At 38.0% G+C, this 288,358-nt stretch overlaps 9 protein-coding genes and 1 long non-coding RNA gene across 22 annotated transcripts; 4 read left to right on the top strand and 6 right to left on the bottom strand.

Moving 5' to 3' along the window:
- Nucleotides 1-5,190: 5,190 nt before the first annotated feature.
- On the bottom strand, nt 5,191-6,750 carry ascl1b (achaete-scute family bHLH transcription factor 1b). Its single transcript, XM_043245561.1, has 2 exons — nt 5,987-6,750; nt 5,191-5,788 (listed from the first exon to the last, which is right to left on the bottom strand). Exons 1-2 carry the CDS (start codon nt 6,549-6,551, stop codon nt 5,757-5,759), a joined length of 597 nt encoding a protein of 198 aa, XP_043101496.1. The 5' UTR covers nt 6,552-6,750; the 3' UTR covers nt 5,191-5,756.
- Nucleotides 6,751-7,895: 1,145 nt separating this feature from the next.
- Nucleotides 7,896-12,444, bottom strand: si:ch211-210p4.6 (malignant fibrous histiocytoma-amplified sequence 1). Its single transcript, XM_043245533.1, has 10 exons — nt 12,307-12,444; nt 11,172-12,039; nt 10,660-10,954; nt 10,392-10,578; nt 10,113-10,297; nt 9,508-10,004; nt 9,158-9,303; nt 8,665-8,863; nt 8,476-8,543; nt 7,896-8,394 (listed from the first exon to the last, which is right to left on the bottom strand). Exons 1-10 carry the CDS (start codon nt 12,320-12,322, stop codon nt 8,372-8,374), a joined length of 2,484 nt encoding a protein of 827 aa, XP_043101468.1. The 5' UTR covers nt 12,323-12,444; the 3' UTR covers nt 7,896-8,371.
- A 2,394-nt stretch (nt 12,445-14,838) lies between these two features.
- On the bottom strand, nt 14,839-28,786 carry rassf7b (Ras association domain family member 7b). Of its 3 annotated transcripts, none has more exons than XM_043245551.1 (6): nt 28,766-28,786; nt 20,251-20,397; nt 19,278-20,161; nt 16,730-16,886; nt 15,892-15,999; nt 14,839-15,119 (listed from the first exon to the last, which is right to left on the bottom strand). In XM_043245551.1, the coding sequence occupies exons 2-6, from the start codon at nt 20,351-20,353 to the stop codon at nt 15,088-15,090; spliced, it is 1,284 nt and encodes a 427-aa protein (XP_043101486.1). In that variant the 5' UTR covers nt 20,354-20,397; nt 28,766-28,786; the 3' UTR covers nt 14,839-15,087. The 3 variants fall into 3 exon arrangements, with proteins under 3 accessions (XP_043101486.1, XP_043101485.1, XP_043101484.1); XM_043245550.1 differs by lacking the exon at nt 28,766-28,786 and adding an exon at nt 25,955-26,147 and having other exon boundaries at nt 20,251-20,400; XM_043245549.1 differs by lacking the exon at nt 28,766-28,786 and adding an exon at nt 25,955-26,146.
- LOC122349501 lies at nt 26,126-29,677 on the top strand. Its single transcript, XR_006251460.1, has 4 exons — nt 26,126-26,229; nt 27,564-27,699; nt 28,279-28,490; nt 28,840-29,677. It is a non-coding gene; the product is annotated as an uncharacterized LOC122349501 (long non-coding RNA).
- Nucleotides 29,678-30,019: 342 nt separating this feature from the next.
- Nucleotides 30,020-35,308, top strand: hrasb (HRas proto-oncogene, GTPase b). Its single transcript, XM_043245562.1, has 6 exons — nt 30,020-30,317; nt 31,754-31,887; nt 32,046-32,224; nt 32,320-32,479; nt 33,085-33,209; nt 33,345-35,308. Exons 2-5 carry the CDS (start codon nt 31,777-31,779, stop codon nt 33,202-33,204), a joined length of 570 nt encoding a protein of 189 aa, XP_043101497.1. The 5' UTR covers nt 30,020-30,317; nt 31,754-31,776; the 3' UTR covers nt 33,205-33,209; nt 33,345-35,308.
- Nucleotides 35,309-35,455: 147 nt separating this feature from the next.
- On the top strand, nt 35,456-41,947 carry tsg101b (tumor susceptibility 101b). The gene is made up of 10 exons (XM_043245553.1): nt 35,456-35,639; nt 35,717-35,804; nt 36,783-36,848; nt 36,960-37,123; nt 37,206-37,332; nt 37,455-37,515; nt 38,801-38,898; nt 39,716-39,918; nt 40,000-40,239; nt 40,329-41,947. The coding sequence occupies exons 1-10, from the start codon at nt 35,595-35,597 to the stop codon at nt 40,416-40,418; spliced, it is 1,182 nt and encodes a 393-aa protein (XP_043101488.1). The 5' UTR covers nt 35,456-35,594; the 3' UTR covers nt 40,419-41,947.
- Nucleotides 41,948-50,812: 8,865 nt separating this feature from the next.
- brsk2b (BR serine/threonine kinase 2b) lies at nt 50,813-161,540 on the top strand. Of its 7 annotated transcripts, none has more exons than XM_043245526.1 (20): nt 50,813-51,122; nt 108,359-108,453; nt 127,082-127,167; nt 128,271-128,411; nt 132,912-133,028; nt 136,220-136,253; nt 136,332-136,400; nt 139,079-139,225; nt 141,046-141,077; nt 142,119-142,283; nt 142,998-143,095; nt 144,348-144,498; nt 145,125-145,178; nt 146,842-146,902; nt 149,099-149,756; nt 150,940-150,988; nt 152,370-152,493; nt 153,399-153,579; nt 154,249-154,338; nt 159,221-161,540. In XM_043245526.1, exons 1-20 carry the CDS (start codon nt 51,032-51,034, stop codon nt 159,418-159,420), a joined length of 2,643 nt encoding a protein of 880 aa, XP_043101461.1. In that variant the 5' UTR covers nt 50,813-51,031; the 3' UTR covers nt 159,421-161,540. The 7 variants fall into 7 exon arrangements, with proteins under 7 accessions (XP_043101461.1, XP_043101460.1, XP_043101462.1 ...); XM_043245525.1 differs by having other exon boundaries at nt 145,110-145,178; XM_043245531.1 differs by having other exon boundaries at nt 50,815-51,122; nt 149,549-149,756.
- A 282-nt stretch (nt 161,541-161,822) lies between these two features.
- On the bottom strand, nt 161,823-181,888 carry abtb2a (ankyrin repeat and BTB (POZ) domain containing 2a). Its single transcript, XM_043245524.1, has 17 exons — nt 180,873-181,888; nt 171,413-171,562; nt 168,868-169,075; nt 167,524-167,676; nt 167,111-167,276; nt 166,585-166,674; nt 166,216-166,317; nt 165,932-166,028; nt 164,895-165,018; nt 164,574-164,815; nt 164,079-164,257; nt 163,872-163,977; nt 163,241-163,343; nt 163,063-163,153; nt 162,918-162,986; nt 162,695-162,808; nt 161,823-162,606 (listed from the first exon to the last, which is right to left on the bottom strand). Exons 1-17 carry the CDS (start codon nt 181,720-181,722, stop codon nt 162,430-162,432), a joined length of 3,021 nt encoding a protein of 1,006 aa, XP_043101459.1. The 5' UTR covers nt 181,723-181,888; the 3' UTR covers nt 161,823-162,429.
- An 808-nt stretch (nt 181,889-182,696) lies between these two features.
- b4galnt4b (beta-1,4-N-acetyl-galactosaminyl transferase 4b) lies at nt 182,697-243,958 on the bottom strand. 5 transcript variants are annotated; one of them, XM_043245520.1, is made up of 22 exons: nt 243,331-243,958; nt 243,088-243,194; nt 242,644-242,854; nt 227,822-227,934; nt 214,979-215,077; nt 209,470-209,565; nt 209,038-209,128; nt 207,543-207,643; nt 206,276-206,343; nt 200,809-200,887; nt 195,398-195,464; nt 190,706-190,849; nt 190,034-190,143; nt 189,170-189,270; nt 188,996-189,069; nt 186,975-188,241; nt 185,774-186,123; nt 185,531-185,684; nt 185,276-185,348; nt 184,955-185,108; nt 183,862-183,988; nt 182,697-183,371 (listed from the first exon to the last, which is right to left on the bottom strand). In XM_043245520.1, the coding sequence occupies exons 3-22, from the start codon at nt 242,786-242,788 to the stop codon at nt 183,257-183,259; spliced, it is 3,528 nt and encodes a 1,175-aa protein (XP_043101455.1). In that variant the 5' UTR covers nt 242,789-242,854; nt 243,088-243,194; nt 243,331-243,958; the 3' UTR covers nt 182,697-183,256. The 5 variants fall into 5 exon arrangements, with proteins under 5 accessions (XP_043101455.1, XP_043101454.1, XP_043101456.1 ...); XM_043245519.1 differs by having other exon boundaries at nt 243,088-243,958; XM_043245521.1 differs by lacking the exons at nt 200,809-200,887; nt 207,543-207,643 and having other exon boundaries at nt 243,088-243,958.
- Nucleotides 243,959-245,889: 1,931 nt separating this feature from the next.
- si:ch211-288d18.1 (USP6 N-terminal-like protein) lies at nt 245,890-269,520 on the bottom strand. Its single transcript, XM_043245544.1, has 14 exons — nt 269,339-269,520; nt 259,608-259,681; nt 256,774-256,859; nt 256,192-256,231; nt 255,306-255,386; nt 255,017-255,124; nt 253,885-253,994; nt 253,168-253,216; nt 252,972-253,092; nt 251,921-252,015; nt 251,692-251,757; nt 250,239-250,338; nt 249,941-250,093; nt 245,890-248,853 (listed from the first exon to the last, which is right to left on the bottom strand). The coding sequence occupies exons 2-14, from the start codon at nt 259,671-259,673 to the stop codon at nt 248,102-248,104; spliced, it is 1,827 nt and encodes a 608-aa protein (XP_043101479.1). The 5' UTR covers nt 259,674-259,681; nt 269,339-269,520; the 3' UTR covers nt 245,890-248,101.
- Between the last annotated feature and the right edge of the window lie 18,838 nt (nt 269,521-288,358).

The raw sequence follows: 288,358 nt of genomic DNA, 5'->3' as shown, positions 1-288,358 counted from the left end.
AAAAATACACTAAACTGTCTACACACAGACGCGGCGATGCAAATACGCATCTATGGCGAGAAGTAAATATTGCTTTTGGTGTACACGTGAGCTCTTTTTGTCAACAGGAAAAGGCGTTTGCGTGATTATCGGAGGGGCAGATTTGTATGTTGTGTGCATTCACAAGTGCACAGTACATACTTGATGTAATTGCATTAGGAGATTCGACAATGAGTGTGTGTGTGTGTTTAGGGGGCCGTCATCAAATCCACCCCATCGTATTCCCATTACGGAGATTGTGTAAATAATTTTCTTTGGAATTTACACTAGACGGCGTGATGCGCTGCTGCTTTCGAAATAACTGGACCAGTGTAAACAATCTTTGTATTTGTTTGGAGCAGCTATAGTGCACCGATGAGTGCTGAATGGTAATCAGCTACGCAAATGTTTGATCAAGCACGAACACTTTCTTGAGAATGGCACCATGGAGTTATCATTAAAGTCATCTGGGTGTATGCCTGGAAGTTCAGATACAGAATGTAGAAGAACTATGAGGCCCACAAGTCTTTGGGCTTTCTTTAATTGGTCATTGAGGGGCTGCTGCTCTGATTTGAGTTGCTTTAATGCATCTGTGTGACTTTGCTCGAAAAAGGAGAAAAAAGCTACACAACTTAAAAGAGTCATTGCATGCATGAAGACCTTTTAATTGAACTTTAAGTGTAGCATGATGCATTTTTAAAAAATTGTAATAAAAAATGTACACTACTGCTAGAAGTTTGGGGTTGGTAGGAAAAAATGCTCTTATACTCACCAAGGCTGCATCTAATAGTAATACTGTAATTTACAATATTTCCTATTTTATTATATTTTTAATATTTAATTTATTCCTGTACTGGCAAAGATTTTTTGAGCACCATTATTATAATGGTGCTCAAAAAAAAAAAAAAAAACCTGCTGACCTTATAATCATAGTAGTGAATGAATTAATATTTGTGCAGTCTTGTATTTTTTCTCAAAAAATAATACAGTGTTTCTTCTTATACTCTTTCAATGACCCGAAACAATAAATATATTCCTTGTAACTGATATTATAATTACATTTAAAATGCTCATATTTTGTGGGTGAAACACAGACTCAGCATTTTTAGTTTAATACTGGTTTGATTGAGAGATCTGTCGGGACAACAACAGCAGGAATGCACATGTTCTGCTAGTGCCGTAAAACACATATTCACAGTACTTAGCACGTTTTTATTTTATGTCTAAATAAAATGTAGTTGTAATTTTAGTTTTATAAAAACAAAGCAAACTCAGTCTTCTCAAGTACCCTGTACCCCTGTTCGGGAGTCACTGGTCTTTCATTGGCTTTTAGCACCTGCTTAGTTATTGACATAAATAGTGTTTGGAGCATGTACCTTATCATCAGGCCTTTGATAAATGAGCTTAGGTCTCACATCTATGCCTTTTTGTAACTATAGTGTCACACTAAGCATACAGATTGTTAATCACATGGTGATAAGGAAAGGCGAGAGCACCAGGCAAATTATTAAACTTGAAAATTAAAAGCACCGAACGCTGGAGACCCAACTGAAGCCACAAGATGTTTTATCTCGCTTGCTGTCAAGCGAAGACGTGTATGCAGATGTGGAGTAATATCATTAAAACTAAAGATGCTTTAACCTTCTTTTAGGGTACCACAGCCATCATTCTTTGAAGCATGTGAAGCTTATCAGGAGGAGAGTCTTATCGCTATTTGTCTGGTGAAGCATGGTGGCCCGGGGGGACAGCTGAAGAATGGCATACAGTGGGCAGGCCTAAAATGGCAGGGATGGAATCCGGAGTGACACCCTAGCTTTTGTGTGACCTCTTTCAGAGGGTCATCACTGTGTGCTGTCACTCTGTGTTGTCCTCAAACTAACTGTACCTGTGGTTTCGAGCACTGGGGGAAACTGGAGTAGATTTAAGGTGCATTTACAAAATGACTCCAGCAATCGTTTTGGGAAGATCACGAAATGCGTAAAAAAATGTTACGAATTTGATTATTTTATTCAGCAGGGACACGTTAAATTGACAAATTGTTCATTGTTCATTTTAGCAGCCCAGAGTAAAACAATGTGCATGTTTCTTAAAGCATCTTCGAGACATTGCCGCAGTTATTCTGTGTTTATTCCATGCTAAGTATGAATCAAATCTATTAGCGTTATTTAGAGACATATCACTCAAGACTTACTGATAAGAACATTATAATTAAACTTTATTTGGAGTACTGTTTGTGCACATTTCTTGATTTTAAGCCTAAAATGTGTTTTAATGTCGCTACTGATAAGGACTGTATGGCTTTTCACTAGGGGCTCTTTTAAGCTTTCTGTTCATTGAAGAATCCTGAAAGAAAAGAAATAAAAGTTTCACAGTTTCCATAAAAATATTAAGCAGCACAGCTGTATTCAGCATCGATAATAAAGCAGGTCTGGATTCATTTTGGAAAAATCAGTTTTGCATGAAATCAGTTTTCATGTATTTTTGATCAAATGAATGCAGCCTTTGGAAAGCATAAGTAACATTTATTTATTTAAAACGTTAAATAAACAAATATGTTGAAACACAGATGATTCTCAGAATGGTTCTCATCAATAATTTACAACAAAATACAATATATAAATAAAATGTAAACTAAAAGAATATTAAAGTGAATCATCATTAATAATGTACAATATGAAATGTGCATAAGGGTAAACTCTAATATAAATACATTTTATTCCCTCTTGCATGAAAGCCGTGGTTAATATCGCGTGTGCACAGGATAAACGCTAATGATCATTACTGCCATTTTATAAAGTTTTTAATGAAAACGACACCCTAACTAAATAGAAGAGGTGAGCAGTGGACGATCTGAAAAGAAGCCAAAACGGTGAGGTCATAACTGTCCGTTCTGATAACAAAGCTCATAAGATTATGAGACAACACAGCCGATCAGCAGGAAATAAACATGGAAACACAAACATCTAATCAGCCACCAGCCTCCATCCCAGTTGAGAAAGCAAGTTGATTATTTAGATTACATTGGGGGCCTGAATAAATTCAGAAAGCCACCCACAAAGAGGGCCTCTATCAGACCAGCTCCTCAAACAAGCAGAAGCCATGGAGATATGAGACGCCTCGCAACAATGGAAGTGTGGCTGAGAGATACAGGAACTTCACAAGCGTATTTGCTTACAAGGCCCCTGGCCAGCACCAAGCGCGCAGAAAATACTCACTGACCACACACAGGTTCACCGAACCACTGTTTGTTTAATCGTCGTACGTTACAGGACTAATCTTTGTCTTATCTCCTCTTTTTAAACGCCGCTAATGAATTTTCTCAAAAAAGGAGTCGGAGCGCGAGTGTGGAATAAAACTCTCTCTCTCTCTCTCTCTCTTCTGTGGGCTGCGGGGACTGAGGAGTGTACAGCGCTCAGAGCTGGGTTTGTTTTGGGTTTGTGTGATGAAGTTTGAGGGGGGTTTGGCCCTCGGCCGAGACGGATGACTATTGTGTGTGCGAGAAGTGTGTGCGGAGGGTGCTGGGCAATTTAAGACAGCGTTTAGCATGCAGAGCCAGACAGGCTAAATCAACCTGACTGCACACAATCATGAGCCGAGAGAGAGAAACAACCAAAAAGAGAGAGAAAAGGGCATTTTTTTGTAAAGAATAAAGGGAATCTTGTCAAAGTGAGGCATGAAATCCAAGACTTAAAAACTGCATGTCAGAATGTCGTTGCATAATTTATACTTGGATAATAGGTTTCATTGCTCAGAATGTTCTTTATAGTGGTTATTAAAATTGTTTTTCTGACTAAAATGAACTGTTTACTGGGGATGCTTGTTCTGTGGAGTCACCGTGAAACCCCCCTCTTTGTGTTTAAGAGTGTATGATCTTCAAAATGAGAACCGAAAAAAGAGACAGAGAGAAAAACAGAGGGACTGAAAGATTAAAATTAGTCTGAATGAGGCCCGCACCCGGCCCCTTTCATTTGTCACTGGACCCAAATCAGCCTTTTGTGTGAAAGTCTGTAAAGTAGTGTCAATCATTCTGCTGGTGTTTTATTAGAGAGGAGCATTTTTTATGAATTTGCTCTTCACAAATTAAAAGGACCTCCTGCTCTAAGTGCGGAAAAAAGCAATACAGACTGAAGTTAGATATCACAATGCCACTCGTACACTGGAGCGACATCAAAGTGCCCAAGACATCCAATCAGATTTATGTTGAAGGCACTATGTGATGAATATGGTGTAGCCCTCACACAAAAGTGCTTTTGTGTCACTTAAATCAGAGGCCATTCAAAATCAGCACGGGTCTGTCTGATTGGATGATGGCGAAAGGCCTTACAGCGCATCCAAACTTCACACGCACAATAGAAAATGCTAATTTTCATGCACTCAGAACCTTAGTGCTTGGGTTGACTCGCATTTGGAGCACTTTGAAGGATGTCATTTAAAGCAAGAACGGGGTTGCTTTTTGCCGGGTTTAAATGGGGAAAGTTAGAACTGCACAACTCTAAACCCATCTCCTTATCTGTGCTGATAAGACCCCTCTATATACGTTATAAAAGCAAAAGAAAAAAGCGAACGGAAAAAAACGATTGGTAGGAAATTTTGGATGCCCTCCAGGACATTTAGTTCATCACCATTAGTCTTCTGCTGACGTCTATTCACAGCCTCCATAGGTTGGGACGGACACATTGGTTACACCACAAAGGTATTCAGGGGTTATAAATTGCTTTACTCTTGAACTTTTTGTTGTTGCTTAAAAATTAACTGTTCACATACTGTATCCCAAGGTTGTGTCCCGTCTACAGCTGCCTGTCACTTTTCCTTTGTGGTTATACAGTAAATGACTCCATTAATTAAACCATGCTGACACTTCTCAAAGACCACTTTTTTTATGAAAGATAAAGCAGTTGCAAATAAAAGAAAGACCAGCGGAATATGTTTTTAAAAATCTTGTTCGCTGTGATACTTTTTCGCAATTAATTGTAAAACTCACTAGCAGTTGCTAGGTAAAAAATGTTCTGAGTGTGTTTGTAGCGTTTAATTTCAAAGTAAATCAGTACTTATTTATACAGTGCTTAAGTATCTACATTTGTGCCATTTGGATTATTAACTGTCAAACTTAATAAAAGTATTTTTTAGTTATTGCAAGTTATCAGTCAGTTGATTTTAACCACACAAGACAATTAAATGAATAAATAAAGTCTTTATTTTACATAAAATAGGGTTTCTCTTCATAAAAAATTGCATATACACAAGTTTGTATAAAAACACACAAGTGCACACTTTGATACAAAAGTTATTCACCCAGTACAAAAAATGTTTCCGCATATCTAGCACAAAATATTATAATATACAGGTTGCCTGTGGGCTTCCTAGTGTAACGTTAGTGTATCCCCTAACAGACGCCGTATATGGGACCTGATACTATTTCTCCTCATTCGTTTAACTACGACTGGTCACCTCGTTATTTGTACAATATGGAAGGAACAAACTGGCTCATTCAGTTGCATTTACACGTTATTGCCTCAACAGGGCAAAATGTTGAAAGCAGGGTGGCGAGACACAAGTCAGCGGTACAGATTCCTCACACGCCTCAAGTCCTGTGCGGTTCTAACATTTGGAAACTCGCAAAGTGTTGCATCTGTGTGCATTGCTGGAAAATGCCCTCTGTGTGTCCAGTGCTCAGTCAATGACCTCAAGTCCTTTATGGGCACCAGCAGGCAGCGTATCACAGGTTCTGCACCTTCCCTTCAGCACCAGTCTTTAGTAGAGAGTGAAGCACCTGTAACAGAATGATAACCTCCATGAGTCACACGCATCTCCAAAATGACCGCAATTCAGAAAAAAAGGACTCCAGAACACTCTGATGATTATGCTATGTTATAATAAAGTGTTGGAGGCACGAATTGCTTTTTAAACTCGGCGGCCACTGTAGTTGAGGGTCTGTAAAAGTGTAAAACGCTTAAAAACTCGCCCCTACCTGATTCGTATCTGTCGAACCATGTGGTGAAGTCCAGCAGCTCCTGCTCCTCAGAGCTTAGATGCTCGTAGCTGCCCTCGTCGGAGGAATACGCCGAATGAGGAGACTCCGAGCCCGCCGAGTACGCGTTGGAGACCGACGGAGACGGGACGCCGCACTGCAACACGGCAGACACGGCGTCGTGCTCGTCCAGCAGCTGCTGAAGCGCTCGGATGTACTCCACCGCCGAGCGCAGCGTCTCCACTTTGCTCATCTTCTTGTTGGCCGCTCCGTTGGGCACATGCTGGCGCAGCGTCTGGAAGCCCATGTTCACCTGCTTCACGCGGTTTCTTTCGCGCTCGTTGCGTCTGGCCACCGCCATGGGCTGCTGCTGAGGGATGGTGTAGCTGAGTCCGTTGAAGGTCAGTCTCCTCTTGCACCTGAGCAGCTCCGGGCTGCTCGAGCGCTGTCTCTTCAGCACTTTACACTCCCTGTCCTGCTTCGCTTGAGGTGCGAGGGTCTCCGAAAAAGTCTGGTAAAACGCATCTTGAGCCATTTGCGTCGCAGCGATGACAGTCGCCTCCATGTCGCGGGAAATAAATAGATAAATAGATGGGGAGTTTGCGAGTGATGCGCCGCTCTCGTGCCTTTCGCGTGGCTCGCAAGAAGCGATTCACCTGTTCCGCGAACGATTTGAGGGTAAAGCAACTTGCTCTCCCTTTTCTACACGTGCGCCACACCTCCACCCCCCTTTCTGGCCGCACGCTCCCAAAGGAAGACCCGCCCCCTGCATGAATCCCCTGCTCAGGCTTCGCGCGCCGGGCGCGTGGCTTTGACAAACTCAAAGGAACTATTCTGTGCGCTCACTGCGCCACGCGTATGAGGCGCTGCCTATCTCTGGGAAATAAGGCTCACCCGGCGCACGCGTATGTTCCGCGTTATGGAACTTAAAAAGTGTGTTGACCGTTGATATCAAAGAAAACCATGGAGTTAGGTTCACTTTATAGACATTCGGGTTACTATAATCCGCCCGTTGTTTATCTTGTCAGTCTGCGGGGTTGCTTTGGATAACCTGCTAAATAGACATAGGTTCAAAACTTTTTCCTGAATATAAGAATTTCAGTATAGGCCTACTGTGTATATTGCCATCTGATACCACGACTATGTCTCTTCTACAGTTTTGTTAGGGGCAGGCGAAGATGTAAATGAAAGTTTTGAATGCATATAACTTCCTCTACATTCATATATGGATTGGAAAATTTGGTAATTTAGATTGTTAATCAGGGTTTTCATATATAAGCAGGGCTAAAAACGTAACAATGCAGAGTTTGTCTGAGGGTTTTGTTTTAGGGTAAGTCTCTATGTGTTCGGGTGTGCTCCTGCAAGTGAGCTGTCATTAGTATATAGCAAAGCACTATCAACAAGATCGACTGAAAATGCCAGCTTGCTATACTTTACAGTGCAGTAAAAATCTGAACGTGAATGAACAGATGGAATATTGGTAAAAGTGCTAAGGCTTTTAAATACATTTTAAAGTTTGTATTGCAAAAAATACAATACTTTAAAAATAGCTGGTAACACTATTTTAATGGTCCTTTCAGACATTTGGAAGTCATTAGAGTAGACTGTGCTTAATATGTGCTATTTTGATATTTAATGTTACTTTTATGGCCCCTCAACAGACATTCTGACTAAACTGGGTCACTTTGCATATTAACTTATTAACCGTAACAGTCCACTAATACTAGTTAGATGATGTGTAGTTACAAAGTTATAGTCAACAGAATGTCTAAATGGAACCATTAAAATAAACCATAATCAAATAATTTACTTTAAACCTCAGCTTTGTTAGAATATGTATATGTCGAGAGAAACATGTAGACCTGCTTTTGACTTTGTAGCTAATTCAAAGCACATGGCAGAGAGAAAGAAGCTTTGATAAATCCAATGATACTTTTGCATCTGGATAACTTTATTGAACAATCCAATGCATGTTCAAGCATGGACAGCAGCAATACCTTAACCCCAAAAAACAGTCCTCAAACAAATTGTGAAAGGTAAATGTATAAAGATCCCCCCCTAGCGGAGACGATATGTTTCTACAAGACAACATGTCCAAGGAACAATTACTTCAAAACGTTTGCATGCTCCCCAAAATAATGTTCGATTCCATTATTTTGGAGAACATACAATCATTCATTCCATGCTAGGTCAAGAAATATATTCATTATAGTAAGTATTATAAAGGCTACGTTTATTGCTATTACAATTTATGTAATAACATGTTGAAAACATTACAATTGCAATGTCTGTGCAAGTCGGTATTAATTACAGTACGTTAACATATGTTCAGCTTGTGCTTCACATAAGTAATGACACGTTTGTGGGCTTCAACAGCCTTTCCCATCATGTCAAGCGAGCATCGGGAGCTGAAAACAGAAATATTTAAGAATTATAAAAAGCAGGAGACTAAATGCATGTTGCGTTTCTCTGTAAATAAATGCACTTACTCCTAGGGAACAGCCACTCAGTCCTTCGTTGGTGTCCATTAAGGCACGTTTGTTTTTCCTCAAGTCCTCTGTAAGACAAAACGCACTGTTCACCTGATTTCATTTGACGAGTCAAACCTTCTTTGATAACAAATACGTAACGGTTTAATGAGAATGCACAAAAAGAGATCAAATCTCATGGCAACTTACATATTAAATTTGCTCGCCCCTGACTCCTCTAACCATTCTTGCCAGTCGTTCCATTCAAAGTATTCGTCACAGTCGCTGGACTTACAGGGACTGTGGACAGTCAGGTACAGCCCTTGCCACTGCTCTGTCAGTTTGTTCAGCCGTATCATAATGTGCCTTATCACTTCCCATGCTTTCTGGAAGTCTTCTGAAGTCTCAACTACAGGAAGCAAAATGATTAAATATATTTAAGTATAAATTATATAAATATACGAACCAACATAAAAAAACTCCAAAATCATGCTATAAATTTGACCGCAACATATAACCATTGCAGATTAATAGTGAGTTTTATGATCTGATGGAGATCACCTTGACATAGTCACCACTGAGCACCGACTCTGTAATAAGCCCAATTTTTTGAAGAGTAGTGTATGTGTATTCAAAGTATCTGCTTGAGAGAATACAAATGAAAATAATTGCTATACAAAATGCAATAAAACAGGTGACATACGCTCAGTCTCTTTGCAGCGGATCTCAATGAACTGGTCCCCGTCATGGCGTTCTCTGAGCAGAAAGCGTCTGTCACCACAGCACAGCACACACTGGTCTTTTCCCATCCAGTAAGGAGAGTATAAGGAGCACACTCTGATGACAAGCCTGTAAAGCAATCATCAGTTACATGTCATTACTAGTTATACATGTGGAACACTAGTTTCATTCAAATCAGTCTGAATTCATTTTTTAACATCAGGGTGTCTGGGTTGGTGACTCAGGACAGCTAATAGAGTGAATAAACCAGAAATCTTCTTTAATGACCTGTATTTATTTTCTATGAAAGAGAAAGGCATAATAAGCTTTCACCTGTGAAAGAAACCATGTGGTATCTCGGGTAGGAAGTAAACATGGATATTTAGGTCCTCTGTATTGTCTGATTGCCACTTTTGCTCTACTTGTTTGTTGTCTGGCAGGTAACTTGGGAACAGACAAGCATCTGGCTCGTACACAATCGGATTTGAGGGCACCCAGCTTTTCTTCGGACAGAATTCGTTGGCTTTTGGATTGAGAGGACTGTTATGTTTGGTCGACAAGCACACGTCAAAGTGTTTTAGTAGTGAAAGGAGACTTCCTTCCTTCTTACTAGACCCAACCACTTCGTTAATTAGCTCTTGTTCTGTAGTGCCATAATTCTTCTGGAGCTCAGTCCGCACCAGGATCCTGATAGCCACATTGTTTAAGGATGCTCTGTGTTTATAGTCGCTGATCCATCTTTTCTGCTGTACTAAAAGTGCATTTTCTGACTTCAGCTGCTCCGGGGAAATCTTGCTCAGTTCCTGGACTAGGTCGTGTCTCACAATGGTCTGTAACAGAATTAAAAGAAAATGAACGATGAAGAACTTCATACACTGGTTATTTTATTCTATTCAGATACATTTCACGGTTGTGGTTTAAATGTTTGTTGCATGAACCTTGAACAATGAGATGAGGAATGATGGTTTTACAAACAAAAAAACAGCCAATTCTGGAATATCCTTGTACCACATAATGACTCCAATTCGGTGAAGATACTGGAGAATTAACTTAAGCTTGTCATCATCTAGTGTAACGTGTCTGTTCTTCAGTTCATACAAGAGGGTGTCTTGAGTCACAATTCCTGAAAATAGGTGCAAATTTCAGAATGAAAACCTAAGAACACACCATACACCATGTGATCTAAAAAAAATTAAATAAATTAAATGACAACTCACCATGCTCAGCAATGTCGCCGTTTTTCACAAGCTCTTTGATATCTTTCTCCACCTCATAGTAGCATCTAGGTAATGTCTGTTCTATGCTGGGGAATGTAGCTTTGTTCAAAACCTCGTTTTTGATGTGAGTACGTAGCTTGACAATGTCCTCCTCTTTAGTGCAGTCTATAGGTACAAAATCAAGTACCTGAAAATAAAAGGAGATTGTGGCAGCACATTTTTTTCAATTCTATTAGATTATAAAACAGCAGCTACAAAGCCAAATTACCTTTAGTTTGTTCTCAGTGAGCCTTTCAATCTGATTTATCTGGTCATAGTACAAAGGCGAGTCCTCCTTATCCTGGAGGTTCTTCTTACGCTGGTCTAAATTCATTTTATGTGTTTCAAGCATTTCCTTCACCTGGTCTTCGATGTGTTTTTTCTTTTCATTCACATCATTCTCATCTGTGCATTGGTCAACATGAGTGCCCACAAGCAGAACTACTGAGTCTGGTATCTTAAGCTGAAGATTTTTGATCCAGAATGCCACATTCTCCTTGAAACTCTGAGCATCCATGTTGTAACTAAAAAAAGAGAGAGAAAAGTTTAATGCATTGCCTTTTGGTGGAAAAAGTCCCCCAAATCTGTATAATATTTGGTTTTGCCCATTTCATAGTCCACAATGGAAAAATTACAATCTGTAGTAGTAGTGATGTTTGCTAGTAAAAGACTAAATTGTCAAAAAGTTGTATATGTTAGTGGTTAAAGTAGATTACACATCTAGCAGAAAAAGGGCTTTACCTGGAGAGGTTGATGGCAAGTATGACAAATGCTTGAGATGTTATAAACACATGATGGGTGATGTAGTATTCCTCTTGTCCAGCAAAATCCCAAAAGATAAAACGGATACCCTCATTATCAACTTCACTGATTTCGATCCCTACAGTACGATCCTCCTCTGCCACTGCTACAGGGCAACCCTGCTTCAGACTGCGGCACAGAGTGGATTTCCCCGCCATGGAGGTCCCCAAAAACATAGTCTTCACAGTTTTCTCATTTGGGGCGTTCGCCTCAAGCATTGAAAAGTAACTCTGGATATCTCTCAATCCCCCTGCGCAGACCCCCTGTGGGGGCTTTCTAAGAGGGTTACCATTAGCTTTGAACAGAGCTAAGCTACTGTTTTGAAAGAGCAGGTCTGGAAGGTCTGTCAACTGGTTCCTCTCGACATAAAGTTCTGTTAGTTGAGAAAGGCCCACAAGAGGATCCAGATTCTTCAGGCAGTTGTTAGACAGGTTCAGGTAGTTGAGATGCTGGCACCTGTTCATGTCCTGGGGTAGCTTTTCGAGCCGATTGGTACTCAATTTTAGAAATCGAAGTTTCTCCAAGGAGGAAAATACATTTTCTGGAATGGTTTTGATATTGTTCTGATTGATATAAAGTTTCTCCAACTGGCGCAACCCTCTAATGTCCGCGGGGAAATCAGTGAACTCATTCCTGCACAGGTTGAGCTCCGTCAGGTTTTTCAGCTGAGTGATACCACAGATTTGTTTGAGTCTGTTCCGCTGTAGATCTACCTTTACTGCATCTCCACCCCTCTGGAGAAGCTCATTGGGAAGCGTTTTGAGCTTCTTTCCAGCAAAGTCTTCTTCTGTTTTGGCGTTTTGGTTTCCTATGGTAATATTATCGTTAATGTAATAAAAATAATTATAATAAAATCATTCTTATTTCAACTTTAGAAGCAACATACTCCTAACGTCTTTTTCTTAAACCTTTCACAAATGGTTAAAAAATGATTAAAACTATGTCACTTCGTTAGGACTAGCTGATATATCCATCACAATGATACAGCAAAACCTCGAGAGAATCCTAACTGATGTGATCACGTTACTTAAGCGCATCTAAAGCATTTCTTACAGATGAAGAAAAAGGAGCATACCATTTACAAGGGGCATGTTGATGAGACGCTAAAGAAACCCTCTCGCTCGTCTGTGTGTCAGATAGCTGATCTACTTCCTTATGTCTCATAGAGCAAAGCAGGGACGGACTTTTAACTGAGCAGGACAGCAGATTTTTACTTTCATTTTCTGTAAAAAGTAGCAGCGTCTAGTTCAGTTTCTGTCACGTGATTTACGCAGTCATCTAAAAACGAGTCGGCACTGCCCTCATCCGACTAAAATGTGAAACAATGTGCATATTAAAGTAGCGATGGGATATTACTCGTATAGCTCGACAACAAAATACATTTCTATCATCATCCATTCATGGTTTTTGAAATGTCTCAGCACCATTTATTTATTTATTTTGATTATTATTTAGTTATTTTTGATGAATAGACTCGTTACACGCATGGGACTGAATTAGCACCACAGAGTTCCCCAAGAAAACTTTTAATTGTATGGAACTGAGAAGCAAATCCAAAGGAAACAGTAGCAGTGGGGAACAAAAGACAAACAAACCAACCGACCAACCAACCAAAATAATGTCAAGGTGAAGCGTCGTGGTCAGAACTGTATTGGCATTCTTAAAAAAAATAAGAACAAGGTTTTTTATTTCTCAGATTTCTGTTAGTCTGGTTTAAAGGCCCATTTAGTCTTGGCCTGAATCTCTGTCTGGGAAACTGCCCCAGAGTATCACATTTGTAATTAAAAGGTGGTGTCTCAGTGATTTGTTGAGGGGAGTGAATGTACAGCACCATGATTGAGGTGAAATCCTTCAGCAAGGGACCAAACCCACAACTGATCCCCAGGTTCTACGGCAGAAACGGTTGCCCACTGCTCCGGTGTGTGTCTGTGCACTACTCGCTGCTGTGTGTGTGTGTGTGTGTGTGTGTGTGTGTGTGTGTGTGTGTGTGTGTGTGTGCGCGCTTGGATAGGCACGGCCCACCACACCTGGCATACGTCACATCCTTTGCTTCATTCCTTTCCACCAATTTAATCAGGCATTTGTCAAATGATTTTTTTTCATGTTTTCATGCATTCTTTGCATTTCAGTTAGAGTGCAAAGTTTCAGCTGTGTTTAAAAAGTCTCGCCTTGTATCACAATGACAGCACATTTTATCTGACACAGGACTGTATATGGGGAAAAAATATATATTTTGCTGTATGCATGTCAGGCTGTGGAAAACATTTTTCTTTAATGCAAGTTTCAACAGACTCCTTCGATTTATTCGCCCAGTTGATTCATTTGAATGGATTTTTTTTTACTTTAATACTATTTTATGGCTTAAAACATTTCAAATGAACATCATTTTTTTATTCAGTTAAAAAGCTCTGTTAATCATTGTTTTCAATATGTCAGAGTGATCACATTTAAAGTGTATAGAAATGATGGGTTTGTAAAGTATGAATCCAAAGAGCTGCAGAATGAAAAGCGGTAGATGAAACTTTTAAATAAACACAGATGAAAACACTACACACCATAAACATTAACGCAAGACATGTAACAAGAGAGCGTATACACACAGGGAAGGCTAATCAATAGAACGACTAAATTAGGAACTACAAACTATTTGCAGTAAAAATGAGAACAAAAGAAACAGGTATAGAAACAAGAAACACCAGAAGTGCTAAACCAAAAAATAATGTATCTGTATGTTAGCAAAGAGAACAATATTTTTTGGAAATGTCGCTGCAAAATGCTCTCATTATGAATTCTTAGAGGGAGGTGGCCACCCCTATGGAAATATCCTGGCTACTCCCCGCTGTTTAGCAGATTTTTTTGACACAGAAAAAATTAAGGTAGTCACATTGGCTATATACAGACATAACCCTATTATCATACCAAACAAGGCGTGACGCAACAATACCGCATTTACTTAATGCTTTTGATTAGCTGCACCTATTATCCTTAAGACATGCCATAAGCCTTAACAGTGAACAACAACAACAATAGTAGATTGCATTTACAGACTTTCTCAAATTCCCAAATATTAATGACTCATTCTTCACTAGACTTTTGTCAGCTCAAATGTCATTTCCTGGCCCACAAATCCACTTTCCTTCACAATCAGCTAAAAAAAAACAACAACAAAAAAACCACCTGAACAGGCTAGCCATGGTTAGTGAGTTTGAGGCAGGGGATCTTGACCACCTTGACCAGATCTTGACCAGAGCTAAACTCTGCAGGAAAGTGGACCTTTAGGGACAGAGATGACAAACTTGCCTTAAAACCATATAATTCCTAAGTAGACTACATAGACTATGAGAGTCTATGTAGACCAAGCAGGACTGCAACAGTGGATATATACTGTAGAAGTAGCTAAGGAACATTGCATTTTTAAATGATTTTACTTTTTAAATGGTCTGACTTTTAATGTATCACTAAATTCACGTAATGTTTATGTTCAGGAAAACCCCTGCGTGATTCACCATGACATAACATGATTGATTTTGGTGTTAAAGGATTTTCATGCAAACTATTTCTTTGTATTTGACTCTCCAAATTGTGGAAATAATAATAAGCTTAAAAATCTTGTAATCGTTTCTTTTTATTTTGGTATGGTTTTAGTTTATGAAATATATGCAAAATACATTCAAAAATCTTAATGTTTCATAATTACAAAGACAGCACTGTATTTACATAGACTTACTATTGCGCTCACAAATGCATTTCACAGAATATCATACAAAAGATAATATAATTAACATATTCAGACAAAATGAAGTAGACTTAATATAAAGTGAACAGTGAATAATTCCTCGAGGTTGTAGTCCAGACTTTATCGCCACGATGTCTCTCTTGAGGACAGGACTGCAAGACACACACAAAATGGAGTGAGGTTCTGGACTTCATGGAGGATGCTATATGTTGTTCAGCACACTGGTGGGGGGGGGGAGTTTCACATAGCAGACAGGAAGACTGACGGATAGAAGAAATGTAAACAGAGACAAAGAAAAAAAGCTCTAGCCTAAAAAACAGCAGCATAAAAGATCAGAATCAAACATCTAAATGCTCCATTTACAGTCAGACAGTCTGACCTTGAGTCTGTTGTGGCATTTCTGTACAGCCACGTGATTACTTCAACAGCATCCACTGGAGACAGTTCCACAGAACGATGGGAAAATTAATAACTCATTTCTTTCTACTTAAAACACTTGTTCCAGGAAGCAACCGGCTCAAGATTCCCATGAAAGAACCCGAAGGCAGCGCAGGTTTCAGCAAAACGGGAAGCTGATCATTATATATTTACTTTTTTTGCAGTTTGACAGTCACTATTAACACACAGCAAGATGCAGCTATCTCGTCGTAGAAAAAACACAGTGAGAACAGTGTTTTTTTAGTTTTTTTCTGGCAAAAAAAATAAGAAACTAATAAATATAAATGTCTGCAATCTGTCTCGTTGGCAGTACAGTTGAATTGTCTGATCGGAAACAGCGCATTTGACAAGGGGAAGAGCCACCAGTGAGGACAGGAGGTGAAATATTGTGCATTCTGGGAAGCGGGAAGAGGTAGAGGCGGACAAGCAGAAGGTTTGAGGCCAGCAGAGGGCAGCGTGTGCAAGCTGTGTGTCACACATACACACCCTCTGGATGAAGGCTGGAGACCAGTGGGTTCTGGAGGCTGCGGGGGTTCCCCAAAATTTGCTTGGCGGTGGTACGAGGGTTAAACTCCAAGATGGAGGAATTAGAATCTATCATAGACACAAAAAACATTACTGTTAAGCGTTGCCAGCATTGGTGCCTTATGAAACAATAATATAAGGGAATAAATGGCAAAATATAATGTATATTACACAATACATTTCCATATTTTGAAAACTAGTGCTTATATTTTTTCAACATACAGAAATATATTCATTGACAATAAATGCCTATATGCTGAAACATAGACATATATTTAGACATTTTAAATGTTATATTCATAATGTTTTATCCTTCAATGAGTATATTTTGCTCATAGATGTTCCCATATAAATGAGAATATATGTACACACACACACATTTACTGAATGTGCACATACTGCATGAGTGTATATATGTTCAATATATATTTGTACACATGCTGTACTATATCTATATATTATAAAGCGTGTTACTGAATATAAAATGACATATATTGTGATTATAAATAAATATACATACTTTTTAAATATATGAAAGCAGCGATTGCTCCTGTATTATTTAATGTATTGTAATATATTTACATAATATATTATTCTGTACAATTTCTAATATACTGTTATGTTATATAATATAGTAATCATTCATATATTAGGAAATACATTTTCCTCACATAAGGGGTTATTTAGTTGAGTACAGATAATGTCCCTCTGAAACCACCAGAAACGTGTTATCCCAACGTATAGAAGAAAAGACCTTGTTAACTAGTGGCTTGTGAAAACTGAATGTAATTTTAAACACCTTCATCACTCTGTCCATCAGGCTTGAGGAGAGCAAAATCGATCTCTTCGGTTTGCTGATTGGATTGTGCTGGAGTGACTCCTGTTTGCTGGATGAATTGTTGCAGGTTACACTGGCGTAGCTCTTTATTCAGATCATCCAGCTCCATGCTTTTAGCCTACAGGGGAACATAAGAGAGATTTAATGTTGGGTTGGAGGAAAAACTGAAGCAATGACTTTCAAACGGCAACGTTCCTTTATCACTCAGTTCTCTTTTCTTGTAATGAAACACCCACACGGACCTAACCTCTACAGTGAGATCAAATGTCCTTGTGATGTGTCTTAAATGTCATTTCAGGCATTGCGCTGCTACCATGAACAGTAATAATTGCTACCTGCTATGTTTCCTGCTTAATCATCACATATTAGTTCTTAAAGATGCTGCCTTTGCAGTACTAGCGTCAGTCTAGTTTTATTTTCCATAAACGTGCTCAGTTTTATTTCAACCTTTAAAGGTGTGACTAGTGTTGTTGGCAATGACAACAACCTGTAGGATGAATGAATATTGTGCTGCCCTTGCTGATGGGAGTGAGACAACAAATGAAGCAATAGTGAGGTAGTGTGTATGGTGCCCTGAGGTTCGGTTAGTCACGGTGAGCACACAACATGCTTTTGTGTGACCGCAATTAATGTATTGGTGTGATTCAACAACTAGCACAAAGACGTTTTATTTAAGTGTATTCTGTACTGTCAGCAAGTCATTACCGCAAATTAAAACCCTGACAGGGTCATCCAAAATAGGTGGACGTGAAATTGTGAATTTAAATCGTGAAATCCCATCAGTTTATCATCAAACCTTCTGCAAATAAAAAATGTACATTGCAACATAGCAATAAGACGAACACGGTAACATTATTAATGTAATAGTAGCACAAAAGGCCCTTTTGACCGTTTTGGCACAAACTGGCACTGTATAAGCGTGTTGTCTGAGCACGAGACATGAAAGTAGAACCGGTGTGAGTGAATTATTGATCGGGCTGATATACAAAGTTTCCATGACGGTGGCAAATTTGACAAATTATCAGACCGCTGAATATCAAAATTGACCAGTCAAGCCTTTTAGTAGTAGCAGGATAGAAACTGTTCGCACTGCATGTAAAACCGCATACTCAGTAGGTACTAGATCTGATTGAGAACTTGCTTAGGGACCATTAAAAACAGGTGTTTACTACACTTTGCATTACAGTTCTTCTCTATATATATAGTGGTTAATGAATCTGAAGTTTTGCACATTTCTCAAAAAATGTCTCATGCTTTACTTCCATGTTGCAAAATAAGGTGGATATTATAGCGTTAATGTGTTTAGAGTGAATGAAATCTAGGTGTACTACATCTGCCGTGGCCATGCCATGTATTGTGTCGGCTGCACCATTTCTCAGCTGTCATTCCTCTCAGTGGCCTCACGGTATGGTAAAGCATCAATCAGGTAATTTTCATAACGTTTTTCAGATGTTGTTAATATAGACACACTACTCTTTTGGCATATACTATCTTTTTTAATCACTAGGTATACATGTTAGACAGCAGTTCGCCTGCCCATCCAGTCCTGATGCTTAACGGTAAACAAACTTGGCTTGCTGTTCCGAATAGAGGCTCGAACCTGAGGCTGAGCTTGACCTCTGAGATCAACCCCGTCCCGTTGAGGTACTACCTAGAGGGAGAATAACTAAAAAAGCGGAGGAGAAGGGAAGACGGAAGGATGCCGGAGGAATTGGTGCTGGGGCAGTCCAATGAGTGCTGCTTATATAGGTTCTTAATGATGATTGACAGACCCGAATGATTAGGCTTCTCCCAAACCTACGTTGTGGAACTTCATTTATTTGACCTTTTTGGGAAACTGTAGTACTTGCCCACTCAGCGAGACCATGTTTTAAAGAGCATTGCCTCCAACAAAACACGACCTTATAGGTTGTTTGTGCAAGCACCTTATTACGGACCTATATTTATGTTTTAAAGTTAAGTGCCCTCTAGCAGGCGTAAATATAATGACAGTGTTGTGTTGCGCCTGTCATCATGAAATGACGTATGACTCTAATTACCCATTAAAATGTTTATTTTTTACACTGATCTCATGGTAATTCATACATATTTACTAGGTGTAATTCATATGAATGATCACGCCTAACCCCACCCCTTACAGGAATCGTGCATATATATTTTATGAGCATGTGCGTTTTCTGGGATCAAACACATGATCGCATGATCACATGATTAGATGCCATTGTATAACTACGAACTGTGCTAAATGAAACCCGAAATTGCGCTGCAGATAAAGGAGTACAAGACATTAGTATGAAAATGCCCTGTCGCCAATAAAGGCGCAATTGTAGTACGCTCTGATGAGTAATAATTCAGGGATTTGGACAAACAACCTATACAGGTGTATTGGTTGGTGGACAGGTTGGTTTTAAATGTTTTATACATGACAATAAATAAATTGTTCTTGTGAAACAGTAACAATATGACAAGTACACAACATTGAGAGTAAAATAAAAACAGACATGCAGACCTGCAGTTGTTGTTCTGCCAGCATTAACTCCTTTTCTATATCTTCAACTGATGCCTGAAGATCTGCCCCTTGACGCTGATGATTGTCCAGTTGTTCTTTTGCTATAACTACAGATTCTTCAACACTGGGTCTGACTTTAAGCGCGCCATTTCTCTTGGTTTCAAAAAGCAGCTTGATATCTCGCTCTAGCTGCTCTGATTGGCTGTCTGTGTCATGCAACCTTCGATTGTGCTTGTCTAGAGCTAAACGGATATCATTTTTTTCCCGCAGAATGTCCTTTTCTCTTTGAACCTCAGACTGAAATTCATTTTCCCAGTGCAACGCGTGGGCTAATTCTGCCTCGTTCCGCCTTAAAAGCTGCTGTAGGTGGTCCATTTCCCCAAGGAGGTCAGGGGAAAGGGTTGGAGGAGGAGCCCGCTCCCAAACGCTCAGCTCCCTCTCTAGAGAATCCACCTGTCCCTGCAGAGACTGTAGCTGCCCTTGTTGTCGTAGTATCTGCTGATAAAGTGTGTCTTTGGATGGACCAGCCTGGGCAAGAGACGAGGGCGGAGATGGAGACACCCCTCGGGCTTGGGAGTCTCTGGGTGCTTTTTCAACCTGCTTTACATGAGTTCGGGGTGATGTGGAGGGTCCCAGATTGAAAGTGAGAGCTTTTTTTGGCTCTTTGAGTTTGGAGGGCTCTGGATCTGGAGGCCTGGGTAATTGTGGGGCTCTACCTTGGTCTGAGGTTTCACTGCTTGTGGGACCGGTGCGCCGTAGGATGAATTGCACTTCATTGCCTAATTGGCCCAATTTAGCCAGGGACTCCAATGGGCATTCATTGGCCACAAGCTGCCGTTCCTTATCCCGCAGTTTCTGGATAAGAACATAACGACCAGTTTGCCCTGAAGAGCATATTAAGAGTGAACGTTAAAATACAAACGCACTAGCTGTTCAAAGAGCAAATCAAAGAGAAAGAGGCTCAATAACTTACCTATTGCCTGGGCAAGGGCAATGACTACATCCTGACAAGATGTCTGTTCTGATAGGCCACAGACGACACGTGGAATACCATCCACCCACACCTTCAGCTCCATGACTGTGAGAAAGTCAGTAAGGAGCTTCTCTACATGACAAGGCTCTGTTGAACAGATAAAATAATTAAAATAATGAACAATTATTTACGGTATAGAGAATAACTGCAGTACAATCTTGCTTGCAAACGTCATTGGTTCATGGTTACTTTAATGTATATATGAACATTTTGGTTGTATGAGGGAAAGGAATCTGTCAAGTTTCACTACAAAATATCTTAACTTGAGTTTTGATGATGAGCTACACTCTTAAAGGTTTTTTGGAGAGATGTACTTTTTAAGATGTATTTTCTTTTAATGAAGTGGTAAAGCAGCTCAGGTCACACTTTAAACTGACAACATTCCAGATTCTGCTACTTCAGATGTGAACATTTTTACTTTTACTGTTTAATAGATCAAACAAACTAAACTAACCGAAACTATAACGAGAGACATAGCACACTCCAAGTATTTTGGCATTTGGTTTTGAGGAATGCTGCTTTACAAGTAAGATAAAGTCAAAGTGTGTCTTTGGATTAAACCAATGAATAGCATAATGAGTTAAAAAACATTGTTACTGTTAGATAATGTTTATAGAGATGTGTTGTGATGAACATTCATGTCATGTAACTGTAAGAACTTTCAAAAGAGCATGATCACTTTTAATCTGACACCACATTTCCCTAGAAGTATGCATGCATGGTAAAATGATTGAAAAACACCTCAGCAATGCAAGCCAATAAACTCCTTCAGCCAACACATTCATGAAAAGTCACTGATCAAAAAACATCCTCAAAGTGTTTTTTATTTTATCTGCCCTTTGAGCATGTCCTGACAACAGCAATCAGCCCTATTTTCAAAGTTATCGTGAATTATGTGTCCATTTTAAGGAAGCGCTGCTTTTGGCAAATGAACAGAAGCAGCACTCTTAAACTGGCTGTTTGTGTTTAAATAATGCTCTGTGAAGTGAGTTAAAGCGCGACTCATGTCGTCAACCTGCACATTGACTCCTGAGGCAATCATTAACCAACCTTCACATTCCTACAAACCTTGAAACTGTTCTCACATGCTCAAAGAATGTGTATACTGTACTCACAGTCACAACACTTCTGCATGTCAAACCAGATCATTTAATCTGACAAAAAGGCAATAGCCATAAGAGCTAAGGGGGAAAGGCAAGACAAATATGTTGTCTGTCTGTGGTGTCAGCACAGAACATGGCTCAGGTTCCATGGCTTGTATTTCACAATGCTTTACTACGGCAAAAATAACATGTCTTTGGCTTGATTAAGCCACACCTAGGCTAAATGTAATCACTGACTTATTTCACCACAATGACCGTGACAGTTTAAGCTCAATTATTATTTTTAACATAGCTTTTACACATCAGCAGTAAAATATTAGTAAACTGTGATGTTAGATATGATAGAATATGAAGAAGCACACTACAGTTTTTACGTGCTTTTGCTTTCAAACGTGACACCCTGCAAAGCATTAGCTATGCAACCAACACACTCTCATGGCAATTCACAGCAACTGTACATTTTGGCAGATTGGTGACTAATCTCATTCATATGCTTTTTTTAAACTTTGCTTACATTCCTGTGATGTTAAGTTTAAGGCCGAGTTTTAGGTGGGCTTTCAGACTTACTTTTCTTCAAAAATCAAACAAATTCTCACGAAACTGCACACCTAGTAAAATAGATACATTTTGTCATTAGATAAAATTGTGCATTCTTTAAAAAGCAAGACACACCACAACGGTCATCTTTACATAGAAAATAAATTAAAGAGGGAGTGGAGCAAAAAATGTAAGCAGTGCAAATTAACTGCGTTATCTTTGTCATAATTATATGACTCCTCTTATTGTACATGTCATTAACAGCAGTGAAAAACAGTACGTTATTGGCTAAGGAGGTGTTATGTTTTTACGGGGTTATTATATTTTAAAGTACGGTCTTATCATTAGCGTACAATACTTGCTACAGTAAACACAATGCTCTAATGTAATGGTAGCTTTTAGTTCCACTTCTTACTGCTGAACACAGCCATTAGATTTATCAAGCATGTAAACCTGCTTCCTTGTGGAAACAGCAGTCTTTACTGCAGCTTCAGAATTCAAATTGTGTTAAAACCGTGTATAATTTATGTTTTAAAGTAGTCTCTCTATGCAATGGATCTCGTTTTACTCCTCTATTCTGAAAACTACACAGGTAAAGCGAAAAGTTCTGTTAACATGTCAATAGTGAGTTTTTCACACAATGCCATTTAAATAGCTTTCCTCTTCACTACATAGAATAAAATTAATATTAACAACATCTTACCTCATTTTTACAGTTGAAAACTATTACAAAAATGTTTGCTCAGCAAGCTTTGTGAACTTCTGTTTCTAGCAGATCTGATGATGTGACTGTAATCATACACCATCCACCTCCATTAGCAGACCTGCAGTAGATACCAGTCTCCGTTCTTTTAAGCACAAATCTGCCATGAAGTGTGGAGACCCATGAAATCAGCCTAGTTTGAAACATTCCATTCCAGAAATTTAAAACCATTAACCCTAAACCAGTTCCATGAGCAGGAACATCAAAGATTCAGTGGTTCTAACTGACTAAACTCACTAGAGTAACGCATTACGTGATGAAACAGAAAACTGAACCGGCATCAGCGGTTACACTTTAAATCATATTCTAAACATCAAGTTCAATTCATGATTCAAGTTGGAATTCCGTTGTTTGAATTGAACCTTTTTGAAGGTGTGCAAATATACTTGGGAAAAACATCCATTTTCTCATGTTTCCCTGTCAACATGGGCTTACAGGAGTAGCCAGGAGATGCACATGCTACTAGAAACATATGGCAAACTAGAAATACAGGTTTCACGCTCTTTCTTCCGCCTGATGATGACAGATGTTCCATTGTGGTCATAAGACCTCTATATGTTTGACAGCTGAAGGACCTATAGGAGACTCTCTTATTTGACGTGAACTGTCATCTGAGAGTTCAGCTACACAAATAAGAATCCGTACGTTGATGGCTTTCTCACTCAGTGAACTTTGAGAACCAAGAAGTATGTTTAAGCCGTCTGAATTCCACTTGTTATGTGAACCGGCCAGAACCAGGCTCAGGGATGTGTCTCACAAGCATTAGGTTTCTTGTGTTAAAGGGGTGAAACTGGCCTGCTTACGTAGAACAGCATATCTAAACCATCCCCATTGTGTGCAAAAGGAGGAGTGTACTCTCTCCCTCTCGACTGAGTTCATTGACGACTACAGGTAAATAGTATCGCCAAACAAAGTCAGATACCTTTGGTATGCAGCATTACAGGTACATCAACCTTGCTTTTCCTGCTAAAGAATTCCAGTTGAGTTTTACGAAAAAGGATGAGGAAAGTAATAAAAAAAAGTAAAAAGCAAGTAAAATAAGTTGTAAAAAGTAATACTTAAATAAGAAGTCCTATGTTGTACACCTTTTTAGAGTTTTATTTTAGATTTTGATATCCTCAGGTTATGTATTTGCAGTATAAATAACAAAACCCATCTCAGTGGGTTTTTCGCAGGAGCTCTGTCTAAAACAGGATGATTTCGGCCTGTCTAGTTACCATTCGTGAACCTCTCTACTGATTGGCTTGCTCTTTGCTGATCAATTGTAACGGCGTCACAATATGTCACCGCACTGGCTAAATGAAAAAACGAGGCGGCTCGTTCAAAGCAATGCAGATTCAGCTACATAATCAACAGCCTCAAATTAGAACTATATCTAGTCATCTTCATCGTGACTAGATAATCACGGTTAATTTTTTCTTTGCTATAACTTTAGACGCGATTCACCTCATAGTAACAAACAAGCAAGCTACAATTTGGCCAATCTGGTTTCTTCTAGTTAACCTTTTCGACGTGTTTTTGTGTTGTTGCTCAGTGAATGTCGGACGAATAGATCCGGCCACATTTTTACGCACTGGGTGATGACTGAACAGTTTACTGTGAAACTTATATGGTACTTACGTAGGCCCTAGACCTCGCTTATCATGAAAAAAGCCAGTAAATTTTAGGTTTCACAATATGGCGCCTTTAAAAATGTTGACTAAAAGTATAATAGTATCTAACTGATAAAAAAGGTTGCTACCGTGCATTACAGATCTGTCACTTCTTAAATTGGATGCGATATCGTGAATATGTTTAACAAAGTAAAAAATGTTTGTAAATCCCCATTGGATTATGTGCATCCCTGGTTGGGAATCTCTGATTTACTGGAATTTCCATAAAGAGTAACCACAAAATGTATGTTGGGAGTGGTCCTCTCTTTCAACCCATCCTTGGAGCGAGACAACCTCTCCACTAAATTAACGACATGATTCGTAGCCTTGAGCTGCAGGAACATAAATCAGATATACTGTTCTTTCTCTTTTTTTACGCACATCGATTTCATCACTAATGCTTTTCAAACGCGTTTCGAGATCCATCATTTAAACTGCACAGATTAAAATTCACCATTCTCACCTGCGGGTGCTCAATTATATGAAATCTAGCATTTACCCTTACTGACGTAGTTTGTGACCAGCAGTGCAGATCGTTTTGCATATCCAAATACAGCAATGACATCATTTCATTAGGTGAATGAAACGCAGAAGAATTTTAATATACATTTCCATAATTAGATATTTCCTTGAATGATTTAAGTAAAAGACTACGGAGTAGAATCTGCTCATTTAGATCGATCGCTGCGTTAGTAAGAAACTACAAAACAACAAGGTAAACTATTTATGGCCATGTTTATGTGGGGCATATTACATGAGCTTTTGCCAAAGGTGCATGACAGCAGAACCAAAGTATCAAAAAGGCAAATTATTCTTTTGAATAATTCTTATTCTATGCTATTTATTTATTTATTTATAGAATTGAACTATTTAAACTATTAAGCTAGTTCATAAAAAAAAAAAAGCCTTGTTTTATAATAGTCCAGTCTCTCACACTTCGATCTGCATTTTCACGGAATTCATCAGAATGGTCAGAAAAACGTGTTGTTGAAAATATCAAGAAATACAGCACGATTCGTAAATGGATCCTCGTTATCATGGCTCACAAACACAAAAACTAAAAGTAATAATTTGCTACATGTACACAAGTGACAGTATAAGTTGAAGGACCTGACCACTGCTTGTATCGGACACTTCTCACAATCCAAGCGTCAAGAAGAACAATACATGATCTACAGTACTTTATCTGTGGATAACACACAGTGTACTTATGACTAAACCATTATGACTAATTCGCTTCAGGCATTTTTCTTTTCATGAATAAAAGCAGGTTTTACAAAACCTGGTAACCTCAATTGTTATATTTATATATATATTTTTTATAATTATTATTATTTTAACAGACTTCTTTCATATAGAAACAAAGCTGACCTATATGTACCATTTTCTACTAATTCTTGCTATTTTATAAGCTGATTAAATTCATTGATTAAAATCAAGGGCATAATCCAAACATGATTTCAACTACTTTCAAGCTGCTTTCCTTTCCAGACAGGATGGAAGTACCTGCGTAAAATTTGGCACATTTTATTGTAAAGTCTGCAGCTTAACTAGACAAACCTGCTGGTCAGACGGAAAGCTATATTTACCTTAGAGTTGAAATCTCGCTTCTGTGTGTCCTCCTTCCTGGTTACCATGCTGAATATATTTCAAAAAGTACCGTCCCCAAACATGTCTAATGTAAAATCATAGAGTTAACCTGTAACACAGGAGTCAGAGTCCAACAGGTGTTGTTTTTCCTGTATCTACGGTAGCAGGATTAATGGCGCACTACTCGCTTCGTCTCTTGAAAGTGACTCTCTCTTTCCGCTCTCTACAATGCTGACACATACCACAGCCTTCCCATGCTCCTCCCCCTCCGCAGGTAACACAAGCAATAGTGCTCTCATTATCTCTCTCTCTGCCCTGCTCTCCTTCTCTGTCATTACTCTGTCAAAGATCTTAAAGCGGTTTGTAAAACTAGCCTAGCTCGGACATAGTGCTTCATTCTTATTTCTTTTTTGGTTCAATGGCCTGACATTGTATTTACATGTGTGTATCAGAATTGTGCTTGTTGTATGTTGATCAAATGCTTCGACTTCCTCTATAAACTCAGTAACTTCCTCCTGATAACTTTCTGGATATATAATACATGCCCGTGAATGGTGAGACTACAGGGCGTGTGGGCAATCATATAAGAGTGGTTGTAAACTTTGCAGTGTGTTAAATCCCACTTGTTTATTGTCAAACTGGAAGTTATTCATCTGCTAACTGCAACAGTTCGGATGTCAGAATGAAACGACAAAAATATGTTAACATTTGGAAACTATGTTGACATTCTGAAAACAAAACATTGGCGGTACATTCCCATGAAGAGATTGCTGCTGTGATAAAGGTGTTGTATGCGGTGTCTTTTAGAATTGTGCTACGCAGTCGCTAAGGTCTTCTGATTGTTTTGCAACAGGTTGTAAGGTGGCTGGTTGCTAGGCAATTGCTTACTGACCCAAGTCAAATTATAATAAATGTGAAATGCCTGAAATGTCTCTGGGATTGTTTGCTTTTATTTTGGACTAGGCAAAAAACTTACACTAGCATTCAAATGTTTAGGGTCTGTAGGGTTTATTTATGTTTTTTAATTTGCTCCATTTATTTGCTCAAAAATACAGCAAAAACAGTATTCGGAAGTGTTTTTTTATTATTATTATTATTATTATTATTATTATTATTACATATTATTACATTTCTTATTACTATCAATGTTGAAAATAGAAAATGGCTGTGCTGCTTTATATATATATATATATATATATATATATATATATATATATATGTATATATATATATATATATATATATATATATATATATACTGTATATATATATATATATATATATATATATATATATATATATATATATATATATATATATATCTTAAAACAAATCATTCATTCATTCATTCATTCAGAAATCTTTTGCAACTTCATAAATGTCTTTACTGTCATTTCTGATCAATTAAACGCATCCTTGCTGAATAAAAGTATTCATTACAAAAAAGTTTGATCATTCAGAAAAGTAATAGCTTTCCTCAGCAACTGAAACAATTCCATTTTTGTCTGCAACACAATTTATGCTGATACAAAAGTTAAAACCCCAAATCTCCAATTCATAGGAATAATATGAATCTTTCTGAGTTTTTTTCTTCCCGTCCTGTCGCAGATGGAGTTTTGGTTCCTTGCCGCCGTCACCTTTGGCTTGCTTGGCTGAGGACACTTAAATTCCAGAGATTATCGTCGATTTAATAGCACAGATACTACTTAAACTGAACTGAGCTGCAATGACGTCTTTGAATTCGGTAACGAAATGCCTTTAACTGAAAAGTTCAAGTAAAGTAACTGAGCGTTTAATCGTGTGATTTTACATGACTGACACTCTATTCTCTTACTTGACACTGTTAAGTGCTTTGACACAATCTGTATTGTTAACAGCGCTATACAAATAAAGCTGACTTGACCAATAGTAATATTACATTTATGCTAGGAATGTTTCAAACAGTTGTTGCGCTACATGAGCCACTAAACTATTACAATAACTCATAAAAAGGCCAGCTCTCCTCAATGTAAACCGAAACTCCCTAAACAAAGCAGGTTAAAGCACTGAATAACTGAACAGCAGTTACTTAAGCTCGGACCAGTTATGTCCAAGATGGGCTCCTGGGACATATTTATACATACAGCAAAACATCATTTACATACCAAGTTTTTTCTTCACATGCTACACAAGCATTTCATTTCATAATTTAAAGATATCATACCACCTTGTTGCACGGGTGATGGAGAAGACCCGCAGAAAAAAACATTTGCCTATATTTTATGATTCACTATCAACACGGCCACCTTGATGACTTGATGTTTGCTCTTAATTTACATGACAGAGGGGGGACCATTCACACCTCTCCCGGGGCTACAGCCACCGTTATCTACAATGGAACATCTTGCACTTGTTAGACAAGGCACAAATAAAGTCTGAAAGTGATGAAAGCCGGGATGAAACAAACGAGCAGACGAATAGCTCAAAGCTCAATGCCTTTAACGAACCCAACCTCTCAAGAGATAAAGAACTGGCAACTCAGCCACCATTATTCAGGTAAACTCTTACAGTTATATTCTTCGCTGGCATGTTTTGTTTAGCCTATCAACCACAGGCAAAATAAAAAAAGTAACTTTCCAAATGCAACATGTAAAAAAAATATAAAATGTTTCAATTCAGGACTCTTCAACATATTGTCTGCAGCATACTGAATATATAAATAGTTATATATATATATATATATATATATATATATATATATATATATATATATATATATATATATATATATATATAGTTTAAACAGCACACTATCTGCTCTGTTGACTTACCTCTTAATGCACGGGAGAGGAGAGAGTGAAACAATAAGCAGAAGGTAAAAAAGGATCTGTGTGACTTTGTCAAGGCCTCCAGACAAGTGAAGTGGGACTGCGGCTCTTGGTCGTCTTGACGACGGATGCTTTTTCAAGCAAATCAGCCAATGAAACGCGCACTGGTCGTCATACAAAAGGCCATGTGACTCTGGCTGCCTTTCAGCAGGAGAAGACGAGAAGCGCGAGGATTATTGACGTGGGAATGACGGCGGTAATGATTTTTCTTTGCACTCTTTTGACTCTGTTTTTATGGTGACTGCAGTCCCATCACTGAAGTAGATGTCTGGAATATATTTGGGTTAAATAGAGGCTGGAGGTGTGAGCCTCGGGGCTACGGAGATGAAAGATTGCCACCGTGTGGAGCATTCGAGAATTATTCCAGTGGACCTCTATTTTGAAAATTATGGGAGCGTTTTGAAATAATAAACCACTCAGTGACTCAATTATGACAAATGTTTATTTTAATTAAGTATAAAAAGAGAAGAAATCACCATTTATACCTGATATACAATAACAACACATTTATATCACCTGCTTATCAAATATTCTGTAGTATTCCGCTTATCAAATATTTTTCTGTTGTAGTAGTAGTAGTAATGATGATAATATTATTAATATTTAATAATAATATTATTATTAACGTTTTGAAAAAATAGTTTTATAATCCGAAGCGCTGTAATTGTCAATAGCTTTGAATTTTTAAGAAATAAAGAAATTAATCTGGGTTTAATTCAAAGTTTTATTGTTTTTATCATCTGAAAATTCCCTTTAATTTCTGCGTTTTAATGTTGTTTTTTAATACGAGCACGAGGACATTAATATGAGTAATAATGGGGGGAAAGAAACAAAAATAAAAGAAGGAATTACGGTTTTTATTTATTTACTTTTTCAATGTTGACTGAATGTGTCTCATCGTCTGAAATGTCCTTTTAATTGCCAGTGTTTTTAATTACTTGTTTGTTCGTTTAAGAAAAAAAGTAAACTGACTGAAAAACAAATTGGGATTGTTCTGTAACAATAAAGAAAGAAAGAAAAAGAAAGAAACAGATGTTGTTTTTCTGTTTTGCAACGTAAGACAGCCCACCTGTATTGTAAGTAAGGCTGTATGTGTATGTGTGTGTATGTGTGTGTGTGTGTGTGTGTGTGTGTGTGTGTGTGTGTGTGTGTGTGTGTGTGTGTGTGGTGTATTGAGACACACAGGGTTTGGGCGTGTGCTGTGGCTCTAAGCGCCCTCTTCTTCTTCTTCCCCTACACACACACACACACACACACACACACACACTGCTCGCCTCTCAGTCGACGCACACCGGCAGCCCGTTGTTCAATGTTTGTGTTGATCACATCTGCTTCAGTGAATCTGTTCGGCGGGAGGAGAAGAAGAAGGCGCGCTGTCTAATGACGAAAACGGCGAAGAGCGGCAGAGCTTTGAGGGGAGCAGCGGGAAGGATGTCGACATATTATTGACTTGTGTCGAGCGTCGTCGAGACGAGCGAACAGCGCCGTGCGTTTCGTAAGTAGTCCAGCCGCTGTCTTTCTACAGAAATAACAGCGGCGACGAAATGCTCCTCGCGGACGCCGGACGGAGCGTTTTGTTGGCGCCGGGGCATAAATCATTTCATCAGCATCTCGAAACCGGAGGGCTGCTCCCGGTGAACACGAAAAACGAAACAAATGCGTCAAATCAGTGAATTCCATTCATCTCTAGTTCGTTACATCGTAGCGAGCCGTGCAACTGAGCGCTCGTGCACACGCAGGGGGATAATGGGCGATAGTTGATTTAAACCAACAGAGCCAGGGACGATCGGCTAAAGACTAGTTTTTGTACTCTGGTGGGGTTTGCTTAGGGACGTTATTGAAACTTATCACCACATGGATTGGTTACCATTGTGTGCACTGTAGGGCTAGCAGAGATCAGCTCACGCAAATGAGCACGTTGTTTACATTGCCCATCGTCTGAGAAATCAATAAAGGTGATGTCATTGTGTTTCAGCAATAACGGGAAAAAAGAAATAGATTTGGTCTATACATTACACTCTCACACACATAGCCACAGGCGTGTATATATCTGTCATATGCATGTGTGTGTGTAAGTGTGGGTGAGTGTATTGTTGTGTGTGTGTTTTGAAAGTCTTTAAAGGGTGACACCCAGGTACAGTATGATAACTGATATTATGGGTAAAAAAATTGGAAACCAAAGCCTGATCAGAATCTTTACCGTGATCCGGAGCCTAAAAGTAAAATATAAGTTCTACAAACTTCCGGCAAGGCAAAAAATAAAATGTTTTTCACAGGTAAGGCTACATGACAGGTGGAAGAGCTAAAAATAGATTTTCAAAAGGAATACTTGATGCTGTATCCACTGAGCACAGCTGAACCTAATGTCTTGACTGATATTTATATATATATTTTAAATAGCACACAACAATTCAGATGACCCATAATTCATTCTGATCTAAAATAACAGTTGTTTAATTACATTTAGCTAACCAAACGTTGTGTGATTTGCTCCATGTGTGAGGAGATATAAAATGAAATTCATGCAGACCATAGATGGTCAACTTTTGTATGTGATAGGATCCATATTTTGTTAAGCAGTTTGGAAGAAATGAAATCACACCGGTTGTTGGTTTTTATGGCACTGCGCCAAACGTTTTAACTAATAACACAAATAGATCACTGTCAGGAAAAGTCCTGTATAACTTTCCCCCCCCCGACAACCTAAAATAGCTTTTCTTATTGTCTGGTGTTACGTCACACGACACAATCATAATATCATCTGTATTAGATACCGTCGGAAAAGATGATCTCCGGAGCTCTCCGTGTGTATTTTGACTGGCTGTGTTGTATTTCCTCGTCGGTTCATAAGCGGACTTCAAAGTAATGATTCGTGCAGAATTCCCCACATTTTTGTTTTCTCAAGTTTCCTTGTTCCTTCTTTCCCCTCAGCCTCTGACACAGCAGCAGTGAGAATGACGGAATATAAGTTAGTGGTGGTTGGTGCAGGTGGTGTGGGCAAGAGCGCCCTGACCATCCAGCTCATTCAGAACCACTTTGTTGACGAATACGACCCAACCATCGAGGTAAAGCCAAGCTGGCATTTTCAGTCGTTTTCCTTTGTCTCTTATTTATTTATTGTGTGAACATTAAACATCAAAATGTCACATTTCGCCGTATGCTGCAGTGATAATCGAGCAGTAGGAGAAACATTGTGAATGCGTTGCACTGCTCTTCCTCGCAGGACTCGTATAGAAAACAGGTGGTGATTGATGGAGAGACATGTCTGTTGGATATCTTGGATACTGCAGGTCAGGAAGAGTACAGTGCAATGAGAGACCAGTACATGAGGACCGGAGAGGGCTTTCTCTGTGTCTTCGCCATCAACAATACCAAGTCTTTCGAGGACATTCATCAGTACAGGTCAAGCGAAAGAAAACCCGAAGTACAATACGTTTCTTTGTTTCTTATTTGAAACAAATATGCTGAATGTTTATTTGTTCTCGTTGCTTTAAAAGGGAACAGATTAAGAGAGTTAAAGACTCAGATGATGTGCCCATGGTGCTTGTGGGTAATAAATGTGACTTGCCGGCACGCACTGTGGACACAAGACAAGCCCAGGAACTCGCCCGCAGCTACGGTATTCCCTACATCGAAACCTCAGCCAAGACGAGACAGGTTAGAAACATTCGGACCGAACGAATTCTCTTATGTAACATTTGATCGTAAAATACGGCCAAATATCAAGCTGCCGCAATTTCATTTTGTACCACGCACTCTTAAAAATAAAGGTTCTTTATTGGCATCTGTGGTTCCGCGAAGAACCTTTTTATCATCCACGGAAACTTTCCATTGCGCTAAAGGTTATTTATAGTGAAAAAGTTTCTTTCGAGTATTAAAATGTTCTTCATGCTAAGACAAAATGAGGCTGGGTACCTATTCACTATTACCACACCTTTCCCCTTAATTTTATGCTTATTAATAGTTAGTAAGGTGTTGTTAAGTTTAAGTATCGGGTGTGAATAGGGATGTAGAATAAGGCATTGATATATGCTTAACTGTTACTGATAAATGGCTAATATTTTAGTAATATGCGTGATAACGAGCACCTAGTTAAGAGACCCTAAAATAAAGTGTTACAAAGAAATGTTTGTTGAAAGGTTCTTGAAATGGTTCTTATATATCATCACTTTTTGACGATGGCAGCACGTATAGCTCAGGATCACTAACTGGCAGAATGTAAGAAGAAGAGCCCTAATTAGTGTGTGTGTGTTTCTTTTTAGGGAGTGGAAGATGCCTTTTACACTCTCGTCCGTGAAATCAGGCAGCACAAGCTGAGGAAGCTGAACCCGCCTGATGACAACGGCCAGGGCTGTATGAACTGCCGCTGTGTGGTGTCATGATCCCGGTAAACATTTTATTCTGTGAGCTCCTAAACCATGCAAGAGAGTATATATATATATATATATTCATACGATTCGCAATAAGCGAAACGCACAGGTACTCCCGGAGCCTGCTCACGTAGTTCTTCTTCTCTTTGCAGCGAATGTGCATGACGTGGCTTTTAGAGCGGCGCAGCCTTCCAGACCACAAACACTGCAACACCTACACAGATGCTGGACGTTTAAAGCAGACTGTGTAAAAAGGGAAATCTTTCATCTGCCGGCCCCGCAGGTCTTCTTAGGGATGTTCCCGTCTCGCTCCTTCGCAGGAGATGAAATAAGTTGTACCTCATTTTAACGGTCTCGACACTGGAGTTGCTACGACTGGATGAAGCTGTCACGCTTAAATATATTTACATTAAACAGACTCTATCTACTCTTAACTGGAAGTAATAGCTCAGAAAATAACCTCTCATGTTGCTTTGTCAGATGTGGATGTTAGAAAAACGCTTTACGAGATGGAGAGGAGAAATACTACATCGGTTATATTAGCATATGTCTGGATGTGAGAAAGATTTGTATTGTCATCTGCTTAGAGCAAGTCTAACCTAATAAAATGTACATAATTCACGGCGTTCTCCCGCAAAGAGGACTTTTAGTCATATGCAGCGTGTTTATCACAGGTTATGGTGCAATAGATTGCCATTAGAGGGAACACCTCCGATAACACTTTGATTTGCACAAGGTTTAGATCAACGTTTTAAAGTGGAGGGTTTTGCTTCTGGTTTCGAATGGGTCCACGAACTGTGGCTTGGTTAGATATCCAGATGTGATGCTTTTTATTTATGACGTTAGAAAAATGCATTGCAGACGATCGCACTGGCCGAAGACGACCGTTTAATGAACATCTCTTCAAATGATAATCGTACTTGTTGAAACATGAATGCAACTATAAACTTAAAAAGCTTGGACTGAAAAGCCTCGTTGATATTTTTGCCAAGCACTGTGCTATACCCATGTTCAGGGCGTAAGCTCGAAACTTTTACGTGTATATCATACGGTCTAATCTTCAACTACATTCCCCCTTTATGCCTTTCTGAAGTAAACTTTCCATGGTCGTGTCTTTAGGGAGTGAATATTAAGGTTTAAATGTGAAACTCAAATGAAAAAAAACAAACAAAAACAACAGATTGTTAGTATACTCTTACTGTAAATTATCATATGAGGGAAACTTAATTTACGTGCGCTATATTTATTCATATACGCAACATATGGCCATGTAATTGCAGGGAAGAGCTACAGTCTGGACTTTCTTTTTCTTGATTGCTTAAAAGTAGCTAGTGTCTCTTTGCAGAGTGCAGATTTGAAACCTCAGCAAAGAACTTTATAGCTTATTTTAGTGTCTTCTCATTCTGGTTGAAATTTGATGATTTTTCTTTTTTTCTTCTCCATACGGATTGCTGTGTGTTTTATTCCCTGACAGTCTATTGATTGTTCTCAAGGACATGCATGGGCGGATATGATTCTCCCTTTAAATCACATGTCAGTAGCTATGGATATGACCTTCAAGGGTTTCTGTCAGAATGCTGTGGGCATTCAGATGTTTTTGACGGATTTATGGCGCCACAGGATAATGTGATCCATCAGGTGGCCTGATTGCTGCCACTTACTGAATACTATTTTCATTGAATAGCCTAATGCTGGTTAAATGCCATTTTCTGTAACGCTCTGATTAACATTATGTAAAATAATCCACAAACACGTGACATATCCTCTGTATTCTGTTTGAACTAGTCGTAAACCAACTGCTGCTGATAAATAATAATGTTTTGTTTTTTTTATATTTATGAAAAAAATGGTAGAACACAGCGTTATGGTAGCGTTCCCACAAAAAAAAGAAAAATTCCAAAAGGCTGTGTCGGTTCTGGCATTAAATAATCATACTGGTTTTTGCAGCAATTAATATAAAAACAAATACGAGTATTTTTAAGGACTTGCTCTTATTTTGCGTCTATAGTGTGTGAAGACAACACTGACTTTCTTTTTAAATAATATGTTATTATAGATTTGTGCCTACCGTTATTATTGTGTTGAGAAATAATATCAAATAAAGTGGCTTGTTTTACTTCCTGGCCATCCTTTTTTTTTACATTTACACATTAAGAAGTCGCATATTACCAGTTTACATATTTCCAAACCGTGAATTTATAAAATTCTAGCAACAGCTACGGTTAAGAAAAGCGGGCACGTCACTTGTACGTCATCGGTCACCTGACCGGAAGTGACTTAATGCATTTCAGCCGTGATTTCCTTGATTTGATGTTTAGTTTATGTCCACAACAACAACTATCGTTAAAATAGTAAACGCTGGACGTTCGTTTTAAGTAGTACTTCAGTTAGTCGTTTTAAGCATGACGGCAATTAACGAAAGCTCCATGCGGAAAATGCTGTCGAAGGTACGTAAAACACTCGAATGCCGGAGAAGTTATTTACAAAGTGTGTTTGTCGTAATACGTTTTTTCTTTGTCCACAGATTTATAAATACAGGGATTTGACAGCACGCGACATAACAAACGTGACCTCGCACTATAAAGATCTTAAACCTGTGATGGACAACTACGGTGAGAATTACTTAGCCTCCAAACTTCAACAACACTTCCCAATGTTTAAATTTAGTTTATTTTAAAGAAAGTGGCGAATTATTTCCATAAGGATAAAACAAATAAATTGTTCTAGCAACTATATATTTGTTAAAGCATTTGGACACTTTGTCTCTAACATACCTCTTGGTTTGATGTTTTGTAATTGTTATTGTGTAGCTTTGGTGCCACAGTTGAACTACTTTGTTGAGCCCTTTAGAAAGAAGGAACTGTTACACAAGTCACATTGAACCTTGATGTTTAAAGAATCTGAAAGAGCACTGTCAAAGAATCAAAGCAAAGCAAACGATTAGTGATTTTGATTATGTATTAAAGATGTTTGCAAAACTTCAGAGAGGGAATACTATTTAATATTTCCTTACAAGACTGTATATAAATATATATTGTATTACGTATTTGAAGTATAAATATTACACTTTGTGGCAGGTTTATCGATATGCTGAAGAAGCTGGGTGTGCTGCGCTAGAATAACCAAGATTTGTCACAGCACTTACATATTGTTACTCTTTTTTTTTTTTTTTTTTTTGCACCCATTTGTGAATCGCTAAATGCTATTTTATTTGATTTATTTATTTTAAAAGTACATGCTTCACTTAACTGCATAGTTTACACAAAGATTGAAAAATGCTTAAAATGTATTCACTTTCAGGTCGTTCTAGATGTAGATGAGTAGGTTTGCATTAAATAATTTGCTCCGTAGAGGATCCTTTATCAGAATTAGAGTCCAAACGGCTGATAAAAGCACCACAGTAATCCACACGATTGCTTTAAACATATACTTTAAGTATTTTTTTGTGTTCTGAATAAATTCTTCTGCAAGCTCTGTAAATGTTGCCTAATCTTTCGATTTTTCCGAATGCCACCAGTTCCGTTTGTATAATAAATATACAGGTATGTATTATGTGATGCCCTGCGCTCATTTTCTTTTCTCTATTTCAGTGTTCAATGATGGCTCCACCAAAGAGTTGTTGAGTCTCACAGGAACAGTGCCAGTGAACTACCGAGGTATCAGAGCTTCTCTGTTCGTCAGGCCTGTTTAGCGATCCCGCTCTATCCAGATGAGTCATTTCTTTGTGTTGGACCCTTTTCTCTATTTAATGTATTCCTCTTCTATAGGTAATGTGTACAACATTCCCATCTGCCTGTGGCTTCTAGACACATATCCCTACAACCCTCCCATCTGTTTTGTCAAACCCACAAGTGCCATGATGATAAAAACAGGGAAACATGTTGATGCCAACGGAAAAATATACCTCCCTTACCTGCATGAATGGAAACCTGTGAGTACCTTTTTCTTCCTTTTTATCTTTTATGTTTAATTTAGGAAGACGTGAGCCTACTATTTTTTTTTTTTTTTTTTAGCCCCAGTCTGAATTGTCAGGATTGATCCAGGTGATGATTGTAGTGTTTGGAGAGGAACCACCCGTTTTCTCCCGGCCCACCGCTCAGGCAACTTACCCATCATTCCCAGCAGCAGGCCCACCTAACAGTAAGTGTAGACTTAGGTTTGAATGGTGTGTGACCTAAAAGATGAGTTTTAAGATTTATGTAACGTGTGTAAGTTTGAATTTAGGAATTGGCAGTAATCATATAATTCTCTGTTTTTTGCAGCTTCTTACATGCCGAGCACACCAGGGTTGCCTTATGGTCAAGGTCACTCTGCCAATCCAGGGTAAGTGCTTTCAGTGTGCCAGTCAACTGATTTCTATATATATATATATATATATATATATATATATATATATATATATATATATATATATATATATATATATATATATATATATATATAGGTGTTACTATTATTGGTTCATAATTTGGTTTTGGGAGTCCCCAAAAAAGGTTGACATGCATGCAAAAAATACTTTCATTGTCTTATAATATGCTTTTATTTTTACCTTACTTGCTCGACAACTCCTAAAGCATTCGCACAACTATTGTTTTTTTACAAACCTACTTTTCGTGGTGCTAATCTGCAGCGATTGGTCCGATTGGCTTCATTTTCATTTCATCATGCCTGTAGTAACTACTGCTTTGTTTACAGCGTCATCGAGGAAACGGCTATTTTACCTCTCCAAAAGTTGCACCTAGTGGCAAAGAATGACTTTTTTTTTTTATTCAGACAAACCAAAGACCAACAAGTGGTCGGGCAATATGCTAATGTCTCATGTTGACGTCAACATGAAACCTTTTCAGATTTGTTTTAAAAACGACTCGTTTCAATGATTCAGAGTTGACTGTCTATTCATTAAAGAATCCTTAAAACATATTGAAAAATTACAGCAAGTACAGCATCGGTTAGCCACCTTTGAAAGGTAGTGTGTTTCACAGACATCTGTCACGGATTAAACTTGTCACATGCATTAAGACTGCAAAATACATAGGTTTTATGTGGTTTTAAATCCAGTGCATATCTGATATCTAGTCACCTGACCTGTGTCTAAACACTTGTATCCAATTCTCCTTATTGCAAAATAGCTCATCATAGTTGTTCTTTTGTCCGAGCGTTTAATACTGTAGCACTTTGATAACAACAAGCAGTTGAGAAATGTCAAGCATGCATTTTTCTGCAAAGCACATTTATTTTTTTATGCCAAGCTGCATACTGTAAATCAAAATACACACAGGCAAAAGCACCATAAGTTACTAACAGACTCGTGAAAATTGCAATACACTCGTAGCAAGTTTTGTGCACACATGAAACAATGTGAAGGATGTGTGAAGGAATTTATTATTTAGCTGAATTAGCAAACTCCTGCATAATACATGGTTTGAGTTATTCTCCAGAAGAGAATAGCAGGAAAAGAACAAACATGTCTTTCATTCTCAATATATTTTCTTTTTAATAGATGTACACTGATGCATCTGGCTAAACCAGAATATAATCAGGCTAGATCTAGTTTGAAATTACATGTTTGTGTGCGTGTTAATTTTTTTTCTTTCTGTCTGTCTGCCAGTGGATTTCAGGGCTACCCTTATCCTGCAGTAGGCTCTGGATACCCCACTACCTCAGGCTCCTCTCTCTACACGCCAGCGTCTTCTGTCACTACAGTGGGTGAGCAAGCATCTTACCTCTTACTAAATTAACAGTGAAATCAAAAGATACTTAAAAATCATTCATTTTTAAACTTGCATTACTCAAAAACAAGAACACTACTGCTCAAAAGATTGGGTTCATTAAGTTTATACATTTATCAAAGATATATTGAATTGATAGCAATAAAGGCTTTTATTATGACACAGAAGTTGAACACTTCAAGTAAATGCTTTTATTTTAGACTTTCTCTTTATCAGAGAACGTGAAGAAATAGTTCCAGATAAATATTAAACAGCACGGCTGATTTCAGCTGTAAAAGAAATGAAATTCTTTAGAAGAAAATCAGCATTTTAGGATCATTTCTGAGGGATCATGTGACCGAGAAGACTTTAGTAATCCTGAAATTTCACAATGGCTTTGCCATCAAAAGGATAAACACTGAAGAATTAACATATAAATATAAAAAAAAACAATTAATTGTAATAATATTGACAATATTACTGTTATTTCTGTATTATTGAGTGAATCGTTGAGCATTAGAGGTTTCTTTTAAAAACAAAACAAAAAAATCCCAAAAGCTGTACTTTCAATATACTTGCAAATAATGCTATCAAACAATTAATCGTATACAAAATAAATGTTTGTGTTTACATAATATATGTGCTGTGCATGTTTATTGTGAATATATAAATACACAAACATGCATGTGTATATTTCAGAAAAATGTGTATATATATGCAGATAAAACCTTTTCTTTTTGTGTGCGGTTCTTCGTGATTAATCACGTTTAATCGTGTAACAGCAAGCTTACAACATGAGTTTTTGGCTGTTTCAGGCCCCACCCGCGACGGAACCATCGGTGAAGACACAATCCGTGCATCTTTGGTGTCTGCGGTCAGTGACAAGCTGCGCAGGAGGATGAAAGAAGAGATGGATCGAGCGCAGGCAGAGCTGGATGCACTGAAAAGGACGGAGGAGGACCTAAAAAGAGGCCACCAGAAGCTGGAGGAGATGGTGACCAAACTAGACCTGGAGATGGTACATGAGACATTTTGTACATTTTGAAATGTACCTCGTTACCTTATACTAAATAATAATGTTCCTTCCATTGAATTGCAGGCTGATGTGGACAAAAACATTGATCTTCTTAAGCAGAAAGATGATGAGCTGACTACTGCGCTGGAAAAGATGGAGAACCAGTCTGAGAACAATGATATTGATGATGTGATTGTGCCCACCGCTCCTTTGTACAAGCAGATTCTGAACCTCTACGCCGAAGAAAACGCCATAGAAGACACAATCTTCTACTTGGGTGAAGCGTTGCGCAGAGATGTCATTGACTTGGATGTCTTTCTTAAGGTTAGTAACTTTTTTTTTACCATTGTTTAAGCTATAAAACAATATTTGAATATTCACTCTGAGTGTTGTGTTCTGGTGTTTGTCTGCAGCACGTGCGCCTTCTCTCCAGGAAACAGTTCCAACTGAGAGCCCTGATGCAGAAAGCCCGGAAAATAGCAGGCCTCAGTGACCTGTACTGACCTGCCCAAATAAATCATTCTCCTCTGCTTTTAGCTGTAACACACGTACTATATGGCAAAGACGCTACATTTTACTCAAGAACAGGAAGTCGGGGACCCTGCAAGTACAGAAAGGTAACTAATATACCCAGGACCAAAATATTCACGTTTACATTCATATCATTATTAAAGACAACAAGTGCTTTGAATATATCTTTATTATGTAAAAAAATGAAGTGACCTTTGAGGTGCTCGGGGAGCAAAACAATGGAAGGAAATCAAACATTTGCAGGAGATTTTTTTGCTCAGCTATGGAGTTTAGCACAATCTTATTAAAAAAACAGCAACCTTTGCACTTTTTGTAACTTGTGCCTCATATTCTTCTAAAGCTTTTTTTATTAAATAGGGTAAAGGGAAAGAAGTTATACTCTACATTAATGTCTTATTTTTATATCGTTTAACCTTCTAATATGCACCTGTATTGAATAATTATCTTAAAATCAGCATTTTGTTTTGTTTTTCGTTAAATCATTTTTTTTTTAACATCTCAGAATGTGATTATATTGTTATGCTTTATCATTGTCATTGTTCACTATCTAAGGAACCTTTGCAGTCCTTGTGATTTATACATGTGTTGTCAATCATAACAGTCTTATTAACACTTCTTATGCAGTCAGTTTATAAGAATTGAACGTATATCTGTTCGAGATGTAATGCATAAGCCCACAAAGCATGAACAATTTCTTGGCAAAGATACTTGTTAGATTGCTGGTTTAATCATGGATGAAGTATTTTGCTTACAATCAAGGGAAACAAGGGAATAACAAAACGATTGTGCATCTGTTGGAAGGGTATTTAAAAGTGAAAATCTGAAATAAAGTCAAAAAAACCTCTTAAATCTGGGTCTGCTTATCTAAATGCCTTACACTGCCACAACTGCTTTAGGATTTAAAAAATGTGAAATCTTTTTCATTTAATTCAATTTTTTTTTTCTTTCTCAAATTCGTTATTACAAACTGCATATAATACTTGATACTCACTGAAGGGAGAAAAGAAAAAAAAATTAACAAGAGACAAACTAAAATTTTCCATTTGGTGGTGCATTGCAAAATATAATAAGGGCTGCTATCTGACTGGGGTTGCCAAATTTGCTGGTTTTCTATGAAAATAGGCTACTTTTAAACCTTTGCCGGTGGTTGATTTTATTTTAGTCACTTAATAGGTTAAATGTCTGTATGCCTGTATTGAAATATTTTATTCTGTACGTTTTATATTCTACCAATGATAAAACTATACCGAATGATTACACAGTAAAGAGATTTTTGTAAAGGAGGTGCACTGGTAGGGATTTCCATTTCCATGGTAACAGTTTGACTGGTCTCTACTGGATTGCTGCTAGTTATTAAAAAAGTATGACATCCATTCTACAGACACGTCTGTTGAAATTCCTACCTGTTAGGAATACCTTGGAAGTTTTAATTTCAGATTGTAATCTGTAAATAGTTCATTTTCGAACAGTATTAAAATAAAAGATTACCTCCCCCACCAAATGAATTTGTTCACCATCTGTCAAGACATTATAAATAAAAACAGATTAATTACACACAAGTTGAAGGTGTGTGTGTGTGTGTGTAATGCATGACCGACAGAAAAAAATATGCGGAATGTTTTTGTATTAAGGATAGTTTAATTGGTCGGTTTTTGACATGCAGATTAGCACCCCGCCATCCATTCATGTTTAAATTTCACGTTTAATTCAGTGTCACTCTTTTGAAATTTACTAGTAATTTCTGTGAAAATCACCGATTTTCCAAGCTTTTTTTATTTGAGTTACAGTGATTTTTAAATTTGATTCAATTGCCCGATGCTCTAAACTCAACGAACTTCATATTTGTACGATATTTTTTTGGCTTGATTCAAACCCAAGCCTCTAATCGCTATTGACGACGAGGCTTTATACCTTTCAATAAAGAGTGTGTCCCGTTACCACATGACCGATAAATGTTTATCATCCTCTTCACGTGAATGTTTTGAGCTGTGACGTGTGACCTCGCATATTTATCTTTTGCCCCTTTCTTTCCTCTTAAGACTTGCGTGCATAGAGTCTGCACCCCAGACTGTCCCTGTTCGACCATCTGAAATTTCATTTCACAGATGATGGGCTTCAGCCTCTAATCCAGCAGCTGTGAAGGAGGGTAGGACCGGTCAACTGTTTCAACTCTAATCAGCTTTTATTGCACACGAGAGAAAGAAACAGCCTGCCGCCGCTGGAACCTGTGCTTTTCTCGATTCTGGTTTGGGTTGAGGGGGGACGGGAGATGTGTGGAGGCTGGATGTGATGTTAAATCTAATTCAATCATTGCTGCTAGGCAGTGATGTGTCAGCAGGTGGAGATGTTAGAGCTAATAGGCCTGTCATAGTTGCTAACCTCAATCACTAACCTTCATAACAGCCTGTGCTCCTTTCAACCCCACCTTTTCGCAATCTCGCTCGAAATTCTAATATTTCTTTTTCTCGATTGCTCGAGGTGCTACTGCACTGACCGATAACCTTCTTGTGTCCTTTTTGAACCGAACAGATTACAACCCTTCTCAGTGTCTTTTATCTGGAAGGTGTCGAAAGTCACGTTTGATTTAGCGTACCATGTATTTGATGTAGTGTCTCAGATCAGGACCGTAAACACTCAACAAAACGCTCGTAAAAAAGCACAGAGCCTACAAATATTTTTATGGGGCTTAATGTGTCACCTTGGCGTTGTCGATTTTTACTGGCCTCTGCGTGTGAGACGGAGGAAACTGGAGAAAGTGTTTATTGGCTGTCAGGTCATTGCCGTTGCTCTCAGCTGGAGTGGCCGTCGTAGCCTGCAGTGACAAGACAAAGCCGAGACATTGATGGTCTCTCCGGCGGAAGCCCCATTGTATGGGAATGTTACAGGTTTTGTTCTTTCTGACAGCCTGTTGACCTTAGTTTAAGAAAGATCTCTGGGTGAAACCCAGGGCACAAGGGTTTGACTGAACTGACCGGTGTCGATGCCCAAAGGATCTAGTGAGAGCCTCAGGATTTAAAATCCACCCTCCAAATAATGAAAGACTGTTCAGAAAGCCAGTGATTAGCTCATACTAGTGTTTGAAGGTCATATTTACTATTTTCGAATTTCTGGTTTTCTCAGTTTCAGTCTTACAGACAGGGTGCGTTACTATTTTAAATGAGATGTACTTCATTTACTGGACATTTTGGTAACACTTAGGGTCTCTTAATTGCTAATTGGAATGCATATAATAGACTATTAATCCTTTATTAGTTGTAATTAAGCACATATTAATCCCTTATTTTACATAACTTCATTCTACTTCCCCAATCCTACCCAATACCTAAACTTAATGACTACCTTACTCGCTATTGATGAGCATCAAATTAGGAAAGTCATAGTTAATTAACAGGTGTGCTTATTCTAAAAAGTTATCGTACAATACATCCATTATTCTGGTTGCTTTTTATTTGATTGAAGAGTTGTTGGATATTATCCCAGCCTTATGGGCCACAGGCGAGAAATTGTCCTGCATGGATGGTCAGTTTCTCACATTTTATACAAAGTTTTGGCACGAAAACTCTAGATGGTGCAGTCCGATAGGTCTAACTCAATCTGAAATATATGACTGGTGTTTGCTGTATGTGGGCAGTGTTGGGGGTAACACATTACAAGTAGCGGAACTTACATAATCAGATTACTTAAATATGTTATTGTATTAAATATGTTAACACAAATGTATCCAACTTTTTTTTTTTTACCAATGTCTTTGCTGCTGACCTTTGATGATCCAGTTTAACCATACCAATAAGCAAAAAACATCTACAGATAAACTAACGATTGTGCTTCATTGTTTTTAATTGCAGAAGCACATTGAACCTTCTTCTCCTGTATTCTACTGTACAGACAAGAATTTACTTTTCCTTCAGCCTAAGGTTTATTCATTAAACTTATTATAAAAATAAACAATCAAGCCCTGCTCATATTTAAAAAGTAACGTAAATGTAATGGCATGCATTACTTTCCATAAAAAGAAACTAAGTAGCGTAATTATTTACTTTATTAAGCAATAAAGCAGTATTGTAAAAGTAACTTTCCCCAACATCGGGGGTTATTTCATGTATATGTGTGGCAGCAGTATTACTTACATGCTCACAGCAGCATGTTGTGGATGTACTGGCAGTAGCAAGTCTCATGTACATTACCATGTCAGTCCCGGGAATGGACATGACAGAAATAATCTCACCATTACAACGTATAAAACATTCGGACGAACGCTGCAACAATACTGATTTTCACTACAACAGTTACATTTGTTTGAAATATGGATAAATGAGTCTATAGTGTGAAAAAAACCCATAAAATGCTTACCCAGGTAATACGATTTGCAATAAAGTATGGTAAAAACAATGAAATGCTTAAGACCCACGCTTTACGAACAGGCAGGTAAAGGGTGGAGGAGTTGTGTTCTACGTGAAGTTAGGGGTTAACTATGTAGCTTGGGTTAATGTAAATGCATTGATTTGAAGGGACTACAATTGCAACGCAGCATTCTCTGTTAGCCACTGTGCAATTATTTAAGCAGTGCAGACTTAATTATCTCTACTTGCACCAGAGTCTCCTCCTAATTACTAACAATTTGTGCCTTATGTAGTAATTATTTACCCCAGAAACATCTCTCTCTAATTATAATTAAGGACGAGCAGTATATATTTATTCTCTCCTAAGCCTACTTTATGTAGTGGTATCTTAATGAGCTGTTGAAAAGGTTCTCTCTCTTGCGCTTTATTTCTGAATCGGAGCGATGTACCTTATGATAGATTCACGTACTGCTGCTTGGCAACCATCTGATTTGAGAAAGTAGGATTGTGTGACAACTTCTAATGAAAGTTTACCGCATTTCCTCCCACAAAGTGAAGCAGTCTAGAATGCAGATAGAAAAGGCGAGCAGGTAGAGTGCACGCTCATGAATATTTAAAAGGGGTGTTTGTAGTGTACGAGCAATATCTCATATGCTACTTTTAATGGAGAAATCTGTTTGCGTGTCATTGTAGGAGACACTCCATGCAGAACAAGAACAGCTAGAACCACTACAAGAGGAAAAAGAAAATAAATAAGCATTAGTTCACCCAAAACTGTTCATTTGTGTATTGTTAACAGGCCATCTTCAATAAACATAGAGACAATATAAAGAAACAAATCATCAAGACCATGGATTCTGGACTGGATTTTGGCAAGACGTGATTTAAAAGGTAAAAAGCATTGTGTGATAAATTAGTTTCTTACTACCACATATTTATATTATTGTATTATGATATATTTGATAACAAACTCATCTAGGCCTACATCTCGCATGGCCTGAGGGTGAGTACATTTTTAGTTGTTTTTTTACTTTATTATGAAATATTAATTTAGCATTATATCTTAAAGCTACAACCCGTAACTTTTTTTCACAATTTACAAAATGTATATATTCTTATATTATTATAATAAGAGTACTAATAAGCGAGTACACCATGAATCCATTTTCCAAACCGAGTTTTCGGCTTGTGCTGAATTACTACGGGTCACCAATAAGTGTTTATATTCATACTATTTAGACTGGATATAAATCTGCTCCTGCGGGGATATATTTAGCAAATATTTAAACAGAGAGAAGTATCTCCGGCTACATTGTCCTTCCACAAGACTCACAGTTAAAACATCCACCAATTTTACTTAAAGCTGAATACATACAGACGTGGACAAAATTGTTGGTACCCTTTGGTCAATGAAAGAAAAAGTCACAATGGTCACAGAAATAACTGTTATCTGACAAAAGTAATAATAAATAAAAATTCTATAAATGTTAACCAATGAAAGTCAGACATTGTTTTTCAACCATGCTTCAACAGAATTATTTAAAAAAATAAACTCACGAAACAGGCATGGACAAAAATGATGGTACCCCTAGAAAACACTGAAAATAATGTGACCAAAGGGACATGTTAATTCAAGGTGTGTCCACTAATTAGCATCACATGTGTCTACAACCTTGTAATCAGCCATTGGGCCTATATATATGGCTCCAGGTAATCACTGTGTTGTTTGGTGATATGGTGTGTACCACACTCGACATGGACCAGAGGAAGCAAAGGAAAGAGTTGTCTCAAGAGATCAGAAAGAAAATTATAGACAAGCATGTTAAAGGTAAAGGCTAAAAGACCATCTCCAAGCAACTAGATGTTCCTGTGACTACAGTTGCACATATTATTCAGAAGTTTAAGATCCATGGGACTGTAGCCAACCTCCTGGACGTGGCCGCAGGAGGAAAATTGATGACAAATCTAAGAGACGGATAATCCGAATGGTAACAAAAGAGCCTAGAAAGACTTCTTCTAAAGAGATTCAAGGTGAACTTCATGCTCAAGGAACATCAGTGTCAGATCGCACCATCCGTCGTTGTTTGAGCCAAAGTGGACTACATGGGAGACGACCAAGGAGGACACCATTGTTGAAAACACGAATCATAAAAAGCAAGACTGGAATATGCCAAACTACATGTTGACAAGCCACAAAGCTTCTGGGAGAATGTCCTGTGGACAGATGAGACAAAAATCGAAGTTTTTGCCAAGGCACATCAGCTGTATGTTCACAGATGAAAAAATGAAGCATATCAAGAAAAGAACACTGTCCCTACTGTGAAACATGGAGGAGGCTCTGTTATGTTCTGGGGCTGCTTTGCTGCGTCTGGCACAGGGTGTCTTGAATCTGTGCAGGGTACAATGAAATCTCAAGACTATCAAGGAATTCTAGAGAGAAATGTACTAGCCAGTGTCAGAAAGCTTGGTCTCAGTCGCAGGTCATGGGTCTTGCAACAGGACAATGACCCAAAACACACCGCTAAAAACACCCAAGAATGGCTAAGAGGAAAAAATTGGACTATTGTAAAGTGGCCTTCTATGAGCCCTGACCTCAATCCTATTGAGCATCTTTGGAAGGAGCTGAAACATGCAGTCTGGAAAAGGCACCCTTCAAACCGGACACAACTGGAGCAGTTTGCTCATGAGGAGTGGGCCAAAATACCTGCTGAGAGGTGCAGAAGTCTCATTGACAGTTACAGGAAGCGTTTGATTGCAGTGATTGCCTCAAAAGGTTGCGCAACAAAATATTAAGTTAGGGGTACCATCATTTTTGTCCAGGTCTGTTTCATGAGTTTATTTTTTTTTTAATAATTCTGTTGAAGCATGGTTGAAAAACAATGTCTGACTTTCATTGGTTAACATTTATAGAATTTTATTTATTATTACTTTTGTCAGATTAAAGTTATTTCTGTGACCATTGTGACTTTTTCTTTCATTGACCAAAGGGTACCAACAATTTTGTCCACGTCTGTATGCATCTTTATATTACAGGGCTTAAATTAAATGGAACTAATTTTTTTTTTATATACATGGGAAATAGTTGTCTTTTAGTTTTGTTTAGCTTTCTCAAACTAAATGTGCGGCTAAATGCGACCAAAACTTGAATAACAAAATATTGGCGGGTATTGCTCCTTTACTCTAATGCTCAGCATATCAGACAAAAAAAGTGCAGCTTGCGGTGAAGAGTGCCCTGTTTCTGAGGTGTCCTGAAGAGGGCATTGCAGCAGTGTCACAAGCTCAGCAGCACAGCCTGGTCCTGCACGACGAGTTACCAAACCCAGCTGCAGAAACGCGAGACGTAAAAATCCACTTCAGTTACTCAGTCGCTCTGATTTTCTTTCACAAGAGAAGTTTTGTACGCCTTTATTACATTTTTCCCGTGGACTTTGCAAAAACGACACAACTTCTAGTGAAAGTCACCTTAGCTGAGCTAAAGGTTAATCATCAGAATGGAAGGTGAATGAAACTAAAGAAGCAGAGCGGAACAGTGAAAGACAGAAAGAGTAGCTTTCTGTATAGTTTCCTCTTCATGCTGAAATTCATCTTTAATACAATCTGTGAGCTGTGTGATTTCCGAAATATGCATAGCGCAGAACATAATGCTAAATGTATTGCATTTGCAGAGGCAGAACTAATTTATCATTGCTTGGTAGTATAAATCTGTTTCTGTTGGGATATATTTAGCAAATATTTATAGAAGAACATTAACCTAATATCCTTCCTGTCATGCCCGTCATTTGATTGAGTGAGTGAGTCAATATGAAATGCAGAGGTCACTAATTCCATGCAAATATGACAAGATGGGAAGCATTCACACACCACTAAATGGACTTTTATTTACATTAATGAACCCGATGGTGGCAATTTCTAAAAACAAATTATGTTGAAGGACAGCCATCTGTAATTAAGAGGCACATTACAATGCAGCGCTTGTATCAACTTAAAGCTGCATTTCAGGACTCTCGCAGCTGTTTAAGGAATAGGATGTTACTTCAATCACATCATATTTCATCATTCAAAACATCAAAAGTATTCGATACGGCTCCTTTTCCGACTGCTTTAACTTCAGTTGGAAAAAGCACTAAACTAATCAAACTTCAAGCAGGCGCTTATTCACAGAGATGGAGCTTTAGTGTACACATCTCTTCCAGTCCTTTAATATATTTGATTTTCTTTGAGCGCCGAGCATGTCCAGCCTTCATTTTAGACTGAACGAAGAGACCTGCCCACCCTGCCATTTCTATTTCACCCTTTTTTATTTAAACCTCTGAATATTTTCAACGAATGGACTGGAGAACGATCCGATTCCACGGAAGTGGGGTAGTTTATGTAATGTTTTACCCCGAACAGACTTCCTATTGTGTGAGCCATTGCTAAATGACGAAAGAAAATGTTGATTGATTTAGCTGTCTGGTTATGGCTTTAGAGGCTTAGACGATGATTTAAATTAAATGGGGGAAGGGGATGCATTTAATTAATGGGAATTTGTGCTTGTAAAACCCCTGTTGTTTTGGGCTCTACAGGTCAACCGGTATAGACCTGCCATTCATTGCACTAAGTGTCTGTCTACGTGTGAGAGAGATATTTAAAGGTCAGCCTCATCTGCCTTTTCGCTACATCTCCAGCTCTCTGATAAAAAATAAAGGCAGATGGTCACAACCACATTTGACCTCTGATTTAATCACATCAGAGTGTCCTCTGCTACTTGGAGCGTCAGACTGCAGAAATATATTGCTGTAACAATCGCTAAAACATGAAATCACACGTGTGACATGATGTTTTGGAATAACCCAAAAAATGAAGTCTCAGTTCTGCATAGCTCTTATCCGTAGAGAGACAGATGCTTGTTTACAAGTCATACTCTCAACAAGAGAGTTAAAAGGGAAAGGATGGAGAAAGGGAGGGTGAGAGATGAGATGATAAGATACAACCTGGCCAGATGTTCTGAGTGACTTCAAAGTCTTTAAGAAGCTCTGAAGTAAGTTACCTGGGAATATATTGAAACAAGGCCAAAATCTCTGCGGCACCTGATTCTCAAAGAGCAGCTAGGAGTCACGTGACCAGGTCAAAGCCAAAGGGTGTTTAATCTATATATGTGTTTTGAAAGTAATAACAAAATGAAAATGTACAGATAATGTAAAAAAAAATTACTTTTTCCTTCATTTTCTATAGAGTTTGCGACCCTGTTGCAAAAAAAAAAAAAATTTACATTTTAAAACTTACTTTGTATGGTTTTGCAAATTTCTAGGAGTAAACATTAAATAGACATTAAAATAGACATTAAAAATCAATAAAACTGACTGAATGGTTAACACAGTCAACTTAATTTGTGTAAGCACTGAAATAATGTAATGAATTTATTTAGGCCTACTCCCTTAATGCTGTGGAAATTATATTTTAATGTATATATTGAGTTGCATGCAAAACATGAAACGTGAACATCTGATATGTAAGATGATGTACCCATATTTTTTGTAACGATTCAAAAGGTTATGTCACAATTATTGATTGTCGAATTATTTTAATTGTTAAATACAATCAAGAAGGTCAGGACCTCTGCTCTTTGACCCTTCAGTCATAGGTGGGGGATGGAATATTTACCCGATGTGTTTCAAAACTATCTGCTGCTAGATAAATATGTCTTGTAAAAATGGGATTCGTCATGCTCTCTATATATATATATATATATATATATATATATATATATATATATATATATATATATATATATATATATATATATATATATATATATATATATATATATAAATTCTCGAACTTCTTAATAATCACTGCAACGCATGCATCAAAATAAAGGAGTTTTATAATGTCTCATATGATGCAGTATTAGGACACTGATTATTCAGTCCACGCTCTTCAGCCTCTATGATGAGAAACGTGTGTTATGAGCGCGCGCGCGCACGCAGGCGCAGGCTGAGCATCACACGCACGCGCGCGCACACACACACACACACACACACACACACACACACACTGCTGTGAGATTATCAGAGCGCTCGGCAGCAGAGAGAGAAAGAGGGAGACGCGGAGGAGAGCAGCAGCCCCACCGATCCTCAAGCGAGAGAGAGAGGCAGCGTCTGGAGCAAGAGCTGGGCGGGGAAATAACTGCGGTACTGAAGAAATACTTCACTGCCGAACTGCAGCAGTTTGTCGGCATCGCAACTTCGTCCGTGTGAAGCAAAATGTCATCGTCGGGAAAAGACAACAGCTCCCAACATGCGAATTACGTGGGACCGTATCGCCTGGAAAAGACGCTCGGCAAAGGACAGACAGGTTGGTCCTTTTGTGTGCTTGAGATCGGGGATGGTGACACGCGCTATCGCCGCCGCTCGATCATGACTGCGTGTTATGTGCGCGTTTGCGTGCGTTGACATGTCATTGTGTAGAGAGGTTTCCCCCCGCAGATTAAGGACCTTAGCCTACTTTTCTGGCCATCCGGTGAGATCTTATCAGTTGCGGAATGCTTTTTTGGGTGGTACAAGTTGGCGAGCGTTTGTATTTTCGCTCTATAAACGGAACTTGTCTTCGCAGATGACAGTTTGGCTTTGCGGCTCCGCTTTGCTTCTGCCTAATGCCGTTAATCCCGATTTGTCAGACAACGGGATGTGGTTCCGCTTGCAGGTCCCACCGCTGAATCCATTTGCCTCGTACGAGGGCTTTGACATCAGGGTACAGGTGGCCCTCGGATGCTGCTGATGCTGATGCTGATGCTGCTGCTGATGATGGGACGGTTTTGCTGCATCCGTGGTGCACCATGTGTTCGACCTGATTCCCTCCGCAGTCTGGTGGTGCTGAAGTTTGAGAAATCAAGTCTTGATTTAGTTTTGCTGCAGGCCACTGAAAGGTTGTCGGTTAATTTGAGCTGTTGTAATGATCAATAATCATCTAGGCTTCATATGACCGCGTGATGAATGTCAAAGACTGTTCTTATGTTCATTTCTGCTTATTGCTGTGTGACATGGGAGTGTGGGAGAAGTATCGATCTAGCAGCAATTTTTTTGTGCTCGGTGTTCTGTGGCCAGTGGCTTCTTCTGGTGTGGCTTTGGTAGAGAACAGTTATTGAGTCGATATCTCTGGCCAGACGTATCCAAGTGCCTGCAGCTGTTATGCAACACATGAACTGCAACTGTTAAAGTATAGATTGACTGTATTTTGAAGAACACGGGGGCCAGAGTTTGTAGTCATGTCTTCAGGCGTTTCCCATTAAAAGTATCCAGTAAGTCTGCGCTCTGTACACTCATAGCACAGGCATATAGATGAATTATTGACAATTTATGATGTATTATTAGCTCATGAAATGGTAATTTCAGCTTTGTGGCTTTTCGTTTCGCTTGACATTTATATGATGTCCTTAACACGTTTACATTGAGTCAGTAGGATGACTGAATATACAGTGTTTATGAAGCAGCAGGCAAATCATTTGTGTACGGTGTTCTGTTACCACAGAGATTCTGAAGTAACCAAGGAGCCGTCAGATAAAAAAAAAAAAACTGAGAACTGTGGGGTTGGTGGATCTTTTTTTAAGTGCTATGGATACCAGGAAAGTTGCTACTTGTGTTTAAATTATAGTTGATAATACCTGAGTAAATCTTTTTTTGTGATTGATGTCAACTAGAATACATGTCAAGGGAGGGTGCCAAATGGGTGGGTGTTGTATATCTGTGAATGTAGAACTACGTTTAGCCCCTTAATTCAGTGTATACTCTGACAGAGATTCTTGCTTGTGAGAAAATGGGTCAAAAATATTGATGACTCACCTTGGACTCATGGTAGTCTCTACATTTTTGTCCAGTAAGAATCTCCATGACCACCTGCTTCTGCCTAGCAACAGCTGTTAGAAGATCACGGTTCACAGCTATAATGGAAACTAAAGGGCTTTAGCTAGACAAAAATGGTCGGACAATCAACCCCTTAATATGTTTTGCTCCAGCTTCCTATTTCAATTAGAAAATACATTGTCCCATGAAAATAGCCTGCAATCACCAATTCATTCCAATTAAAGTGATGGTTTGCTCAAAAATGACAATATTGTCATTATTTGCCCAGCCTCGTTTCGTTTCACAACTGTGCAAATTGCTTTCTTCCGTGGAACACAAAAAAGTTATTCTGAAAAATCTCTCAGTGGGTCTGTGAAATGGAAGTCACCAAAAATTTAAAACATCTTCTTTTGCGTTCCTCAAAAGAGAAAAAGTTATTTTAAGAATATTAAGAATTTTCATTTTTGCCTGAGTCACGCCGAGTTATGGTCAGATTCCTCAGTTAACCCAACAGTACGCAACCAGTGCTAACAATGTGTTTATATGACGTGATGACTGTAAGTACATGCATTGCTTGTTCAACAGTAGAGACGGCCCGCACTGTTCATTTGCGAATACGATGTTCTGTCGGCAATTAAACTATTGGCACCACTTCTTAAAATAAATCCTTTTGTAGCCCGTGGTTAGAAGAGCGGGCTGCTTCTGACTGGTAAGCGGAGGGTATTCCTGCTCGTTCTGCTGCCGTTGGCATGGCTGCTGAGAGAATGCTGCACAATAAACGCCGCTTCCCAGTGCTGCCGCTGCAGAGGAGAGCCCATATGTCATGAGAGAGACTCACACAGAGAAAGAGGAGCTTGGGGGAGGGGTAGGGATAGATGGGAAGGGGGGTGGGTTTGGGGATGAGGAAGAGAGAGAGAGAGAGAGAGAGTTCTCAGAGCTAAAGCGGGACCCCCATGGGAAACGGCAAAAAGGACGCTCTAGTTTAATTTACCCCCTCCCTCACCTCCCCAAATCAAAACGGATGTACGTGCCTGTATTTTTGCCTCCCCTGTTTCTTTGTGATGCCTCAGCCATCGCACGTAGCATCCTCGCCGCCCGAGTCAGTCGAAAGTAGGCAGAGGAAGATTACAGGAGATCACTGGCTGAGACAGATTGGACTGTGGCAGTGCTAGCGAAAAACAATAACGTTGCAACAATAACTGCTTTATGAGACTCACGCAGTTACTGTGTGTTTTCTTCCGCTAATTCGTTCTGTTCGTATCCCCACTACTCTACTTATACCCTCCTCTTCTCCTTCCCTCACTCTGGCAGGGAGTCCCAGAGGAGGCCTGTTAATGAAGCGGCGGAGTACCTGAATCACGCACACTGTCACGGTCAGAAACGGAGCCCTCTCGCTGGTTCAGGGTTAGATGGCTTGTACGGGCAGGCTCCATGCAGAGCTGTGTTAGAGCCCCAGGCCTCCGCTGCACTTCCAGCGTGGACATGGAGATAATCAAGCTATATATACACACTACCTCAGGGCCAGCGAGTGTCCGTTACTGCAGAGGCGCTGGTGCAAGGCGGATATGAAGCGCTGCTGGCAGAACCACATAAAGTGTGGTCATTTTGCTGCAGTGCACGTAGGGTTCATTTCAATCCAAGGTAGTGCTTCTGCATACAGTATATGGGACGCCATTGCTTCTTGTTGCTAGAATGTAGTGTAGAAAAGGAGATTTTTTGCACTAGAACTAATCTAACTGTTAACAGGACTAAACAGAAGTGTGAAAGTAATGTCTACCATTGTTGGAACAAACAGATAGTGTTGCCCTAAACTCAGTGTGTCTGTGCCAGACTTCTTGAGATGCTCAAACAGAGATATGTTTTTGAAATAACTCAGCCCACGAATGAGTTGTTTCAAATACTATGGAATTTACTATGGAATGTAAATTATGCAATTTGTTTTGAAATATTTACTAGTCATATGCGATTATTCTCCGGTTTTAAGGCATAGTAAACCCCAAAATTAATGTTATTATTGTTAGCTGACCTTCACGCCGTTCCAAACCTGTATATAGCTGACTTGCATATTTTAGTTTTAAAAAGCAGCGCATTAAATAAGGGGGAAAAGTTGTAGTTAATAGCGAATAAGTATTCCCTTATCTAAAGTTGTACCAGAAAGCCAAAGGTTATTTATTAAATGCCACATGTGTACTTTAAATACAGTGGTCTGTAATATCAGAATGGATCTGTATTATCTAATTGGTTTCTTTGATTAATGGAGTGAGGTTATTGTTTAAAATAATATAGTTAGGAGGGGAAAATTTAATTACGTTCTAAGAAACAACATCTTCATCGGCACAAAGAATGTTTTGTTTTTAGCCTGAAAAGCCTGTTTGAAATGTCAGCTGTTGACTGTCTTGCTGGGCTGACTTTGTGAACAATTTGTCAGTGTGTTTCTGTCTGAGGGGGTTGCAGTCTCCCAGACATATTCCAGCCTTCAGTTGGCTCTCATTTAGTAAGTGCTGGATAGCAGTGGTTGGTTGTCATGGCTGCGCCCCCTTCCCACAAGCCTTTTCTCACAATGGCCATGCTTTCCATCTTAGAGATCAGAGGCAGACAGCAACAGTCCTCGTAGCCCCTCTTTCCCACCCTTGATTTATGTAGATTACATTCAGTCTCTGCTATTAACACTGGAAGATGTACACAGAGGAATCTATGGAAGAATACGCAGCCTTTGCGTCATACGCGATAAATTAATCCTTCAGAAAAATGTTGAAGGAATGTGCGCAGGAATGATTGGTAAAGCAGTGCTGATTACGCTGATGGGCTCTTATGTGGGATTAGGTGTATTTCTCATTCAAGGATGGAGTGAACTGTCAACATTTTTTTCCTTACAATTAAACGCATATATTGTATATTTATTGATTTATTGCTCGTTCTTGTCACTCCGTCTTTACTCTGAATGCTTCCTTGGGCCTTGGAAACATTTCTGAGAGATTCCATGTTTTCCCTGCAAGTGTTCTGCGGTCAGGCGCAATGAGAAATATACGTTTAGATGTGTTAGTACTGTTATTGTGGATTATTGTATTTGTGAAATTGAGTTGAGAATGTAATGTATACGTAGACCAAAAACTAAAGCTAAGTATTTAACTGCTGAACACACGTGGCATTAAGCCATAGCCTTCAAGGCAGAACAGATGGGCCAAACTTCTAATCTGACAGATTTAAGTTAACATTATATGCCAATTAAGGTCCCACCTTTATATTAGGTGGCATTAACTACTACAGTATGTATTTAATTTATATAGTTGTTTATATAGTTGATACGATGTACTTATTGTGTACATACATGACTTTACATCATATTTTTGTATTTTGTAATTACATGAATAATTAAAGTGTTGACCTGTCCTTTACACCTTAACCCACCCTCAAAACATATCCATACTAAGTGTTTTTGAATACAGTATGGATTTTTTTTGACGTGAGTACATGCTAGTTAAGGCCACCTAGTGTACAGTGGGACCCCAATTAATAGTAACTTTAGGACCTAACTCTGTACTTATGTGTACATTTGTTACGATTGGGGTCAAATGTCCCTTAAGTGGATTTGGTATAATTTCAGACACAATTACTCTATGAAAAACAAACTGAATATTATAAAAGTATTGTAGCTATTTTTTAGCATTAAAAAAGCGGTATGTGTGTACAATACATTTTAATATTATTAATATTATTAATTATAATACATTTTACACGAAAGCAAAACGTGTGAAAAAGCTCTTTCAGAGAGAAAACTGCAAGCATTAGATAAAGGTGTTATCAGTGCCAAGATCATGGGTTCATTTCACAGCAAACTGAACATGCATAGATCGATAAAAAAGTGCACCTTATTTGCAATTAAGATTCTTAGGATAAATGACCCTAAACTAAGAAAAATATCATAGGTTGACCAATTTTCCATCAACTCAAGAATGAAAACGTAATGAAAGTGCTATTTTATCTTCTGTTTTATGCATTTCCTATTGCATTTGGTAGTTAGTAGTCCGTGGCAGGTGGTGTTGGGGGAGGGGCATTCACTTTCTAGAGAGCAATTGATTGGACTAAAAATCCGTGCAAGATGAGTCATCAATGTGATTTCCAGAATGTAAAGACTATAAACTTGAAATGGACATATTTACTGTAAGTGAATTTTGTCAATGTTTAGTAGTACACCAGTTAATGATCCCAAAGCGGACTCCACGCTATTAATGACAAGACTTATAGTGTGAGTCTGTTCTCAAAAGCAAGTTTCTCTTCTTTTTTTGGTGGTCATTTGTGCAGACAGAAATTAAGCTGTTTCGTTTACGCCGCTCACATTGTCTGTGGCATGGTGCTGTACATTGCATTGTGTAGTTTTAGTAGTCCCTTCCCCCTTCCCCACTGCAGAAAATTGCTCCCTAGTGCCTGATGCAGCTGTGAAGCCTTTTATCAGAGAAACACAGCAGAGACCCTTAACTCCTGGTGTTGTCCCTTCAATGTTCCTCTCTCTATCTCCATCACACCACCTCTGTCAGCAGCGTCTTCTACCTCTGCTGCCTTACAGTGAATGCCTGGTATCTGCTCTTTACACAACCTCTGAAGGTTTTAGCTTGAGGGCGTTGACAACCCCAAGGCTTGACGATCCCAACTCTCGTCTTGGGTAGTTCTAATGTGACTTGATTTGTGAATTCATCTAATCAGAAATGTGACAGCCAAGAGAAATAATTACACGAATGACAACCTTACTATAGACTGGTGTGTATATATGAGTATCTTGAAATGCTACCAGTACATCTGCAGTGACACGGGAGTCCAAACAGTGGGCAACCGCTCAACAGATGGACTAATTCTGGGTTTAATTAGGATAGACGTTTAGCCCGTAGCTCATCTAAAGCGCTCTGGTGCTTATGTGCGAGTTTAAGTCAAAACAGAGACTGCAAGCACAGATTAATGGGAATATACTGATAATACACAGAACAGGGAGAGAGAGGAAGCAGAAGGGGTGAAATAAGTAAAAGGTGCAGAAATAGATGTGTAGGGAGAGAGCAGTATGAGAGACAGTTTGAGTGGAATAGATTGTAGAGAACCGGAGATAAACATACAGAAAGAAACAACCAAAAAGCATTAATTCACTCTCATGTCATTTCAAACTAACACAAGATTTTTTTTTTTTAACCCTCTAGTGATTTCTGTCTCTTCATTGAAGGTCCATGTAACCAAAACTTTGTAAATGTTATTTGTATGAATCAGGCAGTTCAATCCTAGTCTTCTCAAAAGTCACAGTCACTTTATAGGCTGAACAGGTTAAATGTAGGCTTTTTTATTTGTATTTTTTTACATAAAACATTGATGAACGCTCATATATAAATCTCATCACATAAGGTCAACTGCAACTCAAAATGCATATTTGATGCATCGCATTACAACAGACCTCATTGGCTCTTTGCACATCAAACAAGCTTGTTAGAGCACATCAAATATGGTAAACAGAAGCTCAGTCTTGACCAGTGTTCAAGAGAGAATCACAACAGATCAAAATTTCATTCACTGATAATCTTCCACTCCAGTGAGCTGTTAACAGTTGTGTCTGGGTCATTGAGTCCAGAACCAGATGAGTCCAATTTGTGAACATTTTGTGAACTGGTTGTATAATTAATTAAAATGATCCAACTACCAAGGACGATTCATTCATGATACAAACATGGGCGCTTTCAGTAATTTATGATTTCCTTTGTTTTTTGTTTTGTTTTTTTAGCCTATTACTCTGTTATATTACATAGAAAATTGAAAACTGAAAAAATGCATTAGCATGAATCATCTTTATGATGCATTTTGTAGCCTGAGAGACCCAGCCTTCATTTACTATACTGTATATAAACATATTGAAAACAGTGTCCAGTATATTCTTTAGAAATGTACCATTTATATTCACTGAATGGCGCACGGGCGAGTAAACAATGACAGAATTCATTTTAGGTGAACAATTCCTTCAAAAAGCTGCAATTTTTGTATTACTGCAAAAAGATAGCACACGTTCAAGCACACTCACCAAAAGAACACGTCAAACTCGCCCAGTTACAAATGATTGAAGGCTAAACAAGCAATTTTATCACAAAGCACGCTGAAAATAAAAATTACAATACTGCGTTACAATACAAAATTATTCATTCATTATTTTCTTTGGGTGCCATTGTGCTTGTACTGTATGAATGAAATGAGGTGCCATGTCATTTTGTACGCATGATTGATTGGTAAAGAACCCACAAGGGGTGAATATCCTGTCCAGATGGTGGGGTTTGGTCAGGCTGTGTCATTAGTCAGGTGGTTGTTGATGCTTGATGGCCCATTTATTCGTAACCGAATGGTTTCAGCTTTCTTTTACTCGAGAGTAAATTAGAGGGGAGAACGTACATGTGAAAATGAACAGGGTTTGAGAGAATGTGTGTGTGTGCATCCAGCTTATAGACTACCTGTTTCACACTTACACTGAGTATTAATAGTGTGGCGGTACTACATCATTTCAGCCAATCACTGCCTGCGCAGCTCAAACCCAGCAATAGAATAGCTACACGCATCTTTTTCCTTCTGTCTAAGACAAGTTGAGGGTTTCTATGGAAACCGGGGGAGGCTCTGTGCAATTTTTATACATATGTTTTCTGGACGGCTGTGCCGCATGGTTCCTCGGCCTTGCCTGGAGGGTCCAGCTATTGATTGTAGCTTCTCTGCCTGAGCTATTAGAATGTGAATGAGGATCTCCCCCATCTCTTAATGTGTGCTGAATAATGCCTTTCAAGGCTGAATTTGAGCTTGGACCTTGTCTGATATTATCTGTAAGCTCATAATTTCACACATAATGGCTGGATCTTCACCGATGGGACTTTTCAATGGCCAAAGGTTCCTGTATAAGTGAACATACAGTTTAATCTCTGTGTGCATTTTCAAGCCTCAAGCGGTCGGGAGACCTGGAAGTCTTGCCTATGAAGTGTCCAGACACGTTCACACTTTGTCACACTGTAATTTTCATGTTCATCTGTCAAACTGTCATATCGGTGGTCTAATAATAGCTGTTTTGTTTTGCATGTAGCGGACCGTCTCATGGGAGCGCTGTGTTGAGATCACATGATCAGCCAAATATTATTTGCTTTATCTTGCTGACTGCTTGGTTATTATATGTTCGCTTAAGAAATTAATGAATCATGTCATTTATTCAATTCCTTGTGTTGCATAACAATTTGTATCTGTCATTCAGAAAGTTCATTCAGAAAGGAGAATGCTGTTGTGTCTTTCCAGTCCTGTATGACTTACTTCTGTTGAACATAAAAGAAGATATTTTGAGAAATGCTGCAGTGTGTGAAAGTTACTGTTTGGACCACATCCTTCAAAATATATGCTTTTATGTTACACAAAAGAGAGAGCATCAGGTTTTGAACGACATGAGAGTACGTGATAATGGAGTTTACATTTTTGGGAGAACTGAGCCTAAGACTAAAAAAAAACAATTTTGTATATCACTGCATAGGTCCAAGACTATTGATATTGGCCAGTGCAACATAAACCTAAAACAACTTGAGCGCACCTTTAAATAGACGAAAACCTAAAAGAAAAATGAGCACATTATTGCTACTGAGGAGGCTTTAGAAGCACCGAAATTAATGGCGAAAGTGTTTTCAGAGATTAAATTTAGAAATCAGTGGGAAATCAGAACAAAGGCTGCTTATTTTGACACCAACACAATACAGGGAGAGGGAGACAGAGAAAGATAGAAGAGTTATTTATAATGTAAGCGTTCCTCTCCAACATTTCTTTGAATGTTTCTCCGTGCAAACGCAGGTTACGCACGCTATTTTTCAGTGCTTTCATTAGTTTGCCTGTGGCACTGCCTCATTAATTCTCTGCCTTTCAATGTAGCTTGTGTTAATATAGTTGTAATGAAATATTCAGCCGTTTCTCCATGAGGAATGTATGAGGTTTGTTGCTCTACAGGGATCTATCACACACATAGTTCAGACAGCATAGCCATTTTCTACTATTATTACAAATTTGAATGTAGCTGTTAAATGGGTTTACAGGCATGTTTTGCACATGATCACTGCTGAGGTATGAGCATAAAACAAGCAAGATTCTGGGAAAATCTGCCAGCATGTGTTCTTGAGGACACTGGAGTCAAGCTTTGGTTGCCTCCACAGCCGAACTATCGTGAGATAGTGTCGATGTGTTACTACCACTGTAATTAATTACACTTTACAAGTGTTATGCGTGACACGGACACAGTAATATGTCACCAGACTTGCTTTATTTGAGCTATGAAAGCTAATGGCCTGCAATAATTTGTGCAATTGACAAGAAATTATTAATCCGTTTCCATTTCAAGTAGCCCTGCTCCTGTAGTGACTTTTCTCATGCTTGAATGAGCTTTGTGTTGTAAATGACATCATGTGACCAGCCCCTCATGTCCATATAACCTGGAAACAGCCAATGAGAGGTCCCGCTAACTAGATAACTGTGTCAACATAAATCATTGTTATTGATATATCCTGGCACATCATAGGCCCGGCATACAGTTCAGATACTCTTTTTTTGTCCCATTTACCCCCATTAGACGCTAACATAATCCATTCATGGAGTAACTAGAAGTACACCCATATTACAATCACACACACACACACATGCACGCGAAGGAAATTGGTCATTCTGCATCTGTTTTCAAATATGTTAAAAACACTGCAAGAGATAGCAGCGCACCGCCTCGGGCTACATCGGGGTTGTGATCTCTCCACCATGTCAAGACCCCTCACACCCCGTAGGATACACACAGATGGCCTCACAACTGCTTGTGCGCCGGTCTCGTGTCCGCGCATGCGATTCTCCGCAGCTTTTAGCCTCTGCGCAGGATTTTGATCAAGTGGCATAATCAGATTAGGGAGGTGGGGAGAGGGTGCACAGACATTATTTTCACTTTGACTGCAATGATGACAGGTACTGCCACAGGCATGTTGAGAGAGAGACAGTTTGGTTGCGAGCTAATTCCTCTGTCTGTGTGTGCGTGTGTGTGTGTGTGTGTGTGTGTGCGTGCGTGCGCGCACCGGGGTCTTTCTAATTTAGTTGTGCTCTGGACTGAGGCGGCTCAAGGAGTGAGGCTGTGTTACTGCATTACAGCACAGCAACTGTTGCCAGACGTGTCTCTGTGGAGATGGTGCGGCACACATGCTGAGCACATCTGGCTTGGGTGAGTGCTGCCTGGTTCAGCATGGCAACAGCATCACACAGCCCTGCAGACCGTCACAAGGAGGGGTCAGGGCCTGCTCTGAGCTCAGATTGTACCCTTCACACTGAATGCCGATCTGCTGCCTCTTCTGTATTCATTTTTGAGTTGAGAGTCAAGAGGCGATTGATATGCTGATCTAATTTAGGCCATTACTGTTTTGTTTTATCGTCGACACTGACTTATTAAACAATGAATTGTTTATTATTAATAACCTGTATAATTGATGACAGTTGTGATTACTTTGGGGCATAGTGTTTCTCCTTATTGTCTGCTGTGAGTGTCGCTGATATGTAGTTTCATAAGGGTGTGCATCTCTGGCCTGTGTTTGAATGCAAGTGCATTATTGCTTTTTTGCGTGGTTTTATATTACCCATATTACGCTTGTGCAGTCCAGTATTATTTTCTCCCTGCATTAGCCGCAGAGTGCTTTATGAGAGATATTATTTTCAGCTGTACGGTTTATGCTGAGGAAGAAAAACCCTTTATTTCGGTACATTACATGTGGGCATCTTCCTCTGCTTTCAGCCCCGTCACTATGGTTACAGCAGTGTTTGACTATATATGTGTGTGTGTGTGTGTGTGTGTGTGTGTGCATGTTTTGATTTTATATGTTTAATGGATTGGGATTTTCAGCAAATAGCAGAAATAAAATAGCATTTTAAACAGAGAAAATTACATTTACAGTTCCTAATACTGACTGATTGCTTGTCCGTGATGTATACGGATAATGGAGTCTTTCTCAGCTTCACTTGCACAAGAAAATTTCTGTTGGAATATTTTGATTATGCATGCCTCATGTAGCTAACCTATGGCAATAATCTTATTTTTTTGTTTTATTTAGCAAGGGCACATCGAAATAATCAAAAGTGACACTTTATGATGTTACAAAAGATTTCCATTTCGCATAAATTCTGTTCTTTTGAACTTTCTATTCATCAGAGAATCCTAAAAAAAAGTGTTGTGTTTTCCACAAAAATAATAAGCAACGCAACTGATTTTAACGTTGACAGAAATGTTTTTAAGCACCAAATCATAATTATAGAATGATGTCTTACCCAATTTTTTTTATCTGCACATGACGTCTGAATATGCTCAGAAACATCACATTAGGAAACAGATTATTGTAGCGAACATTAACAATGTACATACTTTAACATTAATGACCTAAAAATATTGAAATACAGGGCAAGGATGAGCACATCCTGTATTTTCACATGTAGATATTCTGATTTCATGTCTACAGGAATATTCCAATAGTGTCCAACTTGAAAATGAAAGGCATGTAAACGTGGTCAATCGTAGATTGCAATTACATTGATGCAGATTTAAAGTATTAGGTATGTTTGGTTGGGTAGCTGGCAGAAAGCAGGTCATGTTGCCCCACTGTGTAACCGGCTGACCAGATGAGGGGGTTTGGGGATTAGTCAGGCCCCCCACAGCTGCAGCCACAGCCTTGAGTAGAACAGATGGCCGTCTGCATGTTAAGGCAGTCACCCCCACCACCACAACACACATGCACAAACATACAACATATGACAGAGACATCGTTGTGACATTGTGCTATGCACAACTATTATCTCCATTATTCATGTTGCGTGATTATGTAATGATTTGATTGTACATCGTGGTGTTGACTGATCCCCGGCCGGCACTTGGAGACACTCAGCAGACGCTCTGAGCTGGGCAGTGTCACTTTGCCTGTGGCTCAATGCCAAACAGATTCAAGGGCGTCATACTCCTTTGCTGGATGTGGTGAGGGGTCAGATTCACTCGCACCTTTGACGCGTTTGCTTTGAAACATGCAGAACTTGAAATACAAAAGAGTTGTTTTGTGTGTACCGTTTCTGTAGCTCATTATGATCATTTTGTTGTTCAAAATAGGCTGTTTAAAAATGAGAGCAAGGGCACGTGAATTGAATTGTTGATATTATTTCATAATTTAGCTGTTTGTGTTTAGCAAATCAGGTACAGGACGTACTGGATGTTCTGTAATGATGAGAGCATAATGAAATATTATTCGTTACCTTTCGCCAATGAATTGCATGTATATGCCGTGCATATTTCAGAAATGGCCTGCGGTGTTGAAACTGAACTGGTGGTATGAATCTGACCTCTCTCGCTGAGCAAGCAGCACATCACCAGCACTTGATGGATGATTGGCCATATTTCCAGAATAATCAAAGACTAACGAGGTAACAATCGCGCATTACGTCATTTTTTTGGATGACATCCCAGATTTCCGAAGACCCCTGTGTAAAAGCACTCCCACCCCCCAGCTTTCCATCTCCCTCTTTGTCTGTTTCTCGTTCTCCCTCCATCTTTCTCCCAGCGCTTCCTTTGTGTTTGGCTGGAGAGCATGCCTGCTGGAGGGGGTCTATGACTCATAGTAGAGCAGGACTGTATTTTTAGCACTGATTCACCCCTTGCCATGGTGCTTCCTGTGAGGAATATGAAAACCCATGAAGCGCATTTTTCGTATCTCCATTATCAAGCATCATTTAACAGGTGCTAGCCGCACATTTACAGAACGCAGAGGGGGAGCATGGGAATAAATTTTAGGAAGCTTGAACTTTTTACATCTCGGGACGGTTTTAGAAACAACTTTGCAATTCATTCCATCTATTTTTGCCATTGCAGTGAGGAGGAACCGAAAAAGGAAGCCGATGTTGTGACATAAACGACTTGCTTTTTGACCCTTTCACTTTTGATGTGGTTTGGCTCTCGTTCTTTACTCTCTCTTACTCTCTCTATTTCCTTCTTTCATTGTTCGGCTAAACTCGGTTTTGGATTAAAGCCGATTAGCATAGGCTCTGATTGCGGCGTGCTGTGCCGCCTTCCCCCATCTTTCTTTGTGCTGCCGTCTTGCACCTCCCAAAATAGTGTGGAAAAAATGCAGCGTAAGTAGATTTAGCAAAAAAATGGGGCAAATTTTATGCATGGATATGCAACAATCAACACAATCTGGACAATGATGAAGCTGCTGTTTTTAGCCATTAGGAGTTTTTACCACCTGCTGTACACCCAGCGAGGCCCTCCTCTGACTGTCAGCCCCTGGAGCGAGAGTGGCCTCAATTTAAGCAAATGGAGAGCCAGAAGTACCATTGATGTTTAATTCCCCTTGTGGCCGGTCAGTCATAATTTGCTTATGGTGGATTTCCACAAAGCTTTTTGTACGAATATACTCTAAATACAAAGTAGAGTATGCTTGAATTGCTCTCTTGTCAAAGAGCTATAGACATTTCACAAAACATATTAAAACACTAGGCCCTACACAAACTGGAAAGCAGCGATTTTTTTTTCTTATGCTAATTAGACAATATGGTAAATATTCTTATTCTAATTAGACAATATGGTAAATATGTAAATAATAAAAAAGCACTTTTAGTAAATGCTTGCACTTATGAAAACGAAGTATGCTTAATTGTACTAAATGTGTTATAGTGTGCTTCAGATGCTAATAGTGTATTTCTAAAAAAAAAAAACTAATTAAAACCCCCCCAAAAAAACAATAACTGTACTTTGCAGAAAATGTATTCCTGAAATTAAGGGCCACTTTTTGGAACTTGTTTACTTGAGTTAAGCTCCGTACACACCAAGGATAACTATAAAGATAACAATAAAGATAACGATATTAGGGTCCACACCAGCGGACAATATCGTCTGTTTATTCTAAAGCCCAATGATTACTTCTGCATCAAACCTATGTCGTAGCCTACGCAGAGCGCACAGGCCTAGACTGTACCCTACGCCGTACCTGACGTGCACCTCTTCACAGATTGCGCTCTGATTGGTCTGCTAGAAGCCCTCGCTCCATAAGTACTTAAGTTTTGTCTGTTTTTATGAGCACTATAATATATTTCAATGTTAAACCTTATATAAAATAAAACAAAGCAAAGAACAAGTTTCTGGTCATTTATTATACTACGTAGCATTATGCATTAGTAGTTGATACAATGCTGATATGAAAAGAATGTCATCTTCTCCTTTTCTGTTGTTGTCTTCCTTTTGTAGTTTTAAATAACGATTTAAATACTTATTTGCCGCTGTCGCAGCTATACGCTTCTTCTACAAGCAGTTTTTTTCCTTGGCTTTTGCCGTGGTACTGCGGGTTTTTAGCAATAACATGCCTGTGACGCTGCAGACTAGTGGTCCGCGTGTGTAATGCAGGTCGATACGGACGACAACGCAGAAGTATAAATTATAACTGACACGTAACCTTTACGCCGTAGGTCCAATGCATAGTATAAATCAGCCTTGTTTAAATAGAAATTCCATTAAACATCGCATTTATCATACAGTTAAAGCAAATGAAATAGCATGCAGTTATTGTAAATATGTTCTTTTAAAGTATATTATTTTTGATTGCATGTCAACATTAACTTTTGGCTGTATGTTAAGTTAGCATTTTTAATCAGTACATTTACATTCTATAATAAAGCTACATCATTTTTTAAACTATAGGCTTTAGTTGAACTAATACTACCATGAGATATAATTCTGTACTGTTTTGTTGAAATGAATATTTTTATGTTTGATTCTCTGTTGCCTTATGATAGATTCTTGCTTCAGCTTTCTTCTGTTATACACCTGCCTTGCAGATCAAAACTCATCCAAGCAAATGCAAAAGAAATGTAAAAAAACACTCTGAAGCGACGCCTCTGAGAAAGAAAAGAAGACAGGACGCCCCAGAGTGAGAGCTTGCTGAAGAATGAGCGTTCTTTACAAATATCATTCATGGTCGTATGTTAACGCCTCTGTCAGTGTCTGTGAAGAATAAAGCCATTTCATGGTGAATGCGTGGCTATGGCAGGAATAAGGAGGGAGACTGTCAGGATTCATTGATTTTCAAGAGAGTGAAAAACATCAACAACAGGCTTATCACAAAGCCATTTAGCCCTGACTATGAGAGACTGAGCTGGAGAGAGACGTTGGATCGCAGGGCATATTTCCTCAGACGGGGAGGGGGTTGTGCTATTATAGCATTAGCTTAAAGAAACTTCTAGTGATTGAACATGTCTTAAAAATGGGAATGAAATTCATTTACTGCTTAAAAAAAAAAAAAAACTTCTAAAAAGCCATTTTGGCCCTTCTACTCGGGCTAGTCAATTAAGACGCACTGAATTGATTATGTGCCCTGCAGGTTAATAATAGTGGGTTTTAGCTTGGCAGACGTATGAAAATGAAAATGGAAAAGTAAAATCTAAATACTTAAAATTGTGCCTTTAGGGACTAGTAGATTTTTGGCCGATATTAGGCGGTATCTTGATCAAAAGACCCGCGAATATGGATTTTTTTTTTCTTTTTCTGAAGCTTATGGACTTAACCCACTGGTGTCTGCCGCACCAGGGAATCAGGAACACGGCGCTGTCTGTGGCTTTGTCTGTGGATATCCAGTAAGAGTATTAGCGTCGGACTTCTTGCGGCTTGTGCAGTCGTAATATTTTTTTCACATCTGCCTCCATGAACCGCCGTTTCCTCTGCGAATCCCCTAGGTTCGTATTATAGATGGGGGGTGGTAGCTCAGATATGCAGTGCGAGGAAACGTACCAGCGTGGCATGCATTTATTGGCACACCACAGTAGCTGCGTTTCATTCATCTCTAATGTATGATGTCATAGAGCTTCTCAACGCTGCCATTGGCTTGACACTTTTCACATGTGTAATGATTACAGCAGTGCGGTAACAATGGAAGCCTGTTCGTGAAGTGTGATCCCTTATACAAAGTGTACCATCACTCCCAGTATAATAGTAGTGCTGTTCAAACCCTGTGATGCTCGGAGCTCATGCGCTGACACATTGAAAAGTGTGTGTTGTGTGAGATGTGGGATGCTGCTTTTGTAATACTTTGTATGCTTTGACATTTCGTGTTTCCAGCCCTTCAATCTCACTTTCGTTGCTGTAGATCAGTGGTTCTCAAACAATCGATGGCCCGTAGAGGATTTCTAGCGGTCTGTTGAGTTGACTGGCTGATTCACACTCATAATAATAAATGCATATAAAGGGTAAAGTGTTTCTGTTGTTTCACTGCTATACCGTATCTGACGATTTTAAGGTGCAGTTGTATCGGTGAAATCTTTGCTAACTTTTGAGGTTAAGAAACGCTGCTCACATAAAAGTCACTTAGGTTTCAAACCAAGCAGGTTTCATTTGGTCAACTTAACCATCTTAAAAATCCTTCACCCTCATGCAAAATACTCGTTTGTGTCAATGAATCCAAAGTTTTGTCTGATTTTCGTATCAGCAGCTATTGAGCTTGCTACTTAACATTCAAACACTCAGTCAGAAACCCTCCACCTTCCCCAGTTCCACCATTTTTTGCATTATTATGATAGGACAGTTATTAGACGGGAAGCGAAGTGGGAGAGAGATAGGGATCTGGAAAGGTCTGTGAACCTGGGCTCAAACTCGAGATGTCAGCACGCTGCCCGTGAGGCTGTTGGCGCTGACAGGATACTCTTGTTTTAATCTAAACCAAAATGTATGTTCACCAAGATCAAAAGCATCAGGTGTGTGGGGACTTTCTGAAGTGGGGACTCGCTCTAAGCTGAAGGGGAAATACGAATGTCATACAGCAAAGGTTTTGTATATCTGATATCTAATATATTCTAAAATGAACAAATTTACCCAGTCAACTTGCCAGAGGTGAACATGGCCCTTTTGCAGTTCCTTTTGTAAGTAACTTACCAATGGAAATTGTTGACACTTAAATACTAATATAGTATAGTTTTATAGTTTTGCTAATGTAGTTTTTAAAGCACCAGAGGGCTCTTGAAACAGCCAACATTAGACACTTAATCTTGTCTAAGCACCAGTCAAAACATCGAAAGTGATTAACATTTGACGCCACGCTAGATGTTCAGCAGTCTTTGATCCCGGCTTGCACACAGTCACCCATTCCCAAATGCAAGGTCAACGGAGACCCCATGGCTCCATGCACACAGGAAACTGCTGACTGCACAAGAGGAAGTATTTAACACTCTGCCACCCCCCATAAGGCCTGGGACACAATCAGGAACGGTGAAATTACTTTTCTGCTGATGCCTATCCACTCTTTCATGTTGATAAGTACTCTGAGATTTTCTTAATTATTTTCCCTTTTTCATTTTCTTTGCCAAATGCAGACACCCATGAAATAATTGCTGGATGAGTTTTTCTTTTCCTTTTTTTCTGTTATCAGATCCTGTGCTGTAAGGACCCCCCAAAAAAACAACAAGAAAAACCTAGAATATTAAAATTTCATAAAGCTTTGTCAAAGGCTTTGCCTTTCAATATTTCAGGCAATATTTTGGTTATTTGGTGTCAATTTTATCCGGACACTGCAGACAAAAATAATATGTTTTATTCGATTATTATTGAGTTTAGAAATCTAATATTAATGACAGTTCATTATTGTTTTTATTTATTTCTTTTTTTGACGCAGTAGAACACAGTCATTCCGATAATTCAATTTAGCATATTCATGCATATATGGTGTTGAAGAAAAGAAACCTCAGGCCTTGGATCAATAGCAACTGTTCCTGGCATGGAGCCATGTGTTGTTATGAGCAGTGGCTTGTATTGTTTTGTAGGTTGTGTTTCAGGGCTGACTCCCCTGCCACACTTGTCCATTGCTTCACTTTCCACAGACAAAAGAAGGCTGGACCTCTCCGCTCTCAATAGAGCAAATTGATCTTCTAGAGAAAAGAATACAGAGCGATTTCAAAACAAACCCTCCCCCTTTAGCACTTTCACCTCTCGCTATATCACTGGGAGGACATTGCGGCTGCTCTGCTGTAAGGTTTCAGCTTATCAAGTGTGTGGTTGTCTGTAAATATAAATGCCAGTGTGTTTGACTTTTGGCATAACCCCTCCCCTCCAGTCTGCCTCTGCAGCGAGCTCTGCCTCTCATTGACAAAATAAAGTCTTGCAAAAAGATTTCTTACTGACCCGTTGCTGCCTTTTGTATCAAGGTCCTCCAGCGGTCATTTACAGTTTTGTCTCTAGAGACTCATTTTTGATAATAAAAAAGCATTTTCTGTTAACTACTGCCTCCGCTTTCACACAGTCACCTGAGGTAGTAAATGCTGCACAATGGCAAGCATTATTATAAGAATTATACAGGATCTTCAAGTCGGTGCCCCAGCATGGTGATGTTTTTTTAAGTATCGCACACGTAATAGTAATTGATATCTTTAGCGTTTAGCTCTCAAACAGCTAATAATGTGCTGCTAATGTTACTCAAACCGTGTTCCTGCTTGCCATCTCAGACTGCTACCGTCTACAAAATTGACATCCTTAGAATCACTTTGATAATGATATGAAAAGCCCACTCGGCAAGTTGACATTGGTTACATGTTTGTAATGGTGGGAAACGGCTTTTTTTAAAAAGCATTTTTGAGACTGTAAGGAAGGAAATGCTCAGCGGTGACTCATGACTTTGGAAAATGGCTCATCATTTATGAAGTCTATGTGCAAACTCATGTGCGGTTGAAAAAAATGTCAGATTGACATGTGATAAACGTTGAACAAAAACGTGATTTTCACCACAGGGGTCTTTATGAAAATGACAAAATTGGCTGTAATTTCAATTGGATATAGTTCAGTATTGGATAGTCTATATAATAATATAAAAAAATGTCCTCATCAGCGGTTTTGAGTGGGTAAGATAAGTCCTTTAGAATTGGGCTGCTCTCTCTCTGTTCATATTCATTCACGCTCAATTGTGTCTTCTCACGGCTTGGACCTTTTCTGTTTCCATTCCATTTATCCCATTAAATTAGGTTAGAGAATATTTCGGTCCCATTGATAGATTGAGCCAGATTGAAAGTCTTGAGGATATTTTCCTCTTATTTTGACATCCTTATAGGAGTTCACTTTCTCTGTCATTATTTGAGTAATGGCTCAGTCTCCTGTAGTAAAGAAGATTTGTTTCCCCTCGCACTGGTCTAGTGTCCCGTCCAGAGCACACTCAGGCGCACATGTCGGTGGGTGTTGTGCCAATCCCAGCGCCATTCTCCGTGAAGCATGTCTGACGAGATGACCGTGCCATGAGATGTAAAGGTCACACGAACCGAGCGCTCTGTTATTCTGCTCCTTCATCCCTCTGTGTCTCTGTCCGTCCTCTTTTCTTTTTCTCTAGGCCTCTTGGGTATTTGTCATATAGTGTTCTGTAGATATAATTTGGTGTGATTGTGGAGGATTACAAAGGGCCAAAAGAGGATTTCGTTGCTCTGCGGTTTTATTGCTGTAATGAGCCGAGGACCTGAACTGTCTGTCTGAGTCCATCTGAGTGGCTCTGCAGACACATGCGGCCTCCGATCTTCCAGAGTTTGCAGAGAAAGACCATGAGCCACTTAATAAGAGTAAAGCCCCATTCTTGCAGTAATAAAAGGAACCTTCGTGCCATCACTGACGCACATTGAGTCCCCAGATGACTTTCCCAAAGCGTTGTTGGCAAAAGATTAGACCCATTTTCTTTCTTCAAAGGATCCCCAAAGAATATTTTCTGCTTTGTCTCATATGTAAGTGATCCTCTATCTATCTATCTATCTATCTATCTATCTATCTATCTATCTATCTATCTATCTATCTATCTATCTATCTATCTATCTATCTATCTATCTATCTATCTATCTATCTTTCCATCTGTTTATCTATCATTCTATATATCGTTCTAGCATGCTGTGATCTGTCTATTGTTCTATCTATCATTCTGTTTATCTATCTATCTATCTATCTATCTATCTATCTATCTATCTGTCTGTCTGTCTGTCTGTCTGTCTGTCTGTCTGTCTGTCTGTCTGTCTATCTATCTATCTATCTTTCCATCTGTTTATCTATCATTCTATATATCGTTCTTGCATGCTGTGATCTGTCTATTGTTCTATCTATCATTCTGTTTATCTATCTGTCTGTCTGTCTGTCTGTCTGTCTGTCTGTCTGTCTGTCTATCTATCTATCTATCTATCTATCTATCTATTGGAGAACTGGTCCTCAACTGAGCCTGATTTCTCGCAATGTTTTTTTCACGGATGGGGTTCCTTGCCGCTGTTGCCTCTGGCTTGCTTAGTTGGGGACACTTAATTTCTAGTGATTATTGTCGATTTGATTACACAGATCGTCTCTGCATTTAATAAAAATTAAGTGCTAATCTTGCCTAACCACTCTATGATCCTATTTGATACTGTTCAGTGTTTTAACACAATCTGTATTGTTAAAAGCCTTATATAAATAAAAGTGGTTGATTGATAGAGTTCTAAATATCTTAATATATGAGTAGAGTTATATAGAGTAATAGAGTTCTATATATTTAAATATATATTAATATATTAATTTATATAAGTTGGTAAAGCAGTTTGTTTTAAATTGTTTCCCATTATTATAGTTTTTTTGTATTGCATTATTACTGTTTAGAATCATTAACATTTGTCTTGTAATCAACGTGTTTCCACTATAATGGATTCTTCATCTTTTTTTTTGATGCAGTGCCACTTTGTAATTTGGCCAAAACATCTTTTTTGGCTAGAATTTATTAAGACACCCACCTTTTTTAACCATCTTTGTTTTGTTTCAGGATTGCACTCATAACACCTTAAAATGGTGACTGTAACATTCATCAGTTGCATAAAGAGATATTATTGTTATAAAGTTTGAGATATTGAAATAATAATTACAAAAAAATGTCTAGTGTATTCAATTAATTGTGAACCTTTACTAATAGCTTTCTAAATATGCTACTTTATACAGTTATTTTTGATTTAGTTTTCCTCAATTGCTCTGGCACATTTGTCGAAACATTTTCTTAACATCTTAACATTCTCCAAACTGTGAGTGAAAATGTCACAACTGTTTGCTGGAACTTCAGAACTTTATTGCAAAATGTAGTTACTGTTCGTGCTCATTCAAGTATTTTTGTCATCAGGGACAAAACTGATTACAGAGATCGTCTCTGCATTTAATAACAAATTGTTCAATCTTGTCATTATACAGCCCTATCGTTTTATTCTTCTACTTTATACTGTTCAGTGCTTTGATACAATCTGTGTTGTTAAAAGCGCTATATAAATAAAAATTGATTGTGTGAGCCATGCTGGTCAAAATGTTTAGTTGTTTTTTTTACCATGACAGTCAATCATGGAAATTAAGATTTTATATAAAAAGTCTGATTCTTGTTGAGAAAAGTCAATAGTACATAGAAAAAGTGTATGAACATTTGTATTCAGGCAGTAGATTTATTTTTGTACGAATGTATAACGCATGGTAGGGATTGTGATGTCCACAGTCTACATATATATGCTCTCAAACCTGATTGGTTAAATGTTTGATTTAAATTTTATTGCAATTAGAGGTCATTTGCCAATTTAGAATTTTAGAACTGAATGGATCGTTTTAAATGTGATGAAAAATGCTTGAGAAGTTTGACAAAAAATCGTGACTTTTAAAATACGGTTCCATTATTAATGAATAACTACACAAGAACACAAGAGTAACACAATATTAGCACTCTAGTAACTACTACTAACTAACAAGAAACTCTGAGTAATGAATTAGTAACTAACAGTACTTTGTCTAATGTGGTAGTTCACTATTAGCTAATCAGTGACTATTATTTTTTCATACCTCCCCAATAACTACTAAGAATTACCATGTACCGGTTCATAATTAATAAGAATAATGCATAATGTACAATAAATTCTAAAGTGAAGGTCATGGTAACCCAATTGTAATGACTCAAGTATTACCAAATAGTTAATGCTAATTATTTGGATCAGTATCCTAAAGTGAAGATTACGATAATTCACTAGTAATGACTGAAATCTTTGTGAACCTTTGCAGTTTTTGTAAAGTATTGAATAGTAGTTATTCATGTGTCACTACATCCTTCTAAAGGAAATACTAATTTTTGGATCAGTATTCCAAATTGAAGATTGTAATAACTCTCTAGTTTGTGATAAGTCTTTGTAAACTGAGTTATGATGATTTTCACTTTAGAATACTGATCCAAGTAATTAGTAGGTCTTTTAGAAGGATTTGGTAATACTTGAGACTAGACTAGTGGCTCACCTCTTAATTTTGGAATTAAGTATTAATTATGCATAATTCACATTAATTATGAACCTGTATTTAGTAGTTCTCCAGGATATATGAAAAACAGTAGTTTTTGATTAGCCAATTGTGAAATACCAGTACTTAGTGCAATTACTTACTAAACTGTTAATCTGGGTTTCTTGTTAGGTAATAATAGTTATTACAATGTTAATAGTACATTAGTCATTTGTTCCTGTGCAGTTATTCATTAATGATGGATCAGTATTCTTAAGTGGTACCAAAAAAATCATTTAAAACTGTAAAACAAATGAAACGGCAGATGATTTAAAGGTGTTAGCATGACAACTGGAAGGTTTCTTGCTGAATGTAAGATCAGGTAGTGTAATAATACATTTCATTTATAGTATTTTAACAGCATTTATTTGAAATAAAATTCAATACGATTTAGCATTAATACTAGTACATTTGAGAAGGGTCACACAGTATAGAAATATTGCACTTTTTTTTCTCACCTGTTTCTTTCTCACCTTTTTTCCAACCCTTTTTCCAGAGGAAAGATATGTTATCTGTCAGGAATGTTGGGATAGATGTTTGAAATGCTTATTAAAATGATGACATTTAGAATAATCTCACGACTTTCGGCATAGTTTGCTTTATGGAGATTACCATGCTGAGGAGCCCATCCTGTGCCTGCATTTGAGTTCTCTGCAGCAGAGGTGGATGTGATATTTTTTGGGCTTGCCTTTGTTTGTGGGGTTTGCTTGGCGGAGGGGAGGGGATCAAAATGGATTAAGCCCCCCTTCTCTCCCTCTGCCATGCTTCTGCTTTCCATATTTGAGCTCCAATATGTAGAGCAATGAGGACTTAACCCCTACCATCTCACCGCCTCCTCTTTGCTCTTGATGTAATCCAAAGAGAATTTTTTTGCATTTTCCTGAGAGAACTGCATACGATGGAACAGTCTGTCCACCTCAGTCTTCCACATACTCGCGCTCACCTCATTATATGTGTGTGTGTTATGAGTTTAGTCATGCAGTATGCATGAGGCTTGTCTTTAGGGCCCAGACGATCGCATATGTATGCAGTGTTTGTTGTCATTAGACTCGTGTTTCGCCAAATAGGTTTGCATTGGCATTCCACTGCAATGCAATCGGTGTGTTTTGCTTACGCAGGGGAAACAGTGCCTTGGCCTCTGTAGCCACTAAACACAAGGGTATCCTCTGTCATGTGCGCTGGATACTTCTATGTTTTCTAATAAAACATAAAACGGGAGCAGAGCACAGCTGCAGAATGACCTTATGTAATAATGCATCTTTGAAATTGACATCTTCATTTGTGGTGTCCCTAAAAATTCATTATTGACTAACTTTCACAATGTTTTATGTGGTGGTCCAGTAGTGCACAACAATGAAATCTCCACAACTCAACGAAAACAAGCCACGACACAAAAACAAAAACACAGAAGCGCTCAATTACCTAGAAAATCATTACATGCTTAAACATTAGTAATTTCAATGAATACAATTCTTAAAGTAGTCAAACCTATTCATTAGAAGAGGGTATCCTGCTACTTTTGTCAACAAAGTGTGTGTTTGCCTATATAGAGCCGTCAAACAAGTAGTCCCATCCAAATAAAATATTTTATTGACGTAATACATGTGTGTGTGCTGTGTATAGCTGTTAAGGTGGCTCTATATAAATACACACACATATATAATTATATATTATATAAATATACACATGTAGAATATTTAGCCAAAAATATATGCTGTTGTATTTGTGTGTACTGTGTGTCTCTGACTTCAGTACTTGTCTTTCTCTCACACAAACATACTACTTCTAATTCCAAAAGACTTGAAATTTACTTTCCAAATAATACAGAATGCTTTTGTTTATTGGTTTTTATGGCACTGGGGAGCCAGAGATGTCATTGTTTCTAAATGGAAAGTGTGGCCAGCACAAACTGTACCTTTTCATATTGTGATATTACGAAACAGATGTTATCATTTTTAGGTAAGTTATTATTTTAATAAGTTATGATTTTGGCTGCTGTAGCTGTGAACCCATTGTAAATTTCATTGGTCTTGTGGCTATGGGGTAAAAATCACGCCTGTATATATGCTGTATGCTTTAAGTAGTGTGACTGATTGTGGCTGTGCTTAATAAATCAGATAGGCACCAGTGTTTCAGCGCTAAAGCTTTGTAAAGCTAAAAAAAAATTTTCCTCAGCTGAGCAGTGTGGTGGTGTAGCTCGACTGCGTTGCGCAGAGAACAAGTGAGAGGTTGTCTGAGTGGGCTGCACAGACAGGAAGACACGCAATCCCAGACCTTCTCCTCCTCCTCCTACTCCTGATGCAGTCTGGTTCGCTCCGTACCTCTGCGGCTGCACATCGTTAAGCATCACTCATGAATCGATTCCCTCTTCTGAGTGGGAGGAACTCAAGCATAGTTTACATCTGAGGCACCGTGATGTCTCAGAGGCATTTATGCAAATGTTCAAACGCGAGCATCCTATTGGACTGCAGTCTATGATTTTAGCATTGCTCGCGGTTACTTCATGCGAAGGTCCTGAGTGAGGACCGACGCGCAGCGTGTCGTGAAAACATCACCGACTCCAAAATGGGCAGTTATCCTGTTTGCCGTCCCACTTGCGCCGTGCGAATATTCTTCGCCGGACTAACAAATGGCAAGTGGGCGCACAAAACGTGGCCCTTTTTCACCCGAGCGACCGACCCGTAGAAATCACAAGCGAATCACGTAGCAGCCGCAAGCATGGAGGCGGATGGGGAAAACAGCTGAAGTAATCAATGATGGAGAAGCAGGGAGACGAATGAGAGAGGTTAGCGGTGGAATGCGAGACATGGGATGAATAATTTGTGCGCGAGCTGGGAGGGGGTTGCCTGTGCTGATTATACCTCTGTGATCCTGATAGGCCGTCTGACGAGAGGGGTCCGCCTGCCTTCATTATCTCCCACAGCAGGGAGAACTGTGATTGGAGCAGAGAGCCACGCTGAGCCCGAGAGAAGGGCTGCTGTGCGATAGACGCTCTCTGAAATCTCCAACCTGTGACCTTACACTGACCTTAACCACCTCAGTAACTGAGGCACTGTAGCTCTCTGCACAATCCTAGTGGGCTGCCTATTTAGGAAGCAGTTTAAAAGCATTACAGGTGCTCTCCAGGTGTGGCGTTTACCAAAGTTACCAAACCAGTATTCTTGTGAAATTTCGGTGTCTTATTATTTGTTTTAGAAATCATTCTAATATGCTGATTTAGTACTGAGAAACATTTTATTGTTACTGTTAAAAATGGTGAAAATTTTGCACAAATTTCTCAGGGAATTTTTTCACCAAGATGAATAGAAAATTCAGGTAACACTTTAGAATAGGTAACACTTGTTAAATATTAACTACAAATTTTCCCTCAATACATTCTTAATTTGCCGCTTAGTAAGGTAGTTGTTAAGTTTAGGTATTGGATATTGGATAAGATTATGGATTTAGAATAAGGCATCAATATGTGCTTAATTACCACTAATAAATGACTAATATTCTAGTAATATGCATGCTATTAAGCAACTAATAGATATAACCATAAAATAAAGTGTTACCGAAAATTTTAAAGATCAGCATTTTTTTTAAATAATGTTTTTATTCTCACCTCAAAATAATTCAATGCAGTTTTGCAGAAATAAAAGCTTGATAGATTGTGGACAACTTGATCATGAATAAATTTGAGAAAAGAGTTTATACAAATAAAAATAGCCTGTACTGATTTTATATACTCAACTTTTGTACTCAAAAATCCACATTCGACTCATATAATAATCATGAAGAGCGGTACTTTAGTTCAAAGAGTTTTTGTTTTGGGAAGGGCTAACCTGAAGACAGCAGAAATACAAGAAATGAAACCAGGTATAACCAGAAATACCAACCAAAATGCAGTGTTGCTCCTCACTGGTCACATCTGTTTGGCAAAAAGAGAAATTGTAGTCTACTATGCACCACTATACACCATCATTCTATGTGTGTTATGTTTTAAAATATCTCAAGTAAGCTTTATACTAAATTAGCCCTGAGAAGTTTGGTAAATCTTACTGGTGCTTGTTTAGACTCAGCTTGAGTTTTGACAAATGTACATTTTCTGGTTTCATGCAACTGACATGCATTAGAATTCCAAACCACAAACACAGCTGGAATTTCATTTGAAAAGCAGTAATTGCTCTCTGATTGTTCTTAACGTGATTTCATAATTTTAATCTACTAGCTAACTATATGCATAAGCAAATATGCATAAGCACCATATGAAAAGTTGCCGTGTTGCATCCGAAACTTAAATGTCAAGTTATGTGGTTTGGTACGTTGAAGACTCTTGATGTGTTGTTGATTATCATCAGCACACATTTGTGGCCGTGAAGAAGTGAAGGCCAGGGGAGAGAAGGGAGACAGGGAAGTGATGGCGCTTCATGTCGCCCGGAATGCAATATGTTCCACCTGAATGCTTCTTTCCACGGCTACATCATTTATCTGACTGCGAGGTCTCTGTGTTTGGAGAACGGGCTCCGGTGAGGGATGGAAATGCTACCGTGAACGGACAGAAACACTTCCCCTCGCATGTATTCATAATTTCCGCCTATTAAGTCGCTTTCGCCGCCTGCGTTGCTGTCGTGCATCTGCTTCTCGGTTGATTCCTGAGAAGTTTTGTGGCATGTAGCTGCATTTTGAGGTCAATAGAAAGATGTGTGTGTGTGTGTGTGTGTGTGCGCGCGTGTGCTGTTGTGTAATCACACTTTAAATGTGGGTTGAAGAAATACTATATTTGCATTTCCTGAAGGAAATAGCTGTGCGTGCAAGGGAACAAAAGAACAAAAGTTTTAGGTCACTTTGCTTTTAGGCTTTGGATCTGCGTAAATGAAATGTCAGTCAGCTGCGCTCAACACATGATCACCGTGCTGTGCAAGGGTGCCTATGAATGGTTAAATATATGCAAGGAAAAGTAGAACGTTTACAGTTTAGTATGCAAATGGTTGTGAGAATAAGGTCAGTTGAAGGATTTTTTTTTCTGTATAACTTACAAATAGATGCTAAATGTCGAATGGAAATCGACAATTTTTGATTTGCTTTTGCTTAAAGGAATGCTCTTTTAGTTGATTTGTCATTGTCACAACATTTGTAATCAGTCAGGATTCAGTATGCAACCATTAAGATTACATCATTACATGGTCTTTCCTTTTTTAAACCAGAATATTCTATTAAATATCATATGATGTGATTTCAAGTTTTCCTTTCTCTTTGGGGTGTAACAAGTTCTTAGTGTATACATAAGATCCCTAAAGTTGCAAAGACTAAAGACTTTTCTACATTGCAGAGTGGTTTCATTTTCATAACACTACCCAAATGTGTACCCAAAGAAAGGGGGCGGAGTTATTATTCTCGCTGTAGTGTTGCTGTGGGCGCCATGTTCTGGAGACGCTGGGAAATCAGTGGTTACATCGTTTTCACAGCACTGTTCCAGAACAGTACAACACAAATATTAGAGTGAGTTCAGTGCATTTACAGAGGACTTCTTTCTAAAACCTGCAAGGAGTCGTTCTCTGATCACAAATGCAGACGTTGTGTCATGTTTATGAGGCGCGATGCAGCGCGACACGTAAGTCATTATAATGAGGAATTATATCCCACTGGATGCAACAAGTGCCTTGTTTGTAATGTGTTTTATTGTTGTGGTGTCATAGCGCCGGGACACAGCATCACGTCACGGTAAGGGGCATAACATTTCCCCCACTTGCTTGTGGCATCCGGCTGATCACTGTGCACTGGATAGCTGGCCAGTCAGAGCACACCTTGCTTTTTTAAAATAAAACAATATTTTTTGAAAATTAAAACACATAAACACATTGCATTACACCAAATACACAAAATAATGTTTTAGCAACATCATATGACCCCTTTAATGGGAGATATAACATGATATTTTAAGCTTAACAAAATTTTGTGTAAGGTTTACAAAAACTATCAAATTACTACTACAGCACCTTTTAAATTATTACTGTAATTCTATAGTAAAGTACAGTATTGTATTGTTGCCTTGCAAACACTAACAGAACATGCTACAATTATTGACTGTTAAACTCCATTCAGATCGGATATTACATGATTGTTTGGTGGGACTCTTAGAAACAGAACAAAAATGTTTTTTTTATTTATTTATTTTGAATAAGCTTTTACTTGTTAGTTTTTATTAGAATTTTTGAATCTTCTATGTTTTTGTTGTATTTCTTAATAAAATGCTAGCTAAATGTGTGTGTGTATGTGTATATGTATGTATAGCTTTCATTCATATTTTAATAGCTGTTTTAGTACTTATAGGAACTTATAGTTGTTGAGGAAATATTTCTCATTTTAACTTTTTATTTAAGAATTGTGTATTATATTATATTATATATTATATTTATTATTATATTATTATATACAACAGTATAATATCAATATATTTTATTTCATCTTTACTTCAATTCAGAATTACTTTTAATAGATTAAGTTTTAGTTAATAACAACATTGGACACTAAATTCAGGTGTATATGGGGCCTGAAACATTTTTCCATTTCAACTTCATTCTAAATTAAATTAATTTTGGACATGGCAGTAGGGCATACAAAAGAAAAACTAAAATAAAATATGCAAATCGGAAAGCGTAAGATAATAATAGACCTGGAAGAAAACCGTTAACTTGTCCCTTCCAAGATGAGCTGGAGGAGATTTTAAATGCTTTTTTTAGCGTCTGTGAATTCAGAATTGCGTAGCTGTCCGTGGTCCTGATTCTGAATGGATTCATCTGACTGCATCCCCTGCACATGCATTTACATCTTTATAAATCAAAATTTGTTGTAACACAGCTACCAACACGATGCATGTAGAATTTGCCAGCCGAAACGTTTTTTTTATTTCATTTTAACTCTCTGCTGGTTGACTAAATTGATTTGCTCTATTCCTTTTCCCGTGGAGGGTTGTGATGCATTCTTAGCATGGGAATACTGACTGTAAAGTAGCTTAACACATGCTTTCTCACCAGTGTTTTTCCTCTCTAATCATGTGACTAATGTATGTGTTCAGCTGTGGTCAGATGTTGTGCATCATGCTAATAGGGGATGAGGTGTAAAAGCCCCACAGGAGACATGCCAGAGAGGTCTTCACTTAAAAGCTAATCAAACTGTCATTATCACACCTCCTGAGAAGGGCCATGCGAGAGAGCCAGTGTGCGTGGGATTCACAAATCCTATCTCCAATGCTGCCTTTCAAATTTTACTTTTCAAAGCTGATATTTGCAGCCAACTCCTATTGTGTTAAACTCCACTGGATTACATGGAGGCCGGGCACCGTGTAGAGTTGTAAGACACTGTCAGAGGACAATATCTGCACACACACACACACACACACACACACCCCAACGCAGAGGACCACGCAATCACATTTGCCCTGAAGGTGTAATTTGTCTTGTGCCGTCAGTCTCCCAGGAGATGGTGGAGTTTATGTAGATTATTGCCTAAAAGTGGGTTAAGATGAATGCCACCACCATGGACCGATACAAACACCATTACTGTCCTCTGATAGCGACTGCAAAGAGGATTTGGTGCTGATAAATCAGGCCACGGATATTTGTATGTGTGAATACTGCTCACATTTTGAAGGTCGGGTGAGAAAATAATGAAATGTGCGTGAAGATTAGAAAGTCTGATAGTAAAATGCATGACATCAACCATTTTTTTTTTTTGACGAGAGAAGCATTTGTCGTGAAAGTCATGAAACGCCCTTCACAGAAATCCACTATTGACTGCGTACGCCCACGAACATGCATCCTGTTATCAGATTTGTTTTTTCCCTCTTAGAATTTGACAGTGTAAGGAAATATAAGGGAAACGCTGTACAGAAATGACAGGCGTTTGGAGGAGGAACATTCTGCATGTGATGATAAGATGTAACGGAGAACGCTTGCAGTTGAGAGAAACGTGTCTCTGACCTTTCACTAACTTGTCAGGTCTCGTCCATCCTCGCTGTCTCCCATCACAACACTGCACATCACAGTTTAACAGGCATAAGAACACACACACAGATGCACTCTCCTTACTGTGCTAATAGAGAGATATCAAAACAGAAAACAGTACAGAGGACCTTCTTGTGATTTCTTGAGATTTCACTTCTACACTGGGTGACTGGATGCGTCACATTGCAATGTGACAAGCAGTTCACTCTTATTATAATCACCTGAGCTGTTTATACTGGCGCACCAGTTCTTGTTGTGATGGAACTTCAGTTATAGTTTCTATTTTTGATTCTCTGCATATCTACTCCAACCTCGTTTTTCTCTCTTCAGTCTGATTATATTTCTTTATTTTTATTTTGGCTTATAAACCGCACTGCTTAATATATGAATTACCTTTGGCACGATTAAGTGTTCTTCTTTTTTAAGTTATTTAGACAAAAACATATGGACATAATAAATTGATTGTTTGATTTATTATGTGTTTCAGTAACCTGACATTGGCTGTTACACCAAAGTGTGCAAGTATGTTTTCTGATCTCTGGCCTAGAAATTGGAATCACTGTTTGTTTCTGATTACGAAACATTGCATCTTTTTTTTTTTTCTTTTATAATGGCCCTGCACAGTGCTTACTTTATTACCTGCATTTTGCTGTTTTGGAAACCAAATATTCACATATTTCACTGTCTAGTTTCACTTCTGGTTAATTGGTTAGTTGTAGGTGACCATTCTTCAGTGTTAGACCATTCTTTAGCTGTTGTGCTGCGGTGGGTTCCCTCCAGTGTTGAGACTGTGAATGATGATGAATGATGTTTGCATTTTGTAGGTTAATGTAGAATGTACATGGGACGTTTGAGATGAGCTCGTGTATTTGAGTGTAACTCATCCCAGTGAAACCAGTATGAGGGAGGAGTCATGCTTGTGAGTGATATTTTCGTTAAAGGAGACTGATCGCAGCGGGATTATACAGAGCAGCTTTACTCCAAATGTTTTGAATTTTGTGGACTTCTCCTCCCAGTCTCTCTCCTTTTCTCTCAGTGTGTCCCAGATCATCTCTAAGCTCTCCACTTCAAAGCCTTCAAACACGGCAGAGCTTTACAGCCAATAAGGTTTCTTTTCAGTGTGACAAAATGGGGCACAGTGTCGCCATTTCCCTTGAGAGTGGATGGATGGAGAGAGAGAGAGAGAATAAGACAATCAGAGAGGAAACCCTGGAATTTCTGTCTCTCTCTTGAGCTCTGCTTTTCCCGCCAGCCCTCACTTTAGAGGATTGAAGTCATCTGTCTCCATTAGGGGGTCATGGAAATATGAGACCTGCAGGGGTGGCCCTTCTCTAGAGCAAAGTGTGGACATCATAAGAAGTACTCATCAATTTGTTCTTTCTGTCCACTTCCTTTAGGATGGTGGAGGATTGATTCAACTTCCAAAAAATACATGTAGAAAAAAAAATACATCTCTAGATGTACACATAATGTATTTTTTTTTTTATTGTATATAAACATTATATAAGGCTTACTACGTATATATATATATATATATATATATATATATATATATATATATATATATATATATATATATATATATATATATATATATATATATATCTTACTACGTATATCATTATTACACATAATGAATCATACATGTCCACACCATCAGCTTTGTATTGTTAAAATAATTTAAAAATAAATCTATTATCATACCCGGAGAAGGACAAAAATAGCTTGAAAAGTGAATTTGCGATCAGGCTTTATTGGACAGAAGCAGTGTCTGTACAGTAGTGTGTGTGAGAGAGAGTCTTACTGTAATGGTCTGTGTGTCATTCATTCCATTTAGCCTCCACTCTCTTCTCACACGCTACAGCACAATAACATTATTATTGATCATTCTGCTGATGGGTGAGAAGATGGAGCCCTTTCACACACACACACACACACACACACACCCCACCCCGCACACACAGACACACACACAACTCTTCTCAATCCCTTACATCACTCTGTCTACATCCCTTAAGCATTTTTTGTCACACAGTTTTATCTTTCCTCTCACTTCCTTTCTCTCCCTTTGTCCCTTGGCTGTAGTAAGAAGACAAAGGGCTGCTTATATCACCAGACTGATGTTCAGACTTCATCTGTGCTCCGAGCACTCACAGTAATTAGTAAGGTGGCAGTGTTATATAAAAGGTCCAGTGAAGAAGTACAGGGACTGAGTCCTACACACACACACACACACACACACACACACACACACACACACAATCTCCATCATGGTGACTATCCATTGACTTTCATGGTTTTTTAGTCCACCTAAAAATGTCAATTCTATCATCTCATCCTTAAGCTGCTCTAAACCTGTATGCATTTCTTTCTTCTGCTGAACACAAAAGTAGATATTTTGAGGAATGTTGGTATCCAAATGTTTTCGGGTCCTGTTCTTCAAAATAGCATAATCTGTATTTCTCAAAAAAAAAATGAGTACGAGTATGCATTAAAACCCTCTCTTTGCTCAAGCCTGTTTGAATTTGTGCATTTTAATCAACACATTATTTAGTACATTTTAACATTGCAATAAAAATGAAATATCGTTGATCCTTCTTTTTTTCTGTGTTTTAACATACATCAACATGAATCAAGTTGAATGCGAGCTTAAGGTCTTAAAGGAAAAGTGTAGTAAACGTAACCAGAGAGAAGTCTGTAGTTTCCATTTTATAATATCTAAAACTTCAAATTGTTCATCATTGAAATATATGCATGCATAAATGGTTTACAATAAGATTGATGTCACGCATTTAGAAAACAGACAGACAGTGAATTTCCATTTCGTGCCGGCTTTAAGCTGTTTTCCGTCTCAGTGTTGGTGATTTGAGGTTTCACCCACCCACACACACGTACATCATCCCTGTGTGGTGTTTTGTTTCTGGACGGGTGTGGTGGGCTGCTGGAGGTGCATTGTGACAGGCAATAGCAAGGTGAAGTCACCCGCACACACACTCTGGCCAGCTTCCAGAATGTTCTGACAGACTGACTGCAGGCGAAGCCTCTGCTTAACACATTCATAGAGGAGGGGGGATGAGAAAAAAAAAAACGAGAAGGTATGGAAAAACGGAGAGGCAGTTTTTATGTGCGTGCGTTCATTTGAAAAGTTTCCCTTGTCTTTTTCCGTTTTAATTTTCTCTGTCTTTCTTTTGTTGACAGCATGTGTCTGGCCATGAGGTCCTCACACAGATTCTCTCCACTTGGCTGCGTGCCCATCTGCTGTGCTGCGTGTGGGTGTCTGTGGTGTGTGGATGCGGTGCAGGGCACTGTCAGGTGGCACCAGGTGTTGCTTGGCCTTGCTTCACTGCACGCGGGGCCGCCTCCCACATAACTGACACACACACCCTACACCCATCCCTGACTACATATTGATGTGCTGTTTAATGCGAACTAAACAATTGTGACGATATGTACAGATTCTGGAAAAAAGTCGTTTTTATTTATCGTGATATTGTTATTAATGCATATTAATAAATGCAACCTTAATGAGTGTAAAAGACTTTAAGCAACGTTTTCGAAATCTTTCTGACCCCGAACTTGGACGTTGATGATGCTCTGCAAAGTGCCTGCGAAGCGAACTCTCAAAACACGCACACACAGGTCTCTCTTAGGCTTTTAGCTTGGTCAGTTTACAGTAAGTACAGGATGTAGGCTGTGTGGTAAACATTCTCGATAATTTGAGAGAGAGAGCGAGACATTAGTTCGCAGAGCTCATGCTCAGACACCACGTGTTTTAGTGAAGTTCATAGCGGACAATTCGGTGCTCAGTTAGTGTCACTGCAGTGTAAGCCCCGAATGCATTTCCCCTTTAAAAGTGAGTTTATTAGCTCTCATTCAGAGAATGATGGATGTTATTGGAGATAGAGTTACATCAGGCTTTAGAGCGCATGTGTTCGAATGTCTTCTCCTCTATATTTCTGCCTTGGGGCTACTCTCTCTGTCTTATTGTGAGTGGAGTCTATTTTAAGAATCGCTTTTCTTATTGGATGAGAGCTTTTATTAAGACAGTCTTCTCCGTGAGATGAAAGAGCAGAGTGGCTTCTGATATGAGTGTTTTGCAGAAGCCCACGCCTGTGTCTGCGCACGTTTGAGCACATGTGCCTGCGTAGGTGCGTGAGATTGTTTGGAACGGAGAATTAGTCCTGTGACAGAGTTGCTAGAGCTAGTGGGAGCTGCTGTGGGTTTGTCTATGTGTTTTGAATGAGAGAGAGAGAGACGGCCATCTATAAATAGCACCTGCTTTCTTTGCTTGTGTGCCGTGCTCTCTGCAGATGAGAGGAGGAAACTCCTGTATAATACCAGATAAAGAACAGACGATTACTTACAGTCTGGTCTACACAGAATCTGCGCCCAAAAGCCTTGCAGATTTCGCCGAATTTAAACTCCACACACTTTATGAAGTTCCACTTGCATGTTCATGCAGTTAAGGTGTTGTGCTGTGTAACTTTTTCCCTTTATATACGAAAAAAATAGAAACAATTTAAGCAATTCCTATTCCTAAAGAGTGTAAACGTTGCGACTCTAGCGCATTTCTGCAGCTAAAGTGGGAGCTTAGCTTAGCTCTGTTTGTCTGAAGAGTGCCAAGTGGAGGCATGGTATGGTAGGTGTGTTTGGGATACTAGATTTGAAATACATATGCAAAATATTTATGCAATTCAATCCTACTACTAGTGGTACCAAATTGCCCTACCTTACGAAATTAGCCATATGGCTAAAGCTAATGTTTTCAGATACTAGTACAAGTGTAGTATTCTAAGCCCTGATTTATTTCTGCACCATTGGCCTCATTAAAATATAATGATTGTTTCAAACAGGTCTGCTGGTTGATATTGGTTGAACAAACAATTAATCCCTCCCCAAACTCACGCTATTGGTCAGGCTAATGCTGCTGTTGCCGGGCTGGTCAGGGGGCTCATACTAAGTAACTTTGTATTAAGTTTTTTTCTACAAAGTCCGTTTTGAAATGTATACAATACCATTTAACACTTTGAGGTTAGAAAGATTTCTTTGAAAGAAAGCAGTATGCTTATTCCACGAGGATAAATTAAATAGCTACATTACATTAAATGGATGAAAAATAATAGGTAAGGCTTTGACATTGTTAAATTTTCATTATAGAATTCCGAAAAATATATCATGGTTTTCAGAAAAATATCAACATTGATAATAATAAGAAATGTTTATTGAGCACAAAATCAGCATATTTGAGTGATATTTGAAGGATCGTGTGACACTGAAGACTGGAGAGCAAGCTATTCCATCACAGGAATAAATTACATTTAAAAATATATTAAATTGTAATAATATTGTAAATTGTAAGATCATTTCACGACAGCATTGTATTTTTGTTATGCTGAACAGTTATTTTACATTTAAATAATATTTCACAATATTACTGTTTTTACTGTAGTTTTAATGAAATAAATGCAGCCTTTGTGAGCATAGGAGACTTATTTCAAAAACTTTCTAAAATCTTACAGACCTTAAACTTTTGAACGGCACTGTGTACATGTATATAGCGTGTGTCACGGTTAAAATACACAAAAAGCATTTCTGCATTTCAGTTTGACATTTCTCCTGTCTGAGTGGGTGCACGAAGAGGGGGGGATTTTCCTTTTAAATTTCAGTCTTTTCAGCTGCTTTTTCATCTTTCTCTATCTCTCATTTTCTGTTCAGATAGAGTGAAGATAATCAGGGGCAGAGAGGTTCATGGGAGCAAAGGGCATTTGGGTCATGTGGCAGTTTTTATGTATTTCTGTGTATTAGAAAGATGAGAAATGAGAACGAGGAAGAGAGGGAGAAGAGCGGAGGCATTTAGAGATGCTGCATTTATAATACATGACACACCGCCGTGGGCTAGTGGTACCTTGGCCCTATACAGTGTGTGTGTGTGTGTGTGTGTGTGTGTGTGTGTGTGTGTGTGTGTGTGTGTGTGCGTGTGTGCAGTGGGGGTATGTCTAGTAGTTCAAAGCCATAGTCTAGACTGGTAATACCGATACTGTGTGCACCATAAATGTTTATGTTACTGCAGCATGTAAAATCGGACAGATCATTTGCGGTAATATAAGATCATGATTACCTGCCCGCCGTGTGTTAGAGACGATCCGTGTAACTCACAGTTGCATGTGTCGCGTTAAATTGCTTTAGTCATTTTCAGTGTGTGTGTGTGAAGCGTGGAGTGAATCAGGGCTGTAAGTGAATCCTCCTAATCAAAGCTCTTCTCTTCGGTCTGTCTGTGTTGTATTGATCTCTGAGCTCTTGTATACGCCTCGTACTCAGGGTGGTTAAGCTCAGTCGACATGCAGCGCTGCATGTTATATCAATGAAATCCACAGAGCTACACACACGCACACACTCTGTTGTCATCTGTATCACTCTGTGTCACCACAGCTGCATTGTAAAGCATGCCCTTGGGGTCCATGGGGCTGCGACTAAATTACACGTGCCATCTGTGTGTGTGTGAGAGTATTTTACAGGGAAGCAAGGAACAGAAATAAATCAGGGTTTCCTAAAAGGTTTGGTTTTTATGACTTTTTTTTTTACCTTGAAATTGAGCCTAACATCATGTTAAACAATGTATTGCAATTTGAAATTAAAAAAATTAATTTTGCAACATAACACTGTGTTCTTTTTAGATGATTTTGTGATTTAGACTGCTTTTTAAAAATTTAAGTGTGCAACAAAGTAATGGTTCCTCAGTCTATGATAAGAGACGTTACAGTGAGTCCACGATTCTGGCATTATTAGGTCTAATTAGTTGATCAGTTAAACCTTTTAATTAAAGAGTATCAAGTGTATTTTTATTACATTATTGAGCAGGGGTGTGTTAAATTTACAATGTTACTAAATTACTGCTGCTTGTAATTTAGCAGCACAACTGTTTTCAGTATTGAATAGACATGTTTCTTGAGCAGCAAATCATTTTATTAGAACAACTTTTAATGGATCAATGGGACACTTAAGACTAGAGCACTGTATAACCATTTGAAAATAGACTTAAAATAAAATATACTTCAAAATGTATGATGTTATTAACTGTGGAAACACGACATAACAGTCAGTGAAAAGAGCCTATTGCATCTTTTCCCTTTTCCATTTCTTTCCTCGTGTCTGCAGCCTCACTCTTCAGACTGACCATGCTGTCTAATTGAACAGATAAAGGCATGTCGCTGTTGGAGGGAAATGAGGTGACTGCTTCATGCATTCATTCACAGATCTGTCAGTCACGCACCCCTCACAGCTTCCCCCTCGCTCCATCTCCCCCTCCCGCACCAGTGCGAGGGTCTGTCAGGGCGAGGGTTTAAGGTGGGTTTCTTAGCCTGTACGCTGCTGGAGAGCGACTGATAGCTGATAGCATCACTGCTAGCCTGTGGGAAAGAGCCGTTACTGCTGTGTGATACTGTGTGACACACACACACACACAAGGACACAAAGATTCATTTATTCTGCCTAGAGGTGGGAATGCGTAGGAATAGATATATCAGAAGATGAAATAATCCAACGGCTTTAATAATGCACTTCCACGTTATTTGGCATGTATTTAACCAAACAAATCGCACGATTTACAAATATATATATTTTACATATATTTTATTCCGGTGACAGTAAAGCTGAATTTTCCAGTCATTTCAGTGTCATGTGATTTTTCAGATGTCATTTTAATAGGCTGATTTGCTGCTCAATCAACATTCAACAATCGTCTGTGTTTGAAAACAGTTGTGATGCTTACTTTTTGTAGAACAGAAAGTCTTTGATGAACAGAAAGACAACAGCATTTATTTAAAATTAGGAATAATATAAATGTCTTTACTGTCACTTTTAATCAATTTAATAAGGAATAAAAGTATTAATTATTTTCAAAAAATTACTGACCCCATATAACTTATAACTAAAAAATGCACTATATTACTACATACAGTAGAATATTCATTACTATTTTTACTTCTCTGTACATGTGTTTAATAGGCATACATTTGATATATTGTATGTCTTAGTATCTGCCTAAGTGTAATGAAATGTTTGGCTGCTATATTGTATTTCTTTGAAAATTAAATGAGATCAGCGATATACAATGTATGACTATGTATTACATTGTGCACGCATTTATCTCTACGCAGATGTCTCTAGGACTTTTTCGTGAGAAGTGGAAGTTAGTTTTTGAGTTTCATCAGGCAGGACTTGTGGTAATGGGGAGTCTGTGCGTAAATGAATGAATTATTAAAGCTGATGATGTGAAGGAGCTTCTTTGAGTAATCTCAGCCAATCAGAGGAGAGCTGCTGTCTATTTGGGTCATGCCATTGTGCTATCAGCTGAAAGAGAAGTAGACAGAGAGGGAGGAAGAGAAAGAGAGACTGAAGGAAAGTAAAAGACGTGCAGGGTAGCATCTTTTAGTCAGCTTTATATTTAAGAGATACTTTACTGCTTTGAACCCATTTTGTGTGTAGCTCATTCCCATGCAGTCACCAGCTAAATATTTATCCTACTGAAAACATGAAAAATGTGAAATCTTGAGTCATATCCAAAAGCCCATCTTTCATCTCCAAGCCATCACAGTGATGAATTAATCATCAATAGCTTAAGTCAATCTACATTTCTCCATATTACTTAATCTCTCCCGTTCCCAGGTCAGTCAGTAATCTTGACGGTAAGGAGTTTGAATCTTAGATGAGACTCACTGACTCCTAATTAGCAGCTCTGTGAATCATATAGGAATCTCTCATGACAGGCTGAGCGCTAGGAAGGCGTACGGGTTCGAAATGAGAAGTTGACTTTCAACAAAGATCATTATCTGTGAGTTCTTGAACGGTTGTTAATTGTGATTCTCATTGATGTGCTGAACATCTGGGCTGCTGTCCAAGGACTGAAGGCATGTCAGTCACTTGAGTTCAAGCTGTCTCCTTCCATTTATCACCGTAGCGCAATCAATGATTAAGTGTTGAAGTCAGATCTATTCTTTTTTCCAGTTAAGTACATGAGATAAGTTATGAGAAGTGTCTATGAATAACTGACCAATGGCTTTTTTGGCTTCTTGTAGATTTATGGGGTCACAGATGGTCACACTTTATGTAATGACCGCATGCCAGTGATTTGGTTTTAATGGTTCCATAACCTGTTGTGAATTGGTTCACCTAAAGCATGAAATCTGTGACTTGGCTGAATGCATAACTGGTTGAAAATGTGGAAGTATTCAGTGCAGCCTGAGGATTCATGCTCACTGTGAACTGCAGCATTTGTGTTTAAATTTGATCGTTTTTTTGAATCGTATTTTCTGTACACTTTCACTCTTACACTCAAGTGAATAAATAAATGAATAGTTTCACAAATTCATTAAATTTTTGGTGGTCACACAAAATGTTTTACTACCCGAATTAACATTGTTGTACCTCGACACAATAAGGTACAATTATGGGATATCTTTAAGAGACAAACTGACCTTTACACAAAGTCATGAGCGTAAACAGGGCTCCTCTGATATAAATTGAATTGTTGTCCTCTTGCATGTTTAGTTTGTTAGTATAACCACATAATGATTTGGCACATATTAAGAAGCAGATACAGAATTAGATAATCTTAACAGCTCTGTGTAAATTCCTTTGTGTATTTCTGCACAGAACACATTTAGGTCATATGGATCAGGAACTGTAAAAAATAACAGACATGGCTGCATGCGTTCAGAATTGAACTGAAAAGATGAATCATCTGGAAACTTTACCATCCAGATCCCTCTTGCACAGTTTTATTTTGCATATCTGTGAACAGACAGCACTCTACCCCTTCATTTTTTCTCTCTGTTTTTTTAGAGTGCTGCCGCACAGAAAGTGCCCATGCCGGCGGCCAGCAGGGAATAAAACCTCTCAGTCAGTTTTTCGTTTTTTCGAGTGCTCTCACATATCACTTCTGTAGCCTGCCAGTACAGCAGCAGAGAGAGACGCACAGAAACAGGGAGGAGTGAAAAGAGACTATTTATTTTCTGAAGCCTCACGTACGGATTTCTGCGCTGATCCAAGTTATGCAGCACTGGAACAGAGTTATGGGGGTGGGAATCACCAGGGATCCCGTGAAAGATGCATTACATTCTGATTCTTGACTTTAGGGATGTGATTCACTAAGTATTGCAATATATCGTAACGCAATAAGACTTTTACGTGACACCGCTTGTAAACTGCGTGATCCTTATCCTGAAGGCTCTTCCTGTTAATGCTGTAAAACTAAAGTGAATTGATTTGAATACAGACAGGGCATTTTAATCTGTGCATTTGGGATACATTAAATTACGCTATATTTGGCAGCCCTTGCTTTTAAATAAAAGAAAAGTTTCATTATGCTGTGTAACAGATTTTATAACCAGTATGTAGAATGTGTAGCTTCTTGGCTTCAGTATATATTGATTTGATATAGTTACGAAATTACACAATATAATACAATATTGATTTTGTCCCCACTTGCGCTGAGTTATATGCATGATTTCATCTACTGACCAGCTGCTGTTTTTAAACTGCAGGCATTACGTTAGTCTGAGCAAAAATGCAAAAAAGACCATGCTTTGCAGAAAGGTTACATTTTAACTTCACATGTGATAAACATAATGTAAGACTGCTTTTAAATGTGATGTTTTTTTTTCCCCTGGCACCCTATTATTTAGAACTGACAGTCATTTTCTGTGGACTCTGTACTTGAGTGATTGAACATATATTGATGCAATTTAGTTGGAGTGCTTTGCTCAAGGGCACTAAGGCAGCTTGGGCCTATCGGCGGTCCATTTCCCAAACCACTTAGCCTCACAGTTACTCTCTGACTTTACATGTCTTTGCTGCGGGGGATGTAGTATTTGCAACCGTTTCAGTGTCATCCCAAGATGAAAGAACAGGAAATTCGTGCATACGTGGTCACAGCTCAGTGCGATTGCGTTCTGTTCGTGCATGCTTTATTTTCCAACAGATAGTTTATTAATATGAATGAGGGAATGTAATTATTGTGCCATTAAACAATGATCAGTTGTACTGGGACAGTTTTGTTTAATTTAATTTACTTGTTTAAAATGCGTTTAGTAGCACCATGTGTAACACTGTAGAAATACCTCAGAAATTAATAAAATCCAAAGGTAAAATGAACGCACTTTGTACTATCCAGGCAAAAAAAGCCAGTTTCATCCTCCATGCTGGGTTTTGGATCTCCCTGCGAGCCCCTCGGGAATGATGCCCGGTCTCCTGAGACGGCCCCCGTGAGCCTCTGAGCTTGTCTCAGTTCTGGGCCTCTATGATGGATGCTTTGGCCCACTTCAGGGATCCTCGAGGAGGGGTCCTCGCTCGGAGCATAGAGAGTAATGAGGTGTTCCAGACTTTGACCGCTTACATAAGAACAGAAGCCCAGAATTCCCCTCACAGCAGGAGTACAGTAGGAACGTCCTTTACTGTACATGGGAAATTCTCATAACTAATATTCCAGAGCTGCAAGGCCTCGGGCATCTCTCCCGCTCTTTTTCTATACAGGAGGGTTGACTTTGTTGTTTTAAAAACAACTGACATACAAGTGGACAACCTTTTGAGAGAGATTTAAACAGCCTTCGGTGATAATGTTTCGTGGTGGTATTTAAATGTAGGTAGGCCGTTTCTGAGAGGCTAGCGATAGCAAGGCAGCTTTGAAAGCAGTATAGTCACTTTGCAAAGCCACACCCCCTCCAAAAAACATGAACATGAACAGAGGCCTCAGAATGCGCTGAAGATACATAATGTCTGTGTGAAAATGGTGCACAGGGACATTAATGATAATGGATTAATAAAGTAAAATCTCCAGCTGCATTTTATTATGTTATCGTGGGCATGTTTACCTGGGTATTCATGTCCACTTCAGTGTGTTTATATGTTTTGTGTGTGTGTGTGTGTTGGTATTTTGGGTTTGCCGGCTGAGATGTCTGACAGGTTCTCAGTTGGGGGGAGACAGAGACCTAACAGCCTCAGGATGACCTATTACTGCGAACAGTGCAGTCCTGCTGGAGGGGAACCTTGTTACATCTCAAGCAAAACCTCAGCACATCTTATTCAGTGCTGACTTTACTATTACACACCTATTATGTTGTAGTCACAGTACGACCCCCAAGACAACGTATAATTGCATTTGACAATGTTCGCAGCCTAAAATTGCTGGTTAAAACCTCACCATACATCATGCATCTGCGTTTTGCTCACAGTCTCACTATTCTTGTTAATCTAAATAGTCCTATTTTATTGATCATGTTGTGTTTCCAGATTCATATTTTCATATTTCAGTTATTAGTTCCTTGTAATATGCATTTTGTGAGCTCAGTATGTGTACCAGACGTGTTTTTTTAATCAAATCAATCACAATGGCCCACTCACTCGATGTGTTTAATGGATGCAGTGGACAGAAGCTAAATGTTCAACTTCAGGATCTGCTTGGAGTTAATGGGGATTTTCTGGCTAGATAAAGCATGAAGTATTGAGCGTATGTACGGCGATGGCCAGTTGGTTGCATATGAATTTGTTGTGCAGGTGTAATTGGCATTGATACGAATGACTGCCCCATGAATTCTCAATACAGCTGCCACTTACTTACGCTCTGTCTCTTTCCCACCTTCTGTCTTGTGCTGATTTCCTCTTAAACTCATTATTAAATGTACAGACTACTTGGCTGCACTTTATTTTACAGTATGTGTATTAATATATACTTAAAGTGAACTTAGCGTATTTACCTGAGAAAGTACTGGAAATATAAGGTATGGTTCGGTTTAAGGGTAGGTTTGAGGTTAGTACCTAGTTATTTCCTAGTTATGGTAATTATCTGTAATAAGTTCCCAGCATGTACATAAAGAACAGGACTGTAAAATGAAGTGCTATCGACCCCTCTTTAGTTTAGTTTATATTATCAGTTATTATCAGCTTATTTATCAGTAAGTACTGTAAATAATATATTTTGCCATAACATTAGATTTTATGTCAGTGCCCTTACATAGAAAATTATATGAAAATACCATGGTATATATATGGCATGAAAATGAATATATATATATTGCACAATGTAAAAGAGCATGTTTTCCTCAATTAAATGCCATTACAAGGAGCCTTGCAATTACTCTTTTCCCCATCAATAAAGCTACTGACATTGTTGAAGCTACTGAAAGCATTTCTAATTTGAATAGATCTGTCATAAAGTTAGCAAATCTACGGTTTGAGGCTTAATGACAATAGGAATGTCTCCTGCTAATGGCACCCTGGTCAGCACTCGTCTGAGAGGTATACAGTTGGGCTAATGTATTGTAAAATAGCACCTCTTTGGTGTAATAGCTTCAAACACAAGCTTACGTGCGTGATGATATGAATATCTCTTCACAAACCTACAGTATCTCCACTCAGATGCCTTGAAAAATCCACAGCGTCTTTTTGAATTGCAAAATGTGTTTATTTGTAAATGCATGCTCGTGTGGATGTACATTTTTGGTATTTCGCAATCCGAGGACAGCTGTTTGGAGATAATTAGAAGGGTAAATGAAGAATGTTGAGTCTTTCTCTAATTTAAGACCCCATTGGATGTGGAGATCAGAGGAAACAGGCACGATGGGAAGTCTGTGGAGGATACTGAGCATTGGCAGTCTGCCGGTCACGTTCAACCCATAGGATACTACAGCTCTGTCTGTCTAGAAAATACATTGACATTATCTTCTCTGTTAATGTAGTCCTTAAATATTTAAAGGCGCTATAAACGAGTCATTATATCAGTCGACTCGGATGCCCTCGGTTTCAATTAACTTGACTGGCACTGGTTTGACTAGTCTCTTAGCCATGCGGTTCCTGCAGGCATGAAGGTAGGTATGAAGCTGACTCAGCGCCGTTTGCTAAGTAATTAATGGTGTGGTATGGAAAAGGAAGGTATAGCTGGAAAAAAAAATGGGAGCGTGTGGAAATGCGCATTCAATGGAAATTAAGGTTGTGGCCTAATTCCATTCTGAATTTGTTTTCTTTTACAGTCGTTACAGCTTTTTGATGCGTTGAGGGTCATTATCAGGGCGTAATATAGGACGCTATCCTCTCAGACAAACACACACAAAAAAAACATGTTTTTTTTATGCATTTCAAAGCATGATCCGTCTGTGTCAGGGCACAGTCTCTGCTTCCTCCTCTCTCTTCCTCTTCTTCAGATGCCAGGACTCTTTCGCTCTTTCTCTAATCACATGGCTGAGGAGGAAAAAACTGGAGCATGCTCCCTCCTGTGGCTTAATTAGTTTTTAAGTTGAGGAAGCAGGTTGAGCAGTGTGTGTGTGTGTGTGCTTGTATGTGTGTGCGCTGTGTGTGTGTGTGTGTGTGTGTGTGTGTGTGTGTGTGTGTGTTATATAAAAGGCTCGTAATTAAAGAGGAGATGTGCAGTTCTTCAGGACCTCTGGGAAAAGTCTGCATGATGGCGGAATTGCAGACAAACACACTGCAATGTTGCTGTAAATTACAAATGGCCATATATTGTAAGAAATCTTGGAATAGTGCTGGAGTTTCAAGATTATGTGCAGTGTTTGCCAAATTTTGCACAGGCAGTGAAAATGTAAAAACGCACATTTGTCAGAAAAGTTCCCTTATAAGAAAGTAATGTGGTGCTACCATGGTACAGTGTACATACATATCGGGCTGCAGTGTGGTATTATACTACTATACCAAAGTATTCATTTAGGGTCAATGTATATGGTTCTCTGTTTATTAGAGTATTCAGTATATTTTTGAATATTATTTATTTGTGTAATGGCAAAGTTAAATTCAGAAATCATTCTAATATAGCTGATATGGGGATGGGGGAACAAAAAAACATTATTAATGTCAATGTTAAAAACTTTGAAGCTTAATATTTCTGTGAAAACAGTAATACATATTTCAGGATTCTTTGCTGAATATTATTTGAAATAGATGAATGGGTGCATGTTTTACAGAATGTAGAAAAATATTCAATAAACTGATGATTTATATGTGCAGTCAAGACAATCAGCTTGTAGTATTCTTAAAATAAATATTTTGGTGCATAACATTATTGCCAAGACTCTCCGCTGCACCATGTTTTCTTTGAAAACTTTAATTGTATTTTTTTAAATTCATATATATTCAGGGACTAAAGTCCAAAAATCAGTGTGGTTCTTGCCCACTTGTCTTTTTAATATTCTTCCTCATAAGGATTCAGTGTTTGAAATGAGAAGTAACTGTTTGTTTACTCAGGGTCCCCTTCATATCTCAGATGCATCTCACACTAACTTCCCTCATTTGGTCTCTCTCACTTTCTTCTCTCTTCCCCATGGGACTTGTCCTGCTTTCCAGTCCTTCCCTCTCCATTCATCATCTGCTGTGTGATAGGGGGAGTGAACCTCCTTTAATTAGCTGATTAATAATGAATGGGGCCGCTCAGTGTCTCCTTTTGCCCTGGTGGGGTGCTGCTATGTTGGAGAAGATGAAGCGGATACAAGTCTTCGTCAGGCGGCCTCTAACGGGTGGATGTCAGACTTCTAGATTTTCTTTGAGATGTATTTTTTTTTCTTAGTAAGATAAGTGATTGGCTCTTTAAAAACAAGTCAGTGCTCCCGTTATGATGTTGATGCTATTCACTTGATCGGCAGTAATATAAAAATGCTAATAGAATGCAAATGTAGTTTGATTTTTGTTTTTTTGTTTTTAGCAACGTGTTTTTTTCTTGTCAAGTCTTCTGTCACGCTTCGCTGAATATGCCATTTTTTGATTGCTCTGTTATTACAAATACAGGAGACTGAGTCTGATTTGTGTTATCGTTTAGACAGTTTTGCGGTTTACAAATCCTGAAAACATTCATCATTTTACAAAATCACTGTGACATTACTTGTAACGTACAATAATGGTAATTTCTTGTCATTGTAGCTAAAAGGAATGTAGAGCCCTATTACACTATGATAAAAGTAGACTGGGATTTCTCACCAAACCTGTATCTTTCTGTGGAACATACTGTGAAAGAAGATATTAGTTTAATCAAATAGCTTTGATGATAATTGTCTTAATATGGAAAAAGAACAGACATTTCTCAAAGTATATTATTTGGCATTTCACTGAAGAACTAAAGTCAGGTTTGGGAGTAAATGATGACAGAATTTACATTTTTGAGTGAACTGTCCTCAGCTGCCTCAAATTAGTTATTGAGACAGTGATTTGAATTCGATAATCAAATTAGTCTTAAAAAATCTTTCCAATAAATATTCAGATGATATAATAAAGCAATAATAAAACTTCAGAAAGCTAATATATAATGCACAGGAAAAAAACGACCAGTGCATTTCTCAGATTTCCCTCGTTCCTGTTTTACACAAGAGGGAATTTAGGATGAACCTACTTGAACTTGGGTGACTTGAAGAAGTTGAAGATCATGAAACTTCCAGTTTATTTATCCGCCCGGAGGCCACACTCCTCTTAAAACAGCGCTCAGGGTCTTGCTCTGTCAGCATTCATTGACATTTCTCCACACAGTCTCTACTTAATAGGAACAGACGCCTCTACTTGAGCGAGAGACTTTGTTCTGACTATTTTTTTCCCCCACTATCTCTGTCCCCTCCCTCGCATCTTTTCTTACTCAATCTCTCTCAGTCTCTTTCTTTGCCATTCCACTCTTTGTTTTAAGTGACTCTTTATTTGAGTCCCTAAGTGAGAAATGAGAATCACAGAGAAACCCCAGAACACAGAGGTATTAACTCTGTAACCCCCGTAACCTCGTGCCCTTACACTCCTGCTGAACTAATCTACTGCCACCCACTCACACACTCACATACACACATCCCAAAGGGACTGGCAAAAGGTTAAGAATACAAGGAAAAATAAGACACCGGAGTGTGAACAGAAGACGTGAGAGAGAGAGGGCTGGTCTTGGTACATGTCTGTCTGTTTTTGCCGTCTCAGTGGAATACTCAATACGTGAATGTGCTGTGTAACAGGCTTCTCCGTCCTCATCTTTCCCCTCTTGCGATGCTGTGTGAATACTCATGACTCTAAAAGGCATCTCTATAAGATTACTTTCCCCCTTTCCGTTCTACTTCTGCGCGCTAGTACCGGAGCGCACCTTTGCAGGCCCTGATTGATAAACGATGCAGGAGAGGAGGAAAGCAGAGGTCGTGTCACTGGTCTGATGGGGTCTGTAAACGCTGGCCTCATGCCCAGGCGCAGATCTGAGACTGCAGCAAAAAAAATATGCTGCACAGCATCTGTTGGGCTGCTTGCATTGTAGGGATTTTTTCATGTGCCTATAAAGACTGATAAACAGTTGTACCGTTTTTAAAAGATTACTCTCCACTCTAGAGAGCACTGTGGCAGGATCAATGGTTCTTCTTTGAAAATGTGCAACTCGGTGTATAAGCTTAATTGGTAACACTTTAGAAAAGGGAACACTTTCTCTCTATTTACTACGAGTTCGATAATTTTTCACTCAATAAATTCATATCTCGCTGCATATTAATAGTGAGTAGGTAGTTGTTTATTTACTGTAGGTTTTTGGTAGGATTAGGGATGTAGACTAATGTGGACCCCTGGAAAAAAGGTTGGGAACCACTGATCTAGATAAACACTGTAAAAAAATACTGTTGATATTGATTACAGTATTTCATTATTTTATAGAGCTAACGTTAATAAATTAGAGTCTCTTACCTCGTTGCGTATTATCATTTATTTGTACGAATTAAGCACTTATTAATGCAAATGTTAGACTTGTGTTCCCTTGCCCTGTGTTTTGCTCCCCATGTGTATGCCCATTGATGTTCTCGTTTTGTTATTAGTTAATAATAATTTGTTATGAGTTTCATTGAGTTCCAGGTGTGTGTCTGTTAATTGACTAGTTCTAGTTGTAAGGAGAGCAATAGCAGTGCTGATAGCCTATACATGACCTTACTCTATATCCCTAATCCTACCCAATAGCTAAAGATAACAACTAACTATCAATAAGAAGCACATAAGGAATTTACTGATGAAAAGTCGTAGTTAATAGTGAATAGGTGTTCCCTATTCTAAAGTGTTCTCAAAAGTCTACTACTACTACTACTACTACTACTACTAATAATAATAATAATAATTGTTTACTATTTTACATTCTGCACATTTATAACATTGTGATGCCTGATTTAGCTTTTAAAACAACTGATTAAAATTTTTTCTTTTTCTTTTTAAGAAACAAATATATATTGGTAAATTAGTTTGCTTTTCTTTTTTTGTCTCAGTTCCTCCCTGATAAATTACCATAAATTTAGATTAATCTAAATAATATGAACTCTATTGAAAAGTGTTCCCACTTGTACCTTTTATTTAGATGGCACTTAATTAACTCCTTGAAACACTTTCAAGACAGATTTAAACCTATTTGCATGATAAATGCATTAGCTAAATTATATGTAAAACACAAATCTTTGTTGCTGCTGTTCATCCTCCTCTGCTGAGGTGATGTCAGTCGCAGGGTTCCAAATCTCGTCTGAGAAGTAACAAAGACAGTTAATCAATAGCCCATTGGCTGTAACCGCTTCAGTGGGATGGCATGATTGGCTGAGTTCGAGGGAGGAGGAGTGACATCGAGCTGTCATAACAGTAAATAAGAAAGACGAGCAGAGCGGGTCAATAGCTCTTCAGCGGAAATAAGTGAATGACGTTAATAACCCCCTCGCAGTCCTCAATCACCATACACAAATGCGCATAATTATTTTAATGGTATGTCACATGTCATAAAAGAAGCCTGCATCAGTAAATTAAAAAAAATCATATGTTCATATTTTGGAAATTTTTGCAAAAAGGAAACTTCTGCCATTTTACTGTTATATTTTCAATTGTTTAGAATGTTAAATGTCTGTTTTTGTCAATACAGTGAACGTCAATAGGGCCAATGCCTTTTTTTTATGAACAAAACATTCAAAACTACTTATTTTTTGTTCTCTAGGAGGATTTCGTACAGGAACGACAAGGTGATAATAAATTATGACAGAATTTCTTTGGGTGAATTATCCTTTTCATGACATACAGATGCTAGTCTTTGTAGGACTGCAGTCATACATAATCAGCGGCAGTATTGTTTTCATCGCAGTGCCTTTTGTATAAAAACTGGACCGTGGCTTTCTCCTCAACCTTTCTCCTCTGTTGTCTTTATCCGAACCGTACCGACTCATTGTGGAGGCTGCTTTATCTGTAAAGAATAAAGAGGAGAGGGGATCAAAAGAAAGAACGTGAGATGAGCGGGAGTGTGAGAGAGCGAGCAGATGATGTGTTGAGAGGCAGAAATCCCCACGCATGACTGTTAATATACAGTAGGCAGTGGGGTAATGAGCGAGCCGTCACTGACGCAGCACTTGAATCAGCCAGTGCTTGAGAGAGATGTCAACAGCCTCCTACAATAGTGACCGCTATAATGCAACCCCCCACAAAACCACCCTAAACCCTCCCTTCTACCCCCCACAGCACTTCTGAATTGTGTTTTATGTGCTTTGGTAGGCCACTGCCAATTTAACAATTGGGTTTTGGGACTTGGCATTGGGTTTTGCTCTTAGGTTTGATTAGATTGGATTAGGGAAAGGATCAACGTAACATTTTTTTGTCCATTGTTTTATCCGTCAGCGCCTCCTGTCCAGTTCTCTGGGATGCCTTGGTCACTTTCACAGCCCACCAGGAGGCAGCACTAGCAGCTTAGCCTTTGAGGATTTATTTGGCTTCCCTCGGCTTTCATTAAGAGCAATAAACACATGTTTAATGCCGTTGGCACACAGCCCTTTTATTTGAATCGGACCCAAGATGCTCATGGAGCATGTGCTTCAGGGAGGGGCAGCTGGAGACATGTCTGCTGTCCAATCCTTCCCCCTTCCAGGGATCCTGTGTACAAGCTATGGGACTGGTTTTGGACGTGGGCCCGAAATAAGTCCATTGATTTATTTTGGCCTGTAGGGGAGAAAATGAAAATGCTTGACAGAAAATTGAGTGACTGTCTATTAAGCATTTTTGTGCTGTACTACGACTGTCCCATTCACCTCTGTACTTCTCACCTCACAGACCCATTTTGCATACGCACTTCTCATTTTGTTATCAAAAATATTTGCATAACTATCGAATTTTGCAAGAGTTGGCAACCTACACTGGCAGAGAAGGGGGTAATCACTGTTATGTGAACAATAAAGAGGAAAGTGTATGTTTTTCATCTGGATTTTCAAGTCGATCTACATTTTGAGCTAATCATTACTCAGTCACGCAGGTTTTTACATTAGGAGCCATAAGTACTATTAACCTGCAGGTGCACATCTCACAAACCCAAAGTACACTTCAGTTTTGATGCGAAAGCTTAGCTTATGTGTACAGTTGGAACACATAGCCTTTCAAAGTATGCTCCGTTTGATTGCGTGTACAAACTCAGGTGCTAAACAAATGCACACTGCTAAGTTTCATCCTTGTGTATCACCAATAAAATTTTTTTTTTAAAACAGCGAAACAGCTTTGGCTGTGAGGCAGTTGGCATGGGCAGTGTTGTCACTGTGAACACACTAATTAGTGTGAAAGAACCTGCAGGTGCATGCACACATATATGGTATGTGTGTACTATGCTGATGAAGAAATTTGCGTCATATGCGTTATATGCATTCCCTATAGCATACATAAAAACTGGAGTTGGCTAAAGAAACCACTAAAAGCTCTATGCATGCACATCAGCAGTGCCCGGGGTCTGTTTTGCTTTGGTTGTGATGTGAGTCTGAGCAAATGACAGTTCTGCTGAATGCGTTACTCTTGGCTTTCAAAGCAGAAGAAGTTATTGCTAAGATTAAGTGGCAACTCTTTACTATAGGGACCAATTCTCAGTATTAGGTAGTTGCTTATTAGCATGTATATTAATAAGATATTGACTGTTTCAAGGGTCCTAGGACAAGTTCACACTGCAACAGAATGCGGTTGTCCTTAATACGGTTACGTTCACACACAGTTTGGTTATTTACGGGTGTGACAACCAAACTCACACCTGTACATTTTCATCTAGATCCTAAACAATTTTGTGGCACTTTATGGCAAAAAAAGGTTGCTGACTGTATTAGTGTCATTCCATACAGGCCACATGAAAACACTAACTTTGCGTTTTCATCCCTTAAAGGGATAGTTTACGTTCAGTTGTTCTCCACTGACTTGCATTATGTTTTTTTTCCATGCTATGGAAATCAATGGACCAGCAACTAAAGGTAAACTATCCTTTTAGGAAAATGGGGGCTGAGTTGACATTCACTACGTGGTATTCAACATTATTCCACATTAAGCTTAACTTGTATCGAACTCAGACGTTTTTGCTACTGAAACTGGAACCCTTGCTCTGTATTGTAATTCTCTCCTGATTAACCGTAAAATGTTATATTTTTAACAGGGTTAAAGTTGCTTGTAGTGTTTATTTTTTTGTAGGCAGCTTTGTTTAAATATGTCTGCTAATTGAATCTGTGTTAGTGTTCTGACACTGTTGACATTCACTTCATTTTGCCCCTTTACCACCTTCATGGTGGGTCGACATTCGGGTCATAATCGCTACTGGCTGCTCAGAGTACAGCATGACGGATGCGACTGGGAGGGAGTGGGCTTCAGTCTGTATGCCTAAGGGGACTTCTTTAGAAATCCTGTGCGTTTGCAATTAGCAGATAGCATCCGAGATTGTTTCAGTGACGCTTGATAAATGCAACAATCTACATTACATGCTCACAAATAAGAGTCACATAGGAGAAGGAGAGCGATCCCTTGCTTATTGAATGCCTCGTGGGGATAGTTCCCTTGTGTCTCACACTTTTCCCAATATCCCAAACGGACTACTATTTAAAGTAACTTTTCACTACTAATATAACCAACTTGATTTCCATACTTTATGTATATATGATTCATATTCAGATTTTAGGATCATCAATCATGCTTTTGACAGGCACAGATGGCACACTGAGAAATTTCCAAATGGCTTTAACAGCCAGTCACCTGGAAAACACACACACACACACACACACACACACACACACACACACACATCAAGCCCCCCACACACACACATTTGGGGACTTTTTATTGACTTCTATTTTTTTATACTGAGGAAATAAGCAGGAAATCTCCCATTACTCCAGTCTAGTGTCATATGATCCTTTTTTGTGGAAACTGTGAAATATTTTAGCATTATTTGATGGTTCATATGTTCAAAAGATTTTATTTGAAATGTATATATAATTTATAGGAATGAAAAAGAGAGAAAAGTTTTATGTGAAGTGTATGGTGTTACATTTTCTCTGCTGCGAGTATCTAAGCAACAGAGATACTTCTTTCACATTTAATGCAAAATTGCTCCCAACTGGAAGCGTTCTGATTTTTCAGACCCAAACAATTTTACAAATTTAATTTTTACCTTTGCCACAACAAATCTATATAAATGAAACTCTCATGTCCTTCCCAAGTGTGACAGCGAGGAGTATTACTTCCATTTTTCCTGCCAATCACTTGTAGGAATCTTTGCACAATCATTTACAGTTGTGACCAACTGAGGTTAAACTAAATTTTGTAGGTTTGAGTATCTGAGTGTCTGTCAGCAGGTTCCAGGTGATAAGCGCTCTAAAAAAAGAGACCTATGTATGATCTGGACCGCTGGAACCCGCACGAACAGTTAGTGATTTGAAATGCAAAGTGACTCATTTATCTCCATCCAGCTGCTCAGTGGAGCCTCAGTTGCAAATGCTAAAAACAGCCTTTAAATAAAAGCAGAGCGCTGGTATTTACAAGACTGAAGGAAGAGCAGTGGTGAAAGTGTGGGTGGTGATCTCAAGACCACCGTTCCCCACAGGCAGAAGCTATAAAAGCACTAATTGAAGGATTTTTTACAGTGCAAACAGTGACGGAGATGAGGAAAATAAAATAAACATAAAAGATGATGCCTGACTCCTAGGGTTTATGAGCTTCTGGCTTAGAGCAGTTTGTGTTATTGTTTTCAGTGGTAAGCTCTCATCACCGCTGAAGACACTCCTGCTGACCTGCTCTAAACAGCCTGTCAGAGAACACAAGCGCTCATCGGATCCCTGCGTTTCACACCTGCCCTGCATCACTGTCAGACACTTTTGACTGGCTACGTTTGGAGTCAGCATTCATTGGGTGAATGGGGATGTGGAGGGTCAGTGGTTTGAAATATTAGCATGTATGTTATTGCGAACAGTTATTTGTAGGGCTGCAAAACGATGAATCGTGATTAAACGCATTCATACATTACATGTGTGTGTGTTCTGTGCATATTTATTATGTATATCTAAATACACACACATTTGTATATATTTAAAAAAAATATTTGTGCAAATATATTTATATGTCAATAGTGCACTGATTTATTTTTCAGTTTGTTCTATTTTTTGGTATATGTTGTGGTTTATTTTCTTTTCTTTTTTGTATAATTGTTCTTGCTGAACAATTTTAATGATCCAGTGAGCTTGTAAATACCACTGTCAATTCTGTTTTTTTGTAGGTCAGTGAATTAATGCATGGAACAGCAATACAATATTGAATATCACTCAATGGTCTCTTAGAATCTCTTTGAGAACTAGTTCCAAATGAACCAAACTGTACATCGGTGGATGTACATGAAAAGTGTTTGCATTTGAAATGTGGGTTTTAGTGGCCACTTTAAAGAACAAATAATGCTCTCAAACATGTTTTTATCAAATTATTAATGGTGAATGTAGGTCATTGTTGTTTTTCATGCGTCGACAGTCAACTTACAGACTATTGACAAAGTGTGGTTAACATTCGGATTGACTTTTATAAGCCACTCACGTATATAATACCTGCATCAGCAACATGCATAATAAATAAGCATAAGTAACCTTTTCCATTTAGCCTCAAACTGACTCCATTTGTTTCAGTCATTGTATAATTATGGAGTTTTTCTGCTGGAGCCCTGATGCTGCTACATTAATCAAAAATAGATCTGAGTGGGACTACAGGGCCTTGGCAAGAGCCGTGGTTTTCTATTGTGTGCTCAACTTTAGTGCCAAATCTCATGCTACATGCTCTTTGATAAGAAAAGAAAAGAGTCCTGGCAAAATAAATGGATCTCAATGCCTAACATGGGATTTCTTTTTTGTAGTAGAGACACACAGTAGTTAATAAGAAACTTTACTGCATCTTTGTGTGGTTGAACGTTGTCATTATAGTGAAGGGAGAGAGTATGTGAGAAATAGGTATGCGACCCTTCTCTGTGTGTGTTTGCGTGTACAACAGAGAAGATCTGACACAGGGTTGTGGTTGATGGGAGAAGTCCTGGTGATTACTGATGCACGTTATTACTGAAGGTCACCAGCAGGCACTTCACTCTAACTGATGAACTCCCACTTATTGATCTGTTGAGGCCCTGCGGCGGGAGGATGAGGGAAGCCTCTGAGGACACACGCTGAGCCTCTGGGGATGCAGTTCCACTGTGCAACCACGAGAACATGATATCATGCTGCTTTGTGCGTGTTAGCGAATCAAAGTGTGCTTTTTCAGTTTACTGCTATGTAAGGAGTAAATAGATTATTTTGGATGATACTCTGGACGTATTATTCTGAATATGTTGACTTTTATTTAGTAGCATTTAAGGTACAGATGCTGTAAATTCAAAGGTTATTTTTGCTATATTTTCATTTATAGCCATAGAAGCTTTTAAATGCACATAATACTCTTTATAGTTGCTTCAGGTTGTTTAAATGTTCTGAAGGCTAAGAATAATAATGGTTCTTTTAAGAACTGTTACCTAATCGGTTATTTTTGCTTCAAAAACCCTCTATTGAAAGCATTATTTCTAAAGAGTATATTGCAGTTGTTCATATATGAATAAACGCTTTAATGCTAAATATAAACTTTTGGTGAGCTCAAGTACCACTTAAACTCAATCAACCCTGTTGTTATTTTTTGCGTTTTTGTTTCTGCTCTTCCCATTGCTTGCAGACATTTTATTCACACACGCCTCCTTCGCAACTTAGTAACCTAACATCTTTTTTGAGTTGTGTGTCAAGTGTTAGTTGAGAAATCTCTTATGGGCAAGTGTTGTTTTTCTCCGCAAATGACAAGAACACTTCTTGTTTACTTGCTCGAGAGACTCGAATGTCGTTGACTCATCCATGTTTATGTTTTTTTTTTTGCAAAGAACTCTGACTGAAGCGTGCTAGCCTAACTTTAGCCTAGCTTTGATTAGTTGTGCTCTTGTAAGTTTCCATGGTTTCCTTTGCAGCCGAGAGAGTTTCGCTTTAATGATTAGAGAGATTGATCATTTTTCTTGGAATTAATAGAAATTTGGAGTGCTTTTTGACATGAGAGCTCCAGCGTTTTCAGATGAAATCATTTTGACTTATAATTGGCAACCCAGAAAGACTCCAGTCTGTTCCCACCGATCCTGTTTGCTTGTGTAATCTATGTAAAAAATACAGCATGCAGTTGCCTCCCACAAAAACAGGCTTTAATGTAAATTCTACTAGTCAACATTAATAATTACAATTACTTATATAATACGTAATCTACATTCTGGACACTGGTGTAAAAGCTTCCTATTCTAGTGACAAAGTAAGCATCTTTACATCAGGTTTGACGTTTCTTTCTTAGTTTTTAGGCAAAAGCACGATCCTTTTGAATGCAAGAATTTGCCTTCCTAGAAAGTTCTCTTGGTGACTCACCTCACAATTGCATTAGCCGCCGTATGGCATTTTACACATGTCAGTGTGTTCATCTCAGCGCAAGGCAATTACGGCAAGATGAAATATTCATTGGGTCCCCGGACACTCTCCTCTGCGCCTTCGAGCCCGGCGTGAGAGTGTAGATTGCATCTGCGTTGCGTCCTCTCCTGTGATACAACATCAATGACACGTCGTGAAAGTGGCGCGAGATGCCATTCGGACTTTAACGACATACATATAAAAGAGATCCAGGGACCTGTCAGGTCTTTATATCCCCTCTGCCCCCTGGGTAAACCTTCAGGGAAATCAACAGTTTGATATGCAGAGGCATGCTGAAAAATGTATGGGGGTGATAACGGCATGGACGGACGTGGCATTTAGCCAAATATGCTTGCTGATATATATACGTGCCCGTGTCAACCTTTGAGCATAGTGACAGTCTTTTATCGTCGATATGACAAAAAGCCATTGAGGGGGATCCAACGCTGATCTGGCCTTGTTTGTGTTTATGTATGTTCTCTGACATTTACTTTGTGACATGAAAAGTGCCCCTGGGTGTCACATTATGGATACCGGGGGGCTTAAGCGGGAGAATTCTCATTTTGCCGAAATGAAACTCACGCTGGGACCAGCCTTTTATCATCTAAGTGCTTTTTGGTTGATGTACTTTTTATGCTTGTTGACAGAATTTCTTTTCTCTCTTCTCTCTTTTTTCCTTTCGCTCCAGGCCTCGTGAAGCTGGGAATCCACTGTGTCACATGTCAGAAAGTTGCCATAAAAATTGTAAACCGGGAGAAACTCAGCGAGTCTGTGTTGATGAAGGTAAGAATGGGTTGTTCTTTCAGCGTACTGCATAAGATGACTAAAGTAAAGCAGTCTGTCGCTCTGCATTGAACTGTAATGGAACTGAAAGTTGTGAATATGGCTGTTCGTACCAAATCTGTCAGTTACATTTACACTGTAATGGGTGAGTCTGAATACTTAAATATATTTAGGTTACTCACAAAGCTTATTCTATATGTTTATTTTTGTGTCAGCTCTTTCTGCAAGTGAAAGTTAGTACCATTTCTGTCCTAATTATGCCGAGGTGCTTGCTATACAGCAACAAAACATGAAAGAGCCTTTTGAGTATGAACAGGCAGCTGTCACTGTGCTGCTGAACTGCTGTCAGGGGATTGTTTGAGTATATGAAAGGATTACCCACAATTCTTTTCCCCGTCTTCAGTAGTTGCCTAATGGTTCACAGCAGCACACTACCACTGTTAGACTGGACATTGATTAGTAGGAGATCAGTTAAGGTTATCTCTAATTGTTCATTATCCGGTTTAAATCATGCACAGTGAGTGTTGCTGTCAGCTCTTTATCTCTGATACTCTAATTGGGTATGTATTTTGCTGAAAGTGACACGTTTGTGACATCTTACACGGCTCATGATATGTAAAGCTCCTTCCATATGTTTATTCAAAGTCAAATATTGGGGAGAAATTCACTAAGAATTAACCGCATTCATAAATAAGATTATTATCAAAGATTCTGGAAATTTGGTTTGTTTACTCTGTTCACATATTTAATGCAATTTGAGACAAGGAAAGTTTGTAAATGGATACAGCCTTGCTGATTGGCTCATGCCAGGGCCGATATAAAATCTTTAAAAAAATAAATTATGCAGCTGTAATGCGGTGCATTTTGAACAATGCGTTTTGGTTGGAAAAACAGTGGCATAATATGCAATGTATTATTGTGTTCATAGTTTTCAGTGCATTCTTACCGATGCTTTCAAAGTCATCTTTGGAATTTGTTCGCAATTTAGAAAACATTTCTAGAGAGCAGTTGGATGTTCCCCGGATATAATTTTTGTGTTTCCATATAGAGCATATATTACAGCTATGGTTGTAAGGATGTTTTCTGGGGGAAAAAAGATAAGTACTGATAAAAAGACTTTTTTAGCCGTCACAATTTGGCAATATGGCAGTCACATACCTATGTGTTAGTAACATTATCTGAAAGTCAGCAGATGTTCTTTGCTTTATAGAGTGAATAATTGAGTCTGTCAAACTGCTACTGTGGTATTAATTTGAAAAAGAAAATGACAAGATGGGCTAAAGAAGCTGCTGATGTTGCCAATTTGCTTTATAAATTCAGTGAGCTTTAACATAAAAGTCACCTCAACTTTTGACCCAGTCAACGTAATTTCCTCTCAGTGTCCATTCAGCATCATATGGATTTCATTAAATGGTTAATGGCTCATTAACTCCTGGTGGATTGTGGGGCAGTACTAATTTAGATGAGCTGATTGGTTCCTCATTGTAATTGGATGTGAGAGTGGGCTATACAGTCATCCGGTCCACATGCCGTCCCCAGACCCCCCTGCTCGCTTATAGTGTTTGGACTGCGGGGGAAATTGCTTCTCAGCAGGAAATAGACCTAAGCCTTATGGGAGTCTGATTGTGGATGCACGCTTTTGTGTGTCTCATTGTCTTACTTTACTTTCCTCACCAGGCTGTATAATTTAGAAAACAAACGGGTGCTGTCGGATCCCAACATAGAGTTGGAGTAAAGCCGCCTCCATGACTGATAGTTAGTCGTGTTTCTCTGAAGGTCACCCTGTAACCCGTTCTATTGTATCTCCTGCTTATTTTAGCTTCTCACAGGGGCTGTTGTCATGGCAACTTGACATGATTGGCTTGGGGAGGAGGTAGGGGGAGAAAATTATATGCTTATAGTAAAAAACAGCTTCAGATGTTGCACGCCTCCGTCAAAGTAGCTGAGATTTCGTGAACGACGGAGGCAAAAGAGCGAGACTGCAACCTGCTGTTTTTTTACGCATCAGAGTACCAAAGTCATGACTAATCTTCTCTATGGTGTAATTTCCCATGATTCCACATTGATTTATCCCATTTAAAACTTCAGTGCAGTTCATCTCATTGGATAGTCTCCCCCTCATTGGATGCTGTGTTTCTCCTGGAGTACCCTCCTCACCACGGTCTTGACAGAATAAATAAACAATAATGACTTTATTAGCATAATTTTAGACAGTCAACGGGAGGTCACCTGTCACTCTGTTGTTTTCCTCCTTCTTCTCTTTCCTCAGCCTCCAGCGAACCCCACGTTGGTTGGCATTTGCATAGCGTGGAGCCGGTGTGCAGCTGTCAGTGTGTGGAAGAGCATGCATGGCTGTATGTAAAAAAGCAGGGGGGTTCGGCTACTTCCTGTCAGCGTGTGCGCTTGCTGGGACACGGTATACGAAAGAATATGCATGTGTGCAATCAGAGCCCAGGGTGAGCGCGTCAGGTTTTATTTGTGTGTGCAGCATGTCTAAAGTTAGGTGTGCAGTATGCAGTGTGTGTGTGTGTGTTCATGTCTACTCCCTGGGAGAGGCGGTGTTGTGTGTTAGGTCGTGGCACGCACAAAACAGAAGCCTGGCATTTGAGAACATGCTCCTCGCAGAGAACTCCACGGCCCCTGCCTGGCCCTTCCTGAACTAATGAAGTCGTCTCTGACATTTTCAGACATGAAAAGAAAAGCTCTCTGACTTACTTTGCGGTCACACTAATGAGGGTTATGTCAGGAGGTGACCTCGGCCTACTTTGCCTCAGAGGATGTGCTACAGATGCCTCACAGCAACGTTTTTTTTTTATCCAGGGGAAAGATGTGTTTGTATGTGTGTGCTTTCATTGTATTGCATAAAATTATAGGTGATGTTTTGAAGTGCATGAAAAGAACTTTTTCTTGCCGTGTGACAGCCACTTTCTGTTTGTGTGCACTCAGACAACTGTATATCAGAAGTTTAAACTAATATGGTTTATAAAGCTGATGATTCCAGTGTGATAGACGTGATGATCAAGACCAAACAGATGTTTTTAGCAGAGCATGAGCTGTAAAGGCACAGTCCTATTCTGAAAAAGGGGGCGGGGACAGGGGCTCATTTGCATTTAAAGATACATGCTTGAAAACAGCATATTTCTTCTACCACTCTTTCTGCTTCCAAAATTATATGATCCGTGGGGTATTTTGAGCTGGAACTTTATAGACACGTTCTGGGGACACCCGAGACTCATATTACATATTGTAAAATAGGGCATCGTAGGTCTCCTTTAAAACACTGGAAAAGCTTTTCATTGTGTTTCCTCTCCAGTCCCATTTTAATGATGTTGTGGAAAAGCTGTTTTAAAATGCTAAATAGTGTGCTTATCGTTCAGTTCCCCTTGAGGCAGGCTACTCAAAACTATTTATGACAAACCATGCATTAAACATCATTCCCTCCTAATGAATGACTGCCTCTTGACACTGCAGGGTGGATCCCAGTAAACATTTCAGAAAGGTATCACTCTTTGGTCTAATCAAGTCTTGGGTGGTTAATGGTAAATGGCCCAAGGGATGGTGGGTGTGAAAGTTTCTCTCAGCGTGCGGTGTCAAATCCAGACGGGTCCTGAGGGGAAAGCTAACATTTCTGAAACCAAGCCCAGCGTTACCCAGGAGACTGGCTGCTGAGGAGAAGGAGGGACATGTCGCACCCCTGCAGTTAAGAGATAACTCAAGCTGTGGATAGGTGCCAGTGCACACACTATATTACAAAGTGAAGGTGGAAGATAACCTTAACTATATATTTTAACTAACCTTAATTTAAAGGAGAATAATTTTTACACTTCTATCAACAAGATACTGTATTGAAAAACATATTACAAATCCATCCATCCTTCAACACCACTGTTCCTAAACTTTATAACAGTGTTCTGCAGAAAAAGTGAAATTTCATCCATTCAGATATAAGTCTCACTTATTTACAGTCTGTTTTTTTTTAAAGATGTTTTTCTGATGTACTGTCCAGACAGTCAAAACTAACAGTTGATGCATTTACTTGACATTTTTTTCCTCACAGCTTTTCTTTTCAAACTGAAAGAGCAAAATGGCTCAAATTTATTACCGGTATCCCTTGAAAAAATAAACATAATGAGTGCTGTTGTTGTTTTCATATATGTGCAATGCTTATGCAGTACTGTATATGTATTTAACATAAAAAAAGAGTTTTGTGGTCCTTTTTTGCTGCCCTCTGTTAAGTATGGAAGTATTAGTACTGTATAAACGTTTTTTCCTTGCAGTTGCAAGTTCACACCTCACATTTCTCACATCTCACAATTTTTCTCAGAGTTGTGCAAGACAAATTCGAAATTATGACTCTTCTTGCAGTTGCAAGTAATAAAGTCAGAATATAAGGATATAAACTCGCAATTGCTAGCTATGCAGCCAGAATTGCAAGATAAAAGCAATAGTGAGTCAGAATTACAAATTTGTTGTTTTTTATTTATATTGTGACTTATATTGTGCAGTTGTGAATTCACACATGCAATTCTGCAAAAAAAGTGTCAGAATTGTGAGTTTGTATCATGCAATTATGAGAAAAAAGGAAAGTGAGATAAAAAGTTGCCTTTTAATTTTATTTTTTTTCCCCCCTTATTGTGTTTTTTTGTATTATACTGAGGTTTTGAAAGCCTATGTAAAACACATTCTTACTAGTGCTTTCATCATCGTTTTTGCAACTTTGACAAACTGAACATTAGAAAACGCCGATAACAAATCAGTGGAATTAGAGAATAATTTAAAAAAAGCATAAAATAATGACGTAAATTTCTCAGGTTCAGTGCAGAACCATTTCAAATGTGCTATTGTGGGGCTATTTTGTCATATGTACCAAAGCTCACACTGGTCCCAAGGCCACCAGACCATCCTTATGCTTGAGCTTTGAGAGACTTCATTTCTAACCTCTCCTGGTCTTCAGAGTTGTATTAGATCTTGCTGACCTGAAGTGCTTTTAGTGTTTGTGTGGTGCTGACGCTCGGGCTGAGCGAGATATGGAGTCAGCTCTTCACACCGATGCTCCGGAAGAGCTGATGAACTGTGACGCCCTACACAGAGATGCAGCTCCGCATCTGGGTATGACTTATCCTGCTCTGCCCCCCGTGGTGTTCGCTCCATCCATGATCTCTCAGTCAAATGAACCACTGCCTCTCTAATGGTGCTGCACTGAAGTGATTTAAGATGGTGTTTGTTTAATCCACATTCATGGGCGCTTTAGTCTGGGAAAAGAGAGATAGATGAAGGTCTTAATGATGTGATCACTGAGGCAGTAAGGCGGTGACAAGGCACAGTGCAGAGATCTCAAAGCAGAATTCAATTCATGTTTGCTTGAGCTCTAAGGATTTTTTTAGTGTTTGGGGTTTGAATTGATTGTGTAAAGGGCATTTCTTTGCTCTGATTAAATGTAAATATATTTGTATTAAGGCTGTCAATCAGTTCAACATTTGAATCAATTTAATTACTTTCTTTGTGTGTTACCCTAGTTAATCATAATCATTTATTTGTTTTTCGTTTTAAATTAAATTAATATTTTTTTCAGCAAGAAACATGTTCAGTTGATTAAAGATATAAAGATATTGTAAATATTGCAGATGTAAAGATATTTATAGTGCAAAATATTGATATACCTTTATATCCATCAAAGAATTCAGAAAAAATGGTTTCCTAGAAGTATAAATGCTTTTAATATTGATAGCAGGAAACGCTTTGAGCTCAATCAGCATATTCAGAAATTATTATTTCTGAAGGATAATGTGGCGCCGAAAATTAGGTTTTGCCATAACAGTAATAAATTACTTTTGAAAATATATTTAAACGGAAAACATTAATTCACAATATTACTGTCTTTACTGTATTTCTGATCAAATACTGTAAATGCAGCCTTAGCATAAAAGACTTGAAAAAACAAAATATATATATATATATAGTCAGTTGCTTTTGTCCTTGTGGTGATAGAGAAAGTCAAAAACAGGCAGGAAGAGAATATAGCAGGGAGGGAATAAAAGATGAAATTTGGCAGCATTGGAGGCAGAGTGAATGGCTGATGAATGATGGCTGACCCTAATCCTGTTATCCTGCCATTGATGACAGCAGTGTCATTTTCTCTCTATACGTTTCTCTCTCTTCTCCTCTAAATGATTATGGATCATGCATCTTCTCCCTCGCTCTACGGTAGATTGTTGTGCTTGTGAGGGAGACGTTTCCCTCATTGCATGCAGAGAGAGGGACACAAAACAAATAAATGGCTGTCACACGCTTGCCTTCAGCCCGGTGCATCTTCATCTAATTTGCATATATAACTCTTTGAAGATGCCAAGCTGATTTGATAAGGTTTCGATTTAATTGATGACACAAACGAGCCCTGTATTGTAACTATGTTAAGTTACAATGCCTCTCTGCTGTTCACTTCAGTACACATGAAGTGCTAAAATCTTCTGTCTCTGCGTGATCTGATTTTTTAAAACAAATGACCATAGTGTATCATGCATTTCAGTTCATGGCACTGATTACATTTGAATATATGAGTAGCTGTATTATTATGTTCATATATAATTCAGCTATACCTGTAGCTACCCTACAGTGTTAAAGGAATAGTTCACCCAAATATGAAAATATGCTGAAAATGTACTCACCCTCGGGTCATCCGAAATGTAAATGAGTTTGTTTCTTCATCTGGACACATTTGAAGAAATCTAGCATTACATTACTTGTTCACCAGTGGAGCATTCCATCTTGTGAAAAGCTGTGTTTATATAAAAAAAATCAAAGTTAAGTTAAGTTTCTAATGTGATATAATACTCCTACACTACAGTAAATTCGATCTTTCTTCTGTTGTATGTGCTCTTCCTTCTCAAATGATTAATGTGCAACTTTGACCAGAAGTCTCAGCACTCCTTTGGAGGTTTTCTTGCTTGAGTGACCAGATATGTAGTTATTTTGTTCAGTTCGCAGCATGGTGGGGACGATCTTGAGTGCTGTTCCTCTGGTTCACTGTAAAGGTCACGGAGCTGTTCAAAACAGAGGAGTTTTGTTGCAGCTGGTCATTTACTACTGCAACAAATGGAGATTTGATTTACACTTGGAACTCTGCAATTAATTTGATTCACATCAGCGATGAATAAACGTATGTTTCTATGAAGATATGCGGTTTAAATCAATGTTTAAATCAAGGTTTTTCCAGTTCAAGATGAACTATTTGAATTTGTGACATGTTAATTAACATACAGTGTTTTTTTCAGAAGGACAGATTCTCAAAACATGTATTTATATATATATATATATATATATATATATATATATATATATATATATATATATATATATATATATATATATATATATATATATATATATATATATATATATATATATATATTAATGCCATTTTTGTGTGTTTTATATGCTTAGGCTCTATGTGCTTTTTATCTATATTAAGCCTTTAAGACATATCGGAGTGAGAAATGGGTACAGGTTGTTGATTACTTTTCTTTATTATTATGTTTTAATGCACAGTAATTAGAGGAACGATCCATCTGTCCTTAAGAACCTTATTCAAGGTTATAATAGTAATAGAGCAGTAGCGTTGATATTGAAAAATATATGTTTTATGAGTCACTCCTACTCAGTGTTGAAAAGGCAGCATTTGTTTTTTTAATGCTTGATTGTTAGTGAGTACAGAATGTTAGGGATATCTGACCAGACAAGGTTAGGGTATTAAACTGAATAAACGAATCAACATAAAATAACATGTTGTTTTTGAGTCTTAGTCATATTATTACAGACTTAGATTAAATAAAGGTGCTTCACAATGCCATAGAAAAACCTTTTTTTTTAATCTAATTGGTTCCATAAAGAACCTTTAACATCTGAGGAACCTTTCTTTTTCTCAAAACGTTCTTTGTGGTGAAAGAAGGTTTTTTAGATTATAAAAAGGAGACGTTCTTTAAAGAAACACTGACTCAACAGTTCTTTCTGGAGCCAATATGTCATAGCTATGAATAACCTTTTAAGAACCTTTATTTTTAAGAGCGCAGGTAAGAAGAAATAGAGACATAGATTAGTAACATTAACAAATCTGTTGTCTGAGATCACTGTCAGTGGTCAATTATTTATCATATGTGTTCATTATAGAAATATATTTGCTACATATAGTACAATGTAACATTGTAATCAAGCTATTTGTAAACAGTTTCTATGGGTTGTGTGGGTGGTGATTAATTTTGGTCTCTGAGTTTCAGAACTGAAGTTCATCATCGTTAAAGGTTTTCCCTCCTTTTGTCCATTCAGAAACTGAATATTCAGCTCTATAACACAATGTCACTTCTTTTATCTAGTCTTATGTAAGAAAGATCTAAAAAAATCTTAATTGCTGTAAAAGTGTCAGAGCATAATAAAGCTTTTAAGTGCACTGTGTTTCAAAAGTTTGGAGTTGAAAAAGTCTCAAAACAGTAATTATAAAAAATATTCATTTTGTGAAAATGTTTTACAATTTAAAATAATATATATATTTTTTCAATTTTAATATTTTTACTTTTTTTCCCCATGGTGCAAAAGCTACTTTCAGTGTCAGATGATCATTCATAAATAATTTAAGAAATATTTAACAATAGAAACAATATTGTATATTGCTTTAAATAATAAATTGCATATAAGGGACCGTTTAAGAATGAATATATAAGTGCAATGCTTATTAAGTATAATATATCAACTTTATGGCACATGTTTACTGTTTCAGTCGTGTTTTTCCATGAGCTTATTTCCCGCTGTCTGATACTCGGTGGACTGATCATTTGATCAAATGGAGAAGGCCCTGAGGAATCAGGAGGGAGAAGATAAAGGAACGGCGTTACCTTTTCATTTGGTCCCTTGAGTGACCTTTAACCTTCTTTCCTTCCTTGCCAAAGTCATTATGGCTGCACTGAGACAGGAGCAGTAGAGAAAATGTCCATTATGTGAGATTTATAACTGTGGTCCATGTCCACTGCTGCCTACAATGACAGATAAATCAATTGACGTGGACACCTGTGTTCCATGATTATGATTGCACAGACGCCCCGAGAGGATATGAAGGTGAAAGATGTCTTTGTGACGTTAACTAGCAGATCTGTCTATTTAAAAAATGGCTTCACACCTGTCTACATAAAAACTGCTTTTAGTTTTATAGCCTAATAACAGATTGCTGACCTTTCTTAAAAGGTTACCGTTTGAGGAAAGGAAAGTTTGAGGGGTCTGTTCTTAGGACTTAAGAAGGATCTGAGAAGTGATTATAAATCAGCCTGGTTTATGAATTAATTAAATGCCATAATGTAATAATAATTCATTTGTTGAAACACAATATTGTTACTTAGAATAGGGTGCACACATTCACTATTAAGTAAGACATTTCCCTCAAACTGCTAATTTGCTGCTTTTTAGTAGTTAGTAACTAATTGTTAGGTTTAGATATGGGGTAGGGTTAAGAGATCTAAAATATGGTCATATAGAGTAAGTGTTAATATGCAAGCTAATAAGCAACTAGTTAGCAGTGGGAGTTGGTTCTTAAAATAAACCTTAATTTACCTTGTAAATTAACACCATTAATCATTTTTGTTAACAGAAGGATGACGTGGCAAAACTTTACATTAGTTCATTAGTTCATTGGTTCATTAGTTAACAACATTAACTCAGAATGAACATGAATGAGCATTTATTAATCTTAATTAATGTTAATTTCATAATTTACTAATGCATTATTAAAATCACAAGTTGTTTGTTAACATTAGTTAATGCAATGTGAATTAACACGAATAAACAATGAACAACTGTATTTTCATTAACTAACAATAACAAATGCACTGTCCGTTGTTCATTCTTGTTAGTTAATACATTAACTGATGTTAATAAATGGCCCCTTATTGTTACCAATGATTTAAAATGTAAATATTTAATAAAACAAAAATGTTTGAGCTAGAAACTAAATGAAATAAAAAAAATCGAAGTACTAAAATTATAAAAAAATTAATTAAAATAAACAGAAATACGAAAATAAAATCACAAAACACTTCATAATTACTAAAACTACAATAAAAAAACAGAAGATATAAAAACAAAAGCTAATTGTAATTTTTTGATGCTCTTGACCTTCAAACTGCCATTTTATGCAGCCACATACATTTATTTCACACTGTAGCCAAACAAAACAAAGCTCTAAAAATCGAATGATTTTGCCCGAAAAGTGGAGCGTAATGCACCCCCCACTACCCAGTTATAATAGTTGCTATTCCCCTGGCGAATAGTATAGAGTTTCTAACACATTGTATCATGGGTAAGCTATGATTTATGGGATATCTAAGCACTACTTCAGCACCTCAGATTCTTTGAGCCAGAATGGAGTCAGTGGGCAGTTTTTCCTTCATACAATAAATCTGTACTTGACCACACAGCACAAAACTGTAACTAGTAATGCGCCATTGAACTATTGATTTAAATACAGAATGTGAGGCTGTGATTGGTGTACGAGATCAAGCTGTCTCTCAAGAATGAGTGAGTGATGCAAAAGAAAGATCATAATTACTTTTCTCCAGGAGCAGGGGAGTCTTTTAGTGTGTGTGTCCCTGCTCACGGAGGGGTGAATGTAATGGCTTCTGTCATAAATCTATATCCACAGAACTGGGCTCAGGTTTAACGTTGCCATATCTGCAAGAGTACACACTTTTTCTTGTTTCTCTCATCAGTGCACAATTGAAGGCTTTCCACCCTATATGTAATCTCATACATCAATATCCAAATGAAAAGAAAGCGAGGACTTAACATATTGCTTGTACCACTCTTTTGCTGTCTTGGGAAATGGCTGCGTTCTTCCCTAGCTAGTTGTTCTCTAAAAAACAATCTAAAGCTAGAGGGTCAAAAGCAGCACAATGAGATGCCGAGAGTGTATTCTTGAGTTTATAGAGAAGAGCCTCTCCGGACAGAAGTTTTTGATCAATTAAAACACATTCCTTTCGTATTTAAATCAATGTTTTTCACATTTCTTCCTCACTGAGCCCAGGGCAACTAATTTCTGGAAGGTCAAAAGGCATCAAAGCAGTTGTTTATTGAGGCTAGGCGCTCTTAAAGCTCCCAATATTCCTATGCAAATGTGCATGCATAAATTTGAATTCATGACAAGCAGTGTTTCTTGTTTTGACATTGGCCTGTAAGATATAATTTGCAAAGTTTACTTAAGGGAAACAACAACATTGCAACCAGCAGAATGCGCATGGAGGTGATGTTTACTGTTTAGCTCAACTAAAGCCACGGTTTATGAAATTCTCCCGGGAGACTCTGCATTGACGGGAACTCTATCAGAAAGTCATCTTCGGTGGACCCGGCGAACGGTTCCTCCCTGTAGATCCTCCAGCCCATCATCCTAAAGTCTGCCTCACTGCACTCTATTTCCAAATCCAATTTCTCGATAGCAGACATGCTAATCACACGCTTCTAAAATGGGTTTCCTGAAGCAATTTAGGGGTGAAATTCAACCTTTTCAGTTATAAATATTCAGACGCTGTTATGTTTATGTGGCCTTAGAGCAAGTTGTGTTTTATTTCGAACGCATCGTGTGTGGCTTTCAGGGAGCGGAACATTGGGAGACCAAGCACTGTGTGTGTGTGTGTGTGTCACGGGTTAAGCAGGGGATTGGCTGCGAACAGAACGAGGCTTTGTAGCGGACGGAGAGCCGCAGTTATCTGCTCGGTCCAGACGAAGGACAGAGCAAGACCAACAGGAATGCGTGCAGAAACATTTTGCTTGTTCACACTTAAGTTCGAAATCTGTGGCTGAGATCTCTTGGATGTCAGCAGTGCTGGTTTAGTAGGTCACTCAGGTGTCTCTTTAGACTGGAAGTGTTTGGAAGGATGGGATGAGGTGTGTGACACAGCCCTGCTTACAGTTACTGTTATACTGTACCTCTGCTTTCATACAACAGAAAATCAAGATCTCTGGAACATCCAGATGTAATTTATTTTAAAGTTGCATTAAACAAAAAAAACCTGTGTCTGGGTTTTATATATATATATATATATATATATATATATATATATATATATATATATATATATATAAATAAAATTAGTGTTCCCCAACATTCATTGCTTACCGACATTCTACAAAATATCTATATTTTCTGCAGGATAATTTTTGGGTGAACTATCCCTTAAATGTAACATAGCATTCTGTGTGAACTGTTGCTGTAAACAATAGCTGTGTTTCTGTCCATTTTATTAATAATAAAACAAACAAACCAAAAATGTTGTGGTGTGAATGTACAAATGCACTGATTTAATGTTTTTCCATTGTTCCTTACTCAATGAAATATTGATGTGAGTATCCACCTGATGTGAGTATAAATTATTTTATGACCAAACTCTGGCAGACAGGGCAAAAGAGGTAGTAGCAGGGCTTCATTAAAGGGATAGTTCACTCAAAAATGAAAACAATTTATTCTTGTCGTTAATTTATTATGTCGTTCCAAACCCATAAAACTTTTGTTCATCTTCGGGAACACAAATTAAGGTATTTTGATTAGACCAAAGTAGAGTAAATCGTTGAATTGAGGCGATAGTGTTTTTTATCATTTTGTCCTCTTGTATCCTGATTAATTAATAGAGACTTATTTTCAATACTTACACAATACGTATGACCTCAACATACTTTACCACAGTTTGTGATTGGTAAAGTAATTGTGATGTTTACATTGCACAGCCAGTTCCATATGAATGGCTTTTCTGACATAGTAAATTTGCTCAGTAGCTCATATCTGTGCAATCATCAACATAAAAGAGCCTTGCCAGAGTCATGATTACCTGGTTTGGATAATACTTAAACCACTTTCAGCACCACTCAACTGGACATTTCACTTCCAAAGTGTCACAAAACATTCAAGAACCAAATATAATATCATTCTGCAGAAACGTCCCCACAGGCACATGTTTTTTTCCAAAGAACCTTGTTGTGAAATAATCATTATATTTGAAATGTGGTCCTGTTAGTGGCAAAGAATCTCCACCTTTAATTATGCATTTCATTGTCCTCTTTCCCTGTGGTTCTGCTTTCCACTGAGCTTTCAGTCATTTGCCATCCAGCCGTTTTCAGACCTGCTCACACCTGATGGATCTGATTGGAGCCACAGCTGCTGGTTGGTTGTGTAGATGGATTGGCTATCACCGAGGGATGGCAATTGTGTTTAATATCCACCGATATCCTGTACGGTGTGTCTCTGGAGGTATTAGCTAAGCCATGATATGCCTCCCAGCGCTCCTCGTCTAAGCCTTCAGTGAGACGTTAAGGTCTGCTGCTTTAACCCCCTCCTCCCCCCTCGTGCTCAAGTGTCTGTTTCCACATGTGTTTGAGTTAATTAGTTACAAAGCCACAGCAGGTCCCAGGAGGACCGCCGCTACTGAACAGCCTCCATCTTTATTAAAGAAGCGCAACTTGAGTGCTTTCCTTCTGCTTTTCTGTTTTTTATGGGTTTCCTCATCTGCTGCTCTTCCATTGCTTTGATTGGGAAGTTGGTGTGCTGTGAGAGAGCTCAAGGAATTAAGATGGATTGGAGGAAAGGGCCATCAATGATGAATAGATCAGGGAACTGGCAGAAGGAGAGGTGATGGTGTGTCACGTGTAAAGTTGCTCTCACTCTGACAGCAATTAAACCCTGGAGGTCAGCGAGTGTCTGTGCTCTTGGTTGATTATAGGTGTTCCTGCATGACTGCTGTATCCAAATGATTTAGGTGGTGCATCATGACCTGCATTTTCATGGACAGTCTCTGCACACACTGGCTCCTAATGCATCGAGTGAGCATTTGAACCTTCTGTAACACTTTTTATAAAACCTAAAAATATTAAAGTTTATTTTAAATGGTAATTTTATTCTATTCCATTCTGTTCATTTGGATCCCATGATCATTGGGTTATAATTTATAAGGCTAAATATAGCAAACTTTTACTTACTGAATCAATAGTGAGACATAAAAGGTCAGATTTATTGGCCAATACCAATATTTCCTCATTTCTAGAAATCGCCAAATCACATTTACAACGAATGACTTCCAGTTGCTTTGCCACTGCAAATTACTTTCGCCCCTTAACTCTGCTTGAAATTGTTGGTGAATGCCTGTTTATGTGTGGGTAAGAATGACTGGATGTGTGTGTGTGCCAGGGCTGCTCAGCTAGTGGGCACTGGAGAGTTTGGACAGCAGAGCTCTGGAGACAAGAGGCAAACACCTCCCCCTCCATCTCATCATCACTTCATGAGCTCTTCACGCACACACTGTTGCAAATTGCCAAGAAAACACATTGTTGCAAAGCCACACATAACATATAACCAAACCTTTCAGCACAACAAACAGACAGCTGTGTGGTTAAATGTGCTGTTATTGGGTAAAATCTGATGCCTCTCCAGTACATTGGAGTTGTGTCCCAGTCCCAGCTGTGAGAACATGAGTTCTGCCTGCCTTCATTCATTTGCCGTGTGTTGTGTGACCATCCGCACAAGTGCAGTTTTATTAGCATGCATCAACACACCATCTGCAACCTGAAATCACACAATAATTGAGCATAATAAATGATGTTAAATCCATTAACAAAGGCAGAGGTTGAAAGTTGTTTGTTTAGGAGGTGTTGAATTATACACTGTTAAATATGCTGGTTTAAATTGTAATGTTCTTAATTAAATCTGCATTGCAAAAGGGGAAAAAAGTGCTCTGTGACACACACACATTTTCACACATTTCTTTTTCTCTTCCATTTGCTCTCTCAATATCCGGGATTAGTCATTCATTTTTCCCTCTCTGCTCAAAGCCAGTGGAGAAATCAAATCTCTTTCCTGTCTAAAGCCCTGCGTGTTATCAATTTGAACCAAATACATCAATGTCATTAATGTCATTGACTTTTGGCCATTTAACCTTGTAATTTTATGTCATACCCAAACTAAAATCTTTCTCTCTAGGGAAATTAATCACTTGATAATCACTTTTGTTGGCAAGAAATATGCTATTACAGTGGTGCTAATTGTTAAACATGGAAGCTCAATGAAAAAGGGCACTGAGGTGAGCCGGTCTCCTCTTTTATAATGAGGAATGATGCAGATCACTGCTTTGCTCCTATCTGTCCGTATAATCAGAAGTGTGTGTGTTGTGTGTGTGTGTGTGTGTGTGTGTATTTTTATTGGATCATTAAAATCATAACAAATATCTGGTTTGCTGTTGCTGTCTCAGTTTATTTGACTTGCTGTAAGTGTTAACTCTGTATTAGAGTTGGATTTAACTCATTTGGATTCAGACAGGATTACTGGGGTTTGTTGATAAGATGAAGTCTCCATTATTTTGTGATCACAAGTGCTGTTTGGCAGAGATATGATGTGCAGGTAAATGGTGTATGTTTGGATTTCCCTCCTCATGTCTGTGCCAGCACAGCTTTGCACCTGCTGATCGATGTGTGTGTGTGTGTGTGTGGGTCACATTTTACCTACATTAGCCAGATATCCCCATGAGCGTAGTAAAAACTGAAATATCCAACACTAATGAGGAAAGCAGATTACTGAACATATAATAAGTGTCTTAAAGAAAATTCTGTTATCATTGTATGATTTCAGAGTTTTCTAGCACCACTGTAATAGCATATTTCTTAACAGCAAAAGTGATTATCTAATGATCAATTACAGACAAATATTTCAGTTTGGGTATGACATACAGTTACAAGGTAAAATGTCCACAAGTCAGTGACATTTTAGCTAACTGAAGTTGAAATAAAATAAAACATAAATATTAGATGAAAAATTTCAAAAAAATAATTCACTTCTAGCACTTGGTGCACACTATATTGCTTAAAATTTGGTTAAATACAAAATTAATAATAGTTTTTTATATTGATGTGGTTTGGAATTTGTAAAATGTCCTTGGTAAAAATAAAATATAACCAGAATAATGAATAATATAAACAATATTTATTAAAAGTAAATAATTATAAATGCATATTTGTTATATTATTGATAATATTAAAGTAATGCTAAAATAACACTGTGGGGTCTAAAAACATTCTTTACAGTATCTTCTTGTGTCTTCTGCAGAAGAACGGGTTTGGAATCACATTGCTATGTTGAATGTAATTATGAGGGTTTTGAAGTGAAACATATCATCAGCTCATTCAAAACAGTACAAATCAATGCAAACTAGAAAAACTAACATACTTACCCAACCAGTTCAAACACACACTTGAGCTCTGTCATTGTTCTTTATTTGTTGGGCTTGCTACTTATTCATTTAGAAAAGGTCATGTTATTCTGAGGGCTATCTTTGGAGGAATATATCCCGCCATTATCGTGTGACAAAGCAACTCTGACACGGGCCAAGAATGGCCTACGGGATAAACCTGATTGTACAGAGAGTCAATTCTATTTAATATGTAATCATTATGCATTTTTTTTGCCTTTTCGCTCACTGCAAGCACATATTAATTTTGGGTCTCGGCACAGAAGATGCTCCATAAGCAGTTTGTTTTTTCCAAATTGGCAAGGACACGTAATGCAGGTGCATGAGACTAGCGGTGGCAGCAGAGGGAATAATCAAAGGCTCTGCCAGGAGCAGAAACAAGCATCCTGCCCCTGAATGATTACAGTGATTGTGTAAACCCAATGAGAAAGATCATGTGCTGCGATAGATCAGGGAGAAGCTCTCTCTATATAGTTCACGAAAGCTCAAAGCCATCTGCTAAATAAAAGGGAAAAAAAACCAAACATCGAGAGAATGTGAGAACAAGAGAGAAATGTTGAGAGAAACTTGCCATGACAGGGATTGATATGTACGGCAGCCAGAGAGACACAGATTAAAGAAGGAAATATTTCATTATTTATTTAGCTTTTTTTGCTCTGTTGCAGAGGTCCAGGTGATAGACCTTTGAAGAACTGGGGCTTTGATGATGATAAATTGACATGTCTCTCTCTCTTTCTCTTTACTTGGGTCGGCCGTGTTCTGGTTTTGGAGTGACATAAGAGATGTGGGGAAGAAAGGCTGCAGCCACATGGTTAGAGAGATAGTGTTTGTAGGAACAGGGGGATTGAGCCCGAAAAAGACCTGTGTGTGTGTTTGTTCTTCTGCTCTTAGATCTGAGTCTGACTCCGGCTGTAATCGTATTGGATGTTTTTGATGGTGTTAATGTATCCCACCAGTCAAAAAGTCTGGAGTCACTTGACAGTTTATGTTTGTCATGATTTTACATTTTGCCCTCAAGTCTTGAAATTAGTTTTGCAGAGAAACAAACTGTGCCTGTGTATGGATTTCTGCACTACAATACCATTTCAATCTCTATTACATCCATCCATCTATTTTCCAAATGTAGCGTTGGGGAAAGATTTAGGGTATTATATCAACTAAAACTAGCAAGGATGCAAATAAGTAAATAAATATATACTTGAGATAAAATACGTTTAAATTGAAATAAAACATTTAAAAATAAGCAACCATTTTCATTGTTCGTTTTTGTCACTTGGTGTACTAAAATAACTAAAACTACAGAATGAAATTAATAAATACAAATGACAAAAACACAATCTTTAAAAACTTGAAAATAAAATAACCTTTAAATAAAAATAAACTTTATGGAAAATAAAAAATGGGAAAATATAAAAATAATGCAGACCAAATCTATAATTATATTAATGAATTAATGTTAATTAAAACTGTAATAGTATTTTGTTGATGCTAAAATAAAAACAAGGACCTGATGCAATACTGACGTTTGCATCTAAAATATGGCCTTTCAGTTCATAACACCTCTGTTCTATAATTGTTTTTGCTCCAAAGAGTATTGATTGGCTGTGTACAAATGAAAGGTGATTGGGTCTAATAGGATTGTGGCTCACTTGGACACTGTACAAGGTTGGTCTCCGAACAGGTGTATGATGGGAGACTTCATGCAGCGTTGACTTCAGCAATGCAACTTTCATTAGTGCGGGATTATCCTTATTATCCGTTCCCATATTCCCACCGATAATGAAGTCTAATTATTTCTGGTGCTCCCCCAAAGCAACAAGAGATGGATTTTCCCGCAGCAGCAGCAGCAGGAGTGTACACTCTCTAAAACAACACAACAACGCGTCAATGCACCGGTGAAGGACTATTCGCTAATTACCAACTCTCAATATCTAATGTGGGTCACTATGTGACAGCCGTGATGATGGATCACCATATCATGCTACTGTGTCTCTTTCTAAAGACTAATGCAATTAGAGTCCTGTCCACTTATAATTTATCTGAACTCTTCATCACAGGCGTCTTGTTACGAGGCCAGGCACTTGCACTACTGTGTTTCCACCATCCGCTGTCTTCTGTTTATTTTCTACTTGCCAAAAAGTGATTAATGGGTTAACCACTTAATGAAAGTGTTTGGATGCTAATTAGCCACGGCTAGGCAAGATAATACGACACAACATCATTCCGCTAGCACAGATTAAACAGAGGCTGTTATTGTCATTGTCTCCTTGTGTTTTACTCTGACCTTATGTTACTGTATGTAAAGCAGCATGAAACAATTCTAATCGGTTTTCTCTCTCTCTCTCTCTCTCTCTCTCTGTCTGTCTTTACAGGTGGAAAGAGAAATAGCTATTCTGAAGCTCATAGAGCACCCTCATGTTTTGAAGTTGCACGATGTCTATGAAAATAAGAAATATTTGTGAGTATACACCATTTTTGTTTATCCGCGTATCATGCATTGCATATGAGTGGCTGGTAAACTCTGATATCTGTGGATATGTGCCCGCGCTCCAGTGGCTGGGCTTAATGTAGTTTTCAATAATTGATAAAGGAGCCACCGTGGATGCAGCTGAGGAATTTGTTTTCTTAATATTCAGATGACACAGATTTATGGGCCGCATGCTCGTAAAGTATTTGCCTATGAACATTTTTACACACACAAATCAAGTACGAATCCATCCTTAATTTAAATAACGCTGACAGGTAATCGCATGAGAAAATCCTTTAATCGACTAATAAATCAGACGTCTGGTGTGTCAGTGAGTGTGTTTGCGTGTGTGTTCAAATGCGACTGCGTGTGAACGGGAGTCTGCGTGTATCTCATGAATACATGAATGCGTGAGTACAACATAAATGTGTTTGCCCATCAGAGGGGCCGATTGCAGGAAGACATTTCGCACACATTTACACATTCACTCAGACGCAGTGGAGTCCAACAGTCTGAGACTACATAGAGAATTTGGGGTGTTTTTGCTTATTTATCTGTCTATTTCCCATTTACAGCATGATGTGAACCGAATGTTTATTTTGTTTGATGTTTAATAGATTATTCAAATTGTTACATTGTCAGTAATTCTAATTGAAAGGATAGTTCACCCAAAATTTATTTAATTAATTACTCAGATCACACAAATTAAGATAAAATCCAATACCCTCCATAGACAGCCATGCCACTGAGGCATTCAGGGGCTAGAAAGATAGTGAGGACATTGATAAAATAGTCCATGTGACATCAGTCAATTTTATAAAGCTACAAAATAATTTTGTGCACAAAGAAAACAAAAATAATGACTTCATTCAACAATTTATTGTCTTCCCTGTCAGTCCTTGATACAAGTGATGCTGCTGACGCTGGAGTCAGCGTTCTGACATAGATGGTTTTGCACACGTAATGGTTTTTTTAGCTTCATCAAATTACGGTTGAATTAATGTCACATGGAGTATTTTAGTTTGGGCATGATAATTGATTTTCAAAGTTGCAATGCGTTCCAGGCTTTCTTACTTTCTGCTTTTCTTCCACAGATATTTGGTTCTAGAGCATGTGTCAGGTGGAGAGCTCTTTGACTACCTGGTAAAGAAGGGCAGGTTAACACCCAAAGAGGCCAGGAAGTTCTTCAGACAGATCATCTCAGCGCTGGACTTCTGTCACAGTCACTCTATATGGTAAGATTATTGGACTGTGTTAAAATCTCACTATGTTTTACAGGAAATCAAAAATCTTGGCGCAATCATTATTCCAGTTCAAAAAAGTCAAATGTGTTGGTTTTGTTGCCGCTAACAATTTTGTCTATTTTCATACATCATGTGCTGCAGCCATCAGCTCTTGTTGTCCGGCGTGTCTTACCGCTGTTATCTCATTTATTATTTATCGCGAAAACCACCTCAAGTGAGGCATTTTTCAGTCATTACTAAGCATTGTTGTGAATATGTAATAACATTATATTGAGATATTACTATTTTGCACATTTGCACAAGTTTCCAGCCACACACTCAGACTCACACACACTTTCTGGGTCAAAGATTGATAGCTCCCCTCCAGTGCAACTGCAGAAAAGTACCGTTTTTATCACAGAGTGTATCCTCAAGCCTTTTCTCTCCACGTTTTTGAGATATAAATGAAAAATGTGCTCAAATTTTCTCTATATGCTTTCTCACTGTCTTTTCTGACTATTCAGCCGAGAGGGTTTCAGTTAACCATGCAGCAGAAAATAATGAAGGTTTTTGCCTTCATATACAGTTCCCTACATTTTTAACTAGTTTTAAGTTGAAATACGGAAAAACCAAATCCTTCATCTTCACTGCAGTGTAGTTTCTCATTATCGAAACAATTATAGAAATGATTCAGTAATTATGAAGCTTAGTGGTAATGAGGTGACCTACCCCAAAAACACGAATAATAGGGACATTTTACAGAGGTATTTAAAAAGAATTCAGTTCAGTTTTGGTAATGAAAAAAGTAGAGCATTCTTGTTTGAACTTCTCTTGCTAATGGATCAAGGCAGAATAAGACTTGTTTAATTTATTTCATAAAAAAAAGAGGCAGCCAGAAGTTACACCAGGTTTTAATTTTGTTTTTTATTCATCCTTAATGTTTGGATTACCATTTTTTATTTGCCTTTAGATCTTTTGAAATGACGTACATTATTTAAAACGATATACATTATTTGTATTTTAAAGTGTTTTTTTTTTACTAAGCATGATGTGACAAGTTAACATTTCACAACTGATACAGAAGATTTGGTCAATTTTCTGATTTTCGTATTGTTTTCATATTGATTATTACATAGAAATCCTAATGGGTTTTCCTGTCAAGCTTTTATTTTGCGATAAAAATTACATGGTGTGGATTCTCAGATTTTACTTACAAATGATATAAATTAAAATGATTCCTTTTCAACAACCCGTTAGTATTACTCTACAGAACTTCATAAATTATACATCAGAACAATGACACACTAGACAGTTGGACGGCAGCCTGTGTTTTCTAAATGTACTTTCATTTAAAAGTACATCAACTTTTCACAACTTAAAGAGCTATCGCTAATGCTAATAATGTTTCTGTTTGAATTCTCACGACCATATCCTCTTCATATGCTAATATACTAATGCACCGAAGGGGCAGCCATTAGCACAATATTTGCATCTGTTTACCATGCGTTTCAGCAGGCGCACAGCCTAATGAAGAATGCCGCATGCTTCCAGCACAGCTCAACTAGCTGATGGATGGTTTGAAGGCCTTTCTCGATAGGTGATGGAAAGCACTGAATAAACAGCATAGCAGGGAGGCATCACTTGTTCTCTGCTCTGCTCGTTCGCAGCCATTTTCCTCTCTGGGGTTTGAAACCTCCACACAGATAATATGCTCTGTTGATGGCCTTCTGCTATCACTGTATTCACAGGGATAAATTAGGGCTTTCTGGCCCCACTGGCAGAAAGACTAAAGTCTGAATTGAGCCTGACAAATTCTTCAGTCTTTTACATGATACAGGTGCTGTCAGATACACAAGGTCCTTAGACGGGAAGAAGAAAAAAGCTGAAACGAGTTAACTCGTGTATAAGTAACTGGGATGTTTATGCAAGCAGTTGCTAGTTTCTGAAAGGGAAAAAAATCTTTTTGGTGCAGTTTATGCGTCAGCAGCATGAGTGCTGTTTTGCTCTGTTGAATGTTGAATGTGTGAGAGCTGATTTGGTGATTGAGTGCATTTATGTAATTTATTACATTGCTACATAGACATAGAGGTCAGCAGTGCAGTCTGGTTCTTAACATCAATTCCAAGATTAACAGCTTTTTTATGACAATAGTTACTGGTTGGCATATTTCACTGCTTTAAGTATATGCTTACAGAGATAAATGTGAAATTCTGCGGACATAAAAATTAGGGGGACGCATATAATTGGAAAAAAAGCGCTGAGAGATACTGGTGGCCATTAAAACCTCAACAAATGGTCCTCGGTCAGTGTAGACATCGTATTTCATTTCACGTGAATAAAACAGGGCTGTGATCTGTGTTTCTGTCACAAGGTTCTTGTTTCTGGAATTTTTTGTTTACTGGAAAAAAAAATTGAAAGATGTGCTATTTGCATTGTTTTGTTGGCACAGTCGATGTATTTGATTTAAGCATTCTTCTTGTCTGTTTAAGACTTCTTCAGTTATATACTGCAGTTTAAAAGCACAAGTGTTTACAGGATCTGTAATATCTCTACTTCTAAAGGAACCATTTGTAGGAACATTAGGCTACAACAGCAATCTCACAGCGGGACACTAGTGCTCTCCTCAAGGAGGGATTGTGTTTATTGGTTCCATGAACTTGTGCTTTGTCAGGGAAGATAATGGTCACCCATTTCATACAGTTCCATACCTATAGTATATAAAATGTAATAATGGAAGACCAGAGAGAAAACGAGCTAATTTGAGCAGAATGGAAGGCCTGCTGGACACCTCAGTTTCCACAAACCCCTCAGCTGTTAAATGCCATTTTTACTTTGCTAAAAGGGAATAGTCCAGTGTTTGAGGATTGGGGAAAATCTAACAAGCATAATTTTATATCAATTTAATGCTTATTCATTGTGTTTTTTTGCCGTATGATCTCTCAAACCATAGGGTTGGGACATCTGGTGACTGTTTTGGCAACTAGTTTGTCATATAGAAGAAAGGGTCTCCTTTCTGAAGCTGTTCTCTTTCATTTTTCATCCAGAGCATTCATAATTAGACATCACATAATGAGACTTGCACTTCGGGCATTATAATGAGAGACGGAACGGCAAAATGAATTTATGGTGGGGGTTATATTTTTATAGCATATTTGCAGGCTTGAACTGTATGGCACCTGGTTACTTTGTTTAAAACAAGCAGATGGGTTTATTTTAGAAGGATGTTTATGATTGTGTCTGCCAATACTTGCAGTCCCTGATACCCAGAGATCATTGAGTCGGTCCTGCTTTACCCATTCAGTCTCTAGCTGGCAGCTAATCAGAAAAGCCTCTCAGTAAACACACACCAGTATTGACCGGGGCCCCCATGCTATCTTTCCATTACCGAGAGCTCCTCCTTCTCCTTGGTTGCCTTAGCATGGGAAAGATGAATCAATCGTAGTAGTAAAGAACTTTATTGCTGGTCTGTGTTTAACCTTTGCAATAACTTAGTTATCGCTGGGTGAGGAGACACCTGGTCTTTTATAGCTGATGCTTCCAGCGGTCACATTTTTTGCATCATCTCCTACATACAGAGCCTTTTAAAGATGAAAATGTGTGGTGTGTGTAAAAGCCACACTTACTACTAATAATCTATTTATTGTGATGACGCAGTGGTTCTTGAGAATTAACTATCATGTATTGATAATTTTAGCAAGATCCCTCTCTGACTCTGTCCTCCTATCTCTTGATCAAGTAATTAGGCGCCTGGCAGATGTTTTTGTTTCTGATGTTGTTTACTATGGTTGCAGATGGTTGATGAGTTCTCAGAACGGTTAGGGTTGCTTCGTTGCAGTTGTCGTTATTGCGGCAAAAGGAGGACAGTATTTCTAGTTCAAGTCACGTTTCTATCCCACCAACAATTATTGGCCAGTTGTTGTTGCCAAACCATCCCAAATGATAAACTTCGGTAAATGCTCATTGGCTCACAGGTCACGATCAGCTGTCTTTTGAAAGATACTTGAAATGTACAAGCTGCTTTTTGATCTCTTGGGCCTAAAATGGTCTTGTGTTCCTCGATCACTTACCAGCTCAGGATGAAAGAGGCTTCGCTTCTTGACACTGGCAAAGAAAGCTCAGAATTTTTATCTCCAGATCAGAGGATTTCACAATAGTACAAGAAATCAAGATGTTTCCCGTGATGTCTGATCAAGAGATTTGGGGATGAGTCTGATTTTGTTAGGCTGGATCATTTAAAAAAAAAATAAACATGCCCTTATAGATCAATGTGCCCTATGTGGAGGAACATCCTTTTTTTTAATGTTAATAAACAGTGAAGCACAATATTTTTTTATTCAGAGAAATAATGTAGAATGAACCTTGTGGAGTCTTTTTCTCAATTTTTCTTTGCAATTTTCTTCATTCTTCTTACACTTATTTACACCATAAAATATTAGAAAAACCTTAGACACTTAAGACAGCTGCTGATGTTTAGATGCTTAATTAAAGCATTTTGTTTCTTATGTTTTGTAGCCACAGAGACCTGAAGCCAGAGAACCTGCTGCTGGATGAGAAGAATAACATCAGAATAGCAGACTTTGGCATGGCTTCTCTACAGGTTGGAGACAGTCTCTTAGAAACCAGCTGTGGGTGAGTCATGCTTCTTCTTTTTGCATCAGTATACGTGAGACCTGTTTTTCACAAAACAAGGGAAAACTTTTATATCCGTGTACAATTTTGTAAAAATATCATGCATGCTTATGCAATTCTTTTTAGTTTAAAATACCAATAAAATCAAATGTTTTGATTTGCATAGACAGTCCTTTCACATTAAATGGCTTTTGAGAGGAATATAATCTTCCTGAGATGGTATTGAGAGATGTGAGTTGAAAACTAGTGAAATCACTCTCATTAAAAGTCCAATGCACAAATGCATCACTTGCCAGTTGCATGCTTCATTACTGTACGGAAATAACTGTAGAAATGGCTCCATATTACAAACTGATAGCTATGTCTGAAGGACTAAATCTTGCACTGAGACACTTGGCTGGACCTGCTTCCACCGAAGCACTTCCTGAACTGCTACTATTAGTAAAAGGAAAAAAAAAAATATGAACATGATGGCCTGACCTCACTCAAGCTTTCATAGTCCCCGTGAATGTGTAATGCATGCCATTAGAGGCCCCATTATCAATGAAAACGAGAGGGCTAGGTGCCACAGAGCAGAGCGTATTATCACAGATGGGGATTAATCAAGACTTTAAAATCCGCCCCGAGTGACCAGACTATAGCTTTGACTTCAGTCTGTGTACTTCTGCTTCTTATTAGCCAGCACTAAAATGGTGCCACGGCTTTGATGGTTTCCTTTGACGGAGGCATGCTGTAATTATTGATTGCGACTTCCCAACTCTAGGCACAGATATGACAGTTTTTAATTAAACACATTCATCTTTTGCCTTCTCGTATGCTGTCCGCTTGACACAAATGTATTCTGTTTACCACGGTTAATGGACTCCAATTGAATTTGAAATGGGCAGACCCCTTACGTGTGAACGGAAGACCAACACAGAGCCTCCCAATCATATCCTTGTACCAGGCATTCATTCATTTGTGTCTAAGGCTCGTTCCTTGCTTAGCAGATGGGACTGACCTCATTTTGAAATAGCTTTAGTTCTGAAAAGTCTCTGCAATGTTTGCAGCCCAATTGTAATTTTGAGTGAAGGGGGCGGTTACATAAAAACATCTGAGGCTACTTGGAAATCCAGTCAATTTAATTAGATCCCCCTCCAGAACCTTCATTCAAGTGAAACTAGATTACCCACAATACAGTGCAAAATTCCCTTGTACCGCTGGTCCTATTTGGACCATTACTCTGGGTCCCCTAAGCTTGCAAGTTTGATAATAACATCAAAGAAACCTTTCTTTACCACTTCTGCTCTCTGAGGCATAACCAGCTCTAGCTAACTAGCACAAAGTCAGATTAGCTCACAGTGAAAACCATGCTAATGTCAAAAGAAAAAGAGTTTATTTGACCGTTTTTGACTCTTTAACCAGCTTCCCTTTAGTCAGACCAACAGCGCTTAAGGAATAACAAAAAATATCTTAAAAAAATCATGAACCGCATCTTGGACTAGATGAGTAATTCCTCTCCATCAGGGTCTTTGCACAATAGCTTAATCACCCCCTGCAGCTTCCCTGATTTGCCATATCAATCCTCCCTCATGTTCCTATCATAGGGGATATCCATGACACACAGACAGAAATCAGGCTTCTGCAGAAATATTCTCATTTCAGGCCTGGAACTCTTGTTATGGTTTAGTTTGGACCATTATGGGAGAGTGGAGAGTACTGTATCTGTTTGTAGTGCACACATTAATTTCTCAATATGGTCTTTTAAACATGTTGAGATCTAGGGAGTAGCGTTGTAAGGTTATAGCAATCAACTAAATGCCTTGCCAGAGGAGACTGGTTTTTAAAGGGTAAACCAGATATCCTATTGCTGAATATGAAATGCTTTTTTTATATGTACGAATAAACATCCAATGTGTTCATAATAAGCAACTAGTTAATAATGAGAATTGGTCTCTATACTAAAGTGCTACCACATTAAATACATTAATACATTTAAAATTTTAAGCTGTATATATTATCTTAAATTTACAGTGCAAAGGTGGCACAGATCCACTTCAGAAGAGGCTTTTAAGTGTCTTTACTATGAGGTGGCATAAATGCATTTACAAAAGAATTTACAGAATTTAACTGTATTCTGTGCTAGAGGCTGAAGAGGCACCATTCAGATTGGCTTTTATGTGGCATTCTTTAAAATGATTTTTTTCAGGCACAGATACACATTCTTAAGGACATCAACACCTAAAGTAAAATATGTGACCACTAAATTGGTTGTGTTAAGACATCTTCAGTTTACATGTTATGGATGAAACAGTATATTTATAAATTAACATTGAGCGTGATTAATAAATGGTGCAAAAAATGTTGTTCATTGTTAGTTCATCATATTTAATGCATTTTAAAAAATGTTAAGTTTTGAAGCTTAATGTGGAGTGTTACCTTTTTTATTCTGTTGTTATACTTTTTGTTATTCTGTCGCAGTGGATGTATGAAAAATGAGTGTGCAAAACAAAGGACATATTCAGACTTATTCACAGAAACAATATTACTTCATTACGTTATTTTAGTAGTAAAAGCTTATGTTTCTTTCCACCCAGAATGACTGAGGCAGCAGCTATGTATAAAATGGGCACAAAAGCATTAGAATTACTGAGTGAGAGCATGTTGCATTAACCACTTAATTTAGTATAAAAACCTTGCAATTTGGCGTTGGAAAACAGCAATAATAGCTTTCTCTACAGTGAGCAGTAGTTATGTTTTTAAAGCAGAGAAAGTAAACCATTAAATTAATGTATTATCAATACAGACTCCATCTACATAATGGTATATGACACCTGCAATGAAGAAACAACCATTTAGAGAAAATTGGTGTTGAAAAATAGAGAACTGCTTCTGAAGATGTGCCATGCCGTTAAACTACGGTACACAATTCAGCCGATTATAGACCTTTTTTACACACTTTTAGAAAGTCATTACAATTTAATATTATATTATTGGATCATTTGACAACAGCGTGTTTAGGCTGGTTAGACACAGAGCTGTTTGTCAGAAAATATGCTGTGAAGATCCTCATGCAGATACAAGGAGTTATTACTGAATTATAGTGGACTGCATGTTTCCTCTCTAATGGGTGTTTTTGCCAAGGTTGGGTGAGGAGGATGATGACGATGATGATGATGATGATGATGACATATTGTCCCGTTTTCTTTCAGATCCCCTCACTATGCCTGCCCAGAGGTTATAAGGGTAAGTACGTGCTCTCAGTGGCATCTCACATTATGAATCTCTTTCTTTCCACTTCTAACTTGTCTCTCTCTCTGGTAGGGGGAGAAATACGATGGCAGGAAAGCTGATGTATGGAGCTGTGGAGTCATTCTCTTTGCACTTTTGGTGGTGAGTGAAACCTTTTTGTGGCAGAGTCCTCATTTTGTGTCATATAATTCTGCTGTAATTTGGCCCTCTGCCTTTATGACATATTTGAACCAAAGTCTCTTTCTCAGCAGCAAAGATATCCCCTGTGTTTAAATGAATGTCTATCAGAGGATGTGGGAGAATCCAGACAAGGATATTTCAGTGCTAGCTAATCAGCTAAGCAAGAGTTGGGCTTTAAGAGAATCAAGGTGTTATACCGGCTCTGTAGTCAAAGCTCAAAAGACCGACAACACCAAAGCTCCAATATGGTTTCTCACTCCAGCCGGTGAATCATCTTTATATCAGACATGAGTGAGATCAGCCCTTTTTATTCATCATGCTGAGCGTTTTATGAATCCACTTTTATCTTCTTACTCTTCCTTACTTAGACTGTAAAAGACTTCAGGTTCTTGGAGGAAGGAATTAAACATAAATTCGAGTGTCATGCTCTTGTCAGACATTTAAAAATCTCTGTTTGGGGTAGGATGGATTTAAAAATGTTATGCTTACCAAAACTACATGTATTTGATCAAAATGCAATAAAACTGAAATAGTGTGAAATATTATCATTTAAAATAGAAGTTTCCTTTTTTAATACCTTTTAAATGTAATTCACTTCTGTGATGTCAAAGTTGAATTTTTAACTAATATGCTGATTTGCTGCTCGAAACATTTCTTACTTTCTTTCTTTATAGTTACAAAGAGTTGTGCTCTTTAGATAAAATGAGTGAACAAACTTACTGGACCCTAACTTTTAAATGCTAGTCTGTATATGTGCATACATTAGTTTCTGAATTGACGAACTGTACATCTAAAATTGATTTACATACTTACCTAACCTAGCTAACCTAACCAAAAATAATCTGAATTAAATACAGTAATGTGTAAGTATATGATCTGAAACCACCAAAAATACTATCAGCAGATTTTGAACTGTGACACGCGTCACTGCCTTCACCTCGAATCGGTGGGATGCCATCCTGCATTTTTTGCCTCTCATATGTATATAGTTAAACATTTCTTACATTTTTGATGTTCCCACTGCTTACTCGGCTCAGCTGTCAATCCCACAATCCCCCATGCAAGCCTGCTGCTAAGCTCCAGTAGAGAGCGAACTGAAAGTGCCCGCTCATCTCAGCTCAGTGGACACGTATGGCCACAGCAAGCTGTTGATCAACTTTAGAACTTTCTTATCCATGCTTGTTTCATTTTTCCGACATCAAATAACTGAAACAAATGTCACTAGCTTATAATTAAATCATTCTCAAACCAGACAACGACTGATTTTCTAACAGCAGACGGATTGCTTCGAGACTGGATAAGCAAGCTGGTTCATGTGTAATTACTGTTCAAGACCATGAGCCCAACACAATCCCAACCCAGAAGAACCGTTTGCCCCAGCGAAATTGAAAAGCCAATTGTTTCCCTTTTCTTTTTTGTGTTTGTGTGCTCTATTTTAAATGCATCCTATTCACAAAACAATCAAATTATTCCTGCGTATCCCAGGAACCTGTTCTTTGATCTTTCAGTGCTCAAAGACCTTTCATTAGAGATGCATTTTGAATCCTTTTTTTATTTATCATCTTTCTACTTTGCTAGTTTTTGCTAGATTATATCATCTATTACGTGGCCCTGTCGTCAGTCATGCTTGTGAATTTTCTGTGTCATTTATCAAGAGCTGACATCTCAGTAGTGTCAGGGGCCCTGATGGGTCTCTCTGATGTGAAAATGATGAAGTGTATCTGGCACAAAACAAAGCTAATTATCAAAGCACAATCATCTCTCTATGCCAGTCTTTCTTTATTTATTTTGCGTCCTACTTCCTGTGTAGATATCCTTCATAAAACTCTCTAAAATATGGTGGGGGTGTTTTATTTTTAACAAAGCATTTATCACTCCTATTCCTTCCATTCTACCATTATTTGTTTAGATACAAATCTGTGCCTCCATTTAATTCCACATCTCAGGAGAAAACATTATTGTAAAGTAATTTTATTTCTTCAAATTTTTTAAAATAATGTGCTAATATTATTGTAAATTCATATTCTGCAAGGATGCATCTAATTTATTAACGGTAAAGAATATTACATTGTTAAAAATAATTATATATCAGATTATTCCTGCTCTTTTGATTCATGAAATAATCCTGAAAATAAATAAGTAATTAAATAAATAAATTCAAGCTTCTACAAGCACCACAATTGTTATTAAAATATATATCAATAAGAAAATGTTTCTTGAGCACCAAAGCATCATATTAGAATTATTTTTTAAGAGTCACGTGATGCTGTAATTGCTTATAAAAATTCAGCTTTGGCACCAGGATAAATGACATTTTAAAATATGTATTAAAATGGAAAAACATATCTTAGATGGTAATAATATTTCACAATATTTCCTTTTTTACTGAGTAAGAAGTATATGTAAAAGCACCAATGAGCATAAAAGATGATGATGATAAAACTATGCTAAAAACATTCTTGACTCCGGACTGATGTTAGTGTATACAAGATTAGGGGGAACAAAAATAAATTAAGAATCAACCATAGAAAAATAAATATTGGTTGACATTATTCTAAAAACAGGGATTGGGTTAGAGGGGGGGTTGTCCCGCACAATGATTGATTATAGTACTGACATGTAATATTTCCCTCTGTCAGGGTGCTTTGCCATTCGACGACGATAACCTGAGGAACTTGCTGGAGAAAGTGAAGCTCGGGGTCTTTCACATGCCCCATTTCATTCCTCCAGACTGCCAAAACCTCCTAAGGGGGATGATCGAGGTGGACGCCACCAAACGACTCACGGTCAGCTCACTTTTGCAATTTTAACTCACAATATCTTCCTTCAAAACTTGTAAAGCCTAATACCTGAGAAAAAAAAATCTAACCTAACCTAAGGAATCGTAGGTGGTGACAGCGGTACATGTGCACTGCACTGTTTACATATGCTGGTTGGCTGCTCAGTTCCACAGACATCTACAGTATATTAAGCTGATTTCTATTAAATACGTGTTATGGGTCTGAGAGCTCTTCTGCTTTTGAGCTGTCACTTCAGGTCAACACACAGCAGAACTAATCCAACCAGCCTGTCTGTCCGGATCTCACACATTAGCTTCAAAAAGCTTGCATGTCTGCGCTTCTGTCTATCTCTTTCTTTCTCTCTTTCACGGTCTCTTCGTCTCTCTGCTCCTCTCCCTCAGCTACTATTTTCATTGTTCTGCTTCAGAGCCGCCCCCTCCAACCTTTTTCCAGTAACATGCCGGAGTGACGAGAGGTTTATAAGCTTGTCCTAATACCAACCCTTTGAAATGCTCCAGTTTCCTTTTTTTGCTTTCCAGAGAAAACAGATAGCTGTCTTCGCTGCCCACATCTCTCAGTGATTGAAAACAATAGCGCTCTCCTAGGAAGGATCCAAACATAGCCCATTTCCTGTGTGGTTTGTCAGTTATATAAAAGAGATCTTTTGTGTGATTCCAGAGTGGGAAGGAAGTTGATACTGTCTTATTGCCAGTTTGAAATATTATCTTATAGATCCAATTAAAACAATCCAATAGAGCATTGAAGAGTACTAAAAGTACTACAGTTTTGCAGACATCTGGACAATGTGTCTTCATTGTTTCTTGAACACTGTCAGCACACATTCAGGGGGAGTTCACAAAGAATAATGGCACCGGTTACCTGCACCATTTTGTTGTAGCACCTGATTCTCTAAAGGAATTAAAGGCCCACAAAATCTGTTCTAAATACAGATTTTATGGCACAAATTATGCCTAACTGCAATTCTTGCCATCGATATTGCTGATCGCAATCATTTCATCATCACTTGGTTAATTAGCATATCAAAAACATATCATTTAAATCGGTGGTTCTAAATATTGTTTGCTTGTTTTCATGCTTGTTTTATCTTACTTTAACGCAATTTAGGTTGTCATAAGACGTCATTTGAATTTTGCCGAGGCCCTCTAGTTGGCCCTGTGGTTCTGAAACACTATTTTAAATAAAGTTGCATTTCTCGCCTGCCTTCTACTTCACATCAGTTGTGTTAGCTACAGTAAGCTTACTTTACATATAACTGAAAACAAAATTACAGGTGGCTAGTCAATATGACGACTGTTTTTGAATGGAAATAACGGTAAGCAGTAAACAGTGACGTTTTCGAGTCTTTTCAGAGCCATAAAGTACAATTATTTTTATTCTCAACTGCTTGAACATTCCAGCTCAACGTGTCATTACTCACAGTTTCTTGATCAGGTCAAGTGCTGAATGTTTGTGGCTCCTGAAAAGACACACACCAGACACACATCTGTTGCTAACAACTATAAAGAACAGGCACGAAAAGAATTGACTCTGATGGGGCTTCTGCTGTTGAGGCTGTTGTTCTTATTCGGCGGGCCACAGCTTCAATTAGCTGGCTGCTAAAATGTGCATGTCTTTGTAGGTTCTACACTTTAAACCCGGGGAGATCAGAGGATGTGACACGAGAGAGAGATTAGAGAAGGCCAGCAGGAAACTACTTGATGTTTAGAAATGGATTCATTGCTTTTATTGTCATCCTCTGTTGTCTTTGTTTGGCTCAGTTAATGGACGAATAATGGTTTGGCTCATGTGTTTTCCTCTCTTTACAGTTAGAACAGATACAGAAGCACACATGGTACATGTGAGTATAAATTTAACTTTTTGTCTGTCGTCCCGTGGCTGTTTTTGCTCAGTATCTGTCTCTGTGTTTGTGTGCGCGCATGTCTTGTAAATCTATGTGTGTCCTCACTGCAATAACAGAGAACATATGGTACCAACGAAGATGCTTTTCTAAGCAATGATATCACAGCGCTGTGTGCCTGTGTGCGTGTTTGGAGAAGACCCTTGAGCTCTAGCAGGCTGGCTTCGCTCAATGTTTTTGCCCCCATTAGCAAATACCTTGTTTTTGTCTCGGCCTGTTTCATTTTTAAGCATGCATTTCTCCAGTATCCAACATTTTGCATTAGTCATGATTTGTAACTGGCGGCTAGGGTTATAATAGTTTTGAATTTGAATTGTTTTAACTGTGTCTATTGATTGTAGTTTAATTTGAATGTTTTCTAGTCTAACAACTGGTGTGAGTAAATCATTTATCAGCGTTGTCTTGTGTTATTGTCGTCTAGAGGCACTTTCATGTTTAATGCAGGTGGGTTGTAAAGGGTTGTAAAGTTTTCTAATTTATTGTGTATCAGAAACTATAACGTCAGGAAAATGTATTTTATTTTAGCTTCAGTTTTACCTGGTAATGTCACCTGGCGAATTTTCAGTTTAATTTTCATACATTATAATGAGTGTCTGTAGACTTTTTTTATATTACCTCTGTTAAATCTGCTAAAATTTTGCATTTAAAAATTGTGTTTTTAATGAAATGTTTTAATTAATGTGTTAATTTGAACTGAGAGTTTACTGCACTCTTACTAGTAGAAGAATGCGTTAATCTTTAATTTTCCAGACTATTTAATAAACAAGCACACTGGGAGGTGGTTCATTTGTAGATGATGGGCGTTTTAAATCTCCAGAGCTTTCTATGGGCACAGATTGCATGTGGGCCTGTTTGTGACTTATACCACCAGCAAGGATCCTAGAACAAGCCGGTGGCGATTACCATGTGTGCTCAATTAATGAAAAGTAAACAAGAACACTACATTATTTCACATGCTCTTGTACTTGATCTTCTATTCAGAGGAGGGAAGAACGAGCCAGAACCAGAACAACCGGTGCCACGGAAAGTGGCGATCCGCACGCTACCCTCCACTGAGGACATCGACCCAGATGTGCTGGAAAGCATGCACTCGCTGGGCTGCTTCCGGGACAAGAACAAACTGATGAAAGACCTGCTGTCAGATGAGTGAGTAGGCTCCCCCCAGTAAGGTTGTTTTCCTATGATCCTATGTTTCCTATGAAAAGTTTTATTGCCTGTGATTAGACAAGAGTGACTGCTTTTGGAGACCATATGCGAGGGTATTATTATTTTACACCCTTGTTTCTTAGGGTTAGTAAACACGCAGTACAGCATCTTGGCTGCGGGCTATTAGAGAAGCCCATTCCCTCCAGCTCATCTGTCACCTCCCGTACTTGCACAATTACCGCCCGCACGCTCCGATGTGCGCGATCAACTTCGTTAGCCCCACTGATAGATGGGCTGGGTGTTCCCTTCTAAAACATTGCGGCCTCTGTCTCTTCTCTTGCCCGACATTTAAACAATTCAGATGGTGCCTGCAGCGAAGACCGGTCATATTTACTTCCCGCTGTGTGGTCCGGGGCAGAAAAATTCAACACAAGGCCTCTCGCTGGGAGAATTTGAAGATTTTTTTGAGCTCGCCCAGACTCTTGTCTGATATTTTATGTCTTCTTGCATCATTAATGAAATAAGAGATATCCTGTGATCTCCGCAGGACGTCTTTTAGCTCTTTGGGAATGAGGTGCATGCTTCGCTTTGCTCTTTAACTAATGAGGTTAATTAGCCTGAGCTGAGGATTATTCTGGAGATTTTACTGTATGTCAGACACCTGTCTTGACCACACACGCATTTTGTTTTTCTCTTTGCCTTCTCGACCTCCAGTGATAACCAGGAAAAGATGATCTACTTCCTCCTGCTGGACCGTAAAGAGAGATATCCCAGCCACGAGGATCAGAATCTACCACCCAGGAATGAAATTGGTAAAAACAATTCAGTCAGTTTGTCTGTTATGTACTGTACTAAATATGTTCATTTTTATTTCATTCTTAAATACAACATGAAATGGCATTCACAACAGCTATGTGATGTGAAATAATTTCCTCGCCCACACAGCCTTGGAGAACGACAAATGCCCGAAATCTGATGCAAATCGGTGCTTGTTCGAGGAAGTGATAATCCAACAGTGTGAATATATAACTGTGTCGTTGATGACCAACAGCCAATGAGAGCAAAATACAGGGCAGTGGGACGTTTGGGGGAAACAAAGTTTGCAGACCAGACACAGTTTTTGGCGATTCTTCCTAACATAAAATCACGCAGAGTGTAACCATCCATTGATGATCCATTATGTAGTGTAAACCGCAGTGGTGTGGTGTGAAAACAATGGTGATCCAATGATTTTGAGAATCGTTGCAGTGTGAACTCAGCGTAAAAGACAAAGTGAAAAACTTAATGAAAGTCAACTGACTTGTGGCCATGTATGGTAAACCATACTTGTGTGCTTGAGTGTGTGCTCTGCATGTGACCCATCCAAAGAGCACACAGCAGTGAAGACAAATGCTGCAGCACCCAGGGAGCAGTTGGGGGTTCGGTGCCATGCTCAAGGGTATCACTTCAGTCAGAGGTATTGAAGAAGGTGGAGAGAATGCTGGTTATTTACTCCCCCCACCTACAATCCCTGCTGGATCTAGGAATCGAATCCCGTGATTCATTAGGCCATGGCTGCCCCATTATTTAATTACTCATATATTATATATTTATTGTCATATATATATGAGAAATTAATATATAAATAAATGTTTCCCCTTCAAAGTTATTTAAAAATGCCACTTATTCCATTTTTAACAGCCGATGATCTTTAGTCTTTTGTTTTATTATTTTTCAGAAATCATTTTAATTTAGTGCTTAAGAAACATTTCTAATCATTATCAGTGATGAAAATGCTTGTGCTGCTTAATATTTTGTGTTAACAATGTAATTTTTTTTTTTTTAGAGATTTTTTCAAAATGTTTTTTTTAATGAATAGACAGTTTAAAAGAACACAATTAATTTGAATGCGTCTTTTCTTAATAAAAGTATGAATTTCTTCCTTACTGGGATTTGCATGCTTTGAATGGCTAAGCGACATGATGAAAAAGGTTACATATTTTTTCCATTACGAACCCCACAGGCTTAATGGGCTATTTTCATGTGCTATGGATCATTGAATTTATCATATGCTGGTTTCTTCAGATCCTCCCAGGAAGCGAGTGGACTCTCCACTCTTGACAAGGCACAACAAGAGGAGGCCAGAGCGCAAGTCTATGGAGGTGCTGAGCGTGACAGAGGGCGGATCTCCTGTTCCTGTGAGACGTGCCATCGACATGGCACAACACGGACAGAGGTACAGCAACGCATCTCTCCCTCCTCTATTATTTATGAGACTCTACAATCGGAGCAGTGAGTGCCACAGTAAAAAACAGCTGAAAGGATTTCACATTCTGTGGAGCCTTGAAAGGAAAAATTAAAGATAATGACGTCTGTTTAAAAAAAGACAAAAAAGCCAAAATAAACTTTGGATTGGCAAAATGAAGTTCACAGTTATCACAAGCTGCATACTAGCTTTGAAATGCATTTTTAATTGTACATGAAGTGTAAAAGAAATGCGATCAATGAGCTCAGCCCGATTCTTTGGAAAAGGAAACCAATGATTTTCAAAGCGGAGTGTTTTACTATTCTCTGAAAATCTGTTTCATAGCTAGTAAAGCAGCATGCTGAATGTGCCATATGGTGAATTTTAACTTCTCAAAGTGGTTTTAAAAGGAACAGTGGGATTTCTAATGTGCCTTTCATTTTTCTGTATCTGACATTTTATTACAAAATCTTTTTTTACTTTTTTCCATGTCCATTGTGATCCATTTCATAAGCCCCGTGTCCTTTCCCTGTGTAGATGCTTTGGATCAACTCCATGATTACTTTTGTAAATTACTCTAACTTTACTCTCTCTTACTGTAGTAAATCTGTTTTCAGTAAAAGCTTGGATATCTCAGAAGCCAACCCCATACTGCAAAGCAAGGAGGAGAGGTATAAACCACCGCCATGCTTTCTTTTCTGTTCTGAAGATGCAGTGGGGTTTTTAATACTCAAAACATGCCACAGAGAGCACTGGCCTGTTATTTCAACCACTGACATTTAAGGTCTTAAGAGCTTAGTTTGCTTGAGAAGGAAGTTAAAAAAAAAGCGGAGGTTGCACGTGTAAATAAGAGTTTTTTCCTTCTGGTTTGGCCTCTCAGTTTTGGTAAAGCAGCGGCCCTCTGGCTCCCTCCACTCACATCAAAAGCATCTTATCTCCCTTATTTTGCCTTTCATGTTTCGTTTGATGTCTGGCATTTTTGTCCCTTGGTAGATCCCAAATTGTTAATTTTATCCCCTCGCTCTCGTTTTGCCTTCATGCTTCTCTTGCCTTCACCCTGGATGTTTGTTTTTCTTAGAGTGATGTGTGCGCTTACAGTAGGTGAGAGACAGAGGTTATCCGATTGTTTTTGTTCATCTGTTCAGGCATTTTTCTTCGACCTTGAGTTTCACAATACTACATCTCCATTCAGACTGTTTAGTCTGCCAGATAATAGAATGGGCCTTCAATATTTCCACATCTATCTATCTATCTATCTATCTATCTATCTATCTATCTAATTTATTTTATTTTATTTATTTACTTGTATTTAATCATTGTGTTGAATAGAGGTGCACTGGTACGTGAGTATTTACTGACAGGTTAGATTCATGTTTCTAATTCAAAATGTAAAGACTTAATTGAACCGAAAAGCTCCCCTGCATCTTTTATACAGTTTAAAACACCATTTTTACAAACCGTAGTAATCTTAATATAGTTATAGCTTCATGTTAACGATGCACTGCATATAAAATCTTTACAAATACTTTGCTTGAAGAGTAGAAATATTAGCTCGTATAATTGCTGTCCTCTAGTGCCTGTCCTTTCTTCCCATGAATTCCATAGTCATTTATTACACATAAAAAGAGCTCTTTTCCTGATGCTGTGTTTTGGGTAAGCTAATTAGCTGAATGCAAGAGGCATATAATGTACATCAGCATTGCGTTGAATCAGGCCGCAGTGCATTTGGTGTTGTGATTTTACTGCTTCAATGATTAAAGACAATTTGAGACAGTCGCACAATTGTCATCTATGTAGCCTTTGCGAATGAAATTGATCTGTTTATGGATCAAATCCTTCCTGGAGTCAAATCGTGTGAGTCTGAATGTTGACACCGTTAGGGATGATTTACCGTTTCAATTTGCCTTGATGACAAAACCCATTGTGTCCACGGTCAATTAAATCCCAATCATTTATTGGAGAATTACTGAAGCTCGCAATCTAATACACAATGAAGTTCGGAAGAACTCGGGGCCTCCTACAGAACCTCATAAAAGGTTGTGATGACCTTTTACATCCTTAGGATGAGAAATGATAAATTGCTCAAATTTAATAGCAACTCAAAATAGCATAATCAACAAAAAGGCTTAAAGGCCTACATAGAAAGTTGGCATGTAATTAACAGAAATGCAAGATTTATAGTAAAATTTAGAGGTCTGGGTTTATACTGCTGTAGCTGTACAGAAATAAAATCAATTGCAAATCATCTTTCACTCACACAACATGCTGAACAGTGTGACAGTGTGCTAGATATGAAGCAGAAATGTCTTTACTATGTATGTTGTGTAACTTTAGGTCCAGGTCAATCAGCGGAGCCTCTTCTGGTCTGTCCACTAGTCCCCTCAGCAGTCCTCGGGTAAGCCTTCCATCCATACTAAAACACTGGTTTCACTTAGAGTCTGGTTTGGTTGAAACCCATAGCATGTGGTGTCTATCTATAGGATATGCATTGATGCCACATCTATACATCTATAGCATGACAGTATGCTTTAATTGTATAATGCAAGGGTCTTCAGCAGGTGTTAATGCTGGACTAGAAGTATGTAAATTCAACAGTTGGGAATCATTCAACAGTTTGGGGTTGGTGCAATTTTTTGAAAGAAAACAAAAGCTTTCTATTTCTAAACAGTACAGTTTTATTTATCAAAGAATCCTACAAAATGTATTGTGTTGCATTTTAAGCTGTTTTCAACATACTGATGCCTTGAAGACCAAAGCGGCTTATTAAAATTAGTTCTGAAGGTTTGTGTGACTAAATTCAGCTTTGTCATTAGAGGAGTAAATAATATTTTTAAACATATTCAAAAGTTATTTTACTTTGCAATATTTTACTTTTGTCAAAGGAGCCTCAAGGAATCATACCAACCCTAAACTTTTAAATGGCAATGTGTGTTATATATATAAAAATATATATACGTAAATGTACTAATATGATATTACGTGCATGTTATTATAGCACAGGTTTAAAGTCCAAAACTAAATTTCATCAAATATGTAAAAAGGTGACCATATTCTGTCTTTCTATCCACCAAGGGAGACCACTGATATAATGCAATAGGAAAGATTGTTTTTCAGAAATGTTAGTGATCATGGTGCATTACTGAAAATCATGTGAATTGTTAGTTTTGTTTAAAGACAGTCAATGGTATACATTACCTGTAAGCTGAAATACAGCAGCAGCATTGCCCCCACCGATCCACTACTTCTAGCCCAATCAGTCTACCATGCTTAGCATAATTACTGCTAATCTATGCCCAATTCACAGCCTTGTTGCCTGGAAATATTTGAAGCCCAAGTCACTAATGGCTTGTTAAAATCCCTTGAAAATCCCTGGTTCCTTACTAACGGTGAAGCCTCAGGATGTAGCCAGCTTTTACAGTTGATTTGTTTAAAGAGGCTAACCGATTACAAATCCACTACTAAGACCTTCCTATATGAAGTCCTTGAGTTACATCAAGGAATTCCCAGCAGGATTCATCCCAAAGTCAATTCTGAATCCGACCCTATCAAATATTCTGCAGTTTGAAATGTTCTACATTTGGAGAATGTCTGCAGTGGTGCCCTTTCGCTGATGAAAATGGCTCACGTAGAGAACAGGCTTGGTGGAAGTAATTTGAATTAGTCTGTGAAGAACTCCTTGATACAGCTCATCTGAGATTAGTTTTACTGCTCAGACACAGACTTAAAGGTTTGTCATGGAAGAATCTTCCCTGCGGTATGAAAGAGCTTTAAAATCCATTTTATTGCATCCTTGCTCTTCTTTGTGCCGTGCTATGGTTGCGGCTGGTACAGTTAACACTCCATTGTATTTCTTTGATGTTTTACAATATGCTTGATGAGCTTTCACTTCACTGATTGTAATCACACTCTTTACTTTTAGTGGCCTGTTCTGAATCAATCCCCTGTTTCTGACCCAATTATTATTATTATTATTAGCGTCATCTGTCAAACAGCATTCTCATATCATACCTCCAACAGCAGCATTGAACTCTGTTTAATGGTCAACTGCACTTATTTCCACTAGCCATTTTGATAGCGTGGCGCTATTGTCTTGAAAAACTCGTTAATTGAGGCAGCTTATGTCTGTATCAACTTTTCTGTCATTTCAATTTGTGATGATTATTTGAAATTATATGAGGTATTCTGACAATAGCGTCCTTTTGCAGCAAAGCCTTGCAAATTTCCTGCTTGCTTAGTGCTGACAACACCTCCTTTATTTTCATCCCAACAACAACCCAGAGCTTTTTTTTGTTGCTAATTTCTGTTGCTGATTTCAATTTGTTTGAGAACACTGGTTTGGGAACATTTTTATTTCCACTGTCTTGTTGCCTCTTGGCTGGTTGTGCTAATGGCATGTTTTTTTCTTTCTTTCTTTCTGCACTTCCTCCCTCACTTCTCATCACCGGTGGCTTGTTCGCCATCTTTTCATGTTTGGTGTTGGTGTGTGTGTGCGTCTGCGCCGTAATGCCTGTTAACTACGGGGCCGTGTGTTGTGTGTATGGGCTGTGTTGGCTCTGTTCATGCTGCTGGCTCTGTGCATGCGCTCTTACAGCCCATGCGGCGGTTCGCTGTTCCTCCACAGTCCGCAGAACTCACACAGTCGCCCAACCACAGCCCCACCCACGCACCCGTGTCCCGGGTGAACGGCACGGGCCCCCACTCCCCCAAAACCTTTCAACCAAAGACAGTTGCCCATCAGCCCAACAACAAAACCCAGACCCTTCCAGCCAAGCCCAAAGTTGCAGACAAGCCCCTGCAGGCCACCAGGTCCAACCCGCTTCCTAACACGACGGCTGTGCCATCTGCGGCCAAGTCGGAGCCGTCTACGCCCTGCCAACCCATGCCCCTGCTGATGCCCGGCAGCCCCAAAGTGCGCCGGCCACCGCTCACTGTGCCGCCCAAGTTGTCCGTTCCCCTATCGCCCCTTTCGCCCATCCGGCTTCACCACCTTCACCCGCTGGCCGGGACTGACCACAACGGCAAATCTATCCCCAACATACAGGTTACGCCCCACCCCTCCCCCCGGGGCAGCCCATTGCCAACTCCGAAAGGAACGCCGGTGCACACGCCTAAGGAGAGCCCAGCGGGGACCCCTAGCCCCACGCCACCCCCCAGCCCCTCCATTGGAGGCATGCCGTGGAGAACACGCCTCAACTCCATTAAGAACAGCTTCCTTGGCTCACCACGCTTCCACCGCAGGAAACTACAAGGTACCAGCAGTCCTGGAGATATCTTAAAGCACTTTTTAATAACCTTTTACATCAAACTGCCCAGGAACTGCAAAAGGAAATTTGCTATTTTGGCTAAATGTAGGAACATTTGCATGAATGTGATGCTTTTTTTAGGTATAATATCTCAGAATAAAAAAAAAACTTATTAAAAAAATTGTAAAATCTGAGTTAATTTATTATTGACAGATTATTAAAACTCTATTGTATTTTTCTGTTGTGTAAATCAATTAAAACCCGAAAATGTGTTCATTAAAGTGAATTTTAGAATTTTACTTTTACTCGCCCATCAGTGTCGTTCCACACCTGTATGACTTATTTTCTTCTGTGGAACATACTGCAAAATAAAACATTTTAAAGATTTTAATTACATTTTTAAAGTCATAATCGTTTTGTTCCCCAGAGGAAACATACAGGTTTGGAGCAGCATGGTGAAATTATGTATGGTGTGCATCTTAAAAAAAAAGAAAAGCACTTACATGTTTTAAGGTCAGTCAATGCGGTTCTTTCAGTTAAAAGATCTCAGATTTACAGATTAAGCTTAAGCCTTGTCTGTGAAACCCCAGGGATATATGTTATTTTTAAGGTTAATCTAAATATAAAAATGCCAAAAAATAAATACATTGCATGCACAATTACATAATTAATTACAGGATGTCTAATTTATTATGAATGCCTTATAAAACCCTAACTTTATATGGCACTAATGCAGTGATATACAAGATCAGGTGTAAAATAGAGTACAAATCTATCTACATATATAGTAAAAAGCATTTAGGTGAAAGAACAATGCTTTCTAATCCTTTTTATTGCGCCGTTCCATTGAAAAGTGAAGTATATTCCCTAAGGACTGATTTTACAGATCGTTGTGTAATAAACTCCATGATATTCCAATATCAGCCATATCTGCTGATATATTTAGTAATGATAATGAAAACTGCATCTCCCCTCACCTCCAGCTGTTCCTCTTTCCCTCTTCTACTGGGAAGAGGATCAGATGAGCAGATAGAAGTGGGGGTTGAATTACTCTTAATCTCTGCAGGTTTGGAGTAATTAGCTGTGGTTAATCAGCATTCCCCTCCTCAGGTTGTGAATGTCTAATCTCTCAGGATATAGAGCATGATGTAAATTCTACTGAGGTTTTGTTCGCTTTGTCTCTTTCCAGTTCCCACACAAGAGGAAATGTCCAGCCTAACACCAGAGTCTTCCCCCGAGTAAGTATTAGCAATTTTCGAAGACAATCAAGTAAAATATGCAGTTTTATTAAATCCCAGATTGTTAAAGAAACATTAAAATAATACTCAATTATAATTGAATTAATAAATGTTAGTTTTATACTCATTATTCTACTAGGTGTGAGGCTAAATGTATCACCTTTTGTATTAACCTGAGTTGTTGAGAGTTAAATCACCAACACTTAATTAAAGTTTGCTTAATTAAGACACTTAACTTTTGCTCTTTATACCTGCTTTTTTCACCAGATTTTGTTATAATTTGAAAGGAGTTCTGAAAACTCTGCAGTTAAAGTTAATGTGGTGGTCCAAACGCTGTTCCTGGCCCCATTAGCCTAGTTTGTTGCTGAAGACATTATCAGGGAATAGTTCATGATGAATAATTCAGTGTTTTAGTTCCACTTAGCTTCACAGGCACGCAAAGCAGCACCACGGTGGAAACTTTCTTCTGGAGTGTTTTCCTCTTATTTTGCTGTTGTTTTGTTAAGTTCTTGGTGAGAGAGTGACACAATATGTTGGGCTGGCTCAAAGATGGCCTTGATAGTCACTGACTGTGGTAAAATCTCTGCGATTTCAAGCAGGGTTGAGAAATGAGCCATATGCCAGCGTCGAAACCTACACACAGGCTTTTGTCATGAAGTGTTTTAGAAGCTATCCAACTTTCAGTCTGTCAGCAAATCGTGTGTCATGACAAATGTTAATCTAGTTTTAAATGGAACACGTGTACGTTAAGAGAAATTCAAAATAATGAAAAAAAGAGTAGTTGTTTTTTAGGGTTTGTATGGTCTGTCGAAAACAGTTCATCATATAATATTCATCTATAAATGTTCATCATATAATGTCATACATGTTTGTGTTTCTTGCTGTGTCCAAGAGACACCATCTTTTGATGGTTCATCTGCCAACTTCTCTACTGGTGAAGCTGAAATATATACATTGCATACAAGTTTGGGATTTTACAAAAGATTTTGCTTTCATCCAGCAAAGATGCGTTCAAACTTAACAGTAAAGACATTCATAAGGTTACAAAAAAATTTAATTTAAAAAAGTGATCTTTTGAACATTTCATTTAAAAAAAACTCAAGTAAATGTATATATATATTTAAAAAACAAAGGATCAAAGTATAAGTATAATGTGCTTCTTAAAGAAAAAAAAACTTGACCCCAAACTTTTCAAATCTAGTTTATGATGATATGGCATATATGAAGAGCAGATCATGTGTTTTTGATATAAAGTTTGTGAAGTTCTAAATCACAGTGTGTTTTGTCTGCGTTGTAATGTCGATTAATGCATAGTATGTGGCTTTAGTGATATTTGTATGTATTGTGTTATCTTGTTCACTCATGTTTTTCCTTTTCACAGACTTGCCAAAAAATCTTGGTTTGGAAATTTTATTAACCTCGAAAAGGAGGAGCAGATATTTGTGGTGATTCGGGACAAGCCTCTGAGCTCCATCAAAGCAGATATTGTACACGCCTTTCTCTCGGTAAGTTTTCAAATGAGAATTCTGAGAATTCTGTAATCACCCTTATCTCATTCCAGTCTTTTACATTTTTAAAAACGATGCAAATCACCATAAAACATCAGAAGTGTCAGACTTGTGTGCTATATTTCAGATCTTCTAAAGCCAAGCAATTGCTCTCTGTGTGACAACAGACCAGTATTGAGGTTATTCACTGATAATCTTCTGCTCTAGTGGACTGTTAAGCTCTGTGACCAAATCATTGAGCTGAACTGAACAAATCATTCAAACCAGTTTTGTGAACTGTATCAACTGATTGATTGAAAAGATCTGACTCAAAATAAAGAACCATTGGCAAATCTGATATCATTTAACTCATGAATATCATAAATATTATGAATGCCTGAAATAGAGCCTTGATGGGTATCAAGATTTTCAGTGAATAACACATTTCAATCACTCGTACAAATCAGATGACTTCAGAAATCCTAAAAATGTAGCACGCAAGTCAAATGGACCACTTTTAAACACTTTTTGACTGTCATTTTGGAAATTAACAGCCATATGCCTCCTATATTGTCTTTATACTGAAAGGAATGTCCAGGATATACTTGAAAATGTACCTTTTGATGGGTCATCGTTTACAAAAGACAAAAATATTGTATTGTTTATGTCTCATTTAATATATAATCTGCCATAACCTGCAATGTGTTAAATTAATAGTTAATAAAAAGTTTATTTAATTTGGAAATGTCTTTTTCCAACTCATAAAATATACTTTAGTGTCATAAAATCCCTTATAAAAATACAAACTATTAAAGAAACCCAATATTGAACTAAAATGTAGTACATGTATTATATTGAGGGGAAAAAAAACACCAAAGGGCTAAAGTATCACACAATGTTCATTTGGGGGTTAATTTCCTCAGATTCCCAGCCTCAGCCACAGTGTGGTGTCTCAGACGAGTTTCCGGGCAGAATACAAATCCACGGCCGGCCCGACCGTGTTCCAAAAACCAGTGAAGTTCCAGGTGGACATCACCTACACCGAAAGCACGGCTGCCACCAAGGAGAACGGCATCTACTCTGTCACTTTCACTCTGCTCTCAGGTAACCATGCCGACAGCGAGAAGCCCACTTTGATGTCATAAACTCGCTGGCAGCCAATAGAAACACAAAGGGATGTGTGTGTGGGTGATGGAGAGGCTGGTTGATGATGTTGAACTTTGTCTTCTGCAGTGGTGAGAGAATTTTTTACTCTGCCTCTCTCTCTGATTCCGCAAGCAATCCCCTCCTCCATTACACTCCCCCTCTCTTGCGAAGACGCTGAAAATAGACCGACTGCTCGAGGGGGTAATGGAAAAAATTAAACTAAAAGAGGCCTTTTTGCCTCCTGGTAATCACTATGCATTTTCAACCTGCTGTGTTTCAAAGGACAATCCAAAAAGATCCCGTGCTGCTGGTGCCATTACTGCAAACCCCGTCCCTCGCTTTTCATTCACCCCCTCGATCTTTTTCGCTCTCTCGGCCACACAAAGGGATTGAATCTTGCTCTTAAAGTCGCACATATGTGCACGTGTCATAAACTCAGCCGTGGGTCGAAAGCACCATAAAAATCAGCCTCATCCCATTAGACTTTATGAGGCTGCCGCTAGGAGGAATAAACCCAGGATGCGTCAGCATAAATGTACATTTATTTCAAAAGACACTCGTGTACCAGTTTGTACAAGATCAATGCGAAACATTTATATGGTTTCTGTGTGTATGTGTCCCTGCCAGGTCCCAGCCGACGCTTCAAACGGGTGGTGGAGACGATTCAGGCGCAGTTGTTAAGTACACATGACCAGCCTGGTGTCCAGCAGCTGTCTGGTGAGTGGCCAATCACTTCACTGACACACCTCTTTCTCTGGCTCTCTCTCTCTCTCTCTCTGTCTCTGTCTTTCTGCTCTCTTACACAGCATCCTGAACATGCATGGCGCCTAGCCCACCCTTGCAGAGCACTGAACGCTGCACATACCCATCAAGGTCAAATGAGTCTTTCCAGTGTTTAAAATGGTTGTTCGAGGTGGTTTCAAAGACATTTTTAGGCCATTAGATTGTTAATATGACAAATGAACTTCTCTAGATGCAATGTGTCCGCTGTTCCATTAATGTCGGATGGGATGTCTTATTTAAAGGTGCTGGAAATACACGTTTGACCTTATCAGAGCACATTGCACAGAATTGCATTGCAAGGCACTGGCACACATGCACACACTCTCCTCAGCAGTCACACACATTCACACAGAGAGCATGCTAAGCACACTCGCGTGTATTAACAAGGGTTGATATACTGTACATATCCAGGAAATTACTTGTTGATATCAAACCTGTGTCCCAATCAATGTGGCTTCAAATTGTTCATTCTACAAGCAGAATTGTGATGGGCTTGACTGTGGTTCCTGCTGGAGATGATGAAATGAAAGAACAGAGAAATCCTCTGCCTGTCTTCTTACATGGCTGTTTGTGCACATGGTGTAGAACCTGGTACAGCTCCCTCTGCTGGACAGCCTCAAATCCTAACTGTCCAAAAGCAATATCACTGAGTAATACAGGGAGTTTCATAATACCATAATTTCATAATACCATTCTCCATTCTGTCTACTGTGCACAATAAGCACATTTTTCATGTGCATAAAATACCTGGATGATTTCCAAATACAGTGCAATGGAATAAACAAAGGGATTCTATGTAGTGTGTGTGTGTGTATATATATATATATATATATATAATTGCTGTCTGTAATGTTCAGATCTGCATAAGGGCTGGAATACACTACACAACCTTTAATATCTTATCAGAACTGAAGTGATTACTTAACTTGTCGGCTTTGTAAAGATTTTTATGGTTGCATTTTAAAACGGACTAGAAATATCTGTTGTCCTTTGATTAAATCATTGTCAGAGTCTAAAATACCAGAGTCTGTGCCCTCTAAATACACTATTTTCTGATTTTCTGTGAAATCTGTCAGCTCAAATCTGCAGAGTAGCTCTGACCTTGATAAACTAGTTTTGACTTGGCCAAACTGAAAATCAGGGTAAAAATAAAGGCAAGTCATGCACTGTGTTCCAGCATTCATGCTTTCTCTTTCACGTGCGTCTTTTGAAAATACTGCATATTTATATCGTGTCAAACAGTTCATCCATGTATTTTATGTTTCAAATACTGAAAATTATTGCGCACAGTATAACCTACATTCTGCATGCTTCAAAAAAATAGTTGGCTGTTAACAAACCCCCCCCTCTCTCAGTGCCTTATTTAAAAAATATTTCTACAACATGATATGTATTTCTATTCATATTGAGCAATTGGACTGTCTTAAAGAAAAGAGCTGTTATCAGGATCATGTAGCTTTAAAGATGTGCCATCCTCTCCCCCTGTCAATCACGCCCTTCCCTTCCCCCTGGCTTTGCCCTTCACCCCCTGCTCTCCAACGGCTGTTGAGTGAATGGGCATGAGAGCTTGAGTGTCCTCACTGACCGTGAGCAGACCAGCACAGCACTGAGCACCAGCATGCTTCACTCTCAACAGATGTGGTCACGTAATAAACATCTGTGCAAAGGGGTTGAATCACTGAGTTCATGTCATTACTGTAAAGTCAATGGGGTGCATTGAGAATGTCATTTTAGGCTAAATATTTGATTTGATTGGACATGTTACAAAAATATGTCATGTTCCTTTGACAGGAAAGCGTTCAAAGGGTGGTAAGAGGTCTATTTTAACTCTTTTGCCACGGTGTATGTCACTTTATCATATACACGCTGTCCAATGCGTGGCACTTAAACACGGAGACCCTTTAAAGGGATAGTTCACCTTAAAATGTAATTTCTATACTCACGCTCATGTTATTCAAATCCTATAAGACTTTTGTTGATCTTGGAAAAAAATCTCCTTTTGGTCTATGCAACCAAAATGACTTTAAAAAAGAAGAGACACAGATTCACACAGACAGTAAAACATTATTACCTTGTCAGTCCATTTTTGTACATTTGATGCATTAGAGCTTTGTTTGCACCGGTTTTTAAAACACAACTTTACTTGTGTTTTAAAGATGAATGAAAAGTCTTATGGGTTTGAAACAATGCAAAGGTGAGTAGTTGATGACATTTTTGAATGAACTATCCCTTTAAATTTGAAATATGCAGAGATGTGTGTGTGCGGGGGGTGTGTGTGCGTGTGCATGATCTCACTTGCTAGGACAATCCATGAAAGTTTAAATTCTCTAGAGTGAAAACACTTCATACATTCTTCATCTTGTTTTTCTCTCCATATTCAATTCTTGCATCATTTTACTTTGTTTTTGTGGGTCAACTGTTGCATCTGAATCACTTTGGTAAAAGGCCTTGTTAATTTAAACATTTAATCAGCAGCGCTTACGAATCTGTTAAACCAGGTTTTTTTATTTGAAGATGATGTCTGAGCTTTTATGTTAGCATGTTTCTCAGCACCTCTTCTCTCTAAACATTTCTTTCATGTTGATCATTTGGGACTTTTACAGTAGAAGTAATCATCTGAAGAATCGCTGTATAATGAGGGGCAGAATCCTAACGGGACTAGTTTTTTTCAGCGTGACCTACTTGTGTAGAGCCCTATAAATACAATATGAGTATTAAAACAGGCAACAGTGAAGTCTGGTATGTGTTTGCTATTGGATTAGTAATCATTTCAAAGGAATACATTAATTATTAGCCGTTATTTGACATGCGGTCTTAAGATCTTAGCAAAATTACAAGAAAGGTATTTGCCATTTCAACCGCAATCTCACTTTATCAAAGAGATAAGACTCCATAGCTGTGGATCTTAATAAAATGCCAGTTCGGATTGACTTAACCTAATGGGGTTAAATGCAGAAATTTCATAGCTACAAATTGAATCATGCGGGTCTGTCCATTGTCTTTAGTCCAGAGCTATTTGACTGGAGCTCGGCACATGCCCTGTAAGAGAAAAATAGCCATGCTGCTGTACTGGTCGTTTTCTGCGTCTGCAATAGTTTACCTAGCATAAATCTAAAAGGAGATGAACATTTGTAATGGCTCACAGCAGAAATGCCGAAGCAGTGTCCTGTGTGTGTCTCAAAGCTGCACACAGCTGTCATCTCTCTTTGAGAGTCTCTTAGGCTGTGGCAAAGCAGCCTGTCTTCTAGAGAAGCGGCAGTTTCGAGCTTTCTGTCGTGATGTTGAGAGGAGTCCAGATTGTATTGAGAGACTCAGAGACGAGCTCTGGAACTAAAGCAATCTACTCTAGTGTTCACATAGGCCACGGACTGCCATGTTACAGCTTGTGCTATCGGGCCGCTGCTGCTCAGTCACTTATGAAATTGGAAAAAGAGGTGATGGTTTGCAAGCCTGTGTTGGTGTCAAATAGGGTGTGTAGTTAATCCTTCTGGGCCGGCTGTCAGGTGTATTCAGAATCTGCAACAATTTGTACCACTACATTTCAATCCATTTTATGAGATTTCATTTCTGGCCTTTGATTTGAATCAGAAATGATGAATTTAGCATGAATATGTTTAGCTGTATATGTACCAGGGTGTAAACATATGCTCTGACAGTGATTTTACATAATTATGATGATCGTGACCGCATTAATTTTAAATTTCATTCAATAAATTTCATTTTTAGCTACATTTATAAGGTCACTGACATACGCCACAAAGTTTTGGCCAATTCTAGTTTAATCCAGTTTGCAAATAAATAATTGTCATGAAGTGTTTAAAGTTATTAAAAACTAAAATAGTGCTTCCTGTACAGTCTGCTTCATGAATGAGGCTTATGAACTGGTGCTTTTAAAAGACCCATCTAGTTAAATTCCCAAACAAATGGCTTGTACGTCATAGAAGTCATTTAATTATTATATGACTTGTAAGTTAATAATAAGTTATTTTTAGCAAATCAAAAACATACAGTGCAACCAGTAGTCAGATTCACAATAAAATTAAGCTTAAACTCATTCTTTTAAGTGAATAAGAATAATAGTGCATGACCAGAAAGGTCAGATTGGCTAACAAATGTTTCCTCTGAACTAGTTCTGTTAAATAAATCAGAAGCATATGAGTAATGTAGTCAAACAGTTTGCTCCTATAAACCAGTTAAGGTTTATAATGCAAGTATAATGCAAGAAAAGTGTGTTCTGATTCTATAATGAATGGTTCCGGTTCTTTTAACTGAATAAAAATCCAATACATATGCAGTTTTTTTGTTTGTGAATCAATCTGACAATTGTCATTACCACCCCTAATTTGTATTATATAACTTGCTAAATTCTTCATAACATACACACACAATTTGGGATATGCATCCAGAGTTTGACATTTGATTTCTAATTAACAACAAGCCATTGACCATCTACCTCGATTTTCTTTGTAACGAGTCAACACTATCCCATCTATCTCCATTCCATCCAGTGAAGATCACAGATCAGATGGAGACTGCTCAGCCACAGATACTCACTACCACAATAAGACCTTTGACCAGTAATTCAGCTGTACTGTCGAGCAGTTGAACATGCCTGCAGATGTGTGGTGTATCCGTGTCAGTGTGTTCTGATACATGGCTTGTTGTCTCCAGTTAATGCGGTCTCGTCCTGCCTCTCATCATCTCACCTTGCCTCGTCTGTGATCCTCATTGTTCATGTATTTGTTCTCTGTCTCTCTCTCTCTCTCTCTCTCTTTGTTTTCTTGTTCTTCTCCTCTTCTCCCGTCTGTGCACCCAGGCAGCCCATTGAGTAACTTCTTTGACGTAATTAAACAGCTCTTTTCAGACGAGAAGAACGGGCAGGTGTCCCATCCGCCCGGCACGCCCAAGCATGCCAACAGCAAGAGACATGAGCCTGAGCCTAATGACTCCAAATGTCCATCTGGCCAAGACAAAGCCAAGATGGCACCATCAGTTGGGACACAGGAACAACCTTAAAGCCAGGAGAGATGCTAGATTACTAGTTTTAAAATAAAATAAAATAAAATACAATAAAATAAACAAAAGAAACGAAAAGAATCCATTCATGGTGAAAGGATGTTGCTGACTCAAGCCTCTACAAAGTTTTATATAACGGAATGAATATTGAAGTACTGTATGTACTGACCCGACACTTTACAAAAGGCGCTTATAGACATGCTTATTTTTCATTTATTTTGTTCTTTTTTTTTCTCTCCAGTGTTGTTTGTTCTTCACGGTGTCTCGTTATGTTGTTTTATGATGCCTTTATTTATTTCTGCTACCAGGAATTATCCAGAAAACGTGTTAAAGCCCCAAGTCCTGCTCTTGCACAAGATTCATGTATGGCACATTGATGGAGGGCACATTACACAGGAAGTTCAGTACAAGCAGCTGAGGGAAACTCCTCATTCTGATGCATCTAAACACCCAAACACCATCAAGAGCTCCAAACTATTCCTCAACTCCTTCCTCCTGCAGCTACTGTACATACAGCCACACATGTCCAAGGATTTGGAGTGAAGCCTTAAAATAAAGAAGTTTATGAATTCTCGCTAAGCTAACCCACAGCTCATCTTTTCATTTATTGTTTTTTTTTCTTTGTTGTTGTTTTTTTTTTAAATCCTTGCTCGTCTTCTTTCCTCCCCGTTCTCTGCTAATGCACACACGAACACACAGACGTACACACAGGACATCGTTTCAAAAGGACGAATGGCGAACGGGACTCTGGATATCATAACGCACGCGTTTGAGGAGTTGCCCTCGAGGGCCGTTGTTGGATTGTATTCTTTTCAATGTAGTCTTTCTTTGTGAAATGGAGAATTTAAAACATTTTATGGACTCAGTGTCATTGCTGTACAAGATCTGGAGATCCTATTTGAAAAAAAAAATGGTGGGGATGAACTTTTGGGGCGGGGCGGGGGGGGGGGGGCGGGATTGGGGGCGTCACGGTAAATGATTTATTCTGTTGTACAGACTGAAAATATTCCTTATGTAACAAATGTCTATCAGTGACATTGCTTAGATTAATTGTGTTTTGTTTGCTTTTTTTTTTCTCACGTAGCGTCCATGAAATGTTAGTTTTGAATGACAATTATGCTTAATGTATTCGAGGGTTACTCATGATGTCAGTTTTCGCTTTGTATTTATTTCGTGTATGACTTTTATTGAGAAACATCTGCAGGATTCAGAGACCTTTCACCCTTTTTTTTGTAACTTATTTATGCGTTCGTCTTTTTTAATTTATTCAGCTGGGGAATATTTATATAAATACAAAACCCGGGCGGTGGAGATTTTATTGTTTGCATCAGGGCGACTCATCAGATTGTTCGAAGGATCTTGTGTTTTGTGTACGATAACACTTATCCGATTTTGTGAATGAAGCACTCTTTCTTTCCCGGCTTTGACCAGATTAAAGAGCTTGTAGTATATGTTAAATTATTTACTGGTAATTTAAGAATGTAGACTAGCCTCTTTAGGGTGGGGGGGGGTGAGGGATAACGAAGTATTGATATTTGTCACTCATCTCATTGTGCGTGTAAAACAGGTGGACGAGCTCAAATCACGTGTTGTAAATAGACAACTTTGGGCAAACGACTTTCTTAAAACCATCAAGGGGATCCTGCTGCTCCTGACTCTATCTCTCGTATTGCATGTCCGACATTCGGCTTTAATTTGCATGATGTTGTGGATGTTAGATTTCTCCTCCTCTTCACCTTTTTCGCCATCGACTTGTTTCCCCCGTTTATCACGCCTTCATTTTCAGTTGGTCGTTTTCTCTCTCGTCTCCGTTATCGTGAACGCTCCCTCGCCACGTGCTCCGCCGCATCATGCTCTCGGGATGGGGGTCTGGGATGTCATAACGCACCATCACTTACGGGAACATACAGCGTGGAGAATAAGCGGAGATGTAATCTAAGCAATACACATTGTTGTCCTTCCTATTTTGTACTTTGGGAGAAAAAAAGGAGCAAAGCTGGATTGTAATGTATCACGGATTTGATTAATACCGAGCGGGAAAAATAGAATCGCCGCTAATGTATCCCCTTGTAACTACTGTGAACAACTTCAGTGCAACGGAAATAAATCCATTGACTTTGGGACGTGCGTTTGTTTGCTGTTTTTTCTTTTTATCTGAATATCAACCCTTGTAAGATTGTCAGCTGAAAGTGATCAACCTAAGCGAATTAAGAAACATGATATATGTTGCTATTTACTCTATATTGTATTATTATGTATTATTTTTTTTTCTTTAGTTTTTTTTATGTATTTTTTTTTATTTGATAATATTCCAGCATCATCTTAAATCTTTACAAATGTATGCACATGCTGTATAATGCAAATGATTTTGCCTTCTGATACAAAAATCTGGGAGCACAAAATAATGAAAATGATGTTTATTAGTCATTTCAAAATTACACTTGCCATTCGTTTATAGCATGACAAATGTTATATCAAATAACTTACTTTTATTGATCCCAAAATATCCGTGAACCTTTGCCTTGCTGCATATTAGAAATATATTTACACTTTAAAGTGAAGAGAGAATACAGAAGTATCTACAATACTGTTATGTACATTTTTGGTATTTAAATGCAGGTTTAGGACACGTTTGACCACTGGAGGGCGCTAACACTGCAGTTTACAGCGCTACCTCTCTGAAGCAGCTGGTAACATAACTAAAAAAAAAAGCCTATCTATACTGGGTATAATTAAACACCTCATAAATCAACATATAAGTACATTATTTGTAAACAAAACACAATTTAGTAAACATTTTTTACATTGTTACCCTTTAAGTTTTAAAAAATAATAATAAATAGCTCATACATCCCAATAAATCATTTCCACAGACTCAAACTATTAAATATACGAAGGTCAACAAACATCTAAATACTGTTTTTGTATGGGACGTCACACCTGCCTACATATCTGAGCTTAGTTAACCATCTGTCACGTCTGTAATTTCCGTTGTGTTTCCTCACGGGCTCAAGCTCGACACGGGCCACAAAGTGAGTGTAGCCGCGAGGCCAGCGTTGCCTGAAGCCCGTCCAGAGCATCTGGATCCAGCAGTAGCTCCTCAAACTGCTCACAGTCCAGAAGATCGACCATGTTCTGCAGGAAGAAGCCTTCACAGAACACTGCCAGCTCCACCGCCTCACACACCTGCTCCATAACACACAGCAAAACCGAGATCAGAGGACTTGATGCTGGAATGATAAATAATACGTTAGTGTAAGCTGTATGCACATACTTTGGAATTCTGGTAGATGTTCACAGCATTGTTGAGGTTTATTCTCTCCGAGCAGAGGATTTCACAGTGTCTCTTCAAAACCTGAAGCTGGAATGAGTGGGCCATGGGAAGAAGCTGTACAGGACATGAAAGCGCATCTCATCTTAAGTTACCTGCTTTATGCCAACTCTGATTTGATTACAGAAACATATTTAAACAGCACCTTACTATACGTTGTTCTTACCTCCAGCAAATCAGACACAGACGCGTCTAAACATTCGACTCCTCCACAGTACAGATGTGCCATCATCATCTGAAATAAGCATTCATAAGCTCTTTTAGCGCCATTACTTTGTATGTGTTCGTTTTGTCTGAGGTTTGTCCATTACCTGGAACGTGCTGTATTTTATGTCAGTGATTTCGATGGCCATGTGGTCTGACGTGCCATTGCTCCTGTAGAGACTCAGCAAGTCTCTGAACCTTACATAAAACAAGAAGAGCGTAAAACATAGTCACGTAACTGATTATAAGGCTCTACATTCAAGTCAGTCTGAGTAAGAGACCCACCTCTGTGACGCAGACATTAGCAGAACTCTGTGGGCATAAAAGGGCCTTCCCTCCACCACAAATATCACATCAGACATCTCGGTGTTGTTCAGAAAGTGCGCATCTGTGAAGGCGATATGGCACGCATTAACACTCATACACTTTTAGATGCTAAATTACATGTAGCGAGATGGACTGAAACATTTAAAAGTGTACTATGTTATGTGTCGGGCGATGAAGGCAGTGACATTAATATTACAAAATTAGAGTTAGTTTATAAATCATATAAATCCAACAGGGACAAGAGCAGGCAAAGTAACAGCAGGAATCCGTGTCTTTCTCGCCTCCTGAGGCCACTGGGTTTTAACGGACATGAGTTTGGTGTTGGATAACTGAGAAACTCTCAAAGTAAGTATATGCAGTATAATGCATATAGTTTATTTGCACTTTTGATCAACACAGTCCATCTTTGCTAGATATATATATATATATATATATATATATATATCTGTACACTAGGTAAAAACAAAAACATAATGTAAAAATGTCGTTTTTGATTGATATTATGTGCATTGGAAAAGAGAAATTCAACCCCAAACTTCTGACCAAGAGTGTGCACAGGTAAAGTATGACGTGCGGTGATATGCATTACCCAGCTGAGCTGTAGGTGTCTCCTTTACTGCCAGAACAGACGGGGCGGCTGTAGAGCTAACGCAGTGGCTGAAGATGACTGCCAGCTGCTCACGGATATCCTTGCTCTGTATTAAAGAAAAGAACGCAGACGTTTCAAACATAATATTTCACTTGGCTGACGTTTCTTCAAGCATTCGCATGACGGTGACGGATTTGTTAAGCACACCTTGCTGGTCTTAAAAATGGAGAAGAGGAGCGGAAGACCCTCAGAGAGCAGCTCCTCGCAGTATTTTTCGTCCCCGATAGCGGTGAAGTCTTTAAAGAGGGAAAGTGTGAGTTCAGTCCTGGACTGGAGCTGGGCAGTGCGCAGCGACTCCAGCCATACGTGCAGCTTCCACGGCACTCCTGAGAGAGAACAAGCTTATTAAAACACTGTAAACATCGAACAACAGATCACACCACTAATCTATCGCCTCTAAAACCGCCGGTGCTTGTGCCGTAAAGCTGAAAAAAAGTATAGTTATCTTAGATGGGCAAAAATTGAAGGTTAATCCTACCAGCGGTTCATTAATAATCTCTCTTTATGGCTTGACTGAGCCTGTAATCACCGACTGTGATACACTTGCTGTGCGCGTGCCAAAAATATCTCACTGTTTATGCATCTCTAATTCAATTTGTTGCCCATTTTCTTTCATTTACTGTAAATGAGTCAGATGTGTACCCAGTGCCCTGAGCTCCATGGTGACGTCCAGATATCCGTGCTCAGCGCTGTGAAGGCTGGCTTCCTGCAGGGCTCTGGTGCGGGCCTTACACAGCCGTGGAGTGCAGACAGATTTTGCATTTGCTCCACCCTTCATTTCCCGTTTCTCCTGCTCCTCCACTCCCTCTGCCAGGATCTCCTCCAGAGAGAGCACGTCTTCCTGCAGCCGCTGGGGCTGACTCAACAGCTTCCTCAACACATTCCTGGGGGAAAAGACAGTATTCGTTACATAATAGCCTAATTTAATCTTGATCAGTGCAGGTGTTTTTGAGCGGTCAGTACCTGTGTCCGTGCGCCGCAGCGTGACTGAAGCAGTTCATGCCCTCGTAGAGAGAGGACGTCAGATGCACCCGCAGCATTGGGTCAGCGCCACGGGACAACAGCAGACTCACCATTTCATAGTTACCTGAACACACACACCAGTACAATTATGTTTCTAATAAAGCATGCTGATGAATGTTGTCCAGCATCTTAAAGGAATAGTTCACCCAAAAATTAAACATAAAAAAAGATATCTGAAGAATGCTGGTAATCAAACAGATGATGGTCTCCATTGACCTCCACAGTATTTCTTTCCCTACTCAAAGTGAATGGGAACCGACAACTGTTTTGTTCTTCGGACTGCATATTTTGTATTCAATCGATCACTTTTTTTTTAATATAACGCTTTTAACAATACAGATTGTGTCAAAGCACTGAACAATATCAAACAGGAAAATAGAGTGATAGTGATGCATAACGATAAACTTTATTTTTTATTAAATGAAGCTGACGATCAAATCGATGATAGTCGATGAAAATTAAGTGCAATTAACATGAGAAAGAGTGTTTAACATGAGAAAGAAACCTATGCATGTTTGGAAGGACGTGAGTGTGAGCAAATGATGACAAAAAATTTATTTTGGAAAATGTTGAACTATTTTTAATACTGTATGCACTATAATATATAAGGGTTGATTGCATTTACTTGACCACTATACAGTAAAACTAAATTATAAAATGAAGAAAGTCTTATTATTATTAAACAGCTTCATATTTATGTGGAAGTCATGACAGGTCAGATCAAAAGAGCAGTTACTTGATCAACTGAATGGGTCCTTGCTGAATAAAAATATTGATTTCTTTCACAAACTGATCTCAAAACTTTGAACAGTAAGCTAGTGTATATAATTATATTTACGTTGCAAAACGCATCTGCAGCCAGATGCAGCAGGTTGAAAATATCCTCTGCTATAGTTTTCTGTGTTATAAACACATGCAAAACACAACTCTTTAAAAGAAAGCACATGTTAAGGATGACTCTGCACTGTTTCCCCCACCTGCGGCTGATGCCAGCTGTAGGGGTGTTTCTGCTGAGCTTTGGTGGCCGTTTCTCAGGGCTGTGCCCTCCACATCTGCTCCCACATCTAACAGGAGCTGCAAAGGCCAAACAAAGTTCATTCAGCATGATAGTCCTCCAATGGCAATTTGTATGTACAGTAAACTGGAACTGAAAAAGTGACTTATTTTGTAATGAGTGTGTTATTAAAGTAAATACATAGATCATTCTGGAAGCACTTCATGAAGTAATAGTATTGTTCATGTAACTGGTGTGCATGCTCACCTGCACGACAGAGATGTGTCCATGCAGCACAGCAAAGGTAAGGGCCACCCAGCTGCGGCTCTCAGGATGCACAGACGGGTGTTTTGGTGAGCAGTTGGGCACCTAAAAAGAATAACGAAAAAATCATTATTTCTTAAAAAAACACCCGAATTCTCCTGAATATATGTGCATTTCCAGAGTGCTATAGTACAACAAACCAATTTATTCAACAATGGCAATATCCTGAAAAGTGTAGTTTCAATAGCTAATCAAAGTCTATCAGATAAATGGATAAATGGACATTTCTAGCTTACTTTGTGTTGGGGCAGGACATACATAATTAAATAAAAGACATAATAGGACTGAAAAAAAAACAAACTGTGTCATTACCGCTACATCCAAATTAGCGCCAGCATCAATGAGCATGTGCACTAGAGCCTCGTCCCCTGCTGAGCAGGCGTACATCAGAGGAGTCATGCCCTACACACCCACAGAGAGAGAGAGAGAGATGTAAACATATTTAATCAAAAAACACTTTTAAACTTTGGTCCCACTTAATATAAGGTGGCCTTAACTACAAAGTATTACATTTAAATTAATCCGTTGATACATGTACTTTTTTGCGTACATACATGTATGCATTAACTCTATTAAAGGGACAGTTCACTCACAAATTAAAATCCTCTTCTTTTTTTTTTCAAACCTGTATAAGTTTCTTTCTTTTGTTGAACACAAAAGAATATTTTGAAGAATGTTGGTAACCAAACAATTGATGCTAGTGAAGTCAACTGGTTACCAACCACTTCAAAATACATACAGGATAGTATAGTGTAGTATAGAAATATAAATTTAATGTAATCTTTATATTTGGGTGAACGATACATTTTATTGTGAAACAATTTAGAAGTGGGCTCACCTGGTCATCCATTGTGTTCACCCCATCTGGGCCCAGAAGCTGGATAGCCTGGCCAATCAGATCCGTGCGGCCACAGTTGAGCATGCGGAAGCCAAGATCCAGATTAAACTTGTCTGAGGCAGCCTTTGAATCTAGACGCTTAAAGGAGGTGAAACAGCACTCTGGCCTGAGAAATAGAAAAGGAGGGACACAATGTTAAAACACAATGGAATTAAAAAATACATCTTTACTTGGCAAAATATTCTTAAAGTAAAAAGTCTTGAGAGAAGCAGAAAATCTTGAGAGAAGCAGAAATGTCTTCTTCATTTACATTCATTCTTACATTAACATTTACATTTACAATTACAATTTCTTCATTTTTGCTTTTATCCAAAGTAATATTTGTCAGTACTGATCTCCAGTAAACTTCTTACTTGAGCTGTCGAGGTTCACAGTCCAGTCCAGGAAGTAGCTGTCGGGCAGTCTGTCTCACATCATCACTGTCCACTAACAGGCTCCGGCGATGCTCCGCATGAACCATAGCCACTCGCATCCACTCCATCAGAGGAGGAAGAAGAGGAAAAGGCCTGAGAAAATAGCACTACTCGGTTATTTACCAAACATCTCTCACTTTCTCCTAGCCAGAATGCACACACTCAAACACACTTAAATCCTTCAAAGGTCAGGGCAGATCAAAAGTGGCGCAAAACTGGATCAGAGAAAAATGAGGACAGTTTAATTACAAAGGCTGCTGAATTTGGCTCGCCACAGCCTCTTTCAATCCTGCCTTTCATTACCACAAACAAGCCTGGCACTTCATTCTTAATCACAATTTGTATAACAGCATCTGCCGTATTCAACAGACATGCCGTGTCGCTGGAATTCAAATCAGTGTGATATTACAGAATGAATCCTCTACGCTTTTCTTCTTCTCAAGTATCTTTGCCAGAAGCGCAGTGATTGTGAAGCTTGCTCACGACCATAACTGTCCACCTGCTAGAAACATTAGTATTCATTATCTGACGTGAATGCAGAGCAAGGTTTCCACACAGAGAAAAGTCACCTCATCTTACTTGAACAGACCTAAAGTAAAATGTAAAGAATGTCTGTAATCTGTAGGGGACAAAAATCGTTCATTTCAAAGAATATATCACTACTGATAGAACACTAGAAGAAGAAAACTGGATGAATTAATATATAAACAATACACTACAAAAAGTACATTTTAGTCAAGGATGACTAATTCATAACTGCTTTGGTTTAACAAGTGCTGTGTATATATGTCTATATATATATGTATATATATATATATATATATATATCTATATATATATATATATATATATATATATATATCAATTCTGCATTCATTTGTCAAACACATTATAAAAACAGTAAATTTGTAAAATATTTCAGTTTTATAACAATTTTCTATTTTAATATGTAACTTACTCTAGAAAGCTCATTACTCTAGTGTTCGGTGTCACACGATGCTTTAATTTCTTTAAAAAGCAAAAAAAAGCAAAAGGAAGCATAAAAACAATAATAAACCACTGAATGTGTTAAAGCAATAAATGTGCAGTTGACAAATAAAAATTGGATAGTGTACAACGGTGTTACATTCTGTAAAAAACAAATAAAATGAAAAGTTCATCTTCAATGTTAGAGGGTTTTTTTTTTGCTTTCACACCATAGGAAACATTGATATGTCAATTTCCTAAATAAATTAATACATAAAAGTTTGAAGGCAGATTATGGGGTTTTGTCCATGATCTCACCTTTCCTTGCTAAGGGCTATCCTGGGTGGCTCAAGGTTGGGGTTCTCCAGTGACTCCATCTGTGGACTGCGTAGGTAGTAATAGAGTGTGTGAAGAGCGTCTGGAGACCAGGAGATGGGCTGCAGGCAGAAAGGACGTCCAGGACTAAGACTGGGACTTGCTGTAACTAAACGCTGCATATGGTGCATTGCACGTGAAACCAAGTCACCTGGAGGACACATACACACACATTTAAAGCACAGTTGTCACATATGACACATATTATCTATATTATTGTTCTTTTAAGACAACAAATAAATACATATATAGCCTGCATAAAAAATAATGGAATTTAAATAACCTGCAATAAATGCCTTCAGTTCTAAAAGCAGACAAATGGCAAAATCTAAGATGAAATAGAAAAGCCATCTGTGTTTCCAGTTCAACCTCATAAACTAAAGACAGTAGCTGTGCAGCCAAGCACAATTGTGTCATTTTCTTTTAAAGTGCTGACAACACACAACACAAAGCATATTTCAACACAGCAAAATATATCTTCAGACCCATCTGTTTTATGTCCAAACGTGGAAATGGAAGATGATTCGGATAAACTCGAGCGTCTAAGAGCTTTATTCTAAATTACTCCGAGGGGCTTTAAATCTGCTGTTTTTGCCTCTCAATGCAGAAATCCAGACACAAGCTGTTCCCCAAAGGAGGAGAAGATATGATGAGGACAGGCAAAAGACTTACTCCTTAAATTCAGAGAAGACTACAGTAAAAGCAGTGGACACTGTCCTCCATATGTGAAAAGCATCATGAAGGAAAGAAATGTGACTGAGAGAACACAGCGACAGAGGACATACATCATTTTATCCTTGAATGGAAATTCACTGCTTTTGTACTTACTTATTGGTAGATGAATAACAGCTAATATGTGAATGAAAAATACGTGAATGAAAGAAAGAAAGGTGTGGGAAACAATCTAAGCAATCAATCACATATGGTCTACACGGTCCTTAATGAACACTTAGCTGTTAAACAAGGGCTGCTTTACGATAGCTTGAGTGTCTGCAATCATAAAGCATAAAGAAGGCGCTTTTTACTCCTTTGACCCAAACAGAAGGTGCTTGTAGCAGCAAAACAACTGCAGGAGTGTTGCTGGTCCCCTAAGGGAGAGTGCGTTTCCCTCTCTGGTCCTGCCTCATCCTGAGCTGCGGTCTGCTGCGTAAACAAACTGCCCACAGCTCAGGCACTCACACACCCCTGGGCCGGCCTACAATGTCCAGTTGTTAGAAGAACAGCACTTAAAATCTACAGATGTCGCTTACTCTCTTACTACCATGTATAAACACCCATACAAAAATAGCATTTCATGGGACAGTAATAAACGGAAATGAAAAATTGACTACAACAGTGTTTATAAAATTAAACATTTTAGCAAGAAGAAAAGTGCTGTATGGGTGACCTAATTCTTAAAGAGAACTGCTTTTTTTTTACTAGACTGAGAAAAGCTATTTCACCTTAGTTAGGAAATGAAATCATCAATTTCTCATCCTCAAGTCTCTCCAAACCTATTAGACTTTTGTTAATCTTCAGAACACAAATGAATATATTTTTTTTAAATACTCTCTCATCTTTTCTCTCCAATCCTTTGAAAGTCCATGCAATCATGCATTAAAAAGTACAAAGAAAACCCTACTTTTATTTCGAAAGTCTACTTTAGACATTCTGCTAAGAGTAAGTTTGTAACTAAATATCAACTAGCAGTCATTAGAGTATTAGTAGACGGTTTGCTTAATATCTTTATTTTGATTGGTCCACAACATTCAATATACTGACAATCAGAAACTTTGATGTAAAAAACCCTTAACCTACCCTAACAGCTTACTCTGAGAGTTAGACATGTAGTTTTACATTAATGAGAATTAGTTGACATATAGTTGACATGTACTGTAATACCAAAGTTACTTATAGTTAGTAGCATGTCAGTAGACAATCAAAATAAAGTGCAACCAGACATCCCACAAGCAATCCATATGAATCAAAAAGTTGAATCCAAGTTTAGGCTTGAACCGCTCAGTTCAGATGGATTACATTAACAATGAACTTCTTGAAGCATCATAGTTTCGTTCTGTAAACTTTTAATTGAGAGACATAAATCTGTTGGGTTTCATTAAGAATATCTTTATTTGTGTTTCATAGACGAGCGCAAGTCTTATACATAAATGATCATAGAATTTTTATGTTTTGGTGATGAGTTATCCCTTTAATCATTTATTAAGAGGAAAAGAAGACGAAGAAGGTTTTAAGTTATTGCTTACAGTTTCGTCATAAAGGCTAGATCATGTTAAAACAGTGTTAATACAAGAATCAATGACTTTTAGCGAATCAACAGAAATGTAGCACGATTCCAGCTGTGAAAGGAAGGGATCTCATGAACCCTCGAATTGCTCATTTCTTCTGACTTTCATCCATTTATGCGTTTTTTTTTAAACCAATATTATGCAAAACTTTGTCACAGTCTTCCTAAAACTGCTGGATACGAATCGAAAGGCTTGTAACTTACTGAGTTCAGAGAGGCTGCCCACACAGGTGGCCAGCAGGGCCTGCTCCAGCGTCCTGAGCTCCAGCTGAGCGTAGGCATTCTGTCTGCTCTCCACCGCTGAGCCCGGACCCTCAGTATACGGGCTGAAATGAGCAGGCAGGGATAGCTCACCTAGAAACACATTTACAACGAGATTAAATCATTCCGACTCAAAGCGCCCTTCGATCTTTAAAAATGTTATGTGTTTATTATCATTTCTCTAAAAACGAACTCTTGCGTCAGTTTGGTGCAACTCTAATAATTATGGGGGGGATGGGGGAAGACAAAAGCCAATTGCTCTCATATACAGTATGTGTCCCTGACAGAGATAAGAGGAGGAAGTGTGGTAAGTCATCATTTCCTCTACTCAGAACATGGCTCTCTCTCCTGACTTTAGTCTTGTCTTCCTTGCTCAATTATTTACGCTTTGTCTAAATGTCTCAAAGTGTTTTTATTTGTTGAGTATTTTTGTAGATGAATTATTAATTACAATGTACAACAGCCATGCTTTTTTTTTAGCTATGTCTGGCACATATTGCCTTTGGAAATACACTGCTTTCAAAAGAAGGGTGATCTATATTGTAACCACAGCATAAGTATAATTCACGAAGAATGTACTAATCCCCACAGAGTTATAAAACGTTATCTGTTTAATCTTGAATTCAGAATTAATACCATGCCAAGCTTTAAAAAAAAGTGCAAAATGATAGTCGGTAAAAATAATGAGCAGATCATATGTTTGGCAGATGATTTATCAATGCAGGATGTGTTTTTTTGCTTCCTTTTTATTTGATTTGAAATCCATGCATTACCCCTGGATCCCTTTTTCAGTGGGTATCAGAAGGGGATCAAATGAGGGATTCGTGTGTGGGTTTGTTTTCTTCATCAAGCTAAACGATAAACCATTCTTAAGGTACAGTACGCACATTCATCTGTGCTACGGTGACTCAAAATATCTCTCCAGATGTTGACCACCTGATTGACTGGGGCCAAATTCATAACATCATTGTTATCGAAATGTATTTCTCTTAGAGCTATTTGGGTGAACAAACTCATTGTGAGGTTGAGTGAACCACGGCCTCGCTCGACTGCTGCCAATGTATTGTTTTTGCCACAGCAGCAGATTGTCAGCTTAGCGTGCTGCGACTGAAACACAAAAGAGTGATCATCAAAGCAAACGATAGCAGTTTCTGAACCATATTCAATTATATCATTTTTTATGAACAGAACCTGATGTACAAAATGTCTATGAAAGAGACGCTGTGCACATATGCAGCACTGAGTCCAGTCAGAATATAACTGCATGTTTATAACCACATATGAATATGCCCTGAACTGAGGCAGTCTGGTCTAGTTGAGCTCATTTCACATGTGCTACGGATCATACTATTAACTAATACAGTGCAGCTGAAAATACATAAATATATCTTTATAGAACCTAAAGCAGGTTCGCGGGTCTGGATGGGTTTGTATATGAGCCACAGGGTGTGTGATGCAGCTGGTCAGGCTGTGGACCCACAGACCCAAACCCCTCTATCCAGGACACACCCGTGCGCTTTCCCACAGCTAGCCGTGTCTATACTGGCAGCCGTCAGGCCATGACATGCGTCATAAGCAGCCGCACGCTCCCACAGGCACACACACACACACACACTCGCGCTCTCATCTGCTACCATCATTGCGGACTGAGGAAGAGGGGAATGTGTGTGCACTGCCATTATGTGGAGAGAAATCGAGCTCACGCACGCCGCTGATGGGAGACTGGGAAATCCATATGAGTGTCAAAGGCCTGACCGAGAGCTACTCTGCCAATGAAAGAGAGAAGCTCTGGGAGATGTGGCAGAAAATACTCCTGAAATGAGATGGACATATAGAAGCAATATTTGCTAAAGGGAATCCAAGTGCACCTGGAAGGGTAAATTGCATCTATAAAATGGATCTCTACTAAAGTGTTCATGTTTGCACTGTAGAAAACCATCATAAAACCAGAAAGATGTCTGTCAAATGATACGGTATCTGTTTTCAAAACTCCATTGGAGATATGTAACATTGATTTTTACTGAACTGAACTGAACTGAAAGAGGCTTGTTTTCAAGGTGCCGGACTGTTAAAGGATTCTCAACTGTTTTGATCTTTTAAGACGATTTTAGACATAAGAAATAAAAATATGAGCGATTACAATGTCAAAAGTAATGCTCACCCATTCAATTATAAACAATTTTGGTAAAACTTGTCTTAAAGCTTTTATGTATAATGCATTATAAAGGGGTATTAAAGAGTATAATGCATTATAATTATTTAAAATGTGTGGTTGTAATACATTATGTCTTGTCGTAAATAATTCTGACCAAATTTAAAATGCATGGTGTAAGAATTAATTGATAACTGTGGTTACAATTATTCATGAGATGCAATGCATTATAAGGTGCATTACAAGGCATAATTAATGCATTACAACTACTTTTATAATGAATTAAGCATAAAGGATTTAAGCAATGTGTTATTATTTGAATTATTTTTTACTTATTTTACTTATTAATGAATATTACTTATTAATAAATATTAATTATTGTCAGGTTATGCACAGTAACCAATAAATGACCAGTTAAAAACAAATTGAAATCAATTGCATAAATTGCTAGTGATTTAGGCATCATTCATCATTTATGGATATTCATATTGATATTTGCTAACACGATTAAAGACAGTTAAATGCTTTTCACTTTAGATGATATAAAATGTAAATCTAAACCTAAAAACAGGTAAATAAAACTAAACAGTGCCTGTAAATTTAAATAAAGTAAATAAAATAAAATTTTAAAATGACCTAATTTGGACTTTAATGCCATTTCACATGAAGATTTATTATCCATTTGTTGCATTCAATATCTGGCCAGTTCTTTTATTCGTCGTTCTCCAACAGACAAAAAATCCCTTAAGAAACTGCTGAAAGAAACCTTTCAATTGCAAGTCTGAATATAAACACACTAATTTGCTTAAACGTGAGTGATCAGCCTATTTTGCTTGCCTGATTTGGCTCAGGTAATACGGTGTGAACACAGTGCTCCAGTCACTCTGTCACACGCTCCCACAACACCGCCATTCTCCTCAGGGCACAATGGCACAAGTGTGCTGAAGAGCCACGGTCAATCAGCCCTTGTGCTATAGGTGCTGTGCTGGAGGTGCTTGTTGACTGAGGACGTGGAGCGCTGACTGCTATCTCTAAGTGGTAAAGGGGAGGTGCCCAGTTAGTTGTGTGTGACCGTGCACACGGACCATTTCTGCCAGAGGCCAAACCACAGAGTGATGATGATAATAACAACTTCCTGCATCCCGTTCTGCTACTGATTTGAGATGCAACCCCCAACTCGGTGGAAGAGCTTTGCTTTGACAAAATCAAGTCGACGGGGGAAAAACAGATTGCTTCTTAACAAACTTGCTGTTTTCACCTAATAGTTTGACGGTAATAAATCCAACAGATTTACAGCATCATGTAACTTTTATTGTAATATTACATTTAAAGTTTATGATATATCCGGTAAAAAGAGAGTGAACTGAAGAATATAATTGAAACAGAGGGTGGCTCATAAAGCAGATGGCTCTCCTACTGTGGCAATAGTAACCTGAGTGGAATAGGATCTTCTAGAACCTCTGAGAATGAGAGGCTCCTGGAGTTTAACGGTCTTCGTAATGATAAAGTTAAACATCATGCGGATATTGGCATGGTGCCGCTACTCCAGGTGTTCACATACTCAACTGCAAGAGCAAAAACAGCTATTCACTGGCATGCTACTGGCAAAATATCACTTATTCAGGTCAGCTTCAAAGAATGGGAGGATGATTCTTCGATCAGGGGCACTTTTGAATACTTTTGAATAAGTTTTGAAAAACCAAACCATTTTTGCTCACACGCTATGGTGAAGTCCATTTCTCGTATTAACAAACCATTAACTACAACCGTTGCCTCAATAGACTAATAATTTGCTGCTTGTTAATAGTTAGAAAGCAGTTTAGGTATTGGGTAGGATTACGGATGTAGAATAAGATTGTGCTTCATAAGTACTAATAATCAGACAATATTTTATATGTTCATAATAGGCAAATACAGCATTCTGATATAGCAAATTTTATAAATTAATACTGGGTCAAGTAACCTTTAACACTTTATACAATAAAGATTTCAAAGCAGCTTGACAGTAAAAAATAGGAAATAATATCATCAGTGATGCAAACATTTTTTTCAAATTTAGCTGTAAATCATTAGTGAGTGTTGATTCTGTTCAGTTGTATAACTGTAAAATTTATAAATTATGAAAAAAGTTATAATCAACTTTATAGGACAAGTGTGTTGTTATTCTGTTCAATGTTGATTTATTCAGTTCAATAACAGTTTTGATATTGCAAAATTCATCAATTATGAATCAAACAGCTCTACAGAAGACTGAGGTCTCGCAGTGTCAGTATAATATTCATGAATATTAAGTGTCTCCCCACTGTTGTAAATCCCAACTATTCTGAGGTTTTTCTTTAGAGATATCTAAGGGTTAAAGCTCCACTAGCTGAAGTAGTCTCACCCATTTATGGATTATCTCTGTGACTGACAGACAGGCCGCTCATCAAAACCTCTCACTTTAGCCTTTTGACACCACTTGCCACCTCAAGCCATAACTAAAACAGTTTGACAGCCTGGTCTGTATCGCAGCGGCCTGTGTGAGAGCTACAATCTAAAGCCAAGAATTCTCTCTGAAGCCTCATTCTTGTGAAAGATGGAAAAAGCAGAACTACAGTAACTCAGCGCTGCACAGGATCTCCATCTGCCCGCTTCTCTCACCCATAAACCCCCGAGCCAGTTTCCACCGAGGCAGTCATTTCAATTGCAAAGTATTTTTGTAGCAGTTCTTCAAAACATGTCACGGCTATAAAGTGGATTTCCTGATCTGGGGGTTGAACGGAGGACGCAATCTCTTTCTGATGATAGCTTAATTACTTACAGACTATTCACTGGGCTTCGTAGACTAACGGGGTTATCGCTGAGTAGGATTTTAATGCAATTTAGCTTGTCAGACTGCAATATTAATCAAAGTTGGAGGGTTTGGTAAGTATGGGATATGTTGAGGAGAGACGGCATTATAACATTAATCAAGCAGAGCTAATCCATAAAACATGATGGGTGTCAAGACTCAAAGCAAACAGATACTGCTAAATAAATCACTCTGTGTAATTGCTGTGATGAGACACACTTGATTAAGTTGCGCTCTGTGGTAAAGAACCCAGACACGTCACTCAAGGAGCACAATGTGGATCCTTAATTATCCTTTATTAACCCTTTGAAATAACTTTTAAACAAGGTGTTGATTACATCACATTCAGTTCATACAAGATCCTTGTTTACAACATTACATTAATAATCCCTTCAGAGAGGCTAAAGTCATTCTGACACCTACTTTAACAGTTAATAGTGGAACAAAGAGGTGTAGAGTAACTCATTGTATTCTTAGCGTGACTGATTAGCAGTGATTTTTATGGGCTGTCAGGAGCTATGGTGTTCCCCAGAGTATACTTATTTATATAAGTGCTTTTTTTGTGCTTTATGAAAGCTCCAAGGAACATTGTTCTTTGAACATGTGTAAAACCTTTACTCTTGCACATATATTTGGATTAATGAGGTGCTAAAGGGAACCGTTTTCTTTCAGTTGTGAATGCTCTTTAAGTTATTCAACGCTTGTAGTAACAAAACAATGAAACAGCTCCATAAAATGTTTTATGTTGTATCATAAAATGCTGCGTTACTACATACATTTAGATCTTGTTTGATGTAAATCAAACCGCTAGTGTTTCCTCTCTCTCTTCGCGTTAGACTTCACATGGCACAATCCGATCAGGGCTAAAGGGATGGTTCACCTAGGATTCGATATTGTCATCATTTATTTACCTTTATGTTGTCGTTCCAAACCTGTATGACTTTCTTTCTTTTATAGAAACAACTATCATATATATTGAGCAACCAGATCTAACGAAACGCATTTTATGAGGCGATTTGTTTGTGCATGCAATTAAATAGTCAACAGTGATCAAAAGGGTTTGGTTACCAGCGTTCTTTAAAATATATATATATTTTGTATTACACAGAAGAGTTTGTAAGGACATGAGTGTAAGGTGGACCATCAATTAAAATTCCGGTAGAAATCAGCTATGGAAATTCACCTGAATATTGATGAATCTGAAGTCAATGCAGTGCAAATTCCATGGCCACCCTGAATTTAGACTAAGTAACACCTCTTTGAAACAGATGCTAATGGAACCAGGCAGGCATGCTGAGGAGTTGAGGAAGGTCAACTCGCACACAGAGCAGCTGTCGCTGCATGCTCTAGGAAGGCACCTTCTCCTCTCCTTATAGAAAGCATTTGTCCACTCTAGGTGCTTGAGGTGCCCAAGTGAGACCCTCATGACGATGTTTATAATAGCACTCAAAGGCTACACGTGCAAACACAGAACACAGGCCTCGTGTGAAATACTAGCTTTTCTGTAGCAGCTTCTGTACGTCCAGCACAGCAAAGGTTTACTTCTAAATATTCCCAGAAGACATTTTGGACTACAGAGAAAATATCGGGAAGGTGGAGTGAATAATCTTACTTAAGAAAAAGGTTCAGCCTTTTAAACACACTTGAGTTTTAAATGACCGTGGCTGGGAAATGCTCTAATTTCTGCGGTTTGTAGTCAAGCTCAAAGAAACTGGGCTGTGTGGGTGGAAAGTTTTATGAGGATAATTAACCAATGATGATTACAAGGCTCCACACACAGACCAGAACTCAACACCCTGTTCTGTGGGACTGCTCTCACACTGCACAGAGCCAATCTGATGTGAACTGTGTCTCACCTGCATCTCCTCATTTGACCGGCTCTTTTATGTCCTGTCTGTCATTAAAGCCAAGTGGTGGAGACCTCAATTAAATCAGACTATTTATTCAAGGCCCTATTGCTTTCCTTCCAGAAGAACGGCATGTTTCCGTTTGACATCTTGCATGGTTGAGTCATAATGGCCATTATTAGCTTGTTTATTGTGAAGGCTTGTCTGTGACTGCAGTTGACCTCCGCCCTAAAATTGTAGGGATAAAATGATAAACTACAATCAAAAACTGATAAAAGGATCTTTTAGTAAACTAAGTTGTGAGCGAGAGCAAGAACTAATAGACATAAATACATTTTGTGGCAATTTATGCAACATTTTCCAAGGCTGCTGTGCTCTCTCATCCTGAAGAGATGTTTGTTTTAAAAAATTACCCCCTGCCAGCCACTGCTGGGTTGTATATATTTTCAGCTGGGATTTTCCCTATGGCCTGCCACAACACTGTTCATAAAGTTCATAAAATCCCAACAAACACTTAGCTATGCTGACCTAATAATATACAGAATAAACAAATACATTTTAAGAAGTTCTATTTTGTTTATCAACCTACAATATCAATTCATCATAATTCACACTTCTAATGGGATTTGCCCAAGGCAGTTTGTGTGGACAAATGCGCAGAGACCAAAGAACAAGACCACAGCAGCTTACACAATAAAAAATGGCCTTTTTCTGTCATTTAAGCTGTGCAGCACTAAACAGTTCCAGATGTGGTTCTGCTCAGCACGAGACAAGAGTGTTTGACATGAAAGCCTATATGCCAGCCTTCAGGTCTCTTCTTGCTCCCTCTAAATAAAAAGCACCATTTCTGCTTCTCAAATGTCAGATTTCCTGGATTAATGAAATTTGAAATTGATACACCAATAATTGTATGCAAATAACAAGTGTGACGTGTGCACTGCCGAGTTTCTAAGCCTCGTTATCACACAGGTCAGCTGTGTCCTAGCATAAGTGTTCGAAACACCTTCACCATCCACGGGTGATTGAGCACATCAGTCATGCTGAGTGTGTACATGTGAATTGAATGAATGCATTTCTAAGCCTATGCCTCCCGAAGGGGTGCCTGAACTACACCTACACTCTTACAAATAAAAGAGGGCGATGCATCAACGCCATTGTGTTTCCCAAACAATTCTTAATTAATTTTATAGAGTAAAGAACATTTTTTTCTTTGCGCAATGTGAAGCTCCCATGGATGTTAAAGGTTCTTCGTGGAACCAAATATGTCAATAAAGAAGCTTTATTTTTTTAAGTGTGTAGGGTGCAAGCCACACGCAGCAAGATGTTAATAGCTAGCACATTCGTAGTGTAGCGTGGTTCGTGTGCTGCTGTTGGCATTACAGCAGCTTTATTGTTTCTATTTCAACCCCACGAGATGTCAGTTTCTCTCTTGTCCCCAAAAGACGTTCTTTCAGCACAGTGGCCAAGCAGACCAGTTTTGTACAGGCTGGCCTGTCACAGAGACGATCGCCAGACTGATTTAAACCAGAGGGAGAGCGTGCGATGGCTTTGCATTCTTCTCACTCTGGCCTCTCTCGGTGTTTCTGCTTATTTTCCACCGCTTGTGAATGGCTTAGAGCAGAACAATGGGCTTTTTGTGTACTTCTGAAAATACAGCCAGAGCTAAACATTATTTATAATGTGCAACCTACCACTTAATCATTAAGTTCCAGTACTGTCGAATTAAGAAAACAAATACAGACAGGTGACAGATGCAACACATCAAAGCTGAATCATTGAACGTTTAGCTGTAATTTAATCAGTATTACTTGTGACATTGCAAAACAAAATTATGGATGCACAGGTTTAATGAACCTATCTACTTGTGCCAACAGATAGCAAATATAATTTTCTTGTATTCGCCCAACCGGTTTATTGTATGATACACCAAAGGCAACGCATGACTGGGCCTTGAGTTGTCGTGCATAATGATCAGATTTGTGGGGAGACTTGAATTTCTGACATTTGTTTGCGCATAATAATGCAGAGCCGAGATGAAAGTGTGGAAACGATAATTAGTATTTTCACAGAGATCAAGATCGAGGTGCCCTTCAAAGACTCTAATCAAATCCCACATCTGTCTCTGCATACAAAATAATGATGAATACATGTTACATGCAAAGATCATGTTACACTACAAATGTAATTATTTTTGCCCGCCAATTGTAATAATAAATGAGTGCTAGCTATTATAACTACGTATTGTCAACATGCCAAATACAACAGAATAAGAAATTAAAAGTGCAACGGTAAAAATGCATTGGTCAACTGTAACATACAGTTGTGTCAAACATTTTAAAAGCACTTTAAGATGCTAAATAAAGACTACAGTATTGTTCAAGTCACATGAACTCATACTGTTTTATTGCATTATATTATATTTTAATGTAATGTTAAAATCTACAAATCTCACAGGCCCTAAATCTATGGCCAGGAAACTACCAGAAGAACCAAGTGCAACTTCCTACTAAGTTTATATGTACACAGTGTAAAAAAAAGTCAACTGCTCGTGTATTCTTTTAATTGGTGTCTTACCGTTGGCGTTCTTCCCGCAGATGAGATGTTCATAGTTTTGAACGAGACCGAATATCTCCGCGTCATTGCTGACGCCAGCCTCCAGCGCCTCGGGGGTCACCGGAGAGGCGCTGATCCCGCTCTGCGCCGCGAGCACGCGGAGCCCGATCTCCTCCACGAGGTTTTCAACGCAAGCGGTCAAACAGATGGCCGCGTACTCGTGAATGCGCACCGAGATGCGAGTGTCCACCATCCAGCGGAAAAAGCGTCCGACGGACAGACTCAGTGTGCAGCGGGAGGACTTGCTCTTGCGCAGGACCTCTCCGGCGCTCATGCTGTACAGCGAGATGGCTCTGACCGCGGCCGAGACGCAGCTTTCCGCCAGCGCCCAGCTCATGACCAGCCTCATCGCGCTCTGCACCTCGAACCGCGTGCACCTGCAGTGCACGACGCTCAACCGCTGCGCCTCTCTCGAGATCCGCAACAGAGCTCTGCGCATAAGCAGTGACAGACTCCTGACGCTCTCCGGAGTGAAAGACAGTCCCTCTCCAGCAACTTTACGCAGGACAACATCGATTTCCTCATCTGTCCAAGGGAACTCTTCTAACTCCGGTAGCCTCGGACATTTGGAGAAGATGTCCTCCGGGTCTTCGGGAAGCACCGTGTTCACTGTGTCCCAGCTGTTGTTTCTGCTGTTCATGGAATCCGTGTAGTTCCACCAGTTTCCTCGCTGTGGAGAGCTGATGAGCGCCTGCGAGTTGGACTTGGAGGAGGACAAGCTGAGGGACCTGTAAGAATCACCGGCTCCATATCCAGAGTCCAGAGTCAAATCCTCCAAAGTCTTCATGGTAGTACTGCTCAGTGCTGCCATAGCTTGTTTGTTTTTCTAAGTGGAGTGATTTATTCCACGTTTCCCGATATGTAGGAGGTGGACTTCTTCCCTGGTTAGTAAACACGCGGCGCAAAGACAAACACCTTGCCTAAAGTTAACGCACGGCCATCGTTCAGCACGGCTCTTGGTTTAAAAGTCTGCGCTCATGGGCAATCCAGTGCCTTATGACCCACGCTGCTCAGAGAAACTTTTGACAGCTAAAAGTTTCGTCCAATCAGCGCACAGAGTTCTCCCAGCCAATCAGACACAGTCAGCGCTAGAGCAGTTCAATTGTATGCAAGTACCCAGGGATAAGAGTTCGGTGACTCCGCCCACGAGTCTACCTCTAATTTATACCACTACTGATGGATAGATATGTTGTAATAACGTTACAATAAAAAATATAAGTTGTAATTAAATTACAACTTTAATTAATATTTATTTAATTTATTTAGCTATATTTCAGTACACCACATTAACTAAGCTGTGCGAGTTAATACGTTAAGATATATTAATAATAATACGTGAATGTTAAGGTCAAGTTAAGACCTGACCATACTTGTAAGTTTGTAACTCTTACAATAAAAAAAAATCACTGAAGTGTAAAAACATACCAGGCAAACAATAGTATGATGTAATCAACACTACAAAGCAATCAAACTAATCGTGGGCGTGTTAGATCTGAGGGGCTCTGAGGGGCCCCCAGATAAAATTCTACTTAGGGACCCATAAAGGCTTGTGCCAGCCCTCGATAGATAAATGTACATTTTATTCATAAACTGTATTATAATAAATAAATAAATCAATAAACATTTTTGAATTAGTATTAGTTTATGCATGAGAGCTCACTTAATGGAATTAAGCATGAGCCTGAGAATGAAATACTAAAGAGGTAACATCTTGCTTAGATGCACGTGCATGCCCTCATGTGGTGGTTAGTAGAAGCATTACACTGAAATAATTTCTGAACAAGATTCATTTTAATGAACTTTATTTATTCTTCAAAATAAGAAATTTCAACAGGGAAAAGTACATACCTAAATCCTCTACAAACAATTTCACAGAAATTATCCCTTCATCAAAACTCGTCTGTATTACTGTGTAAGTCTAATGCTCTTTATAATTTTGCACCCTCTATTGTAAGTATTTTGAATAAACCTCTGCTATTTTAATCTACTCAATAAGTTTGAAATAAAGAGACAAACTGCAGAATATTAGACAACCCCCTCTCTTTACATTTCTTTTAAATCTTAAGATTGGCAAAGAAGCATTTTAAAATGTCTCTTGTGCATGTGCCTTTAAATATCCTCTCTCAGCGTTCTCCCGGTTTCTTCATAGATTCGTATTTTACCCTTTAAGTTGAATGAACTTGGCAAAGCCCTTAAGAGAATCTTGTTCATCAAACACCAGCACTCACATCAAACACAGCGTGGCAGGCCCATGTTCCCCTGAGCATCGACTGGGGCAAAAATGACCACCACACACACTAAAACAGCCAGCCAACAAAAACAGCAGGGTCCTCTGTGCTCCTCTGTTATCCTTGAGATGTTCTTTTAATAGGAATGTTCCACATGCCCCGTTTGGAGTGGAAATAGTGGTAAAAGTTCCTCAGTCGCAGTCTTTCGACCTCAAGTCCGTTCTGCAGAACCCTGAGGGAAGATGTGATAAAGGAAGAAGAGAGACAAAATAGAGTAGTTACACCAACACTGGAACCAAGACTTGATTGGTTTAATGTTAAATGTCACATTCTCACAGTTAAAGGAATAGTTCACCCAAAAATGAAAATTCTGTCATCATTTACTCACCCTCGAGTAATTCCAGATCTGTATACCTTTCTTTGTTCTGCTGAACACAAAGGAAGCTATTCTGAAAACCTGCCTGTTTTGGGTCACCTATGACTTCAATAGTTTAAAAAAAATGCTATGGGTGTCAGCGGTGACCCAAAAAAGCCTGGTTGCAAACTTTTTTCAAAATATCTTCCTTTGTGAAGATACAAAAAATGTATACAGGTTTGGAAGCACTTGAAAATGAGTAAATGATGACAGAATTTTCATTTTTGGGTGGACCATTCCTTTAAAGCACACAGTCTGTCATACAGTGTTACCAGAACTACCTGGAATTTGCAATGGAATTAATTACCTGTCCAACAGTTCCCAGTCCTCTCCTCCCCAGCGGTCTTTAAACTCCTCAGTGTTCATCCCACCGATTTTATCAAAATCAGACTTATAAATTCCAAACAAGCCAAAGCCGTTAACTTCCCAAAAGCCTGTGTGAGAAATAAATGTGAATCAGATAAATATACACAGACAGTGGAGATCTCCCAGTCTCTTAAAAATGCATTCTAAACAAATTTAGCAAAAACAGTTTTGATGAATTTCATGCCAATGCGCATAACCTAGATGTCTAAAAAAGGTTATTTGTCGATTCATGTCCAGTTTCCTAAGCGAGGGAAATCATTTCCAAAATGCCAGAGGAGGCAGACAGCCTGATGCATACAATATATTGGCCAATCAGAATAAATATGCAAATTGGTCTTTGACTAAAATGTGTCTGACAAAGGAAAATAAGAAAATAAATTAAATTAGCCTCTCTGTATAAATAACCAATTACAATTACGATGTAACCTTTTTTAAACAATCAATGTGCTCATTCATCATATCACATATCAGCCCTGCTTGTGATAAAACAGATTTTTATATTTATATCAGTGAATAAATTTACTAACACAGTTAATCTACACATACACTACTGTTCAAATGTTTCAAATTACTATAACCTTATGTTTTCGTAATAAATGTATACTATTATTTATTCTCCAAGCTCCATTAAAGTAAAAAAGTAAGAAGTAAACTATTAGACATTATTCTCAGGTTTCACAGATAAGCCTAGACCTAGACTAAATGTAAATCTGAGCACTTTCAACTGAAAGAAACTTGCACTGACTTATCTTAAACACGTCAGTGCCTTTGTTTTGTCTTAAGGTGCACACCAGCAATGATTTACAAAGACATGTTTACAAAAAAAAAATAAACTGAACAATTGCCTAATCCTGGTTTAGGCTAAGCCCTGTCTATGAAACCAGCCTTATGTCTAAAGAGAGCAATATGACTCTGTTTAAACAAACAGGATACGCAAGAAATAGAATCAGACACATTATGCACAACTGGCGTTTCAACGTGTGTTTGTATGTACTTCGCAGCTGTCTCTAAGAGCGTCTGTGTATATGTTTTACCATCAGGCTCCAGAGGTGAGCTCCCACAGTCCAGCCTCATGACGATGGGTGCGAAGGCCAGTCTGCCTTCCACACAGTGCTTCCTAACAGTCTCCAGGATATTGTGAGGGAAGTGGATATGCAGGTCACACAGGAACACTATGCTGTGACTGTCCTGGAAATGATGTTACACCATCACCAGTGTTGCTCTGTGCAACCTTCTTGTGAAAATGTGCACTTCTTTAAATTAGAGTAGACCATCTTCTCAGACAAGCTTCCATTAAAAGTGTACATTAAAATGAAACTTTATCTTGCACGTCTAAATTAGAAATCTCTTCTCACCTCTATGGTGTCTACACCCATCTGTAAACCAGACGATCTCTCAAAGTTCCCTTCACGTCTCAGATACTCATACCTACTCACACAGAGCAAGGAACAAAAAGGCAAACAGAGAAAAAGATTGTTTTTTTTTTCTCAGGTTCAGACAGTGTTTGAGCCCAGAATCAGGACTCGTATGAAAAATCCTCCTGTGAAGATCTATGCAGGGACTGTTCTCTGCGGGTGCTTAGCTAAAAGTGGAAAGACACAAGGACTCACCTGGGCACGGTGCTCTCCTTCAGTGCCTGCTCCACATCCATATCATCGCTCTGGAAGTCTACGATGATCACGCTGAAATTCTCATCCTTGGTCTCACGGTGCAGGAGCTCCATATCCGAGATAAACTGCTGCACCCAGCGAGCCTGGTTCTTTACTGTCACAGAACAGAACCCATACATTAGTGTACACTTTTTGCATTGCTTTAATGAATGGAGCTCATATTATTAGTGTAAATTAGTTTACCTGGTACTACAAAGTGTACCATCACGTCATGTCTCCATTCTAACATGGTCGGCTGGCAGAGCAGGGGTTTGGCCCAGCTGGTGCTCCAGGGTGCGGTGGTGTGTGTTTGGGAACTGGAGCCGCTGGGCGGTGGGTTTTTTCCGGGTGTATGGTGGGATGAGGGTAAAGTTCCCTCTCTGCTCTCGATCCCCTCCTCGTATCGACTGCGGTGCAACAGCAGGTAGATGTAGTCAGACAGTCGCACCACTCTTTTCCCTCCCTCCATCAACAACAGCTCCATCAAGTAACGGTTGCCCCTTGCTGAGTCTCTTCTCTTCTCTACATTTACGATACGGACCAGAGTGTAGATCCTGATGGAGAGGTAAGAAACAGTGAGGAAAAAAGAGAACAGCTGCTGTAAATAGGCTGCATTTAAATGAGACAATAAAAAATATACATGACAAATATAAGTACATGCTGTAACACCATGTATCCTCTTTAATCTAGTTGTGTCAGGAGCAATAAAGCGTTCCCATTTGTTATGATAAAACTGCATAAAGCGACCCACTGAGAGACTGCTTACCAGCAGGAGTTCAGACTGTCTCAGTACAAGGTTAGAATTAAAAGATAGCTCTATACTTGAGCTGCAGACTCAGCAGGAAAAGCCCACACGTAATTTTAAAGGGTTCATATTTATTCATATATATATAAATATATATATATATATATATACATATATATATACAAACACAAAGATTTATATTATTTACACCCAAGATTTATATTATTAGTAGTCTCAATTCTTTAAAAATACTGTTTTTTTCTGTCTTGTCTATAATTATTCATACTATCAAAAAGGCTGTTTTTCCAACTGTGCCTTAAAATCTACTGTATGTAAATGTTTTTTTTTTTTTACAATTTTTTCTTTTTAATAACTTCTTTAATAAAAGATTTATTTATACATACATCATAGAATTTAATAATTTAAATAGAAATCTGTTTTGCCACATTAGAATCCATCAAAACATATTTTTTTCTTTGAATTTCCTGAAAAAAATTGACATAGTTTGAAAGATGAGACTTTGTTTCTTATCAAAAGTAATCATTTACTGAACAAAAAACACCCCTTATATACAGTGTGTGTGTATATATATATATTTGCTGGATTAAATTATTAAAATATTTTAAAATGTCCTCATTTGCATTTTTGGTTCTCACCCACCCTCCATTCCTCTCATTCAGCCTCTCCATGTACTGTGAGATCACATCAATGACCTCGTTCTCTGCGAGCTGCAGGTTCCCCGAGACGTTACATCTCAGGTCGTTCCAGTCTGACCTCAGGAGCTCAAAGTCCACAGGGTTCACACTGAAGGTCCGCTGCCAATTTATGGCCTCCTCTGACAAGATTGGCCTTCCTTCAGCCTCCTCATAACTGTACTCTGACATCTCTCCTTCCTCAAGGCCTCTGCTCTGAAGAGCCATGTCCGATCCCTCCGGCATCTCCGAGACCTTTGTTGACTGCACCTCCGGAGGCCGGCTGTTCTCAGACGAGTTTAACCCGGGGTGGTCTCTCCTTTCTGTGCTTGAAGAGGGCAAGCTGTCTGGATCTGATATGGAGGCTGTAGGGTCACCCTTATTAAGAGGCCCAGACTCCGTAGGCAAGGAAGGATGACTGTGCTTTAACAGGGCAGACTGGGTGGAAGTCTTAAGCCCCATTAAGGGAAAGTGCTGCCAGGGGAGAGAAGCAGCTGCTTGTGTTTTTAAAGACCTCCATTTTGAGCTCAAACCCACAAGCCTCTTGCTCTTTCTAGATTGATAAAGGAACACACCAGGAAACACTTCCACAGGAGGTTTTGATCTGCTCACTGGAGGACGGGGTCTAGTGATGTAAATTTTATTGATATTAGTCTCTTTTTCCACACCGGTCCCAACCACAGGTTTGCCTGCATTACCTAAAATCCGATTGGCCAAGACATAGAGAGGGGACTTCTGAGGAAGCTTAAAGGGGGATCTTCCCTTCACAGGTGGGCTGTCAGTTTCTGTCAGTTTACTCTGGTTTGGCAGTCCTGGGTCAGGCAGTAGCCATGTTAAAGAACGCCCTCTCTGAACCAGCGCTAGTGTTTGAGATTCTCCTTGCTCCTCGCTTGCTCCCATCTGCTCATTTATAGACCCACTTTGAGGCTCTAACGCACCTGTACTACCCTTTGTCTGTCTTATTTCTGTCATTTCATCATCCACCACCAGAGAGTGTTTATAAAATCTTTCCCCTTTCGTTCTTGTACTCCCCTCCCGCTCTTTTAACTGAACGTACTGTCTTCCTTGCTGAAAGACGTAGCTCTTTGAACCCCTGTCTAATCTATCAGGCTTGGAGGAGGCAGTGGACGCTGTAATTCTTGACGTCTGATAGGGTGGACTAGTCCTCTTGACTGGCCGGTTGTTGGAATTGATTGTCTCCTCTGGGTCGACGCCTTCTTCCTCCTCCAGGAAATCTGTCAGAAGAGACAAGTCCCATCAAACCAAAGCCCTTTAAATAATTCATGTAATCTGAAATGAGAATTGCTTAATGACATGATTAAAGAGTCAGTGAGGCTGCTGTAATGTTGATGGAAATCTACAGCTAATGATTATCATCTCCACGCCTTCCATCCATGCTGTTACACACAGCATGTTGCAGCTGTCCAAATGCACACACATTTGACAATTTCACTTTTACATTGACAGTTTATCAGTCAAAAATATTTCTTATTGGTCACGAAACAGTATTTTGTTTACTGTAGTCATTTGAAAAATGATGCACCTAGCGCAAAAATGTAATGCACTGAAGCCTCAGAAGGACTGGTCTAGGAATGGTCTAATTTGAGATGATGCTTTTTCACAATTATAGATACAAACTCTCTCTGCCTTCCTTCTTTCGCATGCTGAGTGTGAGTCGTTGACCAAAAAAACAAGTGAAATGTAATATTGTGATATCTATATACTGTACTGTACCTTTGTGTAAGTGACAATCAAACTGTATTTTACTAATAGTGCAATCTAAACCATGTAATGATCCTAATAAAGTTGGCGGCCAACTGTTTTATTTACTCAAAGCTCATTTTTACTCACATTTGCCGTCTGGCTTGTGTTAATTTTGAACCCTGGGAACACATATGTTGCTTGGCTCATTACAGATGGTGAAATTTTAAAGAGAGCAAACAGCTGCTGAATTCTTATCTGTTATTAAGATTCCAGCTGAACACAGACCATCAGGTTTGGGGAAGAAAACAGGCTGGTCATCCTCGTCCTCATCCATCTTCATGTACTTGTAGAAGCCAAATCTACACGAGCAGTCAAAAGAGTAACAAAGCCACGGTTTTCTGTTAATTTACTTAATTGGTCACTGCTTAATTTCTTGTCATGATCAGTCAGAAATCGTACTTTTCTAAGTAGACAGGAGACTCTCGGTAGAAGCATTTGTTCTTTTTCTCCATATGAGTAAGTCTGGTGAAATCATTGGGATATACATAAGAAAGGTAGACCTGGTTGAGAACAAATAAGAAGAGAAATTAGGTAGAGATATTTGGTACACGTATTTATGAAATATTAAGCCAGAGTGGATGAAATAAGTCAATCAGAAGAATTTAAAACAGTGACTGTAATTGCACAACGTGACATTTAACATACACATAACCCTCTCTTTTTTAGACTTGTGTTTAACAGTGATGACCAAAAGAGGGCAATGTTTGCTCTAAACTCAGAAATATTGTAAAAGAGACAGCAGGCACGCTTCATCAGTGCTTTAAATAAATAAGTTGAATGTTATTCAGAATCACACTCTTTATAATCAGCCAATTGTCCAGTCATTTATGATTACAGGATATGTTTTTTTTTTTATTTTTACACTAGCTAACTAGTTTTATTTTTACACTACCTAGCTAACTATATATCAAGCCATACATTTCAGAGCTTGACAAAACTGGAAAAATTGTATTATACATAAATTTTAGCAATTGTAATGGCGATGTAAATCACACAATTCACACAATTATAATTTTTATTTTGAACTGTTTCAGTTTTTTTTGTCTTTTAAAAATCGATTTAAGCCATATTGCGGCTGGAAGTGTGCTGAGGCATCTAAGTTGTTGTTTTTCGTCAAATACTATAAAGTTTTCCACAAATGCAAACCTTGAAGCAACTTTCAATGAGCCAAGGTTGCACTACAGTGAGTTATCAACTGCATATATTAGCACATTTAGTACATCAGCAGCCATCATTCTGTCATCAACCCAGACTGTTACTTACAAACTGCAGGCCTTGATAGCGTGCGATAGGGAAGTCCTTCACCACGTAGGTAGGAGAGTAGACACAAGATGGCAGAACATTCTCCAGCCTGGACTGATCTATCATGGGAACTAGGACAACAAATACCTCATCACAGAAGACAATCCCAACACTCTTCATAAGACAGCTGACACACAAACAACTGCTCAGCACAAACATTTTCCATTCATCTAAATTAAAAATACGTTTGCTGATACAGATATTCAACAGATTCCATTCATCACTCTTAGCTTGTATCTCAGTCCTGACTGTCACGAATTCAGTGGTGCTGCTCCTAACAAGCTGACATCCTGTATCTACACCACCATATGGGTCTACCAATGCGCTGCTGAACTTCCACACAAGCAATTATACAAACCACACAATCCACAGTCTATCCTGAGAGATGGCTGTTTATTTTGTATACCAACAGTGCTAGAGCGCTGCAAAAATATTTCAAATATTTATGACATATTGCATTATGTATAATTTATCTCATTATGCCATTATATCCCATTTTATATTCAGCATTGCATTAAACCAGTGAAAGCATTACTTGGATGAAGTGAATGCAGCACAGTGAGATCCAGCAATATGACTGGACAGTGTTCATAAATGACCTCAGTATCCATCTACACTGTACAAAATACTCACTCTTGTAGAAGGTGTCTCGTGGGTCCGGTTTGAGCATATCTGCAGCATGTATCTCTGTCCTGTGGTTAACCCTCGGAGCGAGAGAGTGACTGGCCAGCGTCTGTGGGATGTGATGAACACTGTTCATCTTCAGACTGGATTCATCTGTCAGAGACAGAGAAAGACAGAGAATAAGGACAGTGAGAGACAGCATGTGAATTTAAATCAGCTAACAGACTAACGCTCAACAACTCCTGCTGTTTGCTATTTTAGACATGGTAGAATATTCCCTTTTTCATGGCTGATAAAGAAATGTATATTGTACAGTATTTATTAGGGTCTGAAAGTCACAGACCACTGGAAGTTTTTTGTTTTTTTTAATTGCAAGTTTTATCTAATTGACAGTATACCATATATATATATATATATATATATATATATATATATATATATATATATATATATATATATATATATATATATATATATATATATATATAAAATATTAAATACATAATAAAAAGTTGTATTTATGTATTTAACTTATATATATATCAAGCAATACATTTTTGGCTAGGTTTATCTGCATAACTACTATTTTTTAATAATTATTTTTTCATGTATAATTATTTGTATTCTAAGCTGCATAAAACCTGATATTTATGGTCTCCAGCATGATTTGAGATCCAAAAGCAGAGATGAAAAAAGAAAACATCTGACCATATGCATAAAGTGTCACGCAATCAGTTTCACAAATGTAATTATTTGATTAGTAACCTAAAAAAAATCTGAATCCGAAATGCTCATTATTTAGTTGATATTACAAGTCTGAAACCCACTTATTTACCTTTCAAAACCCTAGATTAAAACCGTGAATCCTAGATTAGGTTTCACCTATTATGAAGGTGCGTGAACAATTCTTTTTTAATATGACAATGTATACCTGTTTTCAGAAAAATATTAAGCTACTGTTTTCAATATTGATAAAAACATTTCATAAGTAATGCTTAAAATTTCGCTTTGCCATAACAGTAATCAGTTTCATTTTAACATATATTCACATAGAGAAACATTATTTTAAATGGTAATAATATTTCACAACATTATTATCACCGGATATTGTGTATCAAATGCTCTAAAGTAGACTTGATGCTCATGGACTGTCAGAAAACAAGAAGCTTGCAGATTGTCGCCACAACTGCAAAGCTTAAAGCAACTTTTTATTGAGTCAAAGCTGCACTGGATTGAGGTGAGTTATCGACTGCATATTTGAGCACATTTTTTTTAAACAGCTTTCCATCTGCACACTACATCTGGAGCCAGCGCAGATCTCAATGAACTCCTCAATATTACCCACATCGCTGTGCCCCAAACCACTGATGAAATCAAACCTCACTCTGGGAAACCTCTTTTCTGGTTGGATCAGCTTTTTTTGTATGGATACTTCCCCTAGGCTTAAAGAGATGCAACCAGTCTCACACACACTGCCTACGCTTTAAAACAATCCCTCGACGATCAGTCTATGGGCGCTGAAGCATGCAGGTGTGTGTGTGTGTGTGTGTGAGGGAGACTCTATTCGTTATGGTTTATCTCCTGACGTTATGAGAGCTCAAAACACTGTCTGCTCAGCGATCCGCTGATGAAAACACGCTTTAATTAGTCCTATCGATCCACTGCAAATGTGTTACTAGGCAAGTGTAAGTTACACAGCATCAAAGTCTGTCGCTGATGGTGGCAACGCAGAAAGCAAGCACAAAACACTGATAGAGGGATGAAAAGAGAGAATGTAAGAGTGATGGATGTTACAGTAATATCCAAGAAAACAGACAAAGAGATGAAGCAGAAATGAGTCAACAGGAGGCAGAAAGCTGCAGGCTTTGACTGATGTCTCTGTTGACACTTTAGCAGCGGACCATATGGCTTTATTGGTTATTGAACAGTCCAAGCAAATTTGCAGTTCCAAACAATCGTAATTGGACATACACATAAATAACAGAGTTATGATTATTTTTTAGGAATAATATGAAATCGCTCTAATTAGAAAAAATCAATCACACCGTAGAAATCACTTCTCTCCTGCTGGTTATAACATTTAATTTAAAAAATGCTTAATTTTATGATCAATAACACTGCAATAAAAAAATGCAAAAGCTTTACTGTAACACAAAGTAGTATCAGCAAATTAAATATAAGTCCTCTCTTACTGGTATATTACAACTTAGTTTTATACAGGGTTATTTTAGGGTTATTAAGGTTAATTATCAATCAAATGTCAAAATATAGCTTTTTGTCATTAAGAAACTGCATTCAAATCCATTTGGCTCATAAATCAGTTTGATTGCGCATGACACCTATACATGTGATTACAAGATGAAAATCTGCTCATCTATTTTTACTATTTGTGTAAAAGCAAGTTTTTTTCCACAGAATGTACAGTTTTAAATATATTTTAAATATATACATATCTATATGTATCTATCTATCTATCTATATATATATATATATATATACACACACACATATATAATTTTTTCTATTACACAACCTGCCAAATGCGTGTGGATTGTCAGCTGTGGCGGGTAACACAGTCATTCACACTAGCCACTTTAGTGGGCGGAATTTTATATACAGTGATATATAAAATCGCCATTAATGCTTGTCTGAGATTTTTTGAAGGGGCGAGTGAGAGTAGAGAATTTTACTTGCCCAACCCGTACAACTAATCTGATTAAACTCAAAATTTTGGTGAGAGTGGTTCTGATATTAATACATTCAGTGCATCTAAGCTGCAATTAATAGGATAATGAGTAACAAGCTTGTCTATATGAGAGAATCTCACGGAGAAGTCAAAACAAATGAACGCAACTGAACACAGCAACACATTCTCAGGACCCTTTGGCATCACTTTTGGATAATTTGTCCGATGCGCAGGTCCTACGTTGAGATCCTTGGTGTCGATGTGCAGACACAAAATACTGGGAATTTCATTGTCATGATTAAAATATATATTGGGTGAAAATATTGACATTATTGCATATGTGTTTTATTTACAGTATATAACATTATTTAGACATTTGTACCCAACACCTGACCCTAAACCTACCATTTGTCAATAAAACACAAGATATAACAGGCAGATAAAACTACTGTCACTGTTTATTTAAAAAGGATTAATATTCCACGTCTTCCAAAGTGAAAGGATTGATTTGTGAGAGGAATTGACGTGATCACGTAAAGCCCTTCCTGTGTGTGCTGCAGTCTCTGTGTGCTAATTCAAAAAACGCCGCCAGAAGGAGCGTTACATCAGCCTTGGTTTTGAAATGCTATTGGCTCTCGTTTGTTTCGTGATCGATTGCGTTATTCTACAGGATGGGAATATATTTTTGAACGAGATGTGAGCGTGTTAACGTAGCAGGGTCATTTAAAATAAGTGAGTGAAAAACCACTAGCCACTGTGGCCGGTGAGCAAAAAAGTTATTATCAAGCCTTGTTTATATTTATAGTACAGAATGCAAATACTCTGCATATACATGTAAAATATTTGATTAATAACACTGAAATAGCTAAAAAGGTGCAAATAATAGACCTTTTAAATACAATAACATAATCGTGCTTAACAAAGAAATAATGATAATGTTTTAATAATTCATAATAAAGATTGTAAAATTATTGATATGTCTCTTGCTCCGCCTTCCCTGTTTGTTTATTTGAACGGGTGTTATTTTATAACTCTAAAAACAATAAAACATTGATCCTGTCAAAAAACGAAACGAAGCAATCATAATAATAAAGAAGGAACATAATATAAACTACAGTTACACAAAAGAAATGATCATTACACACTACAAATACACGCATAAAAAACGAATGGAAGGGAGACAGGTGCCAGTGACAGAGATAAGTGACAGATCGCCATACACTGTATCTATTGTTAACAGAGCAGAAAGACAGTCAAAGCCAAACCACCCAGGAGATCTCGCTCCATCTGCATCTCCCTGATGACATGTCGAGAGAGAGAGAGAGAGAGAGAGAGAGAGTGTGCGGTCTTCCTTGAGGGAGTGGTCTGTGTGATTAATGATTAGGACACTCTGGAGTTGGCTTCGTACTCTCCGGTGAGCTGCGTGGGATGGCGATGGAAGCTAATGCACATCCCCCTCTCCCTCAGCTTGTTAAGTACAGTGAGGATTTAATCGAAAAATTGCTTTCGTCTCAAATAATTATGTAAACGAAGCAAAGGAGGGCCGTGGGGATTGTCTATCTCTCTTTTTTCACTGTCCCTCTTTCACTTTATGTCGCTACTTCCTCTTAAAAGCATGTGTAAATTAAAGTCAGCTCCCTTGATGAACGGCAGTAATTTGAAGGGGAACGTATGAACATGTGTAATGCTTGATAAGGCGATATGCGGCGGAACACAAAGTATATGCTGACTGTCATGAGGCTCAGGGGCAAGTGTTTTCTCGTGATTACCTAGTTGCCACTGCCTACATTCAGACGCAAGTACAATGACACTTTTCATGCAGACGGCAGAAGCTGTAATGTTCAGAGGCTGTGAATGTTAACTGCAATATTCAGATATGATTGGAACAGGCAGAGTTAGCAAATGGTACTCTTGAGAGTTTGGTTCCATTTTCTGTTTTATCTTCCCTGAAACGTGTGCATGTATTTTTAGTGTGAAAAAAAAAAAAAAAAACTCTAAAAGGAAGGAGCCGTTACCTGTGTACAACGAGATATAAGCTGAGTCAATAACATCATACTTCTGCCCAGGAAGGAAAGGTCTCCACTGCAGGGGAAGAGAAAATACAATTTTAATTAACTCAGTGAATAAAATTAATTATAATATGAATGATTCACTAACAAACCTCCATGTTTATTAAGTACAAATCTAGGGCAAACATTGTAAGATTGACAGATGATGTATCATTTTTTTTAATTGATAAAAATGTGTGGTCTGTATATACATACAGTCAAATCAATAAATAATATTTTTTTCTAGATTTTAATACTAGTTGGTGCAAGACACTATAGTTCATTTACGTAACTGAGGATAGTAAAATAAAGTAAACTCTGACATATTATACCCAAAAATGTATAAAACATTGGACTACCAGTAAAACATATAAAGATAAAAAAAAAAAAAAAAAAAAAATTATTCAGACACTTTGACTTGAACATGTTTTGCTTAAGTGTTTTTCTTTAATTGCTGATGCGACCTTTTCACACCACAGGCTGAACAAAGTTAAGCATTGCTTGGAGATCAGCTGACCTAAATTGGTAAGATATAAGCGTGTGCTTAAATTTAACAGCAGACAGCTATTCTCCGTGATGCTTGTGATGTTGTACAGTTGCAATAAAGCAAGCCAGATTGTGGTAGTTTACTGCATTCAGACAGCAAGGTCTGAAATAGTGCCGTGCAATCTGTATTCAGCAGAGATTTTTTTTTTTTTGCAGCGTTATCTATTTGCATAATTCTTTTAGCAAATCGAGGGCTTTAACAATGTACAAGTGCATGCACATAAATGGCACTATCAGCAGCCACAATTCATTCTTTTTTAAATCGCCCTCCACCCTCCCCTGTCTTTTTCTGCTTTTGCCCTCGCAATGCACAGGGATGGCATTGGCTCTCAAAATAGATAGGATATACAGACACATAGCAATTCTTATAAAGAGGCTCTACAATTACAACATCCTTCACGGCCACTCTCATGCAAGAGGTCATTTAGCAGTTGCATAACAATAACTCTTATCGAATTGATCTTCACACACACACACACACACACACACAAACATACACCAATGCCACACCATACAATGGCTTTCAGCAGTTCAGACTGTAAAGCTGAACAAAGATTGAGAGAGGAATGGAAAGGAGGAAGAGAGAACAAAGAACAAGAAAAAAAGAGAAAAATTAATTTGAATTTGGAGCAGTTTGATGTCAACATTGCTCATAGTTTGACAGTTTCAGGCCCAGAAAATGGTACATAACAGAGCAGCAGTGTCTATCAAACTCACTGTCATTGCATACTAATTAGTCACAAGCATACACTCAAAAGACGAGCATTTAAAAGATAATTTCGCTTATTATGAATTCGCTGATTTATTTCAATGAATCTTGACGAAGACTCGATCCTTTTTTACGCGCCAGAACCAAACATCTAACGCCCGTACCATTACTTGCAAGGCACCGATGAGGGCTGGTTTTAGACACACAACATAAACATTTCACACACCTGAATCAGTTTTCTTCAGTGTTTAGTATTCACCCTGTTGTTCTGTGCAGCTTGTGTTTCTCAAGGTCAGATCTGCCTTTCGGGAATCGATGGAGTGCAGTTACAGCACAATGTCAGATCTGAGGAGCCACAGATGCCTGTTTGCCCCCAGTGACATAATACACACACACACACACATGCACACACAAATATGCCCATGCAAACAATCATGCACGGTCACACACGCCTATGCAGTGTTAAACACCGAACAGGGACTAGCTACGCTGCTAACGCTGGTTTTGTCACTGCACGTGCGATTGAAAATTATCATTAGATTCTTTGTAGTGATGAGAAAATAGGAGATAAAACATCCTGCTACGCTATAAGGCACATGATCCTTTTAAGCAGCAAAGATTTCTGCAAAGCTTCATCTGTTTCTGCACAAATAATTATACGCAGTCAATGGCAAACACACTGCAATTCCTGGAAAACAATGTGCAGCTTGCATGATGTCGCACATATTGCATCAGCTACAGATTTATGTCTCTTTTGTCTTGACGATAAATAAAATTGAGCTCATTCACTGTTGACTGGCAGCACCGTCCATAATAGCTCCTACTGCAAATGTCATATTGGATAGTTTCTGGTCAGACTACATCAGACAGGCTTTTTTATTAGATCTCTTTGTCCCTACAAAGCCTGGGGATTCTGTTAAAATGCTAATCAGGCTCAGAATAACTTGGGTGCAATCATGAAAAGTTTAAGCACATGCGCACATCGCAGGGGTTAGGCCACCTTTTCTGATTTAATATGTGTTATATCGGTGAAACTGGGAAAAGGGAGAAACCTAAGGAAGTAATATTGAACATCTAAAGCATCTTCAGTGAACTCCACAGACTAGCCCACTGCTAGTTTGGTTAATAAATGAATTCCTGTGTTTGCCACAGATAATTAGCTGTTTTTGCTTTTTGGTGCCTGGTCCCTGTTGACTCTCTAGCTGAGAATACCTCCAAGTTCAATGAATTTATTCATTGGGCTCCTCTCATGTCTTTGAACCGCCTCTTCTCCAGCACTCTGCAGTGAACATTAAATAAGAAGTGAAGCACAGCTTCGTCATCTTGGGCCTTCTCAGCCTCCAGGCGCTGAAAGTTTTGTGCAGTGCGGATTAAAAAAAAAAAAAAAATCTTTACGAGTGCTACAAAGAAAGTTGTGCAGTAGGGATCACTTTCACATTAGCGTTACTTGTAAAGTAGATAACAGCTTTAATAGTTTTTTTTTTTTTTTTTAAAGATAAAACTGTCCAGTCTCTAAGACTTGCAAGGAAAGCGGTGTAACAATTCAGCTGACATACTCCGAGCAGAAGTGAAACATCTATAGAAAATGACACTAAATCCTTTCTTTCCAATTAACAGCTTCACTATCAGTACCTTGTGCTGACTGTCCAGTCAAATATGTGAAATAAAGGGGTCAAACTAACTGAATTTAATTCACTGCTCTGTACTGTTATTCATTTGTCTAGTTTGTTCTTTCTTTGACTGACTTTTGTTGAAGTTTTACATTCAGATTAATAATTCATCAAAAGATTCCCTCACAAAGAAATGAAGCGATCTAGAGGCTATGATTTAAGTTTACAAATGAGGAAAAATTATTCTGAAATGCATCATACAGTAAAAAACAGAGATGAGAAAGCTTTATTAACCTGAAACATTTATGAATTCATTTTTGTTCTTAAGTCATAATTGCTATGTTAGATTATGCAATGCAAGATTTATTAATTCAGCAGATGCTTTTATCCAAAGTGATTTACAAATGAGAAATACTACAAAAACTGCACCGCATCAATGGGACACAATGAAAAGTGCTGTTATACAAGTCTCCAGAATTGACCTGAAAATTACGAGCCAGTAGAGAAATAAAGGGGAGAACCTGTGACCCTTAGAAACAACGGAAAAAGAATAATACAGTTAAGTAAGTGCATTAAGAGCTGTGTCAGATCTTTTTTAATTGGTAGACTCAGGACTCAGCTGTTCTGACGGAGTTGGTAAGATTAATATGCTCTGCCAGGTTCACTGAAGACCACTGCTACCACTTTCTGGATCATTTTGCAGTTGTTTGATTGCGCATATAGCAAGGCCAGATGAAAGAGAACTGAAGTAGCCTAGTCTAGGGATGACTAAAGTCTAGATGAGGGGTGGTGCAGCATGGTAAGAAAGGTCTGATTGTGGCTGAATGATAAAGTTGGTCCCAGAGATGTCTGAATCCAAAAGAGTAGAGAGCCAAACACAGAACCTAGACGTACCCCATATGCTTGTTGATCTGTTTTCCTGCTCTTTTGATATTTAGATTTATTATAAAACTAAATTTATCTTAGCATATATCTACAAAGAAAATGGAGTGGAATAATGAAGAGTAAAAATCCACTACTTAAAGAACGTTAAATAACATCTTTCATTTAATATAAATATGCATTTATATAACATGGTAGCAACAGTATCTAAGAGCCTTAGATGGCAACGAATTAATGTATTAACTGTTTTTAATATTTTTATTAGAATTATAGCAATTTTATTTTACAAACTCTATTGTTTCTATTTAGGGGATTCTATTCATACACAGGTTTTAGAATTTTCTAAAATTTTGCTGTCGAGGAAAAAGAACACAAAATTATCTAATCTATTTTTAATGTATTTGTTTTCTATTCCATTATCAGCTCTCTCTCGTTCTCTGTCTGACTGCTTCTTTTTGTTTGGCTTCTACTTTCTATCTTCTCATAGATAATAAAATTACTCAAATGTGCTGGTTAAACTCTGGTTAAACTCATAATCAGTATATCAATAAGGCTGTTATACAACTCAAAGATATTGTAATGGTCAGAGATGCAGTATCTATAAATGTTTCAATAAGTAATGAGTTACTAAGTAGTGGGCCGGTAGATGTTTGTTTGCTGTGGATACAGCCATTACATTTTTACTAAATTTAGAAATGTTTTGTACTGCTGCGATAATTTTGACCCGGCCATTTCCGAGAATGTGAAAATGTATATAAGTGAAGCGGGCCATGGAAACTGTTTCCCTGAATAATTTGCCTCATATCTCATCTTTCCACTTATTCAGCTTTATATAATGCAATAACTGAAAGAGAGGTAGAGAAAATAGTATAGAAGGCTATAGAAGCATAAGCGTAGCAGACCACTTAAACAGAGTTTATTCATGACGCATCCCATACTTCAGTCTGTTTGCTTAAAAATAAATGTACAACGATTAACACTAGAGCTACCAAGGTAGTCATTTTGATCATTTTTGAATTCTGCAATGGGATAACTTTATTGAAACAACCAATATAACTATAATACCCTGACTTTTCCACTTTGAATGTATGTGTATTTTATTCTAACATCGTTATTTTATTAAAATTACAAAATGCAACAGAGTTTTTCTACCTTGAATGGCCATAGCTGTCAAATTGCCTTACAGTTGGCGTATAACACTTGGCTTTTACACAATTATATAGTACAAAAGGGGGTTTTAGGGGTGGAATCATAAAATAGGATGACAGGCATTCAAAGCTTCATTGTAAAACCTGGAAGGAAGCGGCGAATCTAAATATGACAAAAATGGCATTCAGTTCAGTCTAACATGAGCAGCCAAAATGACCGCTATGGCCATTCTAGTAGTTACAGAACTCTGGTAGTTCTAGAGTTAAAAAAGCTCTGCCTGGTAGACAGTCTAATGGGAAGGATACTAAAAGTATAAGTAAAGCAAAATGTCCTGAACAATATCAGTGAAAAGATTTTACATACAATTTCTACACATTATGACTTGAATTATGTTTTAGTGACACTTTCGCTGAAGTTTCATTGGAGACAATTCAACGTACAGTAAATTACCAGGATTGTCCAAACTCCGGCTCTGTACTTACCCCAACCTCTACATGGTCTGAACCTCTGTCATCTTGCTTGTGCAAAACCTCAAAGTAGTATCGCCGTGAGGACATGAGACTGCAGAGAAAGGGAGAGAGGGGGGGAAAGGAGGAGAAAGTAAGTGAAAGAAAGAGAGGGCAGGGGACACTCTCAGAGAGCTATAGAGGGACAGGCCAGATGAGGAAAGGAAAAACAGTGGCAGATGCGAAGATGAAAAATGCACATTGCACCATAGGGCAATGGAAGATGTGTACATTGTTAGTGACAGAATCCCCAGGTGCATTCTCATCTACATTCTCAAAGAAGCACTATGATCTTTTTCAACTACTAGAAAAACAGAGGTTGGTAGTTAGGTTAAAAGGGTAGTCGCGGCCTAATGGTTAGCGAGCTAGACTTGTAACCCAACAACAGATGAATTTACATCCTACCTAAGCAGATCAAAAAAGAAACCGCATCTATTTGAATTAATCTAAATAAAGGCTATAATACATTTTCATTTAATCAATCAACATGCAAAGTGTCTGAAAACATTACATTCATTTGACGCTAAAATAAAATGCAAATGATAAGCATTGTAGGGGTGACCTCAAATAGTTGAATAGTTGATTAACATAAAATAAGTCAACATAATAATACAAAGCAATGGTGACAGTATTGAATTAAGCAATAGGGACAGGAAGGCTGTGCAATGTGCTTGTAAAAAAAATATATTTTAGAAAAAGTCACCCAATGTCAACGAAAAATTCAAAGAAACACATTTCTAAACTGAGAAATGCTACTGACGGTTCTTTTCCCCCCAAATATTCATGTTTCTCTATCTCTCTCTCTCTCTCCGACAGAATAAAATGGCAAAGTTATGCCACTTTGTACAAAACAAAGAGATTTCTAAAGTCAGCTTCCGGGAGATTTTTTTTTAGTGTTGATAATTGGATGAAAACACTTGTGTAAACTATCTTTACGTGTAAACAGACCACGAGATTTGAATGTCTTTTAGCGAGATGATTTCATCCTAGAAACGACAGAAGTCACAGGCAGACATGTGAAAAGCAGCTTGTATTATGACACATGATTATTCTTCAGATGTTCTTCTGGAGTTGCTTTGATTAAATCAGCCAAGTACAATTCATATTGCAGTGCAGCTCACTGTGACAGCATGAGAAGGCGAAGGCTGTGCTACAAAGACAACTGCATTTGTAAAAAATATGCGTTTAATTGGGTTCAATTGTACTTCAAATCTTACAGTCACAAGAAAATCAAAATCGACAATTCTGTTATTGTTTTTATTCAACCTCATTATTTGTTTTAAATGAAGGTGCCCTTGCAATCTACAACAACTACCCCTCGCCCTAACAACAATGTCTCTTCAAGTCTCTGATTAGCTGTGTGATACGGGACAAAAATCCCTCCTCGCCAGAAACCTGTCACTCACATGAGATTGCGGCAATAGAAAATGACAAAAATTCAACAATCCAATCAATTCCCACAATCAAGTCCTGCCCTACTTTTTTTTCTCATTCAAGAAGCCAATTCACTAGGATGTCTATCACAACGCCACTGATGCCATGTATACACTACACGCTTTTTAAAGTGCGTTCCTTTCACACTGCAAACCTTTTTCGGGTAACACGAAGTTGATACACAATACATTGGCAACTGTGTGTCACCCATTACTCTATTTCACTAGAATAGAATCCCTGTTATCTCTCTTTCTGTGACTTCTTTTATGTACACAAACACACCCAATCACTGCATTAGCAACCAGCATTACATGCATTTACATGTGTTTGTTTGTTGTCCTTATGTAAGGAATGGAAGTTTGATTTTCACGTCTACTGAGAGTTCAAGTCAATAAAGGTTTTAAAACTACAAAAGAAAGGAGTGGCCAGTAGATCAGGGCTAGATTGAGACAGGCTTGAGGGGGTACAGAATGGAGTTTTAATTGGCTGACTAATTGCTTGGCTCCATCTGAAAGTGTTCTGCTCAATAATTGAATAGGACTGAGTGATGAGAGAGATAAAGAAAGAGTGTATTCAGGCAATGCCCACATGAACACAGTCTCAACAGACTGCTATAGCAACACAGTAAGCTTGTTTGAGATGTCAAACAATTCACAAGGGCAGACTTCTACATAAGCAAAATCTACATGAGCAAAAGTAGATTCTGCATTTGTGTTCTTTGTTCCAGTGTTTTGGATGTATTTGAAATATTGCTTTTACATGAAGGTAAAAAAACAGCAATCCAATGGCTGCTATTTAATTCTACCCAAATCTGTCTATTTTTAAGTGAAAAAAATTTGGACTTGGAATATGGTGATACTCCAATTTTTAAAGCATTACTCTCAAAAAACACATTAGTCTAACACTTTAAACTATATCAGAATATTCACATCTTTTCTGAGATGAACTAAGATGGACATCTGTTCCTAAAATGGAGCGTTCCACTGTTATTTCAACAAACCCTGACCTTCTGTCTTGAGGTCCATATATCGGATTATAGTGTTTATGAGAAAGAGAATACTGTCAATCATTCCTAAATGATATGTTTAAACTCTACAAATTGATCTTGCAAATTAAGCATGTGCAAATTTACATGTCAACGGCTTAGTTTAAATAATAAAAAACTTTAAATTCCGACCACAATGCATTTCTCTCTGTAGCTTTGATTTATTTATCTAGCTTTTTTTTTTCTTTTTTTTTGACTGCACCCACTATCCTGACTTCATTTACGGATGCTTCAGACATTTGCATAAACCCAATGTAACATGAAAGTAAGTGTTGGCACAAAAATTTGAATAAAAAACAAACCTTAGAAGGGAGATTGCTAACCGTTTTAAAATGCAAATTCCCTCTTGAGTAAAGTTTGTTTCTTGTTTGTTCATTTGAGCAAGTAAGTGAGTAATTTATGCACAGATTAGTGGATAACAAACAGACAGAACAATCAATGACTTCATCAAAACAAGAGCTGCCTTAACTGAATACAGAAAGACTGAGCATAATAATATAATCCACTTAATTTGAAGTATGACATTTAGGATGGAGTTTTGTGCTTTTTTATTAGAATGTAAAAAACTCAATTATTCAAGGACTAATACATTTACAGTATTTATTTACATTATTTGTGCACGTTAGCATTTTTAAACATGCAGTTTGGACAAATATTCAAAAAGTGCTAATGCAAATGTACTAGTATTCGAATTCAATCTGATGGATGCCCTTTTATAAATTTAGAGATCTGAAACTGCTTTTAACATCCCCTAGCACATTCCTGACAGATACTTCTAGAATGTCAAGAGAGGTTGACCTCTGCTGGCCCTGCAGAACTGGCATATTCCCATAAATGTCACATGCAATATCTGAGACTCCTGGAGTTACTCTGCCCTTTCTTTCCTTCAGCCACGGAGGGCAAGCCAGATATACTCCCTTTTATTATGCAAGTGATAAAAAGACTATACAGTAAGGAAGACACAGAGTCTCATTTATTAACTATGATAATAAATTGTTATAATAATAGCATGATGATACAATCTTTTTCAGAATAACAAAAATTATCTGGGAAAAATGTTCTGCACAAAAAAGCAGCCATTAATGAGTAGACATTAATGACTTCTTGCTGAATGTCATCTGGGGTTAGAGCACATCTAGACAGAAAAAGAGAGAAAATGCAAACACAAAGTAGATTATGGAGAGGTTTTGTGGAAAGCCTTTATATGGAAATGGTTTAGGCATGTACCATGTACCATGGATTATGCTAAATACTACATAATCCACATTATCAACATAAATAGAAATAACAAAGAAAACACAAATTCAGTCTTATGTAAATTCTGCACAAGATTTGTTATGCCTTCAAAAAATCAATAACTTGCATGTAAACGTATGACTTTTTAACATAAGTTACAGACACTACCAACTAAGTTACAGAGAAAACTTCAAAAAGACAAAAATAGAAAGTAACTGGAGTGGAATCTATACTCTCTGAATATTCATAAAACGTTTCATGAATTTGACTTAGATACTTGAACTTGACAACAGAGGTTTGTGGGTTGCTGGATTTGATATTATCTCATGTTCAGGGTATCTTTGTGTCTCGGTCCCAACAAATAAAAGCAAAGCAGTGAAACCGCAGACAAGGAGTGGATGACATTTTAACATCATCTCTCCATCTGACATTTCCACCAGTTTGCTATCTCTACTGTGTGTAACATGCTTTGTAAAGAACATCTTCCTAGTTTCTGTCATCCACGACTGACAGCCATGTCTTTCCTCTTGATTGCTGTGTAAACTTTTCACAGTAGTTCATTAGTGCATTATTTTGCCCTGCAACTATGGGAATTCCAGACGATCCCGTCAGACGTCTGCCCTGTTTACGCTCTAAAATCCAGCCCATTAGTCTTCACGACGCAACGGCCTACTCTGCTCTGTCTGTGTCACCAAACTAACAAGCTCCAATCGAAGGGCAAAATGAAAGCAAACAGAGAACTGAGGAAGGTAGACAGAAAGTCGTCTAACTTGGGTTGCATAGAAGTCAAAAAGTTTATATCCTGACATCCTCAACTAGAAAAGCAGAGGATATCAAAGACACTCTAGTGGCAGTTTGAACCGGTGCCAGGCCATTGTCAAAGCTCAGTGAAAAGAGGAGGCACTTCTCTGCGTTTCCCTCTGGAGTGCCAATAAGCATGCTCATTTTTTATTGGCACTAAAATATTCTGGAACATGTACATGCTCGCTTTTAGACTGACACTGCTGATGAATAATTCAATGCCACACACACCACTCACACTGAAGCTCCACTTGAAGCACCAATCAGCAGTGGTTGGAGAAGACCGACAAGGGCGATTAAAACGGACGACATGACACTTCACTCTGACAAACTACTATTTAATGTGTCCCTTGTGATTCACAATCACACTGTCAGTACAGACACCTATTGGGCAGCGTGCTTGTTATAGTAACTCCTCCTGACGTTTGATCATTTAACAGTGAAGTCGAGCATGTGCTGTTGTCAATGTCTTATAACAGCCTTACATTGATTATGGGCTTAACGCATGTGGTTTACACAGCTGGATTTAAGGAGGGGATAATGCATGGCTGAATATATATCGTGCATGTTTTTACACATTAACAAAGTTTGATGGCATTTAAACTCAAATTACAAATCGCAATGGAATGGATTTGCATGTTCAGACCTACTGCTGAACATCAAAAAAAGTGAAAATGAATGGGAAAAAAACCTGTGTTCATTTAAAAAGAAATGACAAGAAAATGTGTTACTTACAACTGTGTGATTGGCACATCTTGTTTCGCTCATCCAGATCACAGCGCACTTAACATATTTACTGTATAATTGTATAAAGCAATAAGCTGGCAAGCACTTTCCATGCTGAAAACAATCCACTGTGTCATATTCTCCTAATATGCATTTAATTACGGTGGTAAAACCAGGAAACATATGCTGTGTGACACTCACCGCACAGGTTTGGAAGTTTGAGATCTGAACTTGCTGAACTCTCCTGGAGCTGTCCACTCTGAGCCGTGCTACATGACAACAGACAACAGAGACTGTAACTCATCTCTAGCCACACGCAAACAATATTCAGGGTTGTGCTATTCACAACTGAACTGAGAAGGCATTTTGAATTCCAATCGAATTCCTGAATTTGAAGTTAAATTGAGGCAGAAAATAGCAAGCAGACTTGCAATTTAAATTTGAATGTGAGGAAGCAGAATAAAATGAATTGAAATCAAAAGTACTGTCATGGCAAACTTTAAATGTCGGCTTGGTGAATTGTTGTGTGAAAGTTTGAAAACTTTAAATCCTTGAAATAGACCGAGAGATCAACAGACCAATAGATAGACAGACAGATAGACAGATAGATAGATAGATAGATAGATAGAATCACAGACTGACAGACAGGCAGAAAACTGTGTAGTGGAGATCAAAACTACAAAAAAATCTATGTATAAATACTTGATTAATATCAGCTGTAGGTATACCACAGTTCTACTGCCATTTTTCAAGGCTTTTCAAAATAAACAATTTTGTGGAAAACCCAAGGGTTACAAGGGTTACAGCTATTAGAAAGGTAGTAGGAAGCTCTTCAGGATCACTAGATTCTAGAAACTTCCAAACATGTGTGATTTGGAGCTGGTTGGAGCTAAACTCTGCAGAGCTGCAGCCCTCTGGGAATTAAGACCACCGATTTAAATGTTTTGCTGTGTGAAGGGGGCATTGTCCTGCATGAAAATTGCAGGCTGATTGGGAGATGCTTGCAGGAAAGGACCTGCACGTTGCTTAAGGAGGTTCTGATAAACATTTGCTTTCACACTGCCACGTATCTGTAAAAGAAGACCAATTCCTGTTGCAGAAAACTACCCCTAACATGATACTTCCTCCTACAACTTTTACTGACTTCTTTATGCACTATGGCAGTTCAACACCAAACAGGCAGTAAATAAATCATGCTCTCATTACTAAAGTGAACACTGGACCAGTTATCTTCTTTCCACACAATATGCTCCTCAAAAGTTGAGCTTTAATTGTATTCTGAGTGTAAAATCTTTAATGTATGAATTATGCTTAAAGCTACTCTTCTACACCTCATAGGACTAAGCAATGACCTTAAATTGTAGGTAATTGTAGGTTATTCTGTAATTTTGATCTCCCCTGTATAGACAGACAGATAGATCAGAAGCGCAGCCTGTTTTATTTAAGGGTCATACATCAAAGTACACACCTGTCCCACGTACACCAGGAGCCGTGCATTGAGTGGACTCTCATCTGAGCTCAGCCACAGTTCAGAGTTATCATCTGATGCAATAGCAAACTGGAAATCCCCTGAAATAAATAATTGATCACTTACAGAGTTGTACTGTATAACCTTATGACCTGACTTGCAGGTTCTGAATTCTAAACTTGCTTTGATAAAATGTTGTTTTGTCAGCCACAGATATATCACAGCAGTCTATAACCCAGTAGTGATACCCAGTGGCTTTATTCTGCCTGTCAGTGGTTCTCTGGTATATACCTCAAACTGATAATCGTTTTTCCTTCTCTTATTGTCTTGTGAGCTAGTGCGCCACAGTCAAAAGCCTGACTCAGCGACCCTAGTTATTTGCTAATGAAAACAATCTCATAACTTTTCCCCCACAAACACGAGCACGCCTGCACGCATCAAGGCTCATATAGTAGTCCTCACAGCAGCTTTTTCTTATCAGGTTAGGCAGAGTGTGCAGAATTTGCTGACTGTAGGGGATCTATTGAAATAATGGTTTCTGTGTGCCTTTAGACGTCAGCTTGGGCAACGTTCAGGTCTCTTACACTTCACTCAAACTTGCTTTGAGGATCACTTTGAACATTAAGAAACCAATGTGTATGTATTGTATGTGTGTGAAGGTACATCACAAAAGTTTGAAAACCTGGAATTGTGCATGAAACACTTCTGACATGATCTAACTTATGAAGGCAATGTATTTTTATTATTACATTAAAAAATAAATAATAGGTATCAAGGAAAACGCATGTGTTCATGAACCATGGAACAGAAATGGAGTTTATAGTAGGTTAGAAGAAAATATGGTTAGATGACAAAACCTTTTAAATAAATGTACACAGTATATTTGGAGAAAACAAAACATTGCGATCCAATACAAAAACAATCAGCTGTGAAACAGGCTGGAGGCCATATAATGATTTGGATCTGCAATGCTGTCTAAGGAACTGAATGGCTTGAGATCCCCGAGGGACCAGCGCAGTCCAAGTTGTATCATAAAATGCTACAGCTGAATATCAAACCATCTGTTTATGATCCTAAACTTATAACAAGCTGAATCACGTAACATGACATTGATGCAAAAATGAGAAAATCAACCACATGGTGCTTTGATGGAAGAAACAGTGTTTTGGAATGACAGTTTTATATTCAATCCATCTATTTTAAAGGATGTTCTGGCTATCTCAAGCCAAGAGTCAATTTGGTTTCTTTTTTTATCACACTATAGGACTGGTTTAGTTAGTGAGCCTGGACATGACTGCACAGCAATAGAGTACAATATTGTCCATTTTATTAGCTACTAGAAATTACATGGCCATGTGTTTGATTGTAATTAGGATAAAGGCCAATTACTTATCTTTTAAAGTTTTGTAAACAACTTTGTACCATATTTTTGTGCAACAGAAAACCCTGATGAAATCCCTGTAATGTAACAAAAACACTAATAAAATGCACTAACCATCTTTGTAAGGATGAATAAATCCAAAGACTCTAAGGCCGTAATTCTTCCATTTTGGAGCCACTGCAATTTTTTTCACCGTGGTCCTGGTCTGTGGGGAAGAATTAAATATAAAAGCATCTGTAGGTCTTTTCACTCTTAAACCCAAGGCACTAACACTAATTCACAGAATCACACCTCAAAATGGCTTCTAAGAAGAATAAACAGACAGCTCCAAAATACTGTTTTAGTGATAATGCAAAGGTGAAAAGAACATATATTAGTTCCGTCTGCAACACATCCTGCCTCTAGCAAATATTAGGCCAACATTTGGGATTTGTTAATGAAAATAATGAAAATGAGATACTGCCCAGAGTGTCCAGAATACATTTCAAACAAGCGTGCTAATCTTAATTGTTCCATCAAACACTTTCTTTCAGTGTCTGGTCTTACATGTGGGTAGAGAGGAAAATGAAGATTCTTCCTGAGCTGGGAGATAGATGAGCCACACCAGTCTTCAAACACATGCAGATTGGCCTGACCTTTATACTGACAGAGAACAAAAAGAGAGAATCAGCCTTTACTGCACGTGTAACCAGAATTAATGTGGAGGAAAAATCAATTGTCCAAACATTTTAAAATAAAATACAGAAATAAACTATATTATGAACTATAATATGAACTATTATTATAATTTTAACAGTACAGTATGCATGGTGCTACAGTAAAAACCTGTTAATTGGTTAGCAGCGAGTCTCGTACCATAAATTGACATTTCCAGAATTCCCTGCATGACACTGCACATTTAATGCTTTTTTCATTGATAAAACTTTCTTAGTTTCTTCTGTAACACTTTATTTTTAGGACTAGTACTCACTATTAACTAGTAGCTTATTAGCATGCATATTACTACCACATCTGGATGTTCAGTAATACTATAATATACCATATTATACAATTTAGTAATACTAAATAAACCATATTATAATAAACCGCATATTAATGCCTTATTATACATGACCATATTTTAGAACAGTTTATCCTACCCAATGTCTAAATCTAACAACTAACTTACTAACCAGCAAATTAGATTATTTTTTCTTTGTGAAGACTTTTAGTTATTAGTGAACATGCACTCCCTAAAGTCTTTCCACTTTATTTTCTAATCAACCTGAGGTTTTAATTACATTTTAGTTTAGTATTTTATGAATGACACTGTGCACATTATTAGTATCAGCACATGGAAGAGATACTTATGATGAGCTTTGATTTATTTTGATTATTATTGATCCAATGCACTTCCTCTTCTTTTTCTTTGTTTTGCATTTCTCTTCTGCTCTAGCCCATTTCCTCATAGGTTTGAATAAACCTGGGCTGTGTTTTTCAAAAGCGTCATGAGCTAAGTTGAAAAGCTCTTTGGTCATGAAAGAATAACTTCACATTGCAGTAAATGTACACTAATTATTTATGTATTTTATTTTTGAACTATGGTGTGTACTATATGGAAAAAATAACAATGACCACAGAAAAAAGAAAAGAAAATTAAAATTGTAGTCAAATATTTAATTGATGTAATTGGTTTTCTATCGAGAAAAGTTTAATGCTATATACTATAATGCTATATACATGGAATTCTACATACATTATAAAATGCTTGATACATTAATTAATGCTATATACATGGAATTCAAAGTTTAATGCTACTTTAAAATCATAAGCCCATAAATGTGATGTCTATTAATATAGCACAGGTGGCTGAATTTACACTTGAGTCAGAGGTGAGAACAGGGCCCCAGGCCTTTGCACAGACCTAGATTATGCACAGGACAGCCTGACAACAAACATATCTGTAATTAGATCTGTGAATATGCAGCTACCACAAAGGCAAGAGAGCGATTAAGTTAGTTGAGACCAAACTTTAAGTGAACCACAAATATTAATTTTAGTACATGCATTTTTAAAGTAAAGTGGTTTTAACCAAAAGGTTGAGGTTTGGTTGGTTACAAATGTCCAGTTGGACACCTACTGCAAATAACATTGTTCAGTTATTATTTAAAGTAATAGATGTGTATCTATTCTGGTGGCTTGCATAAATTTTAAGCACATTTCACATTTTAAGTCCTATTCCTATAACATCAGTTCCAATGTAAATGATGTAGTGACCTTATATCAATAATATGTTTTTCTCCTAAGAAGAAGGGAAAGTATAATTATCATGTTTTGGACCGATAAGCTGGATGCGGCACAACGCTCACAGAGTTTTCAGAGTGATTAAATGTCTATTGGATATGCAGCAATGCTTTCAAAAAACACAAATTGTCACAAACAGGAAAATTGGGCAATGCATTTCCAGCTACTTCATGCTCACGATTTAATGAAGAATTTATGAGTTGGAGCAGCAGTAGTGGGATTTAGCAGGAAATGCGTAAGCCTTTGCAAATCTTCATGTACCAAATTCTCCAGCACCCTTTATCTTTCTGTAATGCTCCTGGTGGTGGAGGTGACAGAGACAGGCATTACTCATCATGCAGGTGAGCTCACATTAGATTGCTCTCGCCCCTTCTGTCAGTTGTTTAGGTCTCTCGCTGCACAGCCACATTTAAATTTAGCCTCTATAATTGCAGCTGGTGTGGATGGTGGGACTAGCATCCCCACCCACTCAGGGTGGGCGGACAGGACGTCACAGAATCTTGGGGACGGTTACAGCTGTCACGGGCACACCAGGCTGTGCCACTCCATTGCCATGGCACATTCGCACATGGCAAGAGTTCGCTCGAGGGAGAAGTTAGAGAGTACAATTCGGTCACAGGTGGTACGGTGGATTTAGCTCTGGGCATCATCAAGTGTACTATTTAAATTTTCACATGCTCCGAATAGATGAATAACTGTCACCCTGGTTTGTTTTGTGCAAGGGGAAACAAGGAGAATGTGACAGCGTCTATATAAAAATGTGCAGTGTAATACAAATGCACTATAAATCATGAAAAACGGGATATGCTACCATAATCCCCTAGAGGTATGATAAAAATATCTAAATAGTCCCTTTGTGTATCAGTAATAGACTTGTCTGCACTTGTTAGAATAAGGTGTGCTATAAATACCTGTACATCTTGTGTTATCAGTCAAAATTAATAGCATTCATCTTCTCTTTATCTCTGAATTTTAAGTAAACTTAAAATACATTCTGCGGTGCATGATAAGAGGATCTTATGCTGCAGCATATGGAGTGTGAATGAATGGCCTGTGATCTCTTGTCAGAGTCATCTTGCCGTGCTTCCAGCCAAAGCCCTGATGATAGATTTCCCAGCTTGGTTATTCCTACTGGCCATATAATGACATTCAATAACACAGAGAGGGAAGGACATAAATCATTGGATAAAAACAGAGGTTATCTCTGCACTGGGGTATTTTTTTCCTTTGTTGTGAATCATCCTGGATAAGTATCTGACAAACAATCGGCACATTTCCAATGAGACAGGAGAATGGGACACCACAAGGACTCCTTTGTGACGTTTGTGTGCCGTTTGCTATTTCTGGCATTTGGTGCTCCCTAAATCACATGCCTCTTAAGAGCTTCCGTGCTCCCGTTGCTTCCTGGAGGGTTCGCCTGCACCTGACACTTCAGCATCGAACGAGGAGCTCATCTGTCACAGGGCCCAGAGGAAGGGAGCCTCGGGGGCAGCGTGTGGTCAGGGACCCTCTTTGATCATTGTCTCTTCATTATCACACAGTGTCGTGTCTCCTAGCCTGCTTCGGCAATGAGGTGGGGAGAGGAGATAAGGATTGTTGGCTTATCGATCGGTAATTCTACAGTGGAGTCAGGTTCAGTGTTTTCACTGTATTTAGAAAAGAGCTTCACAGCAGCTAGCTACAATATTTAACCTCCTTCATGAACAACATACAAAATGTTGCCTCAAGAGTTAGTTTACCCAAAAAATTAATTAATTCTGTTAAATTTCTGTCATTACTTACTCACACCCATGCTGTACCAAACCTGTAAGACCTCGGTTCATTTTCAGAACACAAAACAAGATTTTTTTTTTTTTTGAGGGTTCACGGTCTAGGGTATATTAGTAGTTCATCAGGAAGAAATTGGAGCCCTCAGATGTGTGAAAAAAGTTGGGTATCAAAGAAATGATTTTTCATCCAAATTTTCTTATTGTCATTGGTTCAGTCCAGTATCAAATCTTTTTTATCAACTACCAAGTCTCCTTTGCCATCCATCAACAAGTCACCTTCATCGCTTTTGGCTTTGCCCAGTTCTAAGTTATTCCAACCTTCTCCTCACCCAAAGCCATTCTGTTTCTCACCCTCGCCTCACCTATACACTTTTAGCCCCTCAGCTCATCCGGTGCGTCAGCCTGCTGTCTGGAATGGATCCACTTTGGCCTTTCCAGCTCTACTTCTTTCAGCTCCACCATGGTCTGTTGCTCCACCTTGGCACCCCTGGCATTACACATCACCCTGGATTTCCTCAACTCCATATGGATGAGTTTTCATTTGTCACTATGGTTTCTAATTAGTACAAATCCTGTTTCTTTGATAACCATTCCCTGAGTATATAAGCCATCAGTTTCCTCAGTTCAAGGTCTTGAATAAACATTGATGTTTCTTTTTGTGTGTTCTCTTCAGTAGTTTAATTTTTATGTGGATTTACATACATACTACTGTGATAACTGTGTGATACTGTGATAAATTGCAACTTTTTAGCTATTTAAAGTTTCCTGAATTAAAATTTACCCCAAACTTTTTAACAGTAGTGCACATTTAATAAGCAAATCTATTGCAACAAAAACGTCATTAAACTTCATTACTTATCCAAAGCGACTTGCAAATGAGGAACATCATAAGCACTGAAAGTGGACTGAAAAGAAAAAAAAACATAAAATATATATTATAGTATGACCTTTTAAAATATTTAACACTGTCTTATTTCAAAAGGCAATCTGAATTGCAAACCAGATAATTAGTGTTTTTTTATGTAGTAAATACTGCAAAGATATCTGCTTTTAATATGAAAGGGATTCAGTTGTTTATTTTATATTTTTGAGAAAGCACTAGTCATGGCTAATGTGGAGAGAAGTAGCACCTTTAAAAGTTCTTTGTAAAACTGTTAAAGAAAAAATAAGGTAAAGAAAAATAATAAAAATAATAAATAATAAAAAAAATCAATAAATTGTCCCTCTACAGAAAGAGCAGGTTTGATATTTTGTGATTTCTGCCACATTGTTTTAGACAATAATATTTATAGTAATTAACGATTGTTAAATATCTTATTTTCGAAGATGCAAACTTAATCCATGTAAAATCCAGTTTGAATGGCCATAAGGCTTCGGCTAGGTTCAATGTTAGCTTCTGGCTCAGACTGCCACTGACTTCAGCTCTCACTGACAGAACCAGTGAGAAATTAACTGAAATTACAAAAGTCACCTCAAATCCTCTGAGGATTTAAGCTAGAAGTCAAATGCAAAAATAGTCGCCTCTTGGTGTGAAATTCTCATCAGCTTGGTAAGGTTCGTTTCTACAATGATCCTCACAGAGAGACTAATAGTGGGATGTTAGTGTTAATGTCAGAGTGTTAATTCCTGATATTCAGGTGTTTGTGGGTGTCTAATTCGTTTATATCTGGAACAATATAGAAGGGCTAAGCAGAACTGGCTTGTTCATCATCAATACATCGCCTGTTGTTCTCTCGTCTTTTCGGCCACCTGTTCATGTAATTTTAGCACGATTCCTGGAGGGATGCTGAGCTATGGGAGGATGTGCCTCCCAAAGGAAATCACACACAAAGACAGAGAGTGAGAGATTCACAGCTAAATTGCACACTGTCAATGCGTGTTAGATAAAAGCAGTTTTAAATATTGGAGAATAGTGAATGCAAACCACCACACATTATCCTACATATTTCTTCTGTATAGGAAATTAAAGTGTATGCATCTAACACTATAAAAGCATGTTTTACCTCTGGTTTCCATGGCAACCTGAGGAACTTCTGGGCAAGGAGTCTGCGCGTCTCAGCATTGGCACGGCTCTCCTGTGCAGATTCATTGAGCTCTTCCCCCTGAAACAGCAGGAACAAGGAGTGCTCAGTGACCCTACATAAAGAGATGCCTCACAAACATTTTCATGCAACACTCAGCGGCTGCAGTATACTTACTATAATCATGCCACCCCAATACAAATATTGAAGATATATTAGTCCTTTTATTTACTTAATATTTAAGCAACCAAATGACATTAAATTAAAATGAGGTCTAGTTTTGCTTTAGTTTAGCTTTATTTAATTAACTGTTACACAACTGCCGCTGATGTTAAACATTTAGATTTAGACTTCAAACAAACATAAATGGATAATTAATTTACAATGAAACCTTATAAACAAATTTTGATTTGCGCTTTGGAATTTTGAATCATTTGAGCCAGTAATTCAGTAGTCCATTCATAAGTATGAATGAATCAGCCATCTGAACAAATCATTTGAAGGCTTCCACTATTCATTTTAAGATGAGTCACATCTTTAAGATGTTGCCACCTACTGGGGATTTAGTTTCATAGTATCTTTTGTCCAACATTTCATATTTATAATATAAATCTGAATATAAAATAATATGCATATAGCTATATGTATATTAAAATACAGAGCTCACAACATCATGCTGTAATAATTTTGCATGCAGTGTAAATGCATTTTTGCTGTATTTCAGCTAGGGCTTGGCAAAAAATGTACTCTATATTCCTGCGTATCTTGTCAGTAAAGCAGGTTCCTAAATTAGCTGTAAATCTCCATCACCTGTTTTCAAAAGGAGCGGCACTTAATACACAGAGTCGTAGATAAGTGGCAAGCTATGTAATATCGCAATATCTAGTGACACTAAATGTCACTAGATGAAATCTAGGCAAATTCACTTCTATATAAAGATGAATATAGATCAGTGGGCAGATGAGAACTTAGATAAGGTTTGTCCAAGAAGTTGCTATATCTGTACCTAAACGTACAAAAAAGCCTCAAAAAGGGCAGGGAAGACACTAATCCATCTACAATATAGCTAAATTGGTAACACTGGTTTTCATAGTGTTGTGTCAGTTCATAGTTTTCATAATTGAGTTATTGTCTCGTCTTTTTGTCTTGTTTTTCTGTTGTTAGACTTTTGCCTGTGTATTTTGGATGAACCCTTTGCCTGCTGTTTTGAACTCTGGACCATTGCTCATGTATAACCCCTCTTGTCAAGCCGCCTGGATTCTGTTTGTTGTCGCCTGGTTTGGATTATTCTTGTGTCTCACCTGTGTCACACCTGTGTGGAATACTAACTGTGTTCAACCCCTTCGGCTTCCTCTGCACCCACTTCCTGTTTGGGAACTTTATAACCAAAGGCCCTCCAGGTGTTCACCGTGAAGTATTGCAAATTAACCCTGCCTTTCTGTTATCTCTGCCTGTTGTATCTGTGTATGATTTTTGCCTGGTTCCCTGTTTTTCGATCTCCCCTCTGTTTTGGTCGCCTGTTTGGACTTACGATTCGGTATAGACCCATCGCCTGCCTATTCACTTACACCTTTTGAATCAGCCCCTTAAACGTCAACAGATCGGACTGCCACTTTAGTTTTGACTCTCTGCCTGCCTTCTCATATCTGTGTATTGTACCTGCCCCTAATAAACGACCACACATGGATTCTAATGTGTGTGTGTATACACAAAAATGCACAAACATATATAATGTAAACAAAACTTTTATTTTGAATGCGGTTAATTGTTTAGCTAAACGCAAAATAATGTACCTCTTTGCATTTGTTTACTCTACATTTCTCTTCAGCAGGATGTTCAGCAGGAGGTTAAGCAGGATGTGTGCAGGTTTTTAGTTTTTACTCTTGTAACGCCTGTAATCCCACTCAGTCCTTCTAATCCTCCACATAGAACTGTGAATGAGTCCCCATCAAAACAATGACGGCAGCACATGAAGAACTTCTCTAGACATTACACAAAATGTTTCCATCCAGCTGAGAGCCAATACAAATCACATTTAAAGTGACTGGAGGAGTTCCAGAATGCAATAACAAGCATGAGCTTTCTTCAGAAGCACTGCCTGTGAATTAAACTGTGATATTAAGGGCTGAAAGCAGGAAAAGCACTTAAGCTCTTACTTCTGTCTGTGTCGTGTTGAGTGGGTAGGGGTTAATGAATTGCACAACCTACATTGCAAGTTCATGGATGACTACAAAAAGGTTTGATGAATTGTTAGAATGGGGATATTTGAACTACGATATTGCTGAAAAGGCGAATTACATTGGCACACTTTAACACAAGTTTTGTTTGTGTGTGACTGTTCATATTAGGGATAGGAATAAATATTTAGGGGGACAAAATGCATTACATCACTAGATAATGCAATAACTTTAATACATTTCAAAAATGTATTCTTCAGATATGGGCACACAGATTTTTTGACAAATTTATAGATGACTGTAAATGCCACTCAAAGCAACGTGGTTGCAAACTACAGTTCAAATGTTTGTCATTGGTAAGCATATGTTTTTACATCTTTACTTAATAAAAATACAGTAAAACAGTAATATTGAATATTACTACAGTCTTCAGTGTCTCTCAATCCTTAGTCTGACTAAAAGGCATACTGAAAAGTAAGGAGGCAGATGCAGTGTTTCACCACACTATAACATCATAAGCCTCTTTCACACAATAAATCGGTAAATTGCCATAAATTTACCAGAACGACATTACTGATAATTACAAAAATGAGCTGTTCACACAGGCAAATATATTCTGTTTTCTACACATCAAATTTGTTTCAAATTACCGGTAAATTCTGTTGGCATCATAAACCAGAAATGACATCTAAACGAATGCATCGTATTGACTTCAAACCGAACTACACAGCAAAGAGTAAATGCTTCCTCTTAGTCAAAATGTTACGACTGGCCAAGAGTAAATGTTTTATATCAGCACGCTCTGGACTCTTACATTGTCATACTGGCAATCTTCACACCGAGCGGATCACTGGTAATTTACTGGTTACAACTTGTCATACCGGTAAATTGCCAGAAAAAAATGACTGCAATTTTTTAAAAGGTCCAGTTCACACATAACTGATAATTTACCAGTAAAGACTGCATGTGTGAAAGGGCTTAAGAAATACATTCCACAACCTGTCGTTTTGGCAGACTGGCTCCAATATAAGATGGCAGAAGACGTAATTCAAGGGAGAAGAATGGTTGAGTAAATTATGTTTTTTTTGCTTTCTTTGCGCAGAAAAAGTATTTTCGTAGTGTCACAAAACTGAAGTTAAGTCCTGATGTCACATGGACAGTTTTACAGATGTATTTAGACATATCAGTTGTTGGCTGTGGAGAGTCAGATAGCCCTTACATTTAATCCAAAATATCTTAATTTGTGTTCTGAATATGAACAAAGGTCTTACAGGTTTGGAACGACATGAGGGTGAGTACTTAATAATTAGTAATTAGTAACACTTTATTTTATGGTTACATCTATTAGCTGATTATTAGCATGATATTTAGATACTTAGCCATTTAGAAGTAGTCTTAAACATGACCTTATTCTAGATCCCTAATTCCCACTCAATACTTAAAAAACAAACTAAAAAACAACTACAACACTAACTATTAATATGCAGCAAGTTAAGAATTTATTGAGGGAAAAGTCATAGTTAATAGCTAACAAAACTAAAACCGACTCTTTAAGCTTCACATTTAGTTGATGTGTGCTAAAAAGAATCAATTTAGAGTCGTTCATTTGGGAATCAACCTACACTAGTTGTGCTGTATGTTTTTATTCACTCAAAATGACTGGCTCATGTCATTTGTTCTGTAATCGGTCTGCACTGATCGCGCTGTCTGTTTGGTCCTGGAGACAAAACAGAGAATTTTAGTACAGTATTCAGTCTGCATCGGCTTCAAGACAAATTAAAGTCACTTTCAGCTAAAGAAAATAATGAAGACAAGCCTAAAAGCTCATCTATCCCAATTAAGCTACGTGCCCCTGTCATGCAGTCCAGAAGGAAGGCTTCGTCCTGGCTAATGGCGTCCAACCGATCGGCCTCCCTGCTGTTCTGCGAGCCCAGTGCAACCCACTACTGTCTAAGTGTTTGGTAGATCTGACCTCAGCGTAAGAGCGAGGGCAGATCTCATAAATAAACGAGCTCTGGATCTCCTCTCCGCTCTCTGACAAGACAGCAATGATAACCAGATGGCTCCCACCAACACCCTGAAAACAGATCCTAGGACTATCAGCAAGGTTAATGAATTCTCCTTATTTACATTAGCAAGGCAGGACGGGGCGAGAAGAGACAAGGCTTATTTATTGTGAGCTGTGACAGACGATACTGGGGTGGGGGTTTGGTAATCATCATCATTATTTTGTTTGCTAGGGACTATACACATAGAGATGTTCATCCATAAGAGACCATGGCTTTCAATTTGCGTTTTCCCTGTCATTAATCAGGGGACATAGACGGAGACGAATCAGAGTATGACAGTAAGAGCATGTTTTACTGACAATCAGTCATGAGTGAATAGCTCTGCCACAAAAAAGTCCAGATGAGGATAACAGGAGGAGGATAGAGACTCAAAGGACAGAAACTGAAGAGAAAGATAGACATTTAATTGGGAAACTTTTTGAAAGCTCCTTTCTAACGTTCTGTAGGTAAACTTTGTCCTACTTGTCATGGCAACTTCTGACAAACCAATGTTTTATATATATATATATATATATATATTTTTTTAAGTAGAGCAGACAAACTGCAAGAGTAGAAAAACTAAAGAAAACACAAGATTACAATATCTTTAACGAGTGAACAAGACATAAATCAGTAACATTAATAAAAGGGTAGATACACTTAAAATTTTTAATCACTTTATTTAGCAATAATATATTAAAGGGTTACTCCACCCCAAAATTAAAATGTTGTCGTTAATCACTTACCCCTGTGTTGTTCCAAACCTGTAAAAGCTTAGTTTGTCTTCAGATCAAAAATGTAAGATATTTTGGATAAAAAATCGGAAGGCTTATGACTGTCCCATTGACTGCCAAGCAATAAACTCTGTCAAGGCCTTTAAAAGTATGAAAAACATCGTCAGAATACTGCATCTGCCATCAGTTGTTTAACAATAACATTATGAGGCTGCAAAAATACTTTTTGCACTGAAATAAAACAAAAATAAATGACTTTATTCAACAGTTTGTCACTGTAACGTCATCATTGCTCCATTTGAGAATATCCACGGGACGCAAAACTAAATACACTCTTCTGTCAGCTATCCATGTGTCGCGGCCATAGACTGTAAAAAAGATTGAACGGCACGTCTCCCTTCTTCTATAGGAAATTGAAGCCAAATGGCAGCTGCCATCTTGAGTAAATGACGTCATTTGGAGGCAAAGTCTGCACAGTAAAGATTAGTTTGGAGCCCAAGTCTGCATAGTATTGTCATGAGATGGAGCCGTGCCATCAAACTCCCACTCAAACTCCTGCAGACCAAATCAGTCACAACAACTAAAATCAAACGTATCACAAAAAAACGAGCAGTTAAACCTATATCAGCGTGAAAACAAACATATTTCTATATTTTTCTATTTTGACTCAAGACAGTTTGTTTTCATAGAGAGGTCAGGGTTTGTGACCTGTACTGCAGCCAGCCACCAGCGGGCGATCAAAGAGCCAGCAGCTTCACTTTCCAGGAATGGGGTTACAGAAATGTTATGGTGCCGAATTGTTATTTTATTTTCGTTTTTTTCCATACAAAAAGTATTCTTGGCAGATGGACTATTCTGACAATGTCTTTCATACTTTTCTGGACCTTGACAGTGTAATTTTCTTGGGGGTCAATGGGACAGTCATAAGCCTCCACAAACCTTTGATTTTGGGGTAGAGTAATCCTATAAATTGCTAAAAACAAGAGTAAAGATATTAGATAGCTCTAAAATGTTTCTATTGCAGATAGATGTAGCGAAAATTCTTGGCCAAAGCCGAAGCCGACCAAAATGAAACACTGCACCAAAGGCCGAATACCGAACACGTTTTTTTGTATTTTCCCCATATATTTTGTGCATTTTTTTTCACAATTACATATAGCCATATGCTTTTTCCTGTTTTGTCTAGCTTTTCAAAAAACATCTATTACAAAACAACAATTTAATAATATTTACTTAACACTAGACATTTCTTCTATATACTATAAAAGCACAATTTAACTTAAAATTTATTTTTTTTTTTGAGACCCCCTTCTTGAATCAGGTACTGATTCAGTTACTGTACAAATAAATACAGCTTTGCTGAGCAGAAGAGAATTCTTTCAAAACATTAGAAAATATTTCACATCCCAATTGGAACAGTATGTATGAGTGTTGTAATTATTATTATCATTATTACTGTCCTACTTTTCTTATTTCATAAAAAAAATATATATATATATGCATGAAAACGTTATGGAGCAGCTGACTAGTAACAATGTTTCATATGCATAGATTTGGACTTTGAACCCTGGCTAACAAGCAGACAGACCGTGAATTCCTGCAGCGCTGTTTGAATGGGCTACATGCACCTCGTATTAGACAATTTAATGGTCTGCAGTTTATTTACTAATCATTTTCTAATTCAGTCATCACACGGTAACCAGCAACAGTCACCCTTCCTCCTCTCATTGGAGACATGAGATGCAGTGCTAAATGGTCTCTCGCTGTCTGTGCTTGTAATGATTATAGCATCTTTCTCTGACACTTTTAAATGCTCTTACACTGCCGACATGTTTGCTGCTTTAGTGCGTGCTCGTATTTGATCACACCGTGTCATTATTCAGTATCATTTATTCTGTCTTTTCAGTTATTCGGCCGAACACAGAAACAGCTTTTTTTTGCTATTTTCGACCAAATATTTTCAGTTGCCGAACATTCGCTGCATCCCTACATAAATGCTGTTCTAATAAACTTTTTATCCATCAAACAATACTGAAAAACTAAAACCTATTAAGCAAAAATCTATTAAATCCAAAATATCACGCAGCACTTTGAAATGAGTAAAAAGATAAAAAGAAATGTTTCTCGAGCACCAAAGCAGCACATTACACTAATTTCTGAAGGATCCCGTCACTCTAAAGACAGAAGTAATGGATGCTGAAAATTCAGCTTTGCCATTTCAGGAATAAATGACATTTTAAAATATATGACTTATTTAAAACTGTGATAATATTTCACAATATTGCATATTATAAATGCAGTCTTAGTGTGAAAGTGTCCCCAAACCCTTTAATGGTAGAGTATACAGTTAAATGTGTGTGTGCGTCATTAAATAATAATCATTTAAAAAAATATATGCGTGACCTGATTATAATTTTAGCTATAGACCCAAAAGAATTTTAAATCCAATAGTCTCTCTCTGTTTCACTCTTGATGCCACATGCTTTGAACTCATCTTTTTCATATGACAGCTGAACACAATGCAACGATCGCATCTACACACTGCATTTAAAATGATTTCATAAATTTATTTAAAAAAAAATAGTTGCACACCAAAATAAAAAAAACCTACGACATGTTTGTTCAGCCCTGTGAAAACTGTGACATATCCTGGTTGTAATGCAACATAGGGCTTTAGAAAAGCAGGTCTATAAATAAACAGACACGGCTGCTTTGCCCATAGTCATGGTGGTGTAGAGGGAGTCTGTTCTGATCTCACCTTTTAATGTTATTCCATCTTTCATTTGAACTCTCCTGCAGCCATGAGGCTTTCACCCAATGCATTGATCTGTCCCCAGAGCAACTATACGATGAGGAAGAAAAACTCTCTCCCTACGGTGGTTTGCATCCTGACAGCTGATACCAGTCTGCTGTTAAATAAAGTTTGTCTCCAGTGATTACTTTCACAAGAGCCCCATTTGGTGACATGAATGACAGAGGAGCAACACATCGGACATAAACAACAGACGTGATCTTTCTTCTTGCATTTTTAAGTGTAATTTTAGTCAGCCGCACAACTTGTATCACTCTGCTTAAAGTTTTCCTTTTGCTGCTTGCACATTTATGCATGCTATGTTCTCAAAACTGTTTTAACATGGAGATGACAAATTTGCACACCGTCTTACCAGCACACAAAAAACAAAAAAATCAAAAAGAGAGAACACATCTAAAGACCAAATGCACATGCAGTGCTCACCTGTTTGTGCCTCCACACACACAGACAAAACAATGACCCTGATCACACAACTCAACCTACCGGTCTTCAGATACTAGAGAAAAAGCAGACTCACTGTGGAACTAGATCTCTTTGAATGATCTGAGTGCAGCTCTGCAAAATCTCACAGCAGGAGAGAGCTCTTTCAAAACTTACCTGAGAGACTTACAACTTACAAGCTCTTGTAGAATGTTTGATCTAAAAATACTAATATATTTTTATAGAATGGCTTGATGCCTGAATTTTCACAGGAAATGTGAACACTGTCAAAAATGTTTGTAAATGAATGAATGATTTGAAAAACGGTGTCAAACCTCTATAGTGAGAACGTATTTTTAAGGATCAACAGTATTATTATTATTACTGGATCAACAGTAAGTAACTGTACCATGCTCAATGGACAAAATATATTTAATTTGTAATAGAACACGTGACTTTAATTTATGGCTTTCAGAAGTTAAAAACTGTAGCACTAGTTACAAAGAAAATTTACTTTTACGTAAGTAAAACATACGTAATTTTACATAAGTAAAACATTTCTATTAGTTAAAATTAGTCAGTTACCCAGACGTATCTAAGGATGCATTTTCATTATATTTTAATTGTTAAATTTTTGTTGTTATCAGTTACATCTGGGATGTTATGTTGCCTAATTAAAGCTGTAATATGGAAAAGGTGTACGTTTGTGACTATGTGAGTTGGACCTCAGTTCACCACTTTCTCAATAATACATTTTGTTATTTTTAACAAAAATAAAAAATAAATCTTCCATACAGCATCTTTAAAGTGTCCATATTTTGCCATTTTTAAGCCTCCTAATATTGTTTTGGGAGTCTCCTACAATAGGTTTTTATGCATGCAGAGTGAAAAAACATTTGTTTTCTCAAAATATGTGTTTAATATCACCTCATTTTCCAGCGATTCTCAAATTATTAGTTCAAAGTTTTGAAGATTCAGTCTCTCTAAATCCCTTCTTTCTACCGCATACAGCAGACCTCAGCAAAATGAAGTGTTTGTTTGGGGGGGGGGTTCATGTTGCTCGCTGCCGGTCAATGTACAACATAGACAGGAGTGATGAAAATGCACTATGCTGTAGGTGAATTAAGCAGAATACTATGTTGATGTTGATTCAATCTTTATAACTACATTAAATTGAATTAGAAGGATATAAAATGGTCTGAGCAAACATAAGCAGTCTAAGTGCTTACAACGACCAAGATGCTTGACCAAGAATTATGACATCAGAGCAAGTACATTTCTATGGGATTGTTGTTGGTTGTAATGACCCGGTTATGACTTATATTACCCTCAGGGGCCTGAAAAGTACAATGATATGAGTTTTCACAGTAGAAATAATCCTTGACTGAGCTATGGAGACTAGCGGTCCACCGAGGCTCCTTTTGTTGCTCTTCTGAAATAATAGCCCAAAGGCTGGACCAAAAAAAATCTATTAAGGATATATCTGTTGAGACATCTCTCACACCCTGAAATTCCTCTTCAGGGCTCTGGCAAACCCCAAGACATAACTGTTAGATCCATCTCTTTTCGTGTTATTCCAGTGGGCTAAGCGAGGTCTGCTGCAAAAGCTTTTCAAAGTGGGATTTCTGTAAGCTTGTCAACAAAAGTTCTCCTAAGCCTGTCTAGATCAAACTCTTACCCCCTTATACCACTAGAACATGGAGAAAGAGGACCTCAAAGACCCATCGGAGATTACCACCTGCAGGTCGGCAGAAACCAATTTAGGCTCATCCTGCCATGCGCTCGGGTTGACTTTAACAAATGCGCCAAAACTTTTTGAGCACCAACAAGGAAATAACATTTCCAAAAACTGCAAATATGGCACAATGTAAAAGATAAGTAAGTATACTATGGTCAAAATATGATTTAAAAATGAATAAGGAAGCAAAGGCAAGACTTATTTGTGGCCCCAAGTAGAGCAGTGCACGGCAAGGGGTAGTATTAATCATGGTTAGAAAATCAATCATGGGTGCAGAAGACTAGTAGAAATCAATGTGACAAATGTCCCCGACGGCATTCTTCAGGAGAGGACAGAATGTTATAAACTACAGAAACACAAAAGAACCATAAAGGACTATACAGTCCAAACAGACAAATCCCCACTTACAGTACACTAACACATTTCTTGCTCCCTCATGCGGTCCACATTTGTCTTGTTTTGAATGTTTTTCCTTTTGAGGTTAAACAAATCTCAAAAACCCAGCTCAATACTCAGTTTCAGCTGTCCCAGATATTTCCCAACGGCTTCTCCTTTGCACCTCCCAAAATTAGTTTTGCAACTCTCTGTTGTGACTGTTGCTATCCCAGCCATGTGTTCTTCTGGAGCGAGCAGATCAGCTAATGGTGGCAACCAGATGGGCAGATTTACATTCACCTACTGCTGCTGTGCACAAAGTGTTTCACCCACATTTTTCTCATTGTAAGTCAGCCTAAATATCACTGAATAATATTTCAGGATGCGGAGCTGTGCTTCACTATTGCACTGTAAAATTACCATGAGAAGGTTAATGGGATAGTTTACCTGAAAATGTTCATCCAAGATGTAGATAAATGTGTTTCTTTATTGGAACAATTTTGGATAAGTTTAACGTTACATCACTTGCTCATTCAATGAGTTGTGAATGGGTGCCGTCAGAATGACAGTTCAAACTGCTGATAAAAACATCCCAGTAATCCAAAAGCAATCTCCATGACTCCAGCCTATTAATTAATGTTTGTAAGAAACAAATCTATCATTAAGGCTTTTTAAAATGGGAGTCCAGAAACCATAACCTCTTTTACATCCCCTGTTGTCCTCTAAAAAAAAAAAAGCTTCATCATATTTGCTTAGAATTATTTTTACTTGTAAGCATTTGATCTGTGCATAATTCACTCCTGATTTAGACAGTACAGAATTTTCATTACAGAAAGCAATATTACGTATAAAAATATTTTAGCTCGAAGCAACGGATTGAAGTTAAAAAAATGTCTTTTTGATGAACTTGCTTTAGACTCTCATTCTGACGGCACCCATTCACTATAGGGGACCCACCGGTGAACAAGTGCTAAATTTCTGTTCTGGTGACGAAACAAACTCATGTACATCTTGGATGACCCGAGGGTGAGTAAAAATCCAGCAAATTTTCATTGTTATGAGAACTATTGCTTTAAATGTAAATGGGTCGACTTTCTGAATCTTTATTGCCATCTTTTGCCTTGTCTGACAAAGAAGTGCGTGTCTGAACATGGCTAGCTCATGTAGTTAGCATGTCAAAGCTACAGGGACTGACAGTAAGCTGACAGCAGAGAGACTAAGCTAAAATCCTGCAGGAAGGCATATGTGTTGCTGGAGAATGAATTGTGAAAACTAGGCATATGCGCTAAACACACACACAAAAAAAATCATATAATTCATCATTTCCCATGCCAAAGTAGGGTTAAAGGAAAGGCTGAGTAGTACTTTTTCCTCAAGGGTTCATAAAAGCCTCACTATGATTAAAATCATCTTAGTGCTGACAAAGATACACAGAACCCCTAAATCAGGTTAGACCTCCACAGCCACCTCAAACCAATAACTTCTATTCCTTCATGTCCATTTGTTCAAAATGCTGAATGCGACCGAACATGTAGAAACAACACTCTACGACTTGAGTGTCATATAGAGTTAAATATAAATGAGCTCTGTAGGGTTTAAAATGGCATCCTCTACATGATATACAGATATAACTTACAATATTTAAGACTGGAACACACAGCACAAGTTTTATAATCTCGACAGATTTTAAAATGTTATTATACACTTACCAATTTTGTAAACAGCAAGACTGGGCATAACACACTAAACAACATCAATTCAAACACTACCCGATTTTAAAGGTGTTCCAATCAAAGCAAACACAAGACGTGTGTCAAATTAAAACAGTATGTTCTAAAAATATCATAAATATATATAATCAATGTTCGTGAGACTGGAGTTTGAATTGATGCCTTTTATTTGCATGACACATTGACATTGCAGTACAGAATGGCTCTTTCGGCATGATCCGGAAAACACTGTAAGCATGATAGGTTATTATTATGTGATAGGCTTTCTGGAGCACGCACAAGAGAGGTTTTGAATGCATACGGTTTTGGAGCGCATTAGCTTATGGCACACATAAGCTTAAGGCTAACATATTTATAATAAAAGCCAAAAACTTCTAATTTCATGGCACTTTAAAAGAGATACAAGTGCCAGAACAAAAACGAGAAATTTGAGTGTATCGTACTGGTATATGAGAGTACTGTTATTTTTAATGAGACTCATCCCTTGAGCCAGTTACATGCCTGGATCCCCACAGGGGCACTGAGAAAAAGAGATTATATTATGCATGGATGTCAACAATCCACTGGCATGGAATTAGTCAAAACCCTCATTTAGAGAGCATTTTATTTAAAGGGATATTGTGAACAGGGCAAATCCTGCCGGGGAGATATACATAACACTCACTAAACAGTACTTTTAAAAGCATAGCACATCAAACATAGCACACATCAACTAACACATCAAAGCCAGGCATAACTTCTTTCACCTTAATACTTGAAAATGTGTTGATTATGATATAAAACTCACTCACCCCCAAGCCCTCCTCCTGACTTTCAGCAGCGTCCTCATGCTCAAAGGGGATAAGAGACGAGGGGAGGTGTTTCTTGTGACTGGACCCCATCCCGTCTGCCTGCCTCTCCATATCTGTGGGGAAAAAAAATCAGTTTGGAAAAAAATTACACAGTGTGTGCCATTTCATCAAGAGTGGGAATAAACCAGCCACTTATGCAAATGTTGTCCGTGCATTTGTTCAAAAAATCATGTAAAAATTGTAATTAAAAAAAATCATTTAAAAACATGAACAAAATGAGAGAGAGACAAGTATGCAAAATCAGGTGAATTATGGATGAGAGAGGGCACGAATAATGAAAAAGTTCAAATAAAAACACAGCAAATATAAAACTCTCAATCTTGAGGCTTTAAAAAAGAAAGCAAAGAAAAGGAAAACTGTGAGACTGGATGCCATTTTATCAAGCAAGGAGCAGGGTGTCTCTCCTACTGCATCTGGCACTAACGAGATTACAGGCTGGCAGATGGGAGACTGATAAAACATCCCCTTTTTTCCCTAATTTCTTTTATTGAAAATCTTTTCATGTGACAAATAGGTGGTTTCACAAGTTGAAGTCTGAGGAGCCAATGGGGTTGTCAATGTCAGCACTGATAGAGGATGCTGCAAATCCAATGCAGAAGCGACATGGGAGAACATTGAACATGTCAAGAAGTTAGTTGCTTTCTTTTGTTTGCCAGAGACATGGTGTACCTTTCCATCCCACCTCTTAAGCAGTGGTGTTGGCATGAAGGTCATAAAACTAGGATGATGGTCAAAAGTTTAGTACTTTTACCCTGTGGGCTGTTGGGGAGACGATACTGATACTGCTTAATAATATTAGAGATTGTGCCATGATGAGACATCATGTGGTGGCTACTGTGCAACGTCTCACTATATGGGCTTTATTTAAGGACCTTGACACCTGAGCAGATAGCATAGTTAAAAACACAAATAGCTATACCACTTGGTGGAAAATCAAAAGAGTTAGGATCAGTCTAGGTCTCTACAATCACGCCTCAAAGGTTAACGATGATGACTAGCTGTTTGCCCCATCAGTTTGACCACCTATTTAAAGAAAGCAAATGCCTATTCAAAGAAATGTCTACCATACAGTGTTTAATATTTTCTTATTTTACTTTCATCAAAGAAGCATATAAAACTTGTGTATGCACCTGGGTCTTAGGATTCAAAAATTCAATTCCCTCTAAGAAACGAATGAGGCTTTTCAAATCTATAGGCCTGTTTGGAGAGAGTATCCATCTCCAACTGGAGAGTTCAATTCCAGAAGCATACTTCAAAAATTCATTAAACCTTGCAGGAGTGCATCACTCTCTGAATATTTACAATGTAAATGAAATTCATCATCGAATCGACAAATCAAACCAGAGGAAAGTGTAGCGAAGTTGTTTTTTTTACAAGACATAACAGTCTTAAATTATGTGTGAATGAACACACCGGTTTCCAGCTACTGTCTGTCGTCTTTGAATCATCAGGAACACTCTTAGCATTCAGAGAGCCTTTGTCTTCTCCTGGAGAGCAGTGTTTAATCAAGGCAAACTACACCTGGGGAAAATCAGAACTGATGCTTGAGTCTCTTTAAGTGGGCTCACCAGGATAAAACCTGTCCCACTCCTCCAAACACTCTTCAGATTAAGATGGAGTACAAAGACATAAAAGAGAAAGTGAGGCTGACACAGATGCAGAAAAAAAAAATATATATATATATATGACTGAAGTATTGCTAGACAAATAACAAACAGCACTTAAATGAGTCAGAGAATCTGAAGACAGATGATTATATAATGCTTATATTAGGCTAATAAAAACCTGTTTCATGTATCTTCAAAAAATGTAAAACACGGCATGATTGTCCTGCCTATAAATATAACAATTATAGGCACAAAAAGTAACATTTTATTTTTTAATTCCTCGTATTTGCCTAGTATTCTGATTTTCACGTCAAAATAACATATGATGGTACTGTATTTTATATATATATATTTTTTTCCATTGCCAATGAAAAAACCAAACGTTACTGTATTAGATGAATCCTTTCACTAAATGGGTCACAGAATGCGTCAGAGCAGTTAAAATAACATTTAATTAGTTAATGTTAATTCAGTAACTGAATGTTAATTCAAATGCTCTGACACATTCAGTGATTGCTGAACATAAAGTCTATCAGTCATATCCGTCTTGACATGAAATATGTTTTGTGTACTTTGTGAAACTTCAATTAGTTAAATTACAGACTGACTGTGAAGGCTGAAAATTGGCTCCCCTGCTGCAAGAAAAGAACTGTTACTATTTTGAAGCTCTTTGTTAGAAAATGTGTCAGAACAGAGTCAAGCTGCTGTTGCAGGTGTTGATCTTAATATGTTTTTTTTTTTTTTTATTATTACAGGAAAATGATAGGATGCAGTCGTAGGTTTGCCTGCAATTAATTTTTGGTCAAATTCTTAAAAACTTTTCATCCGTCGTTTGCTGGTGCACAACAAACCACATCAGCTTGTGAGTGTGAGCTGTGGAAATGATTCTGGATGTTTTTCTAAACAGTCTGGCAGAAAAAAAAAGGAATGAAAAGAGTGAATCAGGTATCTCTAGTTCAGCTCCTAAAAATGGGGAAAAAGGAAAGTGACATGTATCGCTCGGTATTTAACGGCGGCGGTAACGAGGCTTAATTCACTCCAGGTGTGCGTCGTCTCACGCCGCCAGACCTGACCAATACCACGCCCCTCCTCTCAAACACGCCCACTCCCGTCAGGAGCCTGGTGAAGGGCGGCGAATAAAGGACGGGGTTATGATGACAATAAAGGGGAGGGGCAGCCGACTCGTCACTATATATATATATATATATATATATATATATATATATATATATATATATATATATATATATACAAGGTTAGATTTTCTGCATTTTTGCATAGGATGGCAAATTATGTTAATGTTTAATATTTTTTTTTACATTTTAATTAAAATGTTTACATTTACAATTATTCCCATATTCCCTAATGAATTATTCACATATTCCCTAGCTCAATTTGGTCACTTTTTTTAGAAGTTATATTACTGCGCTTCAATATATTTTCTTCTATTTTCGAGAGATAGCAGACTTTCAGAAATATAATTAGATTAATAATCTTTTATTTCTATCTTCCTTTATTAGAGGTCAAGCTAAAAAAAGTTTTACCTCCCTTTCCCTGTATGTCATTGATTTGCCCTAGAGAAAACACAGTTACTCAGACTCAGGGAAGCCTCATCTCATCTTGCATTTAAAAGAGGTCCTGACCACCGTGATTTCTCTGCAAGCCACCATATTGTCATTGACAGAGGAACCAGAAATGTGATGAGCAGGTTAATGAGAAGCTGTGCGAATAAAGAATGTGAAAATATCCCGGTAAAATGATAGCCTGTTATTAGATAAAACGTGGTCCAATCATTAAGCCGGTTATACAGTATGCTTACCATTGTCTCAAAGTCAAATGATCTGAGCTGTGTTATCTACGTGAACTGTATAGATATAATTAGATGTCTACGTATGTGTATAGTTATTCTATGCTTTTACTATATGTCAACATCTGTGTATATCCTTCTCAAGGTATTTTATAGAAATAGCTAATACAGCGGATACGTCAATGAAACCTAACCGAGACTCTACCTCTGAGGAATAACATTTTCCTCTGGGAGTGCTATACATTGCATTAATGGAGAAACTGAAGCATCTTTGAGGCATAAACCAAACCATCTGAGATTTCTCTAGTCTTCTAACAGAATATCTAATATCAGCACAGCTGGTGAGGATAATAAGACGCATTTCACCCTGATCTATTTCATGTAACATCCTTGTCCCCAGATATGACTGGTACTACATGGTTAATTCCTTCTTTTTTTGGTCATTTGTTCCTTGACTCTTATGTGCGCTGATTCACAGAGGAACATAAAAATGCAGCATGTTGCCACCGATAATGCTCCATTTATTTTTTTTGGACAGATGGCTGATGGGAAGGCTTGATTTGTCAAGCGGGGGAAGGAACATTCACCATCTTTTCACACGAAAAGACAAAGGTAGGGAGTAAAGAAGAAGAGTCTGAGGGACGTTTCTACTGTACGTTTTGACCTTGAACACAAGACGCTGATTTATTTATGCGACTGTGAAGTTGTTGATCTTTTTGTCTGTTTACAGAAGTGAGCTCTCCTCGGAGTCTGCGAGTATGAGTTTGCCGTCACGGATTAAGCTGAATTAAAAAGATTTGAAATGGAGAATTGCCATCAGCTGAACAGTTTGGTCTGAGGCGAGGCTTAAGATGCATCTGGTGAAGTTCTATTTGTTCAGATGGAGGGGCTTGGGAGTGGTGCTGTTGTCGAAAGGGTAAAAGAGTGTCTATAGCTGCAGGACAGGAAACTAGACAATTGAGTTTTGGCAGGCATTTTATCTTCTGCATCATGAAACTCACATACCCAAGCAGTCGTGCTTCCCTGCACAGTGGGTTTTCACAGTGGAGGCAGAAGAGCAATCAGCAGTGGTTTGAGCATTCATGCCTTCACGCTCGAATCTAACAAAACATCAATTCCACGCAAACGAAGACAGAAAATCCTTACAGTATAAGCAAGAAAATGTTGTGCTGTATGTATTTTGGATTCTTATACTAAACACAGCTATACGAATATGTATATATTTGGAAAGAATCCTGAAAAAAAGGCATCTGTTTATGCAAAAAAATATTAAGCAGCACAGTCGTTTTTAACACTAAAATGTTTTTTGAGCACCAAATCAGCATATTAAAACGATTTATGAAGGATCATGTGACACGGGACTTATGACTGGACTAACGGCTGCTAAAAAAATCACATTTGCCGTCACAAGCATATCTTTTTAAAACAATGACATTTTAAAACATAATAAAATATGTATCAACTACATAAAAGGAGACACTGCAGGCAAAAACCCTATTTTTGTCAAATTTGACATTTTGGGATTTTTGGTTTTTCATTAAAAAAAATTCTGACTAATGGAAAGAAAACATCCAAAAGTGACTGGTAAGTGTATGTTTCATAGCACTTTTTTTTTCATTACAATACATATTTTTACATACGTTTTCGCGAAATGATTTTCTTTCTCCTACACTGAGCATATATCTCCACTTAAGTAGTAATTACACACAACTTTTAATTTTTATTCGTGTCTATACATCTTTTTTGTTTGATAATATACAACATCCCCAAAAAACCTGTCAAAATGTATTGTTTTCTGTCTGTTTTAAGTATTTTCTCACGGAGCAACAAAATGAGAACTTTTGACTCTAATATGTCAAAAGAATTTTGAAACTGGCTTCATCCAGCGTATGCAAATTAGCGCATCTTTCATTAAATAATACCTCATTTGCATATTTAAACTTAATATTTTACAAAATTTGTAATACAAAAAATTTTTTGCAATTATCAATGTAATCCATCAAATCGGTAAGTAAGGTAATAACTGTAAGTTATTTTTTTACCCTGTTCAACTGCAGCGTCTCACCCTAAAATTGTAATAATAAAAAAATGCAATAAGAATTTAACTTAATAACACACACTCTCACAAACTAAAATGTTGTTTTCTACGCTTTCATGCAGGCAAAAATAAATACTAGATTCTAGTTTGCAAAACTGTAAGACGAGCTATACAAATATTTTTCTAATTGCAACAACAAATCGATCAATAATTGAAGTGCTTCTAATTATTAGTATTAACCTCTCCAGCTGTTAGTCAATAATATCTTTACAGAACTTTCTAAAGTACATTAGTGCAGCACTCTAAAGCCATAAAATACTCAACTGAAGTGCCTGCTTCCAAAAAACTCTAGATCTGTCACAGCAGTTCTACAAACACTTCAGAGTTTCAGAATCAGCAAAATCTCATATGTGGAGCTTTAAATAGCTTTAACAGCTATGACGAAGAGGCTAGTCTAGCTTTTAGGCTTCACTACACACAGGTAATTGAAAACTAATCTATCTCTGCAGCCTATGCAGCAAGGCGTCCTGAAGAATTACAGATTTGCCACAGCAAGAATTATATTCTGCAATTGTACAAAAGAGTACCAGCAAGTGCAGAGGTCACCCTCAGATCCTCAAAGGCCCATTTCAATTAGGCCTACCTTGCACTTGTAAACGATTTAGATGTTTCAGCATGAACTAACTCGTGCATTAATGAGAAAGGCTTGCGTATTTACATATTAACGAGCTGGAATTCAGCTAACTGTAATTAGTACATATATGAACAAGTCAAATGCTCAGGCAATCTCTCTCATTAATCTCTATGCAAATGAATCCAATTTGACAGTGTAATCTGGCCGAGTTTCAAAGCGTCTACAATGAGTAAACAGTTGCATTTGGCTCCAAACAATAACCTTCATTATTGTGTGCAAGTAACTGAAATTTGGGCGGATAATTGCATTTTTTTCCCTGCCTCTGAGAATTTTCTGCACACGCTACTGATTACCTTTTCTTATTTTTCCCCAAATGAAAGTCAATATAGCTTCACTGGTGGCAGAGCATGAGCTACTGAAGCAGAACGGACTCCCCACTAAAGCAGAATTTTTTTTATGTACTTAGAGTAAAAATGTCTTCAAAGATGCGTTACAAAAAAATAATCCAGAAGAGCAACACGTGGACTTTCTACGTGAAGACACATTCGAGATCAAATATGGAGAATCGATTGCAGGGGAATGCAGAATATCCAGCTAGGGATGCAGAACAGATTCTTTCAGACAGGTTTTGACACTTGCTGTCTGAGCTGAGATCAGTCTGTCTGATCTGTGTCTATTTGATGAAGTGACAGCACACAGAGCATCTACATCATGCCACCCGCTCACATACAAGACAGGTCTTTAACAATACAGACTCTATAAAAAGATCAATCTAGCTTAGTGCAGCATGGTGCCTGGTATGATTTAATGATTTGCTGTGTGTTGTATGCCGTCTTGAGGTGTGAGACAACTGATAAGAATGGAGATTAAAGTCAGAAATGATTTATTCAAATGAAGTGTCAAATGTTCTTAAAATAATAGGTGGCATTCGTTTTCATGCTAAAAACAGAGCTAAAGGAGTGATGCCAAGATATATTATAGGACAGGGAAATATATCTGCCTCTAAATCTGACAGTGTGAATGCAGTCGTACCTTATACAACGAATAACAATGATGCAAACTTCACCAAATAAAAGACAAATCCAACTTATCTTATCCAACAATCTTAAAAGACAATAGTGTTTTATTGGTTCAGTGTTGATTCAGTTCAGTTCAATACGTGTGTAAAGTTGATCAATTATGAAACAATTCAATTCAATTATAAGCAACTGGAAGACAATGCTATTGTTATTCAGCTCAGGTTAGTTAGATGTTGATTCGGTTCAATTCAGTTCAATACAGTAACGGTGTCAATGTTGCAAAATTTGTCATTTATAAGATGAATGGATTCAATTATGCAGCAGCTCTACAGAAGAAACAGTGTTATCCATAGTGTGCAGTCAAACTGATAATATTACTCTACATTAAGCGTCTATGTGTCAATGTGCTTTATATAGTGTATTCATATCGCAATGCACCTGCACTTTCACGATGGGTACGCACACACATAAAGCAGGTGTGCCTATAGCCTCTCTCTGCCCTTTACCCGCAGAGTCTGACAGTGACTCTAACATCTGTACGCCAGCTGCCACTACAACATCTGAGGGAATTGCACTCCTCCAGGCCGTCCCACTGAGACTAATGACCAACAGAGATTGGCAACTAACACATACATTAACATATGTAGGATGCTTTTTCAACCATTATACTACAATACTGATGGCAAAAAGATTTCCACTCATAAGTGCAAATGCACAGAAACTAGATTCGAGTCAAGTTTATTTAAATATGGTTTGTACAGTATGTATTGTTTCAAAGAAGTTATAAAACTAAATGTTAGGTTTTTAATATCTTCAGAGTTGGGTAATAATATAATTAATATTTTGCATGTAATCAATACATGTAATCAAGCAGTTGACAAGTGATATATTGCACATATCATCATCCTGTAAAAATATACTTTGTATATGTATAGGTTTAGGCATACTTAGCTATGTATTTAACTTTAGATAAAGAGCTGGGCTGTAATATAGCAATATTTTGCACTGAAAAAATTTTTTTTTTTCAAGATTTGCTATATAGTGCACATTGTGTGGGTTTAGTCTATGTAATACACCTTTATATATGAAGCTATATGATGCAATTTACAATTTAGAAGATGTTTAGACCTTAAGGAACGATATGAGTCATAAATATTTTATTAGTTTACTTAGTATTATAGAAGACAAAAGTTATCCAAGTTTGCCTTTTTTGTTTATGAGTCTGGTTTGTCCCGAGCAGTGATACTGTTTGCAACTCTTGACAAAAAGCCTGTAGGTCCTTTAAGTTCTTTGGTTTCCCATCATGCTGTGCACATTTGAGTTCTTCCCCACAGTGGCTAAATGATGCTGAGATCCAGCTTTGCCACTGAGGACAGTTGAAGGACACATACACACATCTCACAAAAGGCTGCAAATAGCCAGTGGTGTTTCAGGCAACACGCAATATTAACATTATTTCAATAATTAAAGTTATTTAGGGCCAGATTTACGAAACAGGGAAAATTAGTGTGAGACTGCAATTTCTGCTGTAGACCTACTGAGAATGTGCGCATATATGTGAGTGTGGGTGTGGATGTACACGTCATGTGTATGACATTTATGAATTTATGGATTTATGACATGAATTATGGCAGTCATATTTAATGTGGGGCTGACAAGTCATCCGCCCAGTTTATCATCCTGTGTGGAGGTTTAGAAGTGTGTCTTTCTTGAGTAAAGTCCTTTAGCTGAGCCTCCAAGCTCTGGAAGAATGGAGAGCGCGCCAGGAACATTAATATTTATAAATGAATACATGCATATGTTAGATTCCTCTGTTTGGGCAAATGAGAGAGATACTATACGTTTCACACTGAGGGAGACACAGAAAAGAAGATTAAATGAAAGGGAAGAGGAGAGAGATCTCCTACAGAGAAAACAGACTGCCCAGTCCCTCATCCGTTGCCTGAAATATTGTGATTTGTAACTGCCACTGGGAGATACAGTACACTCAAAAAGCCGCAAGAATAAATTCAGTGCTTTTTAGTGCTGTAGGGTTAGACTTAAAATACAAAAAAACAGATTTATTACATAAATCAGTCACACATGCGACCGGTGATCTCATTCATTAGGGTCAAAATCAAATAAATGAGCAAAAGGTAACCAGAATAAATAGCACTTCACTGTCCTAGACCTATATATTCACAATCCAGATGGGACCGGCAGTAGGACTTAAAGTAAAAAAAGAGAGAACATTAAAGAAAGACCAGCTCTGTGAACATTACCTAGACTGATTCAGAATTGATTCTGTGGGACCAATTAAATCTGCTAGATGCAAAATACTTTGTACTTCAGTGAATTAAAACAGATGTGATATTGCAACAACTCATTTTAAGAGGTTATGGAGGAAAGGGATGTTAACAGCTAAACCAAATAATTTGAGAATCCGGCCCTTGAACATGTATGCTTTGCTAAGGACTAACAGCATGAACTTTATGTTAAGTTAGGAAATATACATGTGCAGTGCCACTTTCAAGACATTTCACAGAATTATATTTAAATGAAAAAAAGTGGTTTAGGATGCATGCAAATAATTCTGATGCAATTTATGGGCATGATTTAATGATTTGCTGTGTGTTGTATGCTATCTTGAGGTGTGAGACAATTGATAAGAATGGTGAGAAAAGTCAGATATGATTTATTCAAATGAAGTGTCAAATGTTCTCAAAATAATAGGTGGTATTTCACTGACATATTTGTTTTTTACACTAAAAACAATACTAAAGGAGCGATGTCAATATATATTATAGGACAGGGAGACATATCTTCCTCTAAATCTGACAATATGAATGCAGCCGTACCTTATGAGCAACTAAGTCAAGTAAAGAGGAAAATAATGATGCAAACTTCATCAAATAAAAGACAAATCCAAATTCTGCTGTAAAGCAGATCTAAAAAGGCGAGTGTTTTATTCAGCTCAAGTCAGGTAGATGTTGATTCAGTAATAAATAAATCTGTAATAAAATGATAAACAATGACAATGTATTTCATTGATATACCACATAATATTAAACGTCTATTTATCAGTAAAAATACAAGCTTGAACTACTCCATAACATATTTAACATATAACCCTCTTTTACATGTGTTGTTTGTTTATTGTTTGATTGGTGAATGATCTAAGAACTAAATTAATTAAAATTAATTCAATCAAATCCTTCAGAGACCGATCTATTTGCCTGGGATGTTAAAGTGAATATTATTAACACTGAGAAGTTCAACAGATTCAAGAAAAAAAGAGAAAAGAGTGTACGTAAAGGATCTGCATAGACAACAGATGGTAAAAGGCTAGTTTTCAAAAGATTCTGTAAAAATAATTAACACATGAATGAATGAATAAATATGAATGATATTTTAGCACAAATGCAAGTGAAAAATGTTTAGTTTCGCACATAATGCGAGGCAAGTGAGTTCAGAAATGCATTGTACACAGACAAGTAACATTCAAACAACAAGAGCTTCTGATGCACTCTGACGAAAGATGTTCACCTACAACGCTCGTGGAATAATACAGAATGCTGAAATGATTTAAATTACACCTGCACCAATTTTTCACAACACACTTACAACAAAGCCAACTGTTGCTCTCGTCAAAGCAGCAGGCTGAGGTAACACATCCTCCACCCACACGATTCTATAGCAGAGATCTCTGTCTATAGTCAACCAGCTGGCTAGCAGACAAGCTCTTTGAAGGCAAGATATGGAGCAGGAAAAATCTGGCAAAGATAAGGAAAAGTCTACTGCAGATATTTCTGAACAACATAAAAAATAATAACTTTCTATAGAGTATTGATTACCGATTGATGTACTGTATAGTTTTAAAATGAAAAACCAAGCAGCATCTCAAAGACCCTCGTGTGTCTGGAACCACTTTCTAACGCCACAGGATCTTTCACTGCTGGATTTATCTAGGTCTCTGTTACAAAATTATAAAACTACCAACAGTGTGAGTCATTTGAGAATTTACTGGATAACAAGCGGGCAGCACCTGTAACACCGCTTTCATACAACAAATAAGAAATTAATATTGAATCCCAGATAAAAATAGCTTCAAACTGAACTGTCTGGACAAGTGCACTGACAAAATCTCTGAGACTGTTATATCAGCATTCTTCGATACAAGAACTGGAACTAACCTCTATAAGCTACACTGGACGTTCAAAAGATTTAGGGGCATTAGAAATTGTTAATGTTTTTTTTTTTAAATAGGTCACCCAACAAGGCTGCATTTTATTTGATTAAAATATAGTTACAAACTATAGTGAAATAAATTTCTTTAAAAGTCTCAATGTTTTTTTTTCGGTGGCTTTACCCTAATAAGCAGAGACTTACGTAGCTCAACTGAGAAGGGAGACAGACATAAAGAAAAAATGATATAATGATGGCATAAATGAATTTCACACCATCTTCTAAGGATCAACTCCTGCCTATTGCACCTGCCACTATCAGTCTAGCAGATGGATAAAAGTGTTCCTTTTCCTACTGAAAACTGCCTGTATAAAAATGCATTTATGCTCGATATATTGAAAGTAGGTCTATAACATTTGCTCATGGAATGAGTTTATGAGGCAAACAAATTATCAGTATTGCCAAAAGATTACTAATGAAGCAGAGAAAGCAATTAAACATAATAATGTTTAAGATTCCAAACTGCGCATAACAATACGGAAACTTCCTACAGTATAAGCAAAATTGTTAAAACATTGACATGCAACCTGCAACCTCCCATATAGTCTCTAAATAAAAGAGCCATGAATAAGGAATGATAATGGCTCCTCAACAATTGGACCGAGGCCATGCAGAGCACATCTTCAGCCCCAGAACCAGAGCCACTGCTGCCTCCAGGAATACCAATGAGAGTTTGAGGTGCCAGCAGCTGAAATCAAAGGCAATGAGATGCAGCCAATTTTTTTTTGGAAGGGGGGAGATCTTTTATATATTATGCACTAAGTTCAGGTCTATGAAACATGCTGTACTGCTCGAAGGCACCAAGACCAAACCAGTCCAATCAGAGCTTCATCTGTGACCACAGTTATCATATTACACTTTGAAAGGGCTTACGTGTTCAAGCATTAGTGGTTCCATTTCATTCATCAACATCTGTGATAACCCGCTGACGGAAGGAATGGGCCTGGCACGGATGGGCTCATCCATTCTGAGTGCGGCCCAGTGGCTTCACACCTGAACATATGACCCAAACAAGCCAGTCTCAGTCTAAACTTCATAGCAGGTGTAGGTGACACATGAATGGCTCTTTGGATATCAGCCTACTGGCTCCCAATTAACTGAGTGGGTGGTAGACAAACTGCTCCATCAGGCAGTGGGAATAAGTAAGCCGCAGACATCTCAGAGATCTATGTGGTGATGCTTGCAGAAGCTGTCCAAACAAGAGACAACGAGAATCCAAACCAGAGGGCAACAAATAGCAGCCGTATGCACCATCTAGCATCACACAAAAGAGCGCACGCACACACACACACACTTACATATATCTTTGTGTGTCAATATGGACTAAGATTATCTCTTTCAAATAAATGTGATAAACCATTTTGGTCAAAATAAAGTACCATATTGCCTAAATAGATTACGTTGCTAGAATATTTAGCATGTAATTTGTATTCAGTAATGGACTACACTTTGGGTAATTACCCAAAACAGACATAAAACATAAACGAGCTAAGAACAAGCGCAAGAAAGAAAATGTTTCCAATGTTGAAAGAGATGACAGTTCATATTTCAAAATGTGCTTCTGCCTAGATTCTCTGACTGGCAGTATGCTCATCAAAATCTGCATGTTTTATGCTCTTCCTGTCTTGGTGCTGAGTGGACCACCACCTGCTCCATGTGTCCTTGCCCCGAGCCAAGTCAACAGACAACGGACTGTTCAGTCGCCTAAACACAAATGCAGGATCTCTCCCGCTGATGAAAAGAGGCACATTCAAGATGCACAGTATAAACGCAATGCAAACACCGCTCGCTGAGTTTTAAGTTTAGGTGACGTCCTAATTACTCAGGCTTGGTCATTTTTATTTCACTGTGACAGCAAGTGTTTCTCTGAAAGACCTTTGTCCACAGAAATCAACGTCAAGACGTTTACCTCCCCTCTGACTAATGACTACCCGGGTGAAGAGATTTTAGAGCTCAGCCCTCTTACTTCCCACCTATAGCACGTCTCACTTGAGATAACAGTGGCATCTGTCCAAAACAGCCATTTGCATAAGCATTACCTTGTGTGTTGAGAGGAGCTTAACACAAATTTCATTAACCTATGGGTTAAAAGAGTCTGCACCTCTAATTTCTCTCCCTGTCAACTTCAGCCACAGAATTCACAGCAACTAGCTTCCATTTTTAAATCTCAATCAGTGGGAAAAAAACAAGGGGGGAAAAGCCTTGAGCCTTTATGCTATAATTAGATATATACAAATTTATTCCTCTCTCAAATACAGTCATGGTTTATCACCTAATCCGCAACAATTACTTCACCTCTAATAACAAAGGACATACGGCTTCAAGGTAAAAGTTAATGAGAGGCTATAATTTTAAAAATCCAATTTAGTTGGACCAGGAAGCTAAATTAAAAATTGTTTAAAAAAGTTCCTCAGAGCAAACACGGGGTATTTTTTCCATTATATGGATATGGGTGTGGTCTGGAGGAAAATAAATAAATAAATGTTAAAAAAACAAGCTTTTAATTAAGCAGTGAATTAGTTCATTAGTGAATATGCTGATTATTTGATAAACATATCAAAACTTGTGCAGTTCAAACTTCGTTATACGTGAAGACTTGAATTTACACCTGAATACTGTCGTTGAGACATCTTTGTATATTATTCGTTTTAAACTTTTTTTTCAAGGTTAAGGCAGTGTTATTCAATTGAGACTTGAGAGAAGAAAAGTCACATATGAGCTTGATGAAAACGTCTGAGTAGTGAAATTAATTTATGCGTACTATCTACTGTGTGAATAACATTCTTGGCATGTAAAAAGCTTCTCTTATTCACATGCAAACACGAGTTCCCAAGTTTAACAGGAAAATGTAAAAGGCCACTTGTGCTCTTAGAGTTGCGTGTGGTAAGTAATTATTCCTGACAGTAATTAAAGCAAGGGAACTCTTGTCACTGAATTGGTACCTTTCAGGACATTCATCAAATTGTGCCTGTGGGTTAGACTTAATTTCTCTTCAAAAAGCATAAAGGAAAATCATCTTTGCACAGAGCCGCTTTGAGTCTTATCTGTAGTACTAATGGTTGTACAACCCAGAGTACAAATTAGTTTAGGAATAATCAGCAGTTAGCTGGGCAGAAATAAGCGATAATTAAACTTTAACCTGAAGGAAAAATCCTCATTTAGATCATACAATGGCTTTAGCAACAGACAGCTCAATTTTACTCCGCTGCCTTGCTCATTAAACTGCTTCTGAAACCCAATAGAAAGATTCAATTGATACGTAAGAATAGTCTAATTTTCAAAGCCAGCTCTGCGCAATTGGATTTTTGTGCACAATCCCATTTAAAGCCATCGGAGATATGTTTATTACGGCTTCAGTGGGCACTGCGATCGTTTGAAGGGAAACACTCCGCGCTCAAGGCTACAGGAATAGCGCAGTTTCGTGAATACCGACCTTTCCCATAGTTGAAGTGGAGTTTGATGGCTTTGCCTTGGTTGATGTGAAGATACGTGAACCCAATGGCAAACATAAGCAAAACGAGCAGCAGAAGGAGTTTGAACTGCTTGCGGATCTTCTTCAGAGGAAAGCGCATCCTCATCACAGCAACATCACCCACTCAGTGGAAAATTCAGACTTGTGCTCCTTCGGCGTTGATGTTGTACAGCTAGAACGTCAAAAGATGCTGAAATTACGGTTTGCACTCACAATAACAGTTAGACCTGCCGTTGAACACCTGAAATTGTTTCCTTCATACTTGACTTTTCGATAATGACAATTCTAAACTTCCGAGTAGGCTACCGAAGGGAGGGCTATTTATTATAAATGGCATTTGCAATGCTACATAGCCTACATTCGTCAAAAATGCCACAGGCGGCTTTAATAATCGCGAATACTTACCGTAGACGTGTTTTTCTCAGTAAAACTGGCATGTCTAACCGGTGGCACCATGGGAGATGTGTGTGTTGGCTGATGCTGCGCTGTCCTGTGTCTGTCTTGACTGCTCACTTGAGTCCAGCCAGAACAATATTTGGTATAACAAGAGGGGCAGCTCATCATTATGTTATGAGAAGCGCGAATATAGGGAAAAACACACACATTATCACACAGCGACGGATCTGCCGAGGCAGCCGCCAAACTTACTGCACGCGCTCATTTCGTTTCAGGTACGTCTTCATAAACACAGCTTTTGATCCCGAAGTCCCGTTTCTGACATGAGAGTTTTGTACAAATCCTTTTTCCGGGCGCGTTGCGTGACGAGCGGACAACGGAAGTGCCAGATTATTTGTTTTTCGCGGTTTAGTCTCTTGTTTATTGCGAAAGGGAGCTGGAGACAGATAAAGCCGCGCGAACAGCGATGAAGCGTCGCTGTTTTGTGGTTTTGCCTCGCGCCTCTTCTCGCGCTGGGATTCACGAGCACGCTTTTGTTTCTTCGGTCTGTTTCACACACGGGAAAAAAACGACTGGAAACATATTCGCACGGTGCGTTCTCAGATCCTTGTGTTGGGTGATTTTCATTCGTCTTAAGTCCTTTTTGTTTCGGTGTTCTCGTCTACGGAAGAAAACTGAAATATTTTGCTCAGCAGCATCAGCGCGCTTGTCCGACCGCATCCCACAGTTACATCCTGGTCTTCATCTGATGGATAGAGGGCGCACAGTAACAGTGCCTTTACCTGAAGGGCTCAGAGTGATCACTGAACAGTGTTGAATACTCCTTCTTTTTCTTTACTCTGACAGGCTGTTAAAAGACGTTATTACACGATTTTAAAGGGACTAAGTTACTAATGAGTTAATGATGGACGGTCAGGTATTTTAGGATTGCAAATCCCTTCCTTTAGACAGAGACTGCTGTTCGTTATGAGTCATTTATACCACATAATGTTTCAGGCTGTGAAAATGTACGTTTATAAAAAAGTAGGCCTATCCAAAATACATATTAGTCTAATAATCTTCTATTAGGAACTGGAATAGTTTTATTATATATATATATATATATATATATATATATATATATATATATATATATATATATATATATATATATATATATAAATTAAGAAATGTATGCCCAATCTTGTTCAATACCATAATGCACTGAAAAAAGATTAATCAGATTTACTATTTTTTAAGGTAAGTGGATGCAATCAGTGTATTTTTAGCAACATTTAAATAAACTAACTTTGACTAACTTTTCATAATTTATTTAAATGTAACTAAAATAAATAATAATAATAAAAATAAATATTTAATTCTCTCTCTCTCTCTCTTTTTTTTTTTTTTTTTTTTTTTTTTCTGTGACCCTGGACCACAAAACCAGTTACAAGGGCAAATTTTGTATGATTTGTTAGAATGTGACAGCATATTTTACATAATTTTAGCTAAATTTCTATCATCTGTAAAATTAGGCAGCTCCAAAATGTTCTAGTCAATTTAATAGTATAAAATGATATCGTATATTTATTATTTCTTTATGTATGATGTATTTATGTCTATTTATACAAATCTTTTTATATCTAAGTATGTTTTAGGTAGTATGTGGGCATGGTGATATTTACAGCAGATTCTGCTCTGAAGCATGCCTAAAACTCTACCAGAAGAGTCTTTCATTAAAGGCTCACGGAGGAGGGCTGAATAACAGTTTGGTCTCAATCACGCATCATTTAGCAAAACCTTCAGTATGTTTGGATTAAAGGCGCTCCTTTTGGAGATTCATTCAGGCACCTAACCTTTGAAAGCTGATGCCCGACTTCCTTGTTTTGGATGCTGAAACACCAATGGTCTCGATAAACACGTCTTTGAACAGATAACCTCAGGCACAAAGCAGGAGGAGAAAGAGAGGTAGGTGTAATCTCAACTTTTCCAAGCGTGTGGTTTGAGTGCTAATGTACAGCTTGTAAGGGTTATAAACCCTGAGAGTCGTCCGTCTCGGTTCAAAGGAGCTGATAAAAATCAAAGCTGAAAAGAAATTGACAAGATTTTATTATTTTTTATTTTGCCAGCCCAGCCGCTTTGTATATCTCTCTGCTCATCTTTCAACCTGATCTAAAAAGAAATAAATAAAATAAATCGAGATTTTCTTTTTTTCTTCAGATCAAACGTAACCGAAGGCCAGGGAAAGTCACACCCGGCTGTGGCTAAACGGATCGCGGCATGGTCCGATAACCTTTGTAGCATGAAGTGTTGCATTGCAGCACAGATGAGCGCATCGATACCTGCTCAATTATGATGATGAGTGATGATGTGTCATCTTTTTTTTTTTTGCGTATGCTCTATTTCTGTCGGGCCTTCTCTCTCTCGCCGAGGCTCAATTATGATGTATGGCACTAGCAATCTGCCGAGGCGTGGCATCCATCACCCAAACCTGTGTCACCACATGCTGTCAGTGTCCTCCGAGAGCAGGAAACAAACATGAAAGATCCTCGCATTACAGGTAGCCCCGATGATGCTGGCAAATATCTCACTGAAGGTTGAATCTCTGGTGTGTTCTCACTGGGAAGGAGATCTGAACCACCAATCTGAGTCTTTTTTCACTACAAAATAAATAGATGACGATCAATAAACTGGATTATAATGCTCTTGAACTTTTGCTGAGGATGACAAGAGAATCGGTCAGGATCTATTGTAAGCAAACGGTGTATTTCCAGAGCCCTCTTGTGGTCGAACGGAGCGTCTGTCGTGTCGAAATAATTCTACGCAGTCCGATCAAGATTAGAAAACTTCTATTTATGCAAATCTAATTCAAACATGGAATAACAAAGTAAATAGGCATAGCATAATTTCACTATATACAGACGGAATAAAACCAAAGCCTTTTGGTTGGAGTTCTCAAAACTCCTTAAAAGGGAACGTACACTGTCCGTAACTCAAACGCTGCAAAACATATTTTGAATTTCAAGCAGATAAACACGACATTGCAGAGGCATCTGACAGAGTCCATACTGTAATAGTATTTAAAACCATCTACTGTATATCTTAATGCAACGGCGTGATAGCAATTCAACGCTCGACTTACGCCGTTATTCTGAGAGACGAAAAAAGTGCTTAAATATCCTGTTTTAGATTCAAATTTTTAGTTTTACACATAATGACGAGAAGCATGGTTTGACAATGCAATTCACGTGTAACCTCAAAGCGGAATCTGAATCGTTAAAACCTGTAAAATGTAAACCTGAAGCTCTTCCCGGGCACGACCTTCTAAGACCAGTTGACCGTTTATAAAAAGCAAGCCTACGCTAGATAAGACCATCAGAAAGAAAACCTGACATTTAAGTCATTTATGATACAAATCCTATAAGCAGTAAAATACAATACTCTAAAAAGCTAAATGTACAAAATGTTCACGCAAATAAAAAACGGGTACAAATACAAATGCCCAGAAAGCTGTGTTTAGAAACAAGCAGAAAAATATTGTTGAATCTTATTAAAGGCCATGTTTAATATTGCCATCAGCTGGGAAATTAAAGCACAAAGACACTTCAGCTGTCTCAATGAAACTGTGCCAGATCATTTTGAGATGAACATACTTTGACAGACTGCTGCACATGCCATTAAACTATAGTGCGGTGTTTTCTATCAGAATAATAAATATTGGCTTGTGGACTCTGCAAAATTGGCATCGTACCATAAAGCTGGTATCAACAAACAATTCACATCACAAACCGTTCAAATGACCACATACTGTAAGTATATAACTCTACTTTCTTATCAGAAAGGATAAGCTACGGTAATAATTAACGTAGTGATTTGCGATATTAACAAGTAATTGCAATATTCCGTAGAGCCATCCCTAGTGAAAAATAAATATAATAAAATGTATTTCAGAAACATTTATTTCATTCTAAGTATACTACAAATCCATCCAAATATTTATAAACTTCAGAAAAAAAAATACCCTGCAGTTGTACTTTTGGTATATTAAACTAGTATACTTAAAAAAACGACAACTAATTTTGTCCTTAATGCTTTAATTTAAATGTGGAGAAGTACTGCTGAAGATATACTGAAGTATATTTGATTGTGCGGTAACACTTTATTTACGGTTACACCTATTAGTTGCTTAATAGCATGCAGATTACACGAATACTAGCCATTTATTAGTGCTAATTAAGCGCATACTAATGTCTTATTCTAAGTGAAGTTATTCTACATATCTACTCCTACCCAATACCTAAACTTAACAACTACCTTATTAAGAATTTAATGAGGGAAAAGTTAATAGTTAACAACTATTTACCTGTTCTAAAGTGTTACCAACTGTGCTAAAGTGGAACTATTGCAAGTATACTTTAAATATCTTGCATTCAAAGACCAATGCCATTTAAAGATCACACAGTTCTCATCAGTAGTGACGTTGCACCCCAAATAAAGTTGAATTATAATATCAGTAAGTCTCAAATTATATGTCAGTGAATATGTGAACTATACTTAGTATGAAATAAATGGATTTTAAATCTATTTTGTTTTTATAGGGATAGCTTTTGTCTGTTAAAAATCACTGTAGTGAAAATCATTCATACTACACAGCACGGTTCTGATCTTTACATTACAACTTTCACCATTTCATTGAATTTGGACCCAGAAATTGCAAAGACATCGGCGGTGCTGTAGTGTAATCGAGTGGCAGTTCTGTACAAACCCAGAGAGCGTGAGAGATAAGCTGGAAGGCAGTTGTTCATAAACAATTGGCTATATGCTGAGCAGTGTATTAAGCAGTGAGCCAGCTCACTTTTGTTATGAAGCTTTTATCTCCGTCATATGTGCCAGCTGCGATGTTTGTGCAAATGCGTCACAAAGTGAGTTTGAACCAGAGCGAGTTTGAGCTTCAGAAAAGACGAATGCCGAAAAACTGAAAAAAATCAATGATGCTCTCCACAGGAACACTGGCAAAGCACTTGAATAAAAGTCAGTGGGCAGCTTAAAATGTCTCTGATTTGGGCAGGTGCTGGCTGGAAGGAAGCGGGTGCTGGAACAGAGGGTCTGAATGGACTGCGGGGATTCGTTGGGCAGGTAACTGCGGCAGCTCACAGGTTGTCGAGGAGGTCTTAAGTGAGAGTCTCTCTGACAAATTGTCCATATTCTGACTTTCATCGTCCCCTACCTGTCCCTCATAATTTTCAGAACTGAAAATGCCAGAAGGCTGCATGGAAACGGATTCGAAACTGTCTGGGGGTGAATCTCCTGCCACACTGCCCCCTGCTGTCTCTAAAGTGTCCTGCACCGAGTTCTGCGATGTTTGCGAAGGCTTTTCATCCTCCACGTTTGAAGGTGGATTGGGGTCGGACAGCTCCGGTTGGTTTTGGGTCTCGTTAAGCTGGGGTACGGGAGGTTCGTACGGAGGAGGCCATTCCCCGCCGTCCTCGGGGGCTCCTATCATTCCGTCAGGAGTGATGGGAATCTGGCTGTGCACTAGGACGGGGTCCGGGGAGGGGAGGGGGGACATGCTGCCAGTCCCTCCATCGTTGTAAGGCTTCTTTTCCTGTGAAGGGCTGTCATCTAACATGATGGACTCCTGCTGTAGAGAGATGTGTAGAGAGGCAGGTGGTCGTTTGATGAGCTGGGCTTTGCTGGGTGTATCCTCTGAGGGGCTCGGTTTGGGCCGTTTGACTGGAGTTAAAACAACTGGCAGCTCCAGACCCAGAGGTTTTCGTGGAAACTCATCAGGCTTAGCTATGAATACAAAAAAATTAAATGAGAGTGGACTGAGAATGTAAGTGACCTACATGAACTCATTAGCTATGGCCAGAAATATCATCTATGCTGTGAGGTGGACAGAACACCGCATGTGTTTTCATATGCAGTATGAATAATGAAATAATGTGCATTTCACAGTTAAAATGATCGACAACAGCTATAGCAATATATTCTATCAAGCAGGTGCTATTTTGACGGGGTTTTAGAAATCATTTAATATCAAGTTTATTAGACGAGTGGGTTAAAGTACTAATAAATTGTATTTTAAATGCATGTATATATAATTATGTCTTCTCTCCAGAAAGGTAACTACAGTTAATTTGACACTTGTTATATAATAACAAGTTCATTAGAAAGAGAATTTAATATTAATATTAATTAATTTAAATGACATAAGTCTCTCACGTTCACAAAATTAGTTGATGTTTTCAATTTTAATGTTTTAAAATGTAATTTATTTCTGTATTGCGAAGCTGGATTTTTAGCAGCCATTATGCCAGCCTTAAAGGATTCTTTACTATTATTATACCTTTGTTGTATTCACAGAAATTAAATCAATTTGTCTTGTATTTTGTCCATGCATGTTCCTGCTTAATGAATGTTCATCTTTTGATTATTGCTGTTGCCTCTAGTAATTCTATTAATAATAATACTAGTAGTAACTAGTGATTTTTAATTTCCAACTATTTTAAGCTTGCAATATAATAATTTTAATTTAGTCTGTGTAGCCCAATTCTGTGGAAAAACAGAAATGGCAATAATGTGAGGTTTTCAACCCAGCATGTGGATGAATAGAAAGCTCAAAAGAACAGCACATATTAAAAATAAAAACCTTTTGAAACACTGCACTTTTAAAAAAAAATAATAAAAATAAACGAACTAAAATTAAACTTCAACTAAAAATTCATTTTTTTAGTTTTTTCATGTTTCATATGCACATGAGGGATACAAACGGGTTCTGCGGCTCACTGTGACATTTCTTAATAGATTAAAACATTTAAAAAACAACACAATCATACAGCTCCATGCAGTTGGATACAGTATATTAAGAAAATGGCTGAACCTGGTGGTGGGAGGTCAAGCTTCATTTTGCGAAGTTCAGACATAGAAACTTTAAGCTGCTCTATGACAAGGTCGTCACTGAGGTAGATGGACTCTCCTATCTTCTCCTGCAGGAACTCCCTAAGGTCCTCCAGAGACATCTTAAGCAATCGTTCTGAAAATGATTAACTTCAGTTAGCCAAAGTCAAAAGATTTCTATAAAGTTTAATTTATATCAAGGCAATGTCTATTAGCATGCAGTGAGTTGGTTTTGTAAATAAAATTATTATTTATTTCAGTACTGTAAAAAAGGAACTTACTTTTATGGAGCTGAAGGATGGTGTAAGCCATAGCTGTCAGAACTTTCTCACCCTCGAGGATGAAGATGTCCCACAGACGTAAAGTCAAAGTGAATGGGGTCTGAAAATGGTAGAACGCTTTGTAGATAAACTAAGACCGACATTTCTGCACAAAGGTCCTCACAGCATAATGGAAAATATAAACGTGTAGAATATTTCATTTTAAACTGGGGCCTCTGCTGATCTAAAGCTAATCTCCCTAAGCGAGCTGCCAGTCCACAAGCGCAGCTCTGAAACCGAGCTGGACCGGATTCTGCAGTGCTGACAGTGTCTGCTCTCTTTCCTCTCCCAGCAAACCCACAGGATTGTGTGTATGCGCAGAATAAACATTGAAACACCCGTGTCTGCTGGCTAATTGCACACTGCAGCCTCTATCAAGAGGCCCTGACAAAGAAAGAGAAAGGAAGAAGCACTTCAGCCTCCTTCTTTCAGTTTCTTAAAGAGTAATTTCCTCTAAACCGAGTCCGCCATCCTCTATCATGCTTTACAGTATGGCTGCTTATTAGCCATTTTGAAATGAGACCAATATATCATAGGTCCGTTCTGAACCTAATGAGGTTTTTTTAGTACCAATTAGGGCTACTAAAATGAGGTGGATGTCAGAAAGTAGCGATCAGAAACTTAGAAAGTGGTGCAAACTTCAACCAATGACAATTAGTTTGACAGCCATGAATTATGGTCACTGTACCTAAAAATGTTTTCCTCGTGTAACCAAACTGTGTTCATCTAAGTGTGCTTGTTTAACTTTATTATAGATAGATAGATAGATAGATAGATAGATAGATAGATAGATAGATAGATAGATAGACAGACATGAATGCCTGCATTTTAGTTTATTTTCTAAAAGTCCTACACAAGTGTAAACACCCAATGAGCATTTTATGATTCTACTGAAAATCAATTTCTTTCCACAGAGGTGTCCCTGACTTTACACCTAATCATTTGTATTCACCGATTATCAATGCTTTGCTGTTGACATTTAATCCCAGTTCCTCCTTTTGTGTCCACATCTAAAATATGAGTCAAAATCAATGCCTGTATAAACCCGAAAGTCCACTTAACACCTGAACGAGCCTGAGCAGGTCTCACTGCCAGCATCCCTTCATATATAAACGCCTCTCACTTGAGCAGATCCAGAAGTGTTTAGATCCCTTGATGGTTGAATATAATCACAGTTACAATCAGCTGACTCAACTGTTTCATTCAGAGACAGCCAAATGAATCACCACTTTTAGGATGGTCTGCAGTGACTTGAACCAACACTATAATATACACACGGCTGATGTATCATTTCCTTGGCTTTGAGATCTAAACCTAGCATATGATTTATCACGTACACCTATCTACCAATCACCGCTTACATAACACCATTGTCAGTTTGGTTGCAATGCATCTGCTCAGATCAAACACCTACCCTGTCAATAAAACACTGGAGGAACCATTTAGTGCTGTAAATCCCACTGGACATCTGCTCCTTATCCTGATGAGAGTGCGTATAAACAGAAAAAAAAGGAGTGGGAAGAGAAGAAAACTTAGCATTAGATACAGTACCATGTTAAGTGAATGAAGTTAATAGCTATATTTACTGTAACCTAACCAAACTTTTAGGTTTTTTAGTCTTGTGCGTGCCGCAGCAATCATACCAAATGCTTCTTCAGTTTGGGTAAAAGTTTGGAGAGAATCTGGTCATGGTGGTTTTGGAAACGCTGAAGTTTGGGAAATCCAGGAACAAAGAATCCTGTGATGGGTTGCAAATGTGAAGGCATGATAAAAATGTCACGTGTTTCCCAGAACTAGACTTTACAACAATAACCTCCTAAATTCACAAGTGTTTTGAACACTAAGAAAAGTTTCAAAAGTTTTGGGTCAGTAAGACTTGAAAGAAGTTAATACTTTAAAAATTAAATTAAATTGAGAGTTAAATGTTAAGGGAACACTTCACTTTTTTCTGAAAATAGGCTAATTCTTCAAGTTTCTTGAGTTTTATCGTTTTTGAATCCATTCAGCCGATCTCTAGGTCTGGCGATAGCACTTTTAGCATAGCTTAGCATATATCATTGAATCCAATTAGACCAGTAGCATCACATTCAAAAATGACCAAAGAGTTCTGATATTTTTCCTGTAGTTATATTGTGTGCTAAGACTGGTGGAAAATGAAAACTTGTGATTTTCAAGGCCGATATGTCCGACTGTCATTACGGCGTAAAAGTTTACTGCCGTACCAGTGATATCACGCAGCGCCTGGAAACAGCCAAACCCTCTTGCTTTGCACAGGGAGCTGGTCTCGCAAGCTAAGGACTTTTTTCCACAGGTGCTGCGTGATATCACTGTGCCTGCTGCGGCCATGCTAAAGCAGAACATTTCCTTGATTATTAAGCTGGAATGACAGTATATTTCCTGATCATATTGACCAAGAAAATCATTCATCATTTCATTTTCCGCCAGTCATTTTTGAATGTCATGCTACTGATCTAATTGGATTCAATGATCTATGCTAAGCTATGCTAAAAGTGCTATGGTCAGATATATATTATACTGTGTGTATATATATATATATATATATACATACTGTATCAAATGATTAATAATACACATTGATAATATGGCGATTAATTGTTTAACAGCACTATATATATATATCCTTATGAAATGTATATGTTACAAGAAAGAGTAGAATAAATGAAGAGAACTCACCATGCATGGCATGTTTCTGATTGGTTATAAGCTGGGACAAAGCCCAAAATGCATCTTCTTCATTCATGAACATCAACAGTATGGCAGCAATCTGACTCATGCCCTGGCAGTAACTCACTTCCTGTGGACAAGAACAGACAAAGTCAGCAATTATGTAACATCTCTTTATTAAGCATAGATGTGATCGCACACTTACTGTATTGTAAACAGAGTACGCAGAGAGCACATGGAACAAAGACTGCTGCCTGTAAAGAGAAGAAAAGTGTTTTCAGACTCAAACTCTGAAAATGAAACAATGAAACAAGCACACATCAACAACACACGATCCAAACATTCATATTTTTCCACAAAGATGCATTCACTCCTCAAATTAAAGTTGAGGCCCTCCCTTCACGTGTTAGCATTAATGACACCCTTCAGATGAGCAAGACTTTCCACTTGGCTCTCTAAGGCCTGCAATCTATTAAATCCTAAGTGACATCACTCCCTTTTCTGGCCTGCATGGAGAACAAGCTCTGAAAATGCAGAAATCAGCTCCAGAGATTGTCTGCAGAAGCAACGAAGAGAGATCGATGTGCAGAAGAACATCCACTCTGGCACTTTCATAAAACACCTAAATAGCCGGTACAAGAAATGTTTGAGCGAATTTGTGCGTTCGTTTAGCAATAAACACACGCACTGTGCGAGTTCCAGTTTTGTGTCTGTATTTTATGCACATATCAGTCACACTTTAGCTTGGGGACCGAATCTCACTATTGACCTCAAACTTCTAATTTAGGACGCTTTGCAGGATTTATAAAGCCAGGATAAAAGCTAAACAAATATACATGTTTCAATTAATAGACATTATTTCAATATGTAATATAATCGTGCATGTAATCAAATTCGTTGAATGTGTTCAGGTGTTACTTACTTTACACCAAATCGATCCATGAACATGATGTGGTTTCGAAAGGTCCTGTTGATATCAAGGTCAATCTGTTTGATTTCTGGAGAGTACAGCTGGGCTTGCTCCTTCATTCTCTGTCAATCAAACAAATGGCTTTATCAGAAATAGATTCAATATTGATAAGCTGCAATGCGGTACAAAATGACAATAGAAGACAACCGTTTCTAGATTTAATGTATAATATTGTAGGTATAAAATCACATTTTGCAATTTGTTTCTGTTAATGATATACGCTACCATTCAAAATTTTGGGTCAGTTTTAATGTTTTCGAAAGTCTCCTATGATCACCGAGGCTGCATTAGTTTGATAAAAAAAAAAAAACACTAATAATGTGAAATATATACTAGGAACAGCATAAACAGTGACAATAACCAACAAAGTCAATAAAGTCACACAGCAATATACTGTATACATGGAAAGACTAACCACCAAACACCACACAGGTAGAGAACGGTTACCTTGGAGACTAACTAGGATCATTTAAAAATAAACAAAAGAAAGCAGGAAATAAATACAGGGACCGACAGAAATACATACCAACATAAATGTCCTCGAAACAGCAGTTTTAAAACACAGCATTTATATGAAAATAGACATATTCACTAAAATTGTGGATGTTTTTACTCTCACTGTAATGTCAATGTAATGTCCTTGCTAAAGAATATAAATTACTTGAAAAAAATCTAACTGACTGCAAACATTTTAATGGTAGTATTCAAGAGCACTGTGTAATACATTTACAAAAGCACTTGTGCAAAGCATGTAATAAAGGATATTACCACCGGCTCACCTTGTTCGGAGAGACATTGTGAATACTTTTTGCTTGCCATAAAATCTCAGCGGATCTGAAGGTTTGTTTTTCTTGTATTTTGTTCTCTTCTATCTCTTTCCATGCCTTGTATCAGCCATCTGTCTGTTTTCAGATCACTCTCTAATCCCTTTGAAATAGCTCTACCACAAACACCACTCCAGTAATCCCACTCTCACCAAACACCCGGCTTTAGGCCAGCAGAGACTCGCCGCTACATAGTGTCCACAGGTCACAGCTAAATCTGCTGAGTGACTGTGTGTCAATGTATACTTTTTATGTTGTACCTCATATTTTCCTGCATTGTCGCTCTTGACTTTCTCAACATCCAGTAGCAGGGCCCAGGCCTGTCCTCTTAGCTGTAGTGGGATGCCTTTATACACCCTCTTAATCATCTGCACAAAGACACCAGCAGTAAGCACAAGTGTGTGTGTGTGTAAGTGTTTGTGTGTCTGCGTGTTTGTGTGACTGTGTGTGTGTGTTTTAAGCATCAGTCCAGTTCTCTATGGAGCTACATCACAGTGCTCTCTCTGATTTTGAGAGAAATTAATCACAAATTCTTGAACTGAAGCTCACCCGGTCACTGTTCCTGTACTTGCTCCAGTTTTTCAGCATCTTCAGCCATTTCTGCACCCTCTCGATCTCTACCTGTTTTTGCTGCACAAGGAAAAACAATGAAATCAATGAATTATGATTTGCAAAAACTAAAAGGAATCACAATTAATTTGCAGGTTATTTATCATTCGAAGTGAAATACACTACCATTTAAAGGTTTGTTGTCACTAAATAGAAAATAAAAATAAATCACAAGTCACAAAACAAAAAAAACCTTCCTATTATTTAAATAGCATTTTTTTTATAAAGAATTAAATAGTAAAAGCCAAAAGAATATGTCATCAGGGGTATATGGTGCATAGCACACATGCTTCTAATCTTCAGAGTCCATTACCAGACAGGTATGAGTATAAATATCTGCTACATGACACAAACAACCCTCTTGTGTTTTTGTCCAAGGAAGCAGTATTTCTTTCCTCGTTTGTACAAGTACTCTGGGATTAGATGCAGAACAGGCATTCAGATCACCCTGCTGCTATTAACATCTGTTCTGAGGACAGCTTTCACTCTTTCCACCACTAGTCTTTAACCTTTACGTGCCACAACACGACTGCACAAATGTCAGCTGGGAAATGCATCAGCCACCTCCACGCTGTTAGTACATCACATGAGAGCACACCTCCAGACAGCCCAGCTGTGTCTGCCACACACTCTTATGTACTAAATGCTAATGTCTGAAGGTCACCGTAAGACGTTTAACAAAGGAGTCTCCACACTCTTACTGATTCAACCTGTGATCGTTTGTGATTTTAAAAAACACTGTTTGAGTAGTATATTCACATGCTGTTTGCATACACATCACATGCATAATATATTTACACTCTTAATTAGTGAGCGTCTACATTACCTTCTCTTCGAGCACACTGGGTGTGGGTAATTCTTCTTCACTGTGGGAAAAATAAGAGGGTTAATAAAAAACAATACTAGCATACCACTGCTGTCTGGCTGGCATTAGACCATGAGATAGCCCAAAAAAAAACAGTCGGCAATTGCAATTGTAATTTGTACAGTTGCAAATGTAATTTGCTGTTAGATTTAAGCATAATTAAAATCTTAATGTATGCTACAATTTAAAGTTTTGATCTCTTACACTCACCAGGGCTTCATTTATTTGATAAAAAATACAGAAAAAAGTAAAATACTATTGAAATTTACAATCACTTCTATTTGAAAATATTCAGAATTCATGAAAATAGTCTGAAAATAGCAAAGCTAAATAAATATGTCTTATTATCATCAGTCTTTAAATCAGTTGCTTAATTTCTAATAGTTTATTTACTTATTTATTTACTTGTTTTTGCAGAAACCCTCATGAACACAACATCATTTAAAATGTTATATATTTTACATATATATAAAAAAGCCTTTATTTGAATGCAACTGACCCCCCCCCAATATGAAAATATGCAGAGTTTTAAGCAGGACTTACTGAAGAAATCCAAAGCGATCTGTGACTCTGTATATGCTGTAGTCTGCATCCTCCCAAGGATCGATCTGAACTCCTGCGTCTCTACCCTGAAATATACACAAGCGGATACTTCGTGTGACTCATCTAAACACAAACAGTGAAGAGTTTATCAAAGGTAAAACAAATCATCCATTTCCAAGCACCTTCAAATCCAGCAGATTCAAAATCAGAACTGTGACCTTTGCTTTAACAAACTCCTAAATTGCTGGTTATTAACAGTTAGTAAGGTAGCTGTTAAATTTAGGTACTGATAAGGGATGTGGAATATGTTAATGCAGAATATGCACTTTTTAAGTACTAATAAACAGCACATATGTTAATAATAGGCATGCTAATACGCAACAAGTTAACAATTGTTGAGTGACAATTGGTCCCTATTACTAAAGTGTTACCTATTAAATTATTTGTTGGTACACTTCTGTGGAAGCAGTAAACCAATAATTCAAATCTAATATATACTGCATTTATTAGGTGGTTGACTAGATTTTCAAAGAAATGTTATGTAATACACTTGGGCTAGTTGTCCAAAAAACAAAAAGAACATATCATACATGAATGCATCACAGTTTTGCTTAATAATAAAAAAAGAAATATCACTGACTATCCCTACCTGATCTCATGGCATAAACGTACCTTGGTGCACTTTTTAGCGAGACGCATACATATCACTGCAGTTTCCAAAATAAATAATCACTAGAGGCAGTAAAACCCTGACACCTTTTATTCCTTATCACATAAATGTAAAAAATTTAGATTAACAAAGTGTTATTTTTGTTATTAAGTACTTATCATGTTATGACAATATTAACACGCTGGAATATTTGAAAACTGATGGTTTTGAACATTAGCGTCACACATATCCAGCTTCATATCTATGGGTTTTCACAGACTGTAGGGTTTGTTCGGTAGCTCACAGAATACAGATACATGCTTGAGACGCAAGCAGCTTTGGTTCGAATCCTGTAACAAAAAACTGGTTTGGCAAAACTGCATAAAAGGAAGTTGAAATGACATGGTTGGTTTTGCATTTTTTAACTTCTTCGGGTAGGTTTGGGGTTGAATTTAGTGTAGGGTGTATTTCCAACATGATAAAGCATACATTTTTAGTGACCGTGCCTGGATATTTAATCTAATACACTTGTGTTTTAGCGTCACTCAGTGGACATTGCTCTTTGAAACTGCGGCGACATAAGTAAAAGTGCAAGGGTATGTATGCGATGTATCTACTGTAACACAGAAAGCATTTACAGCTGTCGAGGAGAAGTGTGTTCAATGGCAGATCTGAAACCTTTTAATTTGTTGCTATATGGTCATCAGCAGCAAGCACACAGCTCTTCCCCCTTTTGCCTTTCTACGGCCTGCTAACCATTCTAGTGAAATTACAAAAAGCAAACAAATGCGTCCTAAGTGCTGTCATACGTCCATTGACATATAGCTGTAATTTTGATTTATGAGCGGAACATTTTAATGCTCTGCACTTATTTAACAGAATTTGCACCCTGTCAGAACAGCTGACGTTTAAAAGCTTTCCCAGTTGCTGTGCATTGATTCCCTGAGGGGAGGGGGGCGGCTTTTCTCCTGCCCTCCTCTCAAACCCATGATGGAGAGAAGTGTGGAAAGAAAGCAGCGGTCCGTGACAGACAGCCGAGGATTACAGTCCCAGTATTTCCCAGATTAAAATGAGTCTGTAAGAGAATGTCATGATGTGCCACGGCCAAACTGATCACCACGTTGGCCATTTACTCCGCAAACACTTTGCTGACTTGAAAATCCTCAGTTTTCTACCCTAGCGCATAAATTCGCCTCCCCATTTTTCCCCTCTTTCGCATCTCAGGGAGTTTTTCCTCGCCACAGTGTGTGTTACGCAAAAAGCTCCATGCACATAAAATAGACGTGACTCAACAACCACAAAGACCGCAGCACATGTGAACAACCCGATGTAAAATAAACAACATCCACGAAATGTACAAATTGAATTAATAAACTAAGAAACAAAAGGAAATCCCCTACGCTTGAACATCCCCATGCTTGCAAAAGTAATGCAAACTATAATTTATTGAAAATGTTTGGCTCTCGTGACCTCCGTCGGGCATACTCAGACCACTTTTTCCCTACGCACCTGTCTGTCGCCTGCAGGTGTGTGACGACTGATTGCTAATTGAAAATGTCATTAAGGAAATGCCAAACTGTGACACAGATTCAAACAAGACAATCCATTTCCCCAGCAAATGCTGCTAATGATAGCAATAGGCAAATAATTAGCATTATGTACACTACCGTTCGTTTTTGTTTTGTTTTTGTTATTAGTCATTTATGCTCACCAAGGCTGCATTTATTCAATAAAAACCAGTAAAACAATAACACTGTGAAAAATCGTTACATTTAAAGCTTTCTATTTTAATAAACTAAATTTTCTACAGTCACTACAGTCGTTTTTAATATAAAATGTTTTAATATAATATAAACGATTCTTACTATTATCCGTATTGAAAGCACTTTATTTATTTGGAATATGAATCTTTTGTAACATTATGCACATGTTTACTGTAACTTTTGATCATTTTAATGCATCCTTGCTGAACACACATACGTATTCATTTCATTTCTTACATTTAGACGGCAGTATACATATCAATTAGCAAAAATATGATTTTATTAGTTAGTCGTTAGCTTAATGTACAGTATATCAAAGGAAACAGGCAATCTTGAATAAATTACGGTAACTATCACCGTATCTGTGCTTTAATACATATCAGAACAAAGTGTACGTGCAAAGGGAAAATGGCACAATTTACCTTATTATATTTAGAGATGATCTCAGTACGTTCCTCTGCTATCAGCACCTCTATGTCCTTCTTCATGTCAATATCTAGAAATATAGCACATAAGGAACAATTAATGACAAGAAGAAAAATAAATAAAGACAAAAAGCTGAACAATCTGGAAGACAGATTTTTATGTTTTTTAAGGGCTATATTTGAAGAGATGAAGTGATTCAATAGTCACTTTCCCCTTTGAAAAGAGCTCAGCAGAACAGGAAAAATATAGACGGATCATGAGTGCAACATATTCCTCTCATTCAGAACAAGAAACTGGTCCAAACTCAGATCTTGTTGGCACTGCGTAACCTGAGCTTTCATAATGTTTTGAAGATCCCGTTGGTCATATGAAGGCCGTGACTGTCTCAGAAACATTAGCCCCATGGGAACCACAGAGCCAGAAGAAGGGAACAAAGGTTCCCGCCGGGCTTCAGCTGTCTGAGAGTGCTGTGTGTCTGCTGAGTCTGTCGCACACACAAAAATAGACCCGGACCGAGAGAGTCACCCACTGCGGGACACAGCACTGCATGACACTCCATCATGTGTCACATTCACTATTTCCAGCCCATCGCCAAATCATACCATCCGACATTTAATACTAAAAACACAGCGCTGTATTTCTTTGAATGACAAGTCACTTGCCCTCAGCGTCTGTTGTGTTTGTACGGTACCGTCAATGACATTTGCTAACAGAGAAGTACACTCCTGGCAAACGCTGCCCTTCTTCTCACTCTAAACCTCTTCAGATTTCCTAACTGTTTAATTTCCCTGTGTTTCCCTCGCTTTCGCTGCTTCTTAAAGTTTGCTTATATCACATGGCTGTCAAAAAAGTACTGACACGAGGAGAACAAGCGAACAGAGAAGCTGATCTATGTGTTTCCTGAAAGCACAGTAATAAGTGTTTATAGGCATCTTCAGGCACAATCGTGGTTTGAGAGAGACTAGGCTTCCATGGCTTTCAAACCAGAGGAACCACAGGAAATAATTCTGTTCTTATGAATTTTGTACTACTCAATGAGAAAATCATTTACTGAAAACCCCAAACCACGGTTTGTGAAACTGAAGAAAAACAAAAGACTTTACTAAGCATTTTTTTTCTCATTAACCACTGGCATTATATTACATTGTATATCCTTTCACTAAAATCCCTCTCTGTCAGTTGAAAAAAGGGGTTACAAGGGTTGCTGAGGTAGTCTATGGCATAGACATTGTAAAGCATTAAAAACAAGTAAGGTTATACATAAAAAGTCTGGCACAACACCAGTCCAAATAATCCATTTTTACTGGAAAAACTGAAATGATTTATTAATGCTGATTTAGGTGGTGATAATTAAATATTCCAATAATTGATTAATTAATACACTTTTATTTTCATTTTATTTTATTTTTTATTTTATTTATTTATTATTATTATTATTATTTATTTTCATCTTAGATATTTTGGATAAATGAAAGCTACTTTTCAGTATCTAGTAAAATAATTTCTGTGTAACTAGCTTTTATTTTTATATTTAAAGGACACTTATTTTGAATAAGTTATTAAAAACATTAGCCTCCTTATAATAAAAATGCATCATGATATTAACACTTTACAATAAGGTAGTTCATTAGTTAACACTGGTTAACAACATCAGTAAACCTTAACTAAGAATGAACAATACTTCTATAGCATTTATTAATCTTAATGAATATTAATTGTAGCATTATTAAAATCACAATTTGTTTTTAATGTTAGTTAATGCACTGTGAACACAAACAAGCAATGAACAGCGTTATTTTCATTAACTAACATTAACAAAGATTAATAAATAGTGTAATAAAGGCATTGTTCATTGTTCATGTTAGTTAAGTCATTATCTAATGTTAACAAGAACACCTTATTGTAAAGTGTTCCCAATATATGTTGAATTGAATAATGAAACCAAGATTCATACCCCTACTTTTGAGATGGCAGAAACCTACTGACACACAGATATTCCGACTATGAACAAAAACCATAGAAGGTCCAGTTTTGATGTAAATTGAAGTATTTGCACAGCAGAAGAATTAATTGGGGAAAAAATGTATCTCAAGAGTCGTTTTGGAATTGGATCGTGACGGATAGTGAAGTGTCTTAACATTCCCACCCTAAAGTTGAGTTTGATGTTAAAGAAAGCTTATTTATTTTATTTAACTAGTTTGAGCACTTTATTTCAAAAATATTTTTTTCTATTGTGGCTGTTGTGTTTCTATTTATGCTTACAAAAACTTAAATAAAAAGTTGTTGTTGTTGTTGTTGTTATTATTATTATTGTTGTGACAGTGTGTATTAAGTGTATCATTTAACGTTTCCCCTATGGTCTAGACTAGAGAGAAAAAACAAAGATCGCAACACATAGCATTATCGAATCGCAATACTTGCAGAATCGAAATTTGTAAACTAAGTAAATAAATAAATATGTGAAGGATGTAGGCAGTCAAACATACACAACTGTTAGCCAATCATAGTGGGGGGGCGTTTACAATCACCTATTCAAATGAACTGTTCTGATGAGGGTCAAAACAGGACAGAAAATAGCCCATTACCTTACATTATAAATAAGCAATTAAAAAAACAACAAAGGCAGTTCATGAGCCCTTCAACCTGCACACTAAAGAGTCACCTTCAAAAGAACTGATTTGAAATCTGAATAAGCTGGCCTTATCCCAGATTTACAAAAATAAACCAAGACGTCAAAAAAATGTTATTTGTCAGACACCCTAATCCCGTTTCACAAGGATAAGCGTTAAAATCCTTCCTTCTCCTGAAAAAATCGGTGTTGTCATCTGTCACCCTTGCAGCAAACAGGTCAAGGATTAAGTTATGCAATCTCTGATGAAACCCCAGATTATAAACGTCAAGACTGTCATTCTCAATCTTTGTGTGCTATGAAGGATCACATGCTTTTTCCCTTAACATCCACTGAACTTTTTTCCACCCTTTCTCTATGACGCAAATAATTAAATATGTGTCTTGTTTATTTCGTATCATTAAAAATACAATTACAACATATTACAATTAAAATGATGAATGACTCCAACCAAATCCTTGCAGAACCACAAAAGCATATCCCTGAATTCCTTTCAGCAGAATATCTGAGAAATGCATTTCCACTGCATCCCAAATGTGAGGTGTCAACAAGGCCATGGCAGATGTTTTCTGAGGGGCTAAAGGGACTGTTTGATTGATAGTATACGACAGTCCCCAAAAGGAGGGACAAGACTTCCTCAGAGGGACCTTGTCGCAATATTATTTAAATAATCTTAACATTGTGACATGTGGAAACTTTCCACTTTTGAAGACTGGACTGCTGCATTTGACTTGAGAATGAGAGAAGAAGAAAAACTGTGGTTTGGTAGCTCGGTCGCTGGGTTTGCGTACCATCCCCCTTCAAGGGGGAGAGAAAGAGAGAGAGGACTTACAGGGGACTGTGATGATCAAGCATTTCATACAGACCAATCAGCTGTCGGCTATTATACATTCTGTATTTTACCATTGGCTTGTATCACTGTCGTACTTGTGTATGCGTGGTTCTGTTCACTCAATTTGAAATTTCAATGAGATTCAACCTAATTGAAGAATGCATCTATATAGAGTTTTTATTATTTATTGAAAGCCACTTCTTGTGATCAAACACAGAAAGTTACTTGGCGAATTCACTGGATCAGAGAGTTCAGTTTCAGTTATTCCTGAAGAACAAGTATGACAGAAATGAGGTCAAGATATTATGTCCCTGTTTGAATGAAGCCTGGGTGGGGTTTTTATTTTGATCGCTTGTGTCAGTGTAAAAGTGTCTGTTCGATTCATCTGGACTTTCCATTTTAGGCCTGACTGCCGCTCTGCTCCAACTCTGTTCATGAGTAAAATACAAGGGAAAATGTTGACCTACGGGCATAGATCTTACACAAGGTGCCATAAATAGCCATTTCTCCAGAGAGCCGGAGTCTAACGGTTGGCTTTCTAATTGTCTCAGCTTTCACTAGTGTATGGAATGACAGGCCTTTCTGCTGAACTTCTTCCCAGCTGGATGTGAAAGTCCATGCCTGACCTACTGTAGGAATCACTGCCCATTAGCCTCCAAAAATACAGACACTACGGTCAGAATAAGTTCTCGTCAAATCTATAGTATCTTAGTAAGTGGTTTATGTTTATGATAAAAAGATCAAAACAGCAAATTAAACAATGTAACATTATGCCATAACTCAGGAAAGTACAAACGTAAAGGTCATATTTTTGTAATGTAATAATGTTTGTCGATGTTACTAAAAGTAATTATACACTCTATTTGAAATGAGTTTTAGCACATAAAGCTGATGTCAGAGTAGTAATGAACTGGTTGCACTTTATTCTACAGTAACGTACACTTACAGTGTACCTAAGAAAGACCTGGTAGTACCCAGTAACTAGTACCTAGTTATTACCTAGTTATTGTTATTACTCTAAGAAGTACATAGTATGAACATGAACAACAGGATTGTAAAAATAAAAATGCTACCGATGGAGTTGCTGTTCACCCAACTGAAGAATATTTTCATGAAGAAGACAATAACTTGAATGTATGACAGTAAAAAAAAAATAAGGGGATCATTGTGGCCTGAAGCTATGAATTATTCATGTTTGCTGAATGAGGACTATGTTTGTTGGCAAGCATACATATTAAGAGGGGTCTTCAGCATTTTTAAAGAGAAATATGCATGAAAACATCGCTTTTAATTATTTTCATACTGCTTTTATTAAAAGTCACTATATCATAGTTTTCTGGCCCGGAGCTGTAGGGCAGAAACTTACGTAAGGTTTTTTTGTTTTGTTTCGTTTTTTTAAGCTTGTCACATATTTATCCAGTTATGCGGAGGAGCTTAACGCACACACAAGGGCTTCAAGTCGAATAGCTGTCATTCTCAAGACATTGCACTACACGTTGGAGACTCATTTCAAACTGTGACATCAAGCCTTGCTGGCCAGGGGCGTGCGCCGAAATCTGAGGACCAAACTGAGTCTAGTGTGGTTACGGAAAGAAAAAAAAAGACTACAGTGACTGGTTCCCTTCATGCAAGAAAACAAAGAGGTCAAGGTTTAAGCAAAGCCAAGACTGGACGGTACGACGCTTTTTGTTTGAGGAAAGAGTTCTGATTCAGAAAATCATATAGGTCTGCCCTGTTGACATTTACTGTTCTGCTGTGAAAGAGAGAAGGTAAACATTTAGAGCCGGGGAGAGTAGAAGTCAGCAGGGGGAGAGCAAGGACAACTGGCATCACTCGCACCGCCATCTGGGTGGGCCGTCACCGCCTCGTACTTGCTCACAGATGTACAGCACTTCAACACACTGAGGGAGCCTTGTCCTGACTGAGAGTCTCTCACACACACAGTGGGAGCAACACCAAGACCAATTATTAATGTGGCAAGTTGTTTGGTTAATGTACTCGGGTTCAGTGCTGAGCACAAGCATATGGCAGTGACGAGTGTTAACATCTGAGTGACTGGTAACTGAGTAGTAGTGCTGGAATGGTCACAGTTGCCAGTTTTACACAAAATGGACATAAAAAAAAAATCTATATTATGTGAACACCTCCCCACAGAGGTAAGGATATATACCTTAGATGGAAAACTAAATCCTAAAGAGGAAATACTTAAAAGAATCTCCAAAACCTGAAGCATGCAAAAAAAAAACATCTGGTAACACTTTAAGTGTCCGAAGGAAGGAAATGTGCAATACCTACATTCATATGTACCAAACTACGTAGCCATGGCCTAGTGGTTAATGGAATGTGCTATATATATATAGATAGATAGATAGATAGATAGATAGATAGATAGATAGATAGATAGATAGATAGATAAATGTAATATTAACTGGCTTCTGCACAAAATTATGCAAACGCAAAAGCTGAACTGTAGCTATAAAATATAGCATATATGTTGAACATGCTATGAAAAACGGCCTGTACAATGAATGCATTTACCATAGTATGAGATACATCATTGCATGTATGTGAGACAGAGCTACTGTATTTTGCTTACAATAAATGCAATATGCTTCTAGATTCAATGAGTGTAAAATAAAAACGAGCTTAGCACTGATGAAAAAAAAAAGATTTATATTGTTTTGGTAAAATTGAACAGGTTTAATATTTAGCAAGTAGAACTCCATTCTTCAAAGTTATTTTACATTGCTTTAGTGATTTCCTTTCAACATCCCTGACAGTAAGCATTTCAGTGACCTACAGCAAATGCCTCTTTGCTACTACAGTATTTGCTGCACTATTCAGCATAAATTGTGAGATCAATGCAAAGTAATCACTTTACTGTCAGAGTCATAGCCTAGCATCCAATGCACTGAGCTATGTTGTTCATTCAGAGGATACAAATCTGATGCAAATTTGAGACAGGTAGAACAGTCATTTCAGCCTGTTCTCCCTTGTCATTTCATGTCCCACTTCTCTACCGTAGCACTCAATACTACGGGGAACAGACCGAAAATAAAACTTAATAAAAAGAAAGCCTTGAAATTAAACTGATCTGATTAAGATAAACCTCAGTGAATAGCGCCAGTGTTAATGTCATTGCCGATGAATGATAAGGCTATGACCACATGGATAACAATTATGGGTAACGGGGGTGAATAAAAAGCTCATTATTCAATAACCATTATTTATTTATTTAATTTACAATAAAAAAAAATCAATAGCTGGCCAAGCAACAGAGATCTTCCCACAGAGATGGCCATTTTAGGCAATGTTTAGTTCATTGTGGTATACAAAAATGAATGAGCTTAAACTGACAAATAATTATAATTATTATTCTTGACAGTCAAGCGTTAGCATACATATTTTACATACATAATTTAACTGCATGTCAAAAATGAGCTTAAAAACATTATTTGGCTCAAAGGGATCGTCTGCATTTATTTATTGACCACAATGTCCTTCCAAACTTGTATGTCTTTTGTTCCTCTTCAAAACATACATTTTTAAGGGTTACTCCACCCCAAAATGGAAAAAAATCTAATTGGGAAACTATTAATCACTTACCTCCATGTCATTGTGTATTTAGGCTTCGATTAGAAAGAAAACGCATCTGTGTGTGGTGTCTGACACAAAACTGCCAATGTGCGTCCAGCGGATGCTCTCCAAAATGGTGCAATGCTACGGTACCAAATTTGTTGAATAAAGTCTTTAGTTTTGTTTTATTTTCCTACAAAAAGTATTCTTGTCGCTTTGCTAACATTACAGTTTAACCACGGATGGCAGATGCACTATTCTGACGAAGTCTTTCATACTTTTCTGAACCTTGACAGCGTTATTTACTTGGCAGTCAATGGGACTGTAATAAGCCTCTTGGTCTTCATCTAAAATATCTTAGATTATGAACAAAGCTTTTACAGGTTTGGAACGACATTGGGGTAAGTGATTAATGACAACATTTTAATTTTGGGGTGGAGTAGCCCTTTAAAGAAGCTTGAGAGATTGCTGTCCTTCAGTTGAAAGTCTATTCCACATTTGAGCTTCCGCAAAAACTAATGAGGGTTACATCAACTGAGTACATTTGAGCTTCCATGCAGCCGATATTTCATGAGCTCCATGTATGTGCATGACTAATGTTTATTTGTGGAAAAAAAAGCCTAAAAACTAAATGCTTGATTCATATGGATCACTTCTGGTCTTTATTAACTTTATTAACATCAACGTTTTGGTGGAATGGACTTCAAGTACACTTTCAATAGTTAATTGAAATTGTATTATTATTATTATTTTTACATGTTTGAAATTAAATAACGGTGAGTAAACAATGATTTCATTTTTGGGTGAACCAACTCTTTACAGGCAATATTTGTGAAGGATTGAAGCAATGCTGCGTCACAGTAGCAGTAATTGGATTGAAAAATAAACGTTTTAGGACAAAGACTGTGAAACATACATAAACAGATTCGTAAGAATAACTAATCCCTATGACATCAACAAAGAGCAAGAGAAGATAATGTGCAGGCTAGTCTCCGCCTCAGACAGCACACCCACAGACCTCCCCCAATCCACTGACTGACTGTCTCGTGTATATCGCACCCAAAAATGAGTGAAATCACCAGTTAAAACCTGAAAACAAAGCGGACTTGTATCGTATTTTGCCCTCGCTTAGAAAGTTTTAGCTTGTTTTTGACCAGACTGTCAATGACCCAAAAGTCTGGCTCTACACGCACACCTATCAGCGAACCGTTTATTCGTCTGCCAGATGAGCAGTTTTTATATTTAGTGACTGAGTCGTCCATAAAGAGTTCGTTGCACCGGTGTGCGGGTTCATCTGAATACAAATCCTGAGATGAACTTCTGACTATCACGGAAAAGGTGTATCCCATACTTTTGAGTCAATACAACAATTTTGGAAAAATAACTCTCATTTCTGCTCTCGCCTAGTTAAATGAGGCCAGTACGACACCGGAACGGATGTAAAACGCATCTGCAAAGAAGCCCACCCAAAAGCTTACACACAGATCTGTCATTGGCCTACTTCCATCTACTGAACATCTGTGTAGGGAAAAGCGGCGTGATTTACCCCCTAAACGTGCGCGTGTTTGTGTATGGAAACAAATAGAGATACACTGACCATGTTTTCTCTTATGGAAACGCTGGAGATAATCTCTCTTTGGATTTTAATCAACTACACGCACACAAAAAAAATACACAAAAACAGTAAATTGCCAAATGTAGGCCACGAGACCAAACAAAAGCATTTCTTAAACAGATTATCTTACTTTTAACATTTAACGTTTATTTCAAAGAAGACATGATCTAATTACAAAAACCACAACATTTTCTGATTATGTAAGTGTCTTGTGTGTAAATGCATAACCAGATTAAGCCAATTATCCTGTATCTGCAGTTTATAGTGCTATACCGTGTGGTATTTTTATGGATATGACCGACAATTAATAAATGGGTGCATTTGTGGCAGTTAACAAGTAATAACAGATACAAATACTATTAATAACAATAAAAAATAGTACCAGTTTATTCGTAATATTCTGGTTATAAAGGAATAGGCCCTACAATGTTCCACTATCTCTAGCACCTCCAAATCAGAATAAGAGATATAGAAAAACTAAAACAGTAAAAGAAAATGTGCACGTAAACATGGCCATTAAAAAAGAAGAAAACGCAGACACAAAGGAAAGCATTAGAGATGTGTCTAAAATATGGAGATCCCAAAAACGAATCACCTGAACTGCACAGGACTGAAGGATGCATTTGAGCTGTGATCAAGAGGGACTGTTTGTAAACAGCTTCCATTTAAATCCGATCAAAGCGAATGGGATCTATTGCTTTCTCGCGTGCGTTTTCATAAACCGCTTCTTAAAATAACTACCAGTGTCACGCGCATCTCGATTCAAATCGAGGGAATTAAAACAGGCGACAAGACGTAAATAACCGAGATGTCGCTAAACGTGGAAGGATGTCAAAAACGCTCTCGTCCCAGCTGCAAAATGATAATAAATATGGCTATCTGCGCATACCGTTCATTGTAACGATAAAATAACAGCCGTTGTGTCGTTGCAGCTCTTTCTCTGGCTGTATTGGATCTTGCATAATACCGCTGTTATGGTATGCAACGTTCAGGAGCAGTAAGAATAAACAGAGAACCGAACGCTATCGGCGAATTCATCAATAAAATCCCCCCATACATGAAAAAAAAATATTACCGTTTAATTGCAAAGACTCTTCATTCCTTCGTCGCTGGAAACACGGGAGGTAAAGCGAAGCGAATAGCTAAAATCCCGTGGCGAATACAATAGCTGCATGTAACAGAGCAGAGCGCGAGGCAGCGCGTCAGAGAGCGCTCTGTAGCAGCCTGCAGTTCGATCCTGGCTGGCAGCTGGTCACGTGACCCGCCGAGGACCGCCGCTCGCGGGGCCGGTCACGTGACAAGCCACAGACAACGACGAGCGTCCGTAGGCATCGACTGAGCGAGCGCATCTGCACGCATCTGTTTGAGGGATGTTATACAAACTTTATGCAAAATATCTTAAGTTTGTGTTGAGCCTCAAAGGTACACCCGAAACTGAAGTGCCACGTGAGGTTTTTGCAGGCTCAGATTTAATGCACAGTAACCTTTTAATTCGTAATGAAGATATTGGGACAGGCAGACAGAAAGACGAGAGACAAACAGCCAGACAGATGTCTGTCGTCAACAAATCGAAAAGAAAACAAGTGCGATAGCGCCCTCTGTTGGTGGGAGAGTGATAACGACGGGTCTGACCTGGAGTAGGCCTGCATCATGTTATGGGGTGACACGTTTGGGCTATTTTTTTTTTGGTTTATAATACACCGACTGTGTCGAGTGTTGTAACAAGTTAAATTAAAATCCTGTGTGATTCCCACGATCATAGTCAAAATATAGTCATTTATAGTAAATAGTAGTAAATATAGCCTATTGTACTGTCCATGTTATAGTATTTACAACACTTTGTTAATAAAAGCTGCAGCAAACTGTATAGTGAACTGATAAACTGTGAAAAATACTGTCCCTGCCCGGAAAAAAAAAAAAAAAAGCTAAAATTGACTTTTGGCTTGTTGACTGGTATTAGCTGGTTTAAGAAGGAAGTAGTTAGTAGACAAGCTAAATTTGTTTATTACTATAGATGTTAAAACCACAACAACTACAGAATACCACAACAAATAAATCAGAGATACGAAAAGACATTTTCAAAACTACTTATTTAACATCATCTAGTCACTTAAAACATCGTCTAGTCACAACAAAAATGCAGTTTCTCATTCATGCAACCGATTATGTTCATTTGTCTGTGGTTTCCTACATTTTCAGTTGCTAATATCATGTTGCTCAAAATGTATTATGTATAAATGCTAAATGGTTGATCTACTTGTCATAAACTGGCATGCATATTATCTGCACATTTCTATTAGACCTTTTGTAAATTTGCCGTGACTTGTGCAAGTGAATCTTGACTTTCGCAATTGAAGAGAATATAGATCAACCAATTACAACCCAGTTATCTGAAATAGCTCAAAGGCGCATCTTCAGCTGGAAAGCATATAAACAGAGGGCGACAACAAAAAACATACAAATTCTGACAGTGCATGAATGTCCAGAAAACAATCAGGGTCAACAGCCGAGAGGAAGGAGAGGAGTATGCTTGGTGGAAGGGGACAGAGGCAAAACAGAGAAAGAGGCAGAGGAGACAGAGGAGCACATCAGACAAGGACCGCTATTGTTGACCGTGTTGTCAGTCACGACCTTACGACGGCTGAGGATTGCAGCTAAACAGTGGGAGACCAGCCATATTCTCAATACATAATTCAAACATTTTGAAAAAGTGTCTTTTACAGTAGTCAATATGTAGTAACTGCTGCCGTGGTGTAGATAGATAGATAGATAGATAGATAGATAGATAGATAGATAGATAGATAGATAGATAGATAGATAGATAGATAGATAGATAGATAGATAGATAGATAGACATAGATAGATAGATAGATAGATAGATAGATAGATAGATAGATAGATAGATAGATAGATAGATAGATAGATAGATAGATAGATAGATAGATAGATAGATAGATAGATAGATAGATATGATAGATAGATAGATAGATAGATAGATAGATAGATAGATAGACATAGATAGATATAGATAGATAGATAGATAGATAGATAGATAGATATAGACAGATAGACATAGATAGATAGATAGATAGATAGATAGATAGATAGATAGATAGATAGATAGATAGATAGATAGATAGATAGATAGATAGATAGATAGATAGATAGATAGATAGATAGATAGATAGATAGATAGATAGATAGATAGATAGATAGATAGACATAGATAGATAGATAGATAGATAGATAGATAGATAGATAGATAGATAGATATAGATAGATAGATAGATAGATAGATAGATAGATATAGACAGATAGACATAGATAGATAGATAGATAGATAGATAGATAGATAGATAGATAGATAGATAGATAGATAGATAGATAGATAGATAGATAGATAGATAGATAGATAGATAGATAGACATAGATAGATAGATAGATAGATAGATAGATAGATAGATAGATAGATAGATAGATAGATAGATAGATAGACATAGATAGATAGAAAATAATTTCCCTTTTCAAACTAGTTTTGAAACTTTTTTAATCTAGTGCTCTTAATTCAATTCTGTATATCATACTATAACTGAATAGAGCTGACACAGTTTGTCTCAGTCTCTGGCTTAATTCTTAAAAGATATATTTTTCTCTTTCAAAACAATAGGTTCACATCTCTGAAAAGATTTTACGCAATACTTAAATGTCCATGATTTGCTCAAAACTGGCATACTCTTCACATCCATCAAAATCTGCCAGACAGTCATGTATTTTCCATAAATATACATGGATTGTTTTCTGTTTACATGTAGGGCCATGACATTTTTGATAGCACTGACACAATAACTAGGTTTTGCAGCAGCTGCGATTTGTGAAAGGCAGGTTCATATATCAGAAACCAGTTTTAAATGAATAGTATTCTTCATCGTACGACGCTATGATTATGTTTTTGATTCAAATATTTTACAAAGTTTATACAAGTCGATGTGTAGTTTTGAAATTGTGTTTCTAAATTGACCGTTATCATTATTTGTTAGCAACACTGTAGGTTCCCTGCTTATATATCATGCGCTGGCAGCGTGAGAGAGCAATGAATGGACACAAATGTGGGCTTATTAATAGCATGTCAATTTATTGTAGATAAGTAACAATGGATGGGAAGAAGGAGTGGAAAAGTAAATACGATAAATTCAACAGTTGTATTGAGGGCATGAGGGCATTGTAGACAATGCCCTCATGCATTTAAAAAAAAAAAAAAATAGACGCAACCACTAAGAATGAAAAAAAGGCATTGTGAATATACAGTAAAGTTTTTATGAATGAAAGTTTGCATTAAAGAGGTTAGATATGTTATTTATTAAATATGTTATTATGTTATTTATTTATCTTTGAAATCCTACTTCTGTAAAATTAACAAAACAATTTCAAAGTCTGCACAATGCACATGCTATTCACTAACGACTCCGTATCTGCTTATCATTTAGAGTACTTCTTTTTTTGTCCACTAGGTGGCAAGAAATTCCAGGCTAAAAGCAGAACCACGAATAACCTCGAAGTCCAACATGTGGACGCGCCGAAGGTCAAAGGGTTGCATGAGTGTTTCCCTTCTGTTCTGTTTATGCTGGCTTGGCTTTCATCGTAGCTAGATGAGACATTCCCTTACAGTGAACGAGGCATGCAAGGTTACAATCTGGAGGGTTTTTTTTTTTTTTTTTACGGTCATTAAAATAAACTCAAAACTGATGACAGAATAGATGGAAGAGGTCAGTTCTAAACAATTACAGATGAAAGTTTTAGGAATCATGGCCATATTGCTTTACATATTATGACAGTTGGTTTAGGACGTCTTTTAAGTCCAGCCATTCAAACACTGTTGCTTTCAAGTTTTCTCTTCTGTACTCACTGCAGGTGTGCCGTGCGGTTACGTAAGTCTGTTTTTCTGAGGGGATTTGCTGTCTCTGGTGAAAAGCAAGGCACTGGAGTGAGGGGGGCGAGGGCTACGCCTTTTCTTTTGTTCTTTTACCTGTTTCTGAGTATCTTATTGCCTTGCATTATCCAAGATACAAATAAAATCCATTCAGGGAACAAGAAATAACAGCAGATCACCTGAAATGAACCACTGAAAGTAAATGGAATGAGAAGAAAAACGGGAGCACCGAGGACATATACAGTATGTCAGAAGTTAATAGATGCGTATGGATTTGTTTGAGAGTAAATTGCTTCAAATAGCTGAGACAATTTGTGACTTCTGGCGACGAGTGAACATTGTTCAGACTGCTTTTCGCTTTGCGTCGAACTGATATTTTCTCATCTTCTAGAAAAAAGTTTCCCTGAGTCATACAGTTTTCTTAGCCTACTTTTTCAAACAACTGAGATGTGTTTGAAGAATAGCTTTTCTTAATCGAATGACAACCATCCCAACTGCTGGGAACTACAAAGGTTTTGTGGAAATTCGATCGTGTTCATAAATTCAATGGCAGCATGTCTATAATAGACTTTTATGACCCTGTATGATTGTCTTGAAATGAGAGATTCAACCCAACTAATCTGTTAACTGTTGTTTTGTACAGTCCGGTTTAGTTTCATCCCACGTAGCCTGTGTGACTTCAATGAACTCAATGAATGTCTTTTGTTTATTTATGCACTTCAAACGTCACTTTTACCATGATGTTTTTCGTTTGATTGAAGGGCTCTGATGTGAAAATCCATTCAAGACTCTGCATCCTTTATGCTGATACATGGGTGCGAATGTGTGAGAGAGTTTCTCTGCGAGATGTCCCCTTTCAGTTGTTGTGGAAATTAGAGTGTCTGTACGAGGGTGTGTGCGTGTTTGTGTGTCAATGTGTGTTTCAGGGTGCGGACAATGGGGCACGGTCATAATAGCCAGCAGAAATTGAGAGTGGGCGCTTTTGTCGGTTCATTATTTTAGAAGACAAATTGAAAATTGAAGAATCGGCCTATATTTAGTAGGAACAATACGAGCCTGAGGCGCTGCAACCTGATTCAGTGTTTTTAGGCAGACCCTTTTCCCGTCCTCCACGACAGAGCCATCGTCTCCTCTGAAATGGTGTGATCCAAGATTTCCTGTGCAACATGAGAGTGAATGGCAGTGCAGGTGGAGACCTTGAACAGCTCTCTTTGTACGTGTGCGTGGAGGTGGGGGGTACTGTTTGATTTGGCACAGAGCAGGATGAGCTCTCCAGATGAAGGTATAGATGTACAGTAGCGCAAGCGGTCAATGACTCTGGAAGGGCTGGCTTTTTACCCGCTGTACACGTTACGCTTCATAATATGCACCTCGTTTTATTAGTATCATTATAGAAATAAATCATCTCTTTTAAAATGTGGCAGACAGAAAAATGAGAGCTAGACGGAAAGGATGCCAGCTCTTCACATTTTCACATTCACATCAGAAACATATTAATTGTAATTTGCTGATCATATATGTGTGTGTGTGTGTGTGTGTGTGTGTCTATATAAAGATAGATAGATTTTATTGTATATGTTATCGTATACATTTAGATTTGATCATCATATTTTCATATTCAACACATTTTGGCTATGCATCAGAAACATCTTAATAATAATTAGCTTTTAACAAAAATATAAAGGATGGGCATTCACATTCTTGTATGTATATTCTTGTATATTTCACATGATTGCTTTTTTTAATGTAAATTTTAATATAGAAATTTTGATTTGGTCATCATATACGACTTCTTTCAAAACCATTAAATAATCTGACCCCAGTCGTTGCATAACTCCAGAGTTCTGGACTGGAGAATATCAGAGCGAGTTAAAGCAAGGTTACAGACACTCCTAGACAGAGGCCTTTCCTTGTTTTTGACATTCTCGTTGGGTGGACAGACTGTATTTCAGGGCACTTCCTTGACCCAGAGCTGGCTCGCAGCTAACTTAGGAAGGTGCGCTAGATGAATGAACGAGGAGCGAGGCCATCATTCCCGACTTCCTCTTCCCTAGTGCCAGGTGGAGCGGGCAAAAATATCACAAACATCACCAGTTGACTGTTGATCTGGACAAAGCAGGTTGTCAGTAATATATGAGGTCATGACAGGCAGTGTGTCATCAGGAGCGGCCGGCGTAGGAGGTAAGGGCACAAGATTAGTTCTTTTGAACTGAAAGCTGGCCGCTCAGATCATGTGCTCTCTAGGAAAGTCTCTCCTGCCATAGAGTGGTAATGAAATGGAACTTATTTACACAGTTTCCATGGAAACTACCCATTGGATTTTTTGGATTCATACTTTTTCCCTGAAATCAGGGAATTTGGTTTATTTAACCTATTCGGTGTTTTTTTCGAGGTTCCTACTCTTATTCCTAAAGCAATGCCCCGTCTGTGTTATAATAAAAGAAATGTTTGAAATATGTTTCATAAAAGATTGCTCTGACCTTCACATTACATCTGTTTTCAGAGTCTATTTAGTTGCAAATGACCTGCACATGATAAATAAAGGGAGGGGATTACAGAATGTTCAATAACCTTTCAAATGTTTTCTTCAGTTTGCCCTAATTCATCACAAACCTGGTTTTCCTTGGAGATGAAGCTCAGGCTGCTAGAAATATACCATGCGTTGGAAGATCTGAAATGGTCATGAACTTTTTCCTTGATGAACCTGCACTCAGACTTGAATTAAACAAGTTTGAAATAGAGTCTGAGAAACAGATGGAAGGGGGAGGGGATAGGGTTTTGCGTTAGGGAAAGTCTTATTACCTGCGTCATGGGTTTTCACTCACAGAGAAAGGCTGTCTGAAAGCAAGCATTAGGGTTCCAGTGTGCATGGAGTAACTTTCGCTTTGAACAACACAATGTTGTGTGCTCTCCGTCTTCGCAACCCAACCATCGCCGTGTCCCAAAGATCTTATCAGTCCACGAACCAAATCACTCATTGGTGCAAGAAAATAACAACTCGGCTCTCGCTGCCCTTTCATTGCAAACTTGTTCAAAGCGGCAGAACAACTGGCTTTCGCTTACATCAAGGACGTGTCTGTCTGCGTCATGGGTTGGTGTTTCCATTACCTTATGCTCAGAACACCAGAGGAGCCACCCTACCTCATGAGCCAGACCTCTGATTGATGTGCCTCGGCCTATAGTGGTGTGGATTTGTGGTTCGCAATATATAATATTTTGTTATGAAGTTGGACTAGAGCTGTGACCTCAGAATTTGACCTAACTGACACGCTCAAAAAAAGCTGTCTGCTTAGATTCAGGTCCAACTTTGCTGTAACTTTAAGACTTCTGTGATTCGACATGGTTTGCGGTGATCATACTTTCCCATTTGAGATGCGTAACAGCACTTAAAAACCAAGAAAGAACAGCTTCGACAAACATATTTCAGAGTTTCCAAAGCAAACAAATTGCTTACTATTAGCCACTCCAATTAAGCTACTTTTTGCTCACGCTCAAATACTTGGGAGACAAGCGAGCTTAATTTAACTTATCCAAAAAGACTTCTCTGCCGTATCACCACGTACACCGCAAGACGAAAAGAGTTTTCCGGAAATGTTTAGGCTCTTAATTTGCCACATAAAGTTTGCTCGATGTGATTTGGTAGGCAGTGCAATAAACCATGCCCCGAAGGCACAGTTCATTACCAGCACAAGCTCGAGAGCAGAACTGTGCTTTCCATGAGCTTGGCTCATTCCCTCACCCACAGTGGAGAACACGAGGTTGTTTCCATATCAGATTTCTGTAACCAGACCTCGCAAATAACACACTGAACCTACAATGTGTTGTGATACGTTAAGTATCAACAAGACAGAAGTGTTTCCCAAACACTTAAGCCCCTGTCGAGGCCTCCGTGAAAAAAAGAGGGGGTTCGTTTAACAACTGCGTAAAGGACTTCCCCCAATGTTTACAGGTGTTATTAGTTGCACATGTGAGCAGCAGTGAGTAAGTGGGCGGGAATGCTTCTTACTTTTTTTATTGAGTATGAAAAGGCCATTGAAAAGATCAGCAATCACGGAAAATGATGAATCAGTTGCTTTTGGAAGAATCGCTAGTCATTTGTTTTGGGGTGTGAAAGGATTTCTGTCATTTTAGAACGCTCAGCTGAGAGAGAGAGCGCTGGTGTCCGTAGACTTCAGTAATTACGCAAATGTCAAACCATTACAAAAATGCCCTTTAACTGCAAAATGTGAGTGTAAATCCACCGGGATCCTCGTTTTAACAAAGCATCATGCTGTTCATGCCTTCACATAATTTACTGTACTTTGTCAGGTACTGATAACCACAGGCTTGGAACCCTTAAATTAGATTTAAACTATAGCCTGACGAAAATAATTTCATCCTACTTTGCTCCCATTTCTCCATGAAAGTTTATTAAAGCCACGTAATTATGACAGAATATGACATAAAAACAATAACGAGATAAACAGTTAAAGCTAAGACCTAAAGTTATAATTATCAGACAAAAGAAATCATTTTCTCATCTTTTTGATTTTTTTTATTGACTGAACTGATTTATATTTTCAGCCGTATCATACATTTGTATTATATAATTTTAAATTTGTATTATATAAAAATTTTACATTTATTAGTCACTTATCTTTAGTTCATACAAGCTAAAACAGCGAGTATTACCTCTCTTAAATTGTATTTTAACATGCAACCTAATAGTCTGCATGCTACTTACTGCCTAATTTTCAGACGATTACCTAATTACTGATTTATGTGTTTATGGCAGGAGTTGTCAATGCTTTTAGTATCGTGAACTCCATCTTTCCAGACAAATTAATTTCCCTATTTTTTTCTCCAATCAGAACTAAAATGAACATGTGTAGTATGTTTATTGCGTATAAACACATCGAAGCGTACCGAAAATCAGAAAATCAAGCAGAGTATACACTGTATACACATGTATTCATACAGAAGAGAGAAGTTTGATCGTTCCGGTTACTATCATCCTTTTGTTGTTCGTCACAGAGCCTCTAATGTACTGTTTGTTTATAAGTGAGTAAACAGTGGTGTGATCGAAATGCCATAACGCTGATACGAAATTGAATTGCTGCCTACTTGTCCTGCCAAAAAACAACGGCCCAGAGAGCCTTCCTCTCCATCCGGCGGTGGGTAAAAACAATTTTTTTTTTGTAATTGACACCACATGTGCTTGTGTATGAGGGGGGGTGGTCTGTTACTCACAGTCAGTACCCCTGGACAAGCCATCCGTCAGCTAATATCATAGTACTGATGTAAGCGCCCTCTCTCTCTCAAACCCCCTGCCCTCCTTACACACACCAGGCCAGGGGAGGGTGACTGTATCTGCTTTCTCTGGCCCAGCGTACCCTGCGCAGACGCAGGTTGGGAGGTAGCTGGGGGCATGGTGGCTGTTGGCCAGAACTGGGAGGTCTGGAGATGGGGAGACTAAATGAAAAAGACTTTGTCAGGCCTTTGACAAGTTAAACCTGAAGGCAACGGTAAATCTGGAAAGCAATGTTGGTGAGTCTCTAAGATAATCCTCGTCTGTTGTGCATACTATTTCAGTGAAGCAGTTTGTCTGACTATTACCCTGTTGTCTGAAGCAAAGGCAATGACCCTGATGATCCCCGCTGTATCTGATGGTTTCATGCCCTGCCAGATGCATGTTGAAATTCATTTCGTGCACAAAAATGATATTAACAAACTCCAGGTGAAGACATATATGACTTTAGGAGTGAATGAGACCTTGTTTGCACCTGATATTCAGATGTGTTTTTGTAATCCGATCACAAGTGGAATGCAATTATTTCACAATATTAGATCGAAAAATAAAAAATAAATAAATGCATAAAAAGTCCATACATATACCTGGGAATGTGTCTCCTTGTGATCCAGGCGAACAAAATGCATCTTAATACCAGATGTAAACAGAACCTGAGTGAGTGAGTGAATAGTTGTTTACTATTATGATCAGGGTGAATTTATATGTCTAATAATAATATAACATAATACTATAAATATAAAAATAAAACAGTTGAAACTACTGCCTGAACTTTGAGCAAGGCCGTCTGCGAGATCAGATCAAGGTGTAGTGCCTCCAGTTATGGCCATGGTTAGCTTGGTTGCAAACAAAAGTCAGTTAAACGTGATTGTTGATGCCATTTTTCCCTTGAATCATTTCCTCTCTCTTCTAAAGTGATACCTTAAAGCATACTGACACTTTGGCAACTGCTGTAATTTGATGGAACAGAATAAAGGTCCTTTCGTTTAAATAATCAGAGTTATTTATTTCTTACCGTTGTTGTTGCATAGACATATTTGAACATGCTCGAGGCCTGCATCACTTCAATAATCATCTGGACTCTCGCCCTTGTAGAGGTCAACGGCAAGTCCAGGGCAAAAAGGAAGCCCAGCATGCCCCAGGAGGCTGAATGTGTTGTCAGCAAAGCTGACCTAAATGGAAATCCTGCTATCACTGTGGAATTTTATTATTTAGTCATTGTTTGATTCATAGTCACCTGGTGTCTTTCCTCCCATACTCTATCACAGGACACATGAGGGGGGGAAAAATTATGTTTGTCCAACAATAATATGCCCAAATACATGGTACAAGATTTGCTTTGCATAAAAACAACCTTGTGATATTTCCATTTTTTTTATACAGCACACATATTTAAAAGGGAAGGAAAGCTTGGGAAATGGTCTGCCGGTATGAGATGTGGTTATATATTTGTCAGTAGATCTTCCTATTATTTTGTGGACCACTGCAGTACTGGAAAAATAGCACTGATCCTCTTTGAAAACAGCAGACAAGGCTCTGACTAAGTGCTGGCCTTGTTTTGACTGAGAGCACATTATTCATTTGTGGCACTTGTCACGATTTAGACATTTACAAATTGTTATTTGCCAGACACTAAAGGCTTCTGTATTCGTGTGTAATCGGGCACCTTTTTATTTCAGTGCACATCTTAAACAGCAAATCAGTCTTAGCTTAACTTGAGGGTGAATTAAGGGACTAGTCAAAAAGCATGCGCTTGTCTTTTTTAATTCTCAGATCTTAAAAATTGAATATTTTGATTTTATGATAGTTAAAGACGCGTGCATATAACAAATGTGACAAATGCATTCACGCATTTATCTGACACTTTTTTCAGTTCAATCCAATAGAGAGCGAAGGTTTTGGAGCGTGAGACCTAACCTTTACCCATCACCCAAACTTCATGCGGTTTTAGATTTTCCAGAAAGCTGTGCAATTTCCTCATGGGAACCAAAGCAGTGTATCTATATATGCTGTATATGCTGAGTACATGCACACGCGCGCACACAGCTGATTCAGCCACTGCTTCCATGAACACCAGATACTGTACGCGAACATCCCGTTTAAATAAACTTTTATAGCGCCATGTTAATTGTACCAGTCAAATAGCGCTGACCTTAGTGAACCTGGTGCCTCCTATAATGAGCCTCAGTGACACAGAAAGGCATGTTTGCACTGAAGAGAAGGACAATTACTTCATTGGACATAGCACAGCAATATACCAGTGCAGACTGCACCTGGTCAAACTGGATCGTACTGGAGGTGGTATGTGAATGAGGTGAATTCTAGTCAACTCAACAATCAAGCGTTTTAATGATTTTGTTCAAAAATGTAAAATTAAATTAGTAAAAGATACGGAAAACATTCCTGAAGTGCTTTGCCTTTATCATCTAATTTAATTTAAGGCTTTGTCTTTCAGAAGGTATCTAGCTGGGAATAACGTAGCTGACGTGTCCTGACTCTGAAATACTTTTTAGAATACAGTCGTGAAAAAGTAGTGAACAGCGTACCACTTTTGTCTTGGCCTATTGTATTAAAACACTGGTTGCTAGATTCTTTTTTTTTTAAGGCACAATAGCAGCTGATCTGGTGGTCACAACCTGCAATTCATTTATCTTTGTGTATTCGCTGTCTTCTCCCCCTCAGTTTGTTAGTTTTTGTTTAGAAAATAGAGGAGGAAATGCAACAGCTCCGGGACCTCGTGGCCCAGTTGGCAGAACGTTTTGCCAGCCAATTTCAATTTATTTGAAGATGTGCAGGGACGCCACCAGGTGAAAGTGATCGTACGCCACGAGCCATGAGGAGCAAATGTCCGATTTGATCTCCTTTTGCTATTAAATATAATGTATGGGTTTTGTGTACTGATTTAAAGATGTTTCATTTATAGTGGTGATACTTCATCTGAATACCTTATTAGCAGTGGCACTGCCCTATGTCTTTTATTTCACTAGAATATATCTATATTTAGACTGCATATAAAAGTGGTTGACGGCTATTAGCATATGCCTTTTTTAGAAAATCTGTTTTTCAGTCTAACCATCCTGTCTGGCTTCTCAGTCCCTCCTATAATCTATTATCATCGCCAACATTTAATTTTTTTATTTTAAAAGGTTGTCAGTTAGGTAAGATCCAACGTCACCACTCTTATACTTAAGACAAGAAATATCCTCTGAGCCACTTCAGCTCACGGTCACAAGGGGGGTTAAGCACATCTATAACTGAAATCCAGGAATCGGCCCCGCTCTCCACAGTAAGGCTTAGGTGTGTTTCAGGTTAATATTCTTTTCCCTGAATCTTCCCCGAAAGTGATGTGTTTTAATTTGAAAATGTCCATCCCATGTGAAGACATGTATAATTATAGATCAGTTTCTGGATTCGAACCGAACAAGCAAGTGTGTGTTTTTTTTTTTTTTTGTGTATTTTCCTGATTGAAATTCAGAGACACGTTACAGCATTTATTAAGATTCTTTCTGCGAGACGCAAGATACTTCCTACAAATTACTCCTTTTACCATGCAGATTTTGAAAAGTGATTTTATCCGTGGTTTATTCATTCCTGATCACAAAATATCAAAAGATTTACTGAATTAACAAAAAGTATGCAAAAGTGGAATTTATGAAAACGGCATTAAAGGAGACCAGTTATGTCAGTTTCAGCTCAAAATACCCCGCAGATCATTTTTTATATAATTCTGAAAATGCCTACTTTGAGTGAAAGCACACTGATTTTCATTACATTTTATAAAAGTGAAGGGTTACTTATGACTGATTACCCAATAAAGCATTTGATAAGAAACGTAACTACATTTGTTGAATTTTGTCCGATTTCGCTGCTTTCAAACCACAGTATGGGGATGACTTTCTTTCACAAGTTAAATAGCTGTAATAGCTGTTGGCTAAAGTGCCATATACTACAAAATTAGAATATCCAAATAAATAGCCTACACTACTGCATTGCTAAATCTGCATCTACGCTGGTTCAAAACATCAGAATGTATTTCTGTCCACTAAAATGAAGAATGAATAAAGATCAAACATTCATGTTAGAGAGCAGATTTGTTTCCAAAGACATTTAGATAATAAATGCCCATTTTAGCTGTCATTTTTTTGTGAGATATTAAAGTAATTACGACAGTAACTGAGCACACATATAATTTACGTATACAACATATCATCCAGCGACAGTTAAAATTTGGAGGGGTCTGTAAAATTATATTCAAGAAGTGTCCGGCAGTGGCAACCACAGACCACAGCATTTCTGAGAGCTGAACTATCATGAAAGACCAAAGTGACTCTGCATTTCAGCAGAACTTATGCTGTGATCAAAGACACTTTCTACAGTTTGTTCGTTTCACCGTGCTGATTTTGGAAAGTTGTCCTTCGCTTTCACACAGTATATGACTTTGTGATCACAAAATCATAATTATAAGATTTATTGAATGATGCTTATAATAACATAATAACCTATTATATCTTATCTTTTGTCCACTTGAATAAAAACACGCCGTTCCAATGAATACACTTTGAACAACTGTGCTTAATGTGTGTAGGACTGCAGTAAAATTAATTAAGATAATTTATCCTTTTTGAACATTTAAATTGCTAAAACTGGCCATGTCTACTATCGTTATAGATAATGCACTAATTTTTTATTATTTTATAAATAGTAATAATAATTATTATTATTCATTATTTTATAAAACTAGACGATCCTGGATCATGTGAAACTGTTGATAATAAAATACAGAAAATTGAGTAGCTAACCCAAAGTAGCTAACCTCTGGGTTACTATGATTAGTCTCATCTGTGTTTCCTCTCAGTTTATATGTGTTTCAGTTCGGTTTTTATTGAAGGTCCATAGAATGCACTGATACAGTATTTTAAATTATTCTCTCATGTCTGAAAGTATGTAAGGGCAAAACATCTCCAGGAATGGTTTTATATGTCCATTTACAACCCTAGGATTTGTCTTTAGAAATAAATTGTCTATTTTTACCTTATTTAAAAGGGCCATGAATAATAATATTCAGCTCTTCTCTGATTGGCTGTTTCACAGTGCATCTACCGTGAATAACTCACATGGCAGGAGGAAACACAGGGAGGAAAATTAATATTTCAATACGTTCTCTCACAGCTATATCGTTGGGTGAATATACTGTATATCAATGAAGGCATCAGGTAGCCATTATTAATCTGCAATCGAGTTTCACTTTCACTTTCACTTTCACTTTTGAGATTTGTGACGCTGCACTCAGTGTCAGTACTACACACATTTTACAAGATCAGATGCTTGTCAGTTTTGCTCAGGATCTGTAAATCATTCGCCGTTAATATATCTTCTTACTCTGTTTATGTGATAGGTGAAATCTTATGTACTGTAATGTAACAGGCTACCACTAACAAAGAGCTAACTGTGTCCCTTAAGTGGGATTTATGGCAACTATTTTAAAGTGAAATGTTAACAATACTGATTATCCAATAAATCGTTTGATAAATTGGTCCCACTTTATTTTAAGTGTCTCTATGTCCTGTGCACTTACATACTAACTAGATGTGTATGTATGTAACTACAGTGTAAGTACATTGTATCTACCGCGCTAGTGTTTGTGTAATTATACATAGGTAACAACTATTTCTGTGTGATCTCATAATAACTAAAATAAAATGTTCTATAAAATGTACATTTACTTTGCAGGCACTAAAACATACAAAACTGACTTATTAACTACACCTAAAAATGAATATTGAAATCACGGCATTCGTTTTGTTATTTTTAGTTGCCATATCAATGACCTTGTTTGCAACTGCATTATTAAATTGTTCACTTAATATGAAATGATAACGTTTCACTCTGTTCTGTGTGTTTTCTGCTGCTAGCTCCTTTCCAAAAATAGGCATTTATAATGTTAAACAAGACTTAATTTTAAACCTTTAAAATAAACAACATTTCAGCAATAGTTTAATCTTTACTTGTCACTTAACATCTAATTTATTTGCCATAGACCGCAAAAGGCATTTTCTCTGACATGCTGTGACTGACAATAGAACAATAAAATACACCACAATTGCAACATGATTACAAAAAACAATTTTATTTGTGGGCTGTAATCCAGATCCATACGACTGAGAGGAATACACTCACATCCAAGCCTTTATTCTGTGATCTTTATCTATATCCCGAGCAGTGAGACTAGTAACCGTCTGACTGAAGCACTTACAAATTCAAATGCTGCCACTTCAAAAGAGAGGTTTTACTGCAGGATATTCAAATGCTCATTGGCTCTCACCTGCATTTATCACAGATTGTGACATGCATATATATATGGAGCCTGATCTCATGATTATACATATATATATATATATATATATATATATATATATATATATATATATATATATATATATATATATATATATATATATATATATATATATATATGGAGTCAGGTCACAGGATTATTGAATTGATTGTATATATTTTATTGATTCTTTACATGTGTTTATTTTTATGTATGTATGTAAGTAACATTATTATCATCATGAGTGTATATCAAAGAGAACAAAGTTGCCTTTTCGAAATACTAAGTGGCAGTTAAGGGAATAGTCTTCAATCAACAAAAAGGACTGCTTTACTGAAGAGTAATTCTTGTATCTCTCATTGTACTTGACAAAAAAGACAATTCTCATCTGTTGAGTGGACTTCCAGGGTGGGGTCTGCAACAGATTTGCGAGGGCTCATCCGGGCTTGACTTCATACAACGCCGTGAAGTTGATCCAGAGATTTCTGAACCGCAGCACCAGAGACTTGGTGGTGCTGGAGCCGTGGTGCTGGTGATTGCCAAGTCTACAGAGACATTGAGCTGCAGAGCGTGTGAAAGTGGTGAAAGGACCGCTGACTTCTGACAGTGTCGGAAGGGACCGCAAGAAGTGTCATAATGGCAGATCGTGCAAGAAACACCCCAACAATTTCTGTACAGGGTCTTAAACAGAAGATACTCTGCTGCAAAATAAGCAGGTTTTGACAAGATACACTTACCAGCATGGTAAATACTATGAAACACTCCATATCACCATTACCAGGAAGCAGCTGTGAGTGTCCAGTGAACAAGTCTACTGCCCGTCATATGACCCGTCCACATGGTTGTCCACATTGTGTAGAAATGTGTAGGGCTTCAAGGCTGTACTCATTGTTTTATTTGAGGTCAAGAAGGACATCACGCTGTTGAATGCCTGCAAAAGCAACAACAAGAAGCAGTCACTGAAAGGTATGAAAAGTGACTGAAGAGTCAAATGTAGAGCATCCCCAACTCAGTCAGGCATAAAAAGAACCTTGTTCACAAAACAGGAAATCGAGGCATCTGTTAATGAAGAGGCAACCCAGATACTCACTGAGATTGAACATAGAACTTCAAATGATCCAGTAAAAAACTGATAGGGAGTAAAGCTTTGACACAATGCAATTTAAATGGCTTACCAGTAAGGGCACTACTGGACACCGGCACACAAATCAGCATAATAGACCTGAAAATAGAAGGAACAGTACTTACCAGATGTTGAAGTGAGACCATTTAGAAAACTCCTGGAGTCTCATGACAACCTTGAGGTTTATGCCGTCAATGCCATTGATGTAGTATAAAAGCACGGGTCCTGACCTACGTGGTACAAACCATTTATCGTGGCTGTGAGGACCATCGCCTGAAGGTGGGCCCACATGATGTAGTCATCTCTGCAGGACAGATGGTCTGGATGAAGTGCCGAATCCCACCAAACATGACACAGTTATGAAAGATGCAGTGGCTTGGATTCCTTTCCTTTCACATGTCTTCAGTGAGGGATGAACAACTGCTGCATAGCACATGGTTGCCGAACATAAGTCAAAATGAGTTGATCAGGGCTCAACAAGAAGACTCTGTAATCTCTCAAGTAATGAAGTGGAAAACTGAGAATGTCACACTTACCAATGAGGTGAGAGGAGTGGTGACTGGGGCTAGCAAAAAGCTTTTGTGTGTCTGGAACAAGTTAAAAGTGAATGGAGGACTTCTATACCGATGGACTGGAGAAAGGAAGCAGCTTGTCCTTCCAAATATATACAAACTATTAGTGTTGGAGTCCCTTTGTGACAAGATGGGTTATGTTGGCATAGAGTGGGTAGAGGTGGAGCAGTATGTTGCTAAGAGATGCACACACACATATATATATATATATATATATATATATATATATATATATATATATATATATATATAAAAAACAGAAAAAACCTTCTGTTCATGTTCGAGCTGCATAACATCACACTCACCAATGGAACTCATGTGCGTTGATTACTTACACCTGGAGCCAAGTCGTGGAGGTTACAAATATATCCTTGTAGTTATGGATCACTTCACAAGGTTTGCACAAGCCTACTCTACAAAAAACAAATCAGGATGAACCGCTGCTGAGCGCCTTTTTAATGATTAAATTCCATTTCCTTAGTTACCCTGCCAAGCTACATCATGACCAGGGCCAAGAGTTTGAGAATGACCTCCTCCGTACACTCCAACATTTTGCTGGAATAGGTTATTCACAAACATCACCATACCATCCTCAAGGTAATCCAGTGGAAAGGTTCAACCGAACTCTCTTACAGATGTTGAGGACGCTGGCAGACAAAGAGAAGCAAAGATGGAAAGAACACTTACCACAAGTCGTACATGGCTACATCTGCACTAGGACACACGGTACTTGTCAGGAACCTCAGAGCACAAGGAGGCCCTGGAAATTTGAGATACTACTGGGAAAAAGCAAGTTATGTGGTGGAGGAACAGGTGTCAAACAACCCACTATATATTGTTTGTCCAATGATGGAAACGGATGACCAGAACATTACATCGAAACCTACTTCTACTGGTGTATGCCTTATCTGTGGTGGCTCCACCAAAATCTCAGCATACAAAGAAACCTGCAAAAGACTGAGACTATGGGCTGAAAATGTTATTATTATAATGTAATTGTATTATCTATTGTCTACGTTATCAAATTAAATCACTCACACAAAAAAAAAAACTTGCATAAAATAATATCTTGAAATTTCCATTTTTTTTTCAATAAACAAAAATTATGGTGGAAATTATACTTTTCTATGCAAATAAAACGCCAGTAGGTGCCAGTAGTGAGCAAATGAGTCATTGAGTCATTCATTCAAACTGTTTTTTCAAATGGCAGATTCATCAGATGTTATGCAAGGGTTAAACACACTTTGACTAAACTGATTTGTTCAAGACACTGAATCATTTAGTAATTAATTGACTGGTTGATGTAAGATGTGCTGTGATTACGCCTACAATGTAAGTAGATTCTCTCAGCCCTGGCCCAATTTAAACCCTGTTCATGCAAAGACTGTAGTGTTGTTGCCGGTGCCATGTTCTGGAGATGCTGTGTTTCATTGTGAAACACATCATTGTCTGACTCACAACCTGTAAGTTACGTTATGCTACTAAAAGAATGTTCCACTTCCTGATCAATTGCAAGTTTAAAGCAGTGTAGTTTAGTGTAGGGCTTGTAGTTTGTCGTTTCTTTGATCACGAATGCAGACATGGCCATGGTGATGCAATGCGACAGGTACTAAGTCCTTATAATCAGTAATTATGCCCCCACTGGATGCAAAAAATGGCTAGTTTGAAATGTCACATTACGGTAAGGTATGTAACATTTCCGTCACCTTATTTGGCCAATTACAATGTGCTGGATAGGAAACCAATCAGAGCAGACCTCGCTTTTCAGAACGATGAGCTTTATAAAAATATATGTTTAAGGAAGGCGGGCTTAGAGGAAAAATAACAATGTACAGTATGTGAAAAATAATGT

The sequence above is a fragment of the Puntigrus tetrazona genome, chromosome 7 (assembly GCF_018831695.1).
Source record: "Puntigrus tetrazona isolate hp1 chromosome 7, ASM1883169v1, whole genome shotgun sequence".
Taxonomy (NCBI): domain Eukaryota; kingdom Metazoa; phylum Chordata; class Actinopteri; order Cypriniformes; family Cyprinidae; genus Puntigrus; species Puntigrus tetrazona.
This window is presented reverse-complemented; position numbering and strand designations above follow the sequence as displayed.

What these genes read in the sequence shown, in the direction of transcription:
- ascl1b (XM_043245561.1), bottom strand. Translation starts at nt 6,551, where the DNA reads ATGGAGGCGACTGTCATCGCTGCGACGCAAATGGCTCAAGATGCGTTT. An exon ending in GTTCGACAGATACGAATCAG is followed by an intron (nt 5,789 to 5,986) that starts GTAGGGGCGAGT and finishes ATTCTGTTACAG; the next exon opens with GTGCTTCACTCTCTACTAAA.
- si:ch211-210p4.6 (XM_043245533.1), bottom strand. An exon ending in TCACTGAGAACAAACTAAAG is followed by an intron (nt 10,579 to 10,659) that starts GTAATTTGGCTT and finishes TTTTATTTTCAG; the next exon opens with GTACTTGATTTTGTACCTAT. An exon ending in CCGCTGCAAAGAGACTGAGC is followed by an intron (nt 8,864 to 9,157) that starts GTATGTCACCTG and finishes TGCTTCCTGTAG; the next exon opens with TTGAGACTTCAGAAGACTTC.
- rassf7b (XM_043245551.1), bottom strand. Translation starts at nt 20,353, where the DNA reads ATGGAGCTGAAGGTGTGGGTGGATGGTATTCCACGTGTCGTCTGTGGC. An exon ending in TGCCCTTGCCCAGGCAATAG is followed by an intron (nt 20,162 to 20,250) that starts GTAAGTTATTGA and finishes TATGCTCTTCAG; the next exon opens with GGCAAACTGGTCGTTATGTT. An exon ending in TGATGGACAGAGTGATGAAG is followed by an intron (nt 16,000 to 16,729) that starts GTGTTTAAAATT and finishes TGTCTATGATAG; the next exon opens with ATTCTAATTCCTCCATCTTG.
- hrasb (XM_043245562.1), top strand. Translation starts at nt 31,777, where the DNA reads ATGACGGAATATAAGTTAGTGGTGGTTGGTGCAGGTGGTGTGGGCAAG. An exon ending in AATACGACCCAACCATCGAG is followed by an intron (nt 31,888 to 32,045) that starts GTAAAGCCAAGC and finishes TCTTCCTCGCAG; the next exon opens with GACTCGTATAGAAAACAGGT. An exon ending in GAGGACATTCATCAGTACAG is followed by an intron (nt 32,225 to 32,319) that starts GTCAAGCGAAAG and finishes TTGCTTTAAAAG; the next exon opens with GGAACAGATTAAGAGAGTTA.
- tsg101b (XM_043245553.1), top strand. Translation starts at nt 35,595, where the DNA reads ATGACGGCAATTAACGAAAGCTCCATGCGGAAAATGCTGTCGAAG. An exon ending in TGCGGAAAATGCTGTCGAAG is followed by an intron (nt 35,640 to 35,716) that starts GTACGTAAAACA and finishes CTTTGTCCACAG; the next exon opens with ATTTATAAATACAGGGATTT. An exon ending in ACTTGGATGTCTTTCTTAAG is followed by an intron (nt 40,240 to 40,328) that starts GTTAGTAACTTT and finishes GTTTGTCTGCAG; the next exon opens with CACGTGCGCCTTCTCTCCAG.
- brsk2b (XM_043245525.1), top strand. Translation starts at nt 51,032, where the DNA reads ATGTCATCGTCGGGAAAAGACAACAGCTCCCAACATGCGAATTACGTG. An exon ending in CCTGCCCAGAGGTTATAAGG is followed by an intron (nt 136,254 to 136,331) that starts GTAAGTACGTGC and finishes TCTCTCTGGTAG; the next exon opens with GGGGAGAAATACGATGGCAG. An exon ending in CACTTTCACTCTGCTCTCAG is followed by an intron (nt 153,580 to 154,248) that starts GTAACCATGCCG and finishes TGTCCCTGCCAG; the next exon opens with GTCCCAGCCGACGCTTCAAA.
- abtb2a (XM_043245524.1), bottom strand. Translation starts at nt 181,722, where the DNA reads ATGGCAGCACTGAGCAGTACTACCATGAAGACTTTGGAGGATTTGACT. An exon ending in GCGCTAATTTGGATGTAGCG is followed by an intron (nt 166,318 to 166,584) that starts GTAATGACACAG and finishes TATTCTTTTTAG; the next exon opens with GTGCCCAACTGCTCACCAAA. An exon ending in ACATCTACCAGAATTCCAAA is followed by an intron (nt 162,607 to 162,694) that starts GTATGTGCATAC and finishes GTTATGGAGCAG; the next exon opens with GTGTGTGAGGCGGTGGAGCT.
- b4galnt4b (XM_043245519.1), bottom strand. Translation starts at nt 242,788, where the DNA reads ATGAGGATGCGCTTTCCTCTGAAGAAGATCCGCAAGCAGTTCAAACTC. An exon ending in TTATATCTCGTTGTACACAG is followed by an intron (nt 190,850 to 195,397) that starts GTAACGGCTCCT and finishes TGTCTCTGACAG; the next exon opens with ATGAATCCAGTCTGAAGATG. An exon ending in GGTACACTTTGTAGTACCAG is followed by an intron (nt 185,685 to 185,773) that starts GTAAACTAATTT and finishes GTTCTGTGACAG; the next exon opens with TAAAGAACCAGGCTCGCTGG.
- si:ch211-288d18.1 (XM_043245544.1), bottom strand. Translation starts at nt 259,673, where the DNA reads ATGAAGAAGGACATAGAGGTGCTGATAGCAGAGGAACGTACTGAGATC. An exon ending in GATCGCTTTGGATTTCTTCA is followed by an intron (nt 256,232 to 256,773) that starts GTAAGTCCTGCT and finishes TTTTTCCCACAG; the next exon opens with TGAAGAAGAATTACCCACAC. An exon ending in GCTTGACCTCCCACCACCAG is followed by an intron (nt 248,854 to 249,940) that starts GTTCAGCCATTT and finishes TTGTATTCATAG; the next exon opens with CTAAGCCTGATGAGTTTCCA.